The 288358-nt window shown below is 42.8% G+C and overlaps 2 protein-coding genes across 3 annotated transcripts in view; one reads left to right on the forward strand and one right to left on the reverse strand.

The window, feature by feature from the left end:
* Positions 1-15600: 15600 nt before the first annotated feature.
* On the forward strand, positions 15601-236812 carry JARID2 (jumonji and AT-rich interaction domain containing 2). Its single transcript, XM_068236929.1, has 18 exons — positions 15601-16264; positions 99990-100125; positions 119220-119349; positions 144123-144292; positions 154865-155041; positions 167386-167621; positions 178880-179897; positions 186173-186669; positions 192466-192558; positions 203878-203996; positions 204272-204342; positions 206377-206491; positions 211745-211850; positions 216002-216184; positions 218737-218867; positions 221594-221777; positions 223016-223123; positions 234378-236812. The coding sequence occupies exons 1-18, from the start codon at positions 16220-16222 to the stop codon at positions 234612-234614; spliced, it is 3756 nt and encodes a 1251-aa protein (XP_068093030.1). The 5' UTR covers positions 15601-16219; the 3' UTR covers positions 234615-236812.
* Positions 236813-264426: 27614 nt separating this feature from the next.
* The window catches only part of DTNBP1 (dystrobrevin binding protein 1), a 224233-nt gene continuing 200301 nt past the window's right edge, over positions 264427-288358 (reverse strand). For both annotated transcript variants that reach the window (XM_068236931.1, XM_068236930.1), the window contains exon 10: positions 264427-265334. In XM_068236931.1, the coding sequence (XP_068093032.1) occupies positions 265078-265334 (257 nt within the window). In that variant the 3' untranslated portion in view covers positions 264427-265077. The remainder of the gene's footprint in view (positions 265335-288358) is intronic.

The raw sequence follows: 288358 nt of genomic DNA on the forward strand, positions 1-288358 counted from the left end.
GGCGGCGCTCAAAGTCTGAGTTGTTCAGGTCTGAGCTCCCTATCCTTAGTGGTACTAGCTGAAACTGGAGCTGCTTTGCTGTTGAGCACTGACTTTTAGGCAAATTTAATTCATCCACTCCTGAGGCTCAGCTAAGAACGCGTTTATTTGTGGGGGAGGGTCTGTTACGCCAGGTTTGAATGATAAACATAGCTGGATGTCATCAGCATAGCAATGATATGTCAGGTCATGTTGTTGGACGATTTATCCAAGTGGCAGCATGTATATGGTGAGCAGCAACAGGGATAGTATTGGGCCCTGTAGTACACCATATTTAGTGGTACAGGGTTGGAGAGGAAGGGCCCCAAGGCTACCCTTTGTGCTCTGCCAGCCAAGGCTGAGTGAACCACTGGAGAAACTCGCCATCTATGCCACAGTACTCTTGTAGCCTGTTTATCTGATCGCTAAATTATTAAGCCTGTACACACGCTTAACCAAACCGCCTGATTGTTGACTGATTTTGTTCTGTTGGATGATAATCAGTCATGTTTATGCTAGTAAACGACTAGACGAGTGACTGATAACAAGTGGTTTGCCTGTTATCCGCCTGGTGGATTAGCTCACACTTGCGTGTAGTGGCATATGGTTAATAGGGCGGGAGAGGGAGTGGCGCTCCGTGTGACAGATCGAGAGGGGGGTGTCACACAGGCCAGCTCATTCCAGTACATACATATAGAGGTGATGCCACGCGTCACCTGTCCTGTGCTGATAGCAGATTTTGCAGCTGTGAGCTGCTGCAGACAGCTTCCGGCTTCCTCTAACCTGTATGTCCCCGTTGCATGCTGGGAGCCGCCGACCGGAAGTAATGAGTGAAGGAGTGGACGCCCGGCCTGCTGGGATGGTGGAAAAGCGGCAGCGGTGTGGTACTTGGCGGTGGCATAACGAGAGACAAACACACTCCTCTTTCTTGCCAGCCATGTGTGTGGGCACTGTGACTCACACGATGGAATCTGCCTGGCTGTCTGCGCGACCGTGACACCAATTTACCTAAACTGGGGGCAACTATTTCAGGCTACTTATACTGGGGGCAACTTTTTCAGGCTATTTAACACGCCCTAATGAAGCGTCATGTGACGCGAAACTGGTCGGTGGGAGGAGCCTGATCCCACACCACGCTGTACTAGCGTCCCCCGCCACCTTATGCTGACACAGCCAGCCGGCAAGAGCAAGCACTGATCGCAAGATCTGACAGGGTGATGGCAGCCGAGTGCAAACAACCCATAAACAGGGAGATACTGCTTGCGGTAGCACTGGGGTGAAACATTGGGAAGCACTAAGAGAAAACCGAGCTCCCATATAAGGAATACATCTGGTATGCGACTTCCTTTAACAGTGACAGCTACAGACCATCTGATGAAAAAAGTGCTTTGGCATCCAGTTGGGAGAAGCTATACCCTTTGGACTAACGCAAGTATAATGATTTATGATTAACGCTGGAGGAAAGATGTCCGGGCAGCATTGTCTCTATGTGGCTTGCTAAGTCTACTAACATGCTTTCTTGTGCTTAAGCCGGCTATTAAAATTTTGCTGCAGCTTTGTGCTTTATATCCTGAAAGGACTTGTCCCCATAAGGGGGAGGCAGCTGCTGTGTGCTTGGTGGTGCGCTGTTGGATGACAGTTAGGTGGTCTGGGCTTGAGTGCATGGAGCATAATAGTCTGAGGACAGACTCCATGCACGCAAGCCTAGCATCTATAGAGGGGTAATGTGGGCAGGCTCTGGTGGTTTTTAATGTAAAAACTTTCTGCGCAGAAAAAAGTTTTTTAATTAATATTTGTGCATTGGTTCCTTAAAGGAGCCTTCTTGTGACTTGATCAATGTTTGTGCAATAAAGTTATCATTGTTTGAACCAGGATAAAATGGAGCTTGAGGCCATTTAATATTTGCTTTGTTACTGTTTATACTGAGGGCAACTATTTCAGGTTACTTATACTGGGGGAAACTATTTCAGGCTACTTATACTGGATGCAAGTATTTCAGGCTACTTATACTGGGGGCAAGTATTTCAGGCTACTTATACTGGGGGCAACTATTTCATGCTACTTATACTGGGGGCAAGTATTTCATGCTACTTATACTGGGGGAAACTATTTCAGGCTACCTATACTGGGGGAAACTATTTCAGGCTACTTATACTGGGGGCAAGTATTTCAGGCTATTTATACTGGGGGCAAGTATTTCAGGCTACTTATACTGGGGGAAACTATTTCAGGCTACTTATACTGGGGGCAACCATTCAAGGCTACGTATACTGGGGGAATGTATTTCAGGCTACTTATACTGGTTGCAATTATTTCAGGCTACTTATACTGGGGGCAACTATTCCAGGCTATCCATACTGGAGGAATGTATACCAGGCTACCTATACTGGGGGCACCTATACCAGGCATTACCTGCCGTGGTGCACTTAGCACACCGTACTCACTCCTTTCCATTTTTGGGGGCGGGGGTGTGTGTATGTCATTTAATACCCAGCACAGGGTGTCAAATGCCCTAGGTATGCCACTGCTTGCGTGCAGTATATAAATGATTTGGTCATTCAGTTGGCTGGTGCACAGAAAATAGAAGTCGTATAAACTGTTTGTCTTGGTGTTGGTCATGTCGTGGTGTTGTTCGGGCACTTTGTTGGACATGTGTACATAGCTTATAGTTGTATAGAAGGCAGTGTGAGACGTTTCCAGGAGTGCACTGCAATGTGATATTGCTGGCTGCATTCCTGTACCAGAAGTCACACAGTCGCTGGGTCTCAACATTCATGCCTGGAAGCAGAAGCTGGTATACCTGTGGTCAGGGACCCCAAGCCATTTTGTTCAGTTTATCACTTTTGTCAGGGCCGCACATGTTCACACACTTGCAAACCTCTGCTCTGTGGTATCTGAGCGTTACAAGGAAATGCACCGTATTATTCTGTTACTATGCATTTATTTACCGCTGACATCTTCCACAGTGCCTCAAAGAGTACATACTTACTATCCCTCAAAGAAGCTCACAATTTAATCCCTACCACTATGGTTGGGACTTGTTTAGAGATGCTAAACTGTGCCCCCTCCCTTCAGATCTTGATTGCTTGCAAAAGCTTTCGGGCACCCCCTCCCCCAATCACTCAGGCTGATATTAAAAGGTGCTTCCCTATACCTCTTTCAAATGAGACCCTGTTTGCAGCTGGTTCACTCAGGGTGACTGATCACTCATACATTGAATTGAATTCAATTGAATGTCCACATAGTCACATGCCCTTCCGAGGCCTCTATTCCACAGACGGCTGAACTGCACGCTTGCTGGGAGGTTCAGCCTATTGACTCCTGGCCATAAGCACCTTTCGGCTGCAATTTCATGGAGCTCATTGGGAGCATTTGTAATACCACGTGGGTCATCATTTTACACGTGTTAGCATTACCCGGTGGCAAACAAACGTGACTTGTGGCATCTGAGGATGACAACCACCATGCTCAGATGTAGCTCCATTTGGGGGCCGCCTATACATGCGCCCCATGTGGTTGATGCTGTAACGTGGGCCAGAAATTAGTTGCATTGTTGATTGGGCATGATTTTGGCTGCACCAATTTTCATTCAATTATAATTGAATCCGATGGTTGACCAGCGGCTAAGTTGTCTGATGTATGGCCACCTTAACATACTCTAATGCCGATTTTGAGTGAGTGCCACTTGACATTACCCAAGGCCTGGATTTACCATAATGCATTGTAGGCACGTGCCTACAGGCGCCTGATGATGGAAAGGCGGCTCACTCCCCTCCCCTAATGCCTCCATCCCAGGGGTGAGCCTGGGGTGCCTGGCACCTGGGTGCAAGATTTCCTCTGGCACCTATGGGAGTGGTTAAATTAACCGCGCCCAACCACATAACCACACCCATGTCCTGCCTAATCACACCCACACCTTCCACCTCTTTACGCATGCATGTGATACCCCATTCCTACCCCTCTTCCATGGGCTTGCTCCTGGCTGGCTTTGGCTTCCTGCGAGTCTGCTAGTCTCTGGACTGATTCAGGCTGAGAGGCTCTGCGAGTGCGACGCAGTCACACACTGCGTATTTATGGCTGCCTGCGGCCACCCTACTCTCGCTCGCTGACGTCGGCTCCTCCCCCCTGCCAAGCCCAAGGTGGGCTACCTATATCTTTCCCGTTGTGCCACGCAGCCTGCCAGTGTTGCCACCCTTTCACGTTATTTTTACTGACAAATACCTAAAAATTTACTGACAAAAGATTATTTTTACTGACAAAATTCCCCCACTAAATGCACATAAGAGACAGCTTTTCCCCATGTAAATGCACATAACAAGAGACCGCTTTTCACCAGTAAATGCACATAACAAGAGACCGCTTTTCCCCATGTAAATGCACATAACAAGAGACCGTTTTTCCCCATGTAAATGCACATAACAAGAGACCGCTTTTCCCCATGTAAATGCACATAACAAGAGACCGCTTTTCACCAGTAAGTGCACATAACAAGAGACCGCTTTTCTGTCATACTCACGCTCCCGCAGCTCGGTGTTGGCCTCCGTCTCGTGTAGTACGCGCGCGCGTCACTCGCCGCAGCTTGAAGCCTGTGATGGGGGGCGTGTGCGCGCTTGCGTCACGGCGGACGCGACTCTGCGTACGCATGCGCGGAGTATGGCGTCCGTATGGACGCATGCGTGGCGTACACACAAACGAGCCAATCAGCCGTCCTGCCTGTATAAAAGGCCAGTCCCTCCAGCAGTCAGGTGCTGTTCGTTCTGACAGCTAGTGTGGTTCCTGTGTTCCCTGCTGTGACCTTATCTGGTTTTCTTGCTAAGACTCCTGTTGCGACCCGGCCTGCCTGACTACTCCGATTCTCTCCGCTGATCTGACCCCTGCTTGTGACCCCGACTACTCTTGCCTGCCGCCTGCCTTGACCCTAGCCTGGACACGGATTACTCTTGCCTGCCGCCTGCCTTGACCCTAGCCTGGATACGGATTACTCTTGCCTGCCGCCTGCCTTGACCCTAGCCTGGACACGGATTACTCTTGCCTGCCGCCTGCCTCGACCCTAGCCTGGATACGGATTACTCTCAGTTGTTCTCAGCTTCCACTCCAACCTCCACATCGAGGTGTTCCCTACCTCAGCATCATCTGGGACTCCAGCCCTTCACCGCTTGGTGTGGCCTGTTCTCTAACTCACTGTTGGGGTCCTTCCTTGAGTGTAACCTGGTGAACAATAGGCCGCTGAAAGTCCATCGTCCCTTGCGGGGCGCTCTGGTGAACACCCGTGGGCACTTAGATCCTACACTCTTGGGGGATCCTCTCCTCAGTGGGAAGGTCAACTGGTTCTCGCCATAACAGATACGAACAGCCTTTACAATGAACGCCTCTGGAGGTTCTGACACCGGACTATCTCCTATAGAACAACTCTGTCAACAGATTTCGGAATTACGGATCTCGGTACAACAAGTTCAGCAGAGTTATCATCAGCTTCAGGGACAAATTGGGAACTTAGCTCCTGCCTCAGCCCCTCAGGTCCTGGTTCCTCCGGTACATGCTCCAGACCTAGCTCCTCAGCCTAAGATTCCCCTCCCGGATCGATTTTCCGGGGACCGTGGCAAATTCCGGGTATTCAAGGGAGCATGTCTTCTTTACTTCTCGCTGCAACCTCGGACTTATACTACTGAACATATTAAGGTGGGAACTGTGATATCCCTTCTTCAAGGGGAGCCGCTGGCATGGGCCCTTCAACTTAGAGAGCAAGATGACCCTGCCCTTGTTTCAGTAGAGGAATTTTTCAAAGCCTTAGCCGAACTTTACGATGATCCTGGTCGTGTGGCATCAGCTGAAGCAGCACTATGTGCTCTCCAACAAGGAAAGCGGCCTGTTGAGGACTACATTTCGGATTTTTTCGCCGATGGAGCAATGAGACACAGTGGAATGAGGCAGCTTTAAAATTCCAATTTCGGCTAGGTCTTAGCGATCAACTGAAAGATGAGTTGGCCCGAGTAGGAATTCCGGACTCCCTGAAGGATCTTATTCAATTGGCCATTTCTATTGACCAAAGATTCCGGGAAAGACGTTTGGAGCGGTCTGGAGGTCCTCGTTCTGCTTGGGGGTCTTTCTTATCCGGCTCCTCTCCTGACACCTTCAGTCTCAGTTCCGGCAAGTTCTTCTGGTGATGTGGTAGAGCTCATGCAGATTGGGGTAGCCAGAGCCTCTTTATCTGCTGAAGAACGTCAGCGTCGCATCTCAGCTAACTTATGTCTTTACTGTGGAGCTGCTGGACACTTTCGTCAGGCCTGTCCTGCAAGGCCTTCAAGTAAGGATAACGATGCTGTATGTGAAATTTCTAGTAACGTCCAGATGGGTTCATCTGCTCATGTATCCTTGTTCCTCTCTTTGCAGGGTCCAAGAGGAATGAAAGAAGTTAAGGCCATCATCGACTCAGGGGCATGTTCATGTTTTATCGACATCTCACTGGCTCAACAACTTGAACTGCCTCTCCGTAACAAAACCCGGCCCTTTCCTGTTTTATTGGCCGATGGCTCTTCAATTAGTACCGGATCTGTTGCTCAGGAAACATTACCTCTCCTTACTGTTACCCAATCTGGACATCAGGAATATCTCAGCCTGGATTTACTTCCCTCTCCGTTGTTTCCTGTTATTCTTGGAATGCCTTGGCTCCAGGCGCACAACCCTCAAATTGATTGGCCTTCAGGGGAAGTTTCATTTCCTTCCAGTTACTGTGCTCGTTACTGCCTCCCAGAGATCGGTCATGTTCTTTGTTTGAATGAAGCTACCAAGAACCTTGTCCCTTCCATTTACCATGACTTCCTGGATGTATTTGATGAGAAGGGGGCAGATACTCTTCCTCCACACAGAATCTACGACTGTCCGATAGATCTACTTCCCTTTGGCCGTACATATCCACTATCTGAACCTGAAACCAAGGCTTTAAAGACGTATATTGATGAGAATGTACTAAAAGGATTCATCAGGCCCTCCAAATCTCCAGCAGGCGCAGGCATATTTTTTGTAGAGAAGGAGGATGGATCACTTCGGCCTTGTGTGGACTACCGAGAATTAAATAAAATCACAGTCAAGAATCGGTACCCTTTACCCCTCATCCCTGATCTTTTCCAGAAATTGAGAGATGCTAAGATTTTCACTAAAATGGATCTTCGAGGAGCATACAATCTAGTGCGAATTCGAGAAGGGGATGAATGGAAGACAGCTTTTCGTTCCAAATTCGGCCACTATGAGTACTGTGTCATGCCCTTTGGACTATGCAATGCCCCGGCAACTTTTCAACACCTAGTCAATGATATCTTTAGGGATTTCTTAGAAGATTTTATGATTGTCTATTTGGATGACATCTTGATCTATTCTAACACTCCGGAGGAGCATCGACTACAAGTCCGAAAGGTTCTGGGTCGTTTAAGAGTACATGGATTATATGCCAAGCCAGAAAAATGCGAGTTTGACAAGAAGCAAATTCAATTTTTAGGTCTCCATATCTCTCCGGATGGAATATCCATGGATCCACAAAAAATTGCAGCGATATTAGACTAGCCAGCCCCTGTGGACAAGAAAGGAGTTCAGCGATTCATAGGATTTGCTCATTTCTATCGCAAATTCATTAAGGGATTTTCCGCGGTAGTTGCTCCCATTACTCGCCTCACTAAAGCTCATCAGTCCTTCCTGTGGACATCGGAAGCTCAAGCCGCATTCGACCATCTAAAGAAATTATTTACGTCGGCCCCTATCCTTCGTCATGCTGATCCTAGTCAACCATTTGTTTTAGAAGTTGATGCCTCTGAAAACGCCACTGGAGCAGTTCTGTCTCAACATTTCAGGCCAAAATCTCTGTTGCATCCCGTAGCCTTCTTTTCAAGGGAACTTAACCCTGCTGAAAGTAATTATGATATCGGAGATAGGGAATTGTTGGCTATTAAGCTTGCTTTGGAGGAATGGCGATATCTACTGGAGGGAGCACAGCACCCTGTTCTTATCTTTACAGACCATCGTAACCTTGAGTACCTGCGAACAGCAAAACGTCTCCGCCCTCGTCAAGCTCGGTGGGCTTTGTTTTTCTCAAGATTCAATTTTCATTTGACTTACCGGCCTGGGTCCAAGAATGCTAAATCAGATGCACTATCAAGGATGTTCCCTGGGAATGATTCTTCTCAAGTTCCGGATACTATTCTCTCACCTAATCATTTCTTGATAATACAATCTGACCTTTTCTCACAGATTAAACAAGCCGCCATGTCCCTTCCTCTGGATCAGCTTCCCGGGGTGTATTTACAAGAAGGTATACCTGTGCTAGAGGACAAAATCTTCGTCCCTCAGGAGCTCAGGGTCAAGGTCTTTCAGGCATGTCACGATCATTTGTTAGCGGGCCATGGAGATATATCCAAGACCCTTGAATTACTTCAAAGAAACTTCTACTGGCCAGAAATGAGGAAGGAGTGCGTGGAGTATGTTAACTCTTGTTCTACATGTGCAAGGGCTAAGAGTCTGAGGTTGAAGCCTTGGGGGCTGTTGTCTCCGCTCCCCATCCCCTCCCGCCCTTGGGATAAGATTACCATGGATTTTATCGTTGAATTGCCATTATCCTCTGGGAATACTTGTATCTTCGTGGTGGTGGATAGGCTTACTAAGATGGCCCACTTTATTGCATTGAAGAAGATTCCGTCAGCGGCTGTTACAGCAGAGACCTTTATTACAGAAATAGTGAGGCTCCATGGATTACCTTCTGATATTGTTTCTGATCGAGGATCACAATTTACTTCTAAATTCTGGCAGGAGTTGTGTAAGAAGTTAAAGATTGGTTCCTCCTTATCCTCAGGTTTCATCCACAGTCTAACGGGCAGACAGAGAGAACCAACCAGACTTTGGAACAATATTTAAGATGTTTCTCTTCTGCAGCACAGGACGAGTGGTCCTCTTTACTACCTTTAGCGGAGTTCGCATATAACAATTCCGTCCATTCCTCCACAAGTCAATCCCCCTTCTTTGCTAATTATGGATTTCATCCGACGACATTTCCGAACATTAAGACAGTAAGTTCTTTTTCGATGGTCCAAGAAAGACTTACCTGGTTGTTACAGAACTTTAAAGATCTTCAAGAAAATCTTTCAAAGGCACAGGCAAGGGCTAAGCTTCAGTCCGACAAGAAAAGAAGGGATAGTCCTGTCCTCAGGCCGGGAGATAAAGTGTGGTTATCTACAACTAACCTGAAACTTCGTTGTCCTTCCAGGAAACTTGGACCACAAGTTTATTGGCCCTTATACGATCTCTAAACAGATTAATGATGTTGCTTTTAAACTGGATCTACCTGATTCCTTACGTATACATCCAGTATTCCATGTGTCATGCTTGAAATCAGTGGTACGGGATCCATTTCAGGGCAGAGCACTGGAACCTCCCCAACCGGTCTTGGTCGATGGCAGTGAGGAATTTGAAGTTGAGAGGATTCTGGATAGCAGGAGACGGGGAAGGATGGTGCAGTACTTGGTCAAGTGGCTGGGATTTGGTCCTGAGGAGAATTCATGGGAACCTGCACGTAATATTCATGCCCCTCGACTGGTCAGTTCCTTTCACAAAAAATTTCCTGAAAAACCCAAGCCTGAGGGCACTCAGAGATTGCCCTTAAGGGGGGGGGGGGCAATGTCATACTCACGCTCCTGCAGCTCGGTGTTGGCCTCCGTCTCGTGTAGTACGCGCGCGCGTCACTCGCCGCAGCTTGAAGCCTGTGATGGGGGGCGTGTGCGCGCTTGCGTCACGGCGGACGCGACTCTGCGTACGCATGCGCGGAGTATGGCGTCCGTATGGACGCATGCGTGGCGTACACACGTACGAGCCAATCAGCCGTCCTGCCTGTATAAAAGGCCAGTCCCTCCAGCAGTCAGGTGCTGTTCGTTCTGACAGCTAGTGTGGTTCCTGTGTTCCCTGCTGTGACCTTATCTGGTTTTCTTGCTAAGACTCCTGTTGCGACCCGGCCTGCCTGACTACTCCGATTCTCTCCGCTGATCTGACCCCTGCTTGTGACCCCGACTACTCTTGCCTGCCGCCTGCCTTGATCCTAGCCTGGACACGGATTACTCTTGCCTGCCGCCTGCCTCGACCCTAGCCTGGATACGGATTACTCTTGCCTGCCGCCTGCCTTGACCCTAGCCTGGACACGGATTACTCTTGCCTGCCGCCTGCCTCGACCCTAGCCTGGATACGGATTACTCTCAGTTGTTCTCAGCTTCCACTCCAACCTCCACATCGAGGTGTTCCCTACCTCAACATCATCTGGGACTCCAGCCCTTCACCGCTTGGTGTGGCCTGTTCTCTAACTCACTGTTGGGGTCCTTCCTTGAGTGTAACCTGGTGAACAATAGGCCGCTGAAAGTCCATCGTCCCTTGCGGGGCGCTCTGGTAAACACCCGTGGGCACTTAGATCCTACACTCTTGGGGGATCCTCTCCTCAGTGGGAAGGTCAACTGGTTCTCGCCATAACATTTTCACCAGCAAATGCACAGAAGAGACAGTTTTTCACCAGCAAATGCACAGAAGAGACAGCTTTTCACCAGCAAATGCACAGAAGAGACAGCTTTTCACCAGCAAATGCACAGAAGAGACAGCTTTTCACCAGCAAATGCACAGAAGACACAGCTTTTCACCAGCAAATGCACAGAAGACACAGCTTTTCACCAGCAAATGCACAGAAGAGACAGCTTTTCACCAGCAAATGCACATAATAAGAGACAGATTTTCACCAGTAAATGCACATAATGACAAACAGCCAGTGTCCCCAGAATATATAGCCAGGGATATATGTCCCCAGTATATGTAGGCAGGGGTATATGTCCCCTGTATATGTAGGCAGGGGTATATGTCCCCAGTATATGTAGGCAGGGGTATATGTCCCCAGTATATGTAGGCAGGGGTATATGTCCCCAGTATATGAAGGCAGGGGTATATGTGCCCAGCATATGTAGCCAGGGGGTATATGTGCCCAGCATATGTAGCCAGGGGGTATATGTGCCCAGCATATGTAACCAGGGGGTATATGTGCCCAGCATATGTAGCCAGGGGGTATATGTGCCCAGCATATGTAGCCAGGGGGTATATGTGCCCAGTCTAGGTAGCCAGGGGGTATATGTGCCCAGTCTAGGTAGCCAGGGGGTATATGTAGACAGTCTAGGTAGCCAGGGGGTATATGTGGACAGTCTAGCTAGCCAGGGGGTATATGTGCCCAGTCTAGGTAGCCAGGGGGTATATGTGCCCAGTTTAGGTAGCCAGGGGGTATATGTGCCCAGTTTAGGTAGCCAGGGGGTATATGTGCCCAGTTTAGGTAGCCAGGGGGTATATGTGCCCAGTCTAGGTAGCCAGGGGGTATATGTGCCCAGTTTAGGTAGCCAGGGGGTATATGTGCCCAGTCTAGGTAGCCAGGGGGTATATGTGCCCAGTCTAGGTAGCCAGGGGGTATATGTGCCCAGTTTAGGTAGCCAGGGGGTATATGTGCCCAGTCTAGGTAGCCAGGGGGTATATGTGCCCAGTTTAGGTAGCCAGGGGGTATATGTGCCCAGTCTAGGTAGCCAGGGGGTATATGTGCCCAGTTTAGGTAGCCAGGGGGTATATGTGCCCAGTTTAGGTAGCCAGGGGGTATATGTGCCCAGTTTAGGTAGCCAGGGGGTATATGTGCCCAGTCTAGGTAGCCAGGGGGTATATGTGCCCAGTTTAGGTAGCCAGGGGGTATATGTGCCCAGTTTAGGTAGCCAGGGGGTATATGTGGACAGTCTAGGTAGCCAGGGGGTATATGTGCCCAGTTTAGGTAGCCAGGGGGTATATGTGCCCAGTCTAGGTAGCCAGGGGGGTATATGTGCCCAGTCTAGGTAGCCAGGGGGGTATATGTGCCCAGTCTAGGTAGCCAGGGGGGTATATGTGCCCAGTCTAGGTAGCCAGGGGGTATATGTGGACAGTCTAGGTAGCCAGGGGGTATATGTGCCCAGTTTAGGTAGCCAGGGGGTATATGTGCCCAGTCTAGGTAGCCAGGGGGGTATATGTGCCCAGTCTAGGTAGCCAGGGGGTATATGTGCCCAGTCTAGGTAGCCAGGGGGGTATATGTGCCCAGTCTAGGTAGCCAGGGGGGTATATGTGCCCAGTCTAGGTAGCCAGGGGGTATATGTGCCCAGTCTAGGTAGCCAGGGGGTATATGTAGACAGTCTAGGTAGCCAGGGGGTATATGTGGACAGTCTAGCTAGCCAGGGGGTATATGTGCCCAGTCTAGGTAGCCAGGGGGTATATGTGCCCAGTTTAGGTAGCCAGGGGGTATATGTGCCCAGTTTAGGTAGCCAGGGGGTATATGTGCCCAGTTTAGGTAGCCAGGGGGTATATGTGCCCAGTCTAGGTAGCCAGGGGGTATATGTGCCCAGTTTAGGTAGCCAGGGGGTATATGTGCCCAGTCTAGGTAGCCAGGGGGTATATGTGCCCAGTCTAGGTAGCCAGGGGGTATATGTGCCCAGTTTAGGTAGCCAGGGGGTATATGTGCCCAGTCTAGGTAGCCAGGGGGTATATGTGCCCAGTTTAGGTAGCCAGGGGGTATATGTGCCCAGTCTAGGTAGCCAGGGGGTATATGTGCCCAGTTTAGGTAGCCAGGGGGTATATGTGCCCAGTTTAGGTAGCCAGGGGGTATATGTGCCCAGTTTAGGTAGCCAGGGGGTATATGTGCCCAGTCTAGGTAGCCAGGGGGTATATGTGCCCAGTTTAGGTAGCCAGGGGGTATATGTGCCCAGTTTAGGTAGCCAGGGGGTATATGTGGACAGTCTAGGTAGCCAGGGGGTATATGTGCCCAGTTTAGGTAGCCAGGGGGTATATGTGCCCAGTCTAGGTAGCCAGGGGGGTATATGTGCCCAGTCTAGGTAGCCAGGGGGGTATATGTGCCCAGTCTAGGTAGCCAGGGGGGTATATGTGCCCAGTCTAGGTAGCCAGGGGGTATATGTGGACAGTCTAGGTAGCCAGGGGGTATATGTGCCCAGTTTAGGTAGCCAGGGGGTATATGTGCCCAGTCTAGGTAGCCAGGGGGGTATATGTGCCCAGTCTAGGTAGCCAGGGGGTATATGTGCCCAGTCTAGGTAGCCAGGGGGGTATATGTGCCCAGTCTAGGTAGCCAGGGGGGTATATGTGCCCAGTCTAGGTAGCCAGGGGGTATATGTGCCCAGTCTAGGTAGCCAGGGGGGTATATGTGCCCAGTCTAGGTAGCCAGGGGGTATAGGGTCCCCGTTTAGGTAGTTAGTGACAGGAGCGCTGCGCTCCGCTCCCCTCTAGCCACCGCCGCTCCCCCCTCACCTTTCCGCAGCTTCAGACCTCAATCAGCGGGCGACCCGACCAGTGAGAGGGCGCTGGACGCACCCGCTCTATATGCGGAAGCGATGTCACTTCCGCATATCAGTGCGGCGTGCTAGGTCCTAGCTCCCGCCCGCCTGATCGAGGTCTGACGCGGCCGGCGCCGGCGGCTAGAGGGAGCGAGCAAGCTTCGGCCACAGGGGGAGAGCGGCGGCCGGGCAGCGCCTCTCAGAGGCAGGCGCCTGGGTGCCTTGCACCCGCCCAGGCTCGGCCCTGCTCCATCCCTATGCAGAGTCCTGATGAGAGTGTAAATGAGAGGTTACTCATCCAGCTCTCTGAATTCCACTGATGAGATCTCCCTTCAGCCGGGGCACTGCTAGCTACTTAATACTGAGGGTACCTCTGACTACCTAATGCTAAGGGACACCTGTAACTACCTATGATGGGCAAGAGAAGTATGGAAGAAGTAACATCTGGGACAGCCAGCGCACTTGCAGTGCAGTTTGGTTTGAGGGTTTGTAGGTTCATGGAGGGCGAAGTCTAGGGTTCCAGGACATCTGTGCCTATAGGCTGTTGTGATGTAAATCCGGGCCTGACATTACCTGTATGTTTTTTGGATGAGGGAGGAAAATGGATTGAGCAATCAGCCACCTGAATTCAGGGCCGCCATCAGAAATTTTGGGGCCCCTGACACATCATCAGGGCTGGACTCCTCCCCCCCCTCCTTGGGCTCACCCACTGGTTGCCATGCCCGCCCACTAGCCACCCTACCCCGTGTCTGTGCGCGAAATGCGCTGCGGCAAAAGTCGGCGTGATCATGGCATGTTGTGGGTGGAGCCAAATACTAGGAAAATACAGGTAGACCCCGGTTAACAAATGAGATAGGGACTTGTAGGTCCGTTCTTATCCTTTATCCGTTCTCTTTTGTCCCCTTCTTTTGTTCCTGTGCCTCTTTTGTCTCCCTGTGTCTCACCTCAGTTTGTGCCTCTTTTGTGTCCCTCTGTGTGACCTCATGCTCCCGTCTCATCTCTTTTCTCCCTGTGCATCTTTTGTCCGCCTCTGTTACCCCTGTGCCTCTGTTTATCCCCCTGTGTTACCTCTTGTCCCCTTCTGTCTCAGCTCATCCCCCTGCCTTAGCCAGGTATAGGTGCCCCAGTATAGGTATCCAGGCATAGGTGCCCCCCGTATAGGTAGCCCGGTATAGGTTCCCCCAGTATAAGTAGCCAACTATAGGTGGTGCCCCGGTATAGGTAGCCTGGTATTGTTGCCCCCAGTATAGGTAGCCTGGTATGGGTGGTGCACCAGTACCAGTGGTGCACCAGTACCTGGCTAGGTACAGGTGCCCCCAGTATAGGTAGCAAGTTATAGGTGCCCCAGTATAAGTAGCCAAGTATATAGGTGGTGCCCCAGTATAGGTAGCCAGGTACAGGTGGTGCCCTCAGTAAAGGTAGCTAGTTATAGATGGTGCTCCAGTATAAGTAGTCAGGTATAGGTGGTGCCCCAATAGAGGTAGCTAGTTATAGCTGGTTCCAGCCCCAGTATAGGTAGCCAGGTGTAGATGATGGCCCAGTATAGGCAGCCTGTAGCCAGATATAGGTGGTGCCCCAGTATAGAAAGTCTGCAGTAGCGGGCCCACTCATCTGCTCCCCACGTTCAAGCGCTGATGTCACTCTTCTCTTAGTGCTGTAATGCGGTGTGCTGGTTAGTGAGCCACAGGCCCGCAGCCAGTGCATGCAGCCCTTCCAGCACTTTGGGGGGCCTGGGGCCCCCAGAAGCCCTGGGCCCCTCACTGCAGTGTCAATTATACCCCCCTGATGGCTGCCCTGCCTGAATTATACAATATGTCTAATGAGCATTTCAATTGAAACAAAATGTATGAAAACAGCTTTCAGCAGCATTTTTTTTTACCATCCTGAAAATTACAATTTTAGGGAAACCAACCAGCTTTTAATTTCCATTCTCTAAATAATTTTACAACTGATTTTTAGTTCAGTTTCCTTTGCATGCTGAAGTTTGTTCCAGTCTTCAAAATTCACCCCTCTACCAGCTATGTGTATTATTGTGTCATCTGAATGCACACAGCTCAACTATTCAGCAATCGGCATTTAAAGCTGAACCTACTGGCACAATTTTCTTCCTAATCAGCTTCTGCGAGTCCAGCCTCCTAGAGCAGGACCTCCCCATGCCTGAGCCATGTGATGTGCTGACGTCACGGCGACATCACTGACTCTTTCTCTGCATGGGAACTAGACACCACCCTACTCTTGCTGCTATTGGCTAGAGGAGGCCGAGGAAAAAAGCTTGGAGGAGACACACACACACATACAGTGCAGAGCTCACTGCTGCTAGAGTTCTGCAGCTGAAACGTGACTTTCAACGTTTGCTTTTTTATTTTATTATTAATAATTATATTATTTATGCACACCCTTTCACCCCTCGTTAGTCCTAGCTACCCCCGAGCTCCCCTGGTGACATTACTGTGCAAGATGTAGCTGCTGATTACAAGCTAAAACCATGTTCTGTTTGCATTGGAGACTGTGAAAACCGACAACAAAAAAGAAGCACAGGGCGTCGTTTTCTTTAAATCTTTTTCTCTCTTCTCAAGACGATTACAAAAAAAAATCTCAAAGATGGTCGTTTTATTAAAGTGATATTTTTTTTTATGCATCGACCGCCTTTGATTTCTTTCTCCCACAAAGGATTTGTTTCAAGGTGAATCGACCGAGGTAAAAGGGAGACTACACAAAAGTCGAATTACCAGCTACCACTAAACCAGCAGAATCGGGATTTCGGGTTTGGCGACTGCTTTTCCTTATATGACGGGGCTTTAATTCATGAGTCAATTGTCGTCTTTTGCTGACCCTATCAGGAGATCAGAATGAGCAAGGAAAGGCCCAAGAGGAATATCATCCAGAAGAAATATGTAAGTAGAGATCGTTATGCCGTGTTATTGTTGTGAGTGGCACATTTCCAAGCGGACCTTTAAATGCCAAGGTTGACTTCTTTTTGTAGTGCTGAAGATGGGCTTTAACCCTTTATCAGCAGATGCAGCTGGCGGTCGGGTGTTTCAGTCCCTGCCCCGGTGTCCTGCATCAAACCGCTCGTCCTAAATAAATATGTTGCCCATGGATTATAGGTGCTGACCTCAAATGACACAATCATAAAGCTGTTGTCACAGAAGGGCACGGCGGATGTCATAGCCCCCATCAAGAATGTGCTGAATTAAATGGCTACATGAATGTGCTCAGCGTGCTCTTTCCAGCCTCTGGTTATTATGGCGATCGTTTTCTAGGGATCTGGCTGATGGGATCGCTCGCTGCTAGGGATCAGGTTACACTCGGAGGCATTACTAATCAGGCGTTGGATTAAGTTTATGATGCCTCAGCACGCTTGCTGACTTGATCAGGTTTTCCTTTGTTTTGATGTAATGTCATCCGGTGCCGGACTATGTTTAGAAAAGCCCGTTTCCGCACGATAATGCAGCATGTTTAAATGGCTCGGCCTTTGATGTATAGGCTGCTGCTAGAAGAAAGGGATCACACGCGATCGTAACTTCTTCCTTTGTCAAGCCGGATACTGCTATTTTCGTCGTTTTAACACGCCTTCTCACTTTATTCCTATTCTTAAAAGCTTTTTGTTTAACTGACTCTCAATGCTAGTACATTTTTATTTATTTTATTTTGCTGAGAATATGACTTGATCGTGTTCAAAGCGTGTTAAAGCCCAGCCGCATTGCAGTGGGTTTGCTTATGATTGTGGAATACTTTTAGTTCCAGTGCAGTTAACTATAGCAGTGCTGTCTTTGTTCAATTTGATTGTTATTCTCCCTTTTGATTGCTGTTTGTATGTTTGATCGAAGCAATCGGATAATAAATGCAAACTTGTATGGATTGATCCGTGTGTGTGTGTGTGTGTGTGTGCGCGCACCCTCTTCCTCCCTCCCTTCTGTATTCGTTAACTCGTGCCACCCTACATGGAATCGTGTCGCAGAGATTCTGCCTGGCAACATCTCAACTCCCCCAAATGGTGACGGGGGGTGGTGTTTGTTTGGAGAGGGGGAGTGTGATGAGAAAGGAAGGGGGCGCAAGGAGGTATAGTTGATGTGGATAGCTGTGCTGAGCAGACCCTGGTCCATAAATCAGCCCCCTCCCTCTCACTCTGCAGCCATAAGCATGGCTGCTGTCTGCTCGCTGCTGGCCTTGCCCCCCTCCCTCCATTCTCCTCCTCCACCAGCACCGTATCCTGCCTCTATACCACGGGCAGATCAACAGGTTTTACTGGACAAGCAGTTCTACCAGACGTTGCCGGTGCTTGCCTGGGCTGTGCACGAAACGCTTCTGGCTTTGTGACGTCACTCTCTCCACGTCTGGATACAGTTGTGTTCGATTTGATTCTGACGTCACGCTGTCTAAGAGGAGGAGTTGGTGGAAACTATAGAACGTCATCGTGGAGGCGGGATGGCCCAGTCTTGCCCCTAGAAATTGTAAAAATAAAAAATAAAAAAAGAGGGGGATAGATGTGTAATGATAGTTGTTACATCACAGCACTTCAAGCTATGTGATTTCTGATCTGGAAGTATTGGTGACAGATTTTTCTTATTATTTATTTATATAGTGTCAACATCTTTTGTAATGCTATACAAAGTTCAAAACAAATAGTGGGGAACATGTATACATATACAATTAGGACATCCAGTCATACAAATACATACATGGTTGATGTGTGGTTTGAAACATCACCAATACTGCAGTGTGCATGTTCATATGAAATCTGAAACACTAGAAGGGAGGTCCCTGACTGTCCTTGTGAGCTTACAATTTAGAGGTTGGCACCAGTATTTATGTATATTAGTAGCTAGGTACCCTTTTGAGATGACATCAGCTAGCCAGACAATGTATCAGATACATCACACAATGTATCTTGCACATAGTTAAAAGAATATGCATTTTGTGCTACCTGGAGAATTGAAGGTTAATCAATGTCACCATTACTTCTGAAAAATGACTGAAGGTAGTATGTTTTGTAGGAATGATGAAAACAAAATGTGAGTGTTCATTAACTAACAGTGCTTATTTTATAGGCTTTCGTTTGCCATTTTCAGAACTCATTTTAACCTAGGGAGCCAGCTGTTTATATATAGTTTATGGGTCTAATAACATTTTTATGACAGATGTCAGTAAAAGTGTTGTGCCACCCAGAGGTTAGTAAATATCCACTGAACTGTTGTGACGTTATTTTATGTGAAGCACAGCATTCTCATTTATGATACATTTGCACCGAAATTCATAATTGAAACATTTTAGTCATTCATTTGCGAAATGTTTCAGATGTACACAGGCACTTTGCAGGCTTTGACTAAAGCCACATAACATTCTTTCTCTTTATACATCTGGTGGTGTCTTGATGCTGGGAATACACGGTTAGATCCGGCGGCTCGATTAGCTGCCAGATCGACTCACACCGCGGCTGCCCGGATCGATTTCCGCTCGTCCCCGCAGGCGCTTCCTTATCTTCCACTCGATTTCCACTATTGTCCGCCCAAGGGTATCGAGCGGGGACTCGATCTGCGCGGTGATTGGACATGTCGGAAACTATCAATCGAGCATTCAGCAGCTCGATTGATACCAAACTATCTACCCGTGTATGCCCAGCATAACACCACTTTTTACTGACAATTGTTTGCAGAAGTGAGTGCTACAGTAGAGTGCATTACCTATTTTTGTACTACCACAATGCCTGTATAATGGCTTTTGTGCATTATCTTATGCTAGGTACACACGATACAATTTTCTGTCAGATTTACCTGCCAGATTTATTTTTTCCAACATGTCCGATCTGAATTTTGGTCAGAAATTTTTTTTCTGAGCGATTTCCGTTCACTTCTATGGAAATAGATTAGAAAATTGATCAGAAAATCTATCGAAATTCAGACAAATTCGGGCATGCTGTAAAAAAATGAAATCTGGCAGGTAAATCTGCCAGAAAATTGTTGTGTGTACCTAGCGTAACAGCACAATGATTTGGCATCAACAACCCACATACACTTGTGGAAAATGTTACAATCTACACATACACTTTATTAACACTGGAAAATATTACAATCTACTAACAATCAAAACTGAAATGATGGCCTTACCTCAAGTCATTTTTGCTATCAGGTGAAATTTTTCCATCAAGCACTCCTGGCTTCTTCCAATATTCCATAAACATACAGTTAAGTTCCCCCAAAATTGGCCCTAGACCAGGGGTGTCAAACCCAATCACATAAGGGTCTAATATCTAAAACATAGTCTAATCTGCAGGCCAGTATGGTCTCAAACTAAGTGATGTAACTATAGTGACAGTGGGGGCCAACTCCTCCCCCTTCAGCAGAGTAATGCAGTGTATTATTTACCTGCTTTGAGTCTCCTATGATCTTTACGACAGCCATATGCTCTATGCTGCATACCTCTGGCTCCTGAAGCATGTCATGTGATCTGGAGAAGGTGGTGTGGAAGCACAGAGCGTGCAGCTGCTGGGATGAACAGAAGAGACTCATTGCTGGAGTGGGGAAATATTACACTGCACCGCTGCTCAGTTATGTGATGGTGTCAGGGTGGGGATCCCAGGGCCCCATGCTAATTTTGCTGGTGATATCCCGTGGGTAGTTGGTGCACCCAGGCTCAAACTAACAATGTTTCAATCAGAATCACTGTCACTGTGCCCCTCTGGATAGGAAGGCAGTGTGCTGTAGTTTTTACTGCTTACAAAGATGCACACTAAAAGTTATTACCTGTCCAAGATATGGCAGATTCGATCAATGTAATCAAATCTGCCAGAAACTGCTGACGCAAACATTGCCCAAATGATTGATTTCTGTCTGGAATTGTTTGATCGCACAGGACGGAAATTACTTGCCCGGCGGAGTGTTGGGAGTGCGTCGTTCGCTGCACTTGATTTGACCACGACTGATGCAGAGTGTTAGCAGTGCTGTCACCTGTCCCACTGGCATGTGTCCTCCCTTGTCTGGTGGTGTTACTCCATGCCGCGGGGCTCCACCTCCCAGTGTCGTCTTCTCCTCTCTCTGTCATGTGACACAAGCTGAAGTTCAAACACTAGAGGTTCGGCAGCGTACACGCTGGACCTGTAGTGTTTGAACTTTAGCTTGTGCCACATGACGGAGAGAGGAGAAGATGCAGGGAGGAGGTGCCCTACAACATGGAGCAAAACCACCGGACATGGGAGGACATGCACCGATGGGACAGGTCAGTGCTTTGCTGCCATGGGATAGTACAGATGGGGGAGACCTGAGTGACCTGGCAGGCGGCAGCAGCTCCACATATATCATGTTGCAATCGATTGAAAATCTGTGTACAGCATGTTGGCAGCCAAGACAATAAATCCCTCTCTGATCTGGTTCGATCAGAAAAAGAATTTAAGGTCGATCTGGTGGCCATCTATAAGTGTATGGCCACCTTAAGAGGTGATCAATTAGATAATTCTGTCTTGCATCCAGATTGTGTGCAGCTTGGAACAGGGCCAACCAAATGAATTTCCTGCTAATTTTGATTGCCCTAATTCCAAGCTACGACCAATTTCATTCAATGTGCATGCAAGCCAGAATTACAAGCATTTGCCATCTCTAATCCTAACCTACATTAGGTAGTAAAGGGAGAAGTTGGGATCCTAATGAGGCTTTCCACAGCGTCCTCCAGTACGCCGTTGCCACTCGTGGAGCCTCCAAAGATTGACAAGGGCTTGTCAGCACTCTGAGAGGGGCCACGCTCCTCTTCAAGGAGTGAGCACAGTTGTACTGTGCTTGCATGAGAACATCCGCCCCTGTGCAGTACCACCGGTAGGTAGGTATAGTGGTCTGTAGGTAGGTATAGTTGCCTGTAGGTAGGTATAGGTGCCTTTAGGTAGGTAGGTATAGGTGCCTTTAGGTAGGTAGGTATGTATAGGGGGCCTGTAGGTAGGTGGGTAGGTAGGCATTGAGGCCTGTAGGTAGGTAGGTATAGGGGCCTTTAGGTAGGTAGGTAGGTATAGGGGCCTTTAGGTAGGTAGGTATAGGGGCCTTTAGGTAGGTATAGGGGCCTGTAGGTAGGTATAGCGGCCTGTAGGTAGGTAGGTATAGCGGCCTGTAGGTAGGTAGGGATAGTGGTAGGTAGGTAGATAGGTCGGTAGGTAGAAATCCCTCGCCCTCCCGCCAACCCCCCCACGGCCCCCTCCGTCCCCCGTGCCTCCTCCGCTCACCCCTGCAAGAATCTACTCGCCTTTCCCGTGGAGCGCAGAGCGGCAGACCTCTTCGTTACTTCTTTGTTCCCTCTAGTGGCTGGACCGGCTCTTACTGATGACGTCATTGTAAGAGCCGGTCACTAGGGGGAACCAGGAAGTCGGCGAGAGGTCTGCCGCTCTGCGCTCCGCGATAGGTGAGTGGATGGAAACTATGCGGGCAGGGGGGGGCGAGCGGAGGAGGCGCGGGGGGGGGGGTCGGAGGAGGACTAATGCGAGCGGCGGAACGCTCGGCGATGCGGCGTCGGGATTCGGCGGATTCGTATAGTGGAAAATGGCGTCGGGATTCGAATCCACGAATCTCGAATATTTCCTAATATTCGAGGGATTCGTGGATTCGCAGGATTCGTCGTCCCACCCCTAATTAAATCCTTCAGGTGTACAAGTAATTTAATATCTGATAGGCTATTAAAATTGTCATCAAATTAATAGTCCTGTGTTTTGTGTGTGTCAAACCCATTTTCAGTGACATGTCAAATGGGAGCAAGCTCTGCTGTGTTGATTCTTTCCATTCTGTATTCATGACATGTTGCATTATTGCTAAGATTGTCTAGTGCAGGATTGCTTTTTATTACCTCTATTTCCTCTGTTCTGTGTTTGGTTGTGTGTGTATTAGACATTTCCTGCGACTTTTTATTTTCTACTCGAAGAAAGAAGCATCCATCGACTGCTAATTCTTCCAGCTGTTCCATTATTCATTTCTCTTTTCCCCTCCCCCACTTGCTTATTCTCAGAGGTCTCTCACAACGGCACCTGTTTCTTACCATTTCATTTAGTATATGCTTTAGCAGAGAGGAATCTTCCTGGTGCATGTGGATTTTTGAATGATGGGGATCCTATCTTTGTAAAATGATCTCTCATAGAAGTACTAAACAAAAATTCTTGTTAGTCACCGGTTTATAGGCAGGCCTTTCTGGCTGCTGAATGCAGCTGACACCTGCTATCCAGCACTTTATACTGAGCATAGAATGCATGCACACTCCTGTAGCATGCTGTTCACCTCACCAAGCATTAAAATGAACAGTGGTGTCCTCCCACCTGAACATCACGTTACAACACGCTTGCACACACACTTTTGAGGCACAAAACTGATAACCTCGAGCAGTCCCGATTGTGCAGACATTTACCTCTAGTATTTAAGGCTGCAGCTGCTGGACTCTTCTTGTCTGCTATGCTGTCTGTTGGGAGCAATACAAATTTTTTTTTTTTTTTTTTTTTTTTTTTTTTTACACCATTACAGTATTATGACCTGTAACCAGTATATAGTTATATAGGTATAATTTAAATTTCAAGTCCAATTTTTCTTTTCAGTTTTTATTAGTATGGGGGAATGTTAAGGTGTCAACGTGTTGTTTTTTTGGAAACAATGAAATAATCATTTAGAAGCAATGATTGGAAAACCTTGTGGCGTTTAATCCTACCACTCCCAGCAGTAAGATTTTTATCGGCTTACTGTGTTGATCTGATTTAAGGTGACAGAATTTGCAACTGAAGACTGATCTTAAAGAGACTCTAACAAAAATGTCATCCTTTTTTCTACCATCCTACAAGTTCCTAAACCTATTCTAATGTGCTCTGGCTTACTGCAGCACTTTCTACTATCACCGTCTCTATAATAAATCAATGTATCTTTCCCCTGTCGGACTTGTCGTCCTGTGTCTGGAAGGCTGCCAACTCTTCCGTGCTGATCTGTTATGCACACCCCTCTCCCGGCCCCTCTATGAATACTCCTGTGTGTGTGTTATTTACATAAGCCAGCAGAGTCTCTGCTCTCTTATCAGTGAGAGAAGAGAGCTGGATAAAAATCCTCCTCGGCTGTGAAAGGATCTGGCTGACACATACTGAGGAATTACAGACAGGGCAGAGCTGTCTGCAGGAAGGAACGATCAGCCTGTCACTAGTATTCAGTGGGTGAGAGCTGCAGGGGGGCAGAAGGTAAACACACAAATGATCTCTTGAGATTCAAAAGGAAGGCTGTATACAGCCTGCTTGTGTATGGATGTATTTTCTATGTGTGGACATACTGTACATCAACCTACTTCCTGATTTGGTGGCCATTTTGTTTGTTTATAAACAAACTTTTTAAAACTGTTTTTGACTACTTTTAATGCGGCAGGGAGCGGTGAAATTGTGACAGAGGGTAATAGGAGATGTCTCCTAACTGGTATGTTTACTTTTGTGCGATTTTTAACAATACAGATTCTCTTTAAAGCTTGCTGTACACTGGTCGATTTTTATTGTTGGTCATCTGATTGAATCTGCTAGACATTAATGCCCCAACATGCCAGACCGATCGCTTTTCAGCCAAAATTGGTCAATTGTACTGGACAGAAGATATCGATCCGCGGTGGGTCAGAAGCGGCAGCAGATCAATGGGCCCGTAGCATTGCACTGCTTCAAAAAGTACAACATTGTGGTAAGACAGATTTTTAATAGATTTTAAATACATTTCAGCGGGAAATCCACTGCCGCTTCTGCCCTGCCCCCAGTGGACCTAGATTTTCCGTCCTGAATGAGCAATATTTTAGATTTTGATTTATTTATTTCTTGGGGGGGGGGGGGGGGACCTTTAAAATCGCTGCAGTGCTGTGTGCAGTGATTCTTAAGACCATTGTGCTCATGTTTCCAGTCGACAGGAAGCTCTGTACTGTAAACTGTGCAGCGCTTCCAATTAGCGATTTGCAGGGTTTTTTATTTTTCACTAAACTTTATTATATGTACCAGGTGTCCGTAGATTGTCCCCCAGATCTCTGCAAAGTTGCTTTTCAAAGTGATTTTGCAGCACTGCTGTACACAGCATTGAGCGCAAATGTGCTAAAAATGGTGCATGCCCTGCAATTGCCCCATTCGCACTTGTGGATTCCACACAACTCACTTTCATTGGCAAAGCATTTTTGGGAATCGCAGGTGATGGAATCTTTTGGTGGACAAACAGGCAGTACCTGGTAGATGGTGTAACCATTCCACAATCTGTCAAAACTAAAACCACAACAGTTCCATTTTTATGAGGTTACCCCATACTGACAATAGTGGCATGTATGCCGACATGACAGTTAGAGGTAAAATTCTAAAGATAGGTCCCTGCAGTTATTTTAGTACTCGAGAAATTTGCAGCAAGTTCTCAGCTTATGTATTTTCCAGTGTGGCTTGAGCTTGCTGAAAGAAAGCAGCAGTTGTAGGTAAACTCCAACAACGGACTACCTAAAGCTGCTGCTCATAGCAAGATAGATATTGATCAGTGTCTTCCATTGTAGGAAGCAAAACAGCGAGCATGTTTATTTGCATGAATTTCCTGATTGCATGGGGTTTTTCTTGCGTTATTCCCCCTTTATTAGCAAACAAAACTGTGTTGTTTTTTTCTGGGTCATGTTATGTGGCAGAATACACACGTCTACTTTTGGTAAAGAACGAGTACTACTGGAAACATCACGCGTATGGAAAATGTTCACAAAACACTATTTACATCTAGTTTGTGCTGTAATGTACAGTTGAGGCCAAAATTATAAGCCCCCCCCCCCCCCCCCCCAGGAATTATGGAACATTTTCCTAAACTTCTTCCCAATGTTTGTAGCATTGATGAAACTTGATATAATCAAACATTCACCAGTTCTACTTAGTAGCTTTTGGTACATTTTGCAATATAAAATAAATTTTTAGGCTTGTTTTATATCACTTATAGTAAAAATGGGGTGGTCAGAAATATTAGCCCCAAGTGGATATTTGCTTTCAAAACACACCTACAGTAATTAACCAGTCAATTGGCTTCTTAAAGTGAACCTCCGGACTAAAAATCTACTTAGCAGAACTGAAAAGGCTTGGTGTTTCTTTAACAGTTTCACAGCATCAGAACTTTGTTTTTCTTACCAAAGCATCATTTTTAGCTGCATTTTTATCTAAGCTCCACCCATCAAAGAAAAAAAAAAAGCCATGGCTTTTTTCCCCTGATGCTGTGCAGAGCATGATGGGATTTCCTATGTTGTTCATGTTGCCTAGCAACTGGAAGGGGTGCTCAGGACACAGGACAGTTGGAACTGTGTCTCATGCTCCCTGTCACCTCCTTTCAACCAAAAAGATGGCTGTCATCATGAAATCACATTTGCCTCTTCTTTTAAAACAGGGGGGGGGGGGGGGGGGTATGATATTATATTACCTATCTATTTTAATTAACATAACTAATGTAACTTAATGACAGTATGTTTGTTTAGGCTGGCGTTCCTCTTTAAAGAGGAACTGCCAGCCATACTATTTCAGAAAAAAAAAAAACATAAGTGAACACTTGATCCGAGTAGCCTGACGCTGTGTCGGACTAGATTTTTAGACCAGATAGTAAACTACTGAATCTGTAAGTACTTTATGGGTACATTTACTTTCACTGTTCCATCTGTATAATATCCAAGCCAATAACTGGGCAGAGGGGCTTCGTCCACGAAAATGTGCCGCTTGTCTTCAGATTCCATTTGAACCTAGTTTGACCTTTCTTGGCTTATAATTGCCACATGTATGGCTTATCTTCATCTTTGTTAATATCCTGTATACTTTTCTTCACTAGCTTTTTTTATGTGTAAATGTACAAAAGCATCAAGCTCAAAGCATAGTTAAATGCAGCGAGAAGAAAGCATGATTTCAGGGAAAGTGGATTGCTTTTACAATGCATTCACAAAGGATCTATAATGGGTTTGCCATGCATTTACAAAGCATTCCTGTTGACAGCGATACGAGAAGAAAAGACACACAATGGGATGTCTCAAAATTCAAGCATGCTGTTCTCAAGATCCTTCAAAAATGCTTCAGAAACCTACAGCAACACAAAACAAATACACCAATTAAAGTGTGAAGATAGCATGGTATTGATAAGAGTTCTCCAGCCCATTCCAGTGCCACATTACAAAGAATATTTATTGCAAGACCAGAGCTCCGATTCCACCAGTTGCATTCTCATTCTGTAGTGAAGTTTAGTATAGATGCTGGAGGAACAACATAACACTCAAGAATTTAGATCCTTTAGTATGAGGTTAAAATGATCTGGGATCCTTTTTAGGTGTCCATGTAGCTCAGAAGCATCTGTTCCTATACATGTGATTTGGGACCTCTTGTTCCAAAGGGAAGCCCATTAATCTTGACACATTGAGATACCTCAGTGTGCCACAGCATTAAAACTAAATGACATTGATTTTTATATTGGTATAATAGCATCTTTGAAGGGGTTGGTATATATTGTGTTTTAGAGAAATGGACTGGCATAAGAACCAGTGCAGCTTGTATACTAACTAATATCTGATGGCTTGCCCTCTGAACTTCTGTTTTTTTTTTGTTATTTTTTTGCTCATGATAGGTCCTGCAACCTCCCTTCTCTAAATTATTTTCTGCGTCTACCTGGTAGTACCTCACTTTCTTGTTGCAAGACCCTAAGCTAGCAGAATACTACTTTGTGGGCTGATAGGGGCATCGTATACTTGGGTTAAATTATCCATTATAATAAAATTATTTTATGTACTGTACTGCATAGGAATATACTTTCTCCAAGGCACATCAGTTTACCTGCAACTCTTCCATGCCCTTAAGGCAGAATTCCCTCAGGGTATACCGCTCACCACTACCTCCTTGGTACTTGAAAGCATAAAGAATGGCCAGGAAAAACACCACATTGAAAACGTATAATCTGTTGAGCATCAAGCTCTGTCTTTAATTGAAGGTTTTTAGGCTAAGTGGACCTAACTTGGTGTTCAGATTTACGCCAAGGAATTGGAAGACTGTCTGCTCACAGCTCATGAAGTTTCTTTCTGTCTTAGAGACTCGCCCAATTCTATACTTTGCATCAGAGCTGCCTTACTGCTTCACAACTTAAAATGTGTTAAGCACTCGCCCAACACCTCTGCATTCTGCCCTAAACATTCTCTTCTGAATTATTTCTTTCTCCACCTCATGTGGCAATGCCCCTTCCCCCTTTCCTTAGCACACTTCTGGAGGCAGGTGATCATCTTTCTACATGATGCCATGGGTTCTCCAGTCTCTTAAGACTTCAAGATTTGTATTTTAAATATTACAGAGAAAGGTTAACCCAAGTATGACACTTCAATTATTATAGAATCCTTGTTTTGCTACGAAGTCATTTGTTGCCTTTCAGTGGTTATCCCCATTCTGTCCTTCCCTTGAAGATTGGAAGTCCAGCCAGAGTGAAGGTGTCACCTGCTTTCAAGAGCCAGTGTGGGTGGACAAGCAGCGAGGGGCATCTCTCCTGCTGCCTTGCATGGACGGATCTCCACTGTGGTTCCCAGGCGATGGGGGCGATCGGCATATGCTCACCGGCACCACCGACGAACCAGGAAGTTATTTACTATCCTGAGTCAGTCACTGAAGGTGTGGGTCTAGGGTCCATTGGCAGGCTACTGCTGTGAGACCTCCTAATTGGAGGCTTGGTGTATAAAAGGTTGGATGCTGCAGTAGCTCTGGGCCTGTGATAGCGTTAAGTTGCTAGAGCTAGCTGCTGGGTACACTGTCTGTATCCTTGCCTGTTTCTTGACCATTCTATTACCTGCTGCCTGGACTGACTCATGCCTACTTGACCACTGTTATGTCTCTACCTTGTATCTGATCTATGTGTATGACCTTTTAGCTTGCTCACTGCGAGATTGTATACGATTGTGATTGACTCATCTGATACCTGTGTATGATTTGGAATGGTTTGACTACAATTACTTGCCTTTTATCCTTGCTAAGTAGGTATTGGTGGTACCCCCCTGCCTTACGGCCTTCAGTCCCTATACCTTGCGCATTAAGGCCTGGGTGTAACTGAAGTCAGACGCTACAAAGTCTCCTGCTCAAGCAGGGACGCGCCACACAAGGCGAAGATAGTGGAGGTAGATTAGGGCATAGGCTTTAACAAAAAAAAAAAAAAAAAAAACTGGTTTACAAGCATAGGGGTTGCCCCAAGAAATGTTCCTGTATTTTTGATAAATAGCTAACAAACCCTCACCTATAAGAGTCCCCTTTCCATATTGCTCTATATTGTAGTAGTGCTTGTTGCCAACTGTCCATGACTATTATGCTCTTTTTATTTATTTTGTTTACGAACTGCATTTCTTTTGTATTCTACTCCTGATTGTTGTGTACCTTATTGATGCTGTGAAATTCAATGCTACTACATTTTTTTAATAACCACCTTTGGTTAATGAAAAAAAACTATCTGATGGCTAGACAGTTGTGTCAGAGCATCATCAGAATGGCAGGTCTTGTTGAGTGGAACACTGTCCAGTGCTGAAAGCTCCTTATATTGTAATGCAGCCTTTCTCAACCTTTCTACCCTGGAGGAACCCTGCAAATAACTTTGGGATATCAGGGAACCCTTGCAAACAATTTTTTTGATCTCGAGGAACCCCTGCATTTATTTTGGAGGAGGCATGGTCTTTAAAAGTATGTGTGGCTGTTTATTTCACTACCCCTATTACACTACCACTCATTATACTGTCTGCTGACCCCCCAATTTAGTGCTTCTTGTTGAAGTATCACCTATTATAATGTGCTCTATTATACTACCCCCACAATGAGGGAAAATGCCAAGTAACCCTTGCAGAGTACTCGAGGAACCCTGGTTGAGAAAGCCTGTTGTAATGAGTGTCAGAATTGGAACTTGGAGCAATGGAAGGTACTCTGATCTTATGAAAATTGCTTGCTTTTAGCTCATGTCTGGTGCATGTTCATCTTTTTTTATATGTTGGATATGCAGGAACAACTAGGGAATGGATTTGTTTGCCTCAAAATCCCCCAGTTCTCAAACCAATCTACCATCTGTGTCATGTGCAGAAAAAAATGCCCCATCCATGGAGCCCATACCTGCAGCTTGCAAGATTTAAAGGATCTGTTCCAGTACTTAGATTCCACATCTACTCTGAGCAGCTGTAATTGGAGCATTTGATAGTGTTACAAAGTGCTTAATTATGTAGTTAATACATTTTATGAAGCTGAATCCGTATGAACTAAAAATGAAATCAATGTGTTGTGGGTATTTGCAATAAAATGATACTGAGATTTCTCTTGAAGTAGAAGTTAACTTGTTTAGGCTTTTTTGTGCTTTGTTAATACTAATTACTAATTTGAAGTGGCTTTTTTTTCCTCACATGTAATGAGATTGAGGCTAGATTTGTTTAGCAAGGCTTGTGTTAGTGTGCATGCTTTATTTATTCTTAAACTAAATTGTTCCTTCCCTGGAGCATATAAACATTCCTGCTATTACATGAGACTGTGTTCTTTTGTCATAATGTGGACAATGTTTTCAGTTATTTGGCTGACATAGTTTAGTAGTCGTTTAAATCAAAACAAATCAAAGATCGCTTTATTGGCATGACCATACAGGTATTGCCAAAGCAGGAGGAAAAGGGGGACACGGAAGGGTGTGGAGTAGGGGGACAATGGCTAATCAGTCTGTGGACATTTTTAGGTTAAAGGTGGCCATACACTGGTCGATTTGCCATCAGATTCGACCAACAGATAGATCCCTCTCTGATTGAATCTGATCAGAGAGGGATCGTATGACTGCCTTTACTGCAAACAGATTGTGAATCGATTTCAGCCTGAAACCGTTCACAATCTGCTGAGCTGCCGCTGTCGCCCTCCGGGCCCCCGCATACATTACCTGAAGCCTGGTCCCGGGCATCTTCTCCGCATCCCGGCTTCCGGCATAACTTTCTGTCACTCCAGTGACAGCGGAAGTTCAAATAGAGCGCCCTCTATTTGTACTTCCGCTGTCACTGCAGTGACACAGGAAGTTATGCTGGATGCCGGGATGCGGAAGCTGATGCGGAGAAGATGCCGGGAGCCAGCTTTAGGTAATGTATACCTGCGTCGGTCGTACGCCGCTAGCGATGCGCTACTTACCCGCGGCGATCGACGGAAATTTTCCGCACGGCGCAATCGACGGGACTGATCTATTTTGGCCGAAATAGATCGAAAATTAGCGTGTTGTGTGAACGATTTGACAGCAGATTCGATCACAGTGATCGAATCTGCTGTCGATCGGCGGGAAATCGGGCCAGAGTATGCTCCTCTCAGTCTGTGGCATGCTGTGACATGGTGTGCAGAGATTGTCACTGTGGAATCAAGTAGTTACGTACTTGTTTTGGACAGCCTTTTGTGCTAGCATGTTACGAAGAGGTGATGGGGATCCCCTGGGGATGGAGAATAATAATAGTGATTGGACAGGGTTTTTAAGTGCGTGCGATCATCATCAATAAATAGTTGGTGGGCATCAGGAGACACTATTACCCACCTGCATCTTTGCATAGTAGGTATCAGTATACATTAGTACCTACTATTCAAAGATGCTCAAAATGATCACGAATGCTTGTTTAGCAAGTACTAAGTAAGTTGCAACAGGCTACACCAGGCTTTCTCAACCAGGGTTCCTTGAGGACTCTGCAGGGTTCCTTGGCATTTTATAGGGGGTACTGTAAAAAGAAGCACTAAATTGGGGGTCAGAATAATAATGAGCACAGCATAATGAGTGGCAGTGTAATAGGAGTTAGTGAAGTTAACAGCCTCAACTACTTTTAAAGACCATGCCTCCGGAAAAAAATAAATGCAGGGTTTTCTTGAAATTAAAAACATTGTTTGCAGGGGTTCATTGAAATCCAAAAGTTATTTGCAGGGTTCCTCCAGGATAAAAAGTTTGAGAAAGGCTGGGCTACACTGAAGCAATAGCTCCTTATCTCGTCTTGGCTGGAAAGCTAATATGAGCTGCAGCATTACTGTTACTTTGTTACCAAACTTGAGCAGAGGTATCGCTTAAAGTGACTCTGTAACAAAAATTACAACGTTTTTTCTACCATCCTACACATTCCTAAACCTATTCTAATGTGTTCTGGCTCACTGCAGCACTTTGTACTATTACAGTCTCTGTAATAAATCAATGTATCTTTCCCCTGTCAGACTTGTCGGCCTGTGTCTGGAAGGCTGCCAACTCTTCCGTGCTGGTCTGTTCCTCTATGCACACTCCAGTGTGTGTTTTATTTACATAAGCCAGCAGCTTCTCTGCTATCTTATCAGTGATAGAAGAGAGCTGGATAAAAATCCTCCTCTGTTAGGCTGTGAAAGTAGCTGGCTGACACATACTGAGGAATTACAAACACAGGCACAGGCAGAGCTGTCTGCAGGAAGCCTGTAATGTTCAGTGCATGAGAGAAGAAGGGAACAGAAGGTAAACACACAAATGATCTTTTGAGATTCAAAAGGAAAGCTGTATACAGCCTGCTTGTGTATGGATGTATTTTCTATGTATGGACATATTGTACATCAATCTACTTCCTGTTTTGGTGGCCATTTTGTTTGTTTATAAACAAACTTTTTAAAACTGTTTTTGACTACTTTTAATGCGGCGGGGAGTGGCGAAATTGTGACAGAGGGTAATAGGATATGTCCCCTAACACACTGGTATGTTTACTTTTGTGCGATTTTAACAATACAGATTCTCTTTAAATAACACATGCCATAATATCCTTTATGTGGTAACAGCTTACATCATTGCATGCTTGATGGCTCCTGCTTAACCTGTCTATTCTTAGTTACCGTGTACTAAGTTATGCTTACATCTTTTCTTTTTTTGAACTTCCACTTATTTATAAGAATACTTTGTATCAGGCTTGCCTATCAAGTTATTTGTGGAACACTCCCCACATATTACATACTGTAAAGTCAGATGTTTACAAGCAAGAATTGTCTTCTTTCTTGTAATTTACATATGCTATGTGAGTATAATTACATTTTGGAGTCTATGTTTATGAAAAGTCTGTCCTTTCGAAACTTAACATTGGAGTATGTAATTATTTTTGCCTCTGTGTGGCTTTGCAAGTTGCTCAAATGCTCATTAGAGTCAACTTTATGGCTTTCTAAAGAAGTGCCCACTAATGTAATGCAGGATATTTGGAGGGGGAGGGTACAAGTGCTCTGGTTGACAATGATGGCCTTACTGCATTGTGCTGAACAGTGCTCTGTAAAGGTCCAGCTGGGTTGCAAGCTTAATTCATTGCTCCATGGTGGGATCACCACAGCTGCTGTAGGGCCTTTACAAATGCAAAAAAGCTGTCAGTGTTTGTTCATCAGCGACACATGTGATGGGGCCAAGTTTAGGAATCCACAGGACAGTGGTGCACATATGCTGGAAACCTGATTGGGGGTGTCGTTAGGGTTCTTTATGTTTGTGGTTTTTTTTTTTTTATATAGGATTGGTTATGATGTATGTAGGAAGCCACACTATTCTATGCATGTTTTGAGGTAGCTACAGTACTTGACCTAGTACTTATTATTTCTGCTAAGCCCAGTTTACATCTTTACTGACAAATACAGCGAGCTGAATTTTGCTTGCTTATCTCTCATTTTTCTGTTCTCGTAAGGCCTAGTTCACACTACAAATCGCAAGCGCTAAGTGCTTTTGTGAAGCAATTACCAGCGTTTTTTTGCACAATTTGTGTTTTTTGCAAGTGATTTTATATGCGTTTTTTTTGTTTTGTGATGTGAGATTTTGTGTGCAGACAAAGTAGTGCATTCTTTGGCCCAGAGAAGCAATTTGCTATTTTCCCTATACCTTGCATTGAAACGCAATCGCCCAGAAAATGGTGCAAAACCCGCGTTTTTGAATGGTAAAAAAAAAAAGCTCATGCGAAAAAACTCACATAGGATTTTATTACAAAAGGAGCTTTTATAACGATTTTTGGAAATGCTAGCAATTAATAATAATAATAATAATAATAATAATAATAATAATAATAATAATAATAATAATAATAATAATAATAATAATAAAAAAAGTAAATAAATAAAATAAAAAGCTCAAAGTGTGAACCAGCTGTAATGCTGTAGACAGCTCCTTAGAGTTCCCAAATTAGGGAAGTGAAAATGCATATGACATAAAATGTGGGATTGTTACTAATGGCCTACTTACATATATTATGTAGTCAATTCTCGCCCCTTAAACTGTGTTTTTGTTTTTTATTATCCCTCCTATTACCTTATTAGGTAATGTAGCCTCTCCCCATCTCTCCAACTGCTGCACCGTTCCAGGATTGCAAGTGCTCGTGAGAGCACCTCTTCAGGAGGCTCCCAAAATTGTAGATGTAGAAAAATTGTATGCATTGGCTGTTTGCATCTTCAAGATGGTGGTAGTCTGAATTTGATCCAGCAGCCCACTTGTCAAATTTTCAACAGTGGGTAAGGTTTGGCTAGTTTGTTGTCTTTTCTATTTATAATGCTGTGGGTGCAGTGTATTCAAAGCTGTTTCATATAGTTTGGTTTATGGGCCCGTTTCCACTATCGCGAATCTGCATGCGTTTCCTGCATGCAGATTCGCACAGCCAATACAAGTGGATGGGCCTGTTTCCACTTGTCAGTTTTCCTGAGCGTTTTTCTGTGCAGGATTTTTCTGCACGGCAGAGCCCTCAGAATTCGCCTGCGTGTGGAATGCATGCGAATTGCCACTAATGTATTTAATAGAGAAATCGCCTGCGGCTTTGGTATGCGAATTTTCATGCGAATTCGCAAGGAAATCAATGGAAAAGCACACCGGCACTGCCATGGTTAAATTCGCATACAGCGTCATCCATGCGCATTTTCATGCAAATTCGCACGAAAATTCGCATACAACCGCATGCGAAATTCGCATCCGCATGCAAATTTTTACTGCGGCGATTCGCACCACACAAGTGGAAAGGGGCCCTCTCTTGAAGCAAAATCTCTGCAGTCTGGACACAGACAATAGCAATAACCCCCAAAATGTTATAACCCCTCTCCACTCTATCCAGAACCCAGTAAAAAAAAAATAATCTGAAACTAGACATTAATAAGACTGATAAAGGGAACTCTTTTATCCAAAGGGGCTAATGCCATGCTGGATCTGATGAGGGTGCCTCCAGCAGTAGCTGTATTTCTCCTTGAAGCTGGAGAGTAATAATCCACTGTTGGACCAGGTCTGATGGGCTGTTATGATTCTGAATGGCATGCTGCACTTTACTGCTGCACACACCTGGACCTCTATAGCTGGTCATGGCACAGCTATAGTGATTTTGGCTGAGGCTTCGCAGCAGCATGGGTGCCAAGTGGAAAGAGAACCCAAACCAATATTTTTTTTTTTTTTTTTTGCTTGTAAATGTGGGATTCTAAAAAAAGTCATATTTAGGAGTATACATTTTGTTTATCTTACCAGTTTATTTTCAGTTCTGGTTTGCATTATAGAGACTCTAACAACATTTTCAGCCTTTTTTCTTCTATCCTATAAGGTTCTATACCTGATTACTGCAGCCTTTTCTAGTTACACTGTAATCTATCTAATCTTATTTTCTTTGTCAACTTTGTCGACCCAGAGAGGAATGCACTGACTCTGCTGTGATAGGGAGAAGGTATGCACACCCCCTGCAGGGTGTGTGTGTGTGTGTGTGTGCGTGCGTGCGTGCGTGCGTGCGTGCGCGTGCTTTGTTTATTAGTCCCAGGCGGTCTCTGCTCTCAATTTCAGCTTGTCTGAGGGAAAGGGAGCTGCCCATGCTGTGAAACCGTGAGAATCCCTGACAGGAGGGTCACTATGTAATAAAAACTTGTACTATATAGTAACATGATACACACACACACACACACACACACACACACACACACACACACACACACACACACACACACACACACACACACACACACACACACACACACACACACGTGTCGGACCGTACAGATTCTCTTTGATTAGCATCCTATCACCGTTTCTAACTGGTCCATGGTGAGATGCAAAACATCTTTTCTCTTTCCAGCATTACCAAGTGACATGTTGACAACGTTTTTTTTTTTTTCTCATTTGAAAGAAACATGGTGAAAGTTTGATTTCTCCCCGTTAAGCCTTTACTGATACCTGTTTTGTTACAAGTGATTCTGTGTTTCAAAATAGTGATGATGATTTCCACAGTGTAATGGAAAGTTTATGGGGATATTTTGGGCAACCTATTGGGACTTTAACATCTTAAGCCCTTCAGGACTGCCTACTTTTGGCCTCTTGAAGGACCAGAGCAGTCTCTAGTGGCTCCCTACCTCACCCTTTATGATATAATCCCTGGTAGTCTAGTGTCTTTCCTCCCCCTCCCCAGGCTGGGTAAGTATTACTTACCTTCCTCCTCGCTCCAGCGCCAAGCAGCAGTAGACCTGCCTTCACAGCAGCCAGCCCTGTACTGACCCAAGTACGGGGTCCTGGCTTGATGACATCATCAAGCTTGGGACCCATACTTTAGTCAGTACAGGGCTGGATGTCTAAGAAGGACGGTCGTGAGCTGCCGAGTGTGATTTGTTTGCAGTGTGATCACTATGACCACTGGCGATTGTAGTGATCAGGAGCCAATCAGCGTGGCTCCTGGTTAATGCCAGGAGATTAAGCTGTCAGTTGATGATGGTCTGCACGTTCAATTGTCATCTTAATATCCGGTCTCGTGTGCGTGCAATTGTTGCGGGACCATGCAGTGCAAAATCTATGTTGTCTGAGGCTTAAACCTTGTACTCGCCATAAGACAGGTCCAGCGACATTCCCTTGACGACGGTCGTTAAGAGATGCCTTTTCTTGCACGCAACGTTACACAACAGGTGCAAACGGGAAGTCAAGCAATCGCGGTACTTTGCGCGGAGTCGCCGGGGGATCATAAAGATCCGATCTGCCGTGATGGTCGTTATTGCCACGCGATGCTAAGCGACGGTCTCGTGATTCAAAGGAGGATTAATTACTGCCGCTGAACACTAGGATTGGAAGGGTTGTTTACCCATAAATCCGCGTCCTCCATGTGCTCCATATAGGTTTATGCGTCCTAATAGCGTTCCAAGCCTCGCTGCCGTCACTTCCTCCTTCCGGCTTGAAGGAGGAAGGGACGGCAGCGAGGCTTGGAATGCTGCTATTAGGACACATAAACCTATATGGAGCGCGGGAAGGACGCATATTTATGGGTAAATAACCCCTCCAATCCCTGCGCTCATTTGAATCATGAGTAATTACTCGTCATTAACGTCGGAGATAATACCTGCTTACCAGGGCTGTGGATTTTGTGCAAGAATCATCCGACTCCTCCGTTTATGAAGTCACCGACTCCAGTCGAGGAGTCGCAGTAATTTTGGGTACCCAGAGTCAGAGTGACTCCGGGTACCCCAAATTACTGCGACTCCTCGACTCCCACTCCACAGTCCTGATTAATAGATCTAACGTGTCCTGGATTTGTAAATTCTACTTGTCTTGTGTAGTTTCCAATAAAGAATGCCAGCTTTTCCTTCAACCTTTGTCTGGTTTGCGGAACCTTCCTTGCTTACTTGTATAATAGTGCAAATTCATTCATGTTTTGATCAAAGTAATTGAACCAACCAGAAAAATTGACGTTACTAGGCTGCAATGTCACAGGTACAATCAGATAGCGAATAGATACTGGACAGCCTTCTTTTCTTAATTTTAGCTCTGTTTACTTTCATAGCCTCAGCTGTGATAGTATGTGTAGATGCATCAGGGTTCACAGAATGTTCTGCTAACCACAGAAATGCAAACCTCTAAGAGAGACCTCTGTAGTGCTAATCATTATCAGCTAATGCTGCAAGATGTCCACTCAGCAGAGGACTATGAGAATACACGGCATTCCACATTTTGTACTGGAATTCTTTGTCTTTTTTTTCCCAAATGTATTATTTTGCTCAGTTGGCTATGGTCTGCAAGGGTTATAGTTAATATCAGGAAACATTATTTTTCAGACAGTTACCCTTTTCTTTTTTGCAGGAGATTTTCAAGTTATTGATGAGTGATTAGTATTATAAGATGAAGGACATTAGTAAAATGAGAACAGTGACCCCAAAATGTTGCAAATGCACAATTGAGTGTGCATTTTAATTTTCTTTGCGCTTTTCAAGCCTATAAAGGAGGCAGATTTAAAAGAAAAAATGTAAACAGCCTTTATATAGATTCACTTCTAAAGGCAGGCATACACTACATAATGCAATTAACCTTTTCTCCTGAGTTTTCTCCTAGGTGATATTTTCAAAATGTTCAACAAAATGACATTTAAAACAAAAACATACCAAAAAATAGTTTTGATTGTGCTTTTTCACCTACTTTTTGGTACTTTTTTCAATGCAAAATCCTGAAAAGTTATTCTAAATAAAGGATGAAAAATTACCCCCTGGAGAAAACTCAGGAGAAAAAAATCAATTGGTCAATTGGACCAATATCTCTAAACAGATGAGATGTTAGATTCACCATAACCATGGAATTCAATGAAAATCGGTTTAAAACCTGGGCACAAAATACGGTATCAGTTGTATATTGGTTGAACGTGCCACTTATTTTCCCAGTTGATTCCGAATAATGATTGCATTTTAGTTCTACATCAGGCAGTACAAAGCTAATAGCTGCAGTGGTGTGATTGGTAGACAAGTTTAAAGCCTCATCTACACTTGTAGATGAGGCGGCGATCCGGCGGCTTGATTAGCCGCCGGATCGCCTCTTCCGCGTCCCCGCCGGATTCGAGTCCCCGCCAGCGCCGCTTATCTTCCGCTCGATTCCCTGCCATTGTCCCCTCGCGGGGAGCGAGCAGGGAATCGGCGGAAGCAAGATCCGTCCTGTCGGATTTTATCAATCGAGCCACATCAGCGGCTCGATTGATAAGGAACGTCGCGGCCGCATCTACGCGTGTAGATGCGGCTTAATACAGTACTAGAATCTTGTCTAATGTCTCCTGGTGCAAGGTATCAGACCAGGTAAACCGTGTCGGGAGGATATTGATTGTGTATCTGCTCTAGCACAAATTGCATATGTATAACATATTTATGTGGCCTGTTGTGCCTATCCTTATAAAATATGAGTTATTTTAAATAATTACCTTTTTAATTTTCTGATGATTTGTTAATAGTGGCTAATCAAAAAAGCAAACATTCCGTAGAGAGGGATATGGGAATCTGAATCACTGGAGGGAATGGGGATCACTCCTGGATAGGTATTTTTGCTGATCTGCACTGCTTTCATTTTGCCTATATATATATCTGCCATATTAGGTCTGATGAGGGGTGAGAAAGCTATTCTTAGGTACTTACTGTCTTCTTAGCATTGCCGTTAAAGTGCCAGTCTGTTGCTACAGCTTCATTTACAGTTGCCGCATTTTACTGCCCAAGGTCCACTGTCACCAACCTCACCCCCCAACTACCCAGTTATGTGCACCCTCGTCCGGTGTGCTCCCCTTGTCTCATTTGTTCCCCTGGTCCTATGCTCTCGGCCCTTGCTCCCCCATCCTGTCTACTTACTTGGTCCTGTGCTGCCCTCATTCTAGACTGTACTTGGGGAGGTGGAGCACAGGACCAGTGCTCCACTGCTCACCCCTTTGGAAGTAGGGCAGTTACGGACTGGGTTTGTGACTGCTGTGGTTTACACGTTTGGCAGTTCAACTGCCTTAGTATGCCAGCCTGCTGCCCGCCCCCTTGCTTCCTGGCACCCTAGACCATGGCCTTTGTAGCTTTGTCTCAAGTCCGGCCATGCTTCTGAATGATGCACAGCAAGGTTGTCCCAGCCTCATGCAGTTTTTCCTTTGTTCTTGCATTGGTGTGAAGGGTGAGGTGGAAATGTCAGAACAGGCAGTCAGGCCCTGACTTTTCCCACTGTGATGCATGTGATGTCATTCTCCACATGGGTCTAGCCTCCACACTATTCCCCAGTGTGATGCATGTGATGTCATCCTTCGCATGGGACTTGCCTCCACACTATTCCCCAGTGTGATGCATGTGATGTCATTTTTCACATGGGTCTAGCCTCCACGCTATTCCCCAGTGTGATGCATATGATGTCATCCTTCACATGGGTCTTGCCTCCACAAGTTTGAGGCGCAACACCCATAATGTGTCCCTTCAGGACCATGGGTGGAATATGCCAGATTTCCCTTTATGCACATACACTGGTTTATAGCCACTTCTTACATTTTAGGACATATATATACTCGCATATAAGCCAAATTTTTGAGCACAAAAAAATGTGCTTAAAAGTGCTCCCTCTGATTATATGCGAGTCAACAAAGTGTCCAGTCCAGTGTCGCCGCCCCCCCGAGTGGCTGTATGCATTCAGGCTTGCCAGCTTTTGTCCCCCCGAGTGGCCGTGTGTGCATGATTGCCTAATTTTGTCCCCCCGGGTGGCTGTATGTGTATGTGTTCAGGCTTGCCTGCTTTTGTCCCTCCGAGTGGCCGTATGTGCAGGCTCACCTGTTCAGGATCGGCGCCTGAAGGATCCATAGATTATAGCACTGGAAAGCGGGACATGAGCTCCTCCACTGCGCTCGTCCATTCGTCACCGCCGCACCGCATCACAGTGAGCAGTGTCCCACATATGCTTCTCCCATTGGCTGGGCACGAAGCATATGTGGGACACTGCTCACGGTGACGCGGTGCGGCGGTGACGAATGGACGAGCGAACAGTCATTTGAATGGTGCGGCACTCGTCCTGTTCTCTCTTTTTCTCTGCTCCTCCGATCAGATTCTTCAAGTGCCCTGGCCTGGACCCGCTGGATGCGCAAATGGAGGAGCTCATGTCCCGCTTTCCAGCGTGATAATCCATGGATCCTGCAGGCGCAGATCCTGAACAGGTGAGCCTGCACATATGGCCACTCAGGGGAACAAAAGCAGACAAGCCTGAACCCATACAGCCACCTGGGGGGGGGACAAAATTAGGCAATCCTGCACACAAGGCCACTAGGGGGAGTACATTTGAAATCGGCGCCGGGTAGACTTGGGCGCAGGATACAGCGGTATATGGCTGATCCTGCTTCTGCACAAGTCTGGGCTGTTTTAATTACTATTCCCCCTCCAGGCCGCCATGGATAGTGGGGGAATGAAATAATTCGGCTTCCAGCGATTGCTGGAGGCCGAATTATTGTGTTTTTTAAGCAAGACGTTACTCACTGAGCGCTGCTATAGACTGATTCCCATTACAGTCTATGGCGGCACTGGCTGCGCCCATATCTAGCAGCGCTGAAAAGCACTGCTCCGACTAGGGGGGACAAAAGCAGGCAGAATAGCTGTCCTGTGAAAGTAGGGAAAAAGTAGGCGGGACAGATGTCCTGTATCTGTATGAGCTACCGGTAAGCACTGGGAGCAAGTAAGCGTGACCATGATGTGTGCCTGTGTGTGTGTGTATCTCCACAGCTGCCTGTCAGCCTCATAACTGCTCTTGTGCTCATACAGGTACTTTTAATAGATCTTATTACAGTACTGCTGTTAGGTGCTGCAGACATTTGTTCCTTACATTGCGCATAGAGGTGATAGCTTCATTTTGGGTGGTTGTTGCAATTTGGGGGTTATAGAAACCTTATGCCAGTTATACTGGAGTGATTCATGCATTTCACATGGGGTGATAGTTTCATTTTATGGGTGGCTGTTGCAATGTCCTACCCTAAGCCTATATGCTAGTCAATCACTTTATCCTGATATCTGAGGTGAAAGTTGGGGGGTCGGCTTATATGTAGGTGGGCTTATATGCGAGTATATACGGTAATCTTTTTCTCCTGTACTTTTGTTCTACTTCTTTAAACTTGATAGTGGTAGTAGTAACAGTGCCTGTTTGTATTATAATGTGCAGCTGCGTGTAATATGTTGGTGGTTTGTAAATGAAGGGTAAAATTAATAACTGGTGCAGTGTTATCACAAGTGTTACTATCTTAGCTCAGGAAATGGCAGCTTCCAGCTTTAGCAACAGGTTCACCTTGAACTAGGCTGTTGTTCGTTGTTTTGCATAAGGTTGCCCCTTGTAAGGTTTGATCAGAAAGCCTTTGTTCTTGCTACATAGTGACCTGTCTCACATACCAGCTGTGTGTCAGTGTTCCAGAATAATGAGTGAACGTATTCATTGAAACAATGATCAGGCGCCTCATCTGCCTCAGCCTGTCATGTGTATTTCAGGGCTTTTTGACAATTAGGCCTTATGTCCTTCTTTCTTCAGCTGTTTTCCTGTGTAGGACAGGAGCCTGGTATAAATATTTGTGTGAATGAACCATGCTGTTTATAATGGTTTGCCAGCTGTCAGGTTATCATGTACCAGTAAGTTAGTCACAAAGAAATCTTACGATCAATATGTATTAAACACCGTATGAAGCTGTAGTGTATGAATGCTCGCTGATAGATAATTGTCATCTTGCCCTGTGCTGTGTCAGCCATGTTTGTTTATCTGACTGACGATGACAGAATTAGTTGAGCCAGTTGTTTCAGCATTTTCCAGTCTAATTGACTGATTCAATGAGGTAATGCTGCAGAAATCTTTTCCTCCATTAAAGGCTAATGGATGGATGGATTCTTTTCCGCCCTTCTTTCCTGTCTTGCTGCACCTTCCTTGCTTTCCTCTGCCTGGTAACAGGAGTAGCTTTATTGATCTGGCTTTCTGTGTCCTTGTTGAACAAGATGATGAACCTTTGAAAAGGTATTGTGCTTGCAATGTTTGGCAGGGCTTCTTCATTACTTAATTACCTGCAGATTGTTTCAGTTACGTGATTCATAATTGAGAGCAGGATTGTATTTCCATCTCTGCTTTTCCTACGATTCATCTGGTTGTCACCTTAGCTATCCACTTCTAGCCGCTGCCTATTTCTGCAAGTTGTTACTACTTGGTTGTCCTCATCTAGTGCTGAAAGGGGGACTGTAATGGAGGTTTCTAAGGGTTTTCTGGTTACTGCTGCAGTATCCTATTAGAGAAGCATTTAATGTGTCTAGCGTGGAGGTCTTGGCCAAGTATCACCAAGTGGGTGGCTACATAAATACAGTTAGCTAAGCTGGCATTCTATTTTTATCCGAGACCTTACAGTACACACTACACAACTCCTGTTTTATTGTAATAAACTAACTTAAGTCTTTACCTTTGGCGTCAAAAGCAGTGGTGCATGAAAGACATTTGTGAAATATCTACCTAAAATGGCAGCTCAGCTCACTCTATGTGCTCCCTGACCAGCTGAAACTGGATGATGCTGGGTCTTTCTACCTGGCAGGCTGCACCAATGGCAAAAGATAGAGGGGCGGAGCCTCACAGCTAATGGTGCACACCGTGCATCCGATCCTCCTTGCCTGCCTTACTATGCGGCATGCACGCCACCAATAATTTTTCCTTTGAGGGGGTGGAGGAACACTTACATTCTTGCTTGCCTCTGCATTTGCAGAGACAACTTGGCTGGCTCCACTTTACTCCGCCCCCCCCCACAGTCGCAGATGGGACATTCCCCACCGACCCTGGCGACTTCCTTTGAAGTCTCAGCCTCCTCGCCAAACCGTCGCTACAGTCAGCGAATGGCTCTGGCCGCTTCCGCGCGAGTGCATGCGCATGGTTCAGGTGTGTGGTCACGCCACACCGGACTAGTCGCTAGACTAGAATAAAAAATACAGACAAAACAAACAGTCACACTACGCTGAGCACCCAGGATTCAGCGCCTGGGGACACACTCTGACTCTTTAATGCCCTGCCACACCAGTGTCATGCAAGCTACGCGCCTGCGCTGCCATACTTCCAAGTTCGGGAGAATTGGGGATAGCCGTTGCCACATCTTGCCCTATGCTGCAGACGTCCATGATTACTGCAGTCATGCAGGTTTGATATGCAGTGTGCTATGGAATACAATGTGTTGGGAAAATCTAAGGCCCTGATTTACTAATATTCTTCAAGGCTGGAGATCATAACTATTTCCATCCTTCAGCATGAACATTAATATAGGCCAAACGCTCGTTTTGTGTGCCAGCAGAAGCCCTCAGGATAGTCTGATTATGCCTGCAAGTCTCAGCACAGTCTAATTTCTGCAGATTTCAACCCGTATCCAGGAGTACTGGATGTATGCCTTAATAATATCTTTGAGAAACATGGATAAGTTGAAGGCTGTGGTGTATTTTATGTGTGATCTTAATTGTGCAGTAGGATCCTTTCCAACTGTGCACATTGTGTTGTGATACCATTGCAACGCAACGGTGCCAAAAAGTCACGAGTGGGTGCGTTTTTATGAGGGTAGTTCATCGGTTTACATAAACTCAATTTTATTCAAATTTACTACAAATCACAAACAAAATGTTTAAAAACAACAATGCTCACACATTTTTATCTGATAACACTTTTCTTATGCATTGTTATTGATCCATTTTTATAATGCCCTACATTTTAGGGATTTTATCAGGTAAAGCCCCACTGTTACAGATAAATCAAAACATATTGGAGGGGGGGCAACAATATTGCAGTTATTTATTTTTGTAATGTATGCTATAAAATTCATACTCAACTTGTTTTGTGACTTCACTTCCTCCAGAGAAATAGCTATGGCTTAATGGTAGATTTTTAGTTGAACCCTACCTTTTTAGAAGGATGTATTCAATAAACTTAAACATCCTAAAAAGGGACTCTTTGGTAAATATATCATACAATATGTTACCTTCTTAAAACAGATCATATCTGTGACCCTTCAGCTTTAAGTGAGCAACTGTTGTGATGCAAATCATCTCTATGGCCTAGTGCACACCAGAGCGGTTCTGCTGCGGTTTGCGATCCGCTTGCGGGTGCGGATCGGCTAGGGTAATGTATTTCAATGGGCTGGTGCACACCAGAGCGGGAGGCGTTTTGCAGAAACGCATACTCCCAGGCTGCTGCAGATTTTGGATTGCGGATGCGTTTCTGCCTCAATGTTAAGTATAGGAAAAACGCAAACCGCTCTGAAAAACGGCACTTCAGAGCGGTTTGCCAGGCGTTTTTTGTTACAGTAGCTGTTCAGTAACAGCTTTACTGTAACAATACATGAAATCTACTACACTAAAAACGCTTCACAAAACCGCAAAATGCTAGCTGAAACGCTACAGAAAAATAAGAAAAAGCGTTTCAAAATCTGCTAGCATTTTGCGGATCTGCTAGCGTTTTTTGGTGTGCACCAGGCCTTTATGCCACTGAAAGCCAGACACGCATCCAGAACCGCTGATGTATTGTGAGGCTATAGCTTATAAGTACTACAGACCATTCAGATTGTTGGTGGTGACCCAGGACTAATAGGGAAGTATAAGCGGCTAATAGAGACACAAAAGCAACATTGAATATAATTTTGCCTATTTAAAACAGAAGGTATTTGTAATAATTCAGTTTTAAGTAAGCAACTGTGTTCCCATGAGCCATATCAATCCATGCACTGATGAGGACTATAAAGTCTGAAACAGGCTGTATGCATGTTGCTTTGTAAAATGTATAAGCTATAGGCTCACCATACACCAGCGGTTCTGGATGTGTGCCTGGCTTTCAGGGGCATAAAGAGATGATATGCGTATTTGGGAGTGATGCATCATGGGAAACCACAGTTGCTCACTTTACAATATTCACTAATAAATTACTTACCCAGTCTTTTATGATTGCATGTACTGATGCAATGGGGAATCTTGGTTTTAATGATAGAAACGAGATCAATGCATTTTTAGATAAGGTAGTCCTGTAATTTTTATCTATACGATTTTTTATTGCTGTCTACCTCCACCTTTCCTTATTTCCCCGTTACCTCCCCTCCCTCTGGGTAGTGAGTGGGTGGGCACAAAAACCTATATATAGGTGAAAGAATGGTGGATGAGGCAGGCCCCACGTGTCCTGAGGAGGCGTGCTCACACGCGAAACAGCTGTAGACAGGGGGCATTTGTTTGTACTGCGTGTCGTGGCTGAATAAAGAAGAAATTTATGGAGTGTGCCGGAGTCCGTCGTCTGATTGCACTTACCCAGTCTTTGTTCATTGTGAAATTTTTCCTCTCCCTGATTTACATTCTGAAATGTATCACTGGTGGTGACATCTTTAGTTCTGCCAGGTGATCTGTACTGAATGTTCATTTATTGGGAGTTCTATGCACAGAGGGGGATATTGCTTGCTTGGCAGTTGGAAAAAGCCACAGTGCACAATTAAACGAGGTTCACAGTCTGAAACTGTGAGGGCCATGGTTATGACCTCACACTGTGGGAGGGGTTTTACCACAATATCAGCCACACGTACCCCCGATCTATTTGAGAAAATGTAAACATTTCTCATGGGAAAGGGGGTATCCGCTATTGATTGGGATTAAGTTCTAACCTGGGTTAAAGTTCCTCTTTAAAGAGAAGGTCCAAGCAAAATAAAAAGAGTTTCACTTACCTGGGGCTTCTACCAGCCCCATGCAGTCATCCTGTAGTCACCCTTGTAGTCACTCACTGCTGCTCCAGTCCCCCGCTGGCAGCTTGCCGACCTCGGAGATCGGCGGGCCGCATTGCGTACATTTTTACGCATTCTCGCTAGTGCAGGAACATTCACATGCATTTTTACGCATTACTGGTTCAATGCGTACATTTTTACGCATTGAACCAGTAATGCGTAAAAATGTATGTGTTAATGTTCCTGCACTAGCGGGAATGCGTAAAAATGTACGCAATGCGTCCCGCCGACCTCCGAGGTCGGCAAGCTGCCAGCGGGGGACTGGAGCAGCAGTGAGTGACTACGAGAGCACAGGATGACTGCATGGGGCTGGTAGAAGCCCCATGTAAGTGAAACTCATTTTTTTATTTTGCTTGGACCTTCCCTTTAAATCTGAATTATTGCAAATACTTTATCTTTTAAAAAAGCAAAATTCTATTCATATTTAGTAAGAGGGCTCTCCATGAGCTAATTGGGTATTCTGAAGTTGGACTGTGACATGTTGTACGCCTGTGTTGCTGCATGCACTTGAATGTTGAAAGCCTTATAGTATAGTATAGTGGATGAGATATGTAAATAGTTTCAAAGGCAGGATGAAACTTGAAAAAGTCCTGGATACCAGAATAAGAGTAGGTGTCCAGAGTGAGTGATAGGGGGGTTCTGTATTTGGAGCAAAGATTTCAAGTGATATGGCATCTGAAACTGTATCCTCTGTAATTGTCTGGTATGCGGGCGCAGCGGCAAGCGACAAACACAAGCTGCAGAGAGTCATAACTGACGCGGAGAAGATCATCGGTTCTCCTCTTCCACCTCTTGATCTCCTCCACTCCTCTAGGATGAGGAAGAGTGCAACCATGATCTCCTGCGACCCCTCTCACCCAGGCAGCCATTACTTCAGGCTCCTCCCATTGGGCCGCCGCTACAGGACTATACCATCCAAAACTACCAGGCGGAAGAACACCTTCTTCCCCCAAGCTGTTCGGCTACTGAACTCCAACCTTCCCTGGCCCGGCCTGCATTTCTAACTGCTGGGCTGGTCACCCGGTTCCCGCCGCTGCCTGCCCTGGTTCTTTATCCGTAAATGGCCTGGCCTTTCACCAGCACCTTCTTATTCTCACCGGACTGTACTGCACAGCAGTGAAATGGCCGCTACGAACTGTCTATTGCATTTTATTTTTGTATGTGTTTTTGTGCGTCTGGCTATACTCTGTCTGTCTTTACTCTGTCTATGCCATGTGTACCACAAATAATTCCGATTACAGCTCTGCTGTACTTGGCGAAATAAAACTGATTCTGATACTAAGTGAGGAAATGTGTCCAGCATATGGAGCATTGGGTTGAAATTGACTCCCTGTGTGATTGGCAGCCAATGGGAGGGATCAGCATAGAGGGGCAGCATCCAAGGACTTATATCTGGTGTTTTTCAGTATAAATTAGCACACTAGCTTTCTATTGTCCAAAAACAGTTTCTAGAAGATGTGCTGACCTTGGTCACAGAGATGGGCCATGCCATTTGTTTTTCCACATGTAGGGGGTATTGCAGTGCAGTTTAATTTGAATGCTAGGTATTTGCATGTTAATGAACACATCCATGCCTCTGGGATCTCTGTTTTGCTTACCACAGCATGTCAGGCTGCTTTAAACTTCAAAGGCTAATGTTACTGGTTTATGAACATGTGTGTCTCTTGCCTCCGGGAGACCTTATTGTCTGTGTAGCAAGCAGAGTGGAACTGCTGGGAGTTATGTTTCAAAATGTTAATTGAGAAACATTTCAACCTGAAAATGTGGTAATTCCTTCCTGCCCTCTATTCCACTATTTCCTGCCCAGTCCAGAATCGGCTTTTATATCTAACGGAAACTAATTTTCTTCAGGAGATTCATGATCACATGTAGCAGGGGTTGTTATTGATGGCATGCAGCTTGCAGTAGATAAAGCCTTTGACGTGTGGAATGGTACTTTTTTAATTTTTTTTTATTGTACATTTCTAACTGACTTAGTGCATTTTTCCTGAATGCTGTTGTTCTCTCAGGTTTGCAATACAGTTGAACACACGTATACACGCTGTTCTTCTAAAAATGTAGTTTCATTTATTTTCTTGCAAAAAAAAAAAAAAAAAAGTGCTGCTGTTCTTGGATCAAGGCTGGATTGACAGTGGTCAGTTGCATAACGCACACATTATGTTTGTGCACTGCAATGGAGACTGGACATAGACTTTAATACAATGCCTACATGAAGCGAGCTAGAATAACGCAATACATTATGCAGTACCATGAACAGGCCTATAGAATTGTATGGGCATTGAGTTGACTTGTAGAATTATTCTGCAACGCAACTGAGCACCGTGAACTAGCCCTTAAAGAGACACTGAAGCAAAAAAAAAAATGATATAGTGAATTGGTTGTGTACTATGAATAATTACTAGATGATTAGCAGCAAAGAAAATATTCTCATATTTTTATTTTCAGGTATATAGTGTTTTCTAACATTGCATCATTCTATAATATGTGCAGATTACACAACACTCAGCATTCAAAATGATTATTTCAGAGCAGTCTGTGAACTAATGACCTCTCCTCTGGCAGAAAAAAGTAAATAGTTCAGAAACAGTTGATATAATAAAAGTTAGAAAACAGCCCTCTCCATGACTTTAAAAGTCGTAGAGCTTAATGGCTTTTTTGCATAGAGATAACAACTGGAGTTTCTTAACTCCTCCTGTACTGGAAACAATTAGACTGATGTATCTGATCTTAATGTTTTATTTCTTAGCTGTACTACACATACAAATCATAATATCATAATTTTTTTTTTCGCTTCAGTGTCTCTTTAAGGTGGATACAGATGTTATGACTGGTTCCTGATTTAGCTGATGATAGTTGAAGCAAGTGATGGTCTGTTTGTACCGAGGTCTGCTTACGTCTGTTAAGGTCTTTTGCTCTTCTGACCCCTCCTCTCACCTGAGCCCAGCATGAATGCTCATAAGCATATTCATCAAAATGGTTGTCAAGGCTATGTACACTCTACAACCATTTATGCAAACACGGCAGGTTGTGTCTGAGAACAATGTCTTTATTTAGCACAAAAATGAGCCCAGCTGCAGCCTGAGGCTGCTGTGTCAGACAAGTTGCAGTGGGATGTTTAAACAGGATAATTATTGAATTCCAAGACCACACCCCTGTGTACTGTGGGAACAAATAAAGTACATCATCTACCAAAACGTAAAAGCTGCAGTCAACATTTTTGATATTTGGGTAGTCCCTCATATTATATAGAAATGGAAAGATTAGAAACACAGATTGTATGATAAGTGGGCACCTTTAGCCAGGAGCAGCATAAGAGCAACCAACAGTGGCTGCAGCAGATCTCAGCTGAAGCCTGATCCATTATGCCTGGTACACGCCATGCAATTTCCCATCAGATAGTCGAACAGACAATCTCTGACAGGTCCGATCTGATTTCCGATCGTTTTTCTGATTCATTTTGTATTGAATTGATCTGAAAATCGATCAGAAAAAACGATCGGAAAATCATATCAGACGTGCCGGAAAATATCTATTCGACTGTCTATCTGATGGGAAATTGCATGGTGTGTACCAGGTATTATGGAATGGGGCAGTGTGACAAGGTGGTAAATGATTGATACCAGGTAGATATTGTTTCAAATGTTTACCTAGCATTACTCATTCCTGTGTGAGTATATAGATGGGTATTTTTGCACACTTTTTAGCTCATCACAGCAGTGTGGCCTGGGAATGTTTTGTAGCTGGGCATCCCTGTGTATCTGCCAAGCGCCTACATGTAGTAATCATGGTAGCAAACATTTGGCGAGGTGTAGTCCATTATCTGTGCTATTGATAATATGCCAGTTGCCTATGTGTGCCGTTTACAGCAATGCTAAAGCTCCATTCTGTGCATAAATATCTTGACCCCTCACTCAGGACACAGCAGCAAGGACAACATGTTTCCACAACTTTCCCTGGTTAGCAGTAAAACATCACTGGGGATAAAAGAAGGAAACTAGAGGAGTGGGTCAATGTAAACACACAATCCTTCATACTGCAACAGAAATGTGTTTCACTCACTGCTGCTGCTTCATGCCAAAGTAAATGTTGGCTTTCTATCAGCTGTAGAGCTAAAGACTTTGCTTTACCTCTTTTCTGCCTTAAAATAGACTGCATTTGCACAAACCATCTACTGTAATCAGGGCAATGTGTCGATGAGTGTTTATAGGATATGTGAATGTGGTTTACTCATTACCTACTTACTATATATACAGTGTAAACAACCATTTATGTGTGTATGCTTGCATTAAGTTTCTGCAAGTATGCACTCTATAATATGTAAATAGAGTTGAGGAACAAAATACAGTATATACGGTAATGTGTTTGTGTGTGAACTTACAAGGAACAAAACCGTTTAAATAAGTCTGTGATGCAGGAAATACAATAATAAAACAGGTTCAGTGAGTTCTTGCAATTCATTTCAATTGCCTTTGTCTATATGCCAGGGAAGAACAGCTGTTTAACCCTAGTGTCTGCTGATATATGCATGATGCAGTGGCCAGGAGGTGGGTGGGGACTTGTCTCACTATGGCGACATGCGGGCAATTCCCACTAATCGCTGAAGCATTTGTGCTATTCTAACCCTATGGCAGCGATCTCACTGCTGCGATTGTGTTACCTGCACCATTTTGCCACAATTCTGGAGAGATCACGGTACAGTGCTTCATAAAGCGCTGTTCGCAATTGTTCTGAATCACGGAAGTGTACAGTGATTTTACCGCGCTAATCGCAGTAAAATCATTTGCGCAAAACTGTAGCACTAAGCACTCCTATTTTGCGCTTTTAAGTGTGAATGGGCCCTTACAGTTGGTTTTGCTCTGAGCCTGCCAGAGGGAATTGTTCCACTGTTCTGCAGATTACTATATATACATAAGGCTTGATTCACACTGTGTGCATTGTATAATGCATGCGCTGTGTGTAACCTGCAATGGTGACAGCACATAGATGTTTCACAGATTGCATGCAGTGAGTTAGAACAACACTATCCGTTACAATGCATAAGTGTGAACAGGCCCATAGAATTGGATGGGCAGTGAGCTGACATGCAGAATTATTCTGTAGCACAACTGATGCAGTGTGAAAGGACCCTATTTTACAAATTTTAAATCCAATTCAGGTATGCTTTCAGCTATATGCTCGTTGTGTTTATAGTCCATTATGTTTGTTTTGGGTCACAGCCTACTGTATGTACTGCAATACATCAGAAGCTGCAGTCTCATCTACAGTAATTTTCTATAGACCAATAGACCAATTGCTATTATATCAGCTGATTACTGTAGTTAGCTTGCAACTACAGTAATCAGCTGATTTAATAGCAATTGGTCTATCAGTTGAGATCATGACCCATATCTCATGCCAACATCACCCACAATCAGCTGATTGCAGCTGAATTTCGCTATTGTAATTACATGCAGTGTGCAGTATTCTCCTGCAGGCTGCTTGTTTCTTTCCCCCGTGGGAAATTCCATTGACTTACATTACCATTTCATTTCGGACGCCTCAGTAGAGATTTTGCATTTATGAAACTTTTTTTTACCACTATCACTAGTCTGGAAACTTTACCCACCTTAGGACTGAGTGGCTGGATAGTGTACTAGTTAACCGCTCTGCCTCTGATTCAGGCAACGAGAGCTCGAATCTCGACTTTGCCTGTTCAGTAAGCCAGCACCTATTCAGTAGGATACTTTGGGCAAGACTCCCTAACACTACTACTGCCTATAGAGCGTGTGCTAGTGGCTGCAGCTCTGGCACTTTGAGTCCACCAGGAGAAAAGAGCGATGTAAATGTTTTGTCTTGGTCTCTGTCTCCTTAAGGACCAATCCTTTGAAAAAAAATGTTGCTCTGTGATCATTGTGATTGGCTTAAAGTGATCACAGGTTTAGTTTAGTGCACGAAACTCAGTGACAGTAGGTGCACATGATTGTGCAGGAGCCTATGTAGTAAGATCTACATCTTGTTAGGGTTAAACATCCACAAGCATAGCGTAGATTTGACTACTTGTGGTCCCCAAGGAGTTAAGGGAGATAAAGTACTTCCTAGTTGTATTCTGGCAAGGCAAAGTGATTGCGAAGATTCCCAAGAACCTAACAGGGATGATTCTTATGGTTAACTGGGCTTGCTGTAAAGCAACTGTGAAGCACTTGTCATTGCTATTGCCTAGTCTAGATTTCTCGACTTGGGAATGTGACTACCTAGTAAACATTTTTTTGCTTCACAAAACACAGTTTTCAATTCAACCTGGAGAACAAATGGAGACTGGTGAAAAATGTCACAAATGAACCAGGGAGGGTGTATATTTTACAGTTGGGTTCCGCCTCAGGTTCTCTTTAATTATGCACCACATGCACATTCTGGGCAAACCCTGAATACCAGATACATTCAACTAGGTATAGTCAATGAGATGCAAATAATTCTGAGTTAATGCACATTTTATGCTAATTTTTATTCAAAATTATGCTGCTTAAAATTGGACCAATCAAATTCTTGAGTAGCTTAATTCAATTGGTCTGTTTTCAAGCTGCATGAATTTGCCTAAAATGTAGTATAAAAGCTGCATCAACTTAAATGAATTGCATCGCATTGATCATCCCATTTTGCTTACAATTGGGCTGGTCTATACCAAGTGTGCGGTGTCAGCATAGCCATCGCAGACACAGATTTTATGCTTTTTCTCAGAGGAATGGCAATCATGTGGGCGACAACATATAAGCTGATGCAGCACATTCCATGTAAGCCTAGCCTAAACATATAGTTTTGTTTTGCTCTTAAAAGTCTGTCTTTCATTTAGGCAACTTGTAATTTCTGTATTTCATTATGGTAAACAAATAGATTCTCTGCTGAAGTATTTTTGTTTATCGAGGTGTTGAATATACATTAAATAATTATTTTATTGCGTTCTTGTGTGGTCCAGGTTGGATTGCACTTGTGTGGCCTGTTCCATACAGGAAAAAAGTCTTTTATGTATCCATTTTAGTCAACACATGTAAAGGCACTTTTATTGTCATCAGTGGTCTGCAGTACCTTAATCAACAAGCCAGCACATTGTTTGGCCTTCCCGTATTCTTGCCAGAGTTAGGTCATTGGGGAAAGAAAAATCCCAATCTCTGGTTTCTACAAAGAGGCAGTGGGAGGTATTGTTATAATTACTTTCTTCTGGAATGCATTGATTGTCAGATAATACTGGGAGAAATAAAGCTTGTTGAATTTATCTGCATCTGTGTTGAGCAGTGGATTGCAACTCCTTTATTTGGAAATACCATTAAGGCACTCTAGTAATACAAATCTAAGCCCTATCTCAGAGCAAATACTGCAAAGCCAGGCGCCAGCCCAGCCCAGGCCTGCTAGTGCTGGTTATTGATTGCTGTAGCTTTAAGGGCTCATATACATGAAAAAAAGATAAATACATGGAGAAATACATTATGCAGCTATGTTGCGCATTCACTACGATGTTTGAGCAGCTTTGAGTTAATGTTGTTTGATAAGTGTTTGGTGTTTATAGCAAATTTTAATTCATTCCTGGAATTCCCTATATACTAGTTCTCCTGAGTGCTAAAGAATGCATTCCCAGGCACCAGTAGAATGACGAGTTGGGGCTTTTTAGGCAATCTGAAAGATGATTCCATGGACTTCAATTACAGCTTCTGAGCCCACAAACAACCTGCAAATTACTGCAATGTTTTTTTAAAATGTACAATCTCACTAATTCCTATCAGGACTTTGCCATTTTCTCAAATTAAAAATAAAGAGGCAAGAACTTCCATGGCACATACACTTTTTGTTATTCATCTGTGTGGACAGAGCCTAGGTAATGTTTGCTGAATGTCCTTCTTAATGCAAGCATCACAATAGGTTTTGTTGTGCAGAAAACTTGGTGACTGCTGTTAATATACTGTAGAGTCAGGTGATCCACTGAACAACCTGTAGAAACATTGAGAGGGAAGTGATGGGATATATATTTTTTTTCTTCAAACAAGAGGAAGCTGAATGATAAGTCATCTTCAAAAATGACATGACAAACAGGTTACTCATCTACCAGTAACCGGGCATTGCCTGAAATTAAAGCCCAACTACAAGAAAATGGTAAGGATCTAACTTCAGAGAGGAAACGCTACTCTTCCCCATTTCCTTTGGTCCCCCTTCCTTGTTCAGGAGGTGTTAACCTTTAAAGAGACTCTGTAACAAAAAAAAACATCCCCTGGGGGGTACTCGCCTCGGGAGGGGGAAGCCTCAGTGTCCCAATGAGGCTTGCCCATTCCTGTAGCTGCAGGCAGTCCAGTGCTGGCTCCTCTGAAGCGTCCCGGAATCCTCCCCCGACAGCCGGACAAGCGCTGATTTATTTACCTTCCCTGGCTCCAGCGGGGGTGCTGTTGCAGCTCTCGGTCCGCTCTACTACGCAGGTGCAGGAGACTTGCGCCTGTGCAGTAGAGCGGACAGACAACGATCAGCTATTTTCGCCTATCTCCGAGCGGAGAGCCGATACCGCGCCTGCGCTGGAGCCGTTAAGGTAAATATTTACATCCTCGCTATTCAGAGGGGCACAGCAAGGACGCCGTGGGACACAGTTGGACGGGGGAAGCCTCGATCAGATCCGGAGGCTTTCCCCACCCGCGGTGAGTACCCCCAAGGATAACTTTTTTTTTTTTTTTTTTGTTACAGGTTTTCTTTAAAGCAGGAGGATTAGCCATACTAAGGCAAGGAAAAAAAAACCCACATATATCTAAGTAGATAAATACTTGATCTACTTACATAAAATGTATTGTACTGTCCACGTTTTGATTTCAGTGAATTTTATATAGTAAATGAAGATAATTCTGTTCCTGGTGGGAACCATGTCTTTTGCCCGCCGTTTGGAGGAGAGAAGGAAAAAAAATGTTAAGGGAAGAAATTATATCAGTATTTAGCCTCAATCGCTGAGTCACCTCAGCCTTGCTTGTAAACACAAGTGAGCAGGGGATCATGTTTCAGCTAAGCAGCTAGGCAGGAAATAAAGGGTAGAGGAGGACTATATTATAGATAAAAAGAACCCCCAGCATGCAACTGAATGGCAATGGCAATTAAAGGGCCAGTGCTCCTAAGGTATGTGATAACTCTAAACCATAACAGCAGAAAAAGTTTTGAATGCAGGATTAGCATCTTTATCACTTAAGACCAGTTGCTGTTGAAATTTGATTTTTATGGTGTCAATCCCGCTTTAAAGTCAATAGACTATTTTCCTCTTGCATAAAACAAAAATATCTTTACATTTTCTGTCACCATTACATGATCAGCTCAGTAGAACCAAAACTGGGAGGGACCTGAATTATTTCCAGTTCTAACGTTCCCTATTGTTTGTGGATTGCACAGGTGTGAACATTGCGTTAATTGGCCATAATGTGGCAAGAGGGGACTTGGCTATTTTGTTCGTACCAATACAGCCAACAAATGGTCTCCATTTTAGAACTTTTTAGTGTTGGGATTGTGGAAAGTGTCTCCTTATTAAAGCCACTAAAGGTTCATTGTTCTCATCGGAGTCCCCTAAACATATCCCCTTGTGAATAGACTGCTGCATTCAGTGGGTTGGGGGAAATAGGACAATGCTGTGCAGAAGATAAGACTGAGAATCTCCCCATATAGCAGATTGTTTCTTTTCTGCTGATCTGTAACAGCAATTTTGGGATGCAAGAAAAAGTGTTTGGGTTGTATTTTCTCTGCTCAGATAAAAATGGGAGTTAAAAAATTATTTTTCCTGTGCATTTTGTAATTTGTATTGCAAAATGGCCCTAACAATCTTTTCAGAAGTCCATAATTTTGTGTGTGTACATGGCTTTAGTCTAATTGCAAGAGGCTAATATTACAGTCTGAGTTCATATAAGGATTTTGGGAGCGTTTGCCAAGTATTCATATTGATAAATACTTCACATTCTTTTAATCACTAGTGTGATTTAGCTGAGACATAGCTGCCTAGAAGTATTACACTTAAAGGTGCAAATTCAATAGAGGAATATCCAGTACTTGCTTTATTGATCAAGGTCTGGTATATAACATTTTGTGAAGACAGATTTGAAACCTTTAACATTTTTTGCAGTACATTACATTGTACACGGTGCTTGATATACCCAGACATCTGACATTCCATAAAGACCATGATGTTCTCATCAGTGTGGTGCATTGTAATAAGACATTTTTGTCCCGGCAATCTATATTAATTTTTATATTAAAAATGATGTTAGCGCTCAACAGGACTTATAGCAGATGAATTATGCCATAAACAACCTTTTAACTGGTTAAAATCTAACAATAGACATCATCCGTAAATGAATGGTAACCCTAAAATATTAAATGGCCTAGTATGCAAGACCTAAATTAGAACACCGTCTCAAACTTTTCTCCACAACCTCTAGGTTATGTACAAAGAGTGAATTGGTTCAGAACCTTATTCCAAAAAACACATTAGTGCATATTGTAAAACCAGCAAAAGTCCAAGTTTAAAAGTCCCAAATTTTAAAACTCTAAATCCAGCCTAGAGTCCCAAATAGTTGATTCTTAATGCTTGATATAACAGCAGATGATATCCTTTTCCAGAAAAACAAATATGCTCACCAGATAACCGTGCCAATTATGACAGTTGGCATACAGCGCAAGCGGCCCAGCCAGTAACCTCAATGGATCCTCCTGTGCATCTTCAGCCGAGTCCCATTCATGTGTGAAAACAAGAAAGAAGCCTCTATGGCGTAGTATGTTAAATATCCTCACCACAAAGTGCTCAAAAGACCACGTTTTCACACACCCAACACCTTTGCTCTCCTCTTCATACAGACACTGCAACACATAGCCTCTTACCAGATAGCATGGCTGACCAGTTAGACCAGCATAAGCGCTTTGGTGAAACCACCTTGTATCTGTTTTTGCAGTTCCCAATCTTTCCTCAGCCCCTTGAACTTTAAACAGAGACTAGCATAGCGTAATACCGTTTTTATTCCAGTTAAAATGAATTAAAAGTGCACTCACAAGATTCGTATTAAAATGCGCATATCACAAGAAACATCCACATGGCTCAGCGTCTTCCTCTGTGGCTAACTCCGCCCGACTAGTTTCGTCAATGATGACTCATCAGGAGCATGTTATCTATGCTCCTGATGAGTCATCATTGACGAAACTCCACCTTGTTTGTCCATAACTGGCCCTGGAAATCCTTCAGTCGGGGCCAGTCAGCACAGACACAGCATTCTGCACCAGTGCAAGGCCCAGAATGCTCCCGGCAACAGGAGCGTGCGGGACCGGGCCGCACATGCGCAATTGGCCTCGGAACGGAGAACTCTCTAGGGCCAGTTGCAGAGGAACCAGGAGGCGTGGAGGATTGGCGATGGAGCGATAAGCCTGGAGGAAGCCCCATGTATGTATATTGTTTTCTTAAGTGCCCATCTCAGGTACACTTTAAACATGGCGAAACGTGGATAAATGATTTTCTTTAGGGCAACTCTGGATTTGGACATATAGAATTAACTGTTTTTGGTTGTTTTCAATGTGCTTTTAAAGGGTTTTAAACTACTTATAATAGTTTATATCAAGCTGTCACATAGAACAACAAAAATATGTAATAAAAAAAAGTATTGCATATTTTGTACATGAAGACAACTTTGTATCTCTGAAATGTAACTTTAGTTTTTTGTGAATAGGGGACTGCCTGTAATATTAGCAACAATAGAAGCACTTTTTTTTTTTTTTTTTTTTTTTTTTTTTGCTGCAGTATGGATAGCGAGATTGTCATGACTTATTGTTTACCTGTGTGTCCATAATTATAGTACTGTTGTCATTTGAATACCATCTGTCATTGTGAAACTGAATAGTGAGTCTTGTTTTATTGTGCTTGTAGGAGTAGTTCTCTCATGAGTTCCATTTAACAATGTTTTGTCACTTCCTGAGGCACACTTTGCTCATTATGTGAGTAAGCTAAACCTAGTTCAACAGGCAGTTTTTTTCTGGCTTGTTTTGATCAGCACTCGGTTATCATGCCAAAGATAGCATTACAAGATTACCATTAATGGTGGTTGGCGCCAAGCACACACACTGCTGTCATCACAACACCAACATTTTTGGACTTGCCTGGTTAAACCTGAATTATAAGGGTATACCTAGTTTGCTTCCTGCTTGTTTCATCCTACCGGCCTGGTAAAAAGCTCCACCACTAGAGGAGGAGTACATGCTCATTAACAGTCGTGTATATTTCATAATTACAGAGGAAGCTTCTTGTGCCACTGATAATTGTAGTGTTATGTGGAGTTGGCGTACACCGAAGAGGATTAATGGTTTGTTTGTAATTTTTCTTTTGTATACATCAATACAAGATGCTTTGAAAGAGTAAAGGTAAGCACACATGCAAGATAAAATCATTGCATAGGAACTATTCCCAACATCATCTACAAACCTTGTGATGTGTATATACTGCAACTATACAGTCCTTCGCAGAGCATGGAGAAACAAGGGTGCTTGTGTTCTCACACCAATAGCCATTCATGATCTAACAATATTTGTACACATCGTCTCATGAACAATAATCTCCCAAATGAATCTGTCCGGATAGATCTGCCATTGTGCCTGAGAACTGCTCTTGCTCATTTTTTCTTTTTACATCATTCGGTTGTTTTTTCAGTTAATGATTGGTTGATGACCGTTTATGGATCAGTCATTTCAAGTACAGTACAACTGAACTGAGAGGGATTTGGAGGCTGACATATTTATTTCCTTTCAAACTATGCAAATTGCTTGACTGAGCCTCTGCCTCTAAAGGTAGCCATACACTGGTCGATTTGCCATCAGATTCGACCAACAGATAGATCCCTCTGATCGAATCTGATCAGAGAGGGATCGTATGGCTGCCTTTACTGCAAACAGATTGTGAATAGATTTCAGCCTGAAACCGATTCACAGTCTGCTGAGCATATTCCCCCCCCCCCCCCCCGCATACATTACCTGAAACTTTGTCCCGGGCATCTTCTCCGCATTGACTCCCGGCTGGCATCTTCTCCCATCAGCTTCCGCATCCCGACATCCGGCATCCGCGTATAACTTTGTCACTCCAGTGACAGCGGACGTTCAAATAGAGCGCCCTGTATTTCTACTTCCGCTGTCTCTGCAGCGACACAGGAAGTTATACACGATGCCGCCGGATGCCGTGATCTAGAAGGTGATGCTGCAGAGAAGATGCCAGCTGGGAGCCGGGAGGTGATGCGGAGAAGATGCCGGGAGCCAGCTTCAGGTAATGTATACCTGCGTCGATCGTACGCCGCTAGCGACGCACTCCCTACCCGCGGGCGATCGCCGGTAATTTCCCGCACGGAGCGATCGACGGGATCGATCTATTTCAGGACGAAATAGATCGAAATTTAGCGTTTAGCGTGAACGATGTGACAGCAGATTCGATCCCAGTGATCGAATCTGCTATCGATCGGCAAGTAATCGGCCTAGTGTATGGCCAGCTTAATACTTTTTAGCCATAGACCCTGAACAAGCATGCAGCAGAACAGGTGCTCTGACTAAAGTCTGACTGGATTAGCCACATGCATGTTTCAGGTGTGTGATTCAGCCACTCCTGCAGCCAAAGCAGGGCTGCCTGGCAACTGGTATTGTTTAAAAGGAAATAAGTATGGCAGTCACCATATTCCTCTTCATTCAGGTGTACTTAATAGGATACCAGGGTTGAACCATACAGTAAAAATTACAGCCGAATACAGTAAAAAATACAGCAGGCATGTATATGAAGCAGTCATTATGTCCACCGCTCCCTGTGTTCTCCTCCTCCTCTTTTTTTCGAATGCCCCCCGCTGCTACTTCCTGATCTGCCGAGTTGGGCATGAATGAACTGTCCTCGCTGCATGCGTTTTTGATGGCACACCTGCCTCCAGTAGCGTTTTGCACATGACATCACTACTATGCACAAATAGCCAACAAGGGGACAGAGGAGAACGGGGGAGGGGAGCTGTTGGCATTAGCACGTTTTTAGTGTATGTTTCTGCTCTGGTATCCTCTTTATGGGGGGGGGGGGGGGGGAGGTTATTGGCATTATTTACTTATGGTGGCCTGCTTCTCTGGCCTCTCATCCATATGGGAGGTTCATTTTTTTTTTAATGTTTTCAGATTTACGTGCTGAGTTGCCTTTAAGAACTTTAATTAGTGATCTATTTGAATGTATGTTGTAGTGTTGGTGTTTTTCCTGGAATTCTTGTTCATGAACTCAGCTGAACATTTTTCTACATCAGATTATTGCAGCTGTGTATCCTCACGTTCTCCTCCTCCCCTGACAACTGGAAGATTTTTATTTTCTGTAAAAAGAAAAAAAAAATTCTGTTAATGAATAACCTCTTAAATTATGCCTGAGTAATCTTGCATATGTGCAGCAGCCATAAATGGTACCAAATCGGGAAATGCTGTGAATGAGCTCATGCTGACCTTGCTGTAGAAAATTTCATTAAGCAAGCGATTTTCCTTAATTCATAAACACAGACGCCATTGCGGCGTCCTTCCCCATTTACAACAGGTTACAGGCTTTTAGCTATTCTCTAACCATCTTGCTCTCTGATTATCTGCCCACATTCGGTGATCAAGGGATTACAAACCCTTTCATGAAAGCTAGATGTATTCTTCAGTGAGCACTCACCCCTAAAGGTGGTCATACACCAATGGATTTTAAAACCGTAATTCAAATGCGTGCATGAAATAGAGGAGCAAGGAGAAATGGTCCACATGCTTTATGCTGGATACACACCATGCGTTTCCGTGTTGAATGCGTCCGTCGATACGCGTCGATTCGATTATTTCCGAGCATTTCCGAACGAATTTCGATGATTTTTAGGTCGCTTGCCATATAAAGTATAGCAAATCGACCTAACGATCCATCGAAGCTTGAATCGGACATGTCGGAAATAATCGAATCGATGCGTATCGACGGACGCATCGAACTCGGAAACGCATGGTGTGTATCCACCATTAAAGTGGACCTGAACTTTTGCACAGGACAGAAGGAACACATAACAGAAATGCACCCTGTATGTATTTAAAGAGTTTAGCCTGTGTAATCCCCCCTCATTTGTGTCTAATCACTAGTTGTAATTTGATCCCTCCCAGGTGTCACATGACTACCTATGGCAGATAAGCCCATTTGAAAGTACAGGCTGTAAACCATATGTCTGCTTCCATGAATCAGGAAGTAGAAACTGTGCAGATTTATTTTAGGATTTGTATCATCTGTAACAAAGAAATGCTTTTTTGTTTAAAGCTTATTATGCTGTAGTGTATCTTTAGAGCAGAGGGGAATTCTGAGTTCAGGTCCACTTTTAAAAAGCCCCTAAGCAATAATAGGTTGTACTATTGATTTCCACTGATGACTCTTGTTGATTACCTTGCACTTTTCTGAACAATGCTTTTTAGAGTGCACAGGATGTTGTAAACCAGCTTCTTATTTGATCTGACAGGAGTTGCAGTAGTCCTGGCCCAGGATTGTTAAAAGCATGCAAGAGACCCTCGTTTTCAATTTCTTTGCCTGCGGCTCCCATTATTATGAAGGTGAAAGGAAGCCATCCAGACAGACTTCCTTTTCAGGGCTGATAATCATTAGTGGATTACGGAAATTTGTTGTCCATGACCCCTGATCTGGGTTTGTGTGCCTGCAAGTCTGTAGTCTACCATTCACGTTCATTATGCCTCTCTCTACAGGACCTTTCACTGCTTGTTTTAAGGTGTTCCATGTGCCATTTGCTGTAGGCTGTCTCACTCCCGTGGGTTGTTCTGTCTAGCCACACTCACAATGGAAGGAAATCAGAGCAACAATAATCAACACATCTGTCCAATGTTTTAAAGTCTTTTTAAAAAATCATAACTCTAAAGCGCTTTGCAATAACATTTTCCATCTTACAAGCAGTGGATAAGCTTCAGAATTCCGTCTGGATGTTGGCTAGAATGTAATTGTCAGTTTTACCTGCAATGTCCCTGACATTCTACACTACTAAATTGCTTGTCGCTGCTCCTTTTGCGGTCTGTAAAAGACAAACTGTGACTCACCAAACCAGTGTATATAACACGATTAAAGGAAAATTCTTTTTTTGTGAACCTATTATGGCTCATGGGTTTCCAGATACAACAAATCTGTATGGTATCTGACCTTGTGTCTCCAGTAAAAATACATTATTTGTAAATACGAGTATTGTTTCCAGTATCTATGCTGTAACAAGACAAGTACAGTACCTCACATCATCATTCAGCTGTTAGGCAGAAATCGGTGGCCATTACTTTTTACCTATAAACAGGGTTGTTGTAAGCCGTGGAAGCAGAGCCTGGGCCAGGTTCTTCTGCACCAGAGGCAGAGATTCCAAAGTGTGTCCCCCACCCGCAAATTGTGCTCACCCTCAGTATAGGAAGTGTAGCCAGTATTAAATAGTCCTCTTCCCAAGTATAGGTGCCTTGGTCCAGCCCTACATGGAAGTTCAGAATACCTCAGGAATGGAATTGGTGTAGTCAGGATGCAGCTCAGCTTTTCTGTCATGGAGACGCATGAGCAGAGTGACTCTGTGGTTAATGACAGCCAGCCCAAGGGGGCTCTTGTATGGAACATTATTTTGTTTTATAGTGCAAAGTATAAGTATTTTACACTGCTGCTGCTATGTGGATGGCTACAGGAGAAGCAGAAAGTCACCGTATTCATTATCATGAGGCTTTTGATAATATTTTGTTATGTAAAAAAGTTTAAATAAAAAAAAATTAAAAAAATGAACATGCAGTATCTGGTTTGAGTCACAGCTAACTTTGGCTTCAGTCACAACTGCAAGTTTTGGGGAACATTTTCTATCACATTTATGGTTCTGGACAACACAGTTTTCAGAGAATATGTGAGGGAAGTGGGATTACTTGTGCAGTGTACTCTGTGAGCATGGTATGAGCCCAGCCCTTTTTCTTTTCAAGTTACCTTGACTCGCCTTCAGACACCTCCTTTCCCCCCCACATACAATTTTCTGTATTGCCTTTGCGTGCTCAGGTTATGGGTGGGCACAAGTCAGGAATGACCATAGGACTGTAAAAGTAAGAAGAACAATAAGAGCTCAGCTTCATTTCCCAGCATTCCTAGAAAACCTGTGATAATAAAGGTGGTGGGAAAGGATGGTGACAGAGGCAGCATCTAGAGTGGGGCATGGAAAGGGTTTGCTTGTTGTGCTCTCTCTGTACAGCTCACTGCCAATCTCATCCATATTCTGTTATCTGCACAATAGATGGGTGGTATCTTGTCACTAACTCTTCTGACACAGCCTACTATAGACTAGTAGTTCACAGGAAGCGTAATTTCAAGCCTCATATTCTAAACAGGAAACCAGCGAGTGTCGGGGTCTTGTATCTGTACAGAAAGAAGTACAAGCACAAATAGGCACAGCTTAAAAACAGATTTCTTAATTTAAAAAGCATTGTCAAAAATATTTATAATTTACACTAAACCTGCTTAATTCCAAAATTTATCAGCTCCAATTTCAACTTTAGTTGCGCTTCAAATGTCCATTCAGACTAATCTCCTGTGTTATGTTTGAGTGCACAGGTTTGTCACTTAATTTTACCTCACATCACCCAATTTCCACTGCAGTAGAATAGGCCCACTGTATTCATTGTGATGCACTGAACCCTGTTTTTTTTTTTTACTGCACGGGCACTGTTGTGTACACCACACCTAAAGACATTCTCAGATCTGGTCAGTTTTACAAAATTTCTTTAAGGTCCTGTTGGGGGTCACTAGAACCCATTTTGCAAAGAGATTAAGAATGACACAACTGTGGCGAATTGGCTGCATATTAGACCTGGGACCCACTAGCAGCACTTTTCTAAGTGCTTGTGATTTGAAAAGCTCTTGCTAGTGTAATGTTATGGTGATTTAAAAAAAAAAAAAATCACACCGCTCTCCTCCTATCCTCCAACCTTTGTTATCGTGGGTGTGGCAACCCAGCGGATCAGCTGCACTGCTGGTGGAGCTGTCCTCGGGTATCTGACTTTTGGGCCTTGGCCTTATCGCTGGCTTCGGAGGTGCTGGGTACACAGGTCTCACCTGATCCCTGGACCGCTTTTTTTATAGACCTCTTCCCAACCTGTGTAAGCGTCTAAGCAAAATGTTGGGTCATATATGTCATGCCTCTAAGGTGCTTATAGCCAAATCGTGGAAATCCCTTCACCCTTCAAGTTCTGTACTGTTCAACCGGATAAACTATACTTATTCTCTTGAGAAGGTCACCTCTGTTCTTAGGGAAACAAGTCCCTCTTTTGATAAGGTGTGGGAAGTCTGGTCTGACTGGGCGGCACAGCACATTTCCTGATGCCCTACTATAATTGGGTCTCTTTTTGGTTGGCAGCTACGTTTGGTAATTTTCTGTTACCGTTCGAGGTTTGACACTTCATGTTTGTTGATTCATTTCTAAGGTCTGTATACTGCATTAATTATGTACTGTATCATGTTGTTACCTTTGTTCTCTTGTTCTGTGTCAGAACAAAAATTTGCTAATTGAAAAAAAAAAAAAAAATCACATCCCTCAAATGGGATCACAAGTAGCATTACATTAGTTTACTCCTAACAATCATTATGCAGGGAATACTCAATCGAGGTTTTTTTGGCAGATAGATGGCTCGATAGATAATTTCTGACATGTCCGATCTGAGTTAGATTGTTTTTCTGATCCATTTTCTAAACACTTCTATACAAATCGATCAGAATAACGATAGAAAATGAGATTGGACTAGTTGGAAATTATCTCTCTGCTGAAAAAACTCATCGTGTATTCCTAGCATAATGGTTGTTAGGAGTAAACTAGCTATAAACTCAGAATCCTTTTACAGTTGCATTTACTTATTGCAGATCTTTGCATCCACTCCTTATATATTACTCAGTAATTACCATATTTGCCGCTGTATAAGACACACTTTTTCTCCACCAAAAGGTCCCTGCATCTTATATGGCAAATACAGGGAATCCATGGCTTACAAACACTTACAATATAAACCACCACCATGTCTGGAATTCCCTGTGTTGTCCTGCCTTCTGCTCCTGCTCGGTCCCGCGCCTCTGCTTCCCTTCCCCATTTCTCCTGCTCCCCCTGTATATGTATTGGAGTGTAGCGGCATGTCTTACCTAATCCAGCATCTCCCGTGAGGATCAACAACTTCATCAACATGAGCCAACACTAGAGGGAGATGTGCGGAGGAGTAGAGATCGGCGATCCTCGCTGGAGCTGCTGGATTAGGTAAGACATGCTGCTACACTCCAATACATATACGGGGGAGGGAAGGAGGGGACAGAGCAGACACACTGGACAGAAGGGGGGATACAGGAGGTCACCAGTTGGCGGAGAACATCTACAAGGCGCTCCTTGAACATAAACGCACCAGGTTTAGTATATATTTTCCCCTCTAAACTAAGGAGCATCTTATACGGTGGAAAATATGGATAGGAATTATACTCCAAATTCCAGCAACTTCTTAGCTACAAAGATGTCCCTGAGCACCAGAACAGATCTGTATACTGAGGAGCACAAGCTCAAATATGGTAGCCATAGGTATTTTTTCAAAGTTACTTTTCTGTTGGACACACCCGATTGAAGAAGACAAGAGAAAGACGTTTCTCTTATTTCATACCTCTCCCGTTTACTGTACTGTAAAAGGATCAGATAAACATTTTGCTTATATGGCCCTAAAATAACTATTAGGGGTTATTTCATGTGACCGGGTACCCAGCAGTCTGCAACAGACATGCAGGCTCCACCTGGCAGATCACCACGTTCTGTTATGAGGGAATGAAGGAGAAGCAGATAATCTCTGTTGGGGTGAATTCTAAAGCAACAGTCAGTTAATCCAACTCGGATGGTTGTTTTCCACCCAGAATGTGTCTGCTGCTGAAGCTGAATTGTCTGAGGCCCAACAGTGCTTGTAGAAAATTCACTGTCCCTGGTAATAGTCCAATTTTTATATGTTCTTCACTGCAGGAGGATCAACCTACAGAAATGCGGGAGGTGTGCCTCATTCAGGTACAGGACTCTTTTTGAAGTAATTATATTGGCAATGGAGAGCAGATTGGTGTAACAAGGTTATAATGGAGCTGTAGTTTGAATTAATTTAGTCTGTAATATGGTAGTTGGCAAATTAATTAGGCCATCTGTGATGTGGTGGAAGTTTGTTTGCGTGTGTATTGGGGGAGGGGGGTTGATTTGAGCATGTCTGATCTGATCTTGGTTAGATAAATTTAATCTGTTTGGTAATATTTTTACTTCATGGATAACATCATTACTTTATGAATCATGTTCCTTTCATTGCTGAACTCCTGTCGGGGGGTGCGGGAGGGTCTTTATTCAGCTCTTGAGAGGTGAGATCATGTGCAGAAAATGAAATGCTATGCAGAGCGCACTCCAGCAGACACAGAAGCAGAGCTGAGAGCAGTATCTGCCAGCTGAACTCTCTTCTGTTTCACTGCTGAAGACATGTCCTTATTATTTGTCTACTCTAAATTTTAGGAATAATGGTTCCCGGGCTTCTGAAACATCAGCAGCGCAGATTTAGAGTAAACACAGCATCATCTGGAGAAACAATTGCTACATTTCTCTTTAATTGTTTCATTGATATATGAACATTGAAAGTCAATCTGTGGGTTGCTAATGTATTCCATAGTAAATTTTCCATAGTAAATTTTAATTCTTCAAGCTTGTCAGGAAATTTCAATTTGGTCATCTTTTTGCTGTGATTAAGAGGTCTATTTGTTTTCCTGTGGCAAGATGACTTTAATAGTAAGTATTTGATTGTGTAAGCTGTGGTCAAATAAGCACTTGCTTTTTCCCAGTATTGTACCATGCGGTCATTACTCTATGTTGTACATACCGGTAAGTTGTTTTAACCATATGCTTTATATCCCTATATAAGGTATCCGTGGGCATATTTTGATTGGCTGAAATGCTTGTATCTGCCATTTTCATTTATCTGCTGAACAAACGGTTCATCGTTCAACCATTCCTCTGGAAGAAGTGATTTCCAGCCGAGGAAGGCATTGGGCTAGCTTCTCTTATCCACAGGGCCGGTGCTACCATTAAGGCAAAGGAGGCAGCTGCCCCAGGGCCCCAGAGCTTGTAGGGGCCCCCAGTGGCTACAAATCGGCCTTATAGTTCCTGAGAAAATCGATTTTAAAGTTTCAAAGGAAAAAAAATACATATTTAAAAACTAGCCGACTTTAATGGTTAATAGCAAATCCACCTTAAATTCTAGAAACCCTAAATTTGCAGGATATGTTAAGGAGATCATTGGGAATAAGAGGAAAAAACAATTTTTCAAAAAGACCTTATAGTTTTTGAGAAAATCGATTTTAAAGTTTCGAAGGAAAAAAGTATACTTTTAAATGTGGTAAATGTCACTTTTAGTACCTAACGGTAGGGTAATTTTACATGTATCAAAAGAAAGAGCAATACATTTCCTGACAGGGTTTCCAGGGGGTCCATACACAGCCGCAGCGCTTTGGCCAGGGATCACTATACAGCCGCAATATGGCTGTATGAAGATCCCTGGCATTTTTTTCCTATTTTCCCAATTTTTTTTTTTTTTTTTATGTTTAGAGTGTGGGAATTTGTTTTTTTTAAATTATGTGGGGTCCCCCATCCTGAAACTTTTTAACCCCTTGTCCCCCATGCAGGCTGGGGTAGCCAGAATGTGGAGCTCCGACCGATTGGAGCTTCAAACCCTGACTATACCAGCTGCAAAAAAGGTCCCTTAATACCAATTTTTGCTGCGGGGTATCTGTTGGGGGGGCCCCCCAGGTTTATTATGCCCTGGGGCCCCATTGTTGCTTAAACCGGCCCTGCTTATCCATAGCATCTCTCTATTGCTGAACAGAGAAGCTCCATTCACTACTTAAAAGGCACCATATGGACATATAGTACAATGTAGTAAATTATTCAGGATACCCACTTTTACATTAATAATCATGGTTTCAGCATCAGAAACCCTTCCTATATCTATATATTGCTGTATATTGGTATGTAACCCTACCCTCCCAGTGATATCACAGTGTAGGCTTGTTTTATCATATAGATTGTAGAATTCTCCTCTCTGAGCATTCTGGGTGACTAGGTGTTATTTATACTGGCTTAAAGTGCAGTGAGCACCATTTTCAGCACCCAGGTCAGTTATTACCTAGAAGTAAACAATACCTTTTCATCAACTGGGGGGGGGGGGGGCGATTCTCGAGAGTGAGGGGAGGAAAGAGGAGGTGAAACAGCACCTGTGGTGGTTTCGTAACTCGCACCCCTATGCAGCACCTGTACCGACGTGCAGCCGGAAACATGGAATAGAAAACACTTCATCAATTCTTCTGTACACAAAGATAGACCGGGCACTGTCACTTATACGCTTTATTGCCTTTACAGCCATACATGCATTTCATCTTCATGTGAAAAATACATTGCGTCTGCCATACCATATAAAGCAATCAGACCTGGTGCGTCTGGTGCTGGGGTGCTGGGGATAGTGGTGACCATGGGGAGAAAAGGACGGCACAACAGCCGTTTCACGCCCGACTGGCGCTTGTTCACGTGTGTGTCCTGTGTCGCAACTCAAATTGGACACATACATGACATGTGTGATGAGGGGATGAGGATGAGACACATCAGTGTGGACCAATTAACATACCTTTTGTTATCCAAAAAGCCCCCCATCGATATATGGGTCCTAGTGCAAAGGGGACCCGGGAGGGCTAACCTGATGTGTTTCTTTCTCTTCTTCTATCCCTTCAAACACACTGCCCGGGGTATATACCAGGGGCTCTATGGCGAAATAAGCCATAGTCCATGTAGATCAAGACAGGGACAAAGTGGGCCCCATCCCCCTCGGCATCCAGGGGAAGGAACTGTTCTGGTGACCCTCGGTTCTTGTCTTCTTGTGGAGTTCATCACGGGTGTGCTTCTTTCCCTTCCCCCCCCCCGGTAAATAATGAGGTCATTATGTGACCCCTGCAGCCTTTTTTGTAAGGCCCTCCCTGTCTTTGGAGCCCGGGGCCAGGTGACCCGGTCTTCCTTCACCTTAACAAAAGGTCCCCTTCTATAATTATAAAATAAAGAAGGGCAGAGAGAATGAAGTGGTCCATACACCAGCGATTGGGGAATTATGCCCCTGTATATCCTTTTAGGCACGCAACCTAACCCCCAGCCTTTTTAATGGGGTCTTACTCGTCTAAAACACACAGGACACACACGTGAACAAGCGCCAGTCGGGCGTGAAACGGCTGTTGTGCCGTCCTTTTCTCCCCATGGTCACCACTATCCCCAGCACCAGACGCACCAGGTTTGATTGCTTCATATTGTATGGCAGACGCAATGTATTTTTCACATGAAGATGAAATGCATGTATGGCTGTAAAGGCAATAAAGCGTATAAGTGACAGTGCCCGGTCTATCTTTGTGTACAGAAGTTTTTCTGCTAAGGGCACAGGACAACTTAATCGCATTAACGGGAAAATGGACGGAGCCATGTATCGTGAAATCCTGAACGACAACCTCCTTCCCTCTGCCAGGAAACTGAAAATGGGTCGTGGATGGGTGTTCCAGCACGACAATGACCCAAAACATACAGCAAAGGCAACAAAGGAGTGGCTCAAGAAGAAGCACATTAAGGTCATGGAGTGGCCTAGTCAGTCTCCGGACCTTAATCCAATAGAAAACCAATGGAGGGAGCTCAAGCTCAGAGTTGCACAGAGACAGCCTCGAAACCTTAGGGATTTAGAGATGATCTGCAAAGAGGAGTGGACCAACATTCCTCCTAAAATGTGTGCAAACTTGGTCATCAATTACAAGAAACGTTTGACCTCTGTGCTTGCAAACAAGGGTTTTTCCACTAAGTATTAAGTCTTTTATTGTTAGAGGGTTCAAAAACTTATTTCACTCAATGAAATGCAAATCAGTTGCTATCTTTTATTTAAGGTTATTTTTTCGATTTTCCTTTTGATGTGCTATCTGCCACTGTTAAAATAAACCTACAATTGAAATGATACTGTTCTGAGACTTTTCATTTCTTTGTCATTGGACAAACTTACAAAATCAGTGAGGGGTCAAATAATAATTTCCTCCACTGTACATGAAGTGCTGACAGACTAATCCTGTCTGGATACATTTTTATTGTTTCAGTTGCTTTTAGTCATTCTGTAGCAGTCTTGGTAGGCATGGTCAGATGGCCGGTTTCAGTCTTACCTACTAACAGCTGAAACTTCTCATGACGTGACATGTCCATTGTTAGTTTTGCTTCTTACTATGCTCTCTTGCACTGCTGTCCAGAGGTTGGGCAGCTGTCTGTGGAAAGCTTTAGCTTATGATTAGTAAATGTGCTGAACATGCAGTCTTACACAACGCTGTTCATGTACCCTATATTACATATTAGCTTACATGAATGAATTAAAGTAGAGCAGCTTGCAGTCTGAGTGGTCGTTAACATGATTATCCAGAATGCTAAGCTGTGGTAAGAGGTCTGTATGCTGTGGGATTATGTGGTGAGTCTGGTTGTGGACCTGTCTAGGGTTTGTGAATGGATTTCACTGTTTTGTGGGTAAGAATGGCATGATTCTATTGGCAGCTCTCTCTTGCAGATTGATTCATCGTTGCCTAATTTGTATTTTTGTCAATCTGGTTACATAGCAGAAGTTAGAGTAATAAGGTTCGATTTCCCTCAACTTTGATTTGGTTTAATTATTTTCATCTTGTGTGGCCTTGGATTGTTTTTATTGAGTTTCCACTTGCTTCTTGCTAGCACCTTGTCTGTATCCTGCAGGCTTTTTGCATTGTGTCAACCACTTGTGCGGCCAGATCCATCATTGTCAACCACCATTCATGAAATAAACTCTGTGCGCTGGCAAGTTTTTATGTACATGTAAACACACACAAACGATTTGATCTGCTAGTTCATATTGTATGCACACATCTTGGCTACTGTTTTATGCCATTTGTAACTATTTATGCTTGCTGTTTTTAGTGCAACATCCTAGTGCACAGAAACATCTGGTTCTCACCAGATTTATAGGTATAATCAATTAGATTTTGCTTGTTTTTAATAATAAAAAAAAAAAACTATTCAAAACTATGACCTCAGTCAATCAAAATGGCCTCAGTCATCTGTGACTAATTACCAATGTAATTTGATCTCTTTGCCGTGTCAGCTCAGGAATCTCCTCTGCCACGGCAGAGCAGCTAATTTGTAAACCCAGAATGTTAATGTCTGCTTCCATGAAAGCAGGAAGTAGACACACTGCAGATTTATTGCAGAATTTGTATCCGCTGTAACAAAGAAATATTGTCCTTGTAAATGTTATTATGCTGAGTATATGTTCGAGCAAGCGAGGAAGTTCTGAGTTCAGGCCCGCTTTAACAGTCAAGGTAAGGGACTTGGGAGAAGTTTAATTAGGGATAGGTGTCAGGGAAAAGTTAGTGTTTAGGAAGAGTTTAGCACTGAGTATCTGAAACATCAACTTTGCTGCTAATCTGTGCCGTGATCAAAACCAGTGCAGATTCACTGCAGTACCTACTTCTTGCAGATGGTGTCCTACCTCCAATTTAAATTTGGTTTCATGCACTGTGCACTTTATGACCTGCTGTTGCCATCTCAATTGTCATCTTGCCTTCTTTACCATTGCTTTTTAATAGTGGACTTTTTGGTCTCTTTAAGCCCTTTATACCTTCCAAGTGGATCTGGGCCACCATGAGCTGTCTTGGTAATGCGTGACAGGGCTCTTTAAAATGGGATGAGGTTTTTTTTCAGTCTATGGCTGCAATCAGCTGTTTCATGTCTTGTAAACATCCTGACTGCAGCTGTATTCTGGGGTAGCGTGCCTCATTCCATTGAAATATAGATATAAAGCAGGTGATGCAGATTCAGTATAAACATGCTCTTGTGTTGTGCACAACATTTTACACATAAATTAAGGTGTGTAAGAACAGCAATCAAAATTGAGCTTTGAACATCTCAGGTTGTGCACATATGATCTGCTCTTCATGAGCGATGCAAGAACTACCTGTTCAAAAGGATCAGATTATCTGATGATTTGATGTGAACGCTGCCACAGAATGATAAAAATTACTTATAAGCAAGTGGTCCCTTGTTGCATGTTGGCAAATATTAATCAGTCCTATGCACGATTAGTCAGTGAATGTGGTCATGAAGGCTGGGCACATTGAGTCATGTCTGAATGCTTGGCAGCTACATGGTGCTGGCGAGTCTGGCCTTGGCTTCTCTTCCTGCTTTTAGCCATATTCCCTGGGCTCCCCTGCGTACACCCAAGGGAATTTGATGAGGACTATAGATCAGACAAGAAAGCCAACATACATTTGTTTTTGTTGATTTGGCATTCTTGTCCAGTCAATTGTGTTTTGGGGCATCAGTCAAAAAAATAAGTCTGCAGATGCTCTTGAGTGTTTTTCAACTTAACATTAGCATTTCTCCGTGTCTGAGAAAGTACAGAAGCCAAATCATTCCCACTGGCCATCCCATCTTTCTGTTCATCAATGGCCTTGAGAAAGACTGGGTGGGGTACTGACAGAAGAGCAATTTGACTCACAAAAACAGAAGCAGACAATTTGGGCACTATACTATTGAGTATAATGTTAATCAGTGACAAGAGGGCGCCAAGACAAATTTGGGAGCACAGAAAAGTTAGTGGCTAAGGCAAAGCGATTATAGAGGCTACAGCAATAAATAGTGATGGCAGCACGCTTGTAATTGAAAAAGCAAAGCTGCCGTATGTGGGAGGGTAGACATCGGTAGGGGTAGGTTAATGTGGTGTTTTTGTTTTTTTTGGAGGGGGGGGGGGGGGGGGGTTACTGTAAGGAAGGTTAGGTAAAGCAATTGTTGAAAATCTGTAATTGTACTATCTGCATTGTCCAGCAACCAATACTAGAATATCCGTAATATACAAACGATTTCAGCACTGGCTTCTTTCCCACAATACCGATCACCTGCAGTTACTTATTGCCTTTTACCAGTATTTACGTTTTTTTTTTTTTTTAAATTAAGGTGTTAGACTGTCTGGGCATTCCCTGGGATTATTTTTCCCTAGTATTATGATGAACTGGACAAGGCTCAAAATGCTAAACCAACAAAAACCAAGAAGAGATCAAAGTTCACATTATGGAAGGCAGATTGGTACAAGCTTGTTTTGATTGGTTCTTAGGAGTAATCCATGTTAGAAATAAGCAGTGTATAGATGGTACATGATTGTCCTCCAGTTCACTTGCAGTTGAGTCAATTGGCAGTTTTATGTGTGCATGTGCTGTCCATGGTGATTCTTTGTGACATCAAGGAACTTTTTCACACACTCTAAAGACTTCTATGAGAGCGGCAGAGACTGAAAATATTATCTGTTGAGCTACTAATTAGGAAAATAATAAACATTTTGATTGAAAATTATTGCTGCATTTCACAAATTGATTATATACAGATAAGGGTATCTTAACCAATGTTGCTAACCAAAATATGGTTAACTACTTAATCGGCTGGCAAAGAAGTGAATTGCAAATGGACTAGTAAAATCTGCAAGATATCTGAAAAAGTCCAAGACTAAAAAAAGTCTAGTTAGTACAAGATTGTATGTTCTAGTTGTCGGTATAGCGAAGGTGTGATGTAATTTTGGACGGTAACAGAATATGATCAGTCATACTCAAATCTAGAAGGTGTACATCAAAGGTATGACTGCAGAGGGGAAAAAAATACATTTAATTGCATCAAAGGACAGCTCAGATGTTTTTCCAGTAACCGTTGTCTGAAGCATCCATGTTACCGCATTTTAAGTAGAAAACTGCATAATAAACTAAGCCCTTCTGTTTGCCTGTTTTACAGTAAAGGCCAACGCTTCCTGTTTCCAACTTTTGTAATTAAATGATTCAATAATTGTTTCAGTGATGTCTCAGGTTCATCAGGATCTTCTACTGAATCATAGGTAGGATCACTATTTCCAATTGCAGTAGGCCACAGATTAAGGGTATTTAAAGAGGTTTTGTAGACAAGAAAACAGCACTGGCAGTATGATGTTAACTATTAAGTACTTTCAATTTCTGGTTAATTTCACTCTATTCCATTTCTCGTGGAGGGCTATGTGACCAGCAAGTACAAGTCACACTGCCGGGTATGTCATTGTAATACAACTTGCAATGTTTAAAGATGATATGGTAAAGATTGTGTTCTGTTTTTTTCTTGAAGAAAATGGACTGTGATGGATGAACATTTGCAGAATATGTACATTTTAGTTCAACCAGGAACGGGAGTGGCATCAAGCAAATCAAAGCAGAAGCGGCTAATCAGTTCACTGGTAGCTGTGTTAGATGAAACGGGCAGATCTTGGCTTTCATCCAGCTGATGCCACATTACTTCCTTTTCCTGTTCAATAGAAATTTGCATGTTCATTAAGTTTTTTTTTTTTTTTTGTTCCACTCTGCTTACGACTGGTCCCTGGAGGAACACCGGAAGAGCTTTTATAAGTGTTGCATCTAGGGTAACTAGATCTAACATATCACATAATACCATTCATGAAATAGATGTGATATCCCTGTGTTCGTTAGATTACATGTGACCAGCCAAAACAATTTAGGAATCCTTGATGCATGCAAGGATGTTTTCTATACTGTCAGATCCCAGAAACTTACAGCAATGTCTGTGGCACAAATTTTCTCTCATTCTACACATATGCATTCTGATTTATATTAAGCTCCCACAGAACACTGATTCGCAAAAGCGTATCATTCTTAATCCATTTACTTGGATGCATGTGCTTATATTGGAAAAGTGATTATTTCACCAGGTGTTCTAGAACTGGGTAATGCTTATGTCAGTAGTATAGAATGTTATTCGCAAAGCTTAGTATCCTTCTTAGTGTTAGTTATAATAGCTGTGATGTGTGGATAAGCCACAGTATAGTAGAGTTAATGCCATATGTTTTAGCCCTGCGGCCAGCAAGTCACTGGGGAGCACTGCAGAATATGTAAATTACCATGTAGGGGAGTAGATCTGCTCTTTGCCTGAAATCTCCTCAGGAATTGTCAGTGTAATCCTATGAGACCCGGCAAACGCACATTTACACCAAATTGCAAGTGTGTAATACTAGATGGAACAGGAAATATCAGTCACTATATAGAATGAATGACACAAAAGGGAGTATAAGCTACCCAACAGCTTAATCTAGTTATACAAGAATTCAGTATTGTCTATTGTATCTCTACAGTGTGTTGTAGCTATTATTTTATGACTATGCACCTGTGCACATACCATCCATGTATACTTTGATTCCTGTCTAGACTTTTGTATCAGACTTATTGCAATGAGATTCATTCACCCTCCTGTTTATCTGCAGATTTTGTGATGTTTATTACATATTGTTGATGAGAATTACGTATGTTCCCAGCAACAAAACTAATCATTATCGGTCAATCTGTTGCAAAAAAGGACTTTGATGTTCAAACAGTAAATGAAAACACAAATCTGCTTCTTAATCAGCACTGAGTAGGTTGGCTGACTAACTATGATTTAGAATAAATGCATCTGTAGTACTGGTGACTGACTGACAAGCATTGCTATGGCAGGAACAGCAGGGACATCCGTGTTAGCTGCCCTATCTCTTACCCATGGTCTCTCTGGCACAACTTGTGTCAGATCCTCTAGAGATGAAGCAGACCAGCGCACATTGATCTTGGCACATTGTACCTGCTTGTTTGCCAGTTCTGGTTGTCAGGGGTTTTGCTAACGAATCCATTAACAAGTAGTAAATGGTTTTGACATTAACAAATACACCTTGCAAGTCAATGGCTGACAGCTGCTTCATGTACAGACAGAATTTTTACACTACAAATGGTTACTTGGCAGTTAGAGCTTGTCTTAGGTAGGTGCCTGGGTAAGTAGCCAGTAAATAAATAAAAATGGTCAAAGTATAAAAAGGTTGTATGACAATTTTATGCACCAAATAAGCAATGAGAAATGTTGCGCTATCGTCTATAATTCAATATACAGTATATATCCGTAATTGAAAGTGACAGCTGTATATGGGCCCACAGGCCTATAAGCAATTGTTCTGTCTGTGCCTTTTAGTTGAAGTCAAAATCAATACCGCTGCGGGTAATGCACCTTCTGAATAGCCCTGACCTTTTGAAAATAAAATGTATTCACTGACTTCATCATCTTGCTCTCTAAGTCCACTTCAGTCCTTTCCATAAAAGCTTAAAGAGAACCTGAACTGAAAATAAAAAGTCAAAATAACCATACACAGGTCATACTTACCTATAGTCCACACATTAATCTCCTTCTCCTCTCCTGCGTCCTGTTTGTCCACTGTGATCAATGGATTTCTCCGTCCTCCATTTTAAAAATGGCAATTACCCCCTAACAGCTGTCTGGTCACCACACTGTTAAACTGTAATATCGCCCACTTGAGCCATAGGGAAACATGGACATTACCTTGCACATTCAGTTATAACTGACAGCTGCTGATATATAACTGACAGCAACTGGTATATTTCAGTTCTGACAAAATATTGTCAGAACTGGAAGGGATCACAGTAAGAAGAAAATGATGAATTTCTGAGAGGAACTGATGGTGAGGTTAATATGTAATATTCATTTGCAGCTACGTCGTGTGTTTATTTTAAATAATTTTCCTCGCTTCAGGTTCCCTTTAAGAGATGGGCTACATAAAATATGGCCGTTTCTGAGGCAGCTGTCTGTTGGAAGTTTCCTGAAAAGACAACAATGCTTTACAGTTGTTTTTTTTTACAAATTGCAATGGAAAATCCTGATGCCTAGCCATTAAGTTGGCCATACATCAGGCGACTTGGCAGCCGATTGACCATCCAATTCAATTATTACAATCGAATTGGAATAAAATTGGTGCTGCCAAGTGCATGCCCGACTGACAAAGTGACCAATTTCGGGATGGAAATTGGTTGCATTGTCAATTGCGCACGCTGCAAGATGTCGGGCTGAAGTTGGTTGGTTGGGTGTACGGCAGCAGATTTTGGAACGAGCAACGAAACCCCCGCCGCTACAATGTGTGTGTCCCGTGTGTGCATTTAAACATTACCTGTCCGGTGTCAGCCTCCCCGCGGTGTCCATCCATCTCGCCACATTCCGTATACAGTCGTACACGCTAGCGGCGCATAGCATCCGACGTTGGATGCTATGCACCGTTAGTGTGTATGCGGCTGTTACCCAGCATGGTCGGTCAATGCGTGGAGGCTGCTACAGGACCGGTAATGTATAAATGCACACACTGGAAGTGCACATTTACACATCGGGGGCAGCGGCGGGCTCAGCCGATTCTATGAAGATTTCATGCTGAAATCTGTTGGGAAATGTCCTGTAATTTATGGGCAGCTACGACTAGAGACACATTTTATCTCTAATCAGATTTGATTAGAGATAAATTTGTCTTTGTCGAATCTGCCCATAAGTGTCAAGTCTATGGCAACCTTAATGCGCTCTGTAAATGGCTATAGATCTGCTTTGCACATACCACATCATGTATCTCCCTGGAGGCAAGAAGAGGAGGAAAGAAGAAGCCCCTGGTACCTTGGGGATCTTTTTTTTTACTGACTTGTATGCATGCAGTTCATAAATGTATGAGTTTGGCAAATTGCATATACATTTGATTTGTCTTAGAACGCCACTGCAGCATTTACACCATGCGTCATGCTGTGTTGGCGCCTGTAGTGAGCTTTTTCTGGAAAATTGATGTTCTTAAAGAGGAACTCCAGTGAAAATGTAAAAAGGTGCTTCATTTTTACAATAATTATGTATAAATGATTTAGTCAGTGTTTGCCCATTGTAAAATCTTTTAAATCCCTGATTTACATTTTGACATTTATTACATGATGACATTTTTACTGTTGGCAGATGATGTAGCTGCTGCATGTTTTTTTTGGCAGTTGGAAACTGCTGTAAACAGCTATTTCCCACAATGCAGAGAGGTTCACAGACAGGAAACTGCCAAGAGTACGTACTTTTCTGGTTTCTTGTGGGAGGGGTTTCACCACAATATCAGCCATACAGCGCCCACTGATGATCTGTTTGTGAAAAGGAATAAATTTCTCATGTAAAAGGGGGTATCAGCTACTGATTAGGATAAAGTGCAATTCTTGGTCGGAATTTCTCTTTAAATGTAATTGATAGGAGGGAGAAACAAACACAACTGATTGCCAACACAAAATAAAACACAGGCATGTCTGCATCTGCATTTTGTGTTAGACATTGTAAAAGGAACCTGACTTGTAAAGCATCATAGCATTCTATATTGGAATTGCATGCCTAGGATCTGGACTGGAGTGTTCTGTAAGGTCAGGAAAGAGTTTAATGGTATGGGTATTTGTATATTACCCATATATGATGTAACCGGACAGATTATTTTCACTCCAGTCATGTTTCCAGACATTCTGTCTCCAGAGCTCCACATTGCTGCTGCAGAGATCACATGACTCTGGACCCTGGCATTCATTGTCTATGGGGAAAATAAAGAACTTTATCAGTCAGCCAATTTTCAGAAGCACAATGCCAATAGTGACTGTGTAGTAGTACTCCTTATTCTTAGCGTTCAGTTTTACAAAGTATAGTTACACCAAACTGCTGCTATTCATACACTGTGCAATCTGCATAAACTGATAAACACATTTTTGAACTGAGTTTAGGTTAAGCATGTACACAAGCTTATTGGAGCAGCTGTATTGGTAGCATTGTGCATAGTTTATCACAATACTGAATCTCTGTCAGCAGTCATAGTGCACTCATTCTCATTTTTGTACTTTCTAGATGCATTTTTTTGCACACCTAAGTTTACCATTGATTTCAGTGTAAAACACATTATAGTGGAGTGATATATTGTACATGTACTGACTACTAGTACTTCGGCCTCTTTGTGATATAATTAATACTGTATGAAATTCTGAAAAATTCATTACAAGAGGTTCAAAGGGTACTTCATATTTTGGCCTGGCATCTTATTAAGTTAATGCATATTTTAGATTAATCCTGCATATAACAAAAGCAAAAGCGCATAAGCTTGTCAGGTTAGGACATAGTGACATGTACAGGAGAAAAAGTTATGCGATCATAAGTGCCAGACTAAACAGGTGACTTTTCAGTTTTGATTTAAAGGTGTCAAGGGTTGGAGCTGTCTTGAGTAAATGTGGCAAGGCATTCCAAAGAGTAGAGGCAGCACGACAGAAAACTCTGGCTCCAAAGATTTTTAGTTGGACTCTGGAACTGGTCAAGGTTGCGGGAGGTGTAATGCAGTTGCAACAAATCCTTCAGGTATCCGGGTCCTAGGTCATGTAGGGATTTCAATGATGGCACGCCAATTTTGAAAAGCATTTCTATCTTATGGGTAACCAGTATAGTGCGTAAATAATTGATGTCTTGTTGCAGCATTCTGTACTAGCTGCAGGCAGTGAAAGCCTTTATTTGAAAGGCCTGCATAGAACTGTACTGAAAATAACATAATGCCAGTCTAGGTAGCCAGCTGTGACCCCCAGTATAGGTAGCTGGAGGAGCCCCTTGAGTAGCCAGAGAGGGGCCTGCCTTTCCCCAGTATAGGTAGCCAGATGTGACCCCAAGTATAGCGCACCAGAAGTATTGGGTAGCCAGAGAGACCCATCCCCAGTGTAGGTAGCCAGAGGAACACCAAATATAAGGTAGCGAGAGAGGGCCCTCCAGTGAATAGGTAGCCAGAGAGCCCCCCTATCATGCAGAGTATGCATTGAAGTGGAGGGGTGAAGTGATCCTTCTAGCCTCCAGTGACACACATGACCCGTTTTCCTCACAGGATTCCCGCTTTTACAATTCTACCAGTGTCTTGCTTCATGTAACCGCTGCAAATGCAATTGCACATTAAAACTCATCCAAATGTGTGATAAACTAATTTTTTTGGCCTTGGACTATTTGCCTTCAGAGTTGGTCTCCACTCTGCCGAGTGTACGGGGCTTTGTAATGATCATTGAGCAGATAGAATCTTAGTTGGGTTGTACTTCATGTTGTCCAGTATCATACATTTATATCGATAAACACACAAGAAATATGTAAGATAAATTGTCTGTAAATCAGGTCTTGAATACACCATAATCTGCAATGGAAGCCTGTTTGGTGCTTAGTTCTGTGCAGGCGTCTCCAGATTTCCCCTGCTGATTAGCCGTTATTTAAAGAGAATCTGTACTCTGAAATTCTTACAATAAAAAGCATACCATTCTATTCATTATGTGCTCCTGGTCCCCTCTGTGCTGTTTCTGCCATTCTCTGCTGCAAACCTGGCTTGTAATTGCCAGTTTTAGGCAGTGTTTACAAACAAACTAACCAGCTTCTAATAGGCTCAGCTAAGCAGAGTGTGTTAGTCACACAGAGCCTGCAGGGGGTGTGTACAGCTTCTAGCTAATCACAAGCAGCCCTGCACATTCCAGTCTGACTGCCTCAGCCTGACTGTGCCGACTATAGAGAGAAGATTAGATCATATAACAGAGATAACACAGCTACTGTGCAATTAGGAAAAGCTGCAGTAAGCCAGACCACATTAGAAAAGGCATAGGAACTTATAGCATAGAAGAAATAAAGATAAACAATTTGTTACAGAGTCTCTTTAATGTGGCCATGTGCTTGTACAGTCAGGGTCATTAAATCATGAGTCCCCCGTTTTGTTGCTTGCTCTTGTGTCACCTCATATTGTTTGGTGTTGCAAGATGCCTGTTCTAATTAGGGTGCTGATTAAGTTCATGGCTTGTTGAGCAGATTAACACGCTTTCAAAGTTTCCATTCTTTCTACTTGTATTTTTCTCCCTTCACTACATTTTGTGTCTGCACCTGTATACAGGGTGGTGTGAAAAGCCTTCCTTCCCACTGTGCAGCCTGTGCTGGACTTGTGGAAATATACACAAAGACTTATTCCTTCTACAGAATCCAGCTTCCCCTTCAATCTCCCGAGTCAGTAATTGCCACAGATGCTTCAGCCCCTCCCTCACCACACTCACTTTTGTTTCATTCTTTGCTTTCTATAACCGCTCCACATGTTGGTTACGTGACTAAAATATCAGTTCTCCTATTTGGCTGTAAATGGCCCTGGCTTGTTTCATGCTTGTTTGTAAGAGCGATGATATTTTGTGGAACAATTTTGGTGAAAGGCGCAGCAGTGTGGGATATTGAGTTCTGGTTAATGTGAAAATGAATTTGAAGTATTGTTCCGTCACCTCATTTTTTGGGGGGTTATTGTCTTTATTTTTCTTTTAGTTTGACTATTGATAAACTGGGTTTCATTGTTCTACTGAGTGATTTATGTCCAGGTCAAGTTGGGGTTTGGTACAACGTTAGCCTTGAAATGGATTGACGAGGATTGCTTTAGTGGTTCATCAGATGGCTTTAAAAAAGCTCCATGATACGTTAAATAACATCAGTGGATCGCTGTAGGGGAGGCTGCTGACCACCGTGACGCTCTTACACTTGGTAAATTGTCTCCCAAAATAATCATGAAAAATCATTTTGGGTGACAAAAATCGAGCATTTGTGTACAGCTTAAAGCGGATCCGAGATGAAAAACGAACAATAACAAGTAACTTGTCTATATATCTTATATAGACATAAAGTTTAGATAGGTTACACAGCAAATCTAGCTGCAAACCGCTTTAAAAGTATATGATTATTTCTTCCTGTGATACGACAGCAGCCATGTTGTTTGTAAACATTACACAGAGGCAGGCTTATCTGCATCTTGAGCAAAAAAAAAACTAACCCATCCCCCCCTCCTCCTCCCTCCTCCCCTCTGCCTCTGAAATCTCTGACTAGTAATACCTCCCCCTCCTCCTGCCCAGACTGAGCTCCCATGAGCCCTTGCTACTGTCTGAAAGTGCCTTGGCTCTCTGTAAACCTATTGGCGTGGCTTGTTTAGTTTATAGGGAATTAGAGTATTAAAACAAAAACAAAAAAGTATTTGGCTTGAGGAATGCCCTATAAAAAATAGGAAAGGAACACAATTATGCAATGAGTAAATGTTCATCTCGGATCCGCTTTAAGCTAATAGAGAGATTACCCTCAAGTATTTTGATTCACAAATGTCAAAATCATTCAGTGCAATTCCTCCCCCATCACCCCCCCCCCTTTTTTTTTAGAAGAATACTTAATTTTTCAAGTATCTCAAAGAAATGGACCACAATCTAATAATTGAATATCAAAGCATTTGGAAATTCTAATGGATAATACATTACGTATGGTTTTAGAATGCAAGTAGACTGATATGACATAACTTTGCTCCGTGATGGAAGTAGTGAGTGGTTTATTACTGTTGGGACAGTCCCAGAACTGTACTAATACACAAACACAAAAGTATCTCTGTTGTGCTGTAGGGTACAGTCCCAGAAGTTCCAATGCTTAGTCAACGTATTCATTTTTGAGTTTTGTTCATGTGTCACAGGTTGTGCCAAGTTTTGATAGACATCCTCTGTTAACATTAGTTTTTGTATGGTAGGGAGACAGACTGACCACCTTGGGCAGGTGGTATTGCTGGTGCTCAAGAACTTGGTAAGCCGCCCAGGAATCAAGTACAGCTAATGAAGTGTTCAGCTTTGTGTCTTACAGGGAGCCAGTTTAGGGGCAATAGTGGACACTTGCCATGTCAGTATAACAGTCTTTAAGGCAGGGCTGGCCAAACTCAGTATCTAAAGCTCTGTACACACGCTAGATGAAGCTTGGGTGGGGCAATTAAGAACTACCTCCTCTGACGAGAAACCAGTGTATGTACAGTAGCCACCGACCCCATCAGCCACTCGGCCAGTAATATGCCTAGTGGGTGTCTTTGGCTAAGCGATGGATGAGGGTATTGTTGTCCACATCTACCCCACCCACCGTAAGACACAAATTCCTGCAATGCTGCCTCTAAACCCCCCCCTACCAAATCCTCATGTGTCTTAGGGCGTTTGTATGAGGCTTTACCCAAGGCTCCAGTCCATCTACCGGGAAACATTTACTGGTAAATCTATATTCTGATAGCTTAGTACGGTGGGAGAGGGGTTGTGGTTGCAGCAATGTGATATATTGGGAACATGGCAATGGGGAGATCTTAGGATATCTACAAAGGCTTGTGTCTGAGGAGGAGCCAGGACCATGCCAGTCAGAGTTGAAGCAAATCAAAGGTGATCAATAAACTGGCTGCTCAAAGAAGACTCTCAAAGGTGAGTAAAGGGGGTTATTGGGGTGTAGCCTAAGCTTAATTGTAAAGAAGGGAGAAGGTCAGTTTAAAAAAATCATGTAATTAGCCTTTAACATGTAAGGCCAGTAACATTTTCCATCACAAGCAATAGCTTTCTACACAGCTTGGACAGCGTTTACCCAAAATGTTCTCAAGTGACACTAGCAGTGCACATGTTGGAGGCAGTCTATCTTGTGCATCGGTGGAGTTATTAGTCAAAGCAGTATGATACAGCTGCTAGAGTTGTTAAGGAAACGCTGTTAATGAAGCATGACATCCATGACCTTTCTGCAGAAGTATAATAATATCAATGGTGCTAAGCAGTTGAGCTAGTAAACAATTGATATTGAGCAAATATTTATCATTTACCTTATCTATCACACATTAGTGTGCAGCTGAAAGCGCCATCTCATGTGTAGATGGGCAGGAGGTATTATTGTGGTGCTAGTTGGTAAAGCAGAGCTCCCCTCTTCCAGACTGTTTCTTTGTGTAAGCAGCATATACTTGTATTGTTGGCTGTTCAAATGCAATCACATAAAGACATACATGCATAGTACAATAAGATGTTCCTACTGTGCTAGGCAGGGACTATGTATGTATTTGGTACCTGCAGTTGTCTATTTTAAACTCTGTAAACCATCAGAGAAAATTATGGTGCCATGTAAGTGAAGTAAGATCCCATCCCAATTACAATTTTTGATTTATTTTAAGTGTACTTGAATTTTTATTTTACTTCAATACCTGGGGGTGTTTATAGAAGTGTATGGAGGCTCTTGCCACTTTTGGTGGATTCTTCTGTCTGAGTGAGCGTAGTTCTATTCTTCATGAACAATGATGAGCAGGTGAGGGCAAAATTCAGTTTTGCATGGTGCAAAACTGAACCAATGTATTAGTGGGTGTGGGCCGCGGCAGAGAGGGTTAACTACCTATATCGCCACCTCTCGCCAATGCTCTGCACATGGCTCTCCATCTTCTTCACACTTCCGTCTCTACAGCCATTCATCATATGTAATTTAGCCCTCTTTGCCTAGGCCTACACCCACTAACACATTGGTTCAGTTTTGTGGTAGGTGAAACTGAATCTCGATCTCGCCTACTAATCCTTGTGGCCCATGCATGCCCAGTAAGACAAGCCAGTCGAGGGATTCCTTTTCTCTGGGTATGCACAAGTTGGCTTTTTTTAAATTTATGGGGAACCACTGTTGTGAATTGCTGTAAAATTGATGCTCTGTGACATTCCTGATGGAAACCTTTGGTAGTACTTTTGTTTTTTGCTTTCGCCTTTATTTTCAGCTGCAGAGTTTCCCATGATGCTTTGCTTATCTGTGTTTTCTGATCGTGGCTCTCTGAATAGTGAAAGCTGACATTTTACCCTCTGTCCTGTCTTATACTGTATGCCTCTAATATAAATGTTGCTTTTTCGAGATTAAAGCAGGCCGTTTTTTTCAGAATAGCCTGCTATCTACGTATTAAAAATAAACCTACATCAAGAATACAGATATTTATGATACAACCGTGGCCCATTCATGTGTTTGATCAGATGTAGTCAAAATGGAAGAACAACGGGGGCGTTGATTGTACTGCTATGAATAATATCGAAGTCCAGTAATGCTGGCGCTGTGAACAGCGTGGAATCAGCTGCATTCCTGAACTCGCCAAGTGTCTGTCAGGCTGGAACTGTTCCCTGGTCTAGTTTTATTGTAGTAGGGTCTGACCTTGTAAATGGAAGCCTCTCAGTCAGTCTCACCCTCTCTGTGTTTTTAGAGAGCAATGAAGGTATTCATGAGATTTTGTAAGTAGAAACACATGTTTTTCAGCTCTCATATTCCTTTGTTTGAAAAGTCAAAATGCTGTTCTGACATTTTAAACAAAAGAGACAAATGCGGCATATTGGTCACTTGTTGGGGGGTGGGCAGTGTTAGAAAGTGTGTGGATGTGTGTGTGTGTATTCTCTGTGCAACTGGCTAGAATTCTCTGCTGCGTATGTGGGAAGTAGGACAGCAAATACCATTTGACTGAGCTTTGGCAATCTATCTACTTGATACTGGCACAGTTTGTAGCTTATGTGCCGCTAGCGTATGCTGGTTAAAGCCTTATTGTCTTGTCCATTAGCTTGCCACAACCATCAATGTAAAAAATGAAAATACTGAAAATACACCTAGATGCTGGTTTCATGTGCATGTCTGCATCTATGGAGAAACGAGAGACCAGGCCCACAGCTATGCCTTATTTTAGGGGAAACAAAGGGCAGCGTGTTAAGCCTGGTGTTTAGGAAGGGATGGTATGCTAGTACCTATAACCACGGGGGATTCAGTAGATTTGTGTGAATGTCATCATCCCGTGTGTGTGTGTGTGTTAGATTGGTTCCTAGATCTTTTTTTCTTGTGCTTTATTTATCACAGGTGGGAGCCAGCATCCCCTTTTTGCTTACATCAGCAGCCTTGGCCATTTAAATCCGCAGCACGGGAGGCCTGCTGACTGTTTACAAAAGACTTGCTGACTTGTAAATTCAGGCCCTCGCATATGATTGTGCTGTGACTCACACAGAAAAGAATCCGCCATGTCAAATCCACATCACAAGCTACTGTAATGTAACTGTTTCTTGTTATGCTGAGCAATTGCAATCACACACTTCTGTTTGCAGGGCTTGCTTACTTAGTGATACAGATATTTGCAACAGAGTGTTTGCATATTTTTATTTTGTGTCAGAATGATTTCTGTATTTTGCAGTATATTTATACAACTCTATTATGATTTTGTCTAACATAACCGTAAAACAATATTCTTATTTAACTTCGCTACCAATTAGTGTTATCTCTATTTCTTTTAGCCTTCACCACATCTGTTCCTCAATGTAATCCCACCTCTAAGCTCTGCAGGCAGTTCATTTAAAGTGTAACTGTTGGCATAAAGTCAAAAATCAATTCTTTATTTTTATCTGGTAAACCAGTAATAAGGATGCTAACGAGGCAATCCAAAAGTTAAAATCACTATTACTTGTTGATAAATGATCATTCCACAGGTTACCTGACTCTTATTTGGTACATTGCCGCACAAAAGAAGCTGCAGGGCATGCTGGGTTGTCATGCCTCTTTCCCTCCTGTTTTCCCCTCCCACATCTGTTCCTCTCTAATTGTCCAATGTTTCTCAAGCTGAGACAATGCACTTTATATTGCAGAGCTGGGTGGGAGTGCCTGAAGACCGGGAGGAGGGAGGACAATGCATACACAATCAGGCAGAGGAGAGTAAGGGAGGAAATGACATCAGGATTGGTTTCAAGATAGACACAGTTAAAATAGAGAATCTTAAACACTAAAATAAAAATGTGAACAGTGCAATACATGTTATGTAAATAGAACAAGCATTTACCTACTTATATGTGTGTGTGTGTGTGTGTGTGTGTGTGTGTGTGTGTGTGTGTGTGTGTGTGTGTGTGTGTGTGTGTGTGTGTGTGTGTGGGGGGGGGGGGGGGGGGGGTGTCTGAGATAGTATGGCTGACAGCTTCTCTTTAACTTCATAGTTTGTGTTTGCTCTGCTAATCATTGTGACTTGGAATGTCATGAGGCAGCATGGTGGCATAGTGGATTGCCCTCTTGCCTTGCAGCGCTTGCTTCTTGGTTCAAATTCCAGCCATGGCTTTATCTGCATGGAGTTTGTATTGCATTGGATTTCTCCAGGCACTCTGGTCTCCTCTTTCATAACCAAAAACATTAGTTCATTGGCTTCGTCCTAGAAATTGGCCCTAGACTACCATGGACATTTGACTGTGGAAGGGATTATAGTGACTTAGCTGGTAAAGGCACAGTTAGTGACAAGACTATGTAAGATGTCAGCACTATATAGTAAATACTAAAACTTTGGAAATAACTTATTTCGATAATTCCAAGTGGCATAGTAAAGGATCTGAATACTAAAGTCGCCCTAATATTTCTACTTTTTATAAAAAGGAGAAAATGTTAAAATTCTGTTTACACTTAGTACCTTATTAAATACATTTGTGACTTTAGGAAAAGTGAAGGGTCCTGAATACTTTCTGAATGCAGTGTATTATAGCCTGGATAAATAAGAACCTTCACACACAGTGGTAGACATAAACACTATTAAAACAAAAGGCCATTTGACTGCTGCGGATGGCAACAAATCAGATGTTTTGTTTCTATAATTAGCATGCCAGGCATTAGTAAATATAATCTGAATTTGTATACCAAGTTTTTGTTGTTAAATTAATTACAATGCATGTTAAGCTAGTTTAGCCAGTTCTTCATTTTACAGTTAAAATCTGGCAAGCTAAAATCCCATATAGGCGCTATTTTTTTTGCTCGCCAAAGCAATTGTTTTGGGATTTTTTTTAAGCTTCTGATCACATTTTGGAAAAGAATGCCAATTTTGGGAAATGTGACCCCTGCCTTACAAAATGGAAGACTGAACTAGGGCTTTTAACTGAATGTGAGATACCAAAAAAATGAACTTGCGGAGTATGAATTAAAATTATTTACGATTTTTAAACTTTTTATATATATGTAAAAGCATAAAAACAGCAAAATTCTTCTCAATGTATAAATGAGCATAGATGAGCTGTAATACATTTCAGTAGCAACAGTCACAGCTTCTCTTTCCATATAGACGTGCGCCAGGGCATGGCATACTTGGCAAATGAGCAGCAGTATTTACCTGTCTGTATAAAAGTGTAGTCATATTTCCAATGCTACAATATGACAGCAGCGATAAGGTGCACTGATAAATATAATAGGCAATTGAGCTTTGTACATGGAGGATAAAACGTGACTGTGTTTATGGTAGACAGAGAGCAACACTATCCAGTACAGAAGCCAAGAAAAATAAGGTTTCCATTTCAGTAAACCGCTCTTCCTGAAGTGGTTGTAGTGGAACTGAATCAGAGGAACATTAAACACCTATTTTAGAACACCATTTATTGACTTGGATGTGGCATAGACTTTTACAGCAGAAAAAGCTACATCAGTGTTTTCTTTATTTTATACCTGAAAAGAGCTGGATGGAATTCGTATAGGTTGTGTGAGATTTTGAAGCACTACTAAAAACTGAAATTCAAGGACTGGCTTTGTAGAGATCATTTTTTTCATCTGTTTTAAATGCAAAGGGTGTTTTTTCTTCTTCTTTTTTTTTAATAAAGAGAGTAGTTCTTGCATCTGTATTCCTGCCCTTTACCAGATAATGGCCTAAAAGGAGGGCATGGCGCCAGAGTTCAGTTGAGTTTCTTCCACTGGAGTCCACATTTAAGTATTGAGTATTCTGCATTATACCAAGAAACAGAAATGCATAGATGGATAATTTTGCATCTTCTAAAACGATTAGCATCTCATTGACCATCTTTACTTATCACAAAGCTCCAGCAGGGGAGCAAAGTTATCCATGGTGGGGCTATACAGAGCCAGTCCTCCTCTCTCAAACAGCAGCCTCAAAAAAGCCACTTTGGAAGCAACTATAACCCAACCTCCATTCCCCAATTGCAAGCATCATACACACAACACTCAACAAAATGAAAGAGTAACATCGGAGGAAACTCGCTTTTTTTTCCCCCTGTTATTTTCTGTAAAAGATAGAGATGTGGGTCAAATCATTTTTATTTTTCAATTAAATATTTAAACCATGCTTTAAATATTCTACTCTACCCATTCTGTTGCAATAACACTGCACCACTTTATTTAGCATGAGTTGGGACAATCAGCCCAGAGAAAATTTTAGTTCAGCAGGTAAGAATTCTGCAGGGTTCTCGCTCTAAACCGGGATCAATAGAGGTTTATTACAGGGGTGATGGAATCGGCCAAGCCTGTCCTTTTAAAGATGAGCTGTCAGGCGTACTATCTCAGGAAATAAGCCCTCATATATAAGTAGATAAATACTTGCTCTACTTACATAACTGTAGAAAAATCACTAAAATCAAAACGTGGACAGTGCAATACATATTTTAAGAAAGAGAAAATCCTTCTTAGCATTTCCCATTTTAACTGTGGCCATTTTGAAGCCAATTCTGGTGTAATTTCCTACCTTAGTCTCCTCTGCCTTATTTGCCTGCCCTTCACTATAGAAAGTGCATTGTCTCAGCATGAGAAATATTGGCCAATCAGAGAGAAACAGCGGTGTTAGAGGGGAAAGCGGCTTAAGCCAATCAAGCTGCATTAGTCAAGTCTGCGGGGAAGTACAGAAACAAAAAAAGACAACCCAGCATGCCCTGCAACTTCCTTTTTGTGTACCAAATTTTGTGTGTACCAAAGAAGAGTCAGATAAACTGGGGAATGATCATTTATCAACAAGAAAAGTAATAGTGAGGGCTTGAACCCACTAGAGCGATTTTTATTTATTTATTTTTTTATTTTTTTTATTTTATTTATTTATTTTTTTTTGCGTTTAGGGAGCGTGATAAATCGCTAGCGATTTCCCTAAACGCTCTGCCAATGTAAATGGATGGTGCAAATTCCACAGAAGCAATTGCGATTAGCAAAATCGCAAACGCAGGACATGCAGCATTTTGTTAGCGTTTGCGCTTCAATGTAAAGTATATAATCGCTGGCGTAATCGCTCATCAAAACCTGCACGGAGCGATTTTGCTAGTGTTTTAAAGTTACTGCACACTGTAACAAAATTAAAATTAATTGAAAGGACCAATCAGACTTTAAAACGCTAATTGCTACACAACCGCTGGCAAATTGCTTACACTTTTTAAAATCGCTCCCTAAAATGCTCATGAAATCTCTTACAAACTGCTCATACAAAACGCTAGCGATTGCAATTAGCGATAGCGTTTTGTAGTGGATTCCAGGCCTGATTTTAACTTTTGGATTGCCTGGTTAGCATCCTTGTTACTTGTTTACCAGATAAAAATAAAGAATTGATTTTTGATTTTATGCCCAACAGTTATTCTTTAATGTGCATTTCTCACATATATCTTTTTGTTATAAAACATACAGCTGCAATTCTCTACATAAACTCCGGTAGTCATTGATCTTTATGCATACAAACTCCACTAGTCTTGGGGCATATAAACTCCACAAGTAATTGATCTTTACAAATATAAAGTCCACCAGTCATTTATCTTGGGGCTTACAAACTCCACAAGTCATAAATTCCTTTAGTCATTTATCTTTGGGAATATAAACTCCTCTAGTCATTGATACTCCCAGATTGTTAGTATACAGTTTTCATGTTTGATGCAGCTGTTCCAGAGACATTCCCTGGAAATGTATATTATGTGGCCCAGAGGTCTAAGCACAAAGTATAGAGCTGTCAGCAGAATGAGTGGGAACTTATTCCATCATCTGATCATGCTCCCCTCTGCCTCCTTCGGTGCATATAGAAGGAAGTGTGTGTGTCTGTATGTCTGGCTGGTATGCCCTTCTAGCTTGTAGTATGCCCTTCTAGCTTCTCCCTGACTACCACTGTGGGTGTTAGCAACACAGTTCACTGTGTGATATGCAAGTACCTCGGTCAGGGCACAGACAGCACTGTTTGTTGGGCACACTTATGCGCTATCCAGCACTGTGTTCTTACGCTTTGCTACATGCATTTTGTGCTCAATATAGCACTGTCCCTTTCGGTTTAGTTAAATGGGGTCGGCACTGTTAACTGCATGGCCACCTGCAATTGCACACCAAAGTGTGACTCCCTGGGCCCTAATTGAGAGCTAGCTGGAACGGCACAAGCATAGGATGGAGTTTCAAAGGTCAGTTTGTGTAGATTGAATCAGCATTGGCAGAACTCTCCTGGACAAAGTATGAGAGAAGCTTACAGAGATAAAAAAAAAAGTCTGGACAGATAGTGCAAAACCTTTGGCAAGGCAACCATGTAAGGAAACCTGGTGACTGAGTATCTGCAAGACCTCTTGCTAAGGTAGTTTCTCTGGTATGCGCTATCTTAATAAGTTGAAATTATTTAGCAACACACAGGAAGTATGGTGTTCAGCTCCAGTTACACCCGTAAAGTTGATATAGGCTCAGACCTGAAGGGCCTACATCTACGTATAGACAGAAGCGACTGCAGCTGTAGCTTCTAGATCCAGTTGATGCAGGAGGGGAGGGGGGAAAAAACCCTGCAGAAGAGGCCAGACCTCAGATTTTCAGATAACACTCGGTGTGTCACAAGGTGATGGGACAAAGGTGGAGACAATTGTAGTGAGCTCTCAGTTTAACATACATTTTCATCTTACTTTCAGTGCTTCCATCAGCTTCACTGAATACATCAACATCATGGAGGACTTGCATGCATTCTAAGTATCTATCAGCCCCTAGCTTTAGGTCGTTCTTGTCACAAGGCTGCTGTAGCAGAAGGTAAACTTGTGTACCTGGGAACATTATAATCTGAATATCTTTGTATAATTGGCATTAGCCTGTGATAAATTTAAGAAATACTATGGTAGGGATTACCAGCTCATTTGAGGGAGAGTTACTTACAAGTCTATATACCAGTGTTTCTCAAACCTTCCCTCATCACTCCCCAATGGTGCATGTTTTGCAAGAAACCTCACTTATGCACAGGTGGGGTAATTGGTATCTCGGCTAGGTGGATTCCATGTAGCTGAGACACTAATTACCCCATCTGTGCATAGATGAGGTTGGCTGCAAAACATGCACCATTGGGGAGTCACGAGAGAAGGTTTGAGAAACACTGGTATATACTGTGTAAGGCGATGCGAAAGATGTCCGTGCTATATAAATACTAAATATTACTAATATATGAAATGTCTTTTCTGCCAAGTAGTATGTACATCTGTCCTATGATTCTTCTCTTTTCAGGACAACTGAAGTGAGAAGAATATGAAGTCTGACATATTTATTTCCTTTTAAAAAATACCAGTTAGCTGGCAGCCATGTTGGTCTATTTGGCTGCAGTAATACTTGAACACCAAAAACAAGTAATACAGCTAATCTTGTCAAATCTGACGATCCTGTCAAACACCTGATGTGCATATGCTTATTCAGGGTCTGAGGCTAAAAGTATTAGAGACAGAGGATCAGCAGAATAGCCAGGCAACTGGTATTGCCTAAAAGGAAATACAAAGGCAGCCTCCAAATGCCTCTTACTTCAGTTGTCCTTTAAACCTTTCAGACCGCAGGTTGTTTTCACCGTATAGACGAGAGGAATTTTCACATTTCAGCGCTTCTCCCTTTCATTCCCCAATCAACAAGGTATAGATCATTTCATTGTGATAAGTACTTTATAGTACTATATTTACTTCAGCTTACATCTGGAAATATGCCTGAAGAATGCGACTAGATCCCAGAAAGCTTGCATCATTTAACTCTATTAGTTAGGCATTAAAATGTATTATTTTTTACAAAACGTTGTTTTTTTCTACCTATATGTATTGTGATAAGTAGTGATAAAGATCACTACTTATCACAATGAAATTATCTATACCTTGTTTTTTTTAGCCACCAATTAGGTTTTCTTTGGGTGGTACTTTTTGCTAAAAATTATTTTAACCTAAACACATTTTAATAGGAAAAATAAGAAAAAATGGCATTATTGCTCAGTTTTCGGCCATTATAGTTTTAAAATAAAACATTCTATTGTGGATAAAAGCCACACATTTTATTTGCCCATTTTTCCCGGTTATTGCAACGTTTAAAATATATACCTTAGTACAATGTATGGGGAAATAAAGGTGCATTTTTTCAGTTTTATGTCCATCACTAATTACAAGCACATGATTAAAAAAATAACAGTAATATACCTTCTTGACATCCTTATAAAAAAAAAAAACTCAGTCCCTAATGTATGTATGTGTAAGTTTACTATTTGGCCACAAGATGTCCTTGTGCATTATTTCTTATTAGCGTACTATAAGTTCACAAATAGGAAGTAATACGTGGACATGTTACTTTGGAAGTGACACAGGCATCTCATTGATGCCGTCAATCAAGGGGACTTAACTTAATGAATAGGAACTGTTCAATCATCTCCCCTCTAACGATCAGTAGAGGGAAAGAGCGTGGGGGCACGATCACTCCTATATCTACTGAGAATGATCAATGTTTTTGAACAAAAACAGTGATCATTCTCGCTGCATAAGCAAGAATTGGCTCAGGGGACTTCTGTCCCCTGCCACTATTTCCCCCTGTCTCTGGGACCATTGCGCACTTCTGCATGAGCAATCTTGTGCGCATCCCCGCAAAGTGTGCACGGACATGAGTCTCACCTCTATGCGGCTGTAGCAGCAGCAGCTGCCGACGTGGGACTCACGTCTGTGCGGCTGAAATGGTTAAGCAAAACTTAGAACAGCTGGTATGGGTAGCTCCGTGCCCTTGTTTTTCTCCTCTGCATTTAGGCATCACAATGGGCAAAGCCACTCCACCAGCCTGCTGAATAAACATTGAAATGACTTGCATAGCATGAACAAATCCTTGGAATTACTAATGATATGGCGCATTTACTGGAGCTATATATTTGCATTAAGCCACTATTAAAGATGGTCAATGTGATGCTAATAACATTAAATAAATGCAGGTTAAAACAAATTGCAAGCTGCATACAATTGCATAACATTAACAACATTTTCAAACTTTGCATAAAATTAACTTTTTGTTTATGCATGATTTATGTTCCAGTAAAGTTATATAAAAAAAAACTTTGCCTTAGATTGTGGTTTTAATATTGTGTTTTTGCACTGCTGGGGGCACCAGCGGAATCAGATTTGATGGTCTCCCAATGATTGCAATGGTTTTCTGCAGGAGCCTTGATCTGCTCCTCCAATTCAGAAAGAAATGATTATGTTTGTCTGCGCAGTTATGATAGGGACATTAGATCTTGAGCTTCTGTGGGGAAAGAGACCATTCTGAAGGCTCACCTTCTCTTTTGTGCTGAAAAACTTGTATGTGCTACACAAATTAAAATACAGTGGAACCTGGGTTTGCAAACATAATTCATGCCAGAAACATGCTTGTAATCCAAAGCACTCTTATATTAAAGTACATTTCCCATAAGAATTAATGGAAACCCAGTTGATTAATTTCACAATCCAAAAACAGTTATAGTAAAATTGTATAAAATATAGTAAAATTGTATAAAATAAAAATGTAAACAAGACTTTCACTATAACTAACAGAATCATTGCCATCTGTTGGCTTCTCCCAACCTTTTTTGTGTGTGTTGTGTTATTTTTGAGGGCCCTTTCATACCAAGGCGGTGCGGAATTTTTACCGCACCCCTCCGCCAGGCAATGAAAGTCTATGGAGACTCCTACTGCCACGTTACGGCGCGACGTGGCGGAAGTGACTGTTTTGCCACATCCCCGTCATAGGTCCAGAACAACGTTACCGGCTTCTGCGTTGAGCTGCGTAAATCTGCGGCCCAGAAGTCATGTTAGTTTATGGCAACGCAGGGATTCTTAAATTACCGTTGTGGCGGCGTGCATGTGTGGAAGCGTATTTTTACAATAGGCTTCCATGCACTTACGCATACCCTAAAAGCAGGAAGTGACCACAAGCGTTCGTCACTTCCTGCTTGACCCAATGCCAGATGGGGAATACCGCGTAGTAACGCGGTATTCCCCACAGCCCTGGTTCTGGCAGACCGGTGTGGCAGAAGTGACGCACTGCATCGATGTCGCCGGCTTACAGACTGCACAGTCTCTACACTCAGATTAAGTACAATCCTGCAGGACCAAAGGGAGAAAAACTATCAACTCAGTTGTGATGACGTTGTGCATGTATACTTTTTATTTGCTTGTATATCAAGTCAAAATTTCACACACATTTTTGCTTGTATTACAAAGTGCTCTTAAACCAAGTTACTCTCAATCCAAGGTTTTACTGTAATTGTCTTAAAATATACTGTTTATGTAGCTGAAACATTTATGGCCAGCAGAAGTAGTGGTATAACTTTTAGGCATTGGACAAACTAAATTTTATTTAGTGATTTCTTCCTTCTCTTTGCTTTTCCTGGCAAATATTTTCATAGTTCGGGAATAGTTACAGCGGTTTTGCAAAACGGCTTTCATGGTGTCATACGTAATCATCTTCTAAAGGGTTTTCTCTAGGTCAATGGAAGCCAACCAAAAGCTTGGGAAATTGATTTGAGCTGCTTATGAAACATACATGTGTTTGCTGGCACACTATTACAAGGTTGAATTTGTTTTTGTGTTCAGTATAACTTGCTAGGAATTTGCTGGGCTTGCACATAGAGATATATCTAGAAGCATGAAAACATTAAAATGAAAACCAAGCAGCCAATCAGTCCAATACCAAAGCCGGCAGGAAACTCTTAGGCATCGGCTCCATGTCAACATTTAGAAAAAACTCAAAAGTTAGATTTCTTCACTATGCCATATATAATCTGTGGCATTTAATACTTAAAGGGATACTGTAGGGGTCGGGGGAAAATGAGTTGAACTTTGCCGGGGCTTCTAATGGTCCCCCGCAGAAGTCCTGTGCCCGCGCAGCCACTCACCGATGCTCCGGCCCCGCCTCTGGTTCACCTCTGGAATTTCAGACTTTAAAGTCTGAAAACCACTGCTCCTGCGTTGCCATGTCCTCGCTCCCGCTGATGTCACCAGGAGAGTACTGCGCAGGCACAGACCATACTGTTCCTGCGCAGTATGCTCCTGGTGGCATCAGCGGGAGCGAGGACACGGCAACGCAGGCGCAGTGGTTTTCAGACATTAAAGTCTGAAATTCCAGAAGTGAATTGGAGGCAGGGCTGGAGCACCGGTGAGTGGCTGCGCGGGCGCAGGATTTTTGCGGGGGACCATTAGAAGCCCTGGGTAAGTACAACTCCTTTTCCCCCGCTCCCCCTACAGTATCCCTTTAAAGAGAATCTGTACTCTAATATTCTTACAATAAAAAGCATACCGTTCTATTACTTATTTTCTCCTGTGCCCCTCTGTGCTGTTTCTGCCACTCCCTGCTGCAATCCTGGTTTGTAATGAACAGTTTTAGGCAGTGTTTACAAACAAAAAAGACTGGCTTTTAACCAGAGTATCATAGGCTGAGAACTAGCTTACTGTGTGACTCATGCAGAGCTTCTACACATTCCAGCCTCACCACGACAGAGGAAAGGAGATAAGATTTATTACAGAGACAGTGCAAGTAGGAAAGGCTGCAGTAAGACAGACCATATTAGAACAGTAATAGGAACTTATAGGATAGAAGAAATAAGGCTTAAAATTTTGTTACAGGGTCTCTTTAAGCCCATGAGGCATTATTGTAAATTATGAAAAATGTAGAATTTTCCAATCCCGGCACATACACGCCCTAGCATATTAAGACAAGCTCCTATAAACACATCCTCCTACAACCAAACGTGTACTGTTGCTATTGGGAGGGGAAGAGGGAACACAATGGTGTGGCCTCCAAAAAGCGGGGTAGGGAGAGAATAATGTGCTCACCTATTACTGTTGCTTAAGGATTTAGAATGTCAGATCTTTACTCAACCTTGTGGGACCCCCCTGTACACACATTAGTTTTTTTCTGGGACTGCGCCATGTAACTCATACCTCAGCAAGGTATAGCATGGATACAAGGCTTAACGCTACTTATAGACTTGTCTCACTCAAGGTGATGGTTTGTGATCATCTCCAGTCTAACCTAGCATCAGTACAGGTGTTCAGTAGTGATTTGCTGCAAGGAATGGATGACCACTTTTGCATTTTCTTTTATCTTGCTATTCCTCAGGCACCGACTTATAAAGACTAATAATAGTTATAAAGACTAATTCTAGTTATTTTATCCAATGCAGTCCTAGCTCTCACATTAGTGTGTACATGTGCATGCTCTGCTGTTATCATTTGTATGCAAATAAGATTTATTGAAATATTTAAATACGCATGGCATGTTGGCAATGGCATTATAACTGATAACATTGTTGTGTAACATTTTATTTGCTGCCCCAAACTTATTGTTGGCTTTGGTTGAACATACAAGTGCTCTAAGTGAATTGCTGGCCTGTCTTTGCCCAGCACCATGCCAAAAACCGTAAACACCACTTCTCCATGTTGATTCTGAGGATTCATTTGCCTTATCTCCCACTGTAGTATATCAAATATCTGGTGGCCCAAATGTATTTTATCTGCTCTGAATGCAAATGTACATACAGTATATAAAAATATATAGTGGTTTAGTATACATTTAAAATTGTCCGTGGCACAAAACAAAAATGTTTAAAAGTTACTTGCTATTGTCCAGCTAAATAGAAACCTTTGTCTATGGCAGCGTTGCTATTTCTAAGTTAGAAGTTGTTCTGCTATGCATCCTTTATTAGATCTTCAGACAGGAAACCTAAAACAGCCACACGCAAACGTAGACTCACAAGTAGCTCAAAGAACACCGAACGTTAGTGTTTGTTTGACTTGTAGAATATCCATCAAGCCCTACATATGTTTTTGGCATGTTCAGAAACCCTTTGAATGATCAGAATTTCAAGTGTACAACCGTCATATAAAAATTGTTTTTATTTTTATTTTGTTATGACTTTGTACATTTGGCTATGGATTTTTTGGCAGTGCAGATTACTATTTATTTTTCTCCCGTGGCCTCAGAGTTGCTTATTTGCATGCCAGTCTCTTATGCTGTCCTTCTGTTTACTTCTGAGATTAGTTGGCACATCGTATAAAGCAGATATACCTTTTGAATTGTTTCCAGCTGGTCATCTGCGCTGAGTGTGCAATTATTTATCCAATTTTCCCTGTCTGATTGAGAGGACTCTAATGTCAGAGGCTTCTTGACAAGTGAAGACACAACACAGAGCTTGGATTGCAGCCAGACCAAGGAATTGGGGTTAGATCACGGGGTTAAGTGATAACAATGAGTATGTTGTTAAATAATGTGAACGCTACTCCTGGCCTAGTAGCTGTGTACATGAATAAATAAGATTCAATTTGTCCTGCTTTGTTTTCAGCCATGAAGTTAAACTGTTGCCAAATACGTTACATCAACTGGAAAGTCTTTTACAGATAGATGGCAAAGCAGAGCACAAATTAATGAAAAAGTAATGTCAATCAAGTACATTAGTATAAACAGTTCTTATTCCTCCCTCAGGTGCAGGTGTGCTAGCTAAATATTTCTATGACGTCGTTCACATCAGTGTTTGACATTCGATAGGTTTCATCTGTGGTGGATGGCTGCATGTGACATCTTTTAACCATTCTCTAGGGCAGAGTTCCCCAACCCTGTCCTCAAGGCCCACCAACAGTACATGTTTGTAGAAAACCACAAACCTGCACAGGTGGGGTAATTGGTGTCTCAGCAGAGCTGATTAACTACCTCTGTGGATTTTCACAAAACATGCACTGTTTGTGGCCTTTGAGGACAGGTTTGGGGAACACTGCTCTAGGGCATCATGGTAATAACCACTCCTAAAAAATAACCAAGCAAACTGATGCCACAGTTGAATGTGCAATAATGTCAACAAGATGTTTGAGGGGTTTACTCCTCCTTTATACATTTAGGATAAGTTCACTCTGTGCGTTGTGTAATGCCTGTGCTACAACGGTTACATAATGCAACACTTACTGTGCACATTACCATACACATTATTTTGGCAGCAACACTGGAGGTAGGGTGCACAGACCTAAACAGTGCTGTCTTTGTGTGCAGCTTGGGGGTACTGATTAATGGGGTATTACATTTCAGGAACCAAATCTCAGCTCTTGTAAAACATTCCTTTTTTCACATTGGGACATTGCAAAAATGAAGCACCTCATACCTCCAGATCTTCAAACTCTAGTTCACACCTTTATCACATGGCAGCTGGACTGTTGAGATTACATTTATACTGGTCTTACAAATAGTGACCTGAACTGCCTGCAGCCAGTACTGGATGCTGCTGCAAGGCTGCTGACCAACCAACCAACCCCACCGTGGCCATGTCTACTAACATTCAAAACTCTACGCAGTTTTGGCCCTGGGTAGCTCAAGGGTTTGTTGCAACTGTGTCATGACTCCCACAACCTCAGATCAACAGGATCTAATAACTTGACCACACACAGAGTTTACCTCAAAACCTTCTGTCACACTGTCCATACCCTTTGGAACTCCTTGCCAATTAAGACAGCTCCAAACCTGGAAGTGGTTAATTCCAAACTGAAAAGCCACCTGTTTATTTTGGCATTTATGAACAGATAACTTTGTCCTCTGTAACACATTCCACCTCAAAACTATTCATTGATCTAAGATATATCTATGCACTTTGAGTCCTATGGGAGAAAGGTATTTTTAAAAATTTTATTTTGAAAAGCGCATGGTTTCCTCAGCCGTACAATATAATAGGGAAAATGCAGATGGCTTCTGAAAGGAAGCAACAGGCTGTCTGTTTGTGTGTGCACGAGCAATATACATGCATTAGATGGAACCACTGCCAGGATATTGATTAACATGGACTGTCATGACCTAATGTGTTTTTACGTGCAATAAAAACGCAGACCTGTATGCAGTCGATACGAGCAGTAAATTCATCAAAGATGCAGCTAGTGGCAACTCGCATGCAGGTGACCACCAGAGGGAGATGCCACAAATCTGTTTTTGAACTGCAGTTTTCAAATATGGCCGAAATGAAGTTACCATATCGGTGATTATTGTGGGTGAACATTGCATTGATGACAACTCAGAATATGTGGTGCACTCCCAAAAATACAAGAATTTTCTATCTAAGGATTATATGGAAAGGAAGACTGATTCAATAAAATTAGGTATATGGCTTTGTATAGTCTTTACAGGGAATTTTGCCTAGTGGAGGCAGCATTAGCTTTGCCAAGATGCATTCTGATCAAAGTGGAGTGACCTTCATATTAATCAGCTTCGTGAGTGAGCTTTCTGTCTTGTAGCAAGTACACAGCTTGTGAGGCAGAAAAAAAAATCCTTGAAAGGGGCTTTACATGTTTATAAAACTGTACCAGAATTTATGCTTTGTAGAATTGTTTGCTGAACATGCAATTTCCAGTAATATCAAAATAATCTAAGCATATGTTTCTGCCTTTTCTAGGATGACAGTGATGGTATCCCATGGTCAGAAGAAAGGGTGGTGCGCAAGGTGCTATACCTGTCCCTTAAAGAATTCAAGACCGCGCAAAAAAGACAAAGTGATGACTGTATTAACGGGAGCTTCAAAACTCCAAAAGGTAATGGACAGATTTGTGTGTCCCTTCTGGTACATCCAAACATTTCACTTCAAAAGGAAAGCATATGTTGTTTCTAATATAAATGCCTGGCAATTTTAAGCATAAAAAATATTGGACAACAAAAGTACGTTTGGTTTAGAAGCTTTATTCAGGGCTGCGGAATCAGATGCAATATTTGGCTTTGCTATAATCTAAAAATCTCATTCAAATCTCAAAAAGGAAGGTTTGTGCTCCAAACTAAGTTAATTTCTTTTAAATGGCAATTTGTTAAAGGGAAGCTTAAAGAGAACCCGAGGTGGGATTTTATTATGCTAGTGGGGCACAGAGGCTGGTTGTGCACACTAACACCAGCCTCTGTTGCCCCATGGTGTGCCTCCAAGACCCCGCTGTGCGCCGCTATACCCCCCGCAGTGCTGACGACACGCAGTGTGTCGCCAGCACAATGTTTACCTAAGCGCTGTCTGTCAGCGCCGCTCCCCCGCCTCCTCCGTATCGGCGCTACCCGCTGCATCACTTCCCTCCAATCAGCGGGAGGGAAGGGACACAGGTAGGTAGCACCGATACGGGGGAGGCGGGGGAGCGGCGCTGACAGACAGCGCTTAGGTAAACGTTGTGCTGGCGACACGCTGCGTGTCGCCAGCACTGCGGGGGGTATAGCGGCGCGCAGGGGGGGTCTTGGAGGCACAGCTTTGGGCAACAGAGGCTGGTGTTAGTGTGCACAACCAGCCTCTGTGCCCCACTAGCATAATAAAATCCCACCTCGGGTTCTCTTTAAGTGACATGTGACAGGATCAAGGCTGTGGTGTTGGAACAAAAATCATCCCACTCCTCAGTTTATGAAACCACGGACTCTGAGGCCTAGTGCACACCACAGCGGTTCGGCTGCGTTTTGCGATCCGCTTGCGGCTGCGGATACGCTTGGGTAATGTATTTCAATGGTCTGGTGCACACCAGAGTGGGAGGCGTTTTGGAGAAACGCATACTCCCGGGGTGAGGCATTTTTTGGATTGTGGTTGCGTTTCTGCCTCAATGTTAAGTATAGGAAAAACGCAAATCGCTCTGAAATAGCCTGTTCAGAGCGGTTTTGCCGGCGTTTTTGTTACAGAAGCTGTTCAGTAACCGCTTTACTGTAACAATATATTAAATCTACTACACCAAAACCGCTACACAAAACCGCCAAACGCTAGCTGAAACGCTACAGAAAAAGAAGAAAAAAGCGTTTCAAAATCTGCTAGAATTTTGCGGATCTGCTAGCGGTTTTTGGTGTGCACCAGGCCTGTCTCCAGGTACCCAAACATGTCTCCAACTCCACAGACCTGGACAGGATGAAATAGTCATGTGTATGTACAGTGCCAAGCACACAATTATGCTGTGATGCTTTCCTTCCTTTTCTGCCTGAATGAGTTAATATTGAGCTATGCAACTGATAGTTTTTCTCCAGTTGGTCTATAGTGGCCCTTACTGATAAGGAATTACAGCTATAAAATACTTTGCTTTCAGAAATCTTGTTCTCTGCCAGGAGAGAATCGATTAAAAAAAGGTCCATAGTTCAAATATTTGAGCACTCCGAGACACAGGGACAGACTGTTTCATTGAGCTGAGACAAAACAATGAAAAAACTTTGTTTTAAAACATAATATAAAACTGTGGGATATCTAAAAGTCATTTTAGTAGGAGCATAGATGCAATTGTTTATCTCAAAACTTAGGGGGGAAAAGTCACTGCGTCCTATAGTCCAAATGCAGGAAGTTCCTGACTTGTGAACGCCTGCCAGTACTAACCTCCAACCCGCCGCAATGTCATGGACTCCCTGTACTGTGCCCATGCAAAGGAGGACATGGGGATACAAAGGGGCATAGAGGAGGACACAGGGGGACACAAAGGGGCATCGAGGAGGACACATGAAGGACAATGGGGGACACAGGAGGACAGAGGAGGACACAGGGAGACAAGAGGTACAAGGGAGCAGGAGGTACAAAGGGGGCATAATCCACAAGATGCCTCTTCACCATGGATGCACCAGGTTTAGTATATATCTTTTCCCCTATAGTTTTGTCCTCTAAACCTAGGTGCGTCTTATAGTTTGAAAAATACAGTACTTAAAAAAAAAAAAAATGTTTAACTTACCTGGGGAACGATCCCTGGTCCTCCACCGCGGCTAAGTTTCAGTGTCGCCGACTTGCAATTAGAGGGCCACTGCACCTGCGTGGCCCTGGCTGCACACGTCCTCGCTCTTGCTCACTTCACCGTCCTGCGCATGCGCAGGAAGAGATTTCTCTTCCTGCAGCACATGCGCAGGACGGCGACATGAGCGAGGATGCGAGTGGCCAGTGAAACAAAACTTAGCTCCGGAAGGGGACTGGAGGATCATTGCAGGACAGCGTGGGCACAGGGCAGCTGCCGGGGGCTGGCAGAAGCCCCTGGTAGGTGAAACGTTTTATTTTATTTTTATAGTATCTTCAGGTTGTTTCATTTTAAGTTTGTTTTTTTTGTTTTTGTTTTTTTCCTAGTAATGTCTAAGGATGTACTTAAGATTTTTGTACAAGGAAAGAAAGGTGTTTATTTTCTTTTGTAGTTTTTAATTTATATCCTTTGTAACTTTACAGTCTTTTCATTAAAAAAATATAACCGCTATGCTTACATTTTTGTCAATTGTTAAAATTATAAGTTTGTTAAATGTCTGCATTGTTTTTATAAAATAAATGGCCAGATTTGCCTTAGCCTTTAGGCCTAAACTTTGACAGATCAATGTTCTAAAAAGCCATCTGAGGATTTGATGATTCACATTGTCCATGATAACATACCTTGCATGTTGTAGGCTTGTAATCAGTATTGGAAATATATAATTAATATACTATAGCTATAATTTATTTCCTGTATTGAATTATAATTAATGGAGTCAGTGTTGATATATGTCAACTCCACAGTCTTGCATTCATTTTCACTGAGTGGTCACAAGATTATGATTTCAGGAAGCAGTTGACGAAGGACCAGTTCAGACAGATGGTTGCCGGTGTCTGTGCACATCATTTACTGCCAGGATCCACCATTTCCCACATCGAGATGAATGGAAGTGCTCATCTCAATGCGTTTACCGTCGATTGCGCAAGCGCTGTGGTCAATGTAGCTTATAGCACTGGCTGCGTTTGCGGCTCTGTGTCCCCCCCAGGGGCTTAAAGTGCAACGCAACAATGAACCAACGGGAAACCATGCCAAACACTTTTCTGCTTAGTAGCATCAGCACTGACCTCAGCGAAAAGGAGATGCCTCAGCCATTCATCTGGACCAGCCCTTACTTGCACACTGAGAGAGAGCTTCAAGTGACCCTGTAGTCAGAGAGAGATGAAGGCTGCCATAATTATTTCCTTCAATCAATGCGCAATACCTGGCTTCTGCCTCTAATATTTTCAAACCCTGACCCAGAACAAAAATGCAGATCAGGTTGCTAAAGTCTGACCACAATGACCACATTCCTGTTTCAGGTGTGTAATTCAGACACTGCTGAAGTCACAAAGATCCACTGGACTGCCAGGCAACTTGCATTATTTAACCAAAAATAAATATGGCAGCCTCCATATCACACTCATTACAGAGTTGTATTAGTGTTTTACATGTGCATGCATCTGAGTATACAGCTTCCAGTAAGCATAACCATGTGACCAAAGAAAAATTATCGCTTCTTATTTTCAAAACCTTTATTTTTGCAGTGCCATTTTTTTCCCGCTATTAGGGAATGTAGGGCAATTATTTTAGACATAGTGTTTGTGGTAACTGCAGTTGTGCTGTAGCCCAACTTTTCATAGAATTCAATTCACTAAGCATTACCACATTCGGTAATGCATAAAACGGCTGATTTTACCAATCACCTTGCCAAATGTCAATTCACTAAACCTATTGCTGCACTCAAAAGTAAAATTACTGCCTAGTGAGGTAAATTACCGGCCTGTGCGGTAAATGCCTCAAGAAATTGCAATTCACGTAGATTAAAACTAACAGTAAATCAAGTAATAGAGTTTGGTATTTATCTCCAGCTCTGACCAGCCGGTAACTCACAATCTCCATGTGGTAAATGTTGACCGATGTAGCAGACAGCCAATAGGGAGCGCTACACAGCCCTGCTTCTCACACCATTTGATCCGATACTCTGGAGGACAGGACTTCAGAATGGCAGAGAGAGAGACATTTATAAAGGCTTGTCTGTATCCCTTAAGATGTGCATATCTGTATACTGATGCACAGAAGAGTTCCCACTAGTTATAGATGCACTGGACAGGAAATAGAACGGCCCATGCACAGACTTGTAAGAGAAGATTGATAGCTTGCTGCCTGACGTGCTCCACAGCTGGTGAGACTACCGAACAGGACTTAGTGAATTGAAGCATGTTTTTTCTGTATTTTACAGAATTTCTACCGCAAACTGGAAATCTTAGTGAATTAGTGGGAAAAAGTGGAAAATACCAAATGCAGTATTTTACTGACCTTAAATTGTTTTACGGAACTGCTCTTAGTGAATTGAGGCCATAGTGTCTGTGGTAACTGTGTACTAACTACTCTAACTGCACACTACTTTATACTAGCTGCAGCAGAAAGTAAAATCTACTTCTAGCAGTCATGACTGAGATTTCTCCTAGAAAACTCTGTTGCATTTTCCCTGCTCTTGGTCTGTACTCCCTTATTTCCTAAACCGTGTGTTATTTTCGGATGTTCTTACCACAAATTACAGTGTTTTATGTGTTTTTTATTTGTTTTTGGGAAACTCCAGTATCTAAAATTGTCCTAAGACCATACTTCTTAGTCCATGTTTCTATTTACAGAAACTTACTTTGCCCTCATAAACCTAATTGCAGCTACCCCTCCTATCTCACCTCACCTCAGTAAAGTCAGTAATGCCAATACATAAGCTATGCACACCCTTTCAAATGTAGTAACCGGAAACTATCTTTTTGGGTGACCGTTCAGGGACAATTCCTATATATATTTTGGCTTTCCATTGAGCAGGTGTTTTGTTCTTTAGTGTAAAGAAAAAAAAAAAGTGCATGGTAAACTGGAGGTGCCGCGCTGCAGATAATCTTCTTAGCAATGCTGTGGTAAAATTGTGTGCTCCTTCTAGATTTTCACCAAAGCTGATCAGGATGATTTAAGATGACAAAAAATATAAGGTCCTTTTACAAAGTGGCAACTTTATTGCAGTTTGCTACTTCTTTGTTTTCATTCAGATTGCACCTTTGAGGTCACATGTTAACAAAAGGTGTCGATCTGCTCAATTACAGTGGCAATTAGTGCTGAGATGGTCTACCACAGTACTGTGCAACTCCAGTCCTTGAGGACTGAGGGCTCTTTCACATCTATCAACACGTGCAGGAGCCGTTTCCTGCACGCGTTATATGCCCTGCGGCGTGTCGTTGGGAATCTGCGGTGCAACGCAATCAGCGGCGGTAGCTACAGCTGAACCCGAAGAAAAACGCCAGCTCCCTGGGGATCAACGCTCCTGGGTGCGTCGAACCGCAACGCACCGAAACGCAGCGTCGGGTGTGAAAGATGAAATGAAAGTCTATGGACTTTCATTTTACCTTGGTTAACGCAAAGAACGAAAAGGGCTTTGATGTGAAAGAGCCCTGAGGTCCTCATATATTTTAGTAACAGATCAAATTAATTGCAAAGCAATCTATTTGCTTTACCATCACTAAAGCTACAGTCACACCTGCAAAAAGCATGTACCCAGGGCAGTCAGATAATGATCGGAATATGTGTTCTGGATCAGGGAGTCTGATAACATTATATGCAAATAACAACCACAACAGGGAGTCAAGTCAAGGTTGAATATTAAAAAGAAAACAGATTTGGCAATCATCATATCCCCCTCACTCTAGAATTCTTTTAAAGCACACCTGAACTTGATTTTTTTTGCTCGTTTGCTCATCAAATGATTGACTTGTCCCCAAAAATTGGATTTTTACTTAGCTAGGGCTTTTTCCAGCCCCCTGAAATGTGTTAGGTCCTTTGGCGTCCTCTGGATCTCCTCCATTGCGCCGCTTCCAGTTCCGAAGTATCTGCAACTGGAGCTCCAATCACACCTACTGTGCATGCACGGTCCCATCCACACACATCCACGATTGTGCTTCCATCATTGGGAGTGTTCTGCTCATACGCAGTAAGAAGAATGAACCGTGCATGTACGGAATGCTCCCAGTTACTGGAACGCAAACGTGGGGGGCACGGATGGGACTACACTTGCGCAGTAAGTGCAACTGGAGCTCCAGTTGCAGATATTTTGGAGCTGGAGGGGAGCCAGAAGATGCAGAGGGACCTGACACATTACAGGGGGCTGTAAGAACCTACAGGTAAGTAAAAATCAAAATTTTATTGCAAGATCAGGTATGCTTTTATTTCATATAAGGTACATACATGTTAAAATTGATTTATATAGCACCAACATCTTCCATAATGCTGTACTATTGACTGTATTGACTATTGACTGGGTGTTTCTGTGGGTAGTACATTTTGCTAAGAATTTTTTTATTCTAAATGCGGTTTAATGGGAAAAATACAAAAATAATGGAAAAAAATTATTTCTCAGTTTTCAGTCATTCTAGTTTTAAAATTAAACATTCTCCTGTGGATAAAACCAATACATTTAATTTGCCCAGTTGTCCCGTTTAATAAACCGTTTAAATTATGTCCCTATCACAGTGTATGGCAACAATATATTATTTTGAAATATAGGTGTTATTTTTCAGGTTTTTTTTTTGTTTGTTTGTTTTTTTTTGTTCTGGCCATAATTACAAGCCCCTATGTAGTAAAGTAAAATTAATTTTCCCTCATAAGATATAGATTAAAAAAAGCTGAGTCCCTAAGGCAACTATTTATCTATTTATTTTAAGCTGATTTTTTTTTACAAGTGCTCTTTTTGTTGGGGGGTGGTGGTGGGGGGGGGGGGGGGGGGGTTTGAAGCGTTGGAAGTGTAATTTATTAATTGTATTAATAGTGTGTATGTACATAGTATATGTAATATACTTTTTGGCCGCAAGATGGCGCTAGTGAACACTCTCCCGTTATAGGAAGTGATTTGATTTTTTTTTTTTTTTCTTTTTTACAGTTTGTTAAACTGTGACAGTTTTCAGGCACTGGTGGCACTCCAGGCATTGCGATTGGGTAGAGGACCACTCGGTCCTCTTCCCCAATCACTTAACACGGGATCCTGATGAAAATGGCAGCGGTAGCGGCGTGCACATGTGCGGAGCAGCGACGGAAACACGCGACGTATTAAAACGTCACGTTGCCGTTAACAGGCTAAAGCATGATGTTTTAATACATGCGATTGTCATTAAATGATTAAACTCAGTTCTTAGGTCCCAGCAAATGTATCTGTATAAATAAACAGTGCAATTCATATATAGTAAACTTCTGATATAATAAACAACTTTTCCTGGTCCCTTGGCGTTTACTATAAAAGGATTCTACTGTAGTAGCGCAGGTCCTCCACTCTGGCTCCGAACATAACAGCATGCAAATGGATGGATAAAAAGAGATTGGATATAAACATATATTGCAAGGGTGTAATGCTGGGAATACACCATAAGTTTTTCAGCAGATAGATGGTTCGATAGATAATTTCCGACATGTCCGATCTTATTTTCAATTGTTTTTCTGATCAATTTCTCATAGAAGTGGATGGAAATTGATCAGAAAAGATAAGAAAATTGATAGAAAATCGATAGAAAATAAGATCGGACAGTAAATCGATTGAAAAATCTCTATATGTTACCACAGGCTGCGCCACCTTATTTAAAAGTCACCAATATCTCTAACACCCTAAAAGTCCTGTGAGTTCATTGTGGGGATATTCCGTTCAGTAGAAGTATAATAGAAAAAATCCACTGCACTCTCACTCCAATCAATATAACGAATGGATAGGAAACAAGCTGTACATTGTGCAATCCTGTATTTAACAGTCCACACACTACAAACACTTCAAAAGCCCGTGCAGTGTGAATCAAAGGGCCCTCACTCATGACACCACCACCCGTAATCAGAGAGGCTCTCCGGATCCAAACCACCTCGTTTTTTCAGGTGGAGCTCTCGCTTAATGTTCTGCTTCACTAGGGTGCCTTAGTGAACCATAACGCATTGCTGGTACAAAACTTTTTTATTTCTACGTTAAAAGTCAATAAAAAACACAATAAAACTTAATTGCGCAGTATGTTGTTACAATTGGCTTACAACAGCGCTTCTCGTGCCAACTAACTACTCAAAAGTAAAAGGCATATCATAGCGATGTTCCTGGGGCCCTCATTGGCGTATAGATGGCTTCCGGGTGGCGTACCGCTCTCTGAAAGTCCCCACGCGTACTGGTCGGAGCCAGTACGCGTGACGCAAGCACGTTCTGGGAGTAGTGGTGGCGTGCGAGTGGGAGCCCAAACAGCGTGGGGACTTTGAGAGAGTGGGAAGCCATCTATACGCGAATGAGGGCCCTAGGAACACCGCTATGATATGCCTTTTACTTCTTTGGAGCTTGTAAGTAGTTAGTTGGTGCGAGAAGCGCACCAACTAACATTAAGCGAGCGCTCCACCTGAAAAAACAAGGTGGTTTGGATCCAGAGAGCCTCTCTGATTACGGGTGGTGGTGTCACGAGTGAGGGTACTGTGATTCACACTGCATGGCTTTTGAAGTGTTTGTAGTGTGTGGACTGTTAAATGCAGGATTACGCGATGTACAGTTTTCCTATCCCTAGCTTATATTGATTGAAGTGAGAGCTCAGTGGATTTTTGCTATTATACTTTGATTGAAAAATCTCATTGTGTATTCCCAGCATTACACTAGATACAAGTAATGTCACTGTTTGTAAATTAAGGTTGGGGCTTTCTCTGCTGTGAATCTAGCATGTGCATGGTGTCCTCAATGCATTGCTGAGAGATCTGGAGTGTTGGACCGTCTTGGCCAAGTGCATTGTTCTCCTCTATTCAGCTGTGCACCGCCCCATCTTCCTGGTGGAATTTAGTTCATAATATATTTCCAGTACAAATCTTTTAATATTGAAACTTATGTTGTTAGATGCAATGTGCAAATTGAAGTGTGGAAAGTTGTACATTTAGATTCATTGTTGCTGCTCTTCTAGTTTGTACTAGACTGCTGACCTGGTTTACCCCTAGAAATGACTGCAGAGGAGAGAGGGGAATACTTTGCACCAAGTTATTTGTCCTCATCTTTGGCTCAGTATAAATAACCAGGCCTGCAAGTCATAAATCAAGGCAAAGCTTCTGCCAACACCTATTACCATTTAAGCACACTGGAATGTATGCATTATTTCAGGGGCTTGGGTAGTATTTACATACAAGATTTATGGATCTCTTGCCAGCAAAATTGCATTACAAAGTGGAGCACAAACAATCCCCTTGGATACTATAACAAAGTGCAGACACTTGTCTGGTTCCCAAGTTTGCAGCAGGAAGAATAGTAAGATGAGGCCTGCACAAAAGCTGCAACCCCCCATGTTTTGGTTGTAATCATTATAGAAAAGTTTATTAGTAAGCAAAATTCAATGAACATTTACAGTTGTCTTTTGTTTTTAAAAAATCTTTTGTTTTTAAAAAGTGACCCCTGATCAGTAATGCAAACTTGTATATCAAAAACTTGCTTATTTAAAGGATCCTTCATGCTACAGCATAGTGGATGCACATGCAAAAATTGTATATGCTTGCCCTACGTGTATAGCCGTGCATATATATAGAATTTTTGTCCTGTGTGTGCATCGTTTTTCTATTTATTATGCATACAAACAAAACATGCATCTTCAACTAAAAATGCAACATACAGTGCATTTAAAAAAAAACATGACTGCACTGCAGGAATGCAACACAGACAAGTGTAAGGTCCTAAATAATGTGTCATGCATTTTTAAAACATAACGTGTGTAGTGGCAAATAGCCCAAAAGATATTTCACATGCCCACTATGCTTATGTACAAGCTTGCTGCACTGACTCTTGTTTGCATTGTGGATGTGTGCTGAGCCCATTCTAGTCCTATCCTTTAAGGATACGAGAGGTGAGCGAATTTTCAGAAATGTGGGGAGCAAGCATGTATGGGCCCCATGCCCACCGCTACCCCATTCACCTCCGTCCCCCTCCGTAACTTAGCAAAAGCTCTTGAGGTTGAGCACTACTGTGTGCTGGCCCAGCAGAAGCACGTCTTTGATTGTGCGCCCGTGGATGAGAGCGCTCTGTGCATGTGCACTACTTAACCACTCCTAGTGCATGCAGAGCGCTCCCAGCCATGTGAACATGATCAAGGACTTGCACAGTAGTGCGCATCCTTGCCAACCAGGCGAGAGATGCTGGCGAATCTTGCTAAGTAACGCAGGGGGATGAAGGTGAGCAGGGAGCAGTGGGCATGAGGACTGTTGCCCATACATGGCTGCACCCACCGTTTCTGCAAATTCACTAGCCTCGGGCATCCTTTAAAGCAGAGTTCCCCAACCCTGTCCTCGGGGCCCACCAACAGTACATGTTTTGCAGAAAACCACAGGTGAGGTAATCAGTGTTTCAGCAGAGCTGATTAACTACATCTGGATTTCCACAAAACATGCACTGTTGGTGGGCCTTGAGGACGGGGTTGGGGAACACTGCTAAAGTATACCTGATTCAAAGTTACTTAAGGTAAGCTCTGGGTCTGTTCAACCTAAATTTACATACCTCTGTGTGTTGTCTCTTCATTTTTTTTTTTTATTTTATTTATTTTTTTTAAGCTTACCGGTAAGTAGAATTTTCAGACAGGAACAGGCAAGCTTGCCGTAATGTTCCCTCCTATCACCTTTCCATTTATTCATCTTCTCCACCTCAATCACTCCTCTTAAAGGCAATGGAGCAAATCTTATGTCAAAATATCTAAAATGAACCTCCCCTTAAGGGAGGCTCGTAAATTGTGTGCTTTGTGGGGGATAGAGTTGATTTACTTACCTACAAGGGGCTGCTCTGTAGCCCACCTCTATACGAGGGCATCCATATTCTTGCTGTGCCACAGACCCGGAGGTTTGAAGTCCCCGTGATGTTGAGTGTGTCTTTGGCCACTGGTGCATGCTAGCTGATGTAGGGTCGATGGTCTCTAGTGAATGTCAGTTGATGTAGTGGCACCGACTGTTAGTAGATGTTAGGAGATGTAGACGTTAATACAACTCCCAGACAGAACGACATGGGTGCAGCTGCCGCACGGTGGGCAGGCACTGGTGTGCAAGCAGGCTGTGGGTGGGGAGTGGTCTGTGGCAGATGTGTTGTGCAATTCTTTTGAGAATCTTGGAAGGGGACTCTCTGGCGGTTGTGGTGTGCAATGCTTTTGAGAATCGCGGGTTTACAGGGTTAATATATTTAACACACAGTATATTTCAGATTGCCTTTTCCTGACAGTGCACATAATATTGGATCACCTGAAAATCCGTGATTTTTGTCTTTGTAAAGCCCAGTAGACTCTTGGATAACTGACAGATATTAAAAGAAATGGCCAGGATGCTTATACTGGTGGAGGTAAGAGAGATCTCACCCAGTCTCTAAAGTATTTAGCCACTGGGTGAGGTCTCTTACCTCCACCAGAATAGGGATTACCCCAAAAAAAGTATTGTGAGCTATTGCTGTTCTGTTGTGTTGGTCTAGTTCTAGGAGCTGGGTGAGGCACATATAGAAATATGACTGTTACCCAGTAACCATAAATGGAATGATTCTGGAGACTGTCTAGTGTCTCTACACAGCTCAAGCTTCTGTTTCTTCAACGTCTCCTCTCTTTTTATGGTTGCAACAATGAAAACAGGATAAATAGAGCAGTTACAGCCCTGTGCTTGAACTGTAGCTGCATTACACATTTACAAGCATGCTTTTAAAGGTTCCCTTTCCTCTTTAGGCTGTTGGTGGGCTGTAAAATAGTAAAGGGTTTGAACACTGTCCTATACATTCCAAAAGGAACAGTCTTTTTGAAGGTGAACCTGAGAGCAGTAAAACACATCAAACACTAGAGGCAGACTACAGCGTGCACCGCAGGGTGCCAGGACAGATCTTTACACCTTTCCTTGAAAATGCCATTAGTAATACTTAAAGTTACACACAGCAGTAAAAACATCACATTGTCACAATTTTCCTTAGAGCAGTCTATGTCCTGATTGGAGAAATTCCACTTCACTTGTTTTCCATGGCCTCGTCACTTTGAAATGAATGGAGGAGAAATATCCCCAAATAGAAATCTCACTATGATAAAAATCTCAGGATTTAGTGCTCAAAATGTCATTAAAAATATAGCTGCAGACGTGTCGCTAGCCTGGAGGCTGATGATGCGTCTTTAAAGTGCTGGCACTGTACTATTGCCCATGGGATTGGGCACTGATCCCTGCCAGGCGACAGAAATCCCCTGGTGTGTACAGGGCTTATACAGGGTGAATTATGAGAGTGGCAACTATACAGCTCCTTTGCCTGTTCATTCTTATATATAGTATTTCTGTTTTTTTGCACGGGTTTTCTGCTTTCTCCTTTGCCTGTTAATTCTTATATACTTCTGCCATTTACACTGTTTTTCTGCCTTCCTAGAATAAAGCACAGGTATAAATAAGTAGTGCAGCCTTGAATGCTTTGTCAGTTAGTGCAGACTGCCGCTGGTACTTGTGGTTATTTTGTTGAGCTGTGAAGCTGGAGTATTCCCAGATACTAATATTTCAGTGGTATTTGGAGCCAGCTCTTTAATAACTGAGGTTGGAGTGCTGAGCTTTCAGATGGCTTTCTTTTGGTTAATGCTCTGATCTACAGTCTTATTATAAAATATTGCGGGTAATAAAGGACCTAACTACTCTTCTGTGAATACTAAATTCATTTTTGTCGACTCGATGACAGCAGTTAAAATTAGAATCTTTCTGCCAAATAGCCTTTTCAATAATGTTTGTATAGTGTTCAGGAGCCTTTAATATTTGCTTTACATAAATATCATTAGGTGATTTAACAAAGGGAACCAGTCATGCCTAAAGGAATTATCTCTCTTTCATAGGTATATCAGGTTACAAGGCTATAAAATGCCTCTTTAAATGATTTCATTAAAGAGCCAGTCCTCCCCCTTCAGTGTGTTCCAGTGCCAAGGAACTCCTAACTGCCTGCAGCCTTGCAATACCTCATTTTGATATTCCCATTCAGTATATGAGCTCCTCCCATGCTACAGTGCTTAGACATCCATCCATAGTGCAGTGCTGTAGCATAATATAATACTGTATACCGCCACCAGCTGCTTCCTGGGAAAGCTCACAGTCCTGCAGCATGAGCAGAAAACTGCTTAATGAACCAGTGACCTGGAACAAGTGTGAAGCCAGTTAAGTCTGACAGTCCTGTCCTGCATGCTCTTTTCAAGGTATTGACCCAGTAAGTAGTAAATCCAGGATGAGCATAACAGCCAGGAATGTAGCTGGGTCCGATTGGTACGTCTTTTTCTTTCTTTCTTTCTTTCTTTTTTTTTTTTTTTTTTTTCTTAAAGCTGAATTTTGCTAGAAAATAATCACTTCTATCTCCCCTTTCCCCGAACAATGTAGTTATATTAGTCCTTTTCCCAAAGCTGATCTTTAAAGGAAACCTGAAGTTCATTTTGGTGACAGAGCCAGTTGCTGGCAACTGCTTTTGCGCGGCCCTGGCCTTGATTACACTCTCATCGCCGGGAGCTTTCTGTGCATGCGCAGTACGAGAAAACGTATACCTGCAGTGGCCAACGACTGGCTCTGTCGCTGATATCAAAGTCAATGTGGGGGACCGAAGGACGTTCAGTGACAGTACAGGCACAGGGCGGCTGCAGGGGGCCAGTAGAAGCCCCAGGTGAGTTAAATGGTTTTTTTTTATTTTTTTGACTTTAGGTTTGCTTTAAGGGTTTATACACACTCACTGTACAATGCAGGGGGCTGTGCGTGATACAGCGACGCATGGTAGCTATGTTCAGTATTGCAATGCTGATCTCATTCCCTGAATAGGACAGCACTACCTTACAGACATATAAATCCAATGATGCATTGCATCAATGGGAACATCAGGCAGTGAAGTCTATACACTTCTGATTTGCTTGCTTATTACATACTTCATGCATTGCTGAAATATGTATGCCAACACATAAAGTTTGTATGATTATTTAGATGTATTTGCAATTGGATAACTACCATTACCCTTGTGTGTTGGCCTCTGATGGGTCTTGTGCACCTTAAACGCTTCGCAGTGCTTTATTAGGGAAGGGTGTGGCTTGGACTGCCAGGTTGTTGAACTTGTCAGTCCTAAGCTGAGTGAGCAGCAGTTGCATGCCTACTGATAGAACATTACATTTCCCATAGAGAGGGGGGGACAGAGAAAATTATTTTTCCGTATGCCTTACTTTGAGAAAGTTGTAATAGATTCCCCTGGAGAAATACGGTATTACCAGTCACAGGAAGCTGCAAGCATGCCACATTGGCAAGGTGGTGGCATTCATTCTCTGTGCGTACATCTGATTAGGAGGCAGACGTTCATTAGACCTAATACGTGGTGGTTTGTTTCTGTGCATTAACCGTAATTTTTGTCACCTGACCCTTGTGGTTACTGCCATTCGTGCTGCGACAGACCAGCAGCTGAACCGCATGGAAAGCATGTTCAGTTCAGCCATTCATGTGAAAGACATCTTAGTTTATTCAAACAAGGGCTTTTCAACACTACTTAACATGGGCTTTTTATGTAAATGCCTTAAAAACATACAATTTAAGATGCATTCAGAACATTTTTAACCAGTGTCATTAAACCACCCTCTGCAGCTACTGGAAAAATATGTAACAGCAAGCCCCAGAAAGCTGAATTATTGGGTACTAGGAAATGGTACTTTGTGTGGGGTTGGTGATAGTCATGGAAATCCTGTTGTATTTGTGTGATTGTGAAAACATGCAGCTGTGTCAAGGGGTACCTGTGCTCACAGTGGCAATTCAAGAAGACGCAGGACACAAAAGGAGGCCAGGAGTGGCGCCAGCAACACTCACCGGGAGGGGGAGTTAAACGTACACATTAGGGGAAACTGGCCAGGGGACCATTAGGTCCATCGGTCGTCGGAAGATTGAAGGGTGCCAACGCCAGGCACAGAATCTCAGCAATTAAGCAGGTGACCATGTTGCAGCATCGATCTCTGCCAGATTCAATCATGATCATTGAATCAGCTGGATATTGATGCCAAAAATCAAGTCATGTATGGGTATCCTTAGTGTTCTCTAGCAGCTAAGTGATTCATTTTTTTTTTTAAAGCGCACACACATTCAACAACAAAGTTTCCAATGTAGCCCTCCACTACCTGCAGGAAATCAGCTGACTGGTCTTTCAGTTAAATACACCCCCACCCTCCTGCTGCAACCATCTGTCACTGTGTCTACCAAATATGATCATCTCCACACACTGACACTAATCTGCATGCAGTCAGATTGGGCCACCTCATTCTGTCACTCACCAGCTGGCTATTGTGGAGAATATGAGGGAGCAGCCATCCTCTGCACACAGGTCAGCAGCTAGCTTATACCGTAGGATACACACTTGTATTACACTGTTGTACACATAGCAGTGCACCAATCTCTCTAGCAGCAGATGGGAGTTTTGCTTGTTATAATAAATGAGCACTTAGTACATTTTATTATTATTCATAAACACTGCAAAAACATTTTAACCAGTGCATATATATTGAGAGCATAAATAGTGACAAAAAGAATGACAGGCAGGAAACAATGTTTTTCTATTAGACTGATGATCAGTCATCAAACAAAACACAGACCTAAACATACCTAGGCTGAAGCTTTATTTTGCAGTGCCCTGCAATGAGCAGTGGGAAAGGGCAAACGATAAAGCTTCTCTTCACATTCGACTCATGTACAGGTCCTTCTAAAAAAATTAGCATATTGTGCTAAAGTTCATTATTTTCTGTAATGTACTGATAAACATTAGACTTTCATATATTTTAGATTCATTACACACAACTGAAGTAGTTCAAGCCTTTTATTGTTTTAATATTGATGATTTTGGCATACAGCTCATGAAAACCCAAAATTCCTATCTCAAAAAATTAGCATATAATGAAAAGGTTCTCTAAACGAGCTATTAACCTAATCATCTGAATCAACTAATTAACTCTAAACACCTGCAAAAGATTCCTGAGGCTTTTAAAAACTCCCAGCCTGGTTCATAACTCAAAACCGCAATCATGGGTAAGACTGACGACCTGACTTCTGTCCAGAAGGCCATCATTGACACCCTCAAGCAAGAGGGTAAGACACAGAAATACATTTCTGAACGAATAGGCTGTTCCCAGAGTGCTGTATAAAGGCACCTCAGTGGGAAGTCTGTGGGAAGGAAAAAGTGTGGCAGAAACGCTGCACAACGAGAAGAGGTGACCGGATCCTGAGGAAGATTGTGGAGAAGGACTGATTCCAGACCTTGGGCGACCTGCGGAAGCAGTGGACTAAGTCTGGAGTAGAAACATCCAGAGCCACCGTGTACAGGCATGTGCAGGAAATGGGCTACAGGTGCCGCATTCCCCAGGTCAAGCCACTTTTGAACCAGAAACAGTGGCAGAAGCGCCTGACATGGGCTACAGAGAAGCAGCACTGGACTGTTGCTCAGTGGTTCAAAGTACTTTTTTTGGATGAAAGCAACTTTTGCATGTCATTCGGAAATCAAGGTGCCAGAGTCTGGAGGGAAATGCCAAAATGCCAGCTGCTGGTGTCGGTCCACTGTGTTTTATCAAGGGCAGGTTCAATGCAGCTAGCTATCAGATTTTGGAGCACTTCATGCTTCCATCTGCTGAAAAGTTTTATGGAGATGAAGATTTCATTTTTCAGCATGACCTGGCACCTGCTCACAGTGCCAAAACCACTGGTAAATGGTTTACTGACCATGGTATTACTGTGCTCAATTGGCCTGCCAACTCTCCTAACCAGAACCCCATGGAGAATCTGTGGGATATTGTGAAGAGAATGTTTAGACGCAAGACCCAACATTCTGGATGAGCTTAAGGCCGCTATCGAAGCATCCTGGGCCTCCATAACACCTGAGCAGTGCCACAGACTGATTGCCTTCATGCCACGCCGCATTGAAGCAGTCATTTCTGCAAAAGGATTCCCGACCAAGTATTGAGTGCATAACTGAACATAATTATTTGAAGGTTGACTTTTTTTGTTTTAAAAACACTTTTCTTTTATTGGCCGGATGAAATATGCTAATTTTTTTATGATGATTTTGGCTCATGAAAACCCAAAATTCCTATCAAAAAATTAGCATATTGTGATAAAGTTCGTTATTTTTTGTAATGTACTGATAAACATTAGACTTTCATATATTTTAGATTCATTACACACAACTGAAGTAGTTCAAGCCTTTTATTGTTTTAATATTGATGATTTTGGCTCATGAAAACCCAAAATTCCTAATATTAAAACAATAAAAGGCTTGAACTACTTCAGTTGTGTGTAATGAATCTAAAATATATGAAAGTCTAATGTTTATCAGTACATTACAGAAAATAATGAACTTTATCACAATATGCTAATTTTTTGAGAAGGACCTGTACAATGCCAGGTGAGAAGAGCAAGCTATGTACACTAGTGTCACTTTCACCACTGTTTTCAGTGGTAAGTTGTTTTGGTCCATCACAGAGAGCAGATATGTTTCATTTTGGCTTTGTTCACTTTGAGGACAGAACTGCACATTAGCTTTGCGGCAGAAGTTTTAGTGGGGTTTTCCTCCATTGCTTATCTGTCTGTATACCCAAAATGAAATCTACACTTCTCGCAACCTAAAACTAGTTCTACATCTTACATTTTCAGTGCCCAATACAAGTTAGTGATAGTTTTGGGTGAAAATCTAGTGTGTGCAGGTATTCGCTCATGCCATTGACAAGGTCGTTATTACTGTTATTGTGCAGAACAGCATAGAGGCAATCAACATATTCATATACCATTTATTGCTGAATTGTCACTTGAAACCATCAATAACCATTTTTTGGGTGTCACAAAATTAAAATACGTAGTAACTTAACCTCAACCTCACGCACATAACGTCGACCCTTTCCTGATGTCTGAACCTAAAATCGCTCCTATCGCTTTCATCCCAAACCTAACCGGTAAAACTATCCTTCCCTATCCCCCTAACTCTAACCATATAGAAATGTGCCTAACTCTAACAAGTTATCTGATACTCACTTTTTAGTATCCCTGCCCCTATCCTTTTCCCAACTCCAAATCCAGGCATTTGGTGTAGAGTCTTGATAGCCAATGTTTCAGCTATATAAAATGTGAATGCCAACACCCTAATTAAGCCCCCCAAGGCCAAAATACACCTTTTGGCAAACAAACACCCCCTTTCCCACCCTTCAGAATTGGCCTTAGTAATATCTAAATGAACAATGCTGACTTTAACACAGTGCAATGGCTGCTGCAATAAATGGCCCCTTCACATTCATTTTCTATCATTCTGAATGCTATTATGCTGCTTCCAATATAGTGCATTAGCGAAGGCAAGATAACGGAAGCAGAAATGTTTCCACTCTGTTATAAATGACAACATATTTTCACTCTATGGAATGAATGTGGCCAGAACAAACCCATCAGAACAAAGTGTTGACATTTAAAAATAATCACCTAGTGCTGTCTTTTGTGCTGCAGGTAAAAAAGACTGCGTATAGAGGCGGCGAACAAAGCAGTTTTGCCTCATCTACACATAGCTCTGTTTTGCAATGCATCACTAGAGTGCATTATTTGAACATAGGTGATTCTGAATGCTTAAAACATTTTCTTATGTTTTTGTTAAATAAGATTACTCTTGAAACATTGTATTTTTTCCTTTAGCATCAATACTCTTTATGACATGAGTGTTCTTGACTGCTTCTTTCAGTAAGTAGGCCTAGTTACAGAGCCAAGGTATTAAACCAGGAAACACTGTCTGTTTGACGTATCAAGGCTTGCCCTTCCTGTTCCAAACAATCCTGTATTATCCCATGTTGAAGAAGTCATACAATACATAATTATGCACTTTTTAGAAATGAATACAATACTAATATTGCTTTGTTTTTGTTTTTTTTTGTGTTTTTTTTTTTAAACAGGCCGTCTTAATGGACAATCTAAAGGATCAGTGCAGTCCTCAGAAAATGAGAAGGATGATACATCTCAAGGGTCTTCACAAACCAGTAGTGTAACATCTTCAGATTCAGAAGATGGGCCAGTGAGAAAACGGTGTGTAGCTCTTTTCACGGTTACTTGTGTTTGGATTAATGTACAGGGCTCTGAACCTGTATCAACTAATGTTAGGGTGGTAGGTGGCACACTGGGTTATTCTGCTGGAGTGGTTTTTCTTGCCCCTGCAGCTGGCTCAAAAGATTGTGGTGGTGTCTCACTACCTCCACTCATTACATCTACTGTATCAACTAATGTTTTGTCACACAGCACTGACAGCCATTTGACGCAGTGGTCACACCCTACCATTTCTTATGTGACACATGAAAAAGATAATTCGAATAGTAATGTGATCTGTTTGTGTGTAATGCTTTCCATGTAAACTGAGATATTTTGTAACTGGAGTGCTTCTAAGCAAACCTGAATCCATACTCTGAGGTAAACATGACTGGTTCTAAAGAGACACATGGTCAGCTGAGCAGCCAGAGGAGGCATTTTAAGGGATAATTGGCAGGGTTTTAACCTCCAAAGAAGCTGGTTGGTCCTCTTGATAAGTGTCCTGGATATCAACCTTAGCAATAGCACTATTTTCATGGAGACTAAATATTCTACACATTTTTGGATATTCAAAAAACCAACCAGGTCCTTACAGGTAAATGAGGTAGGTAAAGTTGGTACTCAGTCATCATAGCATGCAAGGTTGCTTGTATTCTTTACAAGATGAATTATTGCAAAGTTGTCATTTTAAGGCACACAGTTCTTTAGTACAAAAATTGACTGTAGTGGACTCTTGCTTTGAGTGTAGCCTTCCGTGCTTCTTAATTATTGAGGAAGTTGAGTAAAGTATCTTGTGTTGACAGAAATGCCCTTTAAAGGATATCATTAGTAGGGTTGAATATAATTAGTAGGGTTAAGCTCACCAGAGGCCAGACATCAAATAAATGTAACTTTTATACTATATGTGAGTATATATTTGAAAAAAATCAAGTGTTATGTCAAAAGAGCTGTGCTCTCTGTGTTTCCGTTTTCTAGTGATTATCTGTAATTGTTTGCGGGGTCATATAAAAATTAATTTACTTTCCTTTACTGGAAATTATGTTTGTCCACAAAAGGTTATTACATTTTATTATAATTGTACATTAAATTGCTGGTGAAAATGGAACCAAACTCAGAACTTACCCTCTGCTCCACAGCATTGATGACCTTTAGGGTTCGTTCACACTACAAGAGCTTTTCTTAAGCTACATACACACGGGCTACAACTGTCGCCGCAACCATGTGGCACGCGCGTGTTGCAGTGACAGGTCGTCCGTGTGTATGATGTGCGCGCCCTGAACCGTCACTTGTCAGAGCTGTTGCCAGGCAATTGACTTGGTCAATCGCCGGCAACAGCTGTCGCCGCAACTTCGCCGCAACTGTCGCTAGTCCGCCGTGTGTATGCGGACTAGCGACAGCAACTCCATACACAATGAATGGAGCTTCCGGCGGCGGGGGGGGGGGGGGGGGGGGTTACGACCTTCCGCAACAGCTTCCGCCGAATCTGTGTCCCTCTGTGCGCTGTGTGTACGACTGTTGCACAGAGGGACCTGGCAAAGAGCTGGCGCTGCTTTTTTTTTTTTTTTTATTTCCCTGGCTACATGTGTGCCTTGTGTGTACGAGGCTTAAGAGCTTTGTGATTTTAAAAGCTTTTGCTAATGTTATCCTGTGTGTATTCACACTGGAGTGATGTGATTTTGTAAAAATCCCCCATAGCTTTGCATTAGCATGAGCTTTACAAATCTCTAGCACTTAAAGGAGTCATCAGGGAAATTGTAATAAAATAAGTGCTACTTACCGGGGGGCTTCCTCCAGCCCCAAGCTCCCAGCATTTCCCTCATCGCAGCTCTCCCCGCAGCCGTTCGCCGAAGCTCCGTCCCGGTCCCCGGCGATGATGGCAGGGCGACCTCCAAGTCGCTGTCAATCACCGCCATGTGGGCCGGAGCGGACTGCGCAGGCGCAGAACTACTACGCCTGTGCAGTCCGCTCTGGCCCATGTGGCGGTGACTGACAGCGCCGCTCGCGCAGGCGTAGTACAGGCCGACCTGGATGTCGCCCTGACATCGCCGGGGAATGGCTCCGGGGAGAGCTGTGGCGAGGGACATGCTGCGAGCTTGGGGCTGGAGGAAGCCCCCAGTAAGTAGCACTTATTTTATTACAATTTCCCTGATGACTCCTTTAACCTTCCTGGCGGTAACCCCGAACTTAGTTCGGGGTAAGCCGCGCAGGAAGATTTCTCAGGCCCTGCTGGGCCGATTTGCATAATTTTTTTTTTTTTTTTGCTACACGCAGCTAGCACTTTTACATAGTTACATAGTTATTTTGGTTGAAAAAAGACATACGTCCATCGAGTTCAACCAGTATAAAGTACAACACCAGCCTGCTCCCTCACATATCCCTGTTGATCCAGAGGAAGGCGAAAAAACCCTAACTTTGCTAGCTGCGTGTGCACACCGATCGCCGGCACTCCTCGCCGATTTGCCGCTACCCGCCGTGCCGCCCCCTCCTCAGACCCCTTGCGCAGCCTAGCCTATCAGCGGCAGGCAGCTCTGAGGGGTGGATCGGGACTCCCGATGACGTCAGTGACATCATCCCGCCCGTCGCCATGGCGATGGGGGAAGCCCTCCAGGAAATCCCGTTCTTTGAACGGGATTTCCTGATCGAAGCGGGTGGGGGGGATGCCGCTGCACAGCCCTAGGCTCGCTACATGGTTTAAAAAAAATAATTAAAAAAAAACCTGCTGTGCTGCCCCCTGGCGGTTTTTAATAGACCGCCAGGAGGGTTAAAAAGCTCTTGTAGTGTAAATCGTAACAAAAAAAAGTCTTAATTACAGTTTATGGAAATCCTTGAAAAAAAACAAACAAACTGAAGTTTTACTTGTATTCACTTCACTAGAAGCACTGAAAGGTTTGAGGTGAGAGGGATATGAAGGCTAACATGTTTATTTCCTTTTAAATAATGTACATTGCCTGGCTGTCTTGCTTGTCCTCTGCCACTAATACTTAAAGCTACGAACAAGCATGCAGACCAGATGTCTTTGACAAAGCTGGAAAGATTAGCTGCATGCTTGTTTCAGGTGTGCGATTTAGATCCTACTGACAAGAAAGATCAGCAGGACTGCCAGGCAACTGGTATTGTTAAAGGAAGAGGAAGGCCCGCACGTTGTCCTAAACGAAGTCCTTTATTATAGACGTATCCAGAGAATCAGCACACACAATCACACATCTCCAGCTGACATGTTTCAGACCAGGTGGTCCTTAATCATAGCTGCAGATAAAGGTCTGAAGATCCTCAGGATAGGCAGAATATCTAGTGAGGTGATACTTAATGGCTTCAATGGCAAGATGGTGGGGTATTGTTAAACAGGAAATCAATATGGCAGCTTCCATATGTCTCATACCTCGGGTTCCTTTAGGCCTGTGTTATCCCAGCTGAAGACCTACCTGCCCTGGTTCATGCATTTGTATCCTCCCGCCTAGACTACTGCAACGCCCTGTTCATCGGATCTACAGATAAGGTTCTGCGCCCCTTACAGCTAGTACAGAATGCTGCAGCCAGACTCCTAGCCAATGCCTCTTGCAGCTCACACATCACCCCAGTACTGCAAACTCTTCACTGGTTGCCAGTAAAATGGAGAATCAATTTTAAGATCTGCCTGCTGACATTCAAGGCTCTACACCACATGGGTCCCAAATACATAGCGGATCTATTGGAACTTTATGCCCCTCCACGCACCCTCTGCTCTGCCAACAAGATGAAGCTGGTTAATCCCAGGTTACACTTAACATTTGGTGCTCGGGCCTTTTCCTATGCAGCCCCTACTCTATGGAACTCACTTCCACAATCAGTACGAGAGGCTCCCTCTCTGGACAGCTTTAAAAAATGCTAAAAACTCACCTCTTTTCCCAAGCCTTTGAGACTTTATAACGGAGGGTCACAGCGCTTTGAGTCCCCAGGGAGAAAAGCGCTATATAAATATTATTCTTATTGTTATTGTTGTTGTTATACACAGGGCAGAGATCTGCAGTGGCACAGCTCACACATAGCTCACAACTCTGATTCACAGAAATAATGACTTTCCACTGTCTCACTTTAGTACCTTACCTACCTGGTAAAAGAACATACTAATAAAGGAGTATTAGATGCGGCAGGCCGGCAGCCACATGTTTTGGTCAGATTTCAGCAGAAGGGTGGTTGGAATCATTTGAATCTCCACCATGTATGATTTTGTGCTGCTTGATGGAATACAACATTATTACATTTACAGCGAAACCGAATATGTTGGCGCTTTATAAATCAATAATACTAATAATAATTCAACCAGCCTACATTCATTAAAATCTTTTTGGCATTTTAAACGCGTATAGAGTGATCTGTGCCATAGGAAAACATGGGCTTTACTTTGAAAATTAGTTGTCCATTCAGTTATTACTGAGAGCGACTGAATAAGTGTAAATGGGTCCTTACACTCAATACCTCCCTAGAGCTTAGTTTGCAAAGATGCTGTGAATGTGGTGTTTTCGTGATGGCTTCCCATAGGTTTAGGCAGGAGTACTGCTTTGTTTTAGTCACAGCCTGGACATAGTATGCAGTACCAGGCCACCAGTGAAATGTCACACTGCTTCTATGGATAAAACTCTTAAAAAGGCAGTGCTTGAAGAAAACCTATTTAAAAAAGGAGTGTAGTAAGCTGAATTGATGTGCAGATACAATAGGCGATAAGGACTTGTGTGACTTACGTTTTCTAATTTGTGGTGTGTAGATTTTTTCCCAATTTCTCATGGGTCTACAAGAAGTACTGTATGTGGATCTTTTGTTCTGCATTTGTTTTCCTCAGTGAATAGTGACAATGGCCTCAATTCACAAAGATCATGCTAGAGATAAGGCAAGAGAAAACTTAAGGAATGAAGAGATAAGATAACTCTCTCACTGTGGAATAGTTAAAGGGGAACTTCAGCTTAAACAAACATACTGTCATTAAGTTGCATTACTTATGTTAATTAAAATAGATAGGTAATATAATCTCTTACCCACCCTGTTTTAAAGGAACTGGAAAAGGTTTGTGATTTCATGGGGGCAGCCATATGTTTCATGGGGGCAGCCATCTTTTTGGTTGAAAGGAGGTGACGGGGAGCATGAGACCGTTCCAACTGTCCTGTGTCCTGATCACCCCTCCCAGCTGTGCGCGCTAGGCTTCAAATTTCAAATTCAAAATGAAAAAAAAAATTAAAAAAATTGCGCCAAAACAGCAGAAGGAGAACAACATCAGAAATCACATCATGCTTTGCACAGCATCTCTGGAAAAATGCCTGGGCAATTTTCTTCCATACAGCTAAAAATGAGGCTTGGGTAACAAAAAGTTTTGATGCTGTGAAACTGTTAAAGAAACAACAAGCCTTTTCAGTGCTGCTGAGTAGATTTTTAGTCTGGAGGTTCACTTAAAGTGAACCTCTGGACTAAAAATATACTCAGCAGAACTGAAAAGGCTTGGTGTTTCTTAAATAGTTTCACAGCATCAGAACTTTGTTTTTCTTACCAAAGCATCATTTTTAGCTGCATTTTTAGCTAAGCTCCACCCATCAAGTAAAACTGCCCGGGCTTTTTTCCCTGATGCTGTGCAAAGCATGATGGGATTTCCTATGTTATTATTTACGTTGCCTGGCAACTGGGAGGGCTGCTCAGGACACAGGACAGTTGGAACTGTGTCTCAGGCTCCCTGTCACCTCCTTTCAACCAAAAAGATGGCTGCCCTCATGAAATCAAACATTTGCCTGTTCTTTCAAAACAGGGTGGGTAAGAGATTATATTGCCTATCTATTTTAATTGACATAACTAATGTAACTTAACCACTTTACCCCCGCGCGTACGTATTTCTCCGCCCCTTTTTCCATCCTTTAAAAACCAGGGACGGAGAAACACGTACTTTCCGCGTTCCCGACGCTGTCCGCGCTCCCGCTCGTAAACACGCCGCCCGCCGCTAGTAAAACCGCCGCCGCCCGCTCGCCCGGAGATCAATGAACGGGAAAATCCATTCCCGTTCGTTGATCTAAGCCCCACAATGACCCGCTGCTCTCCTATGGGCAGCGCGATCATTGTGAGAAGAAACTCACGTGTCCAGCCTCCTTATTCTTCCTCCAAGCTTCCGGAAGGAGGCTTGGAGGTCGCAATAAAGCAAAAAGTTACTGTGGCCATCTTGTGGCCAAATAGTAAACTACACCCTACACATTTTTCACATACAAATAAATGACTTTTACACAAAAAATTAACTCATTACCTCCCACACTCCCCATTTTTTTTTTTTTTTGTAATTAAAAAAAAATTCAAAAATTTACAATTAAAAAAAATACATAATTAGTTACCTTAGGGACTGAACTTTTTAAATATTTAAGTCAAGAAGGTATAACACTGTTACTTTATAAACTATGGGCTTGTAATTAGGGATGGACGCAAAACTGAAAAAAATGCACCTTTATTTCCAAATGAAATATTGGCGCCAAACATTGTGATAGGGACATAATTTAAACGGTTTTATAACCGGGACAAAAGGGCACATAAATTTCATGGGTTTTAATTACAGTAGCATGCATTATTTAAAAACTATAATGGCCGAAAACTGAAAAATAATTTTTTTTTTCCCCACATTTTTCCTATTTTCCCATTAAAACACATTTAGAAAAAAATAATTCTTGGCATAATGTCCCACCTAAAGAAAGCCTAATTGGTGGCGGAAAAAACAAGATATAGTTCATTTCATTGCGATAAGTAATGATAAAGTTATAGACGAATGAATGGAAGGAGCGCTGAAAGGTGAAAATTGCTCTGGTGGTCAGGGGGTAAAACCCCTCAGTGGTGAAGTGGTTAATGACAGTATGTTTATTTAGGCTGAAGTTCCTCTTTAACCTTTTCGGGACCATGTGCATGAGATCCTACGCCGCACTTGTGGCTGTTCTAGCCTGATGCGGCGTAGGATCTACGCCGGCCCGAAATTTCCGCTCCCGACGCGATCGTGCGCACCCGGAGGGGGAGATCAAGCTGTCATATGACAGCCGACATCTCCCCCGAGTGATCAGCAGCCATCGCGTATGGCTGCTGATCACACGATCACTACGATCGCCGTCGGATCGTAGTGATCTGTTTGACAGCTGCGGCGGCAGGGGGGGAAAGAAGAGGATCCACTCACCTCCCTGCCGTTCCAGCGACGATCGGCGCCCCCCTCCGCTCTGGCCGGCATCTCCGCTTCATCTGACGTCAGCGCCGGGTCCCGGCTTGATGACGTCATCAAGCCGCGACCCGGAACTGCTCGTCAGATGAAGCGGAGATGCCGGCCGGAGAAGAGGGTCCCGTGCGGCTCATCGCTGGAGCCTGGAAGGTAAGTGAAGGCTGCTGGCAGAAGGGGGGGCCCAGGCCACCAAGGGGGGGACACAATGCCCGGCAGCCACACACGGGATCCGGCCGCCTGACCCCCCCAAACGCGCGCACCCCCTTCCCGCCAAAAATGCCTGGTCCTTAAGGGGGGGGTAGGTGGCCGGTCCCGAAAAGGTTAAGTTACCTCCTCTGTAGTTATTTTCACACGCAGTTAATAAACAGCCTGTCTTTAATGTTAGAATTCTGGAGTTATTTTAAGCATTGAAGAGCTAACTTTAGGTTTGCCTGAGGTAAAATGTTTCTTGAATAGGACATGCCTCATCACCATGGTGATACCTCTAGCAACTTTATTAAAGACAGAGATAAGCTTAGTGAATTGAGGCCATTGACTGTTGGTGGCAGGACAACATTTCAGGGGAACCAACTGCTGTTTTACTATATTGGATTTTGAAGGAAACAAAAGGTATGAGTGGTTGCTTTGGGTAATGAGCTCAAATGTTCCTCACTAGGGAGGCTCATTCATATTTTACTCATTTCCAATCAGAAAATGAAAATCAGATTTTCATAGAAATACTGCATTACTGCGACTTGGTCATTTTAGGCCAATCACAGAACTCCGAAGCATTGGACCAATCAGAGAATGCAGAGTCAACTCAGAAGTATTTGGCCAATCAGAGGATGCAAAAAACGATCAACAAAAGTCTCCTCAAAAATTGGAAAGAGGAAATCTGGTTTCTGCAGAAATACAGCAACATCGCAACTTGGTTATTTTAGCCCATTTACAGGCTTTCGCATTAGCAGAAATCAGAATTGGCATTTCTGACCATCCGTGTTGCTCACAAATGAAACACAGGGCTGCCATTTTATCTCTCTCCCAGTAAAAGCTGTTCTAGATTGCAAAGCAAACAGCAGAAAGGGAGCACTGCGATTTGTCTGATTATGTAAGTGTCATTGCAATCTGCAAATCGCATGCACTCCAAAAACCACATGAATGCATACCCTGTGGAAAAAGGTTACCCTGCCAACAGTATCGCATCACATGACTAGAGATGTTGCCACTTTCCTTCTTAGGCCTCATTCACTCTAAAGGTGGCCACACATCAGGCGACGTGGCGGCCGGTCGACCTTTCTGATTCAATACGAATAATTATAATCGGATGAAAGTGTATGCCTGACTGACAATGCATTAATCGATCGGACATGCGGCAAGATGTAAGGCCAGCTTGCTCGATTGGGTGTGCGGCGGTAACGGTGAGCGATATTGGGATGAGCGACGAATGCAATGAAACCCCCCGCGCTGCCCCCCAATGTGACACGGCTGCCCCCCTAGCCTAGGGCACTAGAGAGCGATCGGCTCTCATTGGCCGGCTGGGGAGAGGGAGGGAGGGAAGGGGGAAAAAATAGGCATATTTACTAATAAATAAAGAAAAATATTTGCAAAAAAAAAACAAAACAAAAAACACGGGGGGGGGGGGGGGGGGGGGGGGGGTGATCAGACTCCACCAACAGAGAGCTCTGTTGGTGGGGACGAAAAGGAAGGGGGGGGGGGTTAACTTGTGTGCTGTGTTGTGCGGCCCTGCAACTTGGCCTTAAAGCTGCAGTGGACCATTTTGTAAAATATGGTCTGGTCTTTCGGGAGGTTGAAGCCCATGGTCCTCAAGAGGTTAATAGGGCGGACAGGGCCGGGTCAGCAAGCAGTGGGATGCTACGTCACAAGGCCGATTACGGATCAATTTCAGCATGAAATTGTAAAATGAATTGGGAATCGGCCTGCGGTGTATTGGCAGCTGACAGATCTATCTCTAATGGAATCTGATTAGAATGCCAAAACATTCAGTTTTCTGCAATGAAACACAACAGAACAGCAGTCATAGAGAGAGAGATCCTACATTAAATATAGGATCTGTTCACACATGTCTGTGGTGACAGAATGTAAACAGGGCAGCACGGTGACGTAGTGGTTAGCTCTCTCGCCTTGCAGCGCTGGGTCCCGAGTTCGAATCCCAGCCAGGGCACTATCTGCAAAGAGTTTGTATGTTCTCTCCGTGTCTGCGTGGGTTTCCTCTGGGCACTCCGGTTTCCTCCCACATTCCAAAAACATACGGATAAGTTAATTGGCTCCCCCTAAAAATTGGCCCTAGACTACAGTACTTACACTACATAATATAGACATATGGCAATGGTAGGGATTAGATTGTGAGAGCTCCTTTGAGGGACAGTTAGTGACAATATATATATATATATATATATATATATATATATATATATATATATATATATACACACTGTACAGCGCTGCGTAATATGTATATGTCGGCGCTATATAAATACTAAATGATAATAAACTTACAACAGTGCACGACTTTTCCAACTTTAGTATGCAAAGGGAAATTAACAGTCTGAAAAGTATTGGAAACAAAAAAACAAAAAAAAAAAAGTTTATTCTATATAGTAAATTAGTAAAATTTGGTACAGAACAACAAGGTGGTCACCACAGTTAATCCCTCCTCAGCAAGACATGTCATAACATCATAACAGCAAAGTCCGTGCAATGTTCCATTGACAGTGGCGTGTGCATTTTCACCGGCCATGGTACTAGTAGTGTGGACTTTTCATGTCTTTGTAAATACTTTATAAATGTTATTATTTTATTATTTCTTTTCATGGAATGACACTGAAGATATGACACTTTGATATAAGGTAAAGTGGTCAGTGCACAGCTAAAAGTGTAAATTTACAGTCACAAAACATTGACACTTTGGCAGTATTTTGACATTCTTCACTTGTTGCCAGTGGGTTAGATATTAATGGCTGTGTTCTATTTTGATGGGACATAAAATTGACACACTGTTATACAAAGTGTACACTGACTACGTTTATCAAAGTGTCATGTCTTTCAGTGTTATCCCCTTAAAGCAGGGGTGCCCACACTTTTTCGGGTCGCGAGCTACTTTAAAATTTGCCGAGGCCAGGAGATCTACCAATGTTTCAAATGCTACGCTTAGCGCAGCGCCCCCCCCCCCCCCCCCCCCGTATAGGTTAGCCAGTTATATGTGCCATCAGTATAGGTTAGCCAGGTATATGTGCCCGCAGTATAGGTTAGCCAGGCATACGTGCCCGCAGTATAGGTTAGCCAGGCATACGTGCCCGCAGTATAGGTTAGCCATGCATACATGCCTCAGTATAGGTTAGCCAGGCATACATGCCCTCAGTATAGGTTAGCCAGGCATACATGCCCTCAATATAGGTTAGCCAGGCATACATGCCCTCAGTATAGGTTAGCCAGGCATACATGCCCTCAGTATAGGTTAGCCAGGTATACGTGCCATCAGTATAGGTTAGCCAGGTATATGTGCCATCAGTATAGGTTAGCCAGGTATATGTGCCATCAGTATAGGTTAGCCAGGCATACGTGCCCTCAGTATAGGTTAGCCAGGCATACGTGCCCTCAGTATAGGTTAGCCAGGTATACATGCCCTCAGTATAGGTTAGCCAGGTATACGTGCCCGCAGTATAGGAGGTAGTATATAGCTACCTCAATTCGGCGGCTCAGGGTCCAGGAGCGCTCTGGCAGGTTATGGGGCAGACGGCAGCGTCATGGCTACCTGAATACCTGACCAGGGATCATCTGGAAGACCTTGCAGATCCACGATTTGTTTTTTTGGTTTACTTTATTTTCTCTGTGCCAAATCCCCTTTAAATCTAAAACCTATAATTTTACCTGAGCAGAAAACTTGCCAGGGACAACAAGACCATCAGGAACATTTGGCAACACCAAAAGACAACACTTAAAGAGCTGTTAACACATTCTAAAAATCCTACTTGGGTAACAAATTTCACAAAATCCACTCGATCTTAAATTACAGTCTTGTCGACACATGTGTGCAACTTACACCGCGAAGACTACACACCTCAAAAATCTAACACAGCTTCACCTAACTGTAATGCAAGTGGTAAAAGTTCAAACTATCTACCAGTCGTTCTCTCCAAAATCAGACCCTTCAGGCTTCAATCATTTACTTTTCCAAAGGCATAAAAACAGGCAATTCAGCACAGAAGCACCTCTCGATGGTGCTTAGCAAACAAGATCTTGCATATTTGCATGATAAGAATCCACAGAGGGCAAGTCACATACTTCAGTGAAGGAAACTGGCAGCGCTTGGCATCCGGTTACCTGGGTGAAGGTGATTAGGGGTACTGTGCAGATACTAATCCATTCACGCCGTAGTCCAGACCCTCAGCACGCACTGCTTGTAACCGCCCCCAGCCATGACGTCGCCGCCGCGCCGCCTCTCGCCTCCCTCTCTCTTCGCCACCTCTCTCTTTCCCTGCATCCTTATTGGCCGGCAGCAAAACGTGATGATATATAGCTGCCGCCGCAACATTTAATGAGACGCGGCCATGAGGCCGCGATCTACCGGGAAGGCGGTCGCGATCTACCGGTAGATCGCGATCGACCTATTGGGCAGCCCTGCCTTAAAGGATATAATAAAATACTTTAAAAAACATGTGAGAGTTGTATTCACTTTTGTGATATACTGTAGATCTGCATACTAATAGCCACGATTTTTTTTCCTGCAGTGATGCTTGCACCCTGCACTTCGTGTCAGGGCTGTGGAGTCGGAGTTGTGGAGTCGGGGCAATTTTGGGTGCCTGGAGTCGGGAAAAAATGCTAATGAATTTAAACTGTAATTAAAATAGAAAATATGATAAAATGTTCTATTTCTCAGATAATGGTCATCATAAATAATTTATATATACAGTAATAGCTGTGCTTAGTCCACAAAAATGAAAAAAACCAAATTAGTTACTTGTGCTGCTTCAATAAAGCAGTCCCCGTATTTTTAAAGTCAGATATACACATCTGATTGTGACTGTATATATGATGTGTACACAGGAATCTCTTATATATGTTACGGCCAGAACCCGAAGTGTGGCCACTTCTAGTTCTGGCCGGCCACTTCGGGTTCTGGCCGGCCAATTTGCGAAGTGGCCGCAGCGCAGCGGCCAATGTTAGAAATGCAAAGTTACACTTATTTTACGGCCGTCTCGCTGCGGCCAAATGTATTAAAAGTTGCTTAAATTTAATTAAATATAGCCGGCGGCTTTCGCACTGCCTCCCCCCCCCCCGATTCTCTCACCCCCCCCCCCCCCCCGCCTCTCTCCTTGTCCCCGCCTTCCATACAATACGGAGCCGCCGGGAGAGTCGTTCGTCGCGGCAGGGGAAGCAGAGCGGGGAGGCTGCAGACATTGCTTCTGCCAGCGCCCGCTCTGCAGGAACGGCAGGATTCCCCTGCCGCGACGAACGACTCTCGGGGACACGCGTGTCCCCGCCCGGCTGCTCCGTATGTCGTATAGGAGGCAGGGGAGAGGAGAGAGGCGGGGGGGAGGAGGAGAGGAGGAGGAGGCAGTGCGAAAGCCGGCGGCTTCATCTATCACATCGCCGCCGGCTATATTTAATTAAATTAAGCAACTTTTAATACATTTGGCCGCAGCGAGACGGCTGTAAAATAAATGTAAACTTTCCATTTCTAACATTGGCCGCTGCGCTGCGGCCACTTTGCACATTGGCCGGCCAGAACCCGAAGTGGCTGGCCAGAACTAGAAGTGCCCACACTTCGGGTTCTGGCCGTAACATATATACTAAATAACATCTATGCTGTAAGTATAAAGCCTGATGTGTAGCCGTGTCACTAATAGAGATGGTCAATGAGATGGAAATAATTCTGCGTTGATTCTGATTTATGCAAATGTACTCTTTGCTCATGAAATCAAATAATTTGATATGTTGTTAAAATTTGGTTTTATGACTATGAATTAAATGGTACCTGAGAAGGATGAAAAGTTTTATACATACCTGGGCCTTCTTCCAGTCCCCTTCAGGCTAATCAGTCCCTCGCTGTCCACCTCCACCACCTGGATCTTCTGCTATGAGTCCTGGTAATTCAGCCAGTCAGCACAGTCCGGCCGCGTGCCGCTTCCACAGCCAGGAGCGTTCTGCACCTGCGCAATAGTGCTGCGCAGGTGTAGTACGCTCCCGGCGGTGGAGTGTGTGCATGCGCACTACGCCAGACTGGCTCAAGTACCTGGACTCATAGCAGAAGATCCAGGTGGCGGAGGAGGACAGCGAGGGACTGATTAGCATGAAGGGGGCTGGAGGAAGCCCCAGGTATGTATAAAACTTTAATTTCATTACATATGCACTCTCCACAGAGCTGCAGGGAATCCACTGAGAATGTTGTGCACATTGAACACAGAGGTGTTGTCTATCACCCATAAACCTGGTTCAGATTGTGCCTGAAGAATGTGTAATGGAGGAAGAATCTCCTTATTCCCCTGCAGAGTACCTGCTCATCATTCTTACATGTACCCACAGTTACATTGCCTAGGGCCTGATAGATGTTCTTTGTTCCGGTCTGTACCTTTTTACAAGTACTCTTACCAAAGACTAGTTTTAGTCTATGACTAAAGGGAATAAATATGGCAGTATCCATATCCTTCTCACTTCAGTTGTCTTTTAAAATTCCTAAGCGTTGGCAGTTAAGAGACGAATTTCATGTTACATACTTTCAATCAACAAGCTTGTAATATGCAAATTAGAGGAGTCGGAGTCGGTGGAATCCTAAACTTCGGAGTCGGTGGATTTTTGTACCGACTCCACAGCCCTGCTTCGTGTGTGTTTACAATTCTTTAAGCATGCCTTTCAAGTAGGGCTGCACGATTTTCCGGTTTTAAACCGAAACCGCGGTTCCTGAGAAGACGATCTAGGGATCGTCAGTATCCGGCGGTTTTCGGTTTAGTGCCCGTGCTTGGCCGCATGGTCCGCCTACCGCTACGCGCCGAGGGGAGACGCCGTAGTGCATATTCCATATGTAAATGAGCCGGGGGGAGGGGGAGTCGGGCGAGTCCAGTCCAGAGCGGCACAGAGCTTCTCCAATCACTGGAAAGCAATGGAATGACGGAGGCGGTAGGCGGAGTTGTACGCTCTGTACAGCTCCGCCTACCGCTGCCGTCATACCATCGCTATCCATTGATTGGTGAAGCTGTGTGTGCCGCTCCGGACTGGACTCGCCCCCCCCCCCCGCCGCCTGGCTCATTAGCATCATGAATATGCACTGCTTCTGTCAGTGGATCCGCCCACCGCTGCCCGGCTCATAAGAGTCCCGTACGCCGCACATTAGTAGTAGTACCGCACGCACATTAAGCCGAGGGGTCATCACAGAGGGCTTCAGACTTTATAAATGTGCATTGCCTGAAATGCAATGCGAATGCACAGCAACATTTTCTGACACAGAGCCCGCCATAGCTAGGCTCCTGAACCCCCCCCCCGCTAAAGCTTGTTTTAAAAAAAAAATTGTGAATACATCGAAATCTCAATTTCTAACAGAAAAATCGCGATTTTGATTTTTACCCAAAATCGTGCAGCCCTACTTTCAAGCATATATGTTCATGTTGTAAGAGGTGACCTTGTAAACAATATAGAACTTGCGTTGTGAGTACTGTGCATGTGGCAGTAATGTGCTGGTAGCAATCAACCTTTCATCACTCAGTCATAGGTGTTCTTTTGCATTCTTACTCTTTTTCAGCCATGTGCTGTCTTGTGTTTACAGTATTGGCTGAAATGCAAGCTGCCCAGATGGTTTCACCTTGAAGGACAACTGAAGTAAGAAAAATATGGAGACTGCAGTAGTGTCTGAATAACACTAGAAACAAGCATGCAGCTAATCTTTTTACACAATACGGGGTTTTATATGAACAAATCCTCTGTTTATTCTTCAATTGAGTTCGTCTTCAGAGTTGCGGACTACACGTATAAACATCAATACAGAATTTCAAATCAATCAGAGATTAGCCTGACACGTGTTTCACGGTCAAAAAGCGGTTTCCTCAGAGGCACACTGTTTAACATCTGTTAAAAACATACAATATAAACCGTATGGATCAGATTCATACCAATTCAAGAGAGATGCGCATGTTAGGATATGACAGCTAATATAAAAAAAATTATCTTACCAACTGTGGACCATATGAAGCCGCAATCTAAAAAAAAATGCAAATGTATTCCAATAAATAATCTAGCTACCAAAAAAATATAGTGAAAGACTGAGGTAGAAAAGTGTATCCACTTAACCAACCAAGCCCCAAAACAGGCATAAGGACCCATAATACCATTATAGTAAATCATAATACACCAGTGCAAGTTATATAACGTACTAATCACCAGGCCAGCTAAAATCCTCATCAATACTGCTCATTCTATACCCATTGTGCATAAAACCTAATGCAGTGTAGCTGTATAAATGTCAGCAAAATCAAACTGTCCATAGGACCAATCTACAGCATCATCCTTATACATAACATACACTGCATAGGTTATACAAGAAAGAAAGAGTGAAACTTACTCTCCCCAAACATCCATATGAAAGACAATAAATACTCGTGCAGTGATTACATGCCTGCAATATAATGCCAGTGATCCCATGTAGCTCAGTAATAATAAACAACCACTATGGTGTAAATAAGGGGCAAGCTTTCCATAGGAAAAATACCCTATATAGTACCTGTTTAAAAATAGGGCTGAGTATACAGCGATGATTCCAAGCGCGGAGTACGCGTCTATGGATTAAAAGAAGGCGGCATCTGACCCGGCCTGATAGAATAAGTACCTCTGGGAGCCAATGAGCTATTTCCCCATTGGCTCCCAGAGGTACTTATTCTATCAGTAATAATGTCAGAAACACCTGATCTGCTGCATGCTTGTTCAGAGTCTATGGCAAAAAGTATTAGAGGGAAAGGATCGGCGGGGTTGCCAGGCAACTGCTTAAAAGGAAATAAATATGTCAGCCTCCATATACCTCTCGTTACAGTTGTCCTTTCAGTAAACCTGAGACGGCGGGAACAAGTTCTGTTTTACTTACCTGAGGGTCCCCCCTCCTCGTAACCTAACAGGTCCCTCGGTTTCCCCTTGGATTTGGTTGGATCCGTTGTACTGCTGTGCCCCTCTGAAAGATCACCCATTGCAGGCTAATTGGCGCATATGTGGCCCGGGTTGTGGGCCTCTGTGATCCATGCTCTAGTGTCCAGTCGGCGAGCTTTTGGAGGGGCACAGCAGCACCACAGAGCAGACTAGGAAGAAACTGGGGGACCTGTGAGGCAACATCAGGGCTGGAAGAAACCCTAGGTTAGTAAAATGGGACCCTTCCCTCCTCCTCAGGTTTACTTTGTTACTGTGTCACTCAAAGCCCCTCCCCCCCCCCCCCCCCCCAAAAAAAAAAGCTAAATGCAAGCAGTGGCCTGATGCTTTCCCAAGGATCACCCTTGTTTCATCAGAGGCAGTTCAAACTGCTCCCATATTAGATCCCTGAATGATGCTTTTAAACGGCCAACAAGATCAAGGACAGACAAACAGTGGTTTATCCACTAATACGCTTGTATACTAAACTTTAAACTTTCAATTTTTTTGAATGTAGTCCATACTTTTAAACACAAAGAGTGTTAAGTGTGAATACTGTAAAAAGGAGCAAAAAAAAAAAACCAAGGGGGCACAATGTTTATTATTATTATTTTTGTGTTTATATAGCGCCATCATATTCCGCAGCGCTGTACAGAATTTGTCTTGTCACTTAACTGTCCCTCAGAGGGGGCTCGCAATCGAATCCCTGCCATAGTCATATGTCTATGTATGTACTGTATAGTGTAGTGTATGTATCATAGTCTAGGGCCAATTTAGGGGGAAGCAAATTAACTTTTCTGTATGTTTTGGGGATGTGGGGGGAAACCAGGGTGTCCAGAGTAAACCCACAAAGACACGGGAAGAACATACAAACACCTTGCAGATGTCGACATTATTGGGATTCGAACCAGGGACCCAGCGCTGTAAGGCGAGAGCACTAACCACTACGCCACCGTGCTGCCCAGGTTGGGTGGGGTTGTGTCAATGCTCCTGCAGATTGGAGGACAGTAATCTGGTCCCTCTGTGTTATATGAATTTAGTGTAATAAACTATAATTACTTTTTTTTGTGTACATTGGATGCCTTGTTAATAAGTTGTGCTCTCGTATTAGCAGTGCTGCCCCTTTCATAATGTTTTTCATGAAAGGCTTGCCTCTCAATATGACTTTATACCTAGCCAGCAAATGCCTTGTGAAAATGAGTTTGTGGAATGATTACATCACTGGTAAAATGATCCAGCACGCTGCTTTTTCTGATCTGTTTACCAATGCAGTTGGTCTCCATATAAACTTTTTAACTGTTATTTACTTTTGTCATGTGATCTCATCTGTTTGCTTTTTCTTTAGCTTCTTAGTCATGTAGTGAGTTCTTGTTAGGCCAGGTGCTCCAAACGTGAGGTCTGGTTTTTGTACACTTCAAGTAGCATGATCATGTTGTCATCAGAATGGGTTAGAAGCCTGTTTAATGTTACAACACAACTGCTGAAGCATTTGCTGGCAATATCTGTCAGTTTCTAAAAAAAAATTGTGAAAGCCTCCAGGTCTCAGCTTGCAGTACGTCTTGATGAAAGCTTTTTAAACTTTTTTTTTTTTTTTAAATAGCGGCCTAGCCTGAAAATAGAATGTTACCAGGGGTCCTGAGACAGTTTTACATGTTGTGGTTTTCTGTTGGTATTCATTTTTTAAATATGATGATGAATCAGTTTTGTGTGTGTGTGTGTGTGTGTGTGTGTGTGTGTGTGTGTGTGTGTGTGTGCGCGCAGAATTGTGTTTAAGTAGTTTGCAGTAGATTTGTTCTGTAAAATTTAGTATGCAGCATTAAGAATGAAGACTTCATACACAAGAGTTATAGGACAAGCTTGAAATTGTGTATTGAGTAAGAGTCCAGTGCACAAAAGTATTCAGCAAAATGTTTTATACTTTACAGTTATGCAGCATCTTCTCTGCAGGCCGTTGAAGTGACCTTGTAGTGAGTGTAGTGTAGTTCCTTTTAAACAATGCCAGTTTCCTGGTTGTCCTGGTGATACTATGTTTCTAATAATTAAAAAAAAAAAAAACTAGACGTTTCATCCTCACATTTTTTGAAATGTACACGTGAACTCTGCATGAACTCTGCATGATGCATGAACCAGGAGATCCACAGTAAACCGTGTAAATAGTAGTAGTATAATATCCCTTACAATTCTCCCCCCCCCCCCCCCCCTAAAAATATGCAATAAGGTATAGTATTGGGTGAGTAAAGTGCTTGTGCTCACAGCATAATCCTGAAAAAACAGAAAGGGTAATCTCTGTGTGTATATATGTGTGTGTGTGTGTATGCACACAAATGTGTTCACACGCATACACAGTTTGTGCAAAGTTGTGCATACACAGTTTGTATGGTATACACGCAGGGCCGGATTTGTACTCTTTACCGCCCAAGGCCACTGTCAGCAGTAGCACCCCTTCACTATAGGTAGCCACATGACCCTTCCCCCTCCTCGCAGTATAGGGAGCCCGTTGACTCTTCCCTCTAGTATAGGGAGCCAGATAACCCTTCCCCTCCAGATTAGATAGCCTGATGACCCCCCTTTCTCCAGTGTAGCCTGCTACCCAGCCGCCCTTGATCCTGTGGTGCCCTAGGCCATGGCCTATTTGGCCTTGGCTTAAATCCGGCCCTGCATACATGTGAACTCTGTCAAGGTGCTAATTGAGGGCCATCTCTGTTGAGAATCTAGTGCACAGGTATCCCACAAATTATTTTCAAGAAACACATTCAGGCTGAATCAGGCAGAACTGGAGCAGGAAATTTGGGTGCTGCCATAGGCCATAGTGTAAATTACGTCTACAGTGGAGCTCAGTCAGTAATTTTGTTACAATAAAAAAAGCGCAATTCGGCAGCCAGCAATAGCCGAAATACGCATTTCTCCTGTGTCAATGGCGGCCTGGAGGGGAAAATAGTAATTAACGTCACCGGGACTTTTGCAGGAGCAGGGTGAGAATTTTTTTCGGCTTTACCTTGCACCCTAATTTCCCAGCACCTTAAAGCATGCATTTCAGACTGGATTCACAGTGGTCAGTTGCATAGTCCAGACGGTAGAATATGTGTGAACTGCAATGGATATAGACTTTAATAGAAAGCCTGCATACACAGCCAGTTAGAATAACGGGATCAGTTACCACGCGGTACTGTGAACAGGCCAATAGAATTGTATGTTCAGTGAGTTGACCTATAGAATTAATCTGCAAAGCAACTGAGCACCAACAACTAGGCCTCAACACTACAGTACAAAGTAATTATCAAAACACCATAATGTGTAATAAAGTATATAAAGTTTATTCAATGATTATATCCCATTGAAACAAATTCATAAAAACAATTACCGTAATCTCCCTGGCGGTATGATTATTTTCAGATTTTTTTCCCAAAAGCTGTGCAAATATTTTCACAAGCATTCAGAACCTAAAAATCATACATGGCAGCCCTGCACAGTCCACATCTCCAATGGACCCAACCTGGGATTACCAATCTGAGATGCGGATTTCCGTCCTGAGCCTGACTCAGGGTTGCCGCTAAGGAGGTTAAAACATACTGGGGGGTGTACGCAGACTTAACTAGATGATCCAAGTAGGACTCATAATAGATGTACATTAAGTTAATTCTGGGGCAATAAATGGGGTTAACACATCAATAAATATACAAAAGGGGGGTAGATTTTTTATTTTTTACTAAATGGTTGTGTTTATGCAAAACGCTGATCAGTATAGGAAAAACATGTCTATGCAAATATTCTCTGCAAGTGAATAATACAAAAACAATATTTTTAGGATATATTATAAATAACCAAAGTGCCTAGCACAAGATGAAATGGCTTCCAACTGTCCCTCTTTTGGAGGGGCAGTCCCTCTTTGAAAACTCAGTCCCTCTATCCTTCTTTTCCTATATTTGTCCCTCTTTCAGGACTGATATACAGATCTGTGTAAATATATGAATTTTTCTACAGAAAAATGTGTTTAATTGACTCTAAACTTAATTCCCATCCTTTAAATTGATACATTTCTTATTTTTAAATGGTAGTATGAATGAAAATGAACCAGGATAGAACGGACCAGTGTGGTTTGACTTATAAAACAACATATTTCTCTAATGAAATCTTCTTCGTATGTGGGCCAAGGGGTGTGGTGGTGGAGGATTGGGTGTGGCTAGAGGTGTGGCAAGGGTGTGGCTTAAGGATCCCTCTTTCTGATCTCAAACAGTTGGGAGTTATTATGGAGATGATGAAAAATGAATAGTGTATGCGCACCTATGATGAATGTGCATACCAAAAAGTGAACTGTGTGCTGCAAAACACATGCAAATTTATTGTGTAACATTTACAATAAATATTCAAAAATTTATATTCATGTGGTTAATAATGCTCAAAAATCCATATAAAGTGCCTAGTGCAACAAAATCATATTATTTGTGTATCTGATGGGCAGCACGGTGGCGTAGTGGTTAGCTCTCTCGCCTTGCAGCACTGGGTCCCCGGTTCGAATCCCAGCCAGGGCACTATCTGCAAAGAGTTTGCATGTTCTCTGTGTCTGCGTGGGTTTCCTCCGGGCACTCTGGTTTCCTCCCACATTCCAAAAACATACGGATAAGTTAATTGGCTCCCCCTAAAATTGGCCCTAGACTACAGTAATTACACTACATAATATAGACATATGGCAATGGTAGGGATTAGATTGTGAGCTCCTTTGAGGGACAGTTAGTGACAAGATATATATAGATAGATAGATATATATATATAGATATATATATATAGATATATATATACTGTACAGCGCTGCGTAATATGTCGGCGCTATATAAATAATAATAATAATAATAATAATAAATCTGTACATATGCTAATGAAATGATTCACGTGAAGACAAATCAATATTCAAAAATATAAACCAAAACAAGGTGAGGTCAACAGAACAATGCTGATTGTGAACTATTACATTACAAAACCGTTATAATGATCCGAGAAAGAAATGTTATTCATGCAACTGGATATATGCTACTCACCTAACCACTGGTAATTCAAGGTTCAGAACTTATCTTCACTATTAGCATGAATTAGAGTATCAAACCCCCACTGATCAAAGTATTAACCCTCCTGGCGGTAACCTCGACCTACACTCGGGGTAGCAGCCGCAGAAGATTTCTCTGCACCGGGAGGGATTTTTTTTAAATTAAATTTGCTTTAGCCTTTGTAGCTAGCACTTGTCCCCTAAGTCCTCCCCTCCTTTTTGATTGCCCCCAATCGCCGCCGTTATACGTACCCCCCTCCCCCCCGGATCCCGCGATGGCGCAGCCTCTCCAGCTCCAGGCTTAACTATGTGGAGGATCGGGATTGCGCATGCCGTCATGATATCAGACGTCCTGTCCGATCGTCGCCATAGCGACGACTGAAGCTCATTGGGGAGGCTGCGGCTCTCGCAGGGTTGCAGCTAGGTAACATATAACGTCGGCGATCGGGGGATCAGAAGGGTGGCGGGGAACTTGGGGGACAATGGTAGCTAGCCTAGTGCTAGCTACAAAGGCTAAAGAAAATTTAATTGAAAAAATCCCTTCCGCGGACGCAGCCTCAGGAACTGTGTACCGCCAGGAGGGTTAATAGTGTACATATTAAGAAGTACCATGTGCCTTAACCAGTGTAAGCCTTTATCTGTGCGAGTGTCCAGTCGTGGGGATGCCAGTCTTTCCATCCCCAGATGTTCTACCAACAGTTTTGTGTGTGTGTGTCTAATAAGTGTTGTAACCATAACGTTTTCCACTCCCAATCTTGTATTCCTTTTTTAGCACTAACCAGAAACAAAGCGGCAAAAAAAAAAAACCAAAACCCCTGCATAGTAGTGCAGTTGATTTTGTCCATAAGGTTAATTAAATGGGGTATTCATTTACAGATGCATGTATGGTTCCGTGAAATTGCAGACAGACACCATGGAAAAGGTTTGGGCCCATTTCCACTAGTGTAGTAGATGCGAGGTGACCGCCTTGCATCCCCCTGCAGATACTTTCGGTTGTCATCCGTACTACCAGATGCGGCATCATGCGGCTTCCGATCGGTGGCTATGGGGATTTGGATGCATGCTGTGGAAAACTGCTGCATGCTGTCCATAAATTTCCCGCGTTGTGCCGTATCGCATAGGTCAAATCGCGTCAATGGAAACTACTCCATCGATGTGAATTGGTTGCAGTTTCATTGCGATGCAGTGCTGTCTTCGCATAGCAATGTGTCTAGTGGAAACGGGCCCTTACTGTGGTATGCATGGCTGCAGTGAGTCTGTGCATGTGAGTTTAAAAAGGTGAGTAGCTAATTGAGTTTGCATGCACCCTTTTTGCACCTCTGCAATATGTATTTAATGATGCTTTGAGCAAGATGAACACTCTGTATTTTTCTTCAGCGTACTCCAAATGGATGGTTTAAAGACAGCAATTTTTATTGGCCACTTCACATTAATATGTTTGCAACATGTTTGTTTTTAGACAAACCCAATCGGTATGATCATTTTTGAGACAGTGAGCTTTGTTACCATTCATCCATTGCATGGCATGCCTATGCTCTGTGGTGGCACAAGACCCTGCATTGGACCTTGCAACAATATACCCCATCCATGCAATTCTACCTTAGGCTTAAAGCGGACCCAAACCAAACATTTTTTTAATTCAAAATATTTAGTTGCACCACTCTGACACATACAAAGATAAATAAACACTCCTTCAAGCCTATGAGCATTTCAGTGCATGCTTTTCACCCTTCCTTTTTCATAACAATGGTTATACGGGTGGCAGCCATTAGGGTTCTTTCACATCAGAGCTTGCGTTGGAGAACGCTCAAAGCATACGTTTTGTTGTATGCGTTTTAATGCATTTTGATATGCGTTGCACTGCAGTGAGTGTGCGTTTTTTAATCCGTTTTCAATGCGTTACAGCACATAGGAAAACGCAGGTCATTTTTTTTTCCTTTTAGTTTTCAACTTTCTACATTGTTCCTCTGTTGCATTCTGGGACTGATTGCCTGTGTTAACGGATTAAAAACGCACATAGTGTGCGTTTTACATTGACTAACATTGTAACGCATAAAGCTAGCGTCGGCTGAAAAACTGCGCCTGGGTGCAATGTAACGCAACGCACAAAAAGGCTGCGTTATATGTGAAAGCTAAAATGAAAATCTATGGACTTTCATTTCACCTTGGGTAACGCAAACTTTACCCGTTGCGTTGAAACGCAGAAAATCTGCTCTAATGTGAAAGAGCCCTAAGCAATTCCTCCTTTGCCAGACATTCCACCAGTTTGCCGGTTTCTGACCCGGCAATATGAAAGGAAGGGAGGGGCTACTCAAATAAATGTAAAATATTTTATATTTGTCATCATGCAGCTGAAAAAAGGCTGCTATTTATTATCATTTAGAAAATAGATTTTATTTCTGAAATCTCGTATTTTTAACTTGGGTCCACTTTAAGAGTAACTGTTAGGCAGTAAATACAAAATTAATTTTCTAGTGCAGGCTGTTAAAATAGTCAAGAGGATGCTAACCGGGCAAATCCAAACTTTAAAATCAATCTTCTTATGTTCCTTCTCTCCCCATGCCCCCAGGCTCTAAGATGGTATGCAGACGCAAAAGAAAAGTGACATGGCATGCTGTATCAGCCTGATTGGCTGAAGCCTCTGTCACTCACCTCTCTGCGCTGCGATTGGCTGCCTGGTCTCCCCCTGGTTTCTTGCAGCCGCATTAGTGCGCATGGAGGGGGGCCAGAGGCTGTTTCCTTTCACTGTCCTTGGCCCCCCTCCTCTAGAGGCATGTCTGCTCCCCCCCCGCCCTTCTGCCACCTACCGCCCGCCGAATTCTCCCTCTTCCCCATGCTGAATTTCGGGGAAGGATGAAGGCGGTGCACACTGACTGCCAGGATAATGGTTCCAGGCGCTGCAGTTCCCTTGTATACTCTATGCACTGCCGCCGGCGGTAGTGCAGAGAATAGATGGGAATGGCAGTGCTTGGATCCATTGTTAGGTGAGTCTGTGACTGCTGCCTTTATCCTCCCCGCTGTGCTCACAATTAGTGCGGGGAGGAGGGGGATGCGGGGGATTCTTTAACCTGGGGGGCACAAGATGGGCCCCTGCCAGGAGACTAATAAAAATTGAAAATAAAAAGAAAACAAAAACGTGGACAGTGCAATACATCTGATATGTAAGTAGAGCAAGCATTTATCTACTTACATATGTATTTTTTTTTTTTGTTGGGGGGGGGCATATTATGGCTAATAGTTCCTCTTTATTTCACATGCCAGGTCCTGCCAAATGTGCCCATAGACATGATACATTTGTAAGCCAAAAAAAGGTGGTCATCTGCTTCAAGAAAGGTCTTTCATTTCAAGAATGTCAAACTTGTCAGATCAAATCTGTAGTTTGTCTGTTGTCTTTGTCACAAAAACAATTTACTAACCAGTTTATGATCTTCTCTTTAACAGGCCAAGGCTGCAAGCACAAAGAAAATTTGCCCAATCCCAGCCAAACAGTCCTAGCACAACCCCCATTAAAATTGTGGAACCATTGCTACCCCCACCAGTAACTCAAATATCCGACCTCTCAAAACGGAAGCCCAAGACTGAGGACTTCCTCACATTTCTGTGTCTTCGAGGTAAGAGTTTTCAGCTACTTTTGTTGAACCTGCAAAAAATCATTTCTGAATTAACACCCATCTTTGTCTTGTAAGTGCAAAGCTGCTCTTAACAATTCAATATGAGTACAAAAGTAGTGCGGGTGATCAGCACTCGCCAGCCCTGAATGCAGGCAGGTGGCACAGGCAATGTCCAGATCTCAGCTCCTCACTCAGCGTTGCTGGCGGTAGGCTACAGCTGCTGCTTCCACAATCAAGAGTGTCTGGCTTTATGTGATCAGAACAGCATTAAGGGCTTGTTCACAATGGAGGCGCTTTTGGAGTGTTTTAAGCGCTGGCGATTTTTTTTTCCAAATTGCCCTGAAAGCGCTTGTGCAATGATTCTCTATGAGAGAGTTCACATCTGAGCGGTCCATTTCCAATCCGCTCAGAGAAGCGCTGCGAGGACCATTTTTGAGGCAATTTGCCTCAATGGAAGGTATAGGAAAAACCCAAATGCTCACAAAATCGCTTTGTGCAGCGATTGCGGTCACGTTTTTAAGAATAAATACATTGTATTTATTCTTTTCCGGATCAAAAAACAGAAACGCTCTGCAAAAGCATTTACAAAAACACGTACCAAAAGCGCCCAACTCACAGAAATCGCCGGGAAGGGGGGGAAAAAAGCGTAAAAAAAGCCAAAGCAACCGCGATCCAAATGCAATGTGAACGAGGCCTCACAGTATTAAAAGGAGAGAGAAGGCCAACACTGCATGAACTATACTGTTTATTGGGTGCAGCGTTAAGACAGGTGAGTGGACCTTAACAGCAGTACCTCATAATGACATGTGGGCACCTGTTGGTGAAAACCAATGGCCGTTTCATGCTCCCGTACTTGCTTACGGCACAGTGAGCGCCCATTCTTGCTTTCTGGCAAGTTCCATACAGTTTTTTTACTGCTGTGACATTATGTTGCTTGGCTTGCGTGCACATCCATACAACCTGATGCACAAAACCTTCAGAATTTCCTGTCCTGTCCAATCACTTAACAATAAAATGATTATTTAGAATCAGAATCGTTTTTTATTTCGCCAAGCACGACTGAGTCGTGCCCGGAATTAGGCTTGGCACATAAATACAGGGCATGTACATAGAAACATATGGGACAACAGAACGTAGGACATAATAGACATCACTCCATCACATAAACGTATACATAAACCACATTTAGCCATAACTAACTGGGTTACAGGCAGAAAGTCTAAGGGGGGAGAGCATGGGCAGAGTTCAGCAAATCTACCGCTGTGGGGAAGAAGTTGTTTGTTGCTCATTTAGCTATCACTTCCATTCAGATGGCATGAGGATTTACTTGCCATCAATGGACAATCCTGCCATTTTGATTAGAGCATTCATTGATAACAAGTGATTGTCTTTTGTTATAGACAGGTATTGCTAGTTCAATTAGGGTTAGGGTTCAATATTGCTCTGTGCTTCAATGAGAAAGGGTCTGCAGCATAGTGAAAACAATGTAACTGCTTTTATTATCTTGTTACGCAAGTTCTGATGATTAAGGCCCTGCTCACATATTATATTGGTAGGTGAACAGAGGCGCCAGAAGGATAAAAGTACATAAAAATTGTTTTAAAAAATTGCTGGGAGGAAGTGGTGGACTCGCCTCCGTTAAAGCAGACACCAAGGACTGTAAATATATAGATATACACATTTATTGAAAATACCCCAAAGATGCAACGCGTTTCGCGGGCACAGCCCACTTCTTCAGGCAATAAGCAGGGGATAAACAACAGCAATTCAGTTATAGCAAGCAGAGCACCTCTGTTCACAGAGGTGCTCTGCTTGCTATAACTGAATTGCTGTTGTTTATCCCCTGCTTATTGCCTGAAGAAGTGGGCTGTGCCCGCGAAACGCGTTGCATCTTTGGGGTATTTTCAATAAATGTGTATATCTATATATTTACAGTCCTTGGTGTCTGCTTTAACGGAGACGAGTCCACCACTTCCTCCCAGCAATTTTTAAAAAATTTTTATGTACTTTTATCCTTCTGGCGCCTCTGTTCACCTACCAATATATTTGAGTCCACCCCAGGTGGAGGGGTGATCTACCCCCTTTCTTCCTATCTACAGAGAGCGACTTCTTAATCCTGAGTGAGGACAGGTCTAATCTCCTCACCTGCCTAATGAGTGGTTACCTAGGTGGTAACCCGTGTTTGTGAGTATTCCCATCTCACTGTTTAATTTATCCAATCAATTTTGACATACTACACCATATTGGGCTCTCGATTTCTCTTTAACTTTACTGCTCACATATTAGGTGTGTTCAGTTGTGCAATAGCACGCTATATTAAATCGCACTGTCCTTGTTGTGCAATGTATATGTCCACAAATTAGCATTATAACTGACTGCTGTACTGTCTGCTGCACACTTCTGGAAGACGTACGTTACTGCCCACTTTTACATTGTAACACAAAAGTTATGACAACTGCATATAATATTACAATATGTGCATATTCTAGCCCCAGCATATCATAATGCGTGCATCATGTTTTGTGATATTATCACACAGAGTGTACTGCATTGAATGCTTTTTTTTTTAGTCTTCTATAATCTTTTGTAATCATTTTGCATTTGTGAGACATAGGCTGTCCAGTCACTAGAAAAAAAAAAGTATTTGACTTATTTCAATCATTTTGTTTGCCCGCACCAGAACATCTTGTTAGGCTCCCTGCTCACTGCATGCGATTCCGCTTTTAAATTGTTTTTTACATCAGATTTCGATTTTTGCTCTTTACTGCATGCTGCATTTTTTGATCAGTTTTTCTGTTGAATGTATTCAGGGAAAATTAGAATTGAAAATTGGAAACTGAATCGGAATCGCAAAATGGGTTTGCTGTGTGCAGGGAGCCTTACTTGGGCATTTGTCTGCACAGCGTGAATGGCGGACATTTACGTGAACTGGTTTGCTGGAAACAATAGAGCGCGTCGTTTCTTGTGCAGCTCAGAAAACAAAATCTAACATCTGTTTGCAATGGGCAGCAGCATCACCTTATCCTTTGGCACCAGTCTTCTGGACCACGTCCAAATGTAATTTGCAAACATCCTAGATAATACACAATTTTTCTTTAACCTAATGCAGTGTTGAATAATATGAAAGGCTGAAGTTTCACAGTTTGAGCGCAAAAGCCGCATTGTGTCATGATTGCATTCTGCTACAGATCAGATTGTGACCCAATGGAAACATATGGTTTCCACTAACGTAAACATTACTGTTCTACTGACGGCTTTCACTGAGAAAAAAATTGAAATGTTCCTTTGGCAACAGTTAGCCTTTTTCAGCTCTTGTACTTAATCCAGCTGCCTGCTCCAAGACTTGAATTATTTCATCAGATCTGTAAATGTCCTGAAATTAGCCTGGAACAGGGAATGCTTATAGCTGTGACAGAGCAAAAGCAGTTTTATCATCAGTATCCACAGGACCACAGCAGCTCCCAGCAAACCTGCTAACTTAGAATCTTTGGCTGTTATTTAGAAGTCCAGAGAGAGTGTCAAAATGAAAAAAACAAGACTGCATCCAAAATAGTATATTTCCATTATGTGCAGTATGGGGAATGTAATGATGCCTAGTGTTCTTTTTGATTGCACACACTCATTTTATAGTGTTTGGTGATTATGTTGGATATGTGAAACATTAAACTTCAGGTTCCACATATTTATACGCCCCATAATCTTTTGATACAATAAAAAAAAGACATTTGAGTGTAAACTTTGATCCAGTTTAACCACATTCTGACTTATCTCACTCATTTATTTTGAGCTTTGCTTATTTCCAAATCTCATAGCTGGGACTCCTGAGCTTGCATCTGTTACTGGCCCTGTAACTAGTAATCATTATAATCACTCAGTAAGCTAGTGACTTGGCTGTAAAATAGTAAGCAAGCTAATGACCTAATAGACGTATGCGCTAATGAAACCATTGTCATGCGCTCATGTCCAAACCCTTGCCTGGTTAGATGTACACAGCTGCAAGGTTGCAGGTCCAAGAGACTGCTGTGTATTATGACTGCCATGCTGCAGTGATCTACTTTAATGGCAGCATTGACCGACTTGCTGTTTCTTGTAATTTTTGCCCAGGGCTTAGTGAGTTAAAGCCTCTGTCTAGACCAGGCATGGGCAAACTTGGCCCTCCAGCTTTTAAGAAACTACAAGTCCCACAATGCATTGCATGAGTCTGACAGCCACAGTCATGACTCATAAAGGCAAATGCATTGTGGGACTTGTAGTTCCATAACAGCTGGAGGGCCGAGTTTGCCCTTGCCTGGTCTAGACAAACATTTTGAGATTTTCATGTCTCCCTATCAGTTGATCTGCAACATACAGGTGTAGACAAATTTGTAACCTGTAAGCCCACCATTCAATATCAGTTGGATGTTCGATCTGATAAAGAATATATCTACCTGATAACAATGGTTTACTTGGGTACCACCGATCACTCATCAGATGCCAACATACATCTGACAGAATGGCGATCTATCCGTTGTCACCACTAGCTTTGCACTGCTCGATGCACTACAAGACTATGGAGCGATTCAACAGAACACCCCATCTGCCCTCTATTCCCCCCAACACACGTCTGTCTGAAGAAGGAATGCTTTTACCGATCAATATACAATATTTTGATACAGTTGGATGTGCCCTAGTTTTAATAGATATTGATAGATTTTTATTAGATTTTGTATCAAACCTAATGTCTAATCTTTTAAAATGACTTGACAGTGTGTGGTAGTGAAAAGTGGGGTGAATGCATTACAGATGTCCCATATATACCTGCATGTTGTTGTTACTGAGTGAAGTAAAGAAAGTGTGAAAAGAAATGAAGTATTGCTGATTTTACAAAGATGTTCCAAAATGATCTGGACACTTAACAACTGCTTCTTTATTTAAAATGCTTAAAGGACTTACGAGCTGGAAAAAAAAAATTGGCAATCCCTATCCATACACAGTATATGTCATATTCATGGTTCTGCTTCAATGTTGAACCCGGTTTAAAAAATAGAATTTAAAGGGAATTTTAAGCCTTATAAAAAAAAACTTAAACTTACCTGAGGCTTCTTGCAGCCCCCTGCAGTCATTCTGTGCCTGCACAGTCTTCCCGCGACCCTCCAGTCAGCAGCAGTGTTCCCCTCAAAACTGGCCTGTCTCGGGCTACTGCGCATGCCCCGGGCTGTGCACATCCTGATCACGCTCCGGTAGCCTGCAGCAATCTGCGCATGCACAGTAGCTCTGGAGCACGATGAGGACAAATGTGGCCCGGGGCTGCGCATACAGCTGATCAAAGGCAATACAACTGATGAGAGGATCGTGGAGTGAAGCTGTGGGCACAGTAGCAATGCAGGGGGCTGCAAGAAGCCCCAGGTAAATTAAGCTGCATTTTTTTTTTTGCCTTAAGATTCCCTTTAAAGAGAGCCCGAGCTGGGCTCCTGAAATTGAAAAAAAAAGGCGACCTGTTCCGGGGGGGCTGAGTGGGGGAGCAGCTCTGTCAATGACAGCTCTGGAAACCCTGCAGGAATGCCACTGGTGGGCACTTTAAACAGGGAATCACTCTTCCCCATGTTTACCTCTGAGATAGTGACAAATATTGGGAGGGGGTGGGCAAAAATCGGCAGTGTGAGGACACAGAAGCATGGCATGAGGCAGAAAACATGCCTCTGTGTCCCATCTGCCCCCCATGGAACCACCTTGGGTTCTCTTTAAAGAGCATGCAAAAAAAATGAGGAACAAAAATTATGTCAAACAGTGCCTCCTGCAATCATAGAAAACCGTGGAATAATTCATATAGAAAGAATCATTGATTAACCCCAAATCCTCTAAAGTGCAGAAGTTATGAAGCCGTATACAAATGTACTGAATAAAGTGCTAATGAGGTACAAAGGTAGTGTCTACCACACAGAGTAAGTTCAGTCATACAAGACCGTGCACCATGTCCGGGATCGACCCCTCAAAAGTGCCCCACATGTATTTCAGGGATAAGCACCCACTTCCTCAGGGGCCAGTATCGTGAAAAAAATAGAAAAAGGTAGCGTTATTTGACCGCCAGTACGAACAATGGTAAGCTGTCGTCTTTTCTCTTTGCAGGCACATCCCCACCCTTTACTCGTGCTTTGTTTGTTTGTTTTTTTGTTTTTTTGCTTGTTTTTTAGCAATCAATAAAGCATTTGAACAGGTTAGTTTTCTGGTGGCCTAGATTTGAAACCTGGTCAGTTTGAGCAGTGTTCTACCTATGAACGTGTGTATGTTTCCTTTCTTCAGGGCTATTTTGATTCTGTTGTCTTACTTGCACATCGTCCATGAAGGTAGTGAAGGCAATCTCTTTAGCAGTGCTTTTACATTCCAGTTTTTTAGAAATAGTTTCCTGTATCTTGTAAGGTGGTTGGCAGCATGTCAACAGTGGAATGCTTTAGTAGTTTTTAATGCAATAATATAAATAAAAGATCAGTCTTGGAAGAGAGTAGAGGAAATTAAAGTGCTTTCGCTGGCCAGCGCTACAAGCAAGATGAGGGGCTGTCATTTCAGATGTTCAAAAGACAAAAAAGGTATTTTTATGGAAACAATTGAACTATTGTAATTCTTCTAACCTTCATGGTGTATATGGAACTCCAGGCACAGGATATGACAGTACTTCTTTCAAATAAGCCTGGCTGAAGTCCCGCAGCCTATTGGTGTTAAAACTTGGCTTTCCTTTGGTCCCACAACTGTGGTTCACAAACCTCACAGCCTGCAAAGCCTCAGATTCCTGTATGTGTACTCGCTCATTTCACATACAGCAAGTCAGAGGAACACTAGCTAAATTCACCTGTGAGTGCTTTTATCTCTTGTGAGGGAAATATCGCTTCTGAGGTTATTTATGGAATTACCCTCTGAATAAGCAAAGATAGAGGTTAAAAAAAGTTTGAAAAGGCTTACATTAGAAATGCTATTTTTATTAATTCCCCTGTCCAGTAAAACTTCATGCAGTTAGTTTTAACAAGGAATTTTCAGGGCTCTTCTGTGGCAATTTTGGGATTTATTTATCAAACACAAAACCACAGAGGGCATCTTGGCATACTCAAACCCAATGCAGAAACAGGACCAGTCCTTTCATAGAGGCATTCTGGGCAATTGCCTAGGGTCCTCAAACCAGCTGCTGGCCCGTCCAAAGTCTCCTCCTAAGCATATCATGTTCCCTGAGGCACCTGCAAAGAATTTGGTAATGGAGTGACTCGCCTGTCTGGCCAGCATGCTCCTCCATTAGTCTGTGTGCTCCCCATTTTCATCCCCACTTACCACATCATTGACCTTGTGGCATGCTACATGCTCCGGGTCACTTAGAAGAGTCAGCAGGGATGAAGATGTGGAGTAAGCAGACTGATGGAAGAGCATGCTGGATGTCAAGCGAGTTGCTCTTCTGCTATACTTTCTGCAATGAGGACCATTCTACCTGGATGGGAGGAGACATGGGGGGGTTCGCTAGCCGCTAGTTGTGGGGCTCAGGGATGGGAGTCTAATGCCACTTCTGGGATGAGTGAGGGGGGTTTAAAGACAAAGAAGCTTAATGCTGCTTCTCAGGAGGTAGGGACACCCATGTCATTGTTACCCAGGGCCCCATTGAGCCTACAGGTGAAGCATAAATATGTACCGGTAGTTTTATGTTGGAAATGTATGGAGTACTGTACTGAATATCACTCTTGGTTGTGTTTATAAATTATTGTTATTGTTCTTTTATAAAGTGCTAGAGTCTCTCAAGTTTAGTTTTTATATGTATTACATAATGTTCATTCAATAAATGAAGACCAGTATTCACATTGTGACTGGCAAATAATGTATGAGAGTAAAGTGTGCTTCAGCTTGTATTTAGCATGTAAAAAGGAGGGAAATGATCCCTGTTTTACATGAATGAAATATTGATTGAGCACAAAAAGCCATTCACAGGCAGCGCTGTCCTCGCCTAGGGTATTCCGAGTGCCCGTCTGAGCGATTCCTGGCACAGACTAGGATGGCAAGGGGGTCACCAGGGATATGAATTGTATTTGTTCTCCTTATTAACTTGTGTATGTGTCCTCATTGTTCAGGGCTATTTTGGTTCTGTTGTCTTACTTGCAAATCATCCATGAAGGGAGCGATGATAATCCCTTTAGCAGTGCTGTTGCATTAATTCCTGCTTTTAAGAAATACTTGCTTATTTCTTGTAAGGTGGTTGGCAGCACATCAACAGTAGAATGCTTTAGTAGGTTGTTTTTCTTTCCCCCTTCAATACATTAATATATATATAAAAGATCGGAGGCAGCCTCATGGAAGAGAATAGGAGAAATTGTTGCCATTTCAGATGGTCAATGTTCAAGGAAACAAATATTATGAATCTTCTTTCCATATCACTGTAAATAGAATTACAGGAAAGCAGAACTTTGTTATGAAATGAGGAACTGTGTTCAGAAGTCCCTACTTCCTACTGCATGTGCGTGTCCAGATTTTTCATAGTCTCAATGCTGAATGACAAGACTGCTTATACAGTAATTGGCTTCCAGATGTGCTGCTTCCTGTGGTTCAGATGTACTCGCTAGATGTCAATGTAATTTTCCAATTCTATGCAGCTTGGAAATGGACCAATCCAATTCCAGTTTTAATCAATTTTTAAACTGCATAAATGTAGATACAAAATGTGCATAATCCATCATCTTGGTATTATTTGCATCTCTTTGGCCAACCCTAGTAGTGTGGGTGTTTTGAATCCGGGTTTTCTAGTTCCGAAATCTGAATTACGCTGTAGACCTCAGTACCTCGCCTAATGGACAGAATCACCGTTTGTGGTCAACGCTGCACTTCACGTGACTCCGGTGCTTCCTCCTTCCAAGCCGAAAGGACGAATGGGAATTTGCAGAAACGCAGGGTAACCCACACGTGAGTGACCTCTCCACTAGCTGAGGTACTGAAGTGTGGTGTGTGGCGTTATCTGGGTTTCCGACTGGGGAAACCCAGATTTGAGCACCCAGCACTAAAATTTCCTAGCACTAAGCAAGCATACAGTGATGTGATAGAGTATCTGTATACTGTAAAAATAAGGTATAATTTTTTTTGAAAGCATTTAGCAGTTAGACTAGAAAAACCTCAAACAATACCTGCATTTTTCAGATATGTACAAATCGGTTTCATTTATGGATTTTTATGTTTTTAAGTGCAACTAGGGCACACCTTACCAATGTGTTGCACATACAGTAAGTAGCCGGTATATTTTAAAGTAGAAATGGTCTAAGAATCGAAATTCACAGTATAAGAATGTTAACATTATTTTTTTTCATAGATGATTTAGATATGTTACTTTACATATTAATGTACATTACTGTTGCAATCACTGTCCCATGTGAGTGACCCCTATGCATCTTTCTCTTGGGCTGGCTCAGTACATACTTATGCCAAGTCCACATCATGCAATTTCCCTTCAGATAGACGTGTCGAAGTGATTATTTCGCACAGGTCTGATCTATACAAAATCATTCAGAAAAACAATTGGAAATAATAAGTGATCAGAAAATCGATCTGTCTATCTGACAGATAATTGCATGGTGTGCACCAGGCAATAGGTCCTGAAATAAGGGTATTGATGGCACTCTGTTGTTTAAAATGCTTATTTTACTGCCCCTTTGCAAGAATTAGGGCTGGTTCATACGGGATCCTGCCCGACTTCCCGCAGCGTCCCGTTTGGGCTTTTGGCGGCTGATGATCTGCGTTTTTTCAAGACTCGGTGGTAATCGATCCTGGGCACCACATGTAGCAACCAGGGTCGCCTGAAACAGGGAAAATTGGGAGCGGTACGCTGTGTTCACGCACACGCCGCTGAACGCCTGATACAAATGCTCCAATTTTTTGAATGGGAGCGTTTTAAGAGTCCCAGGCGCTGGCAGTAAACACCCACCAAGCGTTCATTTTAACTAGCCATAAGAATGTCTCGTTAGTTATTCTGTAGCAAAACATATATTAAAAAAAAAAAACCAATGGTTTATTAAAGGATCAACTGCCTGGAAAACAGTGACTTGGGAAGCTTAGTTGTTCTTCTAATAAAGCTGTAAATAAGTATACATTAGTTATTTACCAGTTTTTACATCACCATTGCCTTCATTCTTTTCTTCTTTCAGGAAAATGTTTTCAAATTTAGATTATACGATTAATGCCTGATATTGTTATTGCCAGTGTCCTAGAGCAGTGTTTCTCAACATTTTATTGGTATGTACCCCTTTTAAAACCCTGCACTCACCAAGTACCCCTAGCACAGTAAACATTATCACAAGTACCCCTTGACAAATATATATTTCATCATAGTACATGATAATTGGTTCTAAAAAATTTGCAAGCATTTAATAATGCTTTTTTAACCAGCTAAAACACTAATTTGGTGTTGTTTAAATAAGTTATCATTTCCTAAAACTCTCAATTTGTTATTCTTGGTTGAGTATATCAAGCCCAAGTACCCCCTGGAACCATCAGAAGTACCCCCTGGGGTACGCGTACCACACGTTGAGAACCTAGGTCCTAGAGCGAGTAATGACTCTCTCTTGTTGACTCTTAATGCAGGTTCTCCTGCCCTGCCATATAGCATGGCTTACTTTGGAAGCTCTCAAGATGGAGAAGATGTTGAGGATGATGATGAAGAACTTGAGGACATCAAAACAGCTACCACTAACTCTTCATCCTCATGCCACTCGACACCTCGGAAAGGAAAATCACACAAGCATGTCACGAACGGGCATGGTGAGTGTAATTTCAGCAGCATGTTTTTTTCCAAAGTTTGTCATTTCTAAATGGGAATACAACATGAAGCGTACAAATGGTGCTTAATATAAGCATTCTGCCTGTTGTAAAACAGTATAATGCACGTTACTGACATCAAATATTACTGGCTTCAAGAGTGTTGAGAATTATAATGTAAATTTTATAAAACTGTTCCATTATACCTACAGTATATTCCTTTTGGTACTCGGCAAACTCTTGGGTAGCATTGAAATGTCATCCTGTATTGCTCGCTGCAGTCCATTCAGTACCCCAACAGTACTGCATTGGTGTTTTGTTTTGTTTTTTGAGGCTGATCGATGTAGTACCAACCTCAATGATGATGTTTTGATTGATCAGCTGTTTGTAAGAATAGAGAATGTTACCAGTTGAGTCTGCATACGTTTGAGGGCGTACATGCAAAATGGGAGCCAATAGCGGCTGGGGATCCAAATTGTCTATTTCCGTCTGAGGCAGTTGCTGTCAAACTACCTAGAATAGGGTATCTTTACTTCTTGATAAGTAGAGATGGTAAGAGATGTGCTAATGAATCTGGCTAGCATGTAAATTTAATGCAAATTGGAATGTGGCCAATCAGACCAAATTTGCATTAAGTTCACAAGCTAGCTGAAATTGTTTGCACCTCATTGACTGTCTCTTCAATGGTGTCCATACACGGTACAATAAATATATTCGATTTTCCCAATTAATCTACCAAAACAATTAAATCGAAAATATCTTTTTTCCGATCAAGAAAAAAACGAACGATTATCCTGGTTTTTAAATAAAAAAACCATCGGACATGTTGGAAAAATCATTATATTCGTTCTAATGGAATAATTGAACCAAATTATCCAATCGAAACCATTGTACCATGTATGGGCACCATTATCAGAAGACAGGGTTCTGATGATATGTGGCTGTTCAGTGCTTACCTGGTGCACTTTAGTAGTGGTTTAGCAGTAGTGGTGTAGTCATTCTGAGTATTACTTTAACTACCTAACGACCACGTCACACCAATGGGCTTCAACGCGGTGGCAGCCCCAGGACCGCCTAAAGCCAGTTGGCGTCAGGTCCTGGAGCCGACTACTGAAGGAGATCGCGCGCATGCATCTCCTTCTCGGGGGCGGAGCTCCGCCCCATCTTCAGTCTCCGAGCGGCTCGGGAGACTGTTAGACGGCGTGATCACCGTCTATTTACACAGTACAGTGCTGCGATCAGCAGCAGCGCTGCACTGGGGACAGCCGTGTGACACTGGGGGACAAGATAGCGATTGGCTCTCATAGGCAGAAGCCTATGACAGCCGATCGCAAGATTGGCCGGCTGGGGGGAGGGAGGGGATTTCTTAGAAACAAAAAAAAAAAAAGAATTAGTAAAAAAACATAAAGTAACATAAATATTTATTAAAAATTAAACACAGGGGGGGCGATCAGACCCCACCAACAGAGAACTCTGAGAACTCTGTTGGTGGGCAGAAAAGGGGGGGGGGGATCACTCCTGTGCTGTGTTGTGCGGCCCTGCAGCTTGGCCTTAAAGCTGCAGTGGCCAATTACACATTTACAGTGGCCAATTACACATACAGTGGTTTTACCACTGTGGTCCTCAAGTGGTTAAAGGGAAGGTCCGAGCTAGCAAAAAAAAACCACCAAGATCTACTTACTTGGGGGCTTCCTCCAGCCCCTGGCAGTCAAGGTGTCCCTTGCCGCAGCTCCACTCCCAGCCGCTGGCCCCGTGTCCCATCCGTTGCAGATGCCAACCTTGCCAGGTCAGCATCTTCTGCACCTGTGCGAGTGCGTGGCCGTGCCACTCGTGGGCGCTCACATGGTCTGGTGCATTCTGCGCAGTACTTCTGTGCCGCTCCGGGCTATGTGAGTGAAGTCACAAAGGCGCAGGAAATTGAATGGAGGGGACCCCTAGGCCAACAGCTGGGAGTGGAGGTGTGGCGAGGGACATATCAGCTGCAAGGGGCTTTTCAGCTTGGATCTTCCCTTTAAACAATCCCTATCTCCTGGTCTTCTAGTTGCACTAATCTAGCTTTCCATACTGACCAAATGAGCAACTAATTTCTCAACAGAATGGTAGGCCATTCCAACTATTGTTTAGAAAGACATACAAACTGTGTGCATTGAATGTGAAAATATGGAAATAGTTTTGTAGTATTGCATATACTGTTGCTAGTTCTGGTGCCTGTGTCTAGCCGATAGTGGTTGTGGTTTAACAGTCATAACTTTCTGCTGTCTGTGTTGCAAGTGAAAGCAACTTCACTATGCTAATGTGCATCCATAGTGTAAGCAGATAATTTTTGTTACATTGAAATCCAGTGAAAACTGCTTTTTAAAATATCCAGTAGTTATAGGATAGGTGGCCACACACCATACAATTTTTTTTTAAATATCTGTTCAATTCAAGAATAGCAATCCATTTTTCTGACTGATTGTAACCATTCAAAAATCTGACCAATGTACCACACACCTGTGTTCAATTTTTCCCCAATCCTCTATAATAAAAACCCTGTGTCCCTGCGTCACGCTGTCCCTGTGTAGCTTGGTCCGTACTTGCATGTGCGCAGCACGGAACCAGCCTCACAGAGACAGGAGGACGGGGCCAGGGAGACCAGCGGGCGTGTGCACGCAACAGGTGCGCAGGGCGGGTGGTGGCGGCGAGAAACGAACCGTAGAGCCCGTTTTTAAACTGGCTTAGGTCTGCTAGTCATGAACAAAAATAATTGAAAGCTCGGAAAAAAATTATTGGAACTGTACATCAAGTAATTGACAATCCATCACACACCATACAATTCTTGATAAAGTTGGTCTGAAATTTCCAACATGTCCAATCTCCAAAAATCGAAAAAAATGAAAAATCCGATAGAAAACAAAGAAAAGCTCCCGATTTTTTTCAGGACAACCGATCGTGATTATCGAATTGGTGAAAAATTGGATCTTTTAATTGTATGGTGTGTGGCCACCTTTATTTTGTTATGTATGTAACTTTTCTTGTAAGGGTCAGGCTTGAACTAGTACACACTTTTATTCTATCTTAGTTGATTACAAACAATTCTATATATGTATTATATGATTTACTGAATTTTGTGTTGTAAATAAAGCCTTGTACACATGTACGAGGCATGTCGCTAGGCGTGGATGGGAAACAGACGCATTGCTAGCCTGAAGGTTAGCGACAAGTTTTTTTGCTATATGAGCCGATCCTTCCTACGTTTTCTCTGCACAAAACATCTCATAACATATGTGGAGACACCTTACAAAAGAAAAAAAAAAAAGGTAGCCATACATCTAGCGATGATGGGCAGATTCGACTAAGAGACAAGTCTCTCTAATTGAATCTGATTAGAGAGAGCTCTTTCGGCTCACTATACACCGCAGGCCGATTCCCGCATGCTGAAATTCATTCTGGAATCGGCCTTTTGACACTGCATCCACTGGCTCGCTGGCCTGATGCTGCCTTCCTTATGTGCAATGTGCCACCCAGTGCACTATATATTACCTGTCCGTGGCCGCCGCTTGTCTGTCACTGGCTCAGGGCTCCGTCCATACACACACCCTAAGTGGTTGCCGGCATACACCTGGGTGCATGTGAGACATCACACACTCTCCCACGTTACGCTGGCAACCATGTGGGGCTCGTGTATGGACTAAGAAGTGTGTCCGGAGCCAGTGGCGGACACAGACAGGTAATGTATAATGCACTGGGCACCAGGGGAGGGGGCGCACATTGCACATAAGCGGGCACAGCGTCGGGGGTTTCAATGCGTTTGTCGCTCATCCCGATATCTCTCACCATTACCGTCGTGCACCCGATTGACCAAGTCAGCCCTTCACCTTTTAGCATGCCATCCGATTTTTTTGTCGATCAGGCATGCATTTGGCAGCACCGATTTTCATCGGAATTGATTATAATAATCAAATCGGATGGTCGATCAAACGCCAAGATGCCTGATATATGACCACCTTTACGGTGTGTATACACACACACTTTTGTAACAAACGACGGGTCTGTCAGACCCTCCTGCTGGGCCGACAGTAGGACGTGTGTATAGTCTGTCAGCAGACCGATAAGACTGTTTTTGACAGATCCGCAGCGGATCTGCATGAATCGGATTACTACCCCATTCCACGGCAGAATTGTTGGCATCTCATTGACCAACTTCACTAATGTGTCAATAAACACACAAATGCTACATTAGGGGTTTTATTAGAAAAAAAATAATTTAAAAAAATTGCTTATGTGAAATAGTGATGATCAAATATCCTAGCAAATTTGGAATGTATATTTTTTAAGCGTATCTATGCACATCAAATGAAATCCTCTGTATACCTCTTTAAACCTATAAAGAACGTAAAAAGCAAAAACAAATAAAAGCCCTATTAAACTAAGAAATTAAGAAAATTATTACACGGATTTGAGCATGCCACTATAAATATGCAAATAAACCTCACAGAAAGCTGGAACAAGTTAAATCAACGATAATATAATATGATATTCTGGTTTCATACTTCCCAAGATACCCAAACTTCTAAGCTGTATTTAGTTTATTAAGCATTTCATACTATGTGAAATTTTATAAACAATCCATTTCAATACCTATTGAAGCAACTGTGGCATTTTTGTAAAGCTTATTATCCCTAAACTTGCATCTGAAGCCCTCCTCATGAGCTTGTGTCCACATCCTGTGAAGTAAAGCACACCCGTGTCCAGATCCTGTGAAGTAAAGCACACCCGTGTCCAGATCCTGTGAAGTAAAGCCCCCCCGTGTCCAGATCCTGTAGAGTAAAGCCCACCCGTGTCCAGATCCAGTAGAGTAAAGCCCACCCGTGTCCAGATCCTGTAGAGTAAAGCCCACCCGTGTCCAGATCCTGTAGAGTAAAGCACACCAGTGTCCAGATCCTGTAGAGTAAAGCCCACCCGTGTCCAGATCCTGTAGAGTAAAGCACACCAGTGTCCAGATCCTGTAGAGTAAAGCACACCCGTGTCCAGATCCTGTGAAGTAAAACACACCTTGTGTCCAGATCCTGTGAAGTAAAGCACACCCGTGTCCAGATCCTGGCAAGTAAAGCACACCTCGTGTCCAGATCCTATGAAGTAAAGCACACCTGTGTCCAGATGCTGTTACGTAAAGCACACCCGTGTCCAGATCCTGTGAAGTAAAGCACACCTCGTGTCCAGATCCTGTGGAGTAAAGCACATCCGTGTCCAGATCCTGTGAAGTAAAGCACACCCCGTGTCCAGATCCTGTGAACTAAAGCACACCCCGTGTCCAGATCCTGTGAACTAAAGCACACCTCGTGTCCAGATCCTGTGAAGTAAAGCACAACCGTGTCCAGGTCCTGTGAAGTAAAACACACCCCGTGTCCAGATCCTGTGAAGTAAAGCACACCCGTGTCCAGATGCTGTGAAGTAAATCACAAATTAGGCTTTTTGTGGCTGATATTTGTTTTTAGCAATTACCTTATTTCTATGTATTTTAAAAGGAAAATAAGGGGGAAAGTGAAACAATACACAATTTATGCACTTTCATACATTATAGCTTTAATGTAAATAGCTTATATTGTACATTAAACCCACACATTTTATTTGTCTATCTCTCCTGTTTATTTAAACAGTTCATTTGTTTTATTATGTATTAGTAACACATTGTATATACCCTACTCTTGTTACATCTGTCTGCTCCTGGAATGTTTGTTTTACACTTGTTTACACATTAATCCTGCTATTGAATTCCCTGGGAGGAAGAGGGGTTTGCTGTCATTCCTTTACAACTGTGTAGCATTGTTATTGGCTCAGAGATAAACCGTGTTATCTAGGATTTTATAGGGAGGGGAGTGCAGAGACTTATTTTCCCGTCATGGGGCAGGAAGTGGTTAAGCAAATTTTTTACACAGGTTTGTTTAAATAACCTGTGTGATGAGGATCACACAGCAATAAGCATCCTAGTGATGGGGATAATGCTTTTAGCTGTAAAACATTTTAAAATATGTAAGTCGATTGTTTCTGATGGTCTGACTATATTCTAGTATACAATAAAATGCCCCATTTTCACTGCTAATCCCCACATTTTATCAAAATATCCTGAAGTAGAACATGGTTCCTCCTAAAAGTGTGTGGGTCCAAATTACAGTTATTTCCAAAACTAACAGACTCTCTGCACCCTAAAAATTGTAATACAACAATAGCCATTAAAACCGCACTGAACCCCTATATTTATTAGCCTGTCTGTGCACATCAATCTTACAGATTCAATGGTCTTTGTATTATGAACCACTTATTGTTTAACAATAATTTAGTTTACATGATTGTTACCAAAAGTGTTAATCAGTGCCCCCTTAACTTTAGCATTGTACCGGTAATCATTATATTGAAAACACTAAAACAAAAATCTTAAATAACTAGATCCAGTTCTTTTGAAATCAGAGCTGCGCATTTTAAATATTTAAATATGTTTTTAATATTTGCTTATGCTTAAAATCGTGCACAAAGGTACTTCTCTACCACAAGTCTTCCTACATACCAAAACAGCATGATTGTGAAGAATCCCTGCACCTAGAGCAGTAATTGCAAGGCACCTCTGTGCTGGAGACAGCTAGGTGGTAAGCCAGCCATGGGCAGAGTTTCGAGCATAGTGAAAATTACAGGTTACTCACCGGGCTCTCAGCTCCAGTCTTTCCTATCTCTATGGCTACAGCGCTCTCCTTATGACCTGATCACCAATATATGCCATCGAGACACAGGAAGAGCGACACGCTGTGGCACATTGGCTACCTATACAAGCTCGACCCCTCTGTCCAATTTATTTTCCTTTGTGGACCAAAAGACAAAAAGTTTGCACATCCCTGTGGTAGTCGAGTTGGGAATCTGCTCCAAAAATATCTGTATATGGTGGCCACAATTGGCAGACGTTTTGAACAAGGACCTCAGAGATTAAGATTATGGTCTCTTGGGGAACAACAATAACACAGGAAGGGTGAAAGATTACTTTGTTCTAGTTATGGCTGGTGAGATTTTAAAGCATGACCTGGGTAATAAGTTTCACTTGTGAATTCCGTGTCCTTGCTTCTGCAAACCAATTTATTCTTTACTATTGTAAGTTTCCAATTTCTTACAGATACATAGTTGAATGGGGTAAGGGGTAGCATGGAACACTGCATTTATTTACCAAATATTCAGTATTCATATAATACAATATTTTAATTTTATAAGTTTCTTTCAAAATGGAGCCAATTTGAATATCGACAAAATGCACAGAGAATGAGCAGTAGGTGTATAGGGAGCACACAGAGGAAAGATGGGCACCAAGGAAGGAAAAACTGCACTCTACGTATTATTCTGTTCATTAAATCCTGCTAAATCATTGTTCTGCTTCTGCAGAGTAACATTACAATTTCAGAGAGAGCTATAATGTCACTGTACATGCTTGAGAAGACTACTTGATGCTCAGTGCTGCAGCGTAGTACAAACAAGTTCCTTTTCCTGAAGAGCCAGTTTTTGCTTTTGGAGCACTAAGGCTTGTGAGTTGTGCATTTGGCCCTGTGGTTTTTTTCCCCCCTCTTTACCATTCCAGTGCTAATTCTCTAAATGCACAGTCATTTTCATGTCAGTGATTGAAATGCATTTCCACAGCTGTTCATACATCACTTGCTAACTTGATATCTGTGCTTCCCCCCCCCCCCCCCCCCTTCCCCCCTCCCCTGTAATCTGGATCCTTTTTTTTTTTTTTTTTTGGCATTGTATGTGTGTGTAAAATCCCATTAGAGTCTTGCCATGATTTTGCTCTTTGGCAGCGTGCTGTTCAGCTGATCTCCTGCCTGTCAAAACCGTGCTGAGGGCTTCATTCCATGTTTCCCGATGACCTCACTTTAGTTCTCTGTGTCACATTCCCACCTAGCAACGCAAGCGGTGTGGGAACAGAGCTGCTCTGAGAAGTAGAACACTTTTTTTATATCGTTCCATCAGAAGAATATTCCTATCTCATCTGAAACAGCAGTTTTTCTAATTTTGTGAACTTTCAGTGATGGCCGTGTGACTGTGAAACATAACTATCTCATTGTTTGTTTCAGTATGAGTGGGGTTTGTTTGTTTTTTGGCATGGTTGCTAGCTCTCATATTCATCCATTTATTAATGCACTACAAGTGCTTTTTCACTCTAGCTACTTTCTAAGCCCTGTCATTGGCAGTGTTTCTGTTTAAAGGAAAGTCTACCTGATTGGTAAGAAAATGTGTACGCTCACACACGTATTGAAGTACAGAACGAAGAGGCAGATTTTTGTTTAATTCAGGTAAAATGAACACTATTGCTGGAGTGGTTGATTCTGACGTAGAGGAATATGGAGGCAACTATCTTAAAGGAATACTATCGATACCCAAGTGTTCTAAAATGACAATGTACAAATAATGTCTAAGTAGCTGTGTAAACATTTTCCTACTTTTCATGTTAAATATCAGAGGCAAAAGCTGTAATTTATTAAGGGAAGGATTTGGCTATATTGGGACAAATCAATTGCAGAAGAGGTGTCTGCTTCAATGCACAGCCAGAGTTGCATATCAGACTACAGAAAGCAAATATCAAACATATTAAACTCTGAAAGCAAAAACAATATGAAAAAGCTGTGACAATTAGTTACATTTTCTCTGCTCTCTTCAGACACTTCAGTCAGAAACAGAGCTCCCAACAGCTGCAGCTCCTGTGTCCTGTCTCTCTCTGTCACACACAGAGCTACACACAGAGTGTCACAGAGATCAAGTGTGAGGGGAATTTCCCCTCTCCTCATGGCTCAGTCAACCGTCAGTTTTGGCGTCAGTAAACTTTGAATGTATTTTGCTAACAGTAAACAAAGAAGTCCACTTAGCTAAACAAAGAAGTTGCTACTAAAATGTATACACCAGTACTTAGCAGCACTTCCCAAACAATTCCTGTGTCAATTGAAAAAAATATGTGAATCGTTAGTATTCCTTTAATTCCTCAGTTGCGTGGTTGTTGTGTAATGATATTTTATAGCACCTGAGCTACATATGCAGCCACTGGAGTCAGATCACCACATGTGCATACTTTTTTTGGATAAGTGATTCAGAAGTATACACAGAATCATCATGATAGTCAAGTAAGTAGCCTTTTGTTAAAGGAAATAAGGGAGAAGTGAACTGACAGGGATATGGAGACTTCCATCTTTAGGTGTTATGTGGTGGTTTTCTTCAGTTGTGTTCTCAGCTTAATCTGATATATACATTCGAAAAGAAAGTATCCCAAAAATTAAGTAATCAAGAAATGAAAGTAGATACTAATTCATATTAATATTACCAAAAGAATTGAAGAAACACATAACCCTATAACTGATTGCTTTTTCAGGCTATCACCAGAAAAATATTTTAAATTTACTTTGAACTTTTTTTTGTTTTTTTTTGTTTCAATCATTTTTATTGAAAATTTTAAGAAATGAAAGGGGTGTACAACTTGTCACATATCGTAACATTTGTAGTAACATAGTTACAACAACAAAATATATTATTTAGCATGTTTCACAGCAAGGCAGTCAGCCAATATATATGGTAACATACAGTACATGTATACTTCACCAGCTACCAACAGCAATCAAGCCAATAAGTTCAATTGTAACACATGTATAGATTATTGGAGGCTTATGTTCTAAAGATATAGGCCTCGATTCATCAAGACTTATCGAATTGGTTAACGACAGTTCGGTAAAATACCGAATTCGTTAAGTTGATTTCAGGATTCATCAAATTTATCTACAGCTGTTAGTGAGCATTCGGTAATAATTCAGTAATGATTCGATAGTGATGCGTTAAAACGGCAGAAAATGCAATTCATGAAAATGAAAGTGGGCGTGGTTTAGCGTTACATTTAGGATTAGTTATCTCCTTCACTGCTCTGTAGTTATTCCTGTCAGATCATTGCTGACAGAGAAGATGGAGCCATTTGAAGTGGTTATGTATCAGCTGAGAGTGATTCAAAGGCGCAGAAGGGCAAGAATAAGGTCTAGAACCATATCAATTTGCAAGAGAATAGATTTATTTGCTATACCAGGACATCTGCATTTCTCTTGAATCATCTTGTAAGAGAACACAGGCAGTGCCAGGGTTAACTAAATTGCTAGCTGCACTATATTTTTTCAGAAAAGGTTTCTATCAAGCCGCAGCTGGCGAAATTGTGGGATTGTCCCAAGCCACTTCCAGAATCCTGGTCCAGGTGTTAAGCCCTATTCAGAATGTTGCTACGTAGTTTTCAAAGGACTGCCTTTTACCCACAATTCCATGGGAATCTTATGGCCTTGTGTTAAATTACCGCTGTAAAATGGAAATATCGACACGTTCCCGAATGGTTACCGAATTGTTATCGATATTTTATCAAATTCACACCGAATGCGGAAAAACCTTGATGAATACAACTAGAAATCGACAAACTTCGAATTCGGTAATTTAACAAACTGGAAAAAGTTATCTCAAAGACAATGATGAATCGAGGCCATAATCAGGAACATTTCCAGGAGAGTGTGTTATATAGGGAAAGTCTACCATCCTTCACTAAACCTACATCAATTCTTCAGTACCTTCAATTGAGATCTGGCCTCCCGTGAGGTCAGGCAGTCCTATAAACTTAGTGGAGCTTAGCTCATGCTTAATTATTAGTGGGTCCCAAATTTTATGGTAATTTCCCATGTTGTCATTCATGGGAGCCCTCAGTTTTTCAAAGAAGAGGATATTGCCCAATCTATTTTTAATGTTATCAAAAGATAAGAATTGGGAATTCCAAGCCGCTGCTATTTTTATTTTAGTTGCTGTAAAGATGTAGTTGATGAGAGCGTTTTGGGCGGAAGACAGATTTGGGTATGGACAGCCAAATAAAGCATAGAGGATTTCGTGAGACCAGGGCATTAATCAGAGATGATGCCCAAGTGCACACCCTGATCCACAATCTACGAACTGTATTACAATTCCACTATATGTGAGCAAAAGTGCCAGTCATTTTACATCTTCTGAAACATTTACTCGAACTCTTCCTATTGTACTTGGCCACCTTCTAGGGAACTAAATACCATCTAAGTAAAAGTTTGTAATTTACCTCCACAAGGTCAGCATTTATTGATATTCTAGGTATGTTTGCCCAGATGTCACACATATCAGTATAGTCAACGTACAAATTCAAGTCTTTCTCTCATTTAATGATGTAATCGGGTTTATTTTGTGAATGGGCAGATATTTAAAAAAAAATATCTTATTCAATGGGGAGCCCACATCAATGATATGTTGCTTTACAAAATGCGATATCTGCATGTAATGAAAGAGTTCAGAGGGTGGGATTGCAGGTTTAATTTTAACTTTTATCACTCTAGAATTATTGTACTTTTTCAGCAAAAGGTAGACATTACGTTGGATACATTTGCCTGCCTGTTAAGTCTCTGCTACAATCAAGCTTTATTGGGTCCTGTTTTACATTTTGTTTTTAGATTATGCTGTATTGCGAGGACATACTACATTTCAGGTGCTGTTTGAAGTTTTATTGCTATACAGTATTTATGGCATAAAAGCTATAAGGTGGTATGAGGTTCTATCATCTTATTGCCAATCCGGTGGCTATAGGGATATAAATATTTGAAAATGCATGCATTTATTTTGAGTAGCTGTGTCATAAGAGATATGTAGGTTCAATAACTTTATAGAAGTGCTTGATATTAAACAGATATGTGCAATGGAAAGGTCATCTGGTCCAGTATTTTCATGTCTTGACATTTTTCCTTTTGTGGGGTAAAGAGTGGATTAAGCATTCCTGCCTTGGCCTCCACAACAGTAAGTCATCCATAGACTGCCTCAACACCTGGAAAATTGCAGGAAGTCCAGTTTTACTCCACTGCTTCTGATAAATGTAAGGATTAAACTGTACATGTACACAAGGGGTTAACACGCTGAACATTGCCTTTGTAAAAACACTTCTGTGTGAAATTTAATAGCGAGCCATTGGTAGCAGGCTGCTGGTCTTGTAATCCTATACGCAGCATAGATCCGAGGTAAAGTGATCCGTTTAAATGATGTTATTCTTTTATAACTCTAACCTATAATACTTCTTTAATCTGTGGATGCAGCAATTGAATTTGCAGAAGTGTATGGCAGAACGAGTACTGTATGTACAGTTGCCATGCTAAGAGCTGCTATATGTTATTGTTTGCTTGGAGTCATTGGCTCTGATATTTACTTCACACCAAACAAACTGCTGTCATCTTATAGATCCTTGTGAGCACTTCTCACTGCATTCTTTTGCTGGTTTTGCGTTAAATGTGTTTTGTATTCTGTTTGCTTTGCAGTTTTTAATGGGTCTTGCAAATCATTGAAGGACAGAGAAACTTCCCACAAACACAAACACAAAAGCAAAGAGGCCACCCCAGGGAAAGAGAGACACAGTGACCGTAAAGCTGAGAGCCGGAGAGAGTCTGCCGCTGCTACCCACCAACCTGCTTCTAACACGGGCTCCTATGCCAAAGGGCTCGCTGCTAACAACCACCACAGTCATCTTAGATCGGCTCAGGACTTAAGGAAACAGGTGAGATGCCTTTCTTGATGCAGAATTACCCTGCTAACAGGTATGCAGGCATACCCCGGCCCTGCAGGTGGGATGGGGTCTGAATTTCATTCCTAAATATTCTCACTAACTGTACAATTTTCTGCGAGGAATCACCGAAGTGATCAGATAAATGTGATCAGATTGGGAGACAAGAAGCTGTGATGTCCCAAACTGACTGCAAATGATTCTAAAGGTGATCATTCTATGACAATTTAGTGGATCAGAAAAACAGATGTTATAATCAGTTCTAATGGATAGGAAGTACAGATTGCTTTGTTGCTGGTGAAATAATCAATGTATTACAACATTTTATTCCCAATTGCACTTATCTAATCGCTTGTGCCGTTCTACGTGAAAATTGTACCATTACTGGGCATCTTTATTCTCATTACTGAGATGATTGAAAGGTCTCTGTATTCTGTATAACTTTAAGCTAACATGGGCTGAAATGTTTATTACTGTATTTGAATATACAGGTAGTCACCGACTTACGAACGCCCGACTTATGAACCACCTGCCGATACGAACGGCATGGATTCTGTGTTTCCATGGGAACAAGTCAAACAAACAATTTTTCCAATTGGACTTGTAGTTTTTGAGAAAATCTATTTAAAAAAATGGCTTTTAAACTTGTATAAGCAAGTACAGAGAGCAGAGGTGACACAGAGGGGGACACTGGAGGCACAGAAGAGGTACAGGTTACAGAGATGAGACCATGTTCCGATTTAGAAATGGCCTATCTCAGTCGGGTCCTGCGCAGTAGAGCCGACCCGACTGTGATCGGATATTTCCTCCTATTTCCTTCTGTGCCTGCGCTAAAGCCGGGAAGGTAAATATTTGCATATCCGCTGTTTGGGAGAGGCACAGCAAGACCACTGTGGGACACAGGAGGACGGGGGAAGCCTCAATAGGATCCAGAGGCTTCCCCCTCCCTCCCCAAGGGAATTTTTTAATGTTACAGATTCTCTTTAAGGGCCCTTTTCCACCAGCGCGTTTGCGCTGGCTGAATCGCAAAAACGCAAACCGTTAGCGATTTTACAATCGCTACGGTTTGCTTTTTAACATGGGAATCGCGGTAGGTCATTTCCACTACCGCGATTCGTTTTTGCGGGGAACGCGAACGCGCGGCGGAGTGATAATTGCCGCGATTTTGCTATGCAGTGCATAGCATAGCAAAATCGCGGCCGCGAACGTCGGGGAATCGCCGGTAATTGCGATTCAGCAATCGCTAGCGTTCAGCGTGAACGCTAGCGATTGCTAGTGAAAAAGGGCCCTAAGAATGTATCATACGTTTTTGTTTTTTTCAACAAGGATTTCAATCCCTTTGTTGTAGTAGCATCACACTCCTCACCTATGGGTTGGAGACATTGAGGTGGTGGGGAGCCTTCAAGTTAATGCCGCTGAACAAACACTGACATTCTACAGCAATGTGACAAGTGGTGCAGGGAGAGTAGAGATTAATCTGACAGATGCAACTTTAAATACACAGAAACATGACCTTGTGTGGTGGCTGAAAGCAAACGGATGTTACTTTCTGGATGACCCTCGCAATACAGTGGCGATGATCATTAAGATGCAAATAATTTCTCCGTGCATTGAATTTCATGTAAGTGATATGCAACTTGAAACTGGACCAATCAGAATAACTTCTGGTCAATTTTTAATGGGTCCTAGTTCAAGTTTCATAGCGTTTACATGAGTTTGAATGCAAGGACAAAATTATTTGCATCTTATTAATCATCCCTTATATACACTATTCAAATTCTCCTAGGGACCAACAGGTAACTGCTACTAGCAATACTCCTTGTTTCTGAAGCAGTTTGTGTGTGGCCAGGTTAAGATTATTGGTTTCTCTCACCAGTGAAATTCAAAGGAGGCTTAAGCTGGCCATACACGTATCAGTGTTTCTATTCAATCCCTGCACGATTCAATAACTGCAATCAAATCTGTTGGACCTTTTATTGCCCCAGCAAATCCAACCTATTCCCTATTAATCGATTTTAAGCAGTTTATTGACCAAATGTCTGATTAGGCATGTAAAAAAAATCTCTGTGTGAAGTGGGTGGTGTCAGGAACCGGCCCGCGGCACGCCTGCGTATACGGTTCCCGACTGCGGGTTTGACCTGATCAAGCAGTGAACAGCCTTATTTAAGCTAAAACCAAGGCTGGGACCCCTCAAACACTTCCCACTACCACCACTAGCCGTTGCTAGACACGTTTACTCAGCTGTCGAGTGCTCAACACGCACTCCGCGTTTTCGTATTTGGGTCAGCTTTGCGCTTAGGCCGAATACGAGAACGCCACGCACACAGTTGCAATCTTACACTGTAATGAAGCAAAACCACTAACAGTCGTTCCGAACGATACTGTTAGACTTCCCACTCGGCTGTCGAGCGCAGAAGTGCCCCATTCACACAATGCAATTACAATCTCATACGGTAGTGTTGCTCAAGCGTACAATTAGGCATGAACTTATACACGGTTACACTTCAGTCTCTTCTAGGCTATGAGTGTTAGTTTAGTACAGCAGAAGTCAAGCTTATTAAATAATGATTTAATATTCCATGAAAACGTGGAACAATGCAGAACTTAATATATACAAAAGATTACAAAAAACAAAGTAAAAATGTTACAAGATAAAAGTTACAAAAATACACACAAGACAAGTTGCTGAAAATAAAAATGGAATAAAATAAAGTGAACTTTTACCATCGCAAATGTCCAACCGTGGAGAGACGCGGATTTACCGATTTCCTCGGGATCATCTCTAGCAATGAGCTACTCTCGAGAGAAGATAGCTGTGACTGTTCTAGACCACCTTAAATAGTCTAAAGTGTCCCCTGGGGCATTTAATGTCCAGCCCCCAGGAACTAGTTTTTAATTGAATCTCAGACATAATTCCATTTCCAGGTAAAAGTCTATACATCAACAGATTGTGAAGTGGGTTTTTTTAACTCCAGGTGAAAACTTGATTAAGGCTTTCACATTGCAGCAGGATGTCCTGTGTGAAGTCCTGGCTCAGGCTGGTGTGATCTTGCTTCAAAGCATACTGCAGCCAGTCCAGGTGACAATTGCTTATTGAAGGTGACTGGTCTATTCAGTTAAGACAATGGCAGTTCCCTTGATCTCTGCCCTGAAAGCAAATTTAATCTACATACAGACATTATCCAGGTGACCCCTTCCAAAAGCCAGACTGGCTGACATACCTACACCTCTGACAAAATATACAGCAGATAGAAAACTGAAAGTATTTTACTGTATTCCTTAACAGCATCAGCACCCCAATATATCACCACAGGTGGGGCAGGAGCGGGGAGGGATCAATAGCCCATAGTGATTCAAAGGGAACCCGAGGGGAGAGGGATAAGGAGGCTGCCATATTTATTTCCTTGTAAACAATGCCAGTTGCCTGGCAGCCTTGTTGATCTTCTGGCATAAGTAGTGTCTGAATGAAATCCATGCAACCAGCATATGGCTAATCCAGTAAAAGCTGAGTCAGAGTACCTGATTTGCTGCATGCTTGTTCAGGGTCTATTGCTAAAAGTATTAGACACAGGATCAGGTGGACTGTCAGGCAACTAGTATTGTTTAAAAGGAAATAAATATGGCAACCTCCATATCCCTCTCACCTCGGGTTCTCTCTAACTGCATAAAGTAGTAGAACATGTGCTGTTTGATTAACGTTGATGGATTTTTACTGAAATCTATCAAGGCTGTTTGTGTCCTGTAGTGAAGGAATCGGTCACTATCCGGTTGAATTCCAATCAGATATGTATCAATCGGCTTGGCAGCTTTAGAGACAAATGTCATAATGAAAGCTCTACCATACACCTGACCACTAACCATTATTTTAGTTTAAAATATAACTGTATAGATCGTTTGGTAGGATGATACAAGTAACATCACCTCAACAAGGGGTTCTAGTGCAGAAAAAGATGCAACAGTTTCTGATTGTGAATTAAAAAGGAACTTCAACCCAGGATTGACCTTATCACGATCAGTAGCCGATACCCCTTTTCCATGAGGAATCTTTAACTTTTTTTTTAATAGATCATCAGGGATATATGAATGTCTGATATTGTGGTGAAATCCCTTTCACAGTGTGATGTCATTGCCATGGCCCTTACAGTTTGCTGTCTGTGAACCTCGTTGGATTGTGAGAAATTACGGCTGTTTCCAACTGCCAAGCAAGCAGCAGCTCCCTCTGTGCACTGAACTCTTAAGTAAACAAACATTCCGCACAGATGATCCGGCAGGACTGAAGTTGTCGCCACCTGTGATGTATTTCAGAAAGCATATCGGGGGAGGAAAGATTTTACAGTGGGCAAACACTGACTGAATTATTTATAAATGAATATTGTAAAATAAAATAAAATTTCTAATTTGTTATTTTTATTACAGGTCCTCTTTAAAGGGAACCTGAGACATGAAGCGTCTCAGGTTCCATACTTACCTGGGGCTTCCTTAAGGGGCACTATGGCAAAAAAAATGTAAAATGTAAAATATGTGCAAACCTAGACAAATAAGAAGTACGTTTTTTTCCCAGGGTAAAATGAGCCATAAATGACTTTTCTCCTATGTAGTCACTTACAGTAGGTTGTAGAAATCTGACAGAAGTGACAGGTTTTGGACTAGTCTATCTCTTCATGGGGATTCTCAGGGATTTATTTATTTTTTGAAAAGCACTTAGTGAATGGCAGTTGCTCTGTCCAACTGCCAAAAAAACTGTGTAGCGAGCAGGGAAGCTAGCCTGCATCATTGTTGAAATCCTTTTTAGGGAATATCTTTATAAAGAATAAAAGTCTTGCTGAGAATCCCCTATGAAGAGATGGACTAGTCCAAAACCTGTCGCTTCTGTCAGATTTCTACTACCTACTGTAAGTAATAGCAACATAGGAGAAAACTAATTTATGTCTCATTTTACTCTGCAAAAAACATACTTCTTCTTTGTCTATGTTTGCACCTATTTTAAATTTTAAAATTTTTCGCCATAGTGCCCCTTTAAAGAGACACTGAAGCGAAAAAAAAAAGATATTATGATTTGTATGTGTAGCACAGCTAAGAAATAAAACATTAAGATCAGATACATCAGTCTAATTGTTTCCAGTACAGGAAGAGTTGAGAAACTCCAGTTGTTATCTCTATGCAAAAAAGCTATTAAGCTCTCCGACAAAGTTAGTCATGGAGAGGGCTGTTATCTGACTTTTATTATCTCAACTGTAATTGAATTGTTTACTTTTCCTCTGCCAGAGGAGAGTTCATTACTTCACAGACTGCTCTGAAAGACTCATTTTGAATGCTGAGTGTTGTGTAATCTGCACATATTATATAATGATGCAATGTTAGAAAAAACACTATATACCTGAAAATAAAAGTATGAGAATATTTTCTTTGCTGCTAATCTTCTAGTAATTATTCATAGTACACAACCAATTCATTATATCATATTTTTTTTTTCGCTTCAGTGTCTCTTTAAGGCTGCTCCTCGCCATCTCCCTGGCCAGCTTCTTTCCCCCGCAATTCAACTCGAAAGCCTGGCTGAGTCACGCTTTAAGCTACATAAAATGTACAGATATTCCTTGTTCCCAATTGTTTCCGATGGAAAAATGTGTACAGGTGTTCCCTGACATCACTGGCTTCCCTAGTAGTGATCTGTCCAATCGGATCACTGACCCACACTGCCTACTGCTTAGTAACCACTTTGCATCCAGACCTTTTTTCCCACTTATAGATCAGAGCAGTTTTGACAGTTTAGCTATGTCCTTATTTAATCAGAAATAACTTTATCCCTACTTAGGACACAGAAATGAAATCTATATTGGTTTTCAAGACAAACTAGGCTTTCATTGTATGCCATTTTTTTCCCTCGGAACAATTTTGTTTTCTATGAATTTTAATGGGAAAACAAAGAAAAAAATAGAAAAAACATTTATTTCTCAGTTTTACCAATTCCAGTTTAAAAATAAAAAGTGCTACTGTAGATGAAAAACACAAATTTTGTTTGGCTATTCTTACTGCTTATCACAAAACTTAGATTATGTTCCGGTCACAATTTATGGTGAAGATACGGTATTTGATTCTGAAATAATGCTACAGAGTGTATTTTTCACTATGAAATGAGAAAATAAAAGTATTTTTAATAGTAAAAATCAATCTCATTAGCTCAGGAAACATATATTCCCATTCACCAATTAGTGCTGCATCAGATAGTGTCAGAAATGTGCACAGGAGCAAGCCCAATCCTGCACAGCTCTGCTTCTGGACAGGTCAGTAGATCTACTGACTTGTGGCTTAGTCACAGAGGACTTCTATCTACTGACTTGTGGCTTAGTCACAGGGGACTTCTATCTACTGACTTGTGGCTTAGTCACAGAGGACTTCTATCTACTGACTTGTGGATAATGTGGGTAAAATAACTTTAAAAAATAGATCCTGCAGCATGAAGCTGCTTTTGTGTCTCCTCCTCCCCTCTCTATAGAACAACATGCCTGTGTAATGATCAAAACTGTCTCCAAAGATCATTTCAGGTGACAGATCATTTCAACTTGTATATAGTTTTAGAATTGTCCTATGATAATGGGGGTTTTCCAAATCCTATAGTTTTTATTACTCATGCTTGTAGGAAATACTCTTGCTTTTTGATGATCCAAGTGTTTAGAAAATAAACAACCCGAGAAAGCTTTGATTTCTGAGATGTATAACAGACTATATGTTGTTCAGCTGGAATGTACCTGAGGCAAGAAAACCTGCTTTAAGTGTGAGGCACATGGGGGAGGGGTGACTGACAGTTCCCCTGCCGCTTTTCAAGTTTCAGAGCAGTAAATAAATATTCTCCTGCTTGGCTGTGAGACGGTCTGGCATTTATTAATAGTGGAGACAGACATGCGTAATTATAAGCTGTGAGACTGCAGGAAACTTTTGCAGTGTCTCCTCTTGCCTGGCAGGCTGGTCTGCTAGAAGATAGGGCGCCCTCATTATTTTGAATCTCCCCCCTCAAGTGACTGTGACCCAGCGTGAACCTCACCAGTCACATGTTCTTTCTACACAGTTGCTCATATTACACAACCCACACTCATAACATCGCTATATAGATCCAAGGAAAAATGTGTGCTGCGTGCAAGAAATAGTCCATATGATATTCTTTCATCAGAACTCTTCAGGTGAGTGGGTGGAGGACAGAGATGGTCCAAAGTGCTTTCTTTATGTCTCAAGCCCATGAAACCGGAGTTGAAAGCACAGTGGAAGTTACATTATGTATTTTTGTTTAAGGATTTGTCTGTAGAGAGGGTTGGCCTGATTTGACTGAAAATCTGACATATGCAGTATGTAATTTTGAAGACATCCCTGCTGGTTTACATCAGTTTTCTTCTATTCTAGAAAAAGTTGTCTTTTTTCTGTAAGTACAGACTAAGCAGAAAGCTCATGGCAAACCAAAACTCATTGGAGTGTGTAAGGGGCTACAATGGTCCAAAAAGCCCCCTTACTAAAATGCTATGGCAAACAAAAGTTTGCTTTCTTAAAACAGAAAGTATTTGTGATAATTCAGGTTGGAGTGAGCTTGAGATGTCTCCCAGTGCATCACTGTTGAAATATGCAAATCAACCATTGTTGTCCCTGGAAGCTAAACACACCTCCAGATCCATTGGAATGCAATGATGTGTCAGCTTGTTATTTGTACAGAGCCATAATAATCCAACATAAAATGTTTTGGATTGGCTGATCCTCATCAGTGCATGGCATGAATTAATGTTGCTCTATGTAATAGCACTTGAAACACCCAGAGGTACAGACTAACCAGCAAGCTCATGGTGAACCAGAACTCATTACCATGAGCTTGCTGGTTAGTCTGTACCTCTGGGTGTTTCAAGTCATACTCCATGGAACCTCATTAATCCATGCCACACACTGATTAGGATCAACCAATCTGAAACAGTCTGTATGCATGTTGGATTATTATGGCTCTGTACAAATAACAAGGTGACACATAATTGCATTCCAGCGGATTTAGAGCAGTGTTCTCCCCAGAATTTTTTTCCAGCCGGGTGGCATGAAATAGTAGCCGGGTGGCATGAAAAATTAACCGGGTGTATCTATATGAAAGAATGCAAGGCTGGTGCTTCTTTGCGCAACTTTGCTTATAGCATAGGAGGCGGTGAGCCCATGACAGCCGGGTGCTCACGAAAACTAGCCGGGTGGGGCACCCGGCTAAAAGAGCCTGAGGAGAACACTGTAGAGGTGTGTTTATCTTCTAAAGACAACAATGGTTGATTTGCATTTGTTCAGCAGCGATGCACTGGAAGACCTCTCAGAGCTCACTCCAACCTGAATTATCGCAAATACTTTGTTTCAAGAAAGCAAACCTTTGTTTTCTTTTTTTCTGTAACAAACTTTAATTTACTGATCAACATGATTTTTGCAAGTCTTTTTCAAAAATTAGCTATTACCCTGCTGCACCTAATAAATGTCTGTCAGCTACTTGGTGCGCTCTGGTACTGATCCTGGGTTTCGCCATACTGCTACAAAAAGTCCAAAATCATTTTGGAGAGTTTTACACATTGTTCCCAGTAGGTATCCACTTGCCCTGTCCACTTAGGTCAGGGATGTCCAACTCCAATCCTTGAAGGCCATATCCTTGCCAGTGCTTAGAATGTACTGAGAAATGTGTTCTGCTTGATGAAACACACCTTACCTGGTTCGGTCCCTTCAATGAATTCGAGCTGTGCCAAACGTGTGAGGACCTCTGTTCTTGAGAACTGGAGTTGGACACCCCTAACTTAGGTGAACGTACAATTACAGTCTTTATGCTTTTCCTAGCCACTATTGACCTATTAAGGCCAGTGCACACCAAAACCGCTAGCAGATTCTCAAAACGCTAGAGGTTTTTGGAGCAGATTTCAGAGCGATTCTAGGCACGTTTAGAGACGTTTTCTAAACATGCCTAGCGTTTTTTGGAGCATTTTTGTGTAGCAGATTACAAATCTTGTTACAGTAAAAGCTGTTACTGAGCAGCTTCTGTAACAAAAACGCCTGAAAAAAACGCTCTGATCTAGCGTTTTCCAGAGCGGTTTGAGCTTTTGCTATACTTTACAGTGAGGCAGAAACGCTTCTGCAATCCGCAAAAGTGCTGCAGGACCCACGTTTGCGGTTTGCTAAAAACCTCAAACCGCTGGTGTGCACCATCCCATTGAAATACATTAGCCAAGTGTTTTCACAGGCGGAAGTGGTTTGGAAAACGCTACAAAAAACGCTCGGTGTGCACCAGGCCTAACTTTCTTTCTAGTGGTTGAAGGGATGGTAAGATGGACATGAATACCTAAATGTTTCAAGTACCGTATATTTTTTGGAGCATCTAGCAAGAAAAGCGTGGACCAGGGCATCCACTACAGAGCAGGCAAATTCAGTATCTTATAGTAGCTTGCTTTGGAGAGGGACATCTTTGACCATTCTAGTGCTCTGGACAAGACACACTTTTCATTCATATCTTCCCTTACTAAAGCCAGACTCTCTGCTTTTGACATTGCTGATTTTTCAAATTTCCCCACAGCCCATACATCTAGCGATGTATGGGCAGATTTGACAGAGAGATTAATCTTTCTAATTGAATGTTATAAGAGGGAGATCTGTCTGCTGCCCATACACCACAGGCTGATTCCCAAACAATTTCATGCTGAATCCGGATCGAACGCCGCATCTGTCCGCCTCGCCACCACAACGCTGTCCCCTAATGAAAAAATGTCCCCCCGTGCCTATATACATTACCTGTCCACGGCCTTCGCTTGTCCTCCACTGCTTCCGGGATTCCTCCTATGCATACACGCATGCCCCACGTGGTTTCCTAGTAAGGGCGCGCATGTCACGTCCCTTACTAGGAAACCACGTGGGGCGCGCATGTATGGACGGAAGTGCGCTCGGAGCAGCAGAGGGACAAGCGGAGGCCGTGGACAGGTAATGTACACCTTGCACTGGGGGGGGGGGGGGGGGATTTTTTCTGGGGGCTTCATTGTGTTCATTGATCATCATGAAATTGCACACTGTTCCTGCCGCACACCCGATCGAGCAGGTCGCGTCCCGAAATTGGTTGCATTGTCGGTCGGGCATGCACTTGGTTGGGCGATTGGCAGCCAAGTCGCTTGATGTATGGCCACTTTTAGACCTCAGTGGCTGTGAAACAGCAATAAAAGCCAGACACAAAAAACTTACCTCCCATGCCCTAAACTTGGAAACAAAAGTGTTTGCTGTGGTTTTGTGTTGAAAGTAAATTAGGTGGAGAAGGAAAATATGGCATGTTCAGAAGGTTCATGCTGGGAATACACGCTGCCACTCGATTCTCCGTTCGATCGTTTTTGCAGCTCGATTCTCCACTCGATTCTCTTATCTTCCGCTTGTTAGTCTTATCTTTTTCCATTCACTTCTATCAGAAATGGAGCAACAAAACGATCGAACGTGAGATTGGACATGTCGGAAATTATCTATTGAACCATCTATCTGCTGCAAAAAGCATTGTGTATTCCCAGCATTAAGTGGACTGGACTGAAGACTAGTGTAGAAAAAAATTAGGATTGATGTACTGCAGCAGCATATTTTGTAACACTTGGTATCAAAGCTATCCAGTACATGAACCACCTTAGACTGCTATAAATACTGGTGATAATCTTCCTTTTTATCTAGTTTTTAAATAGCATTCCCACATAAAGAAACAGTGTTGTAATCTTTTTTTATGAGTTTGCAGATGTTTTTTTTTTCTCTGGAGTGGTTATGTTTAGGGACCCTAAATTGACATGTACTGTGATTACATCCAGGGCAGTTTCTAGGCTAAATTTCACCCAGGGCGAGGGTGTAAAAATCGTGTGTTTATCTCATCAGTTTATTTTCACTTCAGGTTGGCTTTAACATCTTTTAATTTAGCTAATTACTGCCTTAGGTAATTTAGCTAGGGGTTCCACCAGTGGCCTATGGACCACAGTTTGAGTACAAATGTTCTAAAATATACACCATTGGTCAAATTGCCTTGCAAGAGTCACAATATTATATCTGTGCATAACATAAAGAATAGTCCTTTTTATGTAAACTGCTTTAGAAAATTATACCATCAATCTTGGTGATAAACTTGTTTTCAAAATAAGAAATCTATGGTGATCATTAACTCAAATACTGCGTTAAAACACAGAATATAAGTACCCAATCATGAAAGGAAAAATACATTTACACATTATTTTCTCTATTTTCTCTTTATCAAGGTTTCCAAGGTGAATGGAATTACTCGATTGTCATCATCAGGTTCTAATGCAGTCGGTGCCAAAAAGACGAGAGAAGCAAGACCTTCACCGTCCAAAACTGTGAAGTATACTGCAAAGGTGACCAAGGGAACTGTCACATACACCAAAGCCAAGAAAGAACTGGATAAGGCAACCAAACTGAATCACAGTAAAACCAGTTCATCTGTTCATCACACAATCTCAGGAACCACAGAAAGCAGCAATGCAAAAACTCGTAAACAGGTGCTATCTCTTTCCACATCCAAGCCCAACTGTGCCACTGGTATTAACTGTGTCAAGATGAACAGCAAGTTGAACAAAACTTTGTGCACTAGGGAGGAGGGAATGCAGTTAAGGGAAGGACTGCGAAATTCAAAAAGACGTCTGGAGGAAGTAAACCATCCCAGCAAGGCACAGCCTTTGGTAAAGAAAATTAAAGTATCTGCTAGCTTGCCTGAAGTCAGAAGTAAGAGGCTTGCAGCAGAGAAACCGGTGCTTAATGGACATGTAAAGAAAGAAGTGCCAGAGAAGATGCTGGAGAGAAACAGGCCAAAGCGGGCCTCAGTAGCCAAGAGCACACCAGTTACACAAGCCTGTAGTAAGTCAGAAGAAGCTGGCTCTGAAAATCGCTCTACCTCGCAGACAGATACCTTGCACAAACCTCTGGACTCTACTAAACCAGAAAGAGTTCCTGGGAGGGATAGGGGTGTAGCCATGTGTGAGATTCCTGTCCTTCGACCCTCTGCCAAGGAGTTTCATGATCCCCTGATCTACATTGAATCCATCCGTTCCCGAGTGGAGAAGTATGGGATGTGTACCGTGATCCCTCCACCTGACTGGAGACCTGAGTGCAAGCTAAATGATGAAATGCGCTTTGTCACACAAATCCAACATATCCACAAACTTGGTCGACGGTGGGGCCCAAATGTGCAAAGGCTTGCTTGCATCAAAAAGCACCTCAGATCTCAGGGCATCAGTATGGATGAGCTTCCACTCATAGGTATGGGTATAACTATGATACAAGTGCATGCTAGATTATTTCTTCTGTTGCATCTCTTAACAATAATAGAGATGGTCAATAAGATGCAATTTTTCAGTTGATGCAGGATTATGCAAATTATGTATGCAAATTTGTGCAACTTGAAAATTGACCAATCAAATTCCACTGTGGCGGGATTTAAACTGTCCAATTTCAAGCTGCATAAGATTACATACATAAATTGCATAATCCTAAATTAACCCAGAATCATATGCAATTCATTGAACAGATCTAAAAAATAGTTCTTTCTCAAAAGGAAAACTGCAGTGGAGTCCAGAATCATGCACTTCATATTCTGTTTATTCATTCCAAGCAATTTCCATGATGCCATGTACCAGATTTGGCCACTAGTGTCCTGTATATATCTAGCTGTGCACATGATGAACCATGTGAATTATTAGCTTCTCATTGTGATTTTCTTTTTGCTTTTTATTCAATAACCCATTGCCAGTCCAGTGTGTTTCTTCTTGTCAGACATTCGTTTTTTCCTTTGCTTATACCAGATGTTTCAAACTTAATCTCATAAATAGCCAAACTCTAAAACAGTCCTAATTGCAAGCCAAATTGTTTATTAAGATTTAACAGGGGGGAAGTCTCCGGTGGGTACCCTAAAAAAGTCAGGTGCAATACCTAAATGGGGCGACTTGACTGGTGTGCGCCTGTGGATGTAAAGGCAGCGTTCTGTCACCTGCAGTATAAGGAGGAAAGGTTTTTTTTTTATTGTAGCTTTTTTTTTCACACATAAAGAAATGTAATTTGCAATCACACACCACGTATTTTGATTATTGTAGGCAAGGCCACCACTATCTTCATTTTATAGGTTTTTAGATGCTTTTATTCTAATTGGCGCATCTGTACTACCAATCTCTATTTCCTATATTGCCCACCCTTGGTGGAGGGGTGTATCCCCAATATCCTCCTACGTCAAAGAGCGACTTTTAGCCAGAGTGGGGATGGGATTTTGATCCCCATCTGTGCTTATAGCGGTCACCAGTGTAGTGGCCCATCATTGTCAGTATAGTTCAATTATTATACCTTGTTTTTTTTTTTAATTTTTTTTTTTTGTAACAATCTTTTATTTCAAAGAGAATTTAAAGTGTACAAAAGAACAGTATAACATTAAAACTTGTTCAGACCATCAATAGTAGGAGGAAAGATACACCAAAGTTTTTAGCAATAAAATTTACAGCATCAGTGTGACAACAACCAACAGGATCCATGTTAATTACCAGCTTATTCTCCCAGGGCACCTTAAAGAGGAACTTCAGCCTAAACAAACATACTGCCATTAAGTTACATTAGTTATGTTAATTAAAATAGATAGGTAATATAATCTCTTACCCACCCTGTTTTAAAAGAACAGGCAAATGTTTGATTTCATGATGGCAGCCATTGGTTGAAAGAAGGTGACAGGGAGCATGAGACACAGTTCCAACTGTCCTGTGTGCTGATCACCCCTCCCAGTTGCTAGGCAACGTGAATAACAACATCAGCAATCCCATCATGCTCTGCACAGCATCAGGGAAAAAAAGCCCAGGCTTTTTTTTCTTTGATGGGTGGAGCTTAGCTAAAAATGCAGCTAAAAATGATGCTTTGGTAAGAAAAACAAAGTTCTGATGCTGAGAAACTGTTAAAGAAACGCCAAGCCTTTTCAGTTCTGCTGAGTGTATTTTTAGTCCAGAGGTTCACTGTAAACATCATATTGAGAGAATTTCAAAAGATGCCCATATTCAATCCAATAATCGGTTGCAAGGTCAGAAAAGATATCAGTACAAATAGTCACTTATTGATCATAGTGATGGTGTATAGGGTCATAAAGTTTCTGGTGTCCATAAATATCCCTATGGGGGGTGTATCCAGGGTGGTGACAGGAATAGAGGGGCAGAGAAATCCAGAGTTAATGGATGAGGGTCATATAATCACCGGTGTCTTTGAACCCAATTTACCACAAACTTATGTGAAGATTCTGCCTTATTATGGATGAGCTCCTCAACATCTGCAATAGCTTGGACACGATCCAGCCACATTTTGACTGTTGGAGGTGTCTGGGTCCGCCATAGGGAGGAAATACAGGATTTGGCCGCATTCAAAAGGTGGCAGGGGAGAGATTTCCCATATCCCTTGCCAGTATGGACCATTCTATGGAGCAAGAAGTCTTCAGGTTCCCAGGGAACTTCAAAGTCTACAATTTGTTTTATTAGGGATTGCACTTTTTCCCAAAAATCTGTGGGGCTCGGACAACTCCACCTTAAGTGTATTAAATCCCCAGTCCTCCCCCCCCCCCCCCCCCACACACACACACACACACCTCCAACATTCATCATTCATCAGGAATGGTATCATCAAATTTGTGGATGATGGAGGGAGTTCTATACCAGAAGGAAAACACTTTGTAGTTACACTCTTGAGTGGTAACGTTCAGGGAGCTCTTATGTATTAAGTCACATACTCTAGACCATTCAGGGATAGAAAATTCCTTGCTAAGGGTTTGTTCCCATTGAGCCTTAAATAGATAGTGAGGGGTTTGAGTGAGAGTCAGGAGGTCTTTGTAAATGCGTGACAAAACATGTCTTTGAGGTATTTTCTGCATGCCAATTATTATACTTTGTATTCCTGGACAGTACATACTACACCATTGGGGCTCTGTTTTTGTTTATCTTCTTGCAATGACATACATCATTACATTTCATCCGTTACACTGGTGTTCAGTTAGTGCTTTATGTGTCAGTCTGTCCTTTCTTCAATATCATTAAAAGTTTCCATATACCGTCAAGCCCAACAATTCATGAGGGAGCTATGTATTACATTTATAAACAGAGACCTAGTTTCTCTATTTTACAGGTAATTACCACATTGGTCATATTATCATTAAGTTTGCGCATTGCATCATCTGGTAGAATAGACAAAATAACTGTTTGGCCAATGGATTATTCTACCTTTTATTATTTTATACCACTGTATAAGTAGCCTTTTGCACCAAGTTAGTATATACCTCCCTAAGCCTTTACCCTGGACTCCCGAATGTTGCTTAAGTATTTATTTGATATATTGCTATTTACGTGTTTTGCATTTTGCTAGATGAGATATAATTCAACTCCCATTTTTCGGTGCCTTAATAAACATGCTATTTGCTTAGAGTCTAACGAGACTTGTATTTCTCTACTTGTATATGATAGGTAATTTTTCACGAATGCACCGTAAGTGCAAGATGTGCATAAGTACTTTGGCTGGAAGGCCTATCTGAGTTTGAACAGCAGGGAAAATTGGTCAATCATTTTCCATATAGAGGCACTAAAATTGATGTGAGGTTGTGAATCATATCTCAGTGAATGCACGCATGTGTCAGCGCAGATGGGCCTGACATACTACGGCTCTCCGGGGCTGGCAAACAGTAGAGAAACCTAAGCGATCTGGCAAGCCGTGCTTGTATTTATCAAATATTGGCTGCTATTAGGTTTCAGGTGTTTGCCTTCCACGCTTTGGTCATAGCAAACCATAGCAAGTAATGTGAAAAGTTAGTGAAACGGTGGTTGTGATGTTAGTCATGTGCATGTACCAAGAGTCATTGTAGTAAAAATGAATTTACAGTAGAATCCCTTTATAGTAATCTCCAAGGGACCTGGCCAAAAAGTTTACTATATCAGGATTCGTCATGCTTTGTACTGTATATTTATACATGTGCATGGCCGGGACATGGAGACTGCCTTTACCATAACCAAAGGTTTACTATAACGAGAGTCTACTGTATCACAAAAAAGTTGTCACTGCAGGTTAGTGCATGCGACTACATTCACATGATCGCTATTTCACTACTATTTAGGAAACCTTTTTTTGTGGTTTAATACCGAAGCAAGGGTTATATACTTTTTCAGATATTTTACCATATCCAGACCAGGATTGCTTGATCTCTTAGGTTCTTGATGTTGTCCAACCTTGGTGAACCTTAGCAAATCAGGCCCAAAGTGTGCCGATGTTCACTTTCATTCAAAATAAGATGTCCTTCCAAAAGTTTCTGTTCAACATCGATTATTGTTGTATCGTTGACTGCAAGAACCTCTAAGTGCTCTTGACTTGGCCTGAATTGCTTAAATTTAGACAGCAGTACTAACAATAAATAGAAGTTACATTAAGTATACTTTTCATCCTGCACCGTTTAACTTTTATTCTAACTTTAGAATTAAAAGTTAAAACTACTTTTTTTTCCCTGAATACTGCTGTTTTAAAATGCCCTCAAAGATGCATTAGTTATGGACAGTGTTTCCTATTTCTGTATGCTGACACAACCATGCAGTTATCTAACAGAGATATTTAATATATTTATAATAAAATAAGGGGTTGTCACAAGCTTTGTTTGTTATGAGTGATGTAGACCTTGACTTCAGCACAAAATGTGCAGTAGGTTAGTGAAAGTGGGCTGGTTTATGGGATGAAGTAGATGAGGTAGATTTTAATTTTCAACTATATTTGAACTTTAGAATCGTATCTCTCAGTGGAACAATATGTTCCAAGTAGGGGGTCAGGCTCCATTTCAAAACCTTTTTGAAGGCCTTGGGATGTATCCCAGTGGCTGTCTCCACTCTTGTGACAACCCTAAGTTTACATATGTGGCATTCCCTGAGAAACCACTAATGTTTTATGAACTTTTAAAAACTGATCTTTCTCTGTTTCTTTATGGCGATATGCCTACTAGGCATTCAAGAACCTTTCTCAGCGCTTTGTCCTGCCAGAAGAATGAACAAGGATAACCACATTGTGGCTCTGACGTTATAGTACAATAATAATTTAAATTGATCGTCGTCTATGCCTACTATTTAATACATCACCACCATGCTGACATACATACAGAATGGGGGTAATGTATTACAAGCTTTATCTTGCATCTGTGGCAAATTCAAAAGTGAGGCATCTGACCATACAGTGATCTCCAGAGCGTGTCCTGAGTCTTGATCTGTGCCGCCCGATGGTGTGGGGAAGATACCAGCATGCACCTCTGAGAGAGTACATGGTGTCCTGCAATTCATTGATATCGCCAAATGGTAAACGGGAAGCTGCTTCAATACGTTTCACTCCTAATATTAGTGAAGACCATTTTGGAGTGGTAAGTATCTAAATAACCAGAAGCTCCAGGAAAGAAACATAAGCCAAGCTTCTTCTTGTTTCTTCCTCATGCACATCCTCTATCAGACCATGAAGACTCAGGATTAGCCCAACAGATCTCCAGTCTCCCTGGCCTTAAAGAGACTCTGTAACAAATTGTTTATCTTTATTTCTTCTATGCTATAAGTTCCTATGCCTTTTCTAATGTGGTCTGGCTTACTGCAGCTTTTCCTAATTGCACAGTAGCTGTGTTATCTCTGTTATATGATCTAATCTTCTCTCTATAGTCGGCACAGTCAGGCTGAGGCAGTCAGACTGGAATGTGCAGGGCTGCTTGTGATTAGCTAGAAGCTGTACACACCCCCTGCAGGCTCTGTGTGACTAACACACTCTGCTTAGCTGAGCCTATTAGAAGCTGGTTAGTTTGTTTGTAAACACTGCCTAAAACTGGCAATTACAAGCCAGGTTTGCAGCAGAGAATGGCAGAAACAGCACAGAGGGGACCAGGAGCACATAATGAATAGAATGGTATGCTTTTTATTGTAAGAATTTCAGAGTACAGATTCTCTTTAAGCTCATCTTCATGAAAGTGTCATTGTTCTTGAATCATTAGTAAACTGACTTGCAATAAAATAGAGACTTGCACTTTATTCAGTATGATCAAGACTTGTTTGGCACACATGCTTCTGTAGACTGTGCATATTCAAACATCGATGCTACAGGATGTATCTTTAAGAAAACTGTAGGTTTACTGTGATCACAGTTACTGTGGTCACCTTCAGAAGCATTTTCTACTAGCGGGAACTGGCTCTGTTTCTCCTTACATCTTATAAGGGCTCAACAATGCTTTTCAGTTCTTTCATATTATAGTGGTTTTGCATTTAAAGACCTTTATGGTTATTGAAAATGTTACTTAATTGTTTATAATCAGTAAATAGCATCTAAATTTAGCTTTGTTGGTTGTGCATACTTTGTTCCCAATTAGATACTCATTTTAGAAGCAATTTCCATATAGGAAATTCTATATTACTTTGTAGGATGTTGGATGTCAGCAAAGCATTTAACAGTGTTCAGCATTTGACACCATTACTAGTCTCTAATTATGTGTTTCCTCATTTCCCCTCACAACTTGCTTATAGGAGGCTGTGAACTAGATCTGGCTCAGTTTTTCCAGCTAATCAATGACATGGGTGGCATGCAACAAGTGACAGACCTCAAGAAGTGGAACAAACTGGCAGACATGCTTCGCATCCCGAAAACTGCACAGGACAGACTGGCAAAGCTGCAAGAGGCCTACTGTCAGTACCTCCTCTCCTACGACTCCCTTTCCCCCGAGGAGCACAAGAAACTGGAGAAAGAAGTCCTGCAGGAGAAAGAGAACCTGGAGAAGAAGAAAGGTCCACTGGAAGGGCAAGCAGAAAATGCATATAGATTACATTTACTCCCTAGATATGAACCCAAAAATGGATTAATTAATGGAGTAGTACACCGCAATGGACTACGTGGCAAGCTGAAAGAAATGGATGTTCCCACAAAAAATGGAAGGCGCAGGCTGTTTGCTCAGGAAAACGAATATATAGAGGAAGAACCTGAAGATAAAAGTTTATTTGGTGACCTGCACAAATGCATCTACAAGGTTAGTCAGGTTCTTATGATCACCTTATTTAAAGTGTACTCGAGCCAAAGCTCAGGTACAAAATCACATACTTAAGTAGCGGAAAGGCTCTGGATCCTAGTGAGGCTTCTCTTGCTGTCCTCTAGCCCCCGTTGCTGAGAATGGACCCTTCAAGGGCTTGTCTGTAATCTGATCGGAGCCACACTCCTCTTCCGGCATGAGTGTGGCCGTGTTGTACCTATGCAGGTATGGCCATGCTTGTGTAGCTTCAGCGCCGCTGTGCTCGTGCCAGTAGAGGAGATCAGCACTGATCAGCTGGAGGGGTCTGCACATGGCAATGGGGTACCAGAAGATAGTAAGGGAAACCTTACTAGAATCCAGAGGCTTCCCTCTCCTTAGGTAAGTATGTATTTCTGAACCTGAGCTTCGGCTCAAGTTCTCTTTAATTTTCTAGTATCTGCTGTTTGATCATTCTACAAAGATGTTAAAGCCCAATTTCAGCCCAAAAGTAAAACCTGCTCTATTAAATACACATCTGTTGATGTAACCATTGTGTCTTTTTGACTTTTAAAGTTCTAAGTGATTGTTACAAGAAGGCTTCCACAACTGTTAGGATAAGTACACAGTTTGCTGAGTTCAAAATGTTAACAGGCACAGTGGATCCAGTGTACAATCTGCTGTGTCAGTGCACTATAGTATTGTTATCCACTGGGTCCATTGTAACTCACAGCGAAGGGGTACCAGTGCTATCAATGAAATGACCATTTTCTGCATTGTGTCTGTTAATATCATGCTTTGCTGGAACGTTGCGGTACTGCAACTGAGACAATGGACTTATTGAAAACGGACATGTCTGAATGGATCCTGTAAACAACTACAACAAAAAAAGTTGTTGTTTGGTCTTTGTTGTGGAAGATGGTACATTTTTAGCCCTAGTATGAACCCAGCCTTATCTGGTCCAAGCTTCCAGACTTCACACATCTGTAAATGGTTGCTAAATTTATTACAGTGATGTGAGGCTTTACACTGAAAAGTATGATGGTGGAAACTATCAAGCCATCTATCTGCCAAAAAAACTCATGGTTTATTCCCAGCATATGCCTGTTAACTGCAACCCATTGCTAGCCTATGTGCATGCCTGTTGACTGCCTACATACCCTGGAATCATTTAAGTTAGGAAAAATAAGAAGTTGATAATTGTAATTGTGTGATCAGATCTATAGTCTTTCCATTATACTGTTGTTATGTGGCAGCTTAATGTCAACTGAAATGTGTTGCAGTAGATTTAGGCACCTGTAAAAGTACCAATCCATCGAAAAAGAAAGCAGTTAAAATCTGACAGAACTGATAGGTTTTAGGCTAGTCCATCTCCTCCTGGGGGATTCTCGGGGTTTTCTTTGTTTTCAAAGCATTTCCTGATGGCAGTTTAACTTCCAAACTAGTAAGATACCAGCCAGCCTCCCTACTCACTTGCACACAAATCGGTTAGTGTTATCAACTGCCGTTCAGGAAAGGCTTATGAAAACGAAGACAATCCCGAGAATCCCCCATGAGGAGATGTGAACTAGTCCAAAACCTGTCGGTTCTGTCAGATATTAATAGCTTTCTTTTTTTTCGCTGGAGTGGTCCTTTAAGGTACATAAATGTGTTCATCTTATGTTCTTGGGCTTTAATGCTTTCACATATTCATTGTCAAAAAGTTAAGAGAACTCACTGTTTGTTTAAGATATTAACATAATGTAGCAAATTATTATTTATTTATAAAGTGCTTTATCTGGTCCTCTTCACAATTATGCACAAACATTGGTACACAATGCAGACGTGGTAGATAATATAAGTGTTTGAGTTAGTAATACATTGTATAACAAGACCTATAGCAGTACCAGTAATCAAGGGAGAGAAATATGCCCTTGTGAGGTTATGATGTAAAAAGCAGGGATCAAGAGGTAAGGCATAGAGGAACACAAAGGAACTTACTTGGGCTTCCAATGTTTGGTGTAAAGATTCAGTATGTAACTGTGTGGAATTTTCCTGACTGAGCATGACAAATGTGTAGCTAGGTGGGACAAAAGAGGGGACATGCATGTAGTGGGAGAGCCAGGGGGTTCTGTAACCTTTTATATGGAACAAAAGAAAAAAAAAAGGTGAAAAAAGCTTTTCAGCTACAGGAAGGGAAAATGCAGAGATTACTTTTTCTATTGATAATAGATCATGTTTTCTGATAAAATGGGGAACACGTATGTAGTTCAGATCCACTTTAAAGATGTGTCTTTGTGGTTGTGTACTGAAAAATCATTGCCAATGGTAAATAAAATCTAATTTAAAATAGAGAAAAGGAGAAACAATATGTATATGCATAAAGTCTCTCAGGTAACAGCTGAAAAAGACAAGTCTCAAATGTCCAATTTATTTATTTATTTATTTATTTATTTATTGTATTTATAAAGCGCCAACATATTACGCAGCGCTGTATAATAGGTTTCAGCGCTGGCCTCTCACTAACAATCCAATTCTAATGTATTGCTTGCAGATAATGAGATAATCATAAACCTTGCCAGCTTCCAACAACCCACCTTATGAGGTTGTTGCCAAGGCTGGTGACGATCACCCCCGATCTCCTGACAAGGGATTTTTTAATGTTTCCACCACTTTTTATTTCAACTAGACCTAGAAAACATAAAAGTTAAAAAGTGGACCTGAATTCAGAACTTCATCTCTGCTCTACAGCATGCACAACAGCATAATTACCTGTTAAAGAAAAACATTTCTTAAGCCCTATCTACATGATTCAATTCGACATGCGATTGATCGAAAAATCAAAATCCGACATGTCTGATCGGGACTCGATCGATAGTGTGATCGATGTTAGTTATTAATGCAAAATCGACCACACTATCAATCATGTCCCGATCGGACATGTTGGATTTAATTGATCCAATCGAATTCGATCCGATTGCACGTGGAATTGTATTGTGTAGCTGGGGCTTAGTTACAGTTGGTAACAAATTCTACAATAAAATTACAGTTTGTCTTCCTTTCTGCTTTCATGGAAGCAAACATATTGTTAACATCCTGTGTTTAGAAATTACCCCCCTGCCATGGGAGGAGCTGACACAGCTGAAGGGATCAAATTACTTAATCAAACTTGTGATTAGATACTGATGAAGGGGGATTAGACAGGCTAAATTCTCTAAATACATACAGGATGCATTTCTCTATGTTTTCCTTCTGTCTTCTGCAAGAATTCAGGTCTACTTTAGAGTAAATGATGACTAAGTCGGGGTCAGAGGGTACCCCAAGTACCCTGTGATTTGGAAAAATTCAGCTGGCAGATGGATCTGTATTGTTTCCATTAAATATCAATGTAATTTTTGTAAGCGAAAGTGGGGTAATGCTACCTTTTAATGTCCCTCTTATAGAGATTTTGAAGTCTTGCTGGCACTTTGTTGTCCAGAACTGAAATGAAGCAGGAAAGTGTAAATAATACATGTTTCAGCAGGTTGCCATTTGAGGCACACAGCTATGAGTATACCTTAGTTGGTGCTGATGGTCACAGTTACTTGCAGCATCCAGTTCCTGAAGGCAGGAATCTCGTCGTAAGGTGCCCATACATGGTACAATTTTTTTCATTTTTTTTTATTCGATAATTTAGTTCGATTATTTAGTTAGATCGCATATAAAGATTTTTCCAGCATGTCCGATCAGATTTTTCTTGAAAAAACGGGATAATCGTTCGAATTTCATGATCGAATTTTTGTTTTCAACTTTCATTCGATTCGATCATTTAGATCGAATAAACGGGAAAATTGACCGTTTTTATTGTGTCGTGTATGGGCACCATTACTTATGAGCTGCTGAAGTTGTGATAATTCACACTACTAGGCCCATTACACAAGCTCACAGAGCACATCTCTGGTTGCTATTGATTAGTTGGCAATACTTTTTGCAAACTATCAGATAGGGTGTTCATCTTTGTGCCGTGTGCGTTAGATCCTGCTGCTGTTCCCTAAAGTCATGTGCCACAAACCCTGCTTTATCAAGCTTTGTTTGGTCATAGAGCTGAATGCTGACTCTGTTCAATATAACTTGCCTATTGTGATAGTTGTGTAGCTAGCACTTATTGCAGGACCTTTGCCTTACTTTTGCATAATTTATGTAGGTGCTTGCAGTAACTGTGGGGATTTTCAGATAAGCAGAGAGAAAATGTTTGCTATGGCATATGCTTGATTCCCTTAGGTAGTCTAAGTTTTCGTAGACTGATGTAGTGGATTATAGGCTGTGGAAATATCAGCAACATGGGCTGTGCTATAACATTTACTTTGCTGCCCAATACTGATGCAGTGTAGCAGAACATCTTATTATACAACTTAAATTCACTCAGTTTTAAGTGGATATATATCTTACTGTCCTCATCTATAGTTTACTGTAATGTAAAAATATATCCAAGCCATTTCATTGTAAATTACAGCTTTCTTCACGTCTTGGTACAGACAGAGTATAGTTTTTCAGGGTATTCTGGGAGAGTTATGTTATTTGTCACATACCCTGTGCCTGCCTGAGTGTTAGGCCTGGCAGATTACCTGCCTTCGGTTCAGCCTCTATGCCCCATTCTCCACTGCAGTCTTCACCTTATATGGTACGCTCAGTCTCGGGAGACTAGTTGCGTCTACCCAGCACATGGTTACACCCAGGTCTAAGGGCCCTTTTCCACTAGCTGCGATCCATTTCAAAAAGCGGATAGCAGTTGTTTTTCCGATCCCTAAAACACCGCGTTAACATGTAAATTGCAGTGCTCTTTTTCCTCTACGACGCTTGGTTTGCGATTCATTTTTTGCGGAATCGTGATCACCGGCAGGCGCGATTCTCATTGTGATCGCGCTACAATCCTGACAGCGGTACAACGTAATGCAGACAGTGGAAAAAGCAGCTTGTGCAGGCGCAGGAGATTTGCGCTTGCGATCACGCTTGCTAGTGGAAAAGGGCCCTCAATGTGCAAGGTATAGAGACTGAAGGAAGAAAGACAGAAATACTACCAGAACCTACTAGATAAAGACTGGCATTACTGGGTAGTATCAGGACAAAGTGGGGGATGCACTGTGGAGGAGAGAGTTCAGATCAAAGCAGGAGTAGACAGACCAGAAACAGGGAGAAAGGTTGCTCAGAGCGACTGCAGCGCTGAGCTTCTGGTAACTGCCACAATAAACAAAACAAGGACAGACAGGAGGGAATGTTTACCAATCCATTTGCTACAGTTGCGATGGTAAACATCCACACAAGTACAAGCAAGACAAAGCAGGAAGGAGCTTTACCAATAGCAACTGCAGCAATGGTAGTATCTACAAGACAGGACTAGAAGGAGCCTCTGCCAGTCACAACTCCAGCAAAGTCAAAGGCTAGAGAGCAAGAATAGGAGTGTCACCAATAGCAACCACAGCTATGGTAACATCCACGAGGCAGGCTCAGGGGGAGTGTCTGCCAATCGCCACTGCAGTGAAGGCAATGTCCAAATGACAAATCTGCAAGGAACGCTGCTATTCGCCACCGTAGGAATAGCACACATTCACCAGGGTTTAAGGCAAGGTAACCAACAGTTATCACACAAGGCCCAGCAATGCAGCTATGGCAGAAGCTACACACTAGCACAGGCAAAATGTTAAGACAGGGAGAGGCTTTTGTTTTTAAGGTCTTGCATAAACAGACCTCTAATTATCAATTGAAAGCTCGGATTTGCTTTGTTTCATGTCAAAGTAATAGGCCCAGTGGCTGTACAAGCCTCTTTCTATGTTTCCAGTCATTTGTGTTCTGTGTTGTCCACAGGGAAGGTCGATGTCTCTCACCACCTTCTTCCGGACTGCAAGAAACGTCATGAACATGTGCTTCAGCAAAGAGCCGACTGTTGCAGAGGTTGAGGTGAGTTATTGCATGATGGAGATTTTCTGAGAAGTCTGTGACAATTTTTGTGTTCTAAATGTGTGGACAAATGCAAGTTTTTCTAATTGTGTAACTGGGGCTTTATGGTAAGTCCACCATGCAATGGCCACAGTAGGTCATATATGACTGGTAACTTTGTAAATTTAGCATGTACTGTAAGCCTGCTCAGATACTAAACCAAGTTCATATCGAAATTGAATTCCACACCCCGATTTTACAAGGCCAGAATGCTAGTCACTATTATGAAGCAAAGTGAAGGTGAGCTTTAGTTTTTAGGTTTTATATACACAAGCGGTTTCCTTTGGGGGGGCTACCAGAAATCTTTAACTTATTATATCTATTCAGAATGAGTTAAAGTGTAAATTGATGCCATAACCTATGACACTTCAACCACTCCCCCTCCCCTGTCCCTGCAAAACACCACTTTACCTCGTACGGACATAGATACTCGCGTGCTCCCCCGTGCGCTCCAGCACTCGTTCTCACCGCCGATAGTTAGAGGAGAGATGAATGAATGGGAACGCAGCTCCCATTCAATAATCTAAGTCCCTGTGTCAATGATTGCACGCATCAATGAGATTCCTGCATTCATTTTAACTTCCGAAGTACAGTGGGTTGCAAAAGTATTCTGCCCCCTTGAAGTTTTCCACATTTTGTCACATTACTGCCATAAACATGCATCAATTTTATTGGAATTCCACGTGAAAGACCAATACAAAGTACTGTACATGTGAGAAGTGGATCGAAAATCATACATCATTCCAAACATTTTTTTTACAAATAAATAACTGCAAAGTGGGGTGTGCGTAATTATTCGGCCCCCTGAGTCAATACTTTGTAGAACCACCTTTTGCTGCAATTACAGCTGCCAGTCTTTTAGGGTATGTCTCTTCCAGCTTTGCACATCTAGAGAATGAAATCCTTGCCCATTCTTCTTTGCAAAACAGCTCCAGCTCAGTCAGATTAGATGGACAGCGTTTGTGAACAGCAGTTTTCAGATCTTGACATAGATTCTCGATTGGATTTAGATCTGGACTTTGACTGGGCCATTCTAACACATAGATATGTTTTGTTTTAAACATTCCATTGTTGCCCTGACTTTATGTTTAGGGTCATTGTCCTGCTGGAAGGTGAACCTCCTCCCCAGTCTCAAGTCTTTTGTCTCCAAGAGGTCTCCAAGTCTCCAAGAGGTTTTCTTCCAAGTTTGTCCTGTATTTGGCTCCATCCATCTTCCCATCAACTCTGACCAGCTTCCCTGTCCCTGCTGAAGAGATGCACCCCACGAGCATGATGCTGCCACCACCATATTTGACAGTGGGGATGGTGTGTTCAGAGTGATGTGCAGTGTTAGTTTTCTGCCACACATAGCGTTTTGCATTTTGGCCAAAAAGTTCCATTTTGGTCTCATCTGACCAGAGCACCTTCTTCCACATGGTTGCTGTGTCCCCCACATGGCTTGTGGCAAACTGCAAACGGGACTTCTTATGCTTTCTGTTAACAATGCCTTTCTTCTTGCCACTCTTCCATAAAGGCCAACTTTGTACAGTGCATGACTAATAGTTGTCCTATGGACAGAGTCTCCCGCCTGAGCTGTAGATCTCTGCAGCTCGTCCAGAGTCACCATGGGCCTCTTGACTGCATTTCTGATCAGTGCTCTCCTTGTTCGGCCTATGAGTTTAGGTGGATGGCCTTGTCTTGGTAGGTCTACAGTTGTGCCATACACCTTCCATTTCTGAATGATCACTTGAACAGTGCTCCGTGGGATGTTCAAGGCTTTGGAAATCTTTTTGTAGCCTAAGCCTGCTTTAAATTTCTCAATAACTTGATCCCTGACCTGTCTTGTGTGTTCTTTGGACTTCACGGTGTTGTTGCTCCCAATATTCTCTTAGACAACCTCTGAGGCCCTCACAGAGCAGCTGTATTTGTACTGACATTAGATTACACACAGGTGGAGTACATTTGAAATCGGCGCCGGTAGACTTGGGCGCAGGATTCAGCGGTATATAGCTGATCCTGCTTCTGCACAAGTCCGGGCCGTTTTAATTACTATTCCCCCTCCAGGCCGACATGGATAGTGGGGGAATGAAATAATTCGGCTTCCAGCGATTGCTGGAGGCCGAATTATTGTGTTTTTTAAGCAACCTCGGCTACTCACTGAGCGCTGCAATAGGAGTGATTCCTATTGTAGTCTATGGAGGCGCCAGCTGCGCCCAAATCTAGCAGCGCTGAAAAGCACTGCTCCGACACAGGTGCACTCTGTTTAGTCATTAGCACTCATCAGGCAATGTCTATAGGCAACTGACTGCACTCAGATCAAAGGGGGCCGAATAATTATGCACACACCACTTTGCAGTTATTTATTTGTAAAAAATGTTTGGAATCATGTATGATTTTCGTTCCCCTTCTCATGTGCACACCACTTTCTGTTGTTCTTTCATGTGGAATTCCAATAAAATTGATCCATGTTTGTGGCAGTAATATGACAAAATGTGGAAAACTTCAAGGGGGCCGAATACTTTTGCAACCCACTGTAACTTCGCCACACATTACTTCCTATACTTATAGTACGCTAATAGAAAATAATGTGCAAGGGCATCTTGTGGCCAAATAGTAAAATTACACCTACATACATTTATTTCAATAAAAAGACCCACACTTACCTCCCACACTCTCCCATAATACCCAAATACATTTTTTTGCATAATAAAAAAAGACCATGGAAAAAAAAATACATAAATAGTTACCTCAGGGACTGAACTTTTGTAATATGTATGTCAAGAGGGTATATTACTGTTGTTTTTCAAATTATAGACTTATTTCCAAATAAAATATTGGCGCCATACTTTGTACTAGAGAAATATTTTAAATGTTGCAATAACCGGGACAAATGGGCAAATAAAATGTGAGTTTTATCCACAGTAGAACGTTTTATTTTAAAACTATAATGGCCGAAAACTAATACTTTTTTTTCCCCATTTTATTTTCTCATTGTTCTCATTAGAATGCATTTAGAATACAATAATTCTTATCCAAAAGTACCACCCAAAGAAAGCCTAACTGGTGGTGAAAAAAACAAGATATAGACTCTTTCGTAGTGATAAGTAGTAATAAAGTTATAGGGGAATGAATGGAAGGAGCACTGTATGGTAAAAATTGCTCTGGTTTTTAAGGGGAAAGCTCTTGGTGGTGAAGTGGTTACATTTGAAATATGGGTATAGTACAAGTCAACCCATAACTATTTCTATGTTCCCAACAACAAGCATTGCCATTTCTGCACACAAGTTTTACCAAATATGCCTAAAGTTTTATCACACCTGACACATAGGAACACCGTTTCTACTGTTGATTAGGGATGCTGGAAAATAAAGCCTGGCATCTACTGGTCTTCCTTATTTTGCTTCTAAGCAGTGTAGCCTGACTCACCCTCTGATGAAATCCAGAGAGATTAGAAGCGTGCTGCAGTAATAATGCTTGCTGTAGTGTAGTGTACAAGCCTGCAGCCTTTTCTGCCTGTGGAGAAGGGAGGGGGGAGGACAAGCAGGAGCAAGGTGCAGTGTGAGTTAGCAGCCAGGCAGAGGCAAGAGAGGCTCCAGCCTCAGGGCGCAGTGTAGGAGGGGGCGCACAACTTGCTCAGCTATCCTCCTCCTATGTTTTTAAAGCAAAGAGAAATAAGAAAAGGGGATACATGGCAGTGACTGCAAGCCAGATAACTAGAGTTTAACGTGTTGGGGTCCCTGGGGACTCTTCTTAGCAATCAGTACGTGACGGGTGGGAGGGATGGAGGGGGGTGCACTTTGGTGTCTCAGCCTTGGGTGCTGGAGGACCTTGTCCCAGCTCTGGTTAGCAGTAGCAGTCAGGAATTTTTTCTTTTTTTTTTGCTAGGGTACCTCCTAATGAAAACCCTTATTTTATTGTAACCTGCTACCGCTGGAGAAATTCTCCCTTCTAATGAGGGTAATCTTGTTACATATGGATTTAGCTTTCTTCCTGTTCATCCAAAAAAACTAAATTGTTCCTCTTCAGTTACAGTAGAAGCAGTAGAGAGTGTTGTACCGTGTTAGCCATCAGTAAAAGCAAGAAGTTTTGAATCGGCCAATAAATGGTATCATCTTGATTCAAAACTTCTTGCATATATTCAGTCACAGATATGTTCACAGTTTTTTTTAATTAGTATTTCTATTCAGTCGAACATGTTTGAAACATTTAAACCTGTTTATATGTTCTGCTTGTTTGTAGCAGTAGCTTAGCAAACGTTAATCTGTCAGATATAACTCGCCAGCTGGTCCCTTTAATAAGCCAGGGAATATGTGCATCTCTGTATTGGTATCTACAGTGTCCACCATTTTGTTATGTTCAAGTGTAAGTGCATTAATCCTGTCTTCTGCACAAGCAATCCTGTCTTCCATATCAGATAAAGACTACTGATCTGGAGAGTGAAAGAAAATCTGCAGACAGAGATTGCTTTAAAGTCAGCAGCATAGTTTTCATAGTGGCCTGAGTGAGGGGTTAATCAGATATCGGGTATTGCTCAAGAGGGCTCTGAGCGATCAGGAGGAGAGTTAAGGCCTATCTGTGCTTCCAGGGTAGTTTAGTCTGACAGCCTCCGTTTAGTTTCCACAGGGCTGCGCAGAGATGGTGAGCCGTCTGGGGAGAAAGCTTCCTCGTCAGAAACTAGCTGTACTGCAGCCTCGGAGATCTCTACAACGCCGCCTGTGAGGTCTGAATCTGTGCAGTCTCCATTTCGCCGTGTGACGGGGAAAGAGGATCCAGCGCCATCTTGAGGCCATCCTGCAGAGCACGGATGGCGCTCTGTGAAGTAATCAGTCAGCTTTTGAGGGCGTCTGCTCAGTTTTGTTCGCTTGCAGGACATCTCCGAGTCCATGAGCTCCTCTTCATCTGCTAAGGGGATCTGTGTGACCATTGTCTGGGTGTTTGTTTCTCCGTTGGGAGAGAGCAGGGGAATCAGACGCACGGATGGTCGCCCCCAGAATATGTGCATCTCCATAGTCCCCAAGAACTCTGTCTGCACCTGTAGCATAGCTCCCCACATCCTGTCAGCTTTGCCAGTTTATGGTCTTCATCAAAATGTAATAAGTAATGATGTACCACTCTGAGCATGGTTGAAACAGTGTGTGAGACACAGGTTAAAGAAAACTGCAATTGCCCATAAAACAATTTTGTATTGTTTTTCATTGCCTGGTTTGGTAGACAAATCTGGCTTCCTGTGCTAATGTCAAATGCTGCTTGGCTGGATTGAACATCAGCCTGGGCTTTGTCCAGACCTTTATCTCTATCCCACCATCGCCCACTTGAAATGGTCAAGGGGAAAACCCAAAGGGGGCATTAGCCTGTCTTTTCCTGTGAAAACACAGTTGACCCTGACCACCTCCTCATGTTCTACAGTAGGCAACTGTAAAGAGGAAGAAACCCCCACTCTGCTGGCATCTTTGTAGTTGGTGGTCAGATTTATTGGTCTAGAACAGCTGCACTGATTAGTTTAAAAAGTGTTAGTAATGGCACAGTCTTCTATTCACCCTTACTAACAATGGAAAATCTGGTAACATGAGTTATTCCTTTAATAACATTACATTAAAAAATATAGTATGGAGCCCTGGTATACATTTGTAGCATTTTTCAAAGAAATTAGAGGTCCATTTAACTATTACTGCCAATAAATTGGAGACAACAGAGCGAGTGCACACCAATGCCTTATAACTTCCCTACACACCTTTTTACAGCGGTGCAACATCCGGATGAAAAACAGCTTAGTATCATAATTTCAAACAAAGAAAAAGAGTATCCAGGAGCAACTTCGTTATTCAAATCTTCAATAAAAATCCAAAACTTTAATGCAATTCTTCCAGTAAAAAGTATAAAAAAATAAGACATCAATCAGCAATACTTATCAATAGGAGATAGTGCAGGTGGTGCGGAGGCTGGTTGACGATCGTTTCGCCCCTCTGAGGGCTTTCTCGAGACTGTATAACTATTACTGCCGCCCAGACATGTGCCTCACTTCAGGTACTGCTGCAGCCGCAGGGACATGGGGCTCATGTCTATACAGTCTGTGGGGCTGTGCGGGCGGAAGCATGCGATCACAATGGTCCTGGCGTTAAAGGATACTCTAAGTGACATGATGAGATAGACATGTATGTACAGTGCCTAGCACACAAATAACTATGCTATGTTCCTTTTTTTCTTTCTCTGCCTGAAAGAGTTAAATATCAGGTATGTAAGTGGCTGACTCAGTCCTGACTCAGACAGGAAGGGGCTACAGTGTGACCTTCACTAATAAGAAATTCTCCTTTTACCTCTTTCTTGCTCTCAGAAGCCATTTTCTGCTAGGAAAGTGTCTTCTAGTTGGAATTTCTTATCAGTGAGGGTCACACTAGTCACTTCCTGTCTGAGTCAGGACTGAGTCAGTCACTTACATACTTGATATTTAACTCTTTCAGGCAGAGAAAGAAAAAAAAGAACACAGCATAGTTATTTGTATGCTAGGCACTGTACATACGCTTGTCTATCTCATCATGTCACATGTCACATGGCACTTTGGGTGTCCTATTAAGGGGGGGGGAGGGGGGGGGGGTTGGTGGCAGGGGACAAGTCTCCTGAGCCAATCCATGCATGTCCGCCAAGAATGATCACTGTTTTTGTTCAAAAACCGTGACCATTCTCAATCGGTGCAGCCGCGCTCCCTCCCACTCGCTCGTTTCCGCCGCTCCCGCCGCCGATCGTAGGATTAATGAATGGGAACCAAGGTTCCCATTCATTCATCTCCCTGTAGGCCTCCGTGATCGCAGGCATCAATGAGTTGCCTGCGTCACTTCCGAAGTAACACTGTAACGCATTACTTCCTATTAAGCGTACATATGATACGCTTAAAAGAAAGTAATGCACGAGGACATCTTGTGGTTAAATAGTAAAATGACACCTACATACCCCGGTACATTAAAAACTAAAAATGTAATATGTATATTATTATTCAATTATGGGTGTGATTAGTGATGGATGTAATCACTATCACTATGTAAAAAAAAAAAATGTTGCAATAACCAGGACAAATGGGCAAATGTCCCCTCTGGGTCCCCTTATTCCAGAGTTGATGTATTTGTCTAACTTATCCAATAGTCAAATACATCTTAAAATGGATCCGAGATAAAAAAAAAACTAACTATAACAAGTAACTTGTCTATATATCTCATCTAAAGTTTAGATGGTTTACACAGCAAATCTAGCTGCAAACAGTTTTAATAGAATATGATTTTTTATTCCTGTGATACAATGACAGCAGCCATGTTGTTTGTAAACATTACACAGAGGCAGGCTTATCTGTATCTTGAGCCATCAGCCTAATCCCCTCTCCTCCTCCCTCCTTCCCTCTGCCTCTGAAATCAATGGCTAGTAACACCTCCCCCCTCCTCCTGCCCAGACTGAGCTCCCATGAGCCTTTGCTACTGCCAAGGCTCTCTGAAAACCTGTGGGCGTGGCTTTTTTAGTTTATAGGGCATTAGAGTATTAAAACAAAAACAAAAAAGTATTTGGCTTGAAGAATGCCCTATAAACAATAGGAAAGGAACACAATTATGCAATGTGTAAAAGTTCACCTCGGATCCACTTTAAGGGACCTTCATAAGGCATCAGGAGCACTTGTGTCTCTGAGTACTCCTGCGGACGGGCGGCTCCGTACTTCCGTACTGTCTTTGGGAACACGTGGGCTCCTGAAGTATTCTGAGGGTTACTAGAGGCATGGCGTATCTTTACCAGGGGGCATTGCTGGAACCAGAGGACCAAGGAACAGGGATTTGCATTAAGATTCTAGTCACAGCATCAATAAAAACAAACTGAGTATAGCATAAAATTCTTACCCCTCCCAAAAGGGTTGACTGAACATATGAAGAAAATCAGATGGAGGCACCCAAAAGATATAATTAAAATCAGATGAAAAGGAAGTTAAGTGTTGACATACCTTCAGGTAAAAAGACTGATCACTTTTTCACAAGTTTATTCTCACAATCACGATATAACACAAGCAACAATGCATTTCACGGCCTAAATCCGCTTCTTCAGGTCAAATAAGTGCCAACTGTAGCAGTATAGAGAGCTCTGAGTGCCTTTAGATCTCTCTATACTGCTACAGTTGGTACTGATTTGACCTAAAGAAGTGGCTTTAGGCTGTTAGAGCTGGTGCACACCAAGCGTTTTTGGTAGCGTTTTCAAAACCGCTGCCGCTTGTGAAAACGCTTGGCTAATGTATCTCTATAGGGTGGTGCACACCAGCGGTTTGAGGTTTTTAGCAAACTGCAAACGTGGATCCTGCAGCATTTTTTCGGTTTGCAGATGTTTCTGTCTCAATGTAAAGTATAGGAAAGTGGAAAACTGCTCTGAAAGCCGCTAGATCAGAGCGGTTTGTCAGGCAGTTTTGTTACAGAAGCTGTTCAGTAACAGCTTTACTGTAACAATATATGAAATCTGCTACACAAAAACACTCCAAAAACCGCTAGGCATGTTTAGAAATCCTCTCTAAACATGCCTAGGAATCGCTCTGAAAATCTTCTGCAAAAACCTCTAGCCTTTTGCAAAACAGCTAGAGGTTTTTGGTGTGCACTGGGCCTAATACGCATTGCCGCTTGTGGTGTATCATGATTAACTTCGCAAGTGTATTCTCACAGTCTCTTTTACCTGAAGATAAGCCAACACTTTCCTTTTATTTGGATTTTAATTATTTTATGTTTTTTGGGCACTACAATCTGTTGTTACCCTTGTGTGTAGCAATGATATATGTTTACAGTAACGTAAACCACCATTTAATTGCACAGTAATGCTTGTACGTTAGTTCATATATAATTCTCTGCATATTAATTGTTACTGCAGCTGACCTGGATTACACTACTTTATATAGTTGGAATCGTGGCCAGCTGCTTGTAATAATCTTTGGTGTACACGATATTTATGTCCGTGTTGGGCTGTTCAGAGCTGCTGGAAGAAAATAAATCTGTAGCAGTGAAATAGGATTGTGAAATCTGAAGGAAACTCAACAGTTCCAGTATTATATTTAGAGGTCATTTTAGGACATGGTATAGAGCGATCTGCATGTTATGTTCTTGCCATTGTGCTGTAATGCATTAGTGACAGACTGAAGGTTTTAATATATATGAGTAGAAATGACAAGTGACTACTATAAGCTACAGCTGAATATACATTAGGAAACCTAATACATGAGGCAGGCCTCTGCAGTCTGTTTGCTTGTGACCTGAAACCTTTTGCTACAGTATGTTACAAGTCCTCACAGCTGCGACAAGTCGGACTTGTGCTTTTATTAAATAGCTATGTCATTAAAGAAAAAATAATTTAACTTTGGCTAGAAGCAGCCCTGAAAATAACAAGCCTGGAACAAAGTTACAGACTTACTCAGTTGAGTTTTGGCTGGTTCTAAAAAAAACTTCTGATTTCAAAGCCCTTTATTAGGTGAGCTAATGGAGACTGGTTAGACATAGTGAACTATTTGCCTTATTCTTAGCAGTAGTGTGCTGTGCAGTTTCATATCACCATTCTGCATGTGATGAAATCAGATCACATATCTTACCACACCCACAGTGATGTCTTTCTTCCTGTTTCCTGGATGAGGTCAGAGATTGCTGCCCACACACAAGAACAAGCCATGGGCCAGTCATCTAATCTATGTTACAGCAAATTTCTAATGCAGGAGCTCTGCCGATCCAGTAAGGTCATAGCACAGCGAGCGAAACAATAGAGCTACGACGTTCTGGCAACAGTCACTTTAACCCCTGCAGGCAGCTTTGCTTATGAAAGCCAAATATTTTATCTTCCAAATGCAGCTGTTATTTTTATTTTTTACCCAGGTATCACTACAGCTTTGTGTAAGAGAATGTGATACTGGAATCGCTAGTGCCCCTTTAGCCAAATAACTATATGATTATGCATAGCTGTTCACACAGAGTTTAACATGCTTGCAATGCACAATAAGGACACTAATGAAATGTATACATGCCATCTGTAAATGTTCTTTTACTCTTTGCTGTACTCCCTCCAAGTAACGCACTGTCAGCACACCTCTACCCCCTCCCCTCAACACTGGCCACACATACCTAGTAGTCCTGCTTTGGTCCAGGGAATGGAACACACGTGTCTGACAGCTTGGCAGTCCCAGAGTATTCTTCTATATGCAATGCCTTAATGTAAAGGGCATGAGTCAGAAGTTTGTAGGGTCCACAATGGGACTCTCAAAACAGTGCTTGATGGAGAGGACAGAAAGGAAGTCTTAATCATTTTTGTTAGTAACACAAGTTTGCCTGAAATGTCACAAGCCTTATGTAGAACATACAGTATGTGGTATAGTATTGCGGAGCTGTGCGGCTGGATCTGGCACATATATGCATGCAATAGTGGAGATTTCCATAATTACATCCAAAATGATTTTTAATTTTTTTTTTGTAACCAGGTATGAAATAAAACTGGTTGCTGTAGACAATATGCAATTTTGATTTACAGCCACTTTTATAATGTGTGCACTTCTTTAGGCTTGGCCTGCAAATGTACACAAAACAAGAGAACGCATACGGTAAGTAGAGCTGGTCAATGACATGTTAGTGATTTTGACTTGCCAAACCTTATTTTAACTGTACGCAGCTTGGAATTGGAACACTCAGGGTACGTTTCCACTACTGTGGCGCATTTTCTGCAAGAAAATCACGGCAACGAATCCGCATGTGGTTGCGGTTTTGTTGCCGTTTCTATGCGGATTTTCACGTGGAATCGCTCACGGTTTTCACAACGCTATTTTAACCATGTTAATGCCGGCAAGCATTGACATAGGTTTTTGAGCGGAAACGCCGGGAAAACTGCAAGACTAAAATGCTTGCGGTTTTCCTATTTAGTTACATTACCGACGAATCGTGTGCGGCGTGCAAATTCTGATGGTTCTGCCGTGCAGGTTTTTTCTGCACGACAAACCGCACAAAATCCCGCAGAAATGGAAACCGTCCCATTATTTGTAATGGGTTATGCAAATCTGCATGCAGAAAACACATGTAGATTCGCTGTAGTGGAAACGTACCCCTCAAATGCACCAGCTGATGAGTTTGATTGGTCAAGTTCCAGTCTGAATACAATTGCGTAAAATCAACATACGGTAACGGTTGCATCAGCTTGAAGTTATTAACACCTCATTGTCCATTTTTAATGGTAGACAAGAAGGATGGATAGGTATCTAGCTGTACTGTCAGTGACATTGAAATAATTGATATATTAATAACAATGATCATTCTTTGCTTGCAGCAAGAGTATTGGCGCATTGTTGAACAGAAATCTTGCCATGTTTCTGTGCATTGTGGAAAGGTTGACACAAACACTCATGGAAGTGGATTTCCTGTGGCTAAAGCGGAACCCTTTTCAAGGTGAGAAGACTATTTTATGCTCTTCCATGAGAAGAGAGATCAGGGTTGGCCAATGGGATGTAAACAATTTAGCATTGATGCAGGATTATGCAAATTGTGTATGCAAGTGTATGCAATTTGAAAATAGTCCAATTGAATTGATTGGACCATTGTCGTAAAGATGCACAAATTTGCATAATCCTGTATCAACATTTAATTATTTGCGCCTCATTGTCCATTCCTATGAGTGATCAGGAATTCCTTACATCTCCCCCTCGATTTTCATGTTTTCTTAGGCATGGATGGAATCTTACAGTCCTTCCTAATAATTCAGGATCCATCCTGCGACATCTTGGTGCTGTGCCAGGTAAGTGAAAGCTTGCAGACATGTGACATTACATGTTGTAAAAGAAATATGGCAAAACCGTTATGTTTGTAGTCATGACTATGAACCCATTTAGTGAAGGACAGGTAACAAATCATTTGTTGTTGAGTTACAGGATCTCAATGTCTTGTCATGCTGCTTGTAGTTTACATTTATAGTTTATCTTTCTGGAAAATGAGAGATCACTTCTAAATGCTTTCTGTAGACTACAGTGTTCTCCCCAGGCTCTTTTAGCCGAGTGCTCCACTCAGCTAATTTTAGTGGGCACCCAGCTGTCATCGGCTTGCCTCCAATGCTGTAAGCAGAGTTGCGCTGGCCCTTCATTTCCCCGTCATGCCCCACCCGGGTACTTTTTTATGCCACCCGGCGGGGAAAAAAATTGTGGGGAGAACCCAGTACTAGATACTGAAACTGTTCTTGGTTAGCATGTTTCTAAATAATATCAAATGTTGGGTCTAGCAAACCACTGAAAGACTATGAATAAAGCCCTAGTTCAGTTTCCATGTATTTTTCTCTGTTACATAACTTGCAGTCCTGTACATGATGTTGGCTCTCTGAAAGTTTAAGTTCTGCAGTATTATAAATGCATTTACCTGCTTTGTTGCGTCCTGTGGTTCTTACTCAAGTTACCATGAGATGATCGTGCAGGCTTGTTGGAGACACTGCTGTCTAGATTGCTGCCCCATACTGATGGCAGCACCCACGTTTCTGTCTGTTTGATGAGATTGTGCAGGGACAGGGTGGAGTGTGCCACAGTGGATGTTTTCTTACCACACCCTGTCATGGATAATAGGTCCACTCATGTGAGGGAAAACAAGGGTGGTGGGTGCATGCATGGAGGCAGGCTACACTAACTAATAGCTAGCCCCGCATCACTGCAACTCTCTAGACACCAAAGAATGCCCATGTAAGGCAGAGACATGGCCATGTAGAGCATGCCTCAGAGAACATCACTTATGAAGGAATGCTCTCTTTCCATCCGAAAAGCTGTTTATATGAAGACATCAGGGGTTATGTGACTTTAATCATAGAAGAGGTTAACTAGAGCTTTAGTACAGCTGCTGGCTTACCGGCAGCCAGAACCTGTGATATGCTAATCTCTGTTTTTGCCTCCAGATTGAGTCTAGTGCATATACTGTATGAGGAGAATGGTTTGCTCATTACTAGTGATAAATATCTTTCCAATGGTTGTCGCGGGATCATCTGGCTTGAGATGTTTCCTAGCCTTTATACTGGTGCACACCACACTTCCACACGCCTGCTTTCCAGGAGGTCATCTGAATGGCTGACTACGGACCTCTATGCAGGTGGTGCTGCAAACAGAAACCGATTAATAGTATTTAGTTATGAAGTAGTCAGATAATGAAGTTATGTGAGCAAGAGCTTCAGATATCTACATGAGATGCATGTCTGAATACCGTTGAAAAAGTAGAATGTGTATGTGCGTTCATGCATGCATGTGGCAATGCAAAATGCTCTTACATGGTTTATTGGATACCCATCTTTAGTGGAATCCAAAGAACATACGTTTGTATAATTCAGGCTTAAAGATGATGGGTTGTAGCCTCACATTATTTGTGTTTTTACTTAATGGTCAGTGTTAGTGCAAAGTACCAGCTTTTATAACAAGGTCTTTATAATATCTAATATAAAATTATGGCTTTTAATGGCAAAAAAAAATCTCTCAAAAGTCAGTTACGCACCGTCCATTCAAATCTATATATTTTTTTAATAAACATTTCTTGTCAACTATTGCCATTTACCATTAACTTACTAAGCATGTTCACCCTGGTATTTGCTAATAAATTGTAAATAATCATGGCTAATGTGTAGAAATATGTTTCTGAAAATGACATACTAGAATGAATATTAGTATTAACTACATGCTGCATAAAATGTCATAGCCTCATTGCTTTTCTTACTTGATGTAACTAGGCTTCCTTTTATCTAGATCTGAAAAGTAAATGCAGTGTTTCAGTTTTGGTCATATGATCACCGCTTATCTTTCTGTTTCAGGAGTAACCATTCCTTGGCTTAATATCGGCATGGTCTTTTCTACCTCATGCTGGTCTCGAGACCAAAATCACCTTCCATACATTGACTACTTACACACTGGTGCTGATTGCATTTGGTAAGCGCTGCTACCGGCCCTGTTGATGTTATGCCATATTACCTACATTGGGTCATTATGCTTGGTCCTCAGTTGCTTGGAGACATTGCTCTATGTCTTTGTATTGTTGTGCATGTATGTGCTTTCCACCAACATACTATTTAATCATCTCAAAGAGAACTGTAGGGAATTGGTGATGAACTTTATAAAGCACTGCATAGAAACCTGTTTAGTTAATGTCAGATCCTAGTCCAAAGTAAACTTAAAACATGAGCATCTACCATTTTCCTCTTGGAAACTATCTAGTGTTTACATTGGCATCTGTAATACATCTTGGCAACCAGCCTGTGTGCAGTGTGCACTGCCCTCCTATCAGAGTATGCCTCATGTACTTCCATCATAAAAAGTAATTCTGCTCATTGTCAGGTCCCTGGGTAAGTACACATTGCCTTCGTAACCCAGGGAGTTATGAACATGCTGTATGCTCAGTTACATAGCTGTTTACTCTGCTGCAGAGATTAGAACTGCCTCCTTGTATAACTGCTGGGTAAATATGGTGAAACAAACCATAATTCAATGGACGGTTCCTTACAGAGATACAGACTTGTTCAAAGAGTCCTGTTTAAAATCTGTTTTAAATATAGTACCCTGAAAAGTACCTTTAGATTTTTAATGCAAATAGAATGCTAAATTCTAGAAACTAGAAGAATTTCTACTTCTTCTTTCTTCCTTACAGGCTAAAGATGGCCATTAACGATCCAATTTCTAGCAAAAAATCATTTGAGCAATCAGATAATTCTGATTGGGAGTGAGTTATCGTAATACATCGATCACTACACCATCAATGAACCAATCTTTGCTTCCTATCTATCACAACCTGCAAGAAAATCCAAATTTTGGTTCAACAAAAATCCAATCGGACGACTGATTTTATATTCGTTCGTAATAGATTGTGCCCATTAATGGAGATTTACAACCAATCCGTTCAGAATTATCTGATCGCACAACGATTTTTTGCTAGAAATTGGACCTTTAGTGGCCACCTTTAATCTTCCCTACAGGCTTAAAATCTCAATGCTACTAGTTGCAGAGGATAGGAAAGGTGCATTCAAATACCTCATATTTCCCTCATCATCCAGCAATCATGTGATTTCTTCAGCTTCGACTACCAAACTGTGTTGTGCACTCCACAAGACAATGGCATTCTGGGCCATACTCCTCAGCCAAAGTCGTTGCACAAGGTCAAGGGAGTGGCACTACGCACCATAACCCCTCCCATAAGTCAGTGTGCTACATCATTAAACCATCTACCTAGGATGCAGTGGCCTGCTTTTGGAGGGTTAAGGGAAGAGATAAAGGAAGAGGAGTCCTCTGGCTGCTGGGTGAAGATGGAAATGATATATTTATCTTTTTTCCCCCCACACTACATTTAATGTTTTCTTTCTTGGGTTCTTTGTAAAACGACATAAAAAATACATTCTTCTATGGCCTGAATGATCCATCTTAATAGTTTCAGCAACAGTTTGATATTTGTACAGGCATCCCTCTTTAGTGCCTGTCAACACTGTATGTAGCAATTGGATGCAGTGGCATTTTTCAGCTGATTATGTTGCCCCTGAGCACAGTGGGAAGATGCCTGCTTTTCCTCCCCATCCCTCTCTTTATGACAGTACATGTAGTTTGGCCAAGCAAGCATGATTTCAACAAATATAAACAAGAATTTCTGCTAACAAAGACCGATATCAAAGAATAATCAAATCAGACAGAAATCAATTGTCCCATAATGTCCGATCGAATTTCAATTGATTTTGACCTGAAACTGATCAAAATGATCGGTTGAACCAGACAAAAAAATTTAGTCAAAGGGGGATGTGGTGAAGCGATGGTCGATCGGCTGTGCATAGCGTTGCATTGAACAGTTGCAACACTGCAGTTCCATCGATTTTCAGTAGAGTTCCTGATGAAATGTACTGAAAATCGATGTGCTGTGTTTGGTATTAGGAATTTACCCCTCTTTAAAGAGAGGAATCTTTTATCCACACCAGGCTGCAATCTATTAGTGTATGGCTACAGGCTTCAATCTATTAGTGTATGGCTAGCTTAACAGTGACCTGACCTTACCAGCTGATCACAGCACCTTCAAAGGATATGAGCGCACAACGGATCCAGTGAATCAATGTGTAACTAGTAGATGCACTGTTTTTTTCTTAGATCGGTGGGACTTAAAACAACAGCATGGTCCATTGTCTCTCTTTTTTTTTTTTTTTTTCCTAGCATGCTCCTATGTTCTGTCTGTTAGATCTGTAGAACCCCAACACTTTACATTTCCTGTTCATGCCAATAAAATTGTCAGTATGCCCTAGTATCTTTTCTGTTTGTAAATCTACAACACCCAGCATGTCCCTTTGGCATCTCTTCGTACATCTATCGGTCCTAGCAGACTTCATTAGTTTCTCCTGCATCTGCAGCAAAAGTCTCAGCATTTGTGCCTTCCATGTCTGAATACATCTAAAAGTCCCAGCATGCTCTACTGTTGTATCTCCGGGGTCCTTAGAAATACTGCTCTTATAATGTCCCACTGATCCTTCTCCTACTTCCATAAATAAAATTCTCAACATGCTTTCCTGGCAAATTTTCTGCTTACATAATATTTTAAATCCCAGATTGCAATGCTGCTCTCTTCACTCTTTCTTGTGTTTTCATGTGTCCTTACATACCATCCCATATTCATGTCTCCTGTTTACAAAGGTCATAGATATCCTACAGGGGAAACTTTTATGTCCACATTACACACAAATGCAAATGCAAAGCTATAGTACAAGTACAACAAGGCATAGGCCCTATACAATACCCAAAACATCATGGACCAAGGTGATGGGATTTGGCAAGAGGTGCAAAATAGACATTCATGTAAAAAGTTTTATAAAACCCATTAAAAACTATCATTCTGGCAGCCAAATGGGTCACTACAAAATCCTGGAAATTGCCTAATCTCGTACTTGAATAGGTCATTAGAAAAGCTACTGAAATTTGGACCAATGAGTGTTTGGCAGTGAGAGCAGAAGGCAAAGAATCACAAGCCAAACTAATATGGGACTTCTGGAAACAAGGCTCTTTACTGCCATAAGATTGATTAGCCATAGCAGGAACAGAAGACAGTTTTTATTGCCCAAGCTTATGTAAATAAAATAAATGTTCTATACACTCCAAAGTTCCTCCTTCCACTTTGCAGCAACCATACACATATCTTTGCATATTCAACATAACAGTGCCGCCCCAAACATCACAGATCTGTTTATTTTCTGTTCAACACATTGTATAATATGAGTAATGGTATTGTGTGTACTACTCCCACAAGTCAAACAATGAAGTGGCTCCTATCACAATAACGCTTCTAAATATTGTAATGCTTCTCGTCTGAATCTTATCACGCTATACCCACGACCTCTGTTGCTTTACCTGAAATCTAGCTCATACATCATGCGCATAGACTTCCCAGCACATGTGCTGTTAGTGCAAATTGCCCCTTGACAAGGAAGACAAACTGAGTAAAAAGAGTGTAAAGAAAAAGAAAATAAATTGCTTATCCAAAATCTACAAAGAGGAATGATGCATGGAATAATGCATAAGCCAATGACCTAAAATGATGTGATAACGTAACTGGGACAGTGTTCACCTCACAATACAGGGGGCTTGATTCACAAATGCGTGATAACTCATAACCCGACCCTTACAGGGGAGAAAAGTGGAATGTTACAGACCAGCCACAGGTGTCTTCCTTTGTTTAAGGCACCACAAGAGGTTTCCTGCTCCTCTCCAGTCTCCGCTGATTGCTCAGGCAAGCCCTGTATGACATGGCAAGCACATTTTCATGCCAAGCGCTGCAAACATACTGAGATCACGCTGTACTTCCAGTTATCATCTATCCTACTGTGTATAGGTATTATAAGATCTTAACTCCATAATAGGTTTGGACCTTCTCATGCATGATAACATAGTTTTCAGTGTTGATATAAACAATAAAAATATGCTTGTGGTGGTTTTCTTTTTCATAAATGGAATGCTAGTTCTAAAGGTGTCATATTGACTTGATCATGCAAACAACATGCTGTACGTTGGAGGTTGTGGGATCTGCTCATGAAAAAGGAAAGTCTAGAAAAAAGGGAGAGGGGCTTCATATGGAAGGTTAATTGATGCCTATTGGGGTTCCATGTGGAAAATGGAAGCTACTGTGTATGGAAACGTTCTAAACATGGAACACGGGATGGGCAACATATTGGTAAGTCGACTTATTCCCCCAAATTGTCTTAAAACTGTTAGGAACAATTACTGCTGAAGTCAGGGCTATATAAATGCATAACAACAATGCAGTTTGTCTGGGATGGGAAGGCAAAATTATAGCTCTGTTCCTGATTACACTATTAAACTATTAACTATTAAATTATTGACCCTTTTTATCTCTTTCCTGCTCTCAGAAGCCATTTTCTGCTAGGAAAGTGGTTTATAGTTGTAATTTCTTATCAGTGAGGGTCACACTGTAGTCTGACCCAGTCCTGACTCAGACAGGAAGTTGGAACTGCCACTTATATACCTTTTGTTTAACTGTTCAGGCAGAGAGAAAAAAAGGAACACAGCATAGTTATTTGTGTGCTAAGCACTGTACATACACATGTCTATCTTATCATGTCACATGTCACCTGCGGTAGCCTTTAATGCTGCTATGAGAGACTGATGATGCATTTTGTTTTCCTTTCTGCTTTTCAGTGACTAACACACGTGTACTATATGTAAAAGGGTTGTTTTTATGCAGTGGTTTTACTCTGTTGAATTCTACTGTTTGGGCATTAATAATGCTTTCAGTTCTCAAAATTCACAAATGTAAAAAAAGACACCCAGTTAATTTGGGTTTGATTGAGCACTACTACCGATAGTAGAATATTGGTAACATTTTCCATATACTAACTAACCTATACCTCACACTAACCCCCCACCCTACACTAACCTCTCCTGACTACATTTAACACTAACCTCCCCCTTACCTATGCCTAACACTACTGACATGAGTCCTGTGTCACACACCATAATCACCTGCTTCACTCAAAATATGTCCCTAAATGGTATAATGATCATCTTCTCAAATTGTTTCCTAAATAGCTATTCTTGGAAAATTACTTTGCATCTAACTGTTGGTCAATTAAAGTGAATTTTTTTTGTTCATATTTTTTAACTATACACCGAATATCATGATGCTGAATCAGGGCTTGTGTTTTACAGGTATTGCATTCCTGCTGAGGAAGAGAGCAAACTTGACAAAGTGGTACACACTCTACTCCAAGCCAATGGTACTCCTGGTCTGCAAATGCTTGAAAGTAACGTCATGGTAAGCCTTTGGTGTTACACTGTGTATATAGCATATAGCCCATAGATTTCAGTCTGTAACCAATAAAGTTCATTCAGGGCATGGCCAGGACTCTCTCAGTATATGTTTACAGATATTTTTACTCACTATATTACTGTAGATATCTCCTCCTATTGGTTTGCAGTGTTGCTCTGTTATTTTTCACTGGAAACATATTCTGTTGCCATCCATTGTTATCTGCACCTAAGGAGATTTACGCCAGTATGTAGTCATAGGGGTGTTGGCTTCTATTTTTAAAACATGGCTGCAGTGAAAATCAGTGGTGTAACTAAGGAGCTATGGGCCCCGATGCAAGTTTTACATGGGGCCCCCCAAGCACTCTATACATAACAATTGATATGGCGCACCAAAACCTGCCAAGGACAACCAGTGTCAGAGATGCAAGAGGGGGATGGGGAAGAGTGTGTTAAGCCATTACTATTATTCAAAGCATCTATAGAAGTGATTATTACCAGCACAGAACCAATAGAGAGCTAATACTGTGATAGAGGGTGGACCCTTCGGGGCCCCGATGCGGTGGCTACCTCTGCACCCCCTATTGCTACGCCACTGGTAAAAAATACTTATTTAGTTTTGCGTAAGTTGTCGGAGGCTAAGAACGTGTCAGTTTTTTATTCCTTTTTGTGTCCCCCATGGCAGAGGTTTTCCTTTACGACCTTGTTACTGTGAGCAGAGTGTTGTGATCGGAAATACAAACCGTAATAAAACCTGTGATATTGCAACATTCTACAGGCTATTAGAGGAACGTGTTTATTGCTGCAGGAATGCACATAGATAGCAATTCAAATCTGGCATGGGCTTTTTTACCTTTACCCACTTTATGCAAAACAAAAATAGAGGTGTTTAGGTTTTTTGGTGTCTGTCATTCCACCAAGTGTGTTCATTGTAATTGTTATGTATGGTGTTTATACACTTTGTTGAGCGTGAAGTGTTCATTGCCTTAAGGTGCATTCTCACACGCAATAATTATCGTCCATACGGATCGGGACTCGATCCTCCTGGCGACAAAACGAAGCTTAAAGCTCCTTACCCCACTCTGGCCTTCTTTGGCCAGGGTAAGAAGGTAACAACACCCACCTTTGTTGCTGTTTCAAGGACGTGTTGGGGCAACTGTACACACACTAGATTCTGAGACCGCCCCAACCATCGGCCTCTGCCAAGTTTAGCCTAGTGTGTGTACAAGTCATAAGTGCTGGTCTTTTTTTGCATTGTGAAGAGTTTACTGTCTAGTGCAGACAGTAATTTGGCAGTGTTCATCTGCTGTTTCTTAACTATCAATGTGGTACAGAAGTGATAGGCTCATCTTCCCCCTCACCGGCAGTATCTCACATCTCAGCACTCTTCCATAGGTCAATTATGCTGCCTGATTTTGGACATTTTTTGCTATTTTAGGACAATCCACAGATACGGCTTCTTTGTAGGTTGCCTGTGGTTTCTCTTTATGTGAAAGATTAATGAAAGGCAAACCCTGAAAAGACAAAAAAAAAAAAAAATCATTAAATCTTAGTCTACCTAAACAATAAGCATGTTACGTTGGTCACCGTAGACAATGACATCCGTTTTATTAAATGTCATTGTCTGCTGTATGAACAAATGCATGTGATGATAATCTAATGCACCAAGCTGGCATAATGCTGGTATATTTCAGAGCTAATTAAGCTAAAATTCAGTGAAGAAAACTCAGGGGCTAGATGACTGAATGATTCCTTAAAGAGTTAAGCTCAGGTTCCCAGAGTGCATAGGCTCTGAGTGGCATGGCAACCGTGAACTGGAGTAAACTAAATTTGGTACCTACATTTAAGAGCGCATTATGCTTCATCTGGTCTCCATAGACCTGTAGGCTTAAAGCCCAGCTGTTCAAAGCAGCCTCATTTGCAATTGCAAGGATACAGAGAGCCTTTTACCCTTTTTGATTTGTGTTTCTAAAACCGCCTGGTGAAACAGCTCATACATCTGCTGCAGAGTGCTGTAATGTCATTGGTCAAGGGCATGTCTCCCATTTTCTGACTTTAGGTTACAGAACGGGGATGATAATCCAGTAGTAAGCAGTGTATGAGGAGGGTAACTACTTGCTGGAGGAAGCTGGACCAGCAGAGTGGCTCTATAGTATATGCTATGGGAATTCCTGTCAGTTTTAGATTCCTTTTAATCAGGAAAAATGATTAAAGCGGTTGCTCATACTCCTATGTTTAATGCATATGGCGGTTTGCATTAGATAGAAATCCACAATGTTTTGTGCGTAGCATTTCTCTAATTTGTTGCTGTTTAATGGACAGCTGCCCAAACCCCTGCCTCTATCCCACCACCAACCATATCATGAGGTAGTCGGGGTAATCTGGGATGAGGTACCAACTATTCTTTCCCTGGGTGCACAGAGACATCTTTATAAAAGGGCTAAATAAAATTGTAGTGAAAAACATTTCTTCTCACAGGCAGGGCATAATGCTGAGCCATGTGAGATGTGAAAAGTGTTAAATGCTTTGACATACTGAACACTGAGGAATTGTTGAGTTGCAGTGCTGGCTACAAAGTGTAAATATTTCTCAACAGAGGGAGGAGGTGGGCAGAATTGTGTTGTGGTAGCAAATCCCACTTCACTGGCAGCTAGGAGTTAAAGGATGCAACCAGCCAGGTACTTTCAGTATATTTGTTGCAAAACAGACATGCAATTCACAAAACCTTGTGCGTTTCTGTTGTTCCTGAACTTAAAGAAAAAAAAAAAAGATAACCAGAACCAGGACCTTTAACTTTTAAAGGACAACTGTAGTGGGAGGTATATGGAGGCTGCCATATTGATTTCCTTTTAAGCAATACCAGTTGCCAGGCAGCCCTGCTGACTCTCTGCCTCTAATACTTTTAGCCAAAGACCCTGAACAAGCATGCAGCAGATCAGGTGTTTGACATTTTTGTCAAATCTAACAAGATTAGCTGCATGCTTGTTTCTGGTGTTATTCCGACACTACTCAGCCAAATAGACCAGCAGGGCTGCCAGGCAACTGGTATTGTTTAAAAGGAAATAAAAGACTTTAAAAGACTTTCTAGGTCAATGCAGGTGCAGTGATTAGGCTACGTTGTACAGTTAGACTTTTGTGCTAGAAAGACAGATTAATATGATAGAGCAAAATGGATTTATGAAGAGCTACATTTTTTTTTTATAAAGCTATAACATAAAGCTGCTTTTGTAGTGTATTTGGACTTAACTAAAATATCTGACAAATATCCTGAAGGATACTGAACATAAATGAAGGCCTATTTGTTTAGGAAGTAAAATATAAATGTTTAGAAAACTGTCCTGAAACTCTGCTTCAGTCAGCAATCCAAATACACCTATACAGATCACTGATGTAGACCAAGCTAGTCTCAAACACGTCCAGAAATACTGAGGGGCCTTTTTCCACTGCATAGCTGAATCGCAAATCGCTAGTGATTTTAAAATCGCTATAGTTGCTACTTTATCATAGAATTCATGAGAAGTATTTTCCACTATAGTGATTCGATTTGCAAATCGCAATCACTTTCTGGAACGATTTTAAGAGGGATAATGGAATGCAAATTAAAAATCGCAATCGCATAACAAAATTGAAAAATCGCAATTGCTGACGTATGCAATTGCGATTGCTAGTGGAAAATTAGGACTTGTGCGCGCATTTTTCCGATCCCATGTAAATCACAAAACTCAAGGGCGTTTCACAGTGATGAAAATCGTAGAAGCCTGCCCTTCAGTACCTTTATTGTAAACAGCAGTACACTGTAAAAATAAAATAAGCATATTTTTGTTGTTGGTTCCTGTATTATTGTAAAAATGTTTATTCATATAATGATTGGAAAGCCTGCCATGCACAATTATGTCAGTGAAGTACAGAACAGGATCTAGAGATTCCTCTGTCATTGATGGTTTGCGTAAGAACTGACTGGCCATTAAACCGTTCTAGAGCTCAGCGTCTTATATCACAGCTGTCTTTCTGCAGTCTAAACAAAATGTCAGTCATGGCCGACTGTTAAGTGGGGGAGGGACGGGTAGGCAGCATCTCATCCAGCACAACATCCAGTACTGTCTGCATGAATATTCTCAAGAGCCAGGCTGATTGTGTTCACATGCATCCTTATTGCAGATCTCCCCAGAGGTGCTTTGCAAGGAGGGGATCAAGGTGCACCGTACTGTACAGCAGAGCGGACAGTTTGTTGTCTGCTTCCCAGGATCCTTTGTGTCAAAAGTGTGCTGTGGCTACAGTGTTTCTGAAACTGTGCACTTTGCTACCACCCAGTGGACAAGCATGGGATTCAAAACTGCCAAGGTATGTATACAATTTGAGTGTTGGCAAATGTAATAATCCTCTGTTGTTTGTATGGCACAGTTTGTTTTTATCATGCTGTATATTTTCATGAATTGTGATAAATAAGTCAATCATTTTCCCACAGTTGCTATATCTCTTTCAGAGACTTTAAAGATCTAGATAAAGATATGTATGGATATCTAGCAATGATGGGCAAATTCGACCAAGAGACAGATCTCTCTTGTCGTATCTGATTAGAGAGAAATCTGTCGGCTGCCCATACACCGCAGGCCAATTTCCGATTGATTTTAGCATGAAAAGTCCACTGTATTTATACATTACCTGTCCTATGTCGCCCACTGCTCGGTGCCCATCTGTCTTACGTTAGCGCTATACACGCAGCCAGTGTTTAGGTCGTGTGTGACGTCACACATGCACCACTTGCTATATGCCAGTGGTATGTATAGCGCTAGTGGAGCAGCAGGATTCCGAAGACCGATAGGCAACATAGGACAGGTAATGTAGAAATGCAGAAAGGGGGGGGGGGGGGGGGTACAGGGGGAACTGCGCCGGGGGCAGGGACGGATCTAGACCAAGTTGCGCCTGGGGCAAGGTCAGGTTTTGGCGCCTAAAGGTCAGGTTTTGGCGCCTAAACTGCCATTCCCCATCCAGTTTTGGTGCCTAAAGATCAGGTTTTGGCGCCTAAACTGCCATTCCCCATCCAAATTTTGCCGCCTTTTTAAGAATTCAACAAACTGCGCCTGGGGCAAGATACCTGCCTGCCCCCCCCCCCCCCCAGATCCGTCCCTGGCCGGGGGTTTTGTCGCTCGTCCCCATATCGCTCGCAGTTACCGCCGCACACACTATCGACCACAAAAGCAGACATCTTGCAGCATGTCTGATCAATATGTGCCTAAAATTTGTGTCCTCGTCGATCGGGCATGCACTTGGCGGCACCAGTTTTCATTTGATACCATAATTATCGAATCGGATGGTCGATTGGCTGCCAAGTTGAGCGATGTATGGCCACTTTAAGATGAAAAAGAGAGTGACTTTTGATTTGACTAGCTTCCCTTGCTATTCTCACCATCATTTCCATATTTTTAAAGGACCACTATCGCGAAAAAATGTACTTCTTATTTGTATGTTATTACATGTATTTTACATTTTACATTTCTTCCAGAGTAAAAAGAGCCATAAATTACTTCTCTCCTATGTTGCTGTCACTTACAGTAGGTATTAGAAATCTGACAGAAGCAACAGGTTTTGGGCTAGTCCATCTCTTCATGGAGCATTCTCAGCAAGGCCTTTATTCTTTATAAAGACTCTACCTGAAAAGGATTTATACAAAGATGCTGGCCAGCCTCCCTGCTCGCTGCACACTTTTTTGGCAGTTGGATGGAGCAACTGCCATTTGCTAAGTGCTTTTGAAAATAATAAAAACCTTGAGATTCCCCCATGAGGAGATGGGCTACTCCAAAACCTGTTGGATCTCTCAGATTTCTACTTCCTACTGTAAGTGACATGGAGGAAAAGTAATGTATGGCTCATTTTAATCTGGAAGAAGCTTGCTTACTTTGAATGTGTTTACATGCATTTTAAATGTTACGATTTTTGCGATAGTGGTCCTCTAAGAACCAATGAATGAAACCTTGTTACAATCAGGAACTTATAATGATCTCCGCTTTAGTATTTCTTTCCTTTCCAGTGCAATGCCTGCATATCCTATTGCCTGCATATCCTATAGACAGATACAGTATCACTGTTCTCCTCTTCACTGACCTGTGACTGCAGATATTTATACTTTCCGCAACCGCTCTGCATCTTAATGCTGCAAGTCAGCAGAGAACTAGCGATAAGTCAGTGAAGCATTAACATTAATCTCTTCTGCACGTTGCTGTTTTTCTCTCAGCAGATTTCTCATCATGATTTTAAACTAAAGCCGCTGTAATGTAGAATAATGTAGAATAATGTAGATAAATTACATAACTTTTAAAAATGCTTTCCATTTACCCCACACTGCCAACATTTCTCAGTCTGGCATTGCTGCACAGAGTAAGGCCCCGTTCACACTGCACGCGTTTCCAGCCGCGTTTTGGAAACGCGTGCAGGTGGCCGACACGCACGACATCAGACAATGCATGCAGTGCAATGTCTGATGTTCACACTGCATGCGTTCCGGACCTGTGCGGTCCGGGAACGCATGCTGCACACATTTTTTTGTAAAAACGCGTGGCTGTCCCATTCACTTTTCAGTGATGGGATCAGCCACGCAACGCATATGAACGCGGATGGCGTGCGTTCGTACGCGTTGCGGTCCGCATGCGTTGCGGTCCGCGTTCTGCAGTCTGAACGGGGCCTTAGACAGCTCATGTGTGACATCTTTCCAGAATGACTCAGCCCTGTAACATATTGCTTGATAGCACAGCTCACACCTGCACACTGCTTGCAGCACCTGAGCTGAGCAGGAAGATTTACTGCACAGGATTTGACCTCCTTTTTTTTTTTTTTTTCTTTTTTTTTTCCTCTCCTGCACAAGCGTTCCACCTGCTGAATATGTCATGTATTTTCAGGAAATGAAACGTCGACACATTGCAAAGCCCTTCTCCATGGAGAAATTACTGTATCAGATTGCAACAGTGGAGGCAAAAAAGGAGAACAGTCCAACTCTGGACACCATTTCTTCTCTGCTCGGAGAGCTCAGGTAATAGCATTGGGGCGTTATACATGTGTACCTTGCGACTAACACACTGTTTCTCCTTTTGTTGCCTTTGAACAGCTTTAGGCATGGAGGTCACAGTGCTGGATGCAGAGGAGCGTCCAGTACTGTGTCATTTCGTAGCTGGAACCTTCTGTTCCCGTCTGCAGGGGCAGAGTTTTGCATCGCGGCAAAACTTTGTTTACAGTTTAAATACTGAGCTATCTGGAATTTGCCGGGGCTCAGATAGTACCAGAAACAAGCGACTGCCTTAAAAGTCCTGAGGAGGTCCATTTTACCTCACTTCGATCTACAAACTGAGAAATGGGACAGCATTTTTTTTCTCTAACGCTGCCATAATTTGGCGCGTGAACTGTCCCCTTTACGGAAGACTGCTCTAAGTAAGCCAAAATATGTCGGTGCAGGCTTGCCAAAAGCAGCAATACTGCGTGTTCTATTCCCTAGCCTAGCAATGCTTCCAGGTGTTCTGTATGTCATGTTTCCTGTGTAATTCTGTTTTTTTTTTTGTCTACTATATAGTGCGATACTTTCCAAAGGTGACTGGTGAACATTGACCGTAACTATTTATGCGGTTTTGTACTTTGAAACTGTCCATTGGCTAGCCCATCCTTTTGTATTGATCATTTCAAAATACAGTGTAACAGCAGCATTTTTTTTTACATATGGGCTCAATTCACTCTGAAAGTGAGGTATTTAAAGTTATGATGGCTCTCTTCTTCTGCCCCATACCCAAAAGGGACACAATGCAATTTCAGACCGGAATCCATTTTTATTGTAAGCCAGGATTTTTGACCATAAAAATGAACATTTGTGAGGTGCTAAGCAGATAGGAAAGGACTACGGAACCGTTTGCAAAGAGTTTTCTTGTTTTTTTTTCATCTTTAAATCTAATGAGCTGGCACAGAAGGAGAAAAGCTATTACAGTTTCAAGTACCTGTGAAATGAGTCCATGAGGAGAAATATGTTGCTATGTCTATGGCCTGTGTGCTGCATATCTGACGCTTGCTATTAACTAATACCTTTTCTTTCTAGGTGAAACGTGTCACTTTGTTAATTGTCACTTTGTCCTCATTACATAGCAGTAGGAGCAGAGGCGTCACTAGGGTTGGTGTCTCACGGTGCGGTAACTCATGGTGTCACCCCCCCTCCCCAAGGACCTCCTCCTCCTTCCTAGCCGTAATTATTAGCCTTCGGGTTCAGGCCCCCCTCCCCCAGATAACAACGGTAAGTCTATTTTGCTGCATGCTCCCCAGCCGAAGACCGCAGTAATAGGTAGCCTCTGTGTTTGTGTGGTTGTGTCTCCTCCCCCCCTCCCCGATTGGAGTAACTGTTTGTGCCCCTCCCCCAACACCAAAGAGCAGTAGCAAGTTAGCCTTTGCTCTGTGCCCCCCGCCCTCCCCAGATAGCAGTAATAGGTAGCCTTTGCTTCGCGCTCACCTCCCTCTCAGATAGCAGTAGTCACTCTGCATCCCCCCATATAGAAGTGTTAGCCTTTATGCACCTCATCCCTTCCCATAGGATGTGTGTGTGTACAGCCCCCCCCCCCTTAAAAAACATCTGGCAGCTCCCACATCATAAACTTTCCCTCCCACCTTAAAGGTGCTCCTATGTGCAGAAAACTTCTCAAATGAACTCCCCCCTTAGGGAGGGTCATTAGTTGTGTGCCCTTTTGTGGGGCAGTGTGCATTTGCTTACCTATGGGGGGCTGCTTCGTAGCCCACCTGTCTATATGGAATCCACCATCTTCTGCATCACTATGCAGCAGGTTAAAGTTTCCGCAGTGATGTCTTCCTTCTCTGTCCGCTACCGTGCATACCGGGGATGTGTGATGCATGCCGGGAGATGTAGTTCATCTCCCTACCAGGAGATGTAATCACAGCAATGAGAACTACATCTCCAGGCATGCATCGTGTCCCCGGCTTGCATTTCGGTGAGCAGTGAAGCAGAACATCACTAGGGGCGACTTCAGCCTGTAGTTCTGCGGCACAGGGACATAGAAAATGTCTCCTTATAGACTACTGAGTAGTTCCCATAGGTAAGTAAAAGCATCCCAAAAGCCCACACATGTTGGAGAAGTTTTAAAAAAAAGTTTGTGCAAAGTTCTTTTTAAGCATTATGTCTGATGGAGGTGGGGAGGGGGGGGGGGAGGAGGTTAGACCGACAACTTTCCTCCCACCTTCTCCTAGTGCCCTCCTCCTTTACTCCCCTATAGGCAGAGACTAGCACAGTGGGCGTGCTTTAGAGTCTTATTACCTCCATGTCCCGAGTACAGACCATTCTTTTTTTCAGCCGCCCACTCTTTACTTTCTGCTCCTACTGCACATCACATGACACAACGTGCAGTAGAAGCAGATGTGGCAACCAAGTGGCTGCAGTGGAGGATGGTTAGGACTTGGGAGACAATTGGTATGGTAAGGCACTAAAGCACGCCCACTGCCCCAATATCTGCCTATAGGGGAACAAAGTAGGGGAGCCCTGGGAGAGGGAGGGAGGGAGGGAAGAATTCGGACCCCCCTCTTCACATCCCTTCCTAAATTGCAGCCAGAGGCTGGAGCCTCGATCACCTCTGTTAGTGTGTCACTCTTTTCAAGGTGACACCTGATGTGGCCCGCACCCCTCCACTCCACCCTTGTGACGCTAAGTAGGAGAGCTGTGTAGTCTGGGCCAAGTGATGAGCCGTGCAGTTTCTGATTTTCTCTTTTCTTGGTTAGGGACACAGAGTTGAGGCAGAGAAAGGAGCTCTTTGAGGCGGGTCTCCACTCTTCTGCAAGATATGGGAGTCATGACACCAGCAACTCTACAGAAGATGGGAAGAAAAAACCTCGTAAATGGCTGCAGTTAGAGACATCCGAGAGAAGATGTCAGATTTGCCAACATCTTTGTTATCTTTCTATGGTGAGCTACTGGCTGTCCTGCTTTCCTCAATACTATTGAATAGAATCTCTGCTGGATCCATGAATGTACTGTATATCATCCAAGAAAAGTGTGTAATGAAAGCATAGTTGCTATTTTTGACCATAATATTTTCCCCCATCGGATACAACAGGAAAAGTGCTGTGAGATCCAACTGGTGGAGTAGTTGATCGTTCTGCTTATCTGTGCCTCCTGATTGCACCCGTGCTCATTCCTGACCACCACCCTCCTGTTGAGCCATGCAGTACTCTTATGTATTTTCCAATAACAAGTCAGCTGCTCTGACTGTCTAAATCACAGGAGGGGAGGAGAGACAGTAGGGGTCAAGATGAGGTAGAGGCATGGTTGAGCTGCACAGTGAAATCTAAAAGATGGATTATATTATGCATAAGATGTAGGAAAATCTAAATGTTTACAGTTGCCATACTCTGGTGTGATGGTGTCATTCTGCTTCCAGCGTGAATGGGCTCCTCCTAGAGGAGTGTAGTTAGACTGTTGGCTCCTGGTGACACCATAGTAGGTTTCTTGAGCATTTGTGGAAAGACATCTAGTCAGAAAATGTTTTACTTTGTGCTGTTTTACTTTGGTGTGTGCGGTGCAGAATAAAAACCTAGCCAGGGTAAGGTGTGGATAAATATTATTATTACTGGTGATCAAACAGATATGAAGTTTTGTTATTACACTTTAGAAAAATGGTGAGCAGCAAGATAAATTAGTAAAGTTAATGTGGGTACCAGGGGTAATGTGTTAACAGGGGTAACATGTGAAGGGCCTGAAGCCTGACTAGTGACCATTTAGGAATGATCAATGTTCAGCTCTGCTCTGCTGTTCAGCTTCTGGCTGAGTAGTGTGTACTTCTCTATGGAGATGGAAAGGGGGAGACAGGCAAGCATCATCACACTGTAGGCAACAAGCACTGGGGTACAGTAATCTAACTGAACGCATCACCACCACGGAAGCTAGTGATGTTATGGGACACCTCTTCATATTTTAGATTTCAGACCAAAACATTTATCAATTATAGATGTGGCTGAGGAAAAACGTTGGTGTGTATGTTGCTTTATTGTGTGTTATCCTCTGACCTATGTTGATGAAAGCTGGTGTTTTGCCCCCGTTATGTAGTCCCTCTGTGACTCCCAGCTGCAGGAGCTTGTGTTACGTGTTGCCACCTTGTATACAGACATGTACCTGATATGCCTCTGTCTGCTTTGCCATGTAAGGTCGTACAGGAGAACGAGAACGTGGTGTTCTGCTTGGAGTGCGCGCTGCGCCATGTGGAGAAACAGAAGTCGTGTCGAGGATTAAAGCTGATGTACCGATATGATGAGGTGAGGGATAAATGCTGCTATTAGCACTGCTTTGCATCAGCTATCAGTGTAATGTTACCTTTAGCGACCTCAAGTAAACTGAATCATCACACATTCTGATCAAATGTACGTTATTATTAATTTATTAAAAAAAAAACAAATGAAGGGGAAGTATTGTTAGAATACAAGGCACTGTTAGCCTGTGTGGATGTCTGAGGGATACTATGACTGAGGTAGATTGCTTCTCAGTAGATCTGGAATCGCGTGCATGTGAAAAAGGGGCACAGAAATTTGGGCGCAGGGTGTAGCTGAAAGATGGCTCACCCTGGTTTTGCAAATTTTCCAGCTATTTTAAATACTGTTCCCCTACTGATAGCCTAACTGGTTTGGGGAAGACATAATTCGGGCTCCAACTATTGCTGGCGGCCGAAATTACAGAGTTTATATCGTGATATGGGCTCCGGCTATTGCTGGCACCCAAATGACTTAGTGAGTGACGCTATAGCCATAATTCACATTACAGCCTATAACAATGCGCAAATTACCTGTCTCCCCTGAAGCAGCAAATAAATGCTTTGTCACGGCCAAAACTTTAGCAACCCCTTTACAACAGCTTTTTAACCACTATTGCAGCAATGGCCTAGTTCCTAATTTCTCTAATAAAGCTCTATTTGTTCCCTTATAAGATCCCCCTCTGCTCTCTAATAAGGTACCCTCTATTTCCTAATAAAGTATCATGTTCACTTATAAGCTATCATCTATTTCCTAATAAGGTACCATTTGTTCTCTGATAAGGTACCATCTGTTCCTTTTGTAAGAGTTTCCAGATCACATGTAACAACCATGGTTGTAGAGTCATTGTTGTATAGAAGTAATAAAGGTATTCCAGCCAGCATTTCTAAGGAAAAAATTGTTTGATTCAAAATTATTCCACCAGTTCAGGAGCACATAGGGCCCCTTACTAAAGGTAACACAATAACTTAAACTCAGATTACCCTACAAGCCAAAAAGGATCAGAATTTAAGTACTGTACCCCCAATATATTCCACCTATACAATCATACAGAAATTGTGCAGCGGAGTGCTACGTATAGAGAAAGTGTGCAACAGTTGACCATTTGGTGTAATTAAAGGTGAGAAACCATGAAATTAAAAGTTACCTAGCAACTTCCTAGTTTTTAATTCAGTTGCTTACTTTTGATTACATCACACAGAGCATGGTCCCATATTGACAGAGGCGCTATATCTGGCTCTTGACCCGACTTTGCTCCCTCCAAAAATTGTTTGCCTGAAGAAGCGGGACTGTTACCCGTGAAACGCGTTGCACTTTTGGAGCTCATAATAAATGTTACTTTAAACTTGAAGTAACCTGCCCGTTGTCTGGCCATTTTTTCAGAAGGGAGGTGAGTCCACCCACTTCCCCCTTTTTAACAATTTTAACTAATTTTACTCTACTTGGCGCCTCTGTTGTTATACCACATAATTGTTTAGTCCACCCTTGGTGGAGGGGTGTATCCCCATTTCCTTCTATCTACAGTGAGCGACTTCTTAACCCTGAGCGGGGTCAGGTTACAATTCTCCCCGTCTGCTTATCCAGTGGTTGCCTTGGAGGCGACCCGTCCTTGTGAGTATAACCATTGTGCGTGTTTGCATCAGACATCACCTCATTAACATACTACACCATATTGGGCTCTCGGTTCTCCCCCTTTCTTTCAAGCATGGTCCCATATTGGACCACTCTCTCCATCTTGTAGCACACCATTACTGAATGGGTGAGCTATACCAAGGCTAATTCAGTTCTAATCCTGGATTAAATATGAATCAACAAACACACTAAATATGAATCAACAAACACACTTAGGACTGAGTACATCCTCATTGCTTGTCTACCTTGGGTGGTGTCATCCACCAATCAGATTACAGCAACCCCCTGAAAACTTCTGACTGCTAAAGTCTGATGCGGTGCAGATTTTTTAAAAATGAAAGATGAGTTTTATACTTGACTACACTGGCTTCCATGCTCTTGACGTGTAACTATGTGCACTACTCAAAAAAACAGTTTTAATGGCTTCTGAACCTGTGATTACTGTGAGCCAATAGCAGTGATCACGGGGAGCAATTGTGAGAAAAAGGGTTTTGTCCTTAAAGGGAAGGTTCAGGGAGGAGGTGCCCTCGCCGCCGCTCCGCAGGCTCCCGGTGGTCTCCGGTGGCGCGCCCGACCTGGCCAGGCCGGCTGCCAGGTCGGGCTCTTCTGCGCTCCAAGGCCCGGAACTTCTGCGTCCCACGCCGGCGCTCTGACGTCATCGGACGTCCTCCGGGCTCTACTGCGCATGCGCAGAACTACTGCGCATGCGCAGTAGAGCACGGAGGACGTCCGATGACGTCAGAGCGCCGGCGTGGGACACAGAAGTTCCGGGCCTTGGAGCGCAGAAGAGCCCGACCTGGCAGCCGGCCTGGCCAGGTCGGGCGCGCCACCGGAGACCACCGGGAGCCTGCGGAGCGGCGGCGAGGGCACCTCCTGCCTGCCACGGGCTGGAGGAAGCCCCAGGTAAGTGGAATTTGATTTTTATTTTTTGCCCACCCTCCCTGAACCTTTCCTTTAAAAGGATCCTAAAGTCAAGGGATAAAAATGAGTTTCACTTACCTGGGGCTTCTACCAGCCCCCTGCAGCTGTCCTGTGTCCAAGCAGCCACTCACGGTTGCTCCTGCCTCCTGCCGTGAGTACATTTTAAATCGGCGCTGGTAGACTTGGGCGCAGGATACAGCGGTATATGGCTGATCCTGCTTCTGCACAAGTCCGGGCCGATTTAATTACTATTCCCCCTCCAGGCCGCCATGGATAGTGGGGGAATGAAATAATTCGGCTTCCAGCGATTGCTGGAGGCCGAATTATTATGTTTTTAAGCAACCTCGGCTCCATCTTCTGACAGAGCCGACGTTACTCACTGAGCACTGCAATAGGAGTGATTCCTATTGTAGTCTATGGAGGCGCCGGCTGCGCCCAAATCTAGCAGCGCTGAAAAGGTTGCTTAACCACTTGCCGACCGCACGCTTATACCGTGCGTCGGCAAAGTGGCAGCTGCAGGACCAGCGACGCAGTACTGCGTCGCCAGCTGCAGGCTAATTAATCAGGAAGCAGCCGCTCGCGCGAGCGGCTGCTTCCTGTCAATTCACGGCGGGGGGCTCCGTGAATAGCCTGCGGGCCGCCGATGGCGGCTCGCAGGCTAAATGTAAACACAAGCGGAAATAATCCGCTTTGTTTACATTTGTACGGCGCTGCTGCGCAGCAGCGCCGTAAGGCAGATCGGCGATCCCCGGCCAATCAGCGGCCGGGGATCGCCTCCATGTGACAGGGGACGTCCTGTCACTGGCTGCACAGGACGGATAGCGTCCTGTGCAGCCTCGATCGCCGGGGGGGGGGGGGCAGCAGGTAGGAGAGGGAGGGGGGAATTTCGCCGCGGAGGGGGGCTTTGAGGTGCCCCCCCCCCCCCCCCGCATCACCCAGCAGGCAGAAGAGATCAGACCCCCCCAGCACATCATCCCCATAGGGGGGAAAAAAGGGGGGCAATCTGATCTCTCTGCCTGCTACCTGATCTGTGCTGGGGGCTGCAGAGCCCACCCAGCACAGATCAGTAAAAACAGCGCTGGTCCTTAAGGGGGAGTAAAGGGTGGGTCATCAAGTGGTTAAAAAACACAATAATTCGGCCTCCAGCAATCGCTGGAAGCCGAATTATTTCATTCCCCCACTATCCATGTCGGCCTGGAGGGGGAATAGTAATTAAAACGGCCCGGACTTGTGCAGAAGCAGGAACAGCCATATAGCGCTGTATCCTGCGCCCAACTCTACCAGCGCCGATTTCAAATGTACTCTTCTTGAGAACCGGCAATATCACAGGACGGTTGCAGGGGGCTGGTAGAAGCCCCAGGTAAGTGAAACTCATTTTTTTCCCTGCACTTTAGGATCCCTTTAACCACTTCAGCCTACAGTGTCGAGAATCGTATGCATCCAAGCAACGGTCACCTCTCTTAATTCGCCAATAACTTTATCGCTACTTATCACAATTAATTGATCTATATCTTGTTTTTTCCGCCACTAATTATACTTTCTTTGGGTAGTACATTTTGCTAAGAATTTTTTTTCTAAATCTATTTTAACAGGAAGATTAAGAAAGAAATGGAAAAAATTCATTATTTCTCAGTTTTTGGCCATTCTAGTTTAAAATTAATACATGCTACCGCAATTAAAACCCATGTATTTTATTTGCCCATTTGTCCTGCTTATTACACTGTTTAACCACTTGAGGACCCACGCTTTACCCCCCCCTTAAGGACCAGCGCTGTATTCTGTGATCTGTGCTGGGTGGGCTCTGCAGCCCCCAGCACAGATCAGGTAGCAGGCAGAGCGTCCAGATCGCCCCCCTTTTTTCCCCCCTATGGGGATGATGTGTAGGGGGGTCTGATCGCTCCTGCTGGCTGAGGTTTGTGGGGGGGGGGGGAACCTCAAAACCCCCCTCCGCGGCGACATTCCCCCCCTCCCTCTCCTACCTCCCTTTCCCTCGGAGATCAGAGGCTGCACAGGAACGGATCTGGTACAACGCTGCTACTGTTAGCAGCGTTGTACGAATGTAAACAAAGCGGATTATTTCCGCTTGTGTTTACATTTAGCCTGCGAGCCGTGATCGGCGGCCCGCAGGCTATTCACGGAGCCCCCCGCCGTGAATTGACAGGAAGCAGTTGCTCGCGCGAGCGGCTGCTTCCTGATTAATTAGCCTGCAGTCGGCGACGCAGAACTGCGTCGCTGGTCCTGCAGCTGCCACTTTGCCGACGCGCGTTATGAGTGCGCGGTTGGCAAGTGGTTAAATTATGTTCCTATCACAATTTATGGCGCCGATATTTTATTTAGAAATAAAGGTGCATTTTTTTCAATTTGCGTCCATCACTATTTACAAGCTTATAATTTTAAAAAAATTAATAAGATACTCTCTTGACATGTATATTTAAAAAATTCAGACCCTTAGGTAACTATTTATGTAGGTTTTGGTTTTTCTTAATTGTAATTTTTTAATTTATTTTTTAATTAACCACTTGCCGACCGCACGCTTATACCGTGCGTCGGCAAAGTGGCAGCTGCAGGACCAGCGACGCAGTACTGCGTCGCCAGCTGCAGGCTGATTAATCAGGAAGCAGCCGCTCGCGCGAGCGGCTGCTTCCTGTCAATTCACGGCGGGGGGCTCCGTGAATAGCCTGCGGGCCGCCGATGGCGGCTCGCAGGCTGAATGTAAACACAAGCGGAAATAATCCGCTTTGTTTACATTGTACGGCGCTGCTGCGCAGCAGCGCCGTAAGGCAGATCGGCGATCCCCGGCCAATCAGCGGCCGGGGATCGCCGCCATGTGACAGGAGACAGCCTGTCACTGGCTGCACAGGACGGATAGCGTCCTGTGCAGCCCGGATCTCCAGGGGGGGCCAGGTAGGAGAGGGAGGGGGAGGATTTCGCCGCGGAGGGGGGCTTTGAGGTGCCCCCCCCCCCCCGCAACACCCGGCAGGCAGGAGCGATCAGACCCCCCCAGCACATCATTCCCCTAGTGGGGAAAAAAGGGGGGCGATCTGGTCGCTCTGCCTGCACGCTGATCTGTGCTGGGGGCTGCAGAGCCCACCCAGCACAGATCAGCTAAGACAGCGCTGGTCCTTAAGGGGGGGTAAAGGGTGGGTCCTCAAGTGGTTAAAAAATGTATTTGGGTAATTTTAGTTTGGGAGGTAAATAGCTAATTTTAGATGTAATATAATGTAATTATTTATTTAAAAAAAATGTGGGTGCAGTTTACTATTTGGCTACAAGATGGCCACAGACCAAAAAGTCCTGGAGCGTACGATCACGCTACCAGGAAGTAGAAAGAGGCTGTAAATTTTTTTTGGGGGGAGGGCAGAAATATGGCGCTCTCTGATTAGAAAGCGTTGGTATTTCTGCGGGGGACTTAGAGCGGTGAATGGGAATTATATTCCCATTTACTGATCGGGAGGCAGTGGGAGCGCGCCCGATCGCACGCACCAGCACAGTCTATCTGGACGGATATATCCGTCCAGATAGACTTAAGTGGTTAAGGACAAAAAGTTTTTTCTCACATTTGCTCCCCGTGATCACTGCTATTGGCTCACAGTAATCACAGGTTCAGAAGCCATTAAAACTGTTCACATGGCCACAAAGGGGTCAACCAATTGGTATTTGGTTTGCGGCCCCTATGTTGTTTCAACTGCTAAATATAACACACACAGAAACTTGTGTAACTACTGCTACCCAACCCAGACTGCATGTGTACTGACATATATTAAGTGTCCCATGCCTTTTAGAGATCGAAGTGTATGTGGTGTGTGTCACCACAGGGAATGGTAGGAGTCGGACCCTAAAGTGGTTACTTAAAAATTGTTCAAAAGCATTTTTTTTTAAAGAAAAATAGTAAATCGCATTCACAAATCAAAATATAATATTTGTTAAGAGCACCGCCTGCTGGGCTGAAGTAAGGTTTCATTTTGCTGCAGTGCAATAAAGATTGCTTCAATAAGAGCAATAGAGGTCAGTATTAGTCCATAGTACAGAGATTACATTTCTGCTGTTGGAGATGCTTGGTGATTTTCTCGAATAGATAATTAGCACAGCACAGTCTCGTTTAGTGACCCGTCTTGATGAATACCTTAATAGCCAGTGCTGGTCAACCTGCCACTCTACTCTTAGTACCCCCTCCCCTCTCTATAGACCAGCACAAGCTGTTCAGCCAGCAGTTAGTAAATTCATACAGCATTTCATAAACATTTATTGGTGAAACCCGTTTCCCTGTTTTTTAGAGTTCTGCTACCACTCCTGCCCCACAGATAAACTGCTAATTCTGAAAACAGGTTTTGGAAAACATACCCTTGTTTATGATGACAGACATTGAGTATGTGCTCATGTCTATAATGTGTGGGGACAGAGCAACCAGTGGTCTTAGAAATATATGCTGATTAATGACTAGTAGCCAAATTAGCGCCTGATAGCATCTGCCTGACTGCCACCTGCCACCATTTTCCCTTCAGATGCTGCCTGCATTGTCCCTGTAGAGTAGATTACCAGTTGCTGAAATATCCTCATTTTTTGTAACATTTAGGATTCAATTTAAAATATTAACGTAGCAGACATTCAGTCTGTTGTTATTATTTAGATAGGGGGTTCATTAGTGTATAGCCAAGTCATTACATCCTGCATGTGCAATGCTTGTCACTAGAAGCAGCCAAGAACATTTACCTGCACACGCCTTTATGTTCAGTAGACTTATTCACTTTCGGCTTGGAAGTGAGCTGTTGGCCACGCCTCTCTCTAATATGTACTTCAAGCACCCAAGGAGTGCCATGATCAGTATGGTCTGTGCAGTTTGGTAGTGGAGTGGTAGCAGAACTCTAAAGCAGGGTCACAGGTTTCACAAATAAATGTCTATGAAATCCTGTGTGAATTCACTAATTAAAGGAAACCCAAAGAGAGAAGAGTAGTTGGAGTCATTCCTGCAGTGCAGACATAGGGAGGAGAACACCTGATTTGCAAGTTTATTCAAAGAGACAGTATGTCACCTTCATGTCTCTCTTATTACAGGCTTCCTTTCAATGTAAACTTGCCACTTCCTACAACAAAATGACCTGAAGATTAAATGCTTCTCCAAAGGCTGCTTAGCTTGTCATGTGATCAGCCTTGTTAAGACTCGCAATAGACAGCCATTTTCCCTCACTGCAGGGACTTCTGTCATGTTTGCTTTAAAGCAGGGGTCTCAAACTCGCGGCCCGCGGGCCATTTGCGGCCCGCGATACAATATTTTGTGGCCCCAGGGCCCCAGAGCTTGTAGGGGCCCCCAGTGGCTACAAGAGGAAAAAAAAATTTTTCAAATCGGCCTTATAGTTTTTGAGAAAATTGATTTTAAAGTTGCAAAGGAAAAAAATACACATTTAAAAACCCGCCGACTTTAATGGTTAATAGCAAATCCACCTTAAATGCTAGAAACCCTAAATTTGCAGGATATGTTAAGGAGATCATTAGGAATAAGAGGAAAAAACAATTTTTCAAAAAGACCTTATAGTTTTTGAGAAAATCGATTTTAAAGTTTCAAAGGAAAATAGTATACTTTTAAATGCGGTAAATGTCACTTTTAGTAGCAAGCCTAACGGTAGTGTAATTTTACATGTATCAAAAGAAAGAGCAATACATTTCCTGACGGGGTTTCCAGGGGGTCCATACGCAGCCGCAGCGCTTTGGCCAGGGATCGCTATACAGCCGTAATATGGCTGTATGAAGATTCCTGGCATTTTTTCCTATTTTCCCAATTTTTTTTTTTATGTTTAGAGTGGGCGGGCAGAGGCGGCGATCCGCCGCGATTGACTTCAGGAGGGGCAGAGCTGAAGCTGAAAGCTCTGCCCCTTCCAGGAAATGCCGGCGGATTGCCCCCCGGGGCGATTTGGGGGCTCTGCAGCCCTCGTTTTGCGGCGGGGACATGTGAACTCCCTTATGCGGCCCAGCCTCATCCTGACTTTGCCTCCTGCGGCCCCCGGGTAAATTGAGTTTGAGACCCCTGCTTTAAAGGGAGTAGTCTTTTTACTCTGGTCTGAAGACTTTATGCTAGGGGCCAGTTCACACAGAAGGTGGTGTCACTGCTTGCCAATCTCTCCTTTCTAATTATCTGCCTCATTGGAGACTAGTGATGGGACCAATGCATGTACATCTGCCTGAAGATACAAGCAGCGTCCAATGACTGCCCTGAAAATGCCCCACACACCAGTAGATGACAAACTGCTCTAATCTGTTACTCAGCCCCTTAATAGAGCTACATCCCAAGCAGTTAGCCACTCAGCAACTGCTATATAACTAAGCAATTCAACCATGCATGTGAATCAGCCCACAATGAGGTTAATAGACCCTACCTAGCTGGCTATGCAGCATGGCAAACCTGAGGGAATAACAAGGCTTTGATCAACAGAATGAAACCTTTTGGTATTTATTTTGGGCATGATATAATTTTCTATTTGTTTATTGTTCTCCTTTAAAGGGTATCTTAAAGGAATACGGAGGCTGCCATCTTAATTGTGTTATAAACGATGCCAGTTGCCACGCTTTAGTCGCACACCCTGAAACAAGCACGCAGCCAGGAGAGTGAAAGCATCTGATCTGCATGCTCATTCTGGGCCAGTGACTTATAGTATTCCAGACAGAGCAGCAACAAAGAAGTCTGGCAACTGGCATTAGTTATAATAGAATGAAGATTGCAGCCAATCATATTCCTCTTGCATTAAGTTCCCTTTAACTGAAAGCAGTACGGAAGGCATCACATGTATTCCTTTTTAATAATGTCTGTTTTCTATCTGTCATGCTAGCCTATTGGATTGCATATGTGCAGAGTCACGTGACAAGCATGTAGCCACCTGAATCTGATCACCAGTCCTGAATCTTCATTTTATGTCAGTGACTTGGGAGGATCAGCCCAACAAGCCAGGAAAGTAACATCAGAAATGAAGGAAAGGCACCCGTCATAGGCTTTTTTTAGAGCAGCTTTAGAAATGTTACCCTGTTCGCCACAAGATGGCAGAAGTGCATCTTTCTTCAATGGATTTCTTTCAGGCAGGGAACACACTCCTCCTTTTGAGTCTTTGCTCTCAGCATGCTCCCTTTTTCATTATTGTTTGGGATTTTTATTTTGCAGCAAAATGCATTGCAAATGCAAACACATGAAATGTAGGAAAAAGCAGAGAGTTGTCTTATTCCCATTTACCGTGGTGAACATTATGCAAATTACCCTGGACATATGCAAAAAATCATGAGCAGGCCATTGATTTCAATAACCTCAATGTGGCAGTGTGTGTTTTGCTGTGCGTGGCAAAACATGTGAATCAAACAATTGTGTCCCCTGCCTCAGTTATTCTGGCTCTGTTAATGCGCCTACTAATGATAAAATCTTGATTGTAAAATCTGAGCAAAGCTATGTAATAGAACGGTAAACTAAGTGAATATACTTTGAATGGATACTTTAGATCAGGGGTCTCAAACTCAATTTACCTGGGGGGCCGCAGGAGGCAAAGTCAGGATGAGGCTGGGCCGCATAAGGAATTTCACAATCGCGGCGCATCGCCGCCTCTGCCCGCCCCTCTCACTCTTCCTTCACAGAGAGGGGCAGGGAGAGGCGGCGATCCGTGCGGCAATTGACGTCAGGAGGGGCAGAGCTGAAGCTGAAAACTCTGCCCCTTCCAGGAATTGCCGGCGGATTGCCCCCCGGGCGATTTGGGGGCTCTGCAGCCCTCGTTTAGCGGCGGGGATGCAGCGGATTACTAGGGAGCACTGAAGCGAACTATAAGGAAGCTTTTGCCGGCGAGGGCAGGGCCGGCCCGCTCATGAGGCGGGGTGAAACATTTACCTCAGGCGGCAAATCTGGGGGGGCGGCACCCGCCTCTGCATGGATGCTGGGGCCGCCCGCCGAGCTGGAGGGGTAGCGGGCAGAAAGGGGGTATTGGGCCTAGCGGCGGGGAGGGGGGTCGGAACCCCCCCTCCCTCGCCTGGGTCCCCCGATCTGCGCTCCTCCTCCAGCGTAAAGTACCAGGCAGCCAGCGTGCATATGACGAAGAGGCAACGGGCGGGGGAATCACTCACCTCTTCCGCGTTCCATCGCGTGCTCCACTGACGTCACTTCCGGCAACGCCGCCCACTGTATTGAACGGCCTTGCAGGAAGTGACGTCAGTGGAGCGCACGATGGAACGCGGAAGAGGTGAGTGATTCCCCCGCCCGCTGCCTCTTAATGATATGCACGCTGGCTGCCTGGTACTTCACGCTGGAGGAGGAGCGCAGATCGGGGGACCCAGGCGAGGGAGGGGGGAGTCCGACCCCCCTCCCCGCCGCTAGGCCCAATACCCCCTTTCTGCCAGCTACCCCTCCAGCTCGGCACTCCCCACCCCACGGCTGGGGGGGGGGGGGGGGGGCGATTTTTTCGAATCTTGCCTCGGGGGGGGGGGGGGGGGGGGGCGATTTTTTCGAATCTTGCCTCAGGCGGCAAAAAGTCTAGGGCCGGCCCTGGGCGAGGGCCACAAAATATTGTATAGAGGGCCGCAAATGGCCCGCGGGCCGCGAGTTTGAGACCCCTGCTTTAGATAGTCCATCATATTCTATAGAAGTGGTATTGTATCATTAGTGGGCAGCTTAAGTAATCGATTGCTACTCTGTATGAATGACACCGTGTACTTTTATTATGCTAGCTCATGTATTTGCCTTGCTTTTCAGGAACAAATAATTAGTCTTGTCAATCAGATCTGTGGGAAAGCGTCTGGCAAAGACAATAACAATGGGAAGGTGTCTGGCAAAGACAATAACAATGGGAAGGTGTCTGGTAAAGACAATAACAGCAACATTGAGAACTGTTCACCAAAAAGAGGACCAAGGAAGAGAGCCACTCTTGATATGCCATCATCTAGATTGTCATCCGTCGGTTTTTCCAAAAGTGCTTCAAATTCCTCATGAAGATGCCAACCCTCTCCTTCCTCTGATCATATAAATATATATATATATTTTTATTTTGTAATTATACCATAGTTTGGAGTACTTGCTGTAGGATGCAGGCTGTCTTTGCACTAGCTCTAAGAAGATTTTTTTTTCTTCTGGTTTTTAGAGAAGTATCTTTGTTTTAGCATTAAACTGTTAATTTTATGTGTGTGTTTTTTTTTCTTTTTCTCCTTTTTGTTTTTAAATTAGACGCTGCAGTTTGGCTTTGGATGACACTGCAGTCTAGTCACTGTTTTATGGCAGTCTAAGGGGCTACTAAATGTGTTTTTGATTTTAGTCTTTCCCCCCTTCAGCAGCCCATCTAGGCTGAAACACACAAAAAGCCTTTCCTTGACGACCATGTGTTAGAAGAAGGCTTTATGTTTATGGTGCATTTCTTTCCCTTTGTATTTGTTTTATCTAACCAAGGGAGCACTTGTTTTCTAGAGAAAGAAAACGGAAACTTGAACAAACCTGCTCTGTCTTGGCTAGATCTCATTTTGTCACACACAAGATGAGTTTTTTTGGGGTTTTTTATTCGTATTTTTTTTTTAAATTGAGATTCAAAAACCTAGTAATGAAAAACACAAAAAGATAAAAAAAGGACAGTTTGGCAGCTTATGATGGACTCTTACGTAAAAGAACCAGAGGCAAAATGCTGAAATCGGAAAGTGGTTTCTCTGTTACCAGCACATTTCTATGCATCTGTTAAAGAAGAAGAGGAAATGAACTTAAGCAATGCCTGTCTGGCGGAAATCATGTGGGGTGGGCGGGACTCTGGGATTATAAACTGTGCCTGATTTTAAAAGGAATCCATTCTGTTATTTTTGGTGCTGTTGGCTACTTTATCAAAAATGAAATGTTAAAAAAAAATTCAATAGCATCCTTTGAAAATGAAAAAGGAAAAAAATGAATTTAAAGTATATATATAAATATATATATGGTTGAAGCCGAGAGTGCTTCTATGTCATAGATGTGCAATCTTTCTAACATTCCATTTCATTCCACTGCTGTCTCAACACACATTACACAATCAGCATTAATATAATATATATCTATATATATATTTGTATTTTTGTTTCAAGTTGAACCCTTCTCTCTGTCACAGGTTCTTTCTATGTATTTCTTCCTGCAACAGAGAGGGAATCTTTCAGTGATCACCTTTGAGAGCCACTAGAGTTTGATTTTTTTTTTTTTCCTTTTGTGAATGTGAATACTGATTCAGATTTTCCTCATTGTCTCTCCTTTTCCCTTATTTAGCTCTGTGTCTCGCTAAAAAAAGAGAAATCCTATAAGTCACAAACCTTTCTTTCTTTGTACATATGCTTGTAAATTGTTTGATACTTGAGCCTTCTTTTTGGGGTTTGGGGTGGTAAGGGGACGGTGAAAATAAAAGATGAAGAAAAAGCCTTACATTTCAGTTTCTTCATCAAATGGTTTGGATGCTTACAGGGTTAATCTTGTAACATATATATATATATATAAGTGCTGCTTATATCACTGAACAACTAAAAAAACAAAACAGAAACAGTGACATGACTTTTTACCCCCTTTTTCTGGTTGTACGCGTGGGACTAAAAACGAAAAAAAGGGAAAACTTTTTTCACAAAATTGTTTGTTTTCATTATTCGAAAAACCGTAGCTAGCCATATTGCACTGAACTCGCCAGTGGTAACTATTGGGAGAGTGTCCTTTAATACAATTTGTTGGTCGTCGTTGCAGAAGACTGAACTGTTTTTTGAATATTTAAACAATGTCATAAACCGAGTCAAGTGTTTTTCAAATGTGGTTGTCCAGTTTTATGGCCTTGCTGTGTGCTTTTTCCCTCTTGACAGTAAACTTCGAAGACTACGGCTTACAGGTTGACCTTTTATTTATTAGCACTGCTCTGCGCTCTTTCCTATGGCGGAAAGACTCCCTGTCGTTTATTGCCAGTTTTTGTTTACTTTTCAGGTTTGTACAACAAGGTTTATTAATAAATAAAACAAACTTTTTGGATATGTTTGTTTCTTTTTAGACATACTTATACTCCTCCTTCAGGTCTCGCTGTTTTTTGTTTTTTTTCTAGGCGGGGGTTAAGAATTCTACATTGTTGATACGGGAAAATTTCTTGTCTGTAAATTATTTTTATTTTATTGTTACAGTAAATGCAATCAGATAAAACAATATGCTTTGAATACTTTGAGTGTAGTGTTGTCCTTTTGTTAAATGCATGTGACACTATGGGTCAATTTACCGGTCATTGGTGAACATTAATAATCCTGAAAACCTATAGCCTGGATTTATTATGGAAAAAGTCTATTGTAGGCCAGGGAATTGCAATACCCTTAGCTGGGTCATAGTGGATTACAGTAAGCGTGTCTGAAAGCCAGTGAGCTGGCAATGATGTCATTGCAGCTACATGAATTCAACACTATTGAATATAGTGTTGCAGTTAGTTTTGTTACCCTCTGTAATATAAAAAAAAATACAAGCTAATTGTATTTATGATCAGGTGGTATGCTTTAAAGGAACATGTTCTGGAAGAAATAAGGAGCCTGCCATTTTTAATCACACAAATCAATAACTGTATTGCAGTTCTTGTTTTTTGGGGGCGTGGTGAATTCAGTCAGGTGCTCCGGTGCACCGGCCACGCACTCGCTAACCCTCAGCAAGGGCAGTTGGGAGGCGGCCACCGCATTGAGTCATACATGAGGGCGGCCACCACCATGCTCAGATGTGTCATGATGCGTTTTTTGCAGGGAGTTAACTACATCATGTGTCAAATGCTGACACACATGGGGTTACAAATACCGCCATTCAGCTGCATTACATTGCTACATTGTCTTTTTTTTTTTTTTTTTGTGATATAGTCATCACATTTTTCAATGACTGTTCTTTTTCACACAAGATGTTCTTAATAAATCTATTTGAGAGCAAGAAAAAAATGCTTTTCGGTTGATCATGTGGAAGAACTGGGGAATGATCGATATCGGGGAGATATCAGTATTTTCCCTGATCTACTAGATAAGGTATAGTATATGGTCAGCTTATAGAATGAATCCTTATTTTTGGTTTTCTGAATGACAATATAGAGGGCAGGCAATCTGTATACAGCTTAAGCTGATGATTGACAGCTGGTGGCAGTGATGTGACTGGTGAGAGTGGTGTGACTGGGAAGAGCATGCAGAAGGTAAGAATGGCTATTGCAATGCTTGGGGCAGAGAAACATGCTGTAGTTCCAGAGAATTTTTTCATTTTTTTTAATGTAAAAATAGAATAAACTCTCTTTAGTAATCTGAGGCATCACTATTTTGGTCCGGTGCTACTTACCCTCCGTATTCCAAGAATGTTTTCTGGTGCTTCTTTTTATCCTCTTATGTAAATTGAGTTGTGTACACAGTTTTCCAGCAAATAAAAACCCAATATCCTCAGTGTGCTATCAGTTTCTATTTTGTGTGGTTACTTTATTATGGCAATGTTTGCAGTCCGGAGAGGCTTGACAATGGTGATACTGTTCCTGGACAGATCTTTCTGCTCGCTGGACTTGTCTTCTCTCCGGGAGTACCGGAGGGATTATGGTAGACCTGAAATGCCAACAGTGCAATGTGGGGAACATTTCATCAGAAGCCTCAAACACAATAGGAAAAAACAATGCAACTCTGCTGATTTCATCATTAAAGGGGCACTACAGCGAAAAACTGTAAAATTTTAAATATGTGCAAATATATACAAATAAGTACATATTTTCCAGTGTAAAATAAGCCATAAATTACTTTTCTCCTATGTTGCTGTCACTTACAGTAGGTAGTAGAAATCTGACAGGTTTTGGACTAGTCCATCTCTTTATAGGGGATTCTCGGATATATTTATTTTCAAAAGCACTTAGTGTAGGGAGCAGGGAAGCTGGCAAGCATCATTGTTTAAATCCTTTTTCAGGAATATCTTTATAAAGAATAAAAGCCTTGCTGAGAATCCCCTATGAAGACATGGACTAGTCCAAAATCTGTCACTTCTGTCCGATTTCTATTATCTACTCTAAGTGACAGCAATATAGGAGAAAAGTAATTTATGGCTCATTTTACTCTGGAAAAAAATGTACTTCTTATTTGTATATGTTTGCACATATTTTAAATGTTAGTTTTTCGCTGTAGTGCCCCTTTAAAAGGAATCTGAAATGAAAATAAACTTATGATATAAATTGTTTGTGTAGTACAGCTGAGAAATAGAACACTAGTAGCAAATATATGAGTCTCATATTGTTTCCAGTTTAGGGAGAGTTAAGAAACGTCAGTTGTTATCTATTAAAAAGAACTTCTCTGAGCTCTCCAATTAAACGTGGTCGGCTACAGTGCCGTTTTCTGAGGCACTTATACTTCAAAGAAACAGTGAGAGACAATTTCAGATAAGATTTTACTGCAGGGAGGTCAAAGGGTGGTTAGCCCGGCTCTCATAGTTTAAAATGCAGAGTGTGGTTTGTAAACTGCAAATATTAGAGTGATGCAATATTATATAACTGAAAATAAAAATGAGACTCATATCTTTGCTACTAATGTTCTATTAATAATCCTTACTACACATTTAATCGATTACGGTATATCTTGTTTGTTTGTTTTCTCTTCAGTGTCACAAGACAGACAATTTGGTGTAATTGATAGTTGGTGTTATTTTGCTCCTAAGTACTAGTTATTCTTTAACCACTTGAGGATCATAGGGATTAACCCCCCTAAAGACCAGGCCTTTTATTATGAAAATGGCCAATGCAGCTTTAAGGCCAAGCTGCAGGGCTGCACAACATAGCACACAAGTGATCCCCCCCCCCTTTTTCCCCCACCAACAGAGCTCTATGTTGGTGGGGTCTGATAACCCCCAGGTTGTTTGTTTATAAACAAACATTTTCTGTCATTTTTTTATACATTTTTTTTTTCATATTCACATTACCCTCCCTCCCCCCGTCTGCCTAGCACAGCGATCAGCTGTGATAGGCTTCAGCCTATCACAGCAGATCGCTTCTGAGTCCCCTAGGGGGACAGCCGTGTCACACGACTGTCCCCAGTACAGCGCTACTGCTGATCGCAGCGCTGTACACTTTGTAATAGCAATAGCCGCTCGGAGAATGAAGTCGGGGCGGAGCTCGGCCCCTCAAGCAGGAGATGCGCGCGCAGGCTGTGCGCGATCTCCTTCAAATCCCAGCCCCAGGACTTGACACCAATTGGCGTTAGGCGGTCCTGGGGCTGCCGCCGTGACCACACCCATTGGTGTGGGGCGGTCGTTAATTAGTTAAACAGAAAATAATGTATGAGGGATATGCTAACAATTCTGGCTTGCATTCATGCTGAATGCAAATTATGTGCAGCTTTCATTTGGGCAAATCAAAAACAGCAGGAAGTGCACTTGACCAGATTCCAAGCTGTGTAGTATTTGATTATATTTGCATGCAAACTGGAATTATTTGCATCTCATTGACCATGTCTTCTTATTAGTCTCATGGTGCCCATACACGGTACAATAAAAATGTTACATTTTCCTGTTTATTCAACCAAAATGATCGAATCAAATGAAAGTTAAAAAGACTCTTTTTTTCAATCAAGAAAAACAAGCCATTATCCCTTTTCTTCAATAAAAATCTGATCGGACATGTTGGAAAAATCTTTATATTCGATTTAACGGAAAAATCAAACTAAATTGTCTAATTGAAAAACATGGTACCATGTATGGGCACCATTAGCAAAACAAATTCATTTTTTTTTATTTTTTCTTCAACAAAGGTGCTTGACTAGTTAGTGACATGACTATATACTCTGTGTAGCGCTGCGGACGATGTCTCATGCTTGCGCTTTGCCGATCAACAGCAGAAATGAAAACCTTTGAATTTGGCTGCTGGTTTAGGTCACAGAAAGCCTCATTTCTAGGGAAATAACCATGGAGATGCAGCTCCTTCCATGGCAGGGGGCTCAGAGCTATGGGGGCCCCACCTACTAACTGTCCTCCAGATCCAGTGTAGTGGCTACACCTGTTTTATGACCATTGGAATATGAGCCCACATTAAAGTTCTGCTGGGGGCATCCATGATTTGTAGTTATTCTTGCCCATTTCACTCAAAAAAGATGTGAGCCATCTAATAACTAAACTTCTTAGTTTTGTTTTTTTATGTTTGTGCCTGGAGATGGGCTATAATTAATTTCCCCAGTACAGATGTGTATTCCACATGCATTATCTTATTACATATGATGCCCTGGTTCCCTAGACTGGACATCCAGGGCAATGCAGCTGTGATCTCTCTTACCCACGTTATCCATCCTCCGTTTCTACATCCTGCCCCCTCCATTGTGCTGCACGTCATGTTTCTACCCTCTTGCATTTGTTTAGCAATCCCCATGTACAAAGCTGAAGGCCATGTCAAATGGTGTTCTGTAGGTGCTGGAGCACCCCTTCTCCACTCGTCACCCCTGGGCTGCCATTGCACCTTCACATTTCTTGCATCTTTCCAACCTCCAAGTGTGAGACGGAACATGTTATCCAGTTGTGTCCAGGGCTGTGGAGTTGGTACAAAAATCATCCAACTCCTCAGCTTATGAAACCTCTGTCTCCAGATACCCAAAATGGCTCCAACTCCTCGGCCCAATACTTACCAGAGTTTTGGATTTGGTACAAAAATCATCTGACTCCCGACTCCCGACTCCTCAGTTTATGAAACCATTGACTCCAACTCTGACTCCAGGTAGCCAAAATTGCTGCTCGACTCTGACTGCACAGACCTGGTTGACGTGGTTGTGTCTATAATGCAGCATTACTGGGGCTGTGGATGTATTTAACCAGTAGCTGTGCACAGAGTGTTGAGGAAGGAAAGATGGCGGGTAAGGGACAACTGCCACACAGAAAAGAATAATCGGGTAGGGATGATCACTGAGATGCAAATCCGTTCTCCTCGCATTCAGATTTCATGTAAATGCAGCTTGAAACTGGACCAATAACAATAAATTCCTGTCAATTTTTTTCAGGCTGCATAACATTTTCATAAAATTTGAATGCAAGGAGAAAATATTTGCATTTCATTGATCATCCCTATACTCTGGGTAAGCAGTTGGTGCATTCCTGTATGGTTTGAGTGGACAAGTATAATTTAATACTAAAGCCTGGTATGACTTCAATAATGATTGACCAATCGCTGACCAATTTGACCTCAGAAAGCAGTTACCAGGCAGCAGTGAGAAGTTGTGAGTTTGGGAGTTTCACGGCCTATCAACTGCCTGCAGAAAAGAGGCCTCTTTTTCAAGGGCAGTTGATAGGCAGTGACATGCCTCTCAAACTCTCACAACTGCTCAGTGCTGCCTGGCAACTGCTTGCTGAGCGCACAGTTCAACTGCTCGTGGAAAAGAGGCCTTAAAGGATCAATTTACACATGTGCGTTTCCGTTCTTGGCTGCAATGGATCTGTTGCAAAGTCCCGACCTGCACTATTGTATAAGGATAAGCAGATGCAATTCCCATAGACATTTAGGCCTTGTTCACATTATAAATTTCCAGCGCTATCGCAAGTGCTGAGCGATTTATTGAGCTTTTTTAACCACTTAAGCCCGAAGGGTTGACATTTTTTTACATCCGAGCAACTTTCACCCCCATTCATTTGCCAATAACTTTATCACTACTCATCACAATTAATTGATCTATATCTTGTTTTTTCCGCCACCAATTAGGCTTTCTGTGGGTGGTATATTTTGCTAAGAGCCACTTTACTGTAAATGCATTTTAACAGGAAGAATAAGAAAAAATGGAAAAAATTTCATTATTTCTCAGTTTTCAGCCATTATAGTTTTAAAATAATACATGCCTCCATAATTAAAACTCACGTATTGTATTTGCCCATATGCCCCGGGTATTTCACCGTTAAAATTATGTCCCTATCACAATGTATGGCGACAATATTTTATTTGGAAATAAAGGTGCATTTTTTCCGTTTTGCGTCCATCACTGTTTAGAAGCCCATAATTTATTAAATCATATTGATATACTTCTTTGACATGCATATTTAAAAAGTTCAGACCCTTAGGTAACTATTTGGTTTTTTTTTTATTTTATTATTGTAATTTTTTTTTTTTTTAATTTAAACTTGTATGTGGGTATTTTTTGGTGTGGGAGGTAAACAGGGGTTTTTTTTTAATATATTTATATGTTTATTTTTAAAACTTTTTTTTTTAGGTGTAATTTGCTATTTGGCCACAAGATGGCCAGAATCAAAAAGTCCTGGGAGCGATCGATCTCGCTCCCAGGCAGAAGAAAGGAGACCAGAGCTCAGAAAAGCCGCAGCGTCTGAAGAGAGGCTTTTCTCCAGGGAGGTCCGATCAGCGAAAGGGATTTATAATCCCTTTCACTGATCGGTGGGCTAGCGGCCAGCAGCGGGGGCGCGCACGGAGGGGCCCGCGGGAGCGCGCGCAGCCCAACTGGACGAGAAATCTCGTCCAGTTGGGCTTAAAGGGATACTGTAGGGGGGTCGGGGGAAAATGAGCTGAACTTACCCGGGGCTTCTAATGGTCCCCCGCAGACATCCTGTGTTGGCGCAGCCACTCCCCAATGCTCCGGCCCCGCCTCCGGTTCACTTCTGGAATTTCTGACTTTAAAGTCAGAAAACCACTGCGCCTGCGTTGCCGTGTCCTCGCTCCCGCTGATGTCACCAGGAGTGTACTGCGCAGACACAGACCATACTGGGCCTGCGCTGTGCGCTCTTGATGACATCAGCGGGATCGAGGACACGGCAACGCAGGCGCAGTGGTTTTCTGACTTTAAAGTCAGAAATTCCAGAAGTGAACCGGAGGCGGGGCCGGAGCATCGGTGAGCAGCTGCACGGGCACAGGATGTTTGCGGGGGACCATTAGAAACCCCGGGTAAGTTCAGCTCATTTTCCCCCGACCCCCTACAGTATCCCTTTAAGTGGTTAAAAGCGATTTTCTCTGCGCTTTGCACTTAGAAAAGCGCTGTTGTAACAGCTTTTGCTGAGCGATTCGTGAACTCTTTGACCCAGAAATAAATAAATGCAATGTATTTATTCATACAGTGCTCAGGAAATCGCTATACAAAGCGCTTTGCAATTCCCCTATACCTTCCATTGAGCCAAAGCGCTCAGAAAATGGTACATGTAGTGCATTTGCGATTTCAAAGAAATCGAAACGCTCACATGTGAACACTCTAATTGGAAAACATTGCACAAGCGCTTTTAGGGTGATTTCTACAATCACCAGCGCTTTCAAAAAAACCCCCCCCGGAAACGCTCATAGTGTGAACGACTCCTGATAGTTGAAACACATCCACTCACTCTGCCTGGTTATTTGCGATCTGGTCCCAGTGTGGACTATATTTTGGTGGAGTTGGTGCTTTCTGGTGGAATTCATACAATGCAGTTCAGTCACGGAGCATCTTCTGTGTGGTAAGCAGAGAGGGTCATACACAGTGGCGTAGCTAAGGAGCTGTGGGCCCCGGTGCAAGTTTCACATTGGGGCCCCCAAGCACTCTTTACGTAACATATGATACGGTGTGCCAAAACCTGCCAATGGCAACTACAGTGTAAGGGCCTGTACACACTGCTGCGCTTGCGTTGCGTTTTTAAAAACGCATGCGTTTTTAAAAACGCAAGGTCTGTTGAAAAAGAATGAAAATCGTGATGACTTGTACACACTGGTGCGATGCGTTTTTAAAAAAACGCAAACGCAGTGCCTGCTGCGCTTTTTTAAGCGCAGCGCATGAAAAACGCATGCGCTTGCGTTTTTGCCTGCGTTTTTCAGAAGTCAGTATCCCAGAAGACTCTGCAATCTCCTGATTCCTGTTGAAATGTAAACTAGAAAAAAAACAAAGGATTCTTTAGCCAATCAGCAATTACAAGAAAAACGCAAACGCACAAAAAACGCAGGCAAAAGCGCATGCGTTTTTAAAACTACAGGCACTTTAAAAACGCATGCGCTTGCGTTTTTGCCTGCGTTTTTCAGTGTGTACAGGCCCTAAGAGGTGCAAGAAGGGGACGGGGAACAGCTTGTTAATGATTACCACTATTCAAAGCTTCTATAGAAGTGATTATCACAAGCACAGGACCAATAAGGAGCTAATACTGTGGTTGAGGAAGGGCCCTACAGGGCCCCTCTGGCCAAAGGGCCCCGATGCGGCTGCAACCTTTGCACCCCCTATTGCTACGCCACTGGTCATACAAGCCACACATATGCCTTAGGATGTGTCTTTTTCTGGTTTCCACTATATGCCTACCGGTAACAATTTTTTTTTTTTTTATCAGGTTTCAAATTCTTTATTCAGCCACCAAGGAAAGCTTCCAGATGGTTTTCTGAACTGTTGCAATAACCTTCATGTGACATTCATGTGTGTTACAGTCTGTTAGGGTGAAAAATGACTCTGATTTACTGCAGTGATCAACCTAAATATCAGGCGTTATTTATAACATTACTTGTGCAAAAACTCAATACCTGCTTTGTCAGAAGAGCCTGTCTGTCTCAGGATGTCTATAATTTATCACTGCTCTGGCCAGGCCCTCTGTATCTCATTCATGAAAAATGTATTTTATCCTACAGATTTGTCTTCACAACAAATCTTCCATCAACACAGTTTACACACAAAGCCTGCGTATTCAGTATTTTCATCTCTATAACCATTAAAGGACATCGGTCTTAAAGTAAGCAAAATGTTTTTATAATGATGCATTCAATAAAACTATGCCTTTTTCAAACTACTCCCTGGTTTGTAAATAACTATTTTCATGCCTCTGATATTTAGATCGTCGTGTGACAGATCTTGGTGGATTATACCAAAGTCGGCAGGGAATGCAAGTTGCAGTTACTTTGTGCTGTTTTCCTAGAACAACATTCCTTTGCACTTGTTTTGATTACAGTTCTTGCACTGCTTGTGCCCTTGTGATTTATAGCAGCTCTATGGAGGAGAGCAGAGAACAGCCACACTTGCAACTGCCCATCTAATGCAGCCATGGACGTGTTGCTAGAGCAACATAGCTCAGTGTTTCAGCTGTGCAGCTGTCCTTCGATCTCCTGTATACAGCTGGAGTATGTCAAGGGGTCCACTTGGAGTGGACTTTCCCTGGATCAGAGTACTGTAGGATTTCTGATCTTTTAATGGCCATGGTGTGAGCAGACTGCAGTGTATAAATGTGTGTAAATGAATATTACCATCTCTGCTAACTTAGAATGATCTAAAAGCAATCAAACCTCAGGCAAAACATCCTAGTCCTCAAAACAAATTTATTTGTAAACAAGGAAGTAATTTAATTTGAAAAACAAAACTTGGGTACAAAAATACATACTCCGCTAAAAAGAGACCTCAGGATTTTATTGAGGCTTTCCTCAGTGTGCCACCCCTCCTCCCCCCAAGATTGCTGACAACAGGTAGTTGCCAATCTTATTGGGGACACGCTCCTCTTCTGACTTCAGCGCGGCTGCGCATGTGCAGTAAGCCGGAGCTGCTGCAGGGGGTATGCGCTTGGTGGTGGGAGAGCAGACGACGCCAATGGAAGCCTCAATAGGATCCGGAGGCTTACCTCTCTTTAACTCAGTATCTCTTTCTAAACTCAGCTTCGGCTCTGCTCCTGAAGCTTCCTGATTCTGGCATGCAGGCAGGAGAGCGCTCTTTGCAAGTACACAACTGAAAGATTACTTTCATCTGCTTGACCATCCCTAGTGTTCAGCAAGTTCATGGTCCAGCACCAAGTAAAGCATAGTAGGGCGACGTTCACATCTAAAATCGCAAACCGCTAGCGTTTTGCGGGAGTGATTTTACCGCGATTAACACAGAAAAATCACTGGACACTAGCGATTTGGGAGCAATCGCGATCAGCAGTTCTATACATGCTAATCGCGGTCGCTCAGGAATTGCCACCAAAACGCTGTAACGCGTTTGCGGTTTACGCTAACCGCAAAACGCCCGCAATCACGGCAGTGAGAACACTGCCATAGCAAACCATGGGCTAGCAGTTTTTAAAAACCGTGAGTGGTTTGCAGTGAGCGTGAATCACGCGATTCCCGCTCAAGTGTGAATGGACCCTAAATGGCATATCTCTGGGATATCTCTTTGTGCACTCCACATCTTCTTTCCCCCTTATGTACCGTTGTAGTTTTGACTTTATGGTACATCCCTATTTTTTTAATCAGCAATATTATCACCACCACTTATGACACCTAAATAATGTCTATCTATACAAGTTGTTTTTTTTCCCTCCAACACCAACTAGACTTTTATTGGGCAGTATTTTTTCCAATAATAATTTTCTTCTGAGAATTTTAATGTGTAAAATGACAAAAAAATAAGTAAATATATATATATATATATATATATATATATATATAATATTTCTCATTTTTAACCACTTAGTTAACCACTGTCAGTTATATGTCAGTTGCTGTCAGTTACAGCTGAGAGGAGAACTGATGTTTCCATGTTTCCCTATGGCTCTAGTGGGCGATGTTACAGTTTAACTGTGTGCTGAACAGAAAGCTGTTATGGTGTAATGGTCATTTTCAAAACGTAGGACGGAGAATTCCCTTGATCACAGTGGACAAACAGGATGCTGGAGAGAAGAAAGAGATTGAGGAGTAGACTACACAGGAGGTAAGTATGACTTGTGTATGTTTATTTTGACTTTTAATTTTCAGTTCAGGTTTTAACCTCTTGCCGACCGCGTCACGCCGGTAGGTGTGGCCGCGGCGGCAGCCCCAGGACCGCCTAACGCTAATTGGCGTAAGGTCCTGGGGCTCTGTTTTGCAGGAGATCGCGCGCAGGCTGCGCGCGCATCTCCTGCTTAGGGGGCGGAGCTCCGCCCTGCCTTCAGTCTCCGTGCGGCTATTGCCGCTCGGGAGACTGTTAGACGGCGTGATCGCCGTCTATTTACTCTGTGCAGCGCTGCAATCAGCAGCAGCGCTGCACTGGGGACAGCCGTGTGACACGGCTGTCCCCCTGGGGGACAAGAGAGCGATCGGCTCTCATAGGCAGAAGCCTATGACAGCCGATCGCCGTAATTGGCCGGCTGTGGGGAGGGAGGGAGCGAGGGAGGGAGGGATTTAAAGGAAGAGGGTTTTTTTTTTTAAAAAAAGCGGCAACACAAATATTTATTAAAAAATAAATAAACATGGGGGGAGCGATCAGACCCCACCAACAGAGAGCTCTGTTGGTGGGGAGAAAAGGGGGGGGGGGAATCACTTGTGTGCTATGTTGTGCGGCCCTGCAGCTTGGCCTTAAAGCTGCAGTGGCCTTTTAACCACTTCCCGACCACCTAACGCACAGCGGCGGCCGGGAAGTGGAGCCCTGAAGGACCGGCTCACCCACAGAGGCGACGGTCCTTCTAAGGGCATGGGCGGAGCGATCGCGTCATCCGTGACGCGATCCTCCGCCGGCGCCTGTCACCGCTCGCCCGCCGTAACATCCCGCCGGCTATACGGAAGCGCCGGCGGGATGTTAACCCTGCGATCGCCGCATACAAAGTGTATAATACACTTTGTAATGTTTACAAAGTGTATTATACAGGCTGCCTCCTGCCCTGGTGGTCCCAGTGTCCGAGGGACCACCAGGGCAGGCTGCAGCCACCCTAGTCTGCACCCAAGCACACTGATTTCTCCCCCCCCTGCCCCAGATCGCCCACAGCACCCATCAGACCCCCCCCTGCCCACCCCCCAGACCCCTGTTTGCACCCAATCACCCCCCTAATCACCCATCAATCACTCCCTGTCACTATCTGTCAACGCTATTTTTTTTTATCCCTGCTCCCTGCCCCCTCCTGATCACCCCCCACCCCTCAGATTCTCCCCAGACCCCCCCCCCCCCGACCACCCCCCCTGTTTACTGTATGCATCTATCCCCCTGATCACCTGTCAATCACCCCCTGTCACTGCCACCCATCAATCAGCCCCTAGCCTGCCCCTTGCGGGCAATCTGATCACCCCCCCCCACACCAATAGATCGCCCACAGATCAGACATCAGATCACCTCCCAAATCCATTGTTTACATCTATTCTCTCCTCTAAACACCCACTAATTACCCATCAATCACCCCCTATCACCACCTGTCACTTTTACCTATCAGATCAGACCCTAATCTGCCCCTTGCGGGCACCCAATCACCCGCCCACACGCTCAGATTGCCCTCTGACCCCCCTTATCAATTCACCAGTGCATTAATTACATCTGTTCTTCCCTGTAATAACCCACTGATCACCTGTCAATCACCTGCCAATCACCTATCACCCATCAATCACCCCCTGTCACTGCCACCCATCAATCAGCCCCTAACCTGCCCCTTGCGGGCAATCTGATCACCCACCCACACCATTAGATCGCCCGCAAACCCGCCGTCAGATTACCTCCCAAATGTATCGTTTTCATCTGTTATCTTCTCTAAACACCCACTAATTACCCATCAATCACCCCCTATCACCACCTGTCACTGTTACCTATCAGATCAGACCCTAATCTGCCCCTTGCGGGCACCCAATCACCCGCCCACACGCTCAGATTGCCCTCAGACCCCCCCCCCTTATCAATTCGCCAGTGCATTAATTACATCTGTCCTTCCCTGTAATAACCCACTGATCACCTGTCAATCACCTGCCAATCACCTATCACCCATCAATTACCCCCTGTCACTGCCACCCATCAATCACCCGCTGTCACTGCCACCCATCAATCAGCCCCTAACCTGCCCCTTGTGGGCAATCTGATCACCCACCCACACCAATAGATCGCCCGCAGATCCGACATCAGATCACCACCCAAGCGCAGCGTTTACATCTATTCTCTCCTCTAAACACCCACTAATTACCCATCAATCACCCCCTATCACCACCTGTCACTGTTACCCATCAGATCAGACCCTAATCTGCCCCTTGCGGGCACCCAATCACCCGCCTACACGCTCAGATTGCCCTCAGACCCCCCCTTATCAATTCGCCAGTGCAATATTTACATCTGTCCTTCCCTGTAATAACCCACTGATCACCTGTCAATCACCTGCCAATCACCTATCACCCATCAATCACCCCCTGTCACTGCCACCCATCAATCACCCCCTGTCACTGCCACCCATCAATTACCCGCTGTCACTGCCACCCATCAATCAGCCCCTAACCTGCCCCTTGCGGGCAAACTGATCACCCACCCACACCAATAGATCGCCCGCAGATCCGACATCAGATCACCACCCAAGCGCAGTGTTTCCATCTATTCTCTACCCTAAACACCCACTAATTACCCATCAATCACCCCCTGTCACTGCTACCTATCAGATTAGACCCCTATCTGCCCCTAGGGCACTCAATCACCCGCCCACACCCTCAGAATGCCCTCAGACCCCAGCCCTGATCACCTCGCCAGTGCATTGCTTGCATCTATTCCCTCCTCTAATCACACCTTGAGACACCCATCAATCACCTCCTGTCACCCCCTAGCACACCTACCCATCAGATCAGGCCCCAATTTGCCCCGTGTGGGCTCCTGATCACTCGGCCAAACCCTCAGACCCCCTTCCGATCACCTCCCCAGTGCATTGATTGCATCTATTTTCCCCTCTAACCACCCCCTGAGACACCCATCAATCACCTCCTGTCACCCCCCCTAGCACTCCTATCCATCAGATCAGGCCCAATACAACCTGTCATCTAAAAGGCCACCCTGCTTATGACCGGTTCCACAAAATTCGCCCCCTCATATACCACCTGTCATCAAAATTTGCAGATGCTTATACCCCTGAACAGTCATTTTGAGACATTTGGTTTCCAGACTACTCACGGTTTTGGGCCTGTAAAATGCCAGGGCGGTATAGGAACCCCACAAGTGACCCCATTTTAGAAAAAAAGACACCCCAAGGTATTCTGTTAGGTGTATGACGAGTTCATAGAAGATTTTATTTTTTGTCAAAAGTTAGCGGAAATTAATTTTTATTGTTTTTTTTTCACAAAGTGTCATTTTTCATTAACTTGTGACAAAAAAATAAAATCTTCTATGAACTCTTTCTAAAATGGGGTCACTTGTGGGGTTCCTATACTGCCCTGGCATTTTAGGGGCCCTAAACCGCGAGGAGTAGTCTAGAAAACAAATGCTTCAAAATGATCTGTGAATAGGACGTTGGGCCCCTTAGCGCACCTAGGCTGCAAAAAAGTGTCACACATGTGGTACCGCCGTACTCAGGAAAAGTAGTATAATGTGTTTTGGGGTGTATTTTTACACATACCCATGCTGGGTGGGAGAAATTTCTATGTAAATGGACAATTGTGTGTAAAAAAATCAAACAATTGTCATTTACAGAGATATTTCTCCCACTTAGCATGGGTATGTGTAAAAATACACCCCAAAACGCATTATACTACTTCTCCTGAGTACGGCGGTACCACATGTGTGGCACTTTTTTACACCCTAAGTACGCTAAGGGGCCCAAAGTCCAATGAGTACCTTTAGGATTTCACAGGTCATTTTGCGACATTTGGTTTCAAGACTACTCCTCACGGTTTAGGGCCCCTAAAATGCCAGGGCAGTATAGGAACCCCACAAATGACCCCATTTTAGAAAGAAGACACCCCAAGGTATTCCGTTAGTAGTATGGCGAGTTCATAGAAGATTTTATTTTTTGTCACAAGTTAGCGGAAATTGATTTTAATTGTGTTTTTTCACAAAGTGTCATTTTCCGCTAACTTGACAAAAAATAAAATCTTCTATGAACTCACCATACTCCTAACGGAATACCTTGGGGTGTCGTCTTTCTAAAATGGGGTCATTTGTGGGGTTCCTATACTGCCCTGGCATTTTAGGGGCCCTAAACCGTGAGGAGTAGTCTTAAAACGAAATTTCTCAAAATGACCTGTGAAATCCTAAAGGTACTCATTGGACTTTGGGCCCTTTAGCGCAGTTAGGGTGCAAAAAAGTGCCACACGTGGTATCGCCGTACTCAGGAGAAGTAGTATAATGTGTTTTGTGGTGTATTTTTACACATACCCATGCTGAGTGGGAGAAAGATCTCTGTAAATGGACAATTGTGTGTAAAAAAAATTAACAAATTGTCATTTACAGAGATATTTCTCCCACCCAGCATGGGTATGTGTAAAAATACACCCCAAAACACATTATACTACTTCTCCTGAGTACGGCAATACCACATGTGTGGCACTTTTTTGCAGCCTAACTGCGCTAAGGGGTCCAAAGTCCAATGAGCACCTTTAGGCTTTACAGGGGTGCTTACAATTTAGCACCCCCCAAAATGTCAGGACAGTAAACACACCCCACAAATGACCCCATTTTGGAAAGTAGACCCTTCAAGGTATTCAGAGAGGGGCATGGTGAGTCTGTGGCAGATTTCATTTTTTTTTGTCGCAAGTTAGAAGAAATGGAAACTTTTTTTTTTCTTCTCACACAGTGTCATTTTCCGCTTACTTGTGACAAAAAATAATATCTTCTATGAACTCACTATGCCTCTCAGTGAATACTTTGGGATGTCTTCTTTCCAAAATGGGGTCATTTGGGGGGTATTTATACTATCCTGGAATTCTAGCCCCTCATGAAACATGACAGGGGGTCAGAAAAGTCAGAGATGCTTGAAAATGGGAAAATTCACTTTTTGCACCATAGTTTGTAAACGCTATAACTTTTACTCAAACCAATAAATATACACTGAATGGGTTTTTTTTTATCAAAAACATGTTTGTCCACATTTTTCGCGCTGCATGTATACAGAAATTTTACTTTATTTGAAAAATGTCAGCACAGAAAGTTAAAAAAATCATTTTTTTGCCAAAATTCATGTCTTTTTTGATGAATATAATAAAAAGTAAAAATCGCAGGAGCAATCAAATAGCACCAAAAGAAAGCTTTATTAGTGACAAGAAAAGGAGCCAAAATTCATTTAGGTGGTAGGTTGTATGAGCGAGCAATAAACCGTGAAAGCTGCAGTGGTCTGAATGGAAAAAAAGTGGCCGGTCCTTAAGGGGTAGAAAGCCCTAGGTCCTCAAGTGGTTAAACTAAAAATTGCCTGGTCACTAGGGGGGTTTAGCCCTGCAGTCCTCAAGAGGTTAAGGACAGGGTTAGGGAACACTGCTTTACAGAGTAACCGTAACCAAGAATTGAACTTCATCTCAATCAGTAGCAGATACCCCCTTTCCCATGAGAAATCTATTCCTTTTCTCAAACGGATCATCAGGGGGCTCTGATTCTGTGGTAAAACCCTTCCCACAAATGATTTCGTCCCTCTTAGCACTGAGGTCAGGGCCAGATTTGTACTCTTTACCACCCAAGGCCATTTTCACCAGCCACCCCCCCCTTCAGTATAGGTAGCCTGATGACCCCCCCAGTACAGGTAGCCAGATGACTCCCTTAATCCCTCCTCCCCCCCCCCCTTTCAGTATAGGTAGCCATCTCACCTTCACACTGCAGCAGCCAACAGTGTCACTCATTTCTCAGCTCATCTCCAGTGCTGAAGCTTCCTCTTCCTTTCCGTCTCCAATGCTGCCCAAGTCCATAGCTGCTGGCCACAATGCAAACATGCACAGATAGCAAGGGGGCTGCTGCAGCAGAGTACAGCAGTCAGACACTAACTTGATCTCTCTGTATTGCAAAATTTGCACCTTGCAAATGCTGCACCAGTTTAGCCTGCTGCTTTGGTGCCTTTTCTCCTGTGGTGCCCTAGGCCATGGCCTAAATCCAGCCCAGACTGAGGTACTGACGTCACACTGTGGGAGCCTTGTTGCATTGTGGGAAATAACAGCTGTTTACAACTAAATGATTTATACATAATTGTAAAAATGAAGCTTTTTTTTTACAATAATTACATTATTTTCACTGGCGTTCCTCTTTAAACGACAACTGAAGTGAGAGGGCTGTGGAGGCTGCCATATTCATTTCCTTATAAGCAATACCAGTTGCCTGGCTATTCTGCCTCTAATACTTTTAGCTATGGTCCCTGAACAAGCATGCAGCAGATCAGGTTTTTGACATTATCATCAGATCTGACAAGATTAGCTGCATGCTTGTTTCTGGTGTTATTCAGACACTACTGCAGCCAAATGGACCAGCAGAGCCGCCAGGCAACTGGGATTGTTTAAAAGGAAATAAATATATTTGTTCTGAGAAATTCAAATTCTAGCCATACCATTCTAAGGGTAATGTTAAGTTGCTATTCTTTACACTTTTACACTTTTGCCTTGGTGATTTCTCTTCTACTCACCGTGTTCTCCAGTGGGTGGGACAACTGGGAGTGTGGGACAGCCCCCCAACTGGAACGAGTGCTAGTAGTGTGGTGTGTGTGTCTATGTCTGTGCGTGTGTCGGTGCGTGTCTGTGTGTCTGTGTGCATGTGTGTGTCGGTGCGTGGTGTCCAGCATAGGGCAGTGTGCAGATAAATGTTGAGCCATGGGTTGCACAGTTTCGCTTCCGTGGTTGGGGAGGCACATCTTGTACGCGGAAGGATGCGGTACTTTTCTTCTTCTTTGGTCTGTTTCACTTTTCCCCTTCTTTATCTAATTTTATGAAATAATTACATTTGATTAGCAAATTCTGGATTAGCAAATATGATGAGACTTTATGCCCAACACCAAGAGCGTGGTGATGAAGCCTATCAATATGACTGGGCCTTCATAAACTGTGGCTAGGCTCTATGTTAACCACTTCCCGACCGCCGTATGTACAATTGGCGGCCGGGAAGTGCACCCCGCAAGGACCGCCGTATTGACAATTGGCGGCGGTCCTTGTAGGGGCATGGGCGGAGCGATCGCGTCATCAGTGACGCGATCCTCCGCCTCCGCCTGGCGCCGCTCACCCGCCGCAACATCCCGCCGGCCATACGGAAGCGCCGGCGGGATGTTAACCCCGCGATCGCCGCATACAAAGTGTATAATACACTTTGTAATGTTTACAAAGTGTATTATACAGGCTGCCTCCTGCCCTGGTGGTCCCAGTGTCCGAGGGACCACCAGGGCAGGCTGCAGCCACCCTAGTCTGCACCAAGCACACTGATTTTTCCCCCCCCCTGCCCCAGATCGCCCACAGCACCCATCAGACCCCCCCCTGCCCACCCCCCAGACCCCTGTTTGCACCCAATCACCCCCCTAATCACCCATCAATCACTCCCTGTCACTATCTGTCAACGCTATTTTTTTTTTATCCCCCACCCTGCTCCCTGCCCCCTCCTGATCACCCCCCACCCCTCAGATTCTCCCCAGACCCCCCCCCCAGACCACCCCCCCTGTTTACTGTATGCATCTATCCCCCTGATCACCTGTCAATCACCTGTCAATCACCTGTCAATCACCTGTCAATCACCCGTCAATCACCCGTCAATCACCCGTCAATCACCCGTCAATCACCCGTCAATCACCCCCTGTCACTGCCACCCATCAGCCAGCCCCTAACCTGCCCCTTGCGGGCAATCTGATCACCCCCCCACACCAATAGATCGCCCGCAGATCCGACATCAGATCACCTCCCAAATCCATTGTTTACATCTATTCTCTCCTCTAAACACACACTAATTACCCATCAATCACCCATCAATCACCCCCTATCACCACCTGTCACTTTTACCTATCAGATCAGACCCTAATCTGCCCCTTGCGGGCACCCAATCACCCGCCCACACGCTCAGATTGCCCTCTGACCCCCCCTTATCAATTCACCAGTGCATTAATTACATCTGTTCTTCCCTGTAATAACCCACTGATCACCTGTCAATCACCTGCCAATCACCTATCACCCATCAATCACCCCCTGTCACTGCCACCCATCAATCAGCCCCTAACCTGCCCCTTGCGGGCAATCTGATCACCCACCCACACCATTAGATCGCCCGCAAACCCGCCGTCAGATTACCTCCCAAATGTATTGTTTACATCTGTTATCTTCTCTAAACACCCACTAATTACCCATCAATCACCCATCAATCACCCCCTATCACCACCTGTCACTGTTACCTATCAGATCAGACCCTAATCTGCCCCTTGCGGGCACCCAATCACCCGCCCACACGCTCAGATTGCCCTCAGACCCCCCCCTTATCAATTCGCCAGTGCATTAATTACATCTGTCCTTCCCTGTAATAACCCACTGACCACCTGTCAATCACCTGCCAATCACCTATCACCCATCAATCACCCCGTCACTGCCACCCAACAATCAGCCCCTAACCTGCCCCTTGCGGGCAATCTGATCACCCACCCACACCAATAGATCGCCCGCAGATCCGACATCAGATCACCACCCAAGCGCAGCGTTTACATCTATTCTCTCCTCTAAACACCCACTAATTACCCATCAATCACCCCCTATCACCACCTGTCACTGTTACCCATCAGATCAGACCCTAATCTGCCCCTTGCGGGCACCCAATCGCCCGCCTACACGCTCAGATTGCCCTCAGACCCCCCCTTATCAATTCGCCAGTGCAATATTTACATCTGTTCTCCCCTGTAATAACCCACTGATTACCTGTCAATCACCTATCAATCACCCATCAATCACCCCCTGTCACTGCCACCCATCAATCACCCCCTGTCACTTCCACCCATCAATCACCCGCTGTCACTGCCACCCATCAATCAGCCCCTAACCTGCCCCTTGCGGGCAAACTGATCACCCACCCACACCAATAGATCGCCCGCAGATCCGACATCAGATCACCACCCAAGCGCAGTGTTTCCATCTATTCTCTACCCTAAACACCCACTAATTACCCATCAATCACCCCCTGTCACTGCTACCTATCAGATTAGACCCCTATCTGCCCCTAGGGCACTCAATCACCCGCCCACACCCTCAGAATGCCCTCAGACCCCAGCCCTGATCACCTCGCCAGTGCATTGCTTGCATCTATTCCCCCCTCTAATCACACCTTGAGACACCCATCAATCACCTCCTGTCACCCCCTAGCACACCTACCCATCAGATCAGGCCCCAATTTGCCCCGTGTGGGCTCCTGATCACTCGGCCAATCCCTCAGATCCCCCTCAGACCCCCTTCCGATCACCTCCCCAGTGCATTGATTGCATCTATTTTCCCCTCTAACCACCCCCTGAGACACCCATCAATCACCTCCTGTCACCCCCCTAGCACTCCTATCCATCAGATCAGGCCCAATACAACCTGTCATCTAAAAGGCCACCCTGCTTATGACCGGTTCCACAAAATTCGCCCCCTCATAGACCACCTGTCATCAAAATTTGCAGATGCTTATACCCCTGAACAGTCATTTTGAGACATTTGGTTTCCAGACTACTCACGGTTTTGGGCCTGTAAAATGCCAGGGCGGTATAGGAACCCCACAAGTGACCCTATTTTAGAAAAAAAGACACCCCAAGGTATTCTGTTAGGTGTATGACGAGTTCATAGAAGATTTTATTTTTGTCAAAAGTTAGCGGAAATTAATTTTTATTGGTTTTTTTTCACAAAGTGTCATTTTTCACTAACTTGTGACAAAAAATAAAATCTTCTATGAACTCGCCATACACCTAACGGAATACCTTGGGGTGTCTTCTTTCTAAAATGGGGTCACTTGTGGGGTTCCTATACTGCCCTGGCATTTTAGGGGCCCTAAACCGCGAGGAGTAGTCTAGAAAACAAATGCTTCAAAATGACCTGTGAATAGGACGTTGGGCCCCTTAGCGCACCTAGGCTGCAAAAAATTGTCACACATGTGGTACCGCTGTACTCAGGAAAAGTAGTATAATGTGTTTTGGGGTGTATTTTTACACATACCCATGCTGGATGGGAGAAATTTCTATGTAAATGGACAATTGTGTGTAAAAAAATCAAACAATTGTCATTTACAGAGATATTTCTCCCACTTAGCATGGGTATGTGTAAAAATACACCCCAAAACGCATTATACTACTTCTCCTGAGTACGGCGGTACCACATGTGTGACACTTTTTTACACCCTAAGTACGCTAAGGGGCCCAAAGTCCAATGAGTACCTTTAGGATTTCACAGGTCATTTTGCGACATTTGGTTTCAAGACTACTCCTCACGGTTTAGGGCCCCTAAAATGCCAGGGCAGTATAGGAACCCCACAAATGACCCCATTCTAGAAAGAAGACACCCAAAGGTATTCCGTACGGAGTATGGTGAGTTCATAGAAGATTTTATTTTTTGTCACAAGTTAGCGGAAAATGACACTTTGTGAAAAAAAACTATTAAAATCAATTTCCGCTAACTTGTGACAAAAAAATAAAAACTTCTATGAACTCACCATACTCCTAACGGAATACCTTGGGGTGTCTTCTTTCTAAAATGGGGTCATTAGTGGGGTTCCTATACTGCCCTGGCATTTTAGGGGCCCTAAACCGTGAGGAGTAGTCTTGAAACAAAAATGACCTGTGAAATCCTAAAGGTACTCATTGCACTTTGGGCCCCTTAGTGCAGTTAGGGTGCAAAAAAGTGCCACACATGTGGTATCGCCGTACTCGGGAGAAGTAGTATAATGTGTTTTGGGGTGTATTTTTACACATACCCATGCTGGGTGGGAGAAATACCTCTGTAAATGACAATCTTTTGATTTTTTTACACACAATTGTCCATTTACAGAGGTATTTCTCCCACCCAGCATGGGTATGTGTAAAAATACACCCCAAAACACATTGTACTACTTCTCCTGAGTACGGCGATACCACATGTGTGGCACTTTTTTGCACCCTAACTGCGCTAAAGGGCCCAAAGTCCAATGAGTACCTTTAGAATTTCACAGGTCATTTTGAGAAATTTCGTTCCAAGACTACTCCTCACGGTTTAGGGCCCCTAAAATGCCAGGGCAGTATAGGAACCCCACAAATGACCCCATTTTAGAAAGAAGACACCCCAAGGTATTCCGTTAGGAGTATGGTGAGTTCATAGAAGATTTTATTTTTTGTCAAAAGTTAGTGGAAAATGACACTTTGTGAAAAAACACAATTAAAATCAATTTCCGCTAACTTTTGACAAAAAAATAAAATCTTCTATGAACTCACTATACTCCTAACGGAATACCTTGGGGTGTCTTCTTTCTAAAATCGGGTCATTTGTGGGGTTCCTATACTGCCCTGGCATTTTAGGGGCCCTAAACCGTGAGGAGTAGTCTTGAAACGAAATTTCTCAAAATGACCTGTGAAATTCTAAAGGTACTCATTGGACTTTGGGCCCTTTAGCGCAGTTAGGGTGCAAAAAAGTGCCACACATGTGGTATCGCCGTACTCAGGAGAAGTAGTATAATGTGTTTTGTGGTGTATTTTTACACATACCCATGCTGAGTGGGAGAAAGATCTCTGTAAATGGACAATTGTGTGTAAAAAAAATTAACAAATTGTCATTTACAGAGATATTTCTCCCACCCAGCATGGGTATGTGTAAAAATACACCCCAAAACACATTATACTACTTCTCCTGAGTACGGCAATACCACATGTGTGGCACTTTTTTGCACCCTAACTGCGCTAAGGGGTCCAAAGTCCAATGAGCACCTTCAGGCTTTACAGGGGTGCTTACAATTTAGCACCCCCCAAAATGTCAGGACAGTAAACACACCCCACAAATGACCCCATTTTGGAAAGTAGACACTTCAAGGTATTCAGAGAGGAGCATGGTGAGTCCGTGGCAGATTTCATTTTTTTTTGTCGCAAGTTAGAAGAAATGGAAACTTTTTTTTTTTTTTTTTTTTTTTCACAAAGTGTCATTTTCCGCTTACTTGTGACAAAAAATAATATCTTCTATGAACTCACTATGCCTCTCAGTGAATACTTTGGGATGTCTTCTTTCCAAAATGGGGTCATTTGGGGGGTATTTATACTATCCTGGAATTCTAGCCCCTCTCGAAACATGACAGAGGGTCAGAAAAGTCAGAGATGCTTGAAAATGGGAAAATTCACTTTTTGCACCATAGTTTGTAAACGCTATAACTTTTACCCAAACCAATAAATATACACTGAATGGGTTTTTTTGTATCAAAAACATGTTTGTCCACATTTTTCGCGCTGCATGTATACAGAAATTTTACTTTATTTGAAAACTGTCAGCACAGAAAGTTAAAAAAATCATTTTTTTGCCAAAATTCATGTCTTTTTTGCTGAATATAATAAAAAGTAAAAATCGCAGGAGCAATCAAATAGAACTAAAAGAAAGCTTTATTAGTGACAAGAAAAGGAGCCAAAATTCATTTAGGTGGTAGGTTGTATGAGCGAGCAATAAACCGTGAAAGCTGCAGTGGTCTGAATGGAAAAAAAGTGGCCGGTCCTTAAGGGGTAGAAAGCCCTAGGTCCTCAAGTGGTTAATCAAGAAAAAAAAAGGAAATAAATATGGCAGCCTCTTTATTCTTCTCACGTCAGTTGTCCTCGTGGTCAATGGATTATTTAGTCAGTGTTTGCCCAATGTAAAATCTTTCCTCTCCCGGCTTTAAATTCTTACATTTATCACAGGTGGCCACAGCTTTACAACGGGCAAGGAGCATCTCTGCAAAATGTGTGTTCCGAAGTGGTCAGAAATACCACCTGGCTTCCCAGAATGCTCAAGGTTTCGCCGTTACAGTCTCCAGAGCGGCAATCGCCGCTCGGAGACTGAAGGCGGAGTTCCGCTCCGCCCACCAAGCAGGAGATGCGCGCGCATCCTGCGCGCGATCTACTGCAAATGCAAGCCCCAGGACTTTCCGCCAATCGGCGTTAGGCGGTCCTGGGGCTGCCGCCGCGGCCACACCTACCGGCGTGTAGCCGTCGGCAAGTGGTTAAGAACCATAATTAGATATGGGGTCCGAATTATTTTCCCATTCCAAATAAAGTTATTTATACACTTTTTGATGTCGTGAAACCAGGACTTTGGTACTATTATGTGGAGCGTACGAAGAATATAGAGTATCTTAGGCAAGAGGAATAATTTAAAGGCCGCAATTCTTCCTGACCAAGAGAGCCAAAACTTCTGCATATTTGAACATTCTTTTCGTATGTCTGCTAATATAGTTGTATTTGAATAAATCAGCCGTTGCTTTTGTTAATTGTATACCAAGGTAGGATACTGCCCCCTCTGCCCAGGAAAATGTATACTTTTTTTTAATATGGAGTTCGGTAGTTGGGGAGATATTAAGCCCCATAATAAATGATTTATTCTGTTTGAGTTCATATCCCTCTCAGTTAAGGTTCCCTTTAAAGAGACACTGAAGCGAAAAAAAAATGATGATATTATGATTTGTATGTGTAGCACAGCTAAGAAATAAAACATTAAGATCAGATACATCAGTCTAATTGTTTCCAGTACAGGAAGAGTTGAGAAACTCCAGTTGTTATCTCTATGCAAACAAGCCATTAAGCTCTCCGACTAAGTTAGTCGTGGAGAGGGATGTTATTTGACTTTTATTATCTCAACTGTTCCTGGACTATTTACTTTATCTCTGCCAGAGGAGAGGTCATTACTTCACAGACTGCTCTGAAAGACTCATTTTGAATGCTGAGTGTTGTGTAATCTGCACATATTATAGAATGATGCAATGTTAGAAAAAACACTATATACCTGAAAATTAAAGTATGAGAATATTTTCTTTGCTGCTAATCTTCTAGTAATTATTCATAGTACACAACCAATTCACTATATCATATATTTTTTTCCGCTTTAGTGTCTCTTTAATGTCTGTGTTAAACTTAAAAATACTCTTAAGTCTGCAATGCAGCCTCAGTCATAGAGCCATGTGCTGGTGAACCACAACACTGAGCTTTTCAGAATGTGAGGCACTTCTTTTATCTGAGAATATTGTAAATAAGGCTTGAGAGAGAGTTTCTGTGTGCAACCTACAACGATAGAAAGCTGTGGAGCCTTGCAAGGGGGGTGTTGTGTTTACAGATTGAAATGGAAGCAGCCATCTTGCATAATAGAATATCCAAGTCCAACTGAATGTGACCAAGAGAGAACTGTGATTTTAACAGAGTACATTGCAATAGGTCAAAAGCACATAGGTTAACCTACTTTGGTTCCTGGACGTAGTTTCTACGTCCAGGAACCATGCGCGCTACCACGGCCAATCGCGCACGTGCACGCGCACTCCCGGCCGCGGATTCGGTAGCCAGGGAATCAATGTATCGGGCTATGGTGCCCGATCATTGATTCCTCTCCCCCGCTGAAGCTGCGCCTTTTCTGGCCGTTCCCTCTCCGATGAGTCACTCTAAGCGTGCGTTACGCTTAGAGTGACGTCATGTAAACAAACTCATGGCCGCCATCTTGTGGCCAAAAAGTAATACTACACCTGTAAGAAAAAAAAATACAAATTAACAAACATTTACATTATAAATCTATTGTTTACCTCCCACCCTCCCAAAACTACCCAAATAAAATGTTTACTATAAAAAAAACAAAAAAACATTACAATAATAAAAAAAACAAAAAACATGTAAATATTTACCTAAGGGTCTAAACTTTTGAAATATCAATGTAAAGATGAAATATTTCTATATTTTTTTTATTTTAAACTTGTAAATAGTGATAGATGCAAAATGGAAAAAATGCACCTTTATTTCCAAATAAAATATTGTCGCCATACATTGTGATAGGGACATAATTTTTACGGTGTAATAACCGGGATATATGGGCAAATACAATACGTGAGTTTTAATTATGGAGGCATGTATTATTTTAAAACTATAATGGCTAAAAACTGAGAAATAATGAATTTTTCCATTTTTTTCTTATTCTTCCTGTTAAAATGCATTTACAGCAAAGTGGCTCTTAGCAAAATGTACCCCCCAAAGAAAGCCTAATTGGTGGCGGAAAAAACAAGATATAGATCAGTGCATTGTGATAAGTAGTGATAAAGTTATAGGCTAATGAATGGGAGGTGAACATTTCTCACGTGAAAACGACGGAACCTGAATGGGTTAATTATAGAGTCAATAAGGAGTTGGTAGAGGTTTCTAATTGTATGTTGCCACAGACTGTAGCTTTGCTGTAACTGTGTATTGCCAACACTCACATTGTCTACAGGGTAAAGTGGATGCAAAATGAAAGGCTATATGTGTGCTATTAACCAACGAGAATGGATGCATACCTGGCTTACACGAGTATAAAGGAATGATTTGCAAACAATGTAAGAAGCCAAAACACTACACTTTTATTATAAGTGAAAGCACTCCTAGTATTCAAAGTCCACAACCGAATTCACAGGAGAAACCACAGTGTAGCACATCCAAAGTAAAACAGCATACCTTTATTATACAGGGTGGGCCATTTATATGGATACACCTTAATAAAATGTGAAATGGTTGGTGATATTAACTTCCTGTTTGTGGCACATTAGTATATGTGAGGGGGGAAACTTTTCAAGATGAGTGGTGACCATGGCGGCCATTTTGAAGTCAGCCATTTTGAATCCAGCTTCTGTTTTTTCAAGAGGAAGAGGGACATGTGACATCAAACTTATTGGGAATTTAACAAGAAAAACAATGGTGTGCTTGGTTTTAACGCAACTTTATTCTTTCATGAGTTATTTACAAGTTTCTCTTTGTTTACAGCCATTGACATGTTGCCGAGATTAACACGTGAGGAGCGGATAGAAATTGTGTTGATGTCTGGTGAACGCAGTAACTGGGTCATTGCAGCGGATTTCAATGCAAGACACCCTACGAGACCACCCATCTCCCATGTTACAGTTACCAAACTGCTTGCTAAGTTTCGTGAAACTGGTTCAGTGTTAGATTTGCCAAAATGTGGACGCGTGAAATCTGTCACTAATGAAGAAACATCAGTGGCTGTCCTAGCTTCATTCAGCAAGAGCCCACAGCGTAGCACTTGCCGTATGTCCCTGGAGAGTGGCATTAGTCGAACATCCCTTCGGCGGATATAAGCTACTCATAAATGGTACCCTTATAAACTCCAGCTACTGCAGCATCTCAACGAGGATGACCCAGATCGGCGCACTGAATTTGCAGAATGGGCAAAACAAAAATTGGAACAGGACCCTCAGTTTACGCAGATGATTTTGTTCAGTGATGAGGCAAAGTTTTATGTGAATGGTGAAGTTATCAAACAAAACCACCACTATTGGTCTGACACTAACCCACATTGGATAGATCCCTCCAAGACTGCTGGAACAAAAAAATTGATGGTATGGTATATGGGGCACAAAGATACTGTGGCCATTCTTCATCAATGGAAACCTCAAGGCCACTGGATATGCAAAATTGCTACATGAAGATGTGTTTCCCTCTTTATGCACTGAAGCTGGCACGTTCCCTGAGTTTTTCCAGCAAGATGGTGCACCACCACAATATGGGTGTCAGGTCCGAGCATTCCTAGATGAACAGTTTCCTGGAAAGCACCTGAAACTACGGATACTGGAAGCCTGTGCTAGCAGTTCTCTTGTGATGTTGCTATCAGTGTGTGAACAGTGGGAGAAGAGGGTGGCACTGACAATCCAACACAATGGGCAGCACATTGAACACATTTTATAAGTGGTCAGAAACTTGTAAATAACTTATGAAAGAATAAAGTTCAGTTAAAACCAAGCACACCATTGTTCTTCTTGTGGAATTCCCAATAAGTTTGATGTCACATGACCCTCTTCCTATTAAAAAAAACAAAAGTGGGATTCAAAATGGCCACCATGGTCACCACCCACCTTGACAAGGTCCCCCCCCCCCTCACATATACTAATGTGCCACAAACAGGAAGTTAATATCACCAACCATTTCCATGTTATTAAGGTGTATCCATATAAATGGCCCACCCTGTATAATGGAATTACAATGAAGTCAAATAGAAAAGATGAAGGTGGTTTTGTTATAGCACTGTGCTTTGAATTAGCTCACTGAAACATTCCTATTTCCATAAATCAAGAATAGTGCAGCCTTTGTGGTATGAAATTATTTTATTCATCAAGGAAAGAACACAGTTGTTGGCACAGATAAAATGTAGTAATACTGTTTCAGTGAAGTGAAAGTTCTCCTCGGGTTATCCCTGATATGCATTATAAAACTGAATTCCAATGTGCCGCCTGGGGAGAGATTTGGATTCTGGAGTGAGTGATATTTGATACAGAAGTCACGGACAATCACTTTGTATCCAATTTATCTAAGACGTTATATTTTTAACATCTGACTTGTTCCCAATTGTGCAAATCCACAATCTCTGCAGGATAGGGTGACACCATCTGGGCGTTTTGCTAAGTACCTCATAAAATGGCTACTGCTTCAAATAGCAGAGCATGCAGGAAGAAGCCCCCTATAATCTGCGCACACACTGCACTGCTTAAAAAATAAAGCACACTGTCCAATATGCTTGGCTGCTCAGATTTACCATTTCCAACATAGCTACTGGGACCGACTTTGTTCCAAATAATACTATCATAAAAAGACCTCAAAACAGGATAATTAGTGTAAATCAGTAAAAGTAAAGTCTGAACGATATGTGAGCAGGGTTTGGCTTTTAGAGATTTATTAGAATAAGCTAGATTTGTTCCACTAAAAACACCAGGATGCTGGAGCCACAAGAAGCCGCCATTCATGCTGTGTGAGAATCACTTTCCTCACTACCTTCAGGACGGATCTTTGCAATATGGCCGACACCTGGAAGCACAGAGTCTACATGAACATCTTCCTCGTCTGACTGGATAACTGGCGACTCCTCTCCATCTTCGCTGTTTTCCTGGCTGGCTGAATCCGTACAAGTGGAGGACAGGGAAGAAAGTTTATGTCGAAGCTCTGCCTGGCTGGGAACCTGAAGAGTGATCTCACTGCGATATGAATCAAAGTCTGGACCTTCACCATGAGGAGAAAGCAGAAGAGACGGGATTAGGAGGACATTAGCTAAAATGCCAGTAAAAGAAAAACACAATTTAAATGTAACCATTCTAGTGCGAAGGATTCCTGAGTGTTTGCTTTTTTTTTTTTTACTAAAAATAAAATGCAGCTTAACAACATAAAACTGCACAAACAATCTCCTATTTTTTTTTTAAGCACAGGAGCTACACAATTATAGTAAAATTACTACTTTTTATTTGTACGCATTTCTTTTTACACCCAAAATAAATTTCAGAAGATTTTTGCATAATGACATTCATTTACTGCACTTAAAATAAATTTGAATCCTCAAAATTTCCACTAAACCAATGAAACTTCAATGTGTTAATAACCTATGTGTCTAAAATGAAGTGTACCTGAGATCTGGCAAAATAAATGATACATACCTGGGGCCTCCTCCAGGCTGATCGCTCCCTCGCCATCTTCCCAGGTTGCCTAGATCATCCGCTAGGCAGCCCAGTAATTCTACAGGTTGAGGCATACTGCGCACACAGGCGATGGGGAAAGATGATGCACGCGGCTGGACTGCACCAACTGGTGGAATTTCCTGTCCGCCTAGTGAAAGATGGTGAAGGACCAATCTGCCTGGAGGGGTCTGGAGGAAGCCCCAGGTATGTGTAATTTAATGCGAATTTTCGTACGCATGAAAAAATCTGAGGTCCTGTATAATTTTTTCGGACATCGCATATGATTTGCGTACAATGTTTTGTATAGGCAGTGCAAATTTTCGCATTATTTGCCCGAAAATTCGCATTACATTCATGGTTACAGGAAGTTGTCAGCAGTCATGACTAAGCTGTTACTAGGCATGTAACTAGGCACTTCACATGCAAATTTTCACCAATCAGAAAAATCTTATACGATTTTTTTTGCAGGCGAAAATGTCACGCTACAGTTAAAACGTAGCCTAAGGCTAGGTTCACAGTGGTCAGCTGTATAACACCCCAGGAATGTGGAGTCGGTACAAAAATCCACCGACTCAGATTAGGATTCCACCGACTCCGAGAATTTGCATATTACACTCTTGTTGATTGAAAGTATGCAACATGAAATACCTCTCTTAACTGCCACCGCTTAGGAATTTTAAAAGACAACTGAAGTGCGAGGGATATGGAGGCTGCCATATTTATTCCCTTTTAAACAATACAAGTTACCTGGATATCCGGTGGATCGTCTGCCTCTAATACTTTTAGTCATAGACTAAAACTAGTCCTTGGTAAGAGTACTTGTAGAAGGTACAAATCGGAACATCTATCAGGCCCTAGGCAATGTAACTGTGGGTACATGTAAGAGTGATGTGCAGGTACTCTGCAGGAGAATAACGGAAAATTGTATACTCACCTAACGGTAATTTTCCTTTCCATGTGTATCCATGGCAGCATACAAATGGGTTAAGCCCCACCCCTACCAATTAACAGGACCTTAGCTATAAAAGAAAGTGACCCCTAGCGAGCAACATTCTCATTAACTAGCCGAACCGGAGAACAGCAAAAAGTCAACAAAAGGAAAGGGAGGGAAATCCGTATGCTGCCATGGATGCACATGGAAAGGAAAATTACCGTTAGGTGAGTATACAATTTTCCGTTTTCCATATGCCTCCATGGCAGCATACAAATGGGATTTAACTAGCAGAAAAAAGTAAGGGTGGGACAAGACTTGCTGACCACAAATAATTTCAATTAAGGCTTTAACAGATTCAGAAATAACTTTCTCAAACTGAAGCGGAGGCTGCTGGATTGACTCTGAAATGGGCAATGAAAGTATGGACAGAGGACCAGTTGGCAGCCTGGTGAATCTTTGCCCGGATAGAGAAGGTGGCACAGGGGACAGCTGAGAAGAGTGCACTGTGATGCCACCCAGAGGGACAAGGTCAAAAACCCTAATAGGCTAGCCTTAATAAAAGGCTTTGTTGATTCATTTGAGCCATGAAGAGATCTTTTGAGTTTGATGTTAGCTGGCTCTTTCTCAGACCTGATGGAATTATGCAGAGCTGTTCTGATTTTCTGAAGCTCCCTTGTTACATTCACATAGGCTCTAAGTGTTCTTTCAACATCTAGAACATGCAGATCAGAGGAATTTGTATCCATAAAAGATGGCACTGTCCGATCCTGATTAAAGGGAAGCCCGGAAGTGAAGTGCTGTAGTGGTCTCAAGACTACTTATATTATCTAATCTGTCTCAAGACTACTGAGTAGAATGTCAAGAATGAGCCCCTAGATCCTGGAGCTCGGAAACTCTTCTGTCCGAAGAGATAGCAACTAGAGGCATTGTTCTTAAGGTTAAGTCTCATCTCCTGCAGTCTTCCACTGGGTCAAAAAGAGGTTTTGCTAGGTAACTGAGAACCTGCGCAGTTCCCACTTTGGAAAAAGGTTGCAATTAGGATGCTCGTTTTTGGTGGCAGCCTTCATAAATTGCACTATTAGAGGGTGAGAGACCCAGCAGTGATCAGTCAAAGCAGAGATCGCAGAAACCTGCACTTTGAGAGTGCGAGCCAATTGTTTTTCTAGGCCAATCTGGAGGAAGCTAAGAATATGTTGTGCTGGTGGAGCCATTGGATCAAAATTATTTACCAGAGCAATTGAGAAAAAATATTTTCCAGTTTGTGGTAGTTTTCCCTGCTTTTAGCAGTGTGTTTATCAATGATTCTGAGTTTACCAGGTCTCTAAGCTTCCTCCCACAATCCTTAAGCCATTAAATTAAGGGATTGAGGAGACAGATGATAAATTGAGTCCTGGGACAGGGGGTTTGGTCTGACTGGAAGAGGAATAGGAGGTTCCAACTTCAGGCTCCAAATTAGAGGGACTCATGGCTGGCATGGCCAAAATGGACCCACTTCCAGGAGTACCACTTGTTCTAGGAGGAGTCTCCTCAGAATTTTGAAGATAAGTGGAGTTGGAGGAAAAAAACAAAGACCATTCAGAAATTTCAGGTGTTGCCAGAGCACTCTGAGCCCTTGAATGTGGGGGAGAATCTCCTCAAACTGGCATTTAGTTGATGTAGGTTGCCATCAGGTCCACCTACCCAATGGTCACAGATCACTCTGGATATATTTTATTGAGTAGCCAAAAGCTATTGCCTCAGTCCCCTTGATTGATAAAATCTGCCACAGAGTTCTGAGGCCCTATGAGATAGACTGCCATGATGCTGCAGAGATTGCTCTCTGCACTGGAGATAATATTGCTGACCTCTAACACGAGGAACAGACTCCTTGTGTCCCTCTGCTACCTGATATCAAAGACTGACGTCTCATCCCAGTAATGGCTGAAGGTCTGATGCACCATATAAGCCACCCTGTGTTTGAGTATATTTGCAGGGATTGATCAGCTTTGTTGTGACTATTTTACCTAGGCTAATACGACCTGTAGACATGTCAAACCATGCTTGCATCTTTACGAGTTATGGGTGAACGATTGGTTAATAGTTGTTGAGCTTGTGTTTAGCCACCACCGCAGACAGTCTCATCGTGGGAGTGAGAAGGATGGTCTGAGAGTAACTCTGGTGGTTTCATTGATGGAGAAACCCTAGTTGGAATGGGCAGATGTGCCAGTGAACCCATTTGACCATCTGGATTGTAGATGACGAAGTGCCCAGGAGGTGTATACAACACCTTGATTAATGAATATAGTATGATAAATCAGCACTCGCGAACTTTTGGCAGCAATTTTCTCATCTGGTTACAGCATTGGATATAGATTGGAATCTTGCTCCCGGAAAGATTAGGTCCTCAGGAGTGAGGTGGCTTTCCTCCTTTGTTAACAAGCCAAAGACAGATAGTGTTTGAAGAAGAATCTGTTGCTAACACAGTAGAGCCTTGGGATCTGAGGCTAGCAACAAAAGATTGTCTAAATAGTGATAAAGTCCTAACTTTGCTTTCTCAACTGAGCCACCAGACACACTAGTACCAACAAAGGTTGTCATGGCTGTGATAATGTCGAGAAGGAGGATGGTTACTGGAGAAGAATGTTACCAACTGCATGGTGGAAAGAAGTTTGAAATAATGAATGCATCTGCCAAGTCTATTGAATATATTCAGTTCTGTAAGGGAATGGCTGGTCCATTCATTTGTTGTAACTCCATCTTGAATGTTTTCAGAAAGATGAAGATTAAGGAATTTCAGATCCAGTACTGAACACAGATCACCTGACTTCTTTACAATGAAGAGAGGAGAGTAGACCTCCTGAAAGCGCTCCTCTTCTGGAACCAACATAACAGCCGTTTTCTGCAATGAGTCATGAATGTAAAAGAGCAGGTCTCTGTAAAGACAAAGTGACTGAGTGGTGGAGTGAACTTGCACATCCAAGAAAAACCGAACCACTCTGTATCTGTGGCCCACTCATCCTTTATTGTTTTTGTCCAGATAATATGGAACTGCTGAAGTCTTGCAGCTACTATCTGGACTTCAGAATTGTCAATAGGACTCTGCGCTGACTGCTTTGTGAGCTTATGGAGATTAGCATGTGAAGTTTGCCAATTCCTATGGTCTGGTCTTTCTTTCCGCAATGTCTTCTCTCCTCTGGTATAATACCAGCCTTGGTGACTGTTGGTTGCCAGATCCAACTTGTTACTAAAAAGATTTCCTCCATCAAACAGAATTTTAAACACATTTTGTTGGAAGCTGGGATCGGCAGACTAGATTTTTTTTTTTTTTTTTTAACAGGCCAATTCACTGTCATGGCAAAAAGCCTGGCATATTAAGTGGACTGGACTAAATCTATAGCCGCTTCCCTAATAAACTTAGAGACAATATGAAAGTTCTCTAAGGTGCCAGGATAGAATCAGAATCCTTGTCCACTTCCGTGGCAACTGAAGATAGAGCCAGGGCTGGTTTACATGCCCCTCCAGTAGTGGTATACACCATCGTTAAATCTATATCACGTTTATGGTCTAGGACATCTTAAAAAGTAATCAAGATTTAACCTTACATGGCATGCAAGACGCATGACTGACATGTCCAACATGGAAGCGAACGCTAGGACTGGAGAATTTTTTTGAAGAAAAAGGATTATGTTTGGAAAGCCTGCTTTTTCAGGAAGGACTTTCTCCTTACCTTTTCCCATTCATCTTTATTTGATCTCTTTCAAGACAGGAAAGGAGAATGATAATTATTTCAGACGTTTCTTAGCCTGGAGAAGGGTTTCCTCTTCCCAGTGAATGGCTTCACAGATGGTTTGGATAAAGGAGAAATAGAAACCAGATATCTGTATGCTCACTCTCATTGGATTCATGCTAAACCATAGATGATTGAGGATATTCAGTATCTTCATTGATTTGCTGGGAGGATGCTTGGGGACCAAAGAGCCTACATAGGAGTCCATTGATTCCTGGACAACCTGCTTTACCATCTTGGATGTGTGCATCTGATGGAACTCTGGCTCTTTTCCCATCTGGTGGAAACAGATCCACTTTACCGATTTCCCTGGCATGGTTCTGTCGCCACAAGCCCAGCAATCTGGGGGGTTATGGTACCTTTAACTGGGACCTGATCCTCCAGTTCCCAGGCAGATTATTTACCTGCTCCTTGAGCAGGATCCTGAGTGATGATATAAAGATCTAAAGCAGGATCTTAGTTGATGACATAAGGAACTAATGTCCTAGAACTGTGGTGGGAACTTGCCCTCCTTTGTTCTCTTCTTCCTGGGCTTGTATATAAAAAAGTACAGCCCATTTATGGAAGGTGTGCTCTCTTTTTTTGTAGAAAAGCGGGGTCACTTACCTGTATGACTCTTACCTATTGAACTTAGAATTATCTGTTTCTGGCACAGTGTGATCCAGAATGCAGTCCAACGGACCGCAAGAGATGAAATAAGTAAGATAAAAGGTACATGAAACGTAGCAGAAAAATAAGAAATCAGATAATACTTTCATGCAAGGAATGCTATGTCATTTATATTGCACATAGTACACAATACTGTTCATATAACTGTTTATAATGAGAATGGCAGATGATAAAATATAGTACATAGTGCTACCAAGATACTTGGAATAACTTACCTCCTCCTGCAGCTTGAGAAGCATTACATCAGAGGGACAGCAAATAATAGTGCCTTTACCTTTAAGCCAGACATAGAGGGAGGTAGTGTTGCAGCCAGCACAGTCCTGTGTGTATCCAGCCTTGTGAGAGGAGGGGAGGAGAGCTCAGCTGTGTCCAGAGCAGGGATTGGAGAGCAGTTACTGCAAACACTTCCTGGTCTGATGGCTGTGCGTTCCTAGCTGGAATGCACTCTAAGCCATGTGCTTCAGAGCCTTTCACTGTGAGACCTGGAGAGGCTGAAGTATGCCTCACATAATGGAGCCTGAGCAGTCAGCAGACAGAGCAAGAGATACAGGTGAGAGGGATCACACTGAACACTCAGCCGCACCAAACACCCAGCAGGAGAAGCTGAACTATGCACCACTAACCTGTGGAACTGCAGACAGGAAGAAAAAAAGGTGAGACGGATCACACTGTGCTCTGCAATCGTATTTAAGTCATACAGAGCAGCCATAAAGGGGGGAAAAGATCATTTAGATCAAGCTCCCACCATCACCCCAGATATAAGGTCCCTGAATAATTTGACATTTAAGGCCCGTTCAGACTACAAAGTGCGGACCGCAACGCATGTGGACCGCAACGCATGCGGACCGCAACGCGTACGAACGCACGCCATCCGCGTTCGTATGCGTTGCGTGGCTGATCCCATCACTGAAAAGTGAATGGGACAGCCGCGCGTTTTTGTAAAATCTGCGTGCAGCATGCGTTCCCGGACCGCACAGGTCCGGAACGCATGCTGTGTGAACATCAGACATTGCACTCTATGCAATGTCTGATGTCCTGCGTGTCGGGCCCCCCCGCACGCGTTTCCAAAACGCATATGGAAACGCGTGCAGTGTGAACCGGCCCTTAGTCATGACAACAGGGCTGCGACCAGGAGAGGCTGAACCTGGCCGGAACGCCGCAGGAATGTAGGCGAGGTAAGAGTAAAATAAAAATAAATAGCGATGAAACACTAAGGAACCTGTTCGGAGGTGAGGACAAAAATGAGAATGCTGCTCGCTAGGGGTCACTTTCTTTTATAGCTAAGGTCCTGTTAATTGGTAGGGGTGGGGCTTAACCCATTTGTATGCTGCCATGGAGGCATATGGAAAAAGTGATTCTTCCTCTATTACACATTCTTCATGTACAATCTGAACCAGGTTTATTGGTGATAGACAACACCTTTGTGTTCAATGTGCACAACATTCTCAGTGGATTCCCTGCAGCTCTGTAGAGTATAGTATTACTGTGTAACAAAGTAAACCTGAGACAGATGTAATTAAAGTTTTATACATACCTGGGGCTTCCTCCAGCCCCCTTCAGGCTAATCAGTCCCTCGCTGTGCTCCTCCGCCTCCTGGATCTTCTGCTATGGGTCCAGGTACTTGAGCCAGTTGGGCATAGTGCGCATGCACACACTCCGCCGCTGGGAGCATACTACACCTGCGCAGCACTATTGTGCAGGTGCAGAATGCTTCTGGCTGTGGGAGCGGCACGCGGCCAGACTGCGCTGACTGGCTGAATTACCGGGACTCATAGCAGAAGATCCAGGTGGTGGAGGACAGCGAGGAACTGATTAGCCTGAAGGGGGCTGGAAGAAGCCCCAGGTATGTATAAAACATTTATTTTCATCCGTCTCAGGTACCCTTTAATTCGTAGTCATCAAATCAAATTTTAACAACACATGAAGTTATTTGATTTAATGAGCAAAGAGAGTGTATACATTTGCATAAACCAGCATCAGCACAGAATTATTTCCATCTCATTGACCATCTCTATTAGTGACACGGCTACACATCGGGCTTTATTCTTACAGCATAGATGTTATTTAATATATATAATAGATTCCTGTGTACACATATATACTGTACAGTCACAATCAGATATGTATATCTGACTTTAAAAATACGGGGACTGCTTTATTGAAGCAGCACAAGTAACTTTTTTTAATTGGTTTATTACATTTTTGTGGACTAAGCAAAGCTATTACTGTATATATAAATTATTTATGATGACTATTATCTGAGAAATAGAACATTATCATATTTTTTATTTTAATTACAGTTTAAATTCATTAGGAGTCGGTGCATTTTTTCCTGGACTCCGACTCCAGGTACCCAAAAATTCTAAGACTCCTCAACTGACTCCACAGCCCTGTAACACACGCGTTATAATGTGCTATGATGACTGAACTGCAATATAGAGTGGACATAGACTTTTTATTAAAGTCTGCACGCAGCGAGTTAGAATACTATAATTTGCTACTATGAACAGGCTTAAAGTATTGTATGGGCAGCTAGTTAACATGGAGAATTATTCTGCAAAAAAACGGACCACTGGTGCTATATTATCAGACATTTAATCCACCATTTACATTGTGTGGCTCATTGTTTAATTTAAATTAATAAATACAAATGTAATGTACGGAAAAAGTAGGTGCATTCCTTCATTAGTTTTCATCTGATCCGATTAGCATTAGATAGGATCTTGGAGGAATCTGTCAAATTTTTCTCATATATCCAGACATTACCACGCCCCCCCAATCCTTCCAGAACCTCTATGAGCCAAAAAATCAATTCCGGGTACAACTTGGAGGAGGAAGTGCAGGGTAGTGAGTCGTGCAACGCACCCACTGGATGCATTCGAGACGTGTGATACATAGAAGCCAGCGGACTTTTGGGTAATTAACCTTCAGTCTCCCATGCACACACCTGAGGCAATTAAGCCACATTTTAATCATGAATTCGAGTAGCTAACTACTCGTGAGCACATCCCTGCATTAGAATATGTATCCATCTAGATGTGGCTGTATAACTGAATGGAGAATAATGGTGATGTATAATCATTGAAACTTTTCAAACCCTTTTGGCTAGACTGAAAATATTTGGGCCTCAATTTATTTATGTGATAATCTACTAGCTAGACAATTTATCTGTTGCTGCTCAACCTAAAAAAAAAAAAAAGTGGGTATCCTTATCGTGGGAAATGTCTTTTCATGATGCAATTATTTATAACCAATCGTCTTCAATTCTGGTAAGCCAACTCAAGAATTTAGTAAACCTATACTAGAATAACATGTTTGTATTAGTATGGATTCCAATAGATGGAACCTTTATTTGCAGGAATGTATTTCTGATTGCTACAGCCTACATGACTGTGTTCCCCCTAAAGCAAGCAATCTATCATACTGCTCAGAAGTGAGGTGTAAAGGCAGAGGTCATAGCCATGCAAGCCCTTTACACATTACTGCACACAGATTAATACCTCGGTGGTATAAAGCTTTTATTATTAGTAGGACTTCCAATCCCCCACTGCAGAGACGTCTTACAGAAATATGTCCCAATGACAAATTACCAGCACAAGAACAGAGCAGGTCAGTGTGTCACGGCATACACCGGGCTGAGCTGCCGTGACCTTTGCAGCTACTTCCCAGCTTTCTCCCTCTGAGCATTTGTTTATAACGTATAATACAACATCATAGCCTTTAACATCTATGTTACGTGACTACAAACACCAAACATCTCCTCCCTGCACTATAGTGGCAATTTCCCATGAGGGCCTTGTATATTGTACACTACAGTGGTGGCTGGATGGTGTACTGGTTAAGGGCTCTACCTCTGACACGGGAGACCAGGGTTCGAATCTTGGCTCTGCCTGTTCAGTAAGCCAGTAATTCAGTAAGGAGTTCATTGGGCAAGACTCCCTAACACTGCTACTGCCTACTGAGTGTGCTCTAGTGGCTGCCTCGCAAGCGCTTTGAGTCCGACAGGAGAAAGGCGCTATACAAATACTGCCATTATTATTATTATTACAGGTGCTTAATGAGAGCTTCCATGGAAAGCATAAGCCTCTTATTCAGTGGTACTCCGTGCAAGCGCACAGCTGGCAGTAAATGTGCTGAATGAATCTTTGATGGGATTGTGTCACAAAACAAAACAGCTGTTATTATGCTCTCATGGAAGCAGCTATTTGTAGACTAATGTGTGGAGTCACAGCCCTTGAACTGGCATGGCCACTTTTAATGAAAGTCTAATCGCACTGGTGCTTTGCTTCTGCATACACAACCCTTAACAGGGTTCTACCAAAATAACTATGACCTAGACAGATTACATTGGCTACATTTTTATATATAGCAAATTAAACATTGAACATTATGCTCCTTTAAGCAGAAACAGGCAGAATATACGAGCCGATAAAACTGCACGTATGCATTTGTGCTAGCCTGTCCTTTAAAGTGATATTTTACCTATGCATTTTTAAATAACTACAATATGTGATTGTTTTTAGATTTATTTCCTTTTAAAGCATGCCACTTGCCTGCCAGTTGTGCTGGTTATTTTGGCTGCAGTGTCAGAATCAGGCACCTGAAAACATATGTGGCCAATACAGCTAGACTTTAATCATAGCACCCAGAGGCGTCGCTAGGGCTAAAGATCCGAAGCACGTGCTACGGATCTCCGCCCACTGTGCCACGAACCTCTGTCACATGATGCAGGGCACTTCAGTCCCCGTCTGTTGCTATGCTGCTCTCTGCTCCCCTTGCAGCATTGGCCAGCACAGCCCAGCACAAACCCAGCAGCTCCACCCCTTCTCCCTGTCACCTCCAAAATTGGCCACACTGAAGCTCCACCTCCCAGCCATTTTGAATGGAGCGTGATCTTCCTGAAGTTCCTAGGCCTGATGGGGAGAAGCAGCAGCAGCAAGTTTCTCGAGGAGAGCTGAATCAGTGGGCGGCGGCACCTGCAATTCCCAGCCAGCACACACTGAAGCCTGAGGAGGATCGTGGAGTGGAGCAAGCTGAAGACTGTCAGGTGAGAAGGAGGACACAGAGCAGACTGACAGCCAGAGCCAGCCAGGGACATGGAGCATGCAGGAGCTAGTCAGCACGTCGGGGGAGGTAACATACTCTGGCTGGCTTTCAGTCTGGCTTGTTTCCCTTCTAGTGTCTCTCTCTCCCCTCTCTTCTCTACCGTGTGTTGTGCTGAGAGTGTGTGTGTGTGTGTGTGTGTAGTATGGAAACTTTGCATGTGTGTGGGTGTGTGTCTCTGTAGCTGTGCCCTATCCTGTTTGTATCTCTATCTGTGGCTGTGCCCGTGTGTGTGTGCCCGTGTGTGCGTGTGTGTGTGCGTGTGCGTGTGTGCGCGCGTGTGTGTGTGTGTGCGTGTGGTGTTTCTCTGTGGCCGTGCCCTAGTGAGTGTGTGTGTGTGTGTCCCGTCCTCTGCACTGACATCTCCTGCAGCACTTAATAGAGTACATAGTCATGCCGCTCAATGTCCTCAGAGGAGCCCCAATATATTATCCCTACCATAGCCATAGTCTAATGTCCTTCCATATTATATTATGTGTTTATTTAGCACTGACATCTTCTGCAGCTCTTTACAGAGTACATAGTCATGTCACTGACTGTCCTCAGAGAAGCTCACAATCTAATCCTGCCATAGTCATACTCTAATGTAATACCATAGTATTATTATTATGTATTTATATAGCACTGACATTTTCTGCAGCACATTACAGAGCACATAGTCATGTCACTGACTGTCCTCAGGAGAGCTCAGAATTTAATCCCTACCACAGTCATGGTCTAATGTCCTACCATAGTATTATTATGTATTTATATAGCACTGACCTCTTCTACAGCACTTTACAAAGTTCATAGTAAGGTCAGTAACTGTCCTCAGAGGAGCTCACAATCTAATCCTACCATAGTCATAGTCTAATGTCCTACCATATTATTATTATTATAATGTATTTATATAGCACTGAGCCTGTACTGATAGTAAACTCTTTGAAATGTGGGCTGATCTCTGCAACCTTCAGTATGTACAGCGTAAGCTGCTACTCTGTGCCTGTACGGATAGTAAACTAGCTGCAGTGTAACAGCGTATACTGTAGGTAGCAGAGATCAGCACAATCTGTGCCTGTACTGAGTGTGAACAGTGTCTAGTGTCTAATGTCCTACCATATTATTATTATTATTATTATGTATTTATATAGCACTGAGCCTGTACTGATAGTAAACTCTTTGAAATGTGGGCTGATCTCTGCTACCTTCAGTATGTACACTGAGCCTGTACTGATAGTAAACTCTTTGAAATGTGGGCTGATCTCTGCTACCTTCAGTATGTACAGCGTAAGCTGCTACTCTGTGCCTGTACGGATAGTAAACTAGCTGCAGTGTGTGCTGATCTCTGCTACCTACAGTATACGCTGTTACTCTGTGCCTGTACTGAGTGTGAACAGTGTCTAGTGTCTAATGTCCTACCATATTGTGTCGAGATTTCCATATGGCGGAATATCGTTTTTCCGATAAACTGAACCGCATATGATCAGATACAAATAAACCTAATTAATTTCCTTCCCCTAAGGTACAGGAGACAAAGACTTTTTAATGTATGGTGATTGTAGGTTAATATATACATTGATCATTGAGAAAGGCAGAGCATATTTTCATATGGCGATATAATATTGCCAAGTAATACTGAATTGCACAGTATGTGTCCCTCTAGAAAGATTAGTTGGGAATAACAGGCAGTCAGCTGAGTGCTATTTGCAATAGGTAATCTCATTCACCTTACTTGAACAATGATATCAGACCATTCTTTGTTTTAGGTCAAAACACTTGACAAGATAGCAAACAAGAGGAGTCTGAGTGACAATAGTGTGTTTAAAAATGGACTAATATCTGTATACAATGGCTCAAACCTGGCTACATTGAATGTGAAACCAAAACCCATGCAAGGTTTCTATGCAATATTTGTGTTTCCAAAGTCCAGACACAAACACAAGGCTTAGGAAATACCTTTATTTTTCTTATAGCTGGGCAAACCAGTAACAATATGAAAATGTTATTGAAAATGTATACGTGTTAATATAAAGATTCCCTGAATGAATATATCCAGAATGGTATAGAAATGTTATATGGTTACCAGTGTTGTATATTAAACAATAATGTTAGAGATATAAAACCATGCTAACAAAAACAATGTTTTATATAAAGAGATCCATGGTGGTTTTAAGTATGCCAATGATTTTTGGATCAAATCCAATCTATCTTAAATATGGTAGAAAAGGTCACTGTATAATAAATAATAACCAGTGATTCCAGCAAGGTCAGCTATCCATAGAGGAATTATAACATTGATTTATTCACTGTTGGGTTATAATAAAACATGATTTTTGTTTTTAGTTTGCCAAATATCCCAGTAAGTCTGTGATTAGTTAGCCAACAGCACCTACAAAGGGTGAAAGCCAGTATTACACTTGGGTTAAAGATTAGTCACAGAAAGCTCCCATTGGTCACTCCCACTGCCCAGTGATAGGCTAGAAGATTTAATCTCCTGGGCAGGACCATAGGTAGTGAGGGGAATAAGATGAGAGGGGTCATTCAATGAGGGAGATGATCAGACCATCAGGAGATCTGAGCAGACCAGGACATAGAGGATTCATGCCATCTGAACACAGCCACGCCTAAGAGGAACACGCCCAGAGGCCATCTTGGTGACTATACTTGAACCCAGTTCTGATTTTCTTGTTAGTTAGACGGCTTATTACAGCGCAGAATATCTGAACATATGATGTATTGATTGAATTTCATTGGTTGATATTTTAAAAAGGGATGAGCTTTTCCAAAGTTGCAAGTTGGAAACAACTCACCTAAGTTCTACCATATGTTCATTGATAACTGGCTGTTTAACTCAGTCTTGGATAAAAAAACTAGACCTTTCAAGCTACCTCCTCTAGATATTTTGATACTTTGCCGCAGCATGTGCAAGCCACACCTAGCCAAGTTTAGGACGACTCAATAGATATCTTATTCCAAAATTATATGTATTTTACCCGCCTGCTCTGTGTAGTAACACAGGCCAGCGGAGGTTAAAGTATAGACAGTGGGAAAATTCCTGTCATTTATAGTTGATTGCATAGCGATTGTGGGGCAACGCCCAGTCGTCAGATCCACTGAGTCATCCTAAATTTGTTATATTGAATGGTATAGCTGACATCAGCCAGTTTATTTTGGATAGCGCATTTTTGATTTTGGACTGCGCAATTTTGATTTTTGATAGCCACCATTTTGTTTTTGATAGCCACCATTTTGTTTTTGATAGCAGCCATTTTGATTTTGATAACAGCCATTTTGTTGTCGTTCAATTCATCCATTTTGTCTCCAGAGACCCTGTGGTAAATTGAGTAACAGGGCCGACGGCCATATTTTATGAGTCATAACTCTGCACTGTATTTGAGTTGACTGCTAATTGGTTTAAGCCTTTTGTATTGGTGAATAAGTATAATAACATTTTGATGTTTTACTGAAATTATTATCCAGCTCATTGCTTATTATAAGAATGACCTTATGAGTTTTGTTTTATATCAAAAGTGCAATATTATATTGTTTTGATATTGTAATATTTATTCGATATTAAATTGATATTTTTATAAATTGGTCCACATTTATTTGCATGTTTAAACCAGTACTGTAAAACCTCGGAAAACAAGCTCACACAGTTAGGCGTATGTTTGTATTTTAGCTCCTCCTATTTTCCCAGGAGCATTACATTTACATTTTTGATTTTATATTTATTTTTAAACAAGTTATACAAACATTGACAAAACGCCCGACATAAGATTGGAGGCCCTAGTGAGATCCGTTTACTTTCCATTACTGGTTTAAACAGTGTAAAAACGTTTTATTGAGCTGGTTTTATTGCATTGGCTATTGAATCATGAGTGCTACAGGTAGTGATTCAGAACTGCATTTGGAACAGACGTTCCGAAAAATTGTGGAATTTATATTTATACAACTAAAACATAATGAGGAAGTAGATGAATGGATAGGCAGAATGAGGAAAAGTGTAAAACAGGAAGCTGATTGTATATTTCAATCTAAAGGTATGGTTGATCATTATCTTTCATGTATGACCACAATAACCTCGGATTCCGAACTGAAGAAGAGGTTGTTAGGCGCCCTACCCTCTGTGTTATATGGGTTATTAGAGGTAGATATTCTTGCACAATCTAGGAAAAAAGAGATTGTACAGTTGAGATCCCAATTGCAAGGAACAGAGGGAAACGTCCAATCATTGAACTCCCAGTTACGGGATGTGGAATCAGATCTTCAAATTATAAGGGCTGATAGAGACCAATTAATGATTGATATTTCAGACAGGGAGGTAGCGATCAAAAGTCTGGAAAGAGACGCCGAACGGAATCGTGAAGCGCATCGCAGACTTAAACAGGATTTTGAAGAACTACAACAACAGTACTTCAAAATCCAACAGGCAGGTAGACTCGATAGATCATCCAGCCCTTGCCCGCCAATACTCACTCCATATGACCTAAAATGGCAAGGCATGTTGGATCGTATGGAGACGGTATGTAAGACTATGAATACCATAATCGATGACAGTACAAGGGTCCCTAAAGATCAACATTTGGATTCCTCTCCAGAGAGAGATATGCAAATGAGGGCCCCTAGGCATGATGATTCCCATAAAGGTCACGACTCCCTTGCTGATATCGATTCAGATGAATTTGAGGCTGATGAAAGAAAGCGGAAATCCAGCCCTATCCCAAGAAGGGGGAAAGGTACGTATAAAGGGGTTTCAAGCAGGGGAAATAATCAGTACTCCCAAGAAAAGCAGAGCTCGGCCAGCATCATAAAATTCTTAAACACCGCTGTGCCAAAATTCACTAAAAAGGGTTCAGCACAAATCGCATCCCACTTGGAGTTATATGAATCCACTATGGATTCTTTAAATCTGTCTGAAGCAGACAGGATCAGATTTCTCCCATGGGTTTTTGATGACAGATACCGCCACTATTTCACCTCATTTAAGGAGCGGGGTATCATTAGATGGCAAGAAGTTTCACACGAAGTGAAGCTTGAGTTTGGGCCGTATCGCACTATCTCAGAAGCAAAACGAGATGTGTATCGACTTACTTGTCGACCCGATCAAAGCCCCCGAGAATTCCTTTCTGTGCTAAAAAACTCTTACAGTTTGGCATATCGGAATCCTAACTGGGAGTCTCTTGATTTTAAACAGGCATATTATGATGCATTGCCTACCCAAATAAAGTTAAGCATGGCCAATGAGTTAGACTTCGGAAACTCCCTAGAGAAAATGGTTACCTCAGCGACACTGCTGTTCAACATCAGTGGGAGTTCCAATGTAAGTGGGAGAAACAACAAAAAGTACCCAGAGCGCAGAGTAGAAGAAACCAAAGTGAAAGCGGACCTAAACCTTGAATCCCAGCAGAAGAAAATACCTCCTGCAAAAGTACCTATCCAGCAGGGCCAAAGACAGCAACAAAACCCTAATCAAAACAGACCACAAAATCCTAAAGGGTCAGATAGGGATAGCTCAGGTTCTGAGAACCAGGTCTACCGTCCTCGGTTCAATCGCAGGTATCAAGGATACCAGGGTTACCAAGGAAACCAGGGTAGTCAAAGGTATAGAGGTTACCAGGGATATAGAGAACCCCAGGGGTACAGACGTCCCCAAAGATATAGACAATGGGATAACCGACCCAGGCAGCAGTGGGAAAGGAGACAGCACCCACCTAATTCACCTAGCGGTAGATCACCACCTAACTCACCTAGGAGTGGATCACCCGCAGGGAACAGATATGATCCCAGGAACCAGAACCCTCGCCGACCTAATAGGTTTGATCAGCTTGTTGATCAAGTGAACAAACTCAGTGACATGATGGGTAAGTTGGCTCAGGGATCTGCAGGAAGACAGCATGAGGATTTTTTAGCTGGGAAGGCAGGGCCCAGCTCTGCCAACTAAAGGAAACTGAGATAAATCACTGCACGGAGATGGATATGGCAGTACTCAATACGGTTAATGAAAATGATGTGCAATGTACCGACCTACCCCAGGTCGAGGAAGGGAAGTCTAATGTGCTTGATATTTCACCACAAATGTGTGATACTGTGTCATGTGAGCCAGAGCATGAAGTACCCTCTGTTCAGATTGTCCCAGTGGTAGAATCCATGGGAACCCAAATGCCTTGCAGGCGGAATCAGGAGGAACAAGTTCCTAATACCCTGACGCTGCAGAGAGATCATTCTCTGAGGCAACAAATGGAAAAACATTCCAATTTTCTTTGCAATCTTGAACAGGTAGATGGCCGGTATTTTATCGATACCCATCTACAAGATGGATGTATCGGACCGATCCCAGGTTTACTGGATACCGGTTCCCAGGTTACTATTCTGTCTTTTAACTATTACCAGCAGATCTTGGATTCATCACAAAGGAAGCCAAGATTAAAAGCCTTTGACGGTGCGCTAATAAGCGTTGGTGGTAATAGTTTACAAGTAAAAGGCACATCCTGGCTGACATACAAGATTGGTAAAAAGGTCATTAAACATCCGACTTTGATTGTTGATCTTCCATATGATAGATTGATCATTGGAATCGATCTGCTCAAACGACTAAATTCCATAATTGACTTCATAAATGAAGCAATATGGGCTCAAGTCAATGCTCCAATTGATTTTGAGCGCTCCAGCAATGCACAGTCGCAACGCAGCTGCCATATGATTGAGGAAAGGCCTAACTCTGTTGAAATCCATTTCCGGAACAGTCAGATACCAGAAGTCACGATCCTGAAAAACGGTAAACCCGAGGAAAATGCTAACACTGCTTTTCACATCATAAATATCCGAAAGGATAAGATTGAAAAGATAATTCTGGAAGATGATGTGTTAACTATTGCCCTCAAAGGGGGAAGTCAGGAAGTGGCAGGCATAACCAAGCATACACAGGCATTGGTTGAAATCGAGAAAATCAATGATAATGTGCTGGTTCCCGTGCAGGTAAATAATATTGCTCGGATAAAATATGCCAAGTTGGATCTCAAATCCGAGGCCAGCTACATAAGCCTAGGACTGCTGAAGCAGGTAACAGACCCTCAGGTGATCAAATTTATTTCCACACAGGAATGGATACACGATCTGGATAACGATAACCAGAGTCATAATGTGATTGCAAAATGCATTTTATCTGTGTCTCTAGGAAACAAATCTACAAAACATGTCTTCAGTGTGTTAAAGGAACCACAGTACCAAATGTACTTAGGAAACGACATTATTCACCGATTTGCCATACAGGTTGATCTGGTTAATAATGTTCTGTGGTCCAAATTATCCGGAAACCCAGAGGAATTCCAGGATAGAGAACAAGCCTTGAGATGGGGACAGCGAATACCATATGCAGTGGATATCACTGTCGCTGAAAAAGTAAAAATCCCTGAAGGTTGCAAATCATTTCTTTTACCCATTCGAGTAAAGAAGGGTCAAAAGATGAGAAATGCAGATGCCTTAATTAGTTTATCCAATCGGATGCAACAATTGGGGTTGAAGGTAAAACCAATTCCCCTAATAAATATTCATCAGGAACCATTATATATGGTCATGCAAAACATGAGCCCTCATAGTATCACGTTACAGGAGGATACAATGATTGGCTTAGCCATTGACTCAGAATATTACACTTTTGGATTCCAAAATGAAGTCATTGGAATAATACCTGATGAATATTTGACAGAAGAACAAATAGTGGACCAACAATATTTCTCAACACCTGAAGGATTGTTCAGCATACACTCTATTTATCCTTTCAGTTCTGAGGAAGGTACATGTCATGTCGAGGAAACATCATTGATTTTTAACCATGAAATCAATGAAAGTGAGTATCAATCACTCCAGCAGGGTAAGGATCAAGCATGTTACACCCCAAATGACTTAACTAATAGGCTTGAAGAAGCTTATGAGGTAGGTCAACCTGAGATTTTCCCAGAATTTCAGGAACGGGTAGAAGAACAACTCTCTATAGCTGATGGATGTTCTAATGAATCAGAACGACAGCAGCTAAGGCAACTATTCTGGGATTTCCAGGAGATGTTTGCCAAGGACTCTTATGACTGTGGGGAGACTAACCTGCATGTTACGAGAATCCTGACTGATCCAGATGCACCCCCTGTGTTTATCAAACAATATCGACTTCCGCTAGCAGCCTACGAGTCATTATCGGAAATTGTTAAGAACCTGGAAAAGAAAGGTATTATCCGCCCAGTACACAGTTCCTTCAATCATCCAGTACTTGGAGTTCTCAAACCGAATGGTCAGTTCCGTCTATGCTCAGACTTGAGACAGTTAAACAAACGTGTCTACATGTCGGGTTGGCCTGTACCATACATTGACCAATGCTTGGCGCAAATCCAAGGGTCTAAAATATTCACAGCCCTTGACTGCGCACAAGGATATTGGACAATTAAAGTGGATGAAAGGGATCAATACAAACTAGCCTTCACATTCGGTAATAGACAATTTGCGTGGACCCGTACGCCTTTCGGATACATCAACGCAGGCCACGAATTTGCTGTGTTCATGCACAAAGCAATGCCTGATGCAGCTGAACGAGGTACCCTAACTTATGTCGATGATATCCTTATCAAAAGTACAATTTTTGAGGAACATATTTCAGAGTTGAGATATGTATTAAATCAACTAAGAGAAGCAGGTGTTAAACTTTCCTTACAGAAAGCTCAATGGTGCCGATCTAAGGTAAATTTCCTAGGACATGAAATTACTGCAGAAGGAATTAATCCACAGAAAAAGAAAGTGGAAGCAATCAAAAATACGAAGTCCCCCACAAATCTCAAGGAACTGAGATCATTCCTGGGGATGATGAATTATTCTCGCAAGTTCATAGATAACTATGCTGAGATTACAAAGCCGCTATTGCAGCTGCTAAAGAAAGGAGTACAATGGGAATGGAATGAGTGCCATGAACAAGCTGTATCTGAGCTTAAAACAAAACTCATACAGGCCCCATGCCTTGCTTATCCAGAAGGTGGTAAACCCTTCTATGTTGAAACAGGTTTTACCGACAAGAGTGTAAGTGCAGTTCTTTTCCAAAAGCAAGAAAGACTGAATAAAATAATTGCTTATGCCAGTAAATCACTATCACCAGTTGAAATCAAATTTAATAATTGTGAGAAGGCATTATTAGCAACTGTGTGGGCTTTGCAATATTTCAGAAGTTTTATTCAAGGGGAAAAGATCATTGTAGAAACTGCACACCAATCACTACAATATTTGCAAAGTAACCAAATAAAAGAAGGTAACCTGTCAAACAGTAGGATAACGGCATGGACAATGTCCCTAATGGGATGGCCACTGGAAATCAAATATAAACAGGATACTAAAAATCCAGTTGCTCAAGGATTAGCTGAACTCCATGATTGTACTCATGTGGAACATAAAGATGAGCCACCAGAAAACGATTTTCTGGAAGAGCAATCTCTATCTCCATATAAATCCTATGAAGAGGAGTACTGCAAGTCACTACCATGTGCATATGTTGATGGCTGTTCTTTTCACACAGAAGGTGATGAAAAGATGCTGGTTGCAGGTATCGGTATCGTATGGAATAATATATTTCCAGAGATATCTGCGGGATACAAAATTGGTCCCAAAAGTAGCCAGGTCGCAGAACTTGCTGCTGTGTATAAAGCTATACAAATGGCTATCGAACATGACCTTAAGGAGTTTGTTTTGATAACAGATTCTGAGTATGTTCGGAACAGTTTTGTGGAATATTTTCCCAGTTGGAAAAGAACTAGCATGACAAGGAGTAACAAAAAGCCAGTCAAACATGGTAAACTGTTCTGTAAAATCGATGAGCTTGTTAATACCCACGGTCTTACCATTTATTGGAAAAAGGTAAGGGGTAATTCAAAACACCCTGGCGCTGATAAAGATGGGAACGATTTAGCAGATTCCCTTGCTAAGAAAGCAGCCATTGATGGTGAAATCTTCGATATCAATGACCTCATGGGAACTATCGAAGTAAATGTCACCACTAGGGGGCAGGCCCAAAAGGAGTCTCAACCCAGTGTAGCAATGTGGAGTCAAGATTCTCCTAATGAGGATCTCATTGCGAGCCAAAAGGGGGATCCCGTTATTGGTTTGTTTTATAAACATATTGGAAGTCCACATGATTATCCCATCACCGTGGAAGACTGCAGTGACAACGAATAATTACGTATTCTGATGAAAGGTGTGTCACAATTTTCATTACAGGATGGATTGCTGATACGAACCTCGAAAAATGGTATTACGCAATGGGTAGTACCCGCAGCATATCGGGGTTTGATGTTGCAACATGCTCATGATGCCCCGACAGCTGGTCATCGAGGAGAGAAAATAACGTATGAGTTATTAAGAGACTACGCTTACTGGCCACACATGTTACAGGATGTCAGGACATATTGTCAAGGGTGCTTGGTATGCCCTCAATTCCAGCCACAAGGTCCCACTCACAGGGCACCGCTGATGAAAAGAGGCATAGCTATGCCATGGTCAGACATCCAGATCGATTTTATTGGTCCAGTAACAACGTCCTCAAAAGGAAACCGGTATATGTTAACCGTAACATGCCTGTTCACTAAATGGGTAGAATGTCTACCAAGTAAAACATGCAGTTCCAGTGTGTGCGCATCACTGCTCATTAACCACATATTTTCCCGATTTGGTCTTCCACAGCGCATCGAATCCGATCGCGGAAGTCACTTCACCAGTGAAGTAATGACCAAAATGTGGGAAATCCTAGGGGTAAAACGGAAGCTACACATAGCTTACCGACCAGCCTCTAGTGGTGGAGTGGAGCGTTACAATCAATCCATTGTAAATATCCTGAAAAAATTTGTTAGCGAATCAGGTAAAGACTGGGATGTCAAGCTGCCACTAGTTCTTATGGCTATTAGAGCTACTCCAAGCGCAGCAACCAAACTTTCCCCATTTGAGATGCTCACTGGTAGAAAGATGGTGTTACCCCAGCATTTGCTTTACAAAACCACAGATCATAACTTGATGAATGCAACTACCGCACATCAATACGTGGAGAACTTACGCAAACACCTCCAGCATGCCTTCGCATTTGCTCAAAGAAACATCGAAAGAGCCGCAGTCAGTACGAAAACGTATTATGACCTCAAAACTACCCAAAAGGAGTATCAGGTTGACGATAAGGTGTATCTGTATAATTTCGCCAGAGACCAGGTAAAGGAAAAGAAGTTCCTCCCTTCATGGAAGGGTCCATATCCAATCACCGATAAGTTGTCTCCTGTAGTGTATAAGGTTAAGATCCCTAAGGGGGATGACTTTGTTGAAAAATGGGTACATATTAATCAACTGCGTATATGTCACCCTAGCTCACAACTACGGAGAATTGAGCAATCTTGAAATGTGTCCTAACAAATTATTTTTCTCCTGACAGGTATACCTAATGATGTGTTAATCTCTACTAGAATCCATATGGACACAAAGATTCCAAGCCGGCGCAAAGATGCCCCACCTGACGATTGCCATCCTTTACGCAGTCCTAATCTTGGGGAAGAGTGCCGAGCCAAGTGTGGTGCCAGATCCAGCATCCGTGATGTTACCGGATACAGCGGAGTTCATCATGACCAGATAGATGTTCCTATCCTAGAGGGTCCAGATGAGCCTAAACCCGCGATGTGTCGTTGAATGACGAGCTGATGTATCCGAGGTCCATTTGATGGAGATGCAAGTTGGATATCTGTTGCACACCAGATACTCACAGGAGTGAGTTGTTCAAATCTTGAAGCAGATCCGGAAAATCCTTTTGTTTGAACCAAAGGCCAAAGCAGTTCATCGCTGTTACAGTCGCTGTTTGCTACCTTTGCAGCAAGAAGAAACCTGTTTGTTTGCAGCCGGAGTATCATTTGCCAAGTCTATTTGTCTTGAAGCGTGAAACATGAACTTCAATGTGATGAAGACAATGTTTAAAGTCCATTTCCCTTTCATACTTGGATTACAAATACAAAACATAAAGCTTCGTTCGCAACGCGTTCCCACAGGAATGAAGAAAACGTAAAACGTTTAATAATCCTTGTTGTTCTTTTGAAATGGTCACACCCTGGAACATTCCAAAAGA

The sequence above is a fragment of the Hyperolius riggenbachi genome, chromosome 5 (assembly GCF_040937935.1).
Source record: "Hyperolius riggenbachi isolate aHypRig1 chromosome 5, aHypRig1.pri, whole genome shotgun sequence".
Taxonomy (NCBI): domain Eukaryota; kingdom Metazoa; phylum Chordata; class Amphibia; order Anura; family Hyperoliidae; genus Hyperolius; species Hyperolius riggenbachi.

Excerpts from the sequence above, each read along its gene's own strand:
- JARID2 (XM_068236929.1), top strand. The coding sequence starts at position 16,220 with ATGAGCAAGGAAAGGCCCAAGAGGAATATCATCCAGAAGAAATAT. Across the intron at positions 167,622-178,879 it reads CTCAGGACTTAAGGAAACAG|GTTTCCAAGGTGAATGGAAT; the intron begins GTGAGATGCCTT and ends CTCTTTATCAAG. Across the intron at positions 203,997-204,271 it reads AAAGCGGAACCCTTTTCAAG|GCATGGATGGAATCTTACAG; the intron begins GTGAGAAGACTA and ends ATGTTTTCTTAG.